Source organism: Heterocephalus glaber, unplaced genomic scaffold (assembly GCF_053883595.1).
Source record: "Heterocephalus glaber isolate CG9 unplaced genomic scaffold, H.glaber_assembly_v1.0 deba00001666, whole genome shotgun sequence".
Lineage (NCBI taxonomy): Eukaryota > Metazoa > Chordata > Mammalia > Rodentia > Bathyergidae > Heterocephalus > Heterocephalus glaber.
The window spans coordinates 15,446,427-15,734,784 of NW_028258406.1; the positions used below are offsets into that span (position 1 = coordinate 15,446,427).

Consider the following 288,358-nt stretch of genomic DNA (forward strand, 5'->3'; position numbering starts at 1 on the left):
GCCATGTGCATCTGATAAGTTAGGACTTATCTGCCACCTTCACACATGAGGAAAGTCACCAAGTACACAATTAGATTTCTAGTATCTAAATGAAAGAAACACAGGACTGAATGAGATCTAGCCTCTCTGCAGTACTGTCATAAAAATACGCTGAGCATGCAACTCAGTGGTACTTGCTTAGCATGTGTGAGGCTCTGGGTTCAACACACAGAAAACAACAAATCAAAATGCAAAACACTTTAACTCTTGACTAAGGACTGTGGTCCATGTGTTTTCTCTCTCTGAGGACCTCCTCCAGTGAGTAACCAGATGTCTCAATTTCCATTTTTATAACTTATGACTCACACAATGGACAACTCTACATAGTGTTCTCTTTTGGTGCTCCTTGCTCTAAGCTCAGAAGAGCACACAATGCATGTATAAATGACTGGAGAAGCCAAGTGTACTCCAGGAGGGAGAAAGGAAATTGAGGAAATCATCAATGAACAAGTTCCTTTGAGGAAAATCCTCGACCAGGCTCATATTTGACTTTTTTCTCACTAAAATGTATTGACCCCAGCTAAAACCACACCCATAACAGAAATTGTTATGGCCCAGTTAATGGAGGGATCACAAATATCGACCTGAGGCTCAGTTATATGAAAACATGTATGACAGCAGAATTTCACAACCCACAGGCTTTGAAAAATAAGCATGACTATTCTAGTAAGTATAAACATGTCCCGCAACAATGAAGATGTTTTTGGACTGCTAATGTCCACTGCCGTTAATGTATATCACTGCTGCCAAGACTAAGGATTCAGTAGGATAAATATTAACTATCAACATTACGCTTTTGGGCCGGGGATTTAGCTCAGTGGTTTCACCACCAGCTGCACAAGTGCAAGGACCCAAGTTCAATCGCCAGTACCAAAAAAAACAAAACCAAACCAAACATTACACTTTTAAAACTTATCTGCAAACTCCAAGTTAAAAGAATCCAGTACTCTTTTTCTCATGTATGCTGAACACTCCAAAGACTTTTCCTTCTAATAATGGAATGTTTCCAAAACATCAAGTTGCATCCTCAGTTCATATGGGGAAAGTCTCTAGAAACGCACACTAACTGCCACAAAGCCAGAGCTGCTAAAAGTTGTGCAGTAGTGACCTACTAATTATTAATCACCAATCACTAAGCATGGTATTAATTCACATTCATTCTTCTGGGTTTAGTTCCATTTTACTGGGTACTCATCAGCTTAGGTTGCTCCACATCATATGTGCACTCATGTAATCTGTTTTACTTTCCTCACTGCTTGGACAAAATACCCAACACTCACAAGTTAAAGGAGGAAAGGTTTATTTTGGCTCAGTCTGTAGAACTTTCAACCCATAGCTGGCCAGCTCCAAGGCACAGTGGCATGGTAAAGGGGCACAGCAGAGGAAAAACAGTTCATGGCAGGGCAGACAGAAAGCACCAAGCAGCAGCGACCCTCCCTTCCCCTTTTATTCTATTCAGGTTACAAGCCTATTGGTTGGTGCCATGCACACTCAGGGTGAATTCCCATCATCAACACCTAGAACTATGCTAAACCAATCAGTGGACTAATTTAGTTATCACTCACCTTTAATTCATCTGCACACATCTGAGATCAAGTCACCTCTGAAAAGCCCCACCTATGAGCGCAAGAGGCCTTGGGAGAACATCTAGATACAAGCCATAACATAACCTCAAAGGATGGTTTGTTACATTTTTTCAAGTCAGTTGAGGTTTGACTGCCCTTTTTGCAATTTTACAGTAACTGCCATCATCACCAGTATAATTTATGGTGAGCTACTGGCTAACTCAAGTTTGGAATAATAGAAGTTACAGCAACACAAATCTAGCAATACAAGTTTTAAGAAAAATTCCTAATGACTCAAGTATGAGTCATTCACACACCTTTTGCTTAAGCAGATGCAATGTAACCACAGAGAAGCATGCACTTAATACTATGACATTTCATGGGCCATGTGCTGCCTGTGAATGTGCTGTTCTCTTGAGCCCATTTTAATTACGCTTTCTTCCCACTACTGAAATCTGAGTTAGCAGGCTCTCCACTCTTAACACTCATCCTATGTGACCGACCTGTCTGTATCAGGTAACTGTTGGACTGCTTCTGCCATCCCAAAATAATGCTCTCATCTGACCTGTAGGAGCCCTCTCCTAGCTTTCCTTAAAAAAATTTTATTAGTACATTTTAGGTATACAATATAACAACATTCATCATTGGAAATTTGCACCTTTACATAATCTCTCCTGGTTCCTAGCTTTTTAATTTGCTGGTTCATCACATCCACCAATCCATGTTGGAGGACTTCTCTCTCCTCTCAGTGAACCTATCCAGTGTTGTGGCTTCACATGTCATCTACTGAGATTTTCATTTAGAAGCCTCTGCTCTCCTCCACTCAAATCCCAAATGCCTATTCAATTCACTTGAATGAAGAATGGTATTTCAGATATAACCTAAAACACAACTGAAAGCATCTTCTGGCTTCTCATCTCCATGTTAGCTCCTTTTTCGATGCTCAAGGCCAAAACACTTGGTATTACACTTAAATCCATCCTCTCATCTTTTATCTAACCCGTATGTACATCCTACTGACCCTACCTTTATCTCAAACTACCTCTACTACCACCATCATTTTTCTAAAAGTAGTTACACACATAAATATATGCTTGTATAACGTTTTTTACTCTGCTACCCAGTAACCAAAGTAATCCTTTGAAAAATGTTGTCATGTAATTCTTTAGCTCTTCTTTGCCTGTGCAACCATATTTCTCTACCTCAACGTTTTCCTTTGCCTTCTTGGGTCAGCACAGCCACCTTGTTCCCAGATAGATGTATTCTCTTGGCCTGTAATGGTCTGCCCCCAGATAGCCACATGGCCTACTTCCACTTCTTTCCATTTGTATCCAGATGGCATATTAGAGGCCTTGTCCGACACTATGAAAATTCTTTTTCTACCGTTGTTCTCTATACATGCTACAAGGCCCAAGGCCCACAGCCTACTACAGCCCATGCCTGTATCAAACTTTCCATCAAGTCTTGAGTCACAGCGACATGTGCCTCTGATATGTGCATTAAGCACACATCACTTGTTACTTTCTCAAAATACCTTAATCTGACTCTAGGTATAACCAGAAAAAGATCCAAAATAAGAGGCAGTTTTAGACAACTACCTGAATTCCTCAAGGTTTTATCATGAATTACAATGGTTGGTCATTTGAGACTATACATAACAAAATGCAATGTACAAACCACTGGATCTGGATGGGGAAGAGTAGCTACAGCTATAAAGAATACTGGTGGTACCTATGTGGAATCCAGCTGAGGCAGGGGAGCAAGTTCCAGACAGTCTGGAATACAAAGCAAGTCTCAAAAACAAAACACTGCAGACAACCAGGGAAATAGGGCAGCCAGGCTCACCTCCACAACAAAGCCCTTGCTGTCCATCCTATTTGCTTTCAGACTTTTTTTAGGGCTAGGTTATCAGCTGGGTTTCAACTTACATGTTATTTCAAGGCCTTTCCCAGTATCAGGTTGTTTGGTTTCAACAGAATCGACTAGTCTGAAAATACTTTTCTGCTCATGTCTGAGCCAGCAAGTTGCTTCCTAGATCAAAGCTAGCACTTTATCCTTCGTTTTAGTCACAAACCACAATGCTTAACTGCCAATTGCAATTTCCACCTAGTACGGTATTTGGGTTTGCTTTCACTCAGCAGAGGGCGCTACTAACCTAATAGATGCCTGAAGGCCATGACCACACTTATGAAGTCACCAGGGTAAATTTGATTGCTAATCACTGGGCTCACATGGCCTAATTAGTAGCCCAAATGAAGGGATGGGAATGTGGTTCATTCAGTAGAACACTCGGCTGGCACATGCACTGGATTTAACCCCCCATACTGCAAAATACATACATTAGACATGTATTCCTCGTCAATCCTGGCTGCCAAAATCAAAAAGCACAAGGCCATTTTTCTTCCACTTAAGAGTGGAAACCTTAACAGGAGACAGTAACTGTTCCAGGTCTGTCAAATAAGTGTACTTCATATTAGTTTATACTCACGGCCTTTTTGGACAATATGCTTTTTCTCTTCTGCCTAACAGATACTCCACATTGTATCTTTATCTTTTAAAACAGAGGCTGGCAATCTTCCGTGATTATTCTAGGACTCACACTCTGCTTCTGCAATGTGAAAAGCCAGAGTCAAACCACATGAGTATGGCAGTGTTCAAAAGAATGAACACAAATTCAAATTTTATGTCATATGAAGCACTCTTCTGATTTCCTCCCAGCCATTTAAAACTATGACCACCTCAGTTGTACAAGAGGTGGCAGGACAGGCCTGTCTGCCAATCCCCATTCTGATTACCAGGGAGTTTGACATCCATTCCGGACTTGGTACTACTTGATTTATATTAAATAAGCTCAGGCAATACTTTGCTTCCAACTGAGTTAGTCTTTTTATTCTTTTGGTAATCTCTTCCAGGGTTAACTACTTCCACTGTAGGTGATGAAATATATAAGGCTCCACTTCAAATGTTGGCACTGCTATGAGCATAGTCTTTTCCCCTTCACTGCAACTCTGAATTATAACTTTGATTCTTGTCTTATATTCCAGTCCCAGTAGTTTCCACTGCAGAAGTTATCTGAAGACAGTCTTAATGCTTTCTAGCAGTGGTCTGTGACCAGCCTCTATCTTCTCCACGAACACTACGATGGATTTAGTTTATACACGTATTAAACTAAAAGGCATTCTCTCAAATGAGTTTAAATGCACTTTATTTTTAGACAACCTACATGACATGTTTTTTTTCCCTAAAAAAACAATGCCTCCGCTCCAAATAAATCACGGTCAAAATAAACGAAGCGTTCAAGATGACATCAGTCCCATTTGTCTAAAATCCTGGTGTTGTGTAGATGACAAGCAGCAGCCAGTTATGACAAGTGATAGATCCAAGGTAACCGCCAAATCCATTACTGTAAAAACAAGGAAGATTACATTAACACTTTTCCCAATTAAGAGCACTGAACTTTTATACCATACAGATGTACTCCCCAATTCAATCTGGGCTGCCATAAAGACAGACAGAAAGCGCAGGGATTATTTCCTTTAGCATCCTAGTGCAAACCAAAAGAACAACAAATTGTTCAAGGTCTATCAGTGGATGCAGGACATCCTTACCAAATCAGAGGTAGAGCATTCTCCACCAGTTTCATCCTGCATCAGGTCCTACTCTTCAGATACTGGCTGAATAACCACCTTGGGGCAAGTCATCTTGTATTATCCTAATTTTTGCTCACTGTTGCCTCTAATTTTGTTCAGTATAACCTTAAAAAGTTTTTCTAACTTATAGAGAATGCCCTAAGGCTAGGATGAGTGCCTTTGTTTTCACACACCCTGCAGCAGCCTGACATTCACTTTTACCAAATATAATTTTACTAAAACAATTTGCATCAGCTCTATTTACCAGACGCTAAATGTCCTAAAGCTTTCAATGATCAGCTGCCAAATACCAGTAAATCTAAGTGAAAAAAATCTGGTACTTTTGCAAAATGTGTGGTAAAATAGGAAAAATGAAAACGAGACCAACCCACTGGGGTGGTGTGATTCAGTGTAGACTGTGATTTCCAATCTACAGCTCAGTATTTAAACCATACTTTACACCATCTACTCAAGTTTTCTATAGAAAACCAAGATGGATTTTTGTACTGTAAGACTCTCACATGTGAATTACAATCCTCTTTAGACCTCCATAGAGGAAACAAAAAGCCACAAAAAAATAGATGCCATGTTTAAAAACTACCCTGGTTATTACCCTAGTGGCACAAAACAATTATGCCTAAATACCTCTATTTGTACATTACTTATTTCAACCCACTTCCTGATACTTACACATTTTTCCATTTCTAAACCATCCTTAAAGAAAATCATAAATGGGGTCACACCATCCTCACGGTAGTCCAGGAGAGCAACCATGCCATCTGGATTCATGTTTGCACCAATAAAGAACTTGGGAAACAAACACTATAATTAGACCATTATACTGAAATATGTATCATCTCAGAGCAAACAAAGGAATCAGCACACACACACACACACACACACACACACAAAATCAAGAAATTTCAGCTAATACAAGCTCTGATGCCTAAGATTAATGGTCACTCAACCACCAATTCAGATTTATAAAGCACCAATAACAACCAAAATAGTAACAGTGGATCAGAACAACACTTTAGGATTTCTAGATATTTCCATTTTCTTAACTCCACACAAAGATTTTCAAATCCTACCTGCTTAGGTATCCAACAATGGGAACAAAAAGCTATCTATATGCCGGGGATTTAGCTCAGCGGTTTCGCTGCCTGCTGCGCAAGCACAAATAAAGTATATCAGATAGGGAAGTGATCTTATAGCCAGGAGATACAATCAAGCTAGAAAACTGAAAAGCAAGATTGTGATATGTAGTTTCAAAAAAAAAAAAAATCAAATCTTATAGGTAAGGGGAGGTCACTGAAGTTTTCCAGCATTAGGACTATCAAGCTCAGATGTAGCAGAAACACCAGTAGCAAGTGATGACACACAATGAATTGAAAACAAAGCTAAGTCACTAGGAAGTTAAGCAATTCAAGAGCGAAGAACTGAGAACTGTCATTTGAAGCCAGCCGGAATTCTCTTTTTTTTTTGGTACTGGGGACAGACCTTGGGACACTTTGTGCTTGTGAGGCAGGTGGCAGTACCACTGAGATAAATCCCCTGCCCACCAGTAGGGATTCTTTAAAAATCAAAAGACAAGATCTGGAAACACTTAAGACCAGCAGACTACTTTCTCCTCGTGGACTCCAGGTAGAGTATATAAAGTCACAACTTAATTACAGATGATTAATTGACAAAGCTTTTATTCTTATAGCTAAAGAAACTATAATCCTTTGATCCAAATACTAAAATATTTACCTGATAGTTTTTGAAATTAGCAAGGATGTGCTTGATTTGTTCTGCAGCCCCCGTCATAAAAGGCTTTACTCTTTCTGGTCTTTGTTCTTCAAGTTTCCCTTTGATTCTAAAAAAGTATTTTGTTAACAGGTTACTGAAGTATTGGATTTTGAGCAAAATCAATTTTTTCAGTTAAGTAAAAGATACAAGCCACAACTTTTAAAGGTTAACTAGCTGTCAATGAGCAGAATAATATGGCACAATTAAGATATTACTAGTTCACAGAATTGATCTTTCAAGATCATTTACAATCCCAAATATCATAAACAGACTGCATGCTCCGGTATGCTCACATCAGATTGTTACTGACTGAAAAGCAACCATCTTTGTCGAAGTTAAACAAAAAATAAGGCCTTTCCCAAGAACTTCTACTCCTAGAACTAAACATGCCAATCTCTAAATCCTCTAAGAGCCTAGACATCAGCTAGGCATTGCTAATGCCACTTACGATTTCATATAATCTTTGATGTACTTCTTGTAGGCCTCTTTTGTGAAGCTGGTTTCCTGCAAGTGATGGTTCATAACAATATCAACACCAGTGACTACTGTGCTTTCGGTACCGTCGCCCTCCGGGCCTTCAGCAGAGACATTTCCACCAATGAGCGAGTCATCAATGTTACCCTCTGTTCTACTGACCATCTGTAGTAAGAAAAAGTAGTTTACTCGCAAAAGAAAAAACCTCCAAAATATCTCCTATACTAATAGTTTATGCTCGGTATCCATCGTGTTTTCACCAAATATTCTTAGTTCTTGTTAAAAACCAGTTTTCCCAGAAACAACCCAACCCACCAATAACTAATTGTTGACCCGAACAAAAATGAGGCTACTACAACGAAGTGGAAGCCGTTCACGGTTGTGGGCCCTAGGGTCGTCACGGGTTAAGTAACAACAGGGTACACGTTGCAGGGTTTGGGGTTCCAATCCGGGACGTGTCCTGGACAGCCGGGAAGGAGGATGGACGCTGGACCTATTTCCAGACTCAGCTCCGCCTCCACTTTTCTAGAAAAACCCAAGCCCGAAGAGCGTCTCCTCCGCCAGAAGGCCGCGGAAAGGATTGCACAACCTCGGGCAGGGGAGCGGCGGAAACCCGAGCCCGCCTGCCTGGCCCTGCCTCCCCGACGCGGCGCCCCGACCGACTCACCTTGCCCTCCACCTCCAGGCACAGCCCGCCCGCGATCTCCCGGATCTTGTAAATGTCGGAGAACATCTCATCGTCTGCTCGGAGACAGAGACCCGGCCGTCACCGGGCGCCGCAGGCCTGGGCCCCGCCATTTCCCACGCTGGCTGGGCGCACGCGGCCCCTGCCCCGCCTCGGGCGCGCACCACATGCAAGGACCCCTCCTCGCCCCCAAGAGGCCGCCAGCCTCTCCCAGGCCTAGGACCTCGCCAGGGCACCTTCCCCGCCCCCACTCGACCCCCACCCCCGCCCCAAGTGCGGCAGTAGGGGCAGTGTAGTCAGGACTCACGGCTGATGAGGTCCCGATAGATAATCATGATAACGGCTGAAGGGAGACGCGGCCGCGCTAGCTTAGCAGGAGCCCGGAGCTCAGAGCGAGCGCGGTGCAACCGGAGCGGCGCACGGGGGGAGGGGGGAGCGGGCGGAAAAGGCCGACTCAGCCGCTCCCCAACCTCATATAGAGGGCACGTTTCTTACGTCACTGCGCGCTGCGCCTCCGGAAGCTTCGTAAGCGCTGACGTGTGGCACGTAGAGCGCGCTGGGCGGGGCCACTGAGGGCCCCGGAGGAAGGGAGGAGAGCATCCGGGCACTTAGCAAGGAGACACAAAGCTGCGTTCAGCTAGGTGCCCGGGCGAGTCGTGGGGAGACTGAGAAGGGGCTTGAGGACGGTTCCGGACTCTGGGTGGCTGACGCTATGTCGGATGGGCTTCTCCTCTCCTTACACTGGGGCCGTTTAGGGAGGTGCTGGGCTCGGGGTGGGGCTTAGATGAAATCTCTTCTTGCTACGCCTCTCCCTGCTCAAGTTCCCACCCTTTTCCTAGAGCAGAAGTTTCAGATGTAAGGTGACTCGGTTTTTAGGGTCGGGCTTTTGAACCCTTAAGGAGACAGCGGGGCTTTACACGAAGCTGGGGACAGGAAACGGCTCTAGTCTAGCTTCTCTGATCTCCGAGGGCCTCGGAGAACTTTTAAGCGGCTGCTCGAGCTGCTCTTCTTGGGCCCTTTTTTGGAGCAGAAGTGAGTCCGGTGCTGGGACCCAGGCATCTCGCTCTGCCCGGCCCGGGGAAGGGTCGTGGCTGGCGAAGAGTCTGTGGCCAGGAGCCCGGGGAGGAAAGAAGGTGTCAGGAAAATACAGTACACTGCTTTCCCATCGCTTTCAATTTGGTTCTGTTTGAAGGCTTGTGATGTGTCTGGCGGATGGCGAAAGAGCTCGTCACTGTTTTGCGCCTGGTTTTGAATTATGTCCTTTGGTTTAAAAAGGGATATGTTGTCCCTTTAAGATAAAGTCGAAATTTTACCTTGGTGCTAGAGAGTTAACCAAATAGAAAAATAGGAAGCCTACATTCCAAAGTGTTATTTGAAGGACTTTAGACCCAGTTACAAAGTTAAAAAAAAAAAAATCTTTACACATCCTTAGTTTGAGGCAAACAAGTATGCCAGAATAAAGTCTGGGAGCTTGTTCAGTTCCACAAATATTTTTATGCTCTACTGTGTTCCTAACGCTGGAATTTGTCCGGTGGTCCCAATTATGAATAAGTTGGATCCAATTCTACCGTCATAGGAATTTTCATTCTAGTAAGTCAGCGAAGCAAGCAGTTATTACACATTTACAATTTTTCGTGCGTTCATCAGAATAAGAGCAAGCCTTGTGAAAGAACAGGGCACAGAACAGTATTGGGATGAAGTCAAAATGGCAAAAACAAGAAATGGGAGGCTAGGAAAATGGGTTGTCTGGGGGTTCACTGGACACTTAGAAGACAGAGGATAACTGGAAGGAATCCAAAAAAAAAAGAAAGGATTTGAAAACAAATAGACATCTACCAGATGATCAATGAGGGATCTCTCAAACCTATTATTTCTGAGGTATGTGGATTATTATCCCACATTATTATGTGAACAGATTATTATCCAGACATATGACTTTATCTTTCTCAGCTTTAATATTTTCAAATTCAAAAATATTCTTATTTATACAGAACCTTTCTCTCCAGTTTTATGTCCAAATAAAAGCATTTTTAAAAGTTACATATAAACAGCCATGGTGAAAAAAATGCTTGAGTCCATGGGACCACAAGTTGAAATTTTGGCTTTATCTGTTGCCAGGCCTGTGACTTTTGGCAAAGTCAGCCTACTCGAGCCTCAATATAAAATGGAGTTTTTGTTAGATGAGAAAATGCCTAGCATACCCAACAGTTGATCAATAAATACTGGTAGACTTTGGATGCATATTTCTCCCCAGGTTTTATTACTTTTCAAAATATTCCTAAAATTATTAACGCTCTATGCTATCTGGAAGTATTTGGGGAACTTAGTTGATCTGTGTTGTACTAAAATCCTGTTTCATCACATCCTGATAGTGGATTGCTGAAAGGATTCAACTTGTACCCTTATGAGACTTACCCTTCTTTAAGTTGTGGTTGTGAGGTATTATGTCTCAGTGATGACAGAGTGACTACAACATAGTACAAAATCAACCTTCTGCTCCAGAAAGCTCTGTGGTGAGGAAGCCAGGCTGTGCTTGCTGCTTCTTTCAGTCGCCTGCTAGCTTGCTGTCAAAGCTGGAAAGCTGGAGATGGCAAAGTCCTGAAACACACACAGCAGGGGAACTAGTCCAGTCTGAATGTATCATCTGCCACACATCCAAACTGTATGATTGTGTAGTCAGGGTCATTTTTATGGAGTATCTGAAAGTTCTTCACAGATGCCAGAGTGACCAGCCATGAAGGTTCAGGGCACAAAAGTGGGTGTCTTCGTTCTAGACCAGGGCCTTGTGCAGTTCTCCATGGTTTTGTTTTGCCATTTGGAAAGCAAGCAAGCTCTCGTGGTCATTTTGTGGCTGAAATGGTACCCATTCATGATTTCTGTTCTTCCCTGGAATATTCACAGACTTTCTCTAAGGACCTTTAATTTCAAATACATCTGTTGTAACAGATGGCAGTCGGGCCCTATGGTGTATGGGCCTTCTCCAGCAGATCCTGGGCCTTGAATAGGCTGGCACCATGGTACTGTGAACTTGGTCCCCATGAGGTGGGATTTTGAGTTTGCCCATGTAACTTTCCCCTTCTGGCGACAGTCTCAATACACTGCGTCAGTGGATATCAACTAATTGGATGTTTAGATCTTTTTTTCTGTTTTCTTACTGTGAAAAGAAATACCTTTTGGGGCTAGGGATGTAGCTCAGTGGTGCAGCGCCTGCCTGGCAAGCGCGAGGCCCTGGGTTCGATTCTTGCTAGCAAATACAAAAACTTGATTCTCATGTAAGTCCATAAAGTATGTGGGGAAGAGACCTTGCTCCATTCCTTTTTTGTTCCTGGTTATCTGACACTATTGTGATACCTTGGGGAGGCAGGACTATATGCAGAGTCCTCTGAAGTTCTCCACTTCTCCCACCTGGTTCTGTGTCTCCGTCTCTGTCTCTGTCTCTGACTCTGTCTGTCTGTCTCTCCTTCTGCCCCCTCTCCCTCTCTGTTTCCCCCAGCTGGTTTTCAACCTGCTGGGCTGCAGTGCCAGAAGCTCCTGTACCTGTGGTTGATTTCTAGCTGGATGCAGAACTGTTTCTGAATATGGTGATTGAGAACTTAATTTTTTTCCTTCTTCCTCATCATTAATCTCTTCATCAAAGTTCAAACGACCTGAGGTGTCATGTTTTTAGAGAATTTCTTGAAGGTCTGGCTTATAAGCAGAATCCAAAGTGCCTTCTCCATCAATGTTACACTCAGTATCATCCTTTGTAGAAGAAGGGCCTACTGCGAGAGCAAGAAGTTTGATTTCTAGGTCACAAGCACTTTGCTTTAGGAAGGCAGCTGGACCACCAATGCCATCAAGAATGATGTCCTTGCAAGGAGTCTGAGGTTCACCAAAGGCATGTGCTTCTCATTACCTGTTGAACTTAGCTGAAGTACCCTGGCTTCTGGGTTTTGCTGGACAATGAGTGGCTCAAGACACTTCTTTATCTCCTTCTGTAGTAGTGTTTTCTGATTATCTGTTTTCAGTTGTTGAAGCTTCATGCTTTCATCTTCAAAAGAACTGTCCCTGCAAGTTCTGAGTCCCAGTGCAATGCCTGGTTGCCCCAGCTAGGCAAGTAGTCTCCAGGTCCAGAACCCTGGGCCTTATGGAATTTCTGTCCAGGCTTATTGAATGGCTCATGGCAACTCACTGACTACATATCTTAGGAAACTGATTTGAATTTTAGGATCTTTTATAAATATCCTGGGTCTGTGCTATAGCTTAAAAATACCTACTTAGAATATTAGGATTAACTAGTTAGGATAAAATTAGTCACTAATTACAAGCCACTGAAAAAATGTCAAAGATTTGGGGATGTGGCTCAGTGCAAAGGCCCTGAGTTCAATCCCCATACCACAAAAAAGAAATTAGAGGGTATGACTTGTCCGTGTGCATCAGGGACCCAGGCTCTTTTCTTCCCCATTCTCCATGTGGTGTATGACAGATGCTAGAACTCCAGCTGGCACATCCTTCTCATAGGCAGCAACAAGAAGAAAAGGACCAAAGTGCTCTATTCAGCTGTGTTTCTCCCTTCTCAGGAGCTCCCCTAAGGCTCCCACTGAACAGTTACAAGGAGGCAAGGCATGTGGTTCCATGGAAGGCAGCAAACTGTAGTCTTCTATTTCATTATCACTGGCTCATTGCCACACTAAATAAAATCAAGACTTTGTCATCCAGGAAGAACATAGGCAGCTGGTCGTCCCTGCTGTGACCACAGTGCAAAGGGTCTGGTTCTCAGCTTGGAGGTGATCACTTTGCTCCCTGGGGGTCAGGATCAGGGAGACTGATCAGGGAAAATAAGGAATTAGGCAGAGGGTTTGGGGATGCAATGTATGATTGTGACCAAAGGTGGCTAGGAATAAACCTGCCAAGCTGGATTATTCTGGTGTGTAGTCTGAATCCTTTCACCTTGAGTTATATGTATTTTTTGAGATATGTGAATGAATTCTTACTGCTTTTTTTCTAGACTGTGCTGTCAACAAATCATTACTTTGTTCAAGTTATATTATTCCTTCCTTTACAGCAGAGCTTCCCCAAATAATTTTCTATGGAGATGGAAATGTCCCATATCTGTTCTGTTTAGTCCAATAGCCACTCACCCAAGTGGCTACAGAGCACTTGAACTGATGTTAGTTTGACTGTGGAACAGAATGTTCACTTAATTATTTTAAATTTATGCATGTCTGTATGAGATAGCACATCTCTATAATGTAAACTCAATGAAATCAAGCACTTTGGGTTTGTTTTCTTTGTTTTTCTTTTGTAGTGGGGATCAAACTCAGGATCTTGCACTTGCAAGGCAGGCGGTGGCACCACTGAGCTAAATCCCTGGCCCTTGTTTTCTTTTTTAATCATTCTGGGGAATAACCCAGGGCCTTTGCACGGAGGTATATGCCCAGGTACCACCCTCCACCCTTTTAATATCTTGCCAAGTCACCAACTTGCCAAGGCTGGGCTCAAATTTGAGATCCTCCTGCTTCAGACTTCCAGAGTGCTGGGATCACAGGAGTGTGCCACCACACTCAGCTAGGGACTTCATTTTGTTAACTGCTGTATAACTTAACAGGTAGACATGACTAAGTAGTTGTTTTGTTTTGAGACAGGGTCTTGCTATGTTTTGTTTTGAGATAGGGTGGCTTTGAACTCATGATCCTCCTGCCTCAGCCTCCTGAGTGCAGGGATGATGTGTATGTGCCACCATACCCTCCTATCTAACTCCTTCTTAATTGTATTTAACTTATATCTAAAACCTAGTATCACTATGCTTTTTTAATTGAGGGTTAAGAAAATAGGTATATTAAAAAAGAAATACAAGATAGGCATGGTGGCACATGCCTGTAATCTCAGCACTCAGGAGGCTGAAGCAGGAAGACTGGGAGTACTAGGTCAGCCTGAGCCACACAGTGAGATACTGTCTCAAACAACAATAACAACAACAACAACAAAACTGGCCTGGGCCTGGTGGTGCAGGCCTGTAATCCCAGGACTCTGGTAAACTGAGGCAAGAGGATCCCGAGTTCAAAGGCCCAGGGATGTAGTCCAGTGTGAAGATCCTGGGTTCAATCCCTAGTAACACACACCTAAATGATTGTTAAATTGATTAGTGTGTGTAGATTGACAGAAGTGTGATCATTCTGACCCTCTCTGAGCAGGAAATTATTCACTAGCCAAATTTTGGAAGCTGAGTGAACTGTGGAGGGCTGAATTGTGAAAAAGAAATTTCTGAAAACATCTTACCTCTTCCCCGTCTGAAAAAGATGCTACTAATTAATTTAGTATGGAAATAAAAGTCAAGATGGTTCAAATTGTCACCTTCTCCACAGACCATCTATGACCACCATTTAAAGTTGCATTCACTGAAAAAAGAAAACAATAACAAAATTATAATCTCTGGCTTCTTCTTGGAAATCCCTATTCTTTTCTCTTAATTTTTCTTTGCAGCACTTATCATCAACCAACATGCTTTCCCTTGTTTATTTTATCGAATCTCCCTTCAAGACAACATAAGTGCTGTGGAAGTAGAGATTGTCTTTTTATTCACAGCTGTGTTCCCAGTGGCTGGAACAATGGCTGGTAGACAGCCAGTAAATAACTGTAAATGAATGAACTTCAGACCAAGACTAAGAATAGTAATATTGGGTGAGCACTGTACTACACAGAAACCCTATGAGGTAGTCATATATATATATATATATATATAATTTTTTCCCCTGTACCAGGGATTGAACTCAGGACCTTGCACTTGTGAGGCAGGTGCAGCGCCACTGAGCTAAATCCCGGGCCCAACCAAGGTAGTCATATTTTTGTAATCAGAATTTCTGAATTCCTTCATGACCTGTAACTTAGGGCTTTTTTGCAGTGCTTTGTCTGAAAAATAAAGACAGAAGAACAGTAGCTAGTGTCAAAAGATGCAGTCTGGATAAGTTTCCATAGAAAAAGAGCTTTTCCCTTGGAGGGAGAAAAGTGCTCTAAGACACACTATTAAGTCAAAAAAGCAAGATGTACAACAGTACAACCTGTACAGCATCCCTTCATTAAGACACAGCCACACATAATAAAAAAATATATTAATTCCAGCACTGGGAGACTGAAGCAGGAGGATGGCAAGTTTGAGGCCAATCTGGCTACATAGTGAGTTCAAGGTCAGCCTGGGCTATAAAGACCCAGTCTTTAAAACACTAGCTAAACAAGCAAACAAAATGTGCATGCACACACACCCTCAAACAAACATAAAAGCAATGTATTGCTGTAGATACACATATATTTGCAAAAGCATACAGGAGAGTCTGGAAGGATATGAAGGACTAGTGACAGTGACTAAGTTGGGAGGTGGCTGGCTTGGGAGAAGCTAGGGCACTAATCAAAATTCCTGGATATTTACCCCAATAATGTTTGCACATTTAGTTTCAAACATTTTTCTCATGGGTATCAACATAATAATGCAAATAATAAGGAAGTACACCTGTATTATGCATAGGCCATTTATAAGGAAAACACACTGGAGAAATAAGAAACATATACCTGAGAAAAGCTACAGGAATTCTGTATCTAAATTGTGTGGCTGGAAGGTAATGGATCTTCTGATCACTTTACAAACATAGCACACGTGTTGTGTGGATGTGTGCACGCATGTGCGGGTTAATTAGCATGATTTTGATCTGAAAAACAGACCCATTAATTATTGTACTAAAAGGGGCAGCAAGGACTTCTAAGGGAGAAGTGAAAATAGGAAGGGTGAATGCTTCCCAACACGCTGGGGAGATAAATAGCTTATCTTCCTCTTTCCACTCTTTCAAACAAAGAGCACACTAGGGTGGAAATTAGAGATAACACAATTTGGAAAGCGTATGAATTTCTTTTTCATTATTCTCTGCCTTGCAGGAAAAATTATTGGTAGCAGCTTTTAAGAGTTCTATTAGCACAGGCTCCTTCAAAAATTAATGAGTGCAACTGGTGCAAACCAAAAATGCAAATGAGACAGCACGATGAAGGCAGGAGTAAGATGTAAACTAGGGGTCATCAAGCCCTGCGTGGTCTGTGTAGACAGGCTCCAGTTTCATTTGGGAGCTTTTAGCAACCAAAACAAAGGGAGAATAGAATTAGTTATAAAACCATCATTTTAAGTAAATGTAAATATTGTAGGAAAAATTGTTTTTAGTATCTGATAATGAGACACTTGAGGTGTTTTTCCCAGGGCCTCTAATTGTGTGATTATTTCAAGAAAAAGGCCCTCCAGAAGATTTAGTAACAGGCTTTCATATGACTTATTTCTTATAACTTCCTTTGTGTAAGCCTAACATTCAAATCCAATTCTGTGAAAATAATTCTACTGTAAGCAGAACAAAGGGGTCCTGCCTCACAGCTCTCTGAGGTTTGGACTGATCCAAAGATGAAATTACTGTCTGGAATAGACAGAATGTCTTTCCAGCAATCTAACGCCGATACTGTTCCTGTAACATAGATATCTTCTAGGGGCCTCCTGTCCCCGTGAAACCCAGAGAAGGCTAGCACATAAGCTCTGAGAAAATCCAAAACCTTCCCCCGATTTCTACTGATCTTTGTGTTCTCCTAGTCACTGATGGCGGGTTGGAGGGGGAGGCAGGGAACAAAGGTGTATTCAGTAGCAACTCAGCTGGAGATTGACCCCTGGGGTCCCTGTTCTGAAAGTGTCAGTCCTATGACTTCTCACCAGTCTCCCCACTCAACCAGCTCACAGGCTTTCTCTCTCTCTCCTTCCTCATCAGTCCCACTCCTAGGCTTCCCCAACAGTCGGATGAGGGCGGGAACAATACACAAAACAAACCAACGTACTCCCAAACACCCAAATCTCTCATTTTCTTCTACACAAGCTTAACCATCCCTTTATTCTCCCTTTGGGATCTTTCCTTCTGTTACATGATGATGCTTGTTTTTTTATATTGGGAATTGAACCCAGGACCTTTGCACTGAGCTACATCCCCAGCCCTTTTTAAATTTTGAGACCAGGTCTCACTAAATTGCTAAATTGTGCAGGCTGGGCTTTAACTTTCCATCCTCCTGCCTCAGCCTCCCCAAGTGCTGTGACTATAGGCATGTGCCACCACAGCTGGCTTACAAAAAAGGTGACTTATTAAAATATTTGCCCCAAGGCAATTCTGTCTCAAAAGGAACAATTTTTACTAACACCTAGAATTAGGGCTGAAGGTGTAACTGAGTGGCAGAATGATAAATTCCCTGGGGTTGATCCCCAGGACAAAAAGGGAAAAACTTGATAGAATTAATTTTTAAATTAAATCATTCAAACATATAAATGCACCAGTCACTATGAGCCTGGTTCTGCAAGTTGCTAGATGTGCAAGGGAAGAAGACGCTCTGCCCTGAAGGAAAGGTGAAAAGGACAGGAGACCAGCACACAAAGAGCAGCATGATGTGATAAGCTTTAAAATTCCCCATGTGGCTAAGAGGGGAGAGAAAGGCCATGGGAAGGAGGCTCCCACAAGACTGTTTCGTGATCTCTTACAGGATCTAGTGCTTAGCATTGAGAGGCCCTGGGTTCAATCCCTAGCACCAAACAGACAGACATTATTTGACCTGCAATTGAATTTAAATTGAGTTTAAATAAGAATACTGGTGGGATGAAAAGGGAGTCCACTGGTACCTGTGCCTGGGCCCGGTGGTCACGGAGGAGGCCTCGGTGACTATGTGGCTTATACTGGCCATGTGGGGGAAGATGAGTGCTTTTGTTCTTGGGACCAACTCTGCTCCAGGGGGCTGTGAACCTGCTCACTAACTGTGAGGCTGGGGTGACAGAAGCTGGGGGCAAGTAGGGGTGAGCTATTGGGATTGGGCATGAGTGGTTTCCGGTCAGATCTGTGGTGCTTGTCTTTTTTGACACCTGTGTTTGCAGTTACTTGGAGACCTTTTGTCGGGAGCTGCCATGATCAGGAGGCGTCTTCTCCGCCTCCTGCACTTCATGACTTCCCTCCCTTTATGCTCCGATTTACCCTGCCAAAATATAGTCCAGAGTGCAAGGAAATTTTCCTTGTACTCTGTTTATTGTACTCCTAGTTGACATGGTCCTAGGAACAGCAAGCTCGCATGTCCCTGTTCCCACCAGCCTTAGCAGTCAGCTAGTCTCAGAATGTATTAGAACAACAACTTACCAAGGACACCCTGCCCCATCTCCTTGTTTGAACTTCTCCTCCTTATGCCTTAAATAAAGTGACATGCAGGCTGCAGTGGTCTTCTCCACTCAGCAGGCGGGGAGGCCCCACCTGGTGCCACTTTAATTCTCTTTGTTTTCTGTGTCTTCTGTCACCCTACTCAGACCCTGGACCTTTGGCACGCAGGCCGTGGCAACCTTTGTTTGCCCGTAAAAGGAAATGCTGTTCAGAGAACACCTCTTTTCCTTGATGTGCTGGAGGAAGTGGAGCAGTTATTATAACTAGCGCTGTGGGAGCTCAGCTGCTTACTGGCCAAATGAGTCACTAGGCCTGTGTGAGCCTCAGTTTCCTTACCTGGAAAATGGGTATGACTTTCAGGGTGGTAGTAAGGAGTGGCAAAGTCAAGCACATAAAACAGCAAGTAGGCATGGTGACTCAAGCCTGTAATTCTGGCACCCTAGGATGCTGAGGCAGGAGGCTCTCAAGTTTGAGGTCAGCCTGAGCAACTTAGCAAGAAAGGCCCTGTCTCAAAGTTTTAAATGGAGGAATGGACACTGAGGATGTAGTTTAGTGGTAGAATGCCCCTCAATGCTCCCCAGTACCAGCAAAAAAAGTAACAGTTTCTTTGGGGGGTCACAAAAAGGTTCTGGAAATGGATGGTAATGATAGTTGTACAACATGGGGAATATATTTAGTGCTGCTGAATTGTACACTTAAAATGGTAAGTTTTGTGTTACATATAATTTTGTTTTGGTACCAGGGATTGAACTCGGGACCTTGCACTTTCAAGGCAAGTGCCAGAACCATTGAGCTAAATCCCTGGCCCTATTACATATAATTTAATACAAGAAAAAAAATTAAAGTGGCTACCTCAGTGCCTGACTAGTCTCTGTACCCATCAAATGTGATTCCTTCCCTGTCCAGTGAGTGAAGCTGCATCATCGAATTGTCCACAGTTTGTTTTGTTGAATATTTTACACATAGAAAAGCACATGGATCAAAGCACATGTACCATCTTCAAGGTGCCTCTGTAAACTCCTTCGTACAGCAACATCCAAGTGCCCTGAGCTATCCATTCTCACGTTTCTCCCTCTAAATCGCCAATATTATTCTTTAATTCAATATAATGGCTTTTTGTTTGTTGTTTTTGCAGTACTGGAGATTAAACCCAGATGGCCTTTGCTCTGAGATACATCCCCAGATCTTTTGTTATTTTAAATTTTGAGACAGGGTCTTGCTAAGACACTAAGTTGCTCAGACTGAGCTCAAACTCTTGATCCTCCCGCCTCAGCCTCCCAGAATGCTGGGATTATAAGTGTGTGCCACCATGCCTGGTTTAAAATGGTTTTGTAGAACATTGTATCTAGGGCATTACTGTAGAATGCTACTTCGTAGTTACAGAGAGCAGCAGACAATATTGCACAGCCAAGGGATATCATTTTCTTACAAAGTATTTATTTGGCCTATAGAGGAATTTTGAGAGACTTTGTGTTTCTAAAGCATTTTCGGGCCATGGAGCTCAAACAACGATACTGTCCTCATACACTTAGGGAATAAGAATGATCACTTCCTTTCTAAGCAGCCTTCCTAGGTTTAGGAATCAAGGATGACAGATATGGCAAGTCCATTAGGTGAATATGTCTTTGAGGAAATCAAGAATCTCAGAGTTAAAGTTGTCTCCAGCCGCCGTCTTGGATCCATTGACTGGGATCAGACTAGCAGTCAGCAGCCTTGGCTCTCCTTGGGTCCCACGAGGAGGATTAACATGTGTGTGCTGCTAAGCCACTCCCAGGCTAGTGAGAGGATGGTGGAGTCACCAGTCAGGTCCCTTCAGTGGTCCAGAACAAACAAGCAAGCTGATGAGTCAGGTTTAAATTCCTGTCATGGATAATTAATGAGTAGAAAGGATTACAATGCCAGGTCTAGCTGGGCGTGGTGGCGCATGCCTGTAATCCCAGCACTCGGGAGGCTGAGGCAGGAGGCTCCCCATGAGTTCGAGGCCGGCCTGGACTACATAGTGAGTTCATGGCCAACCTGAACTACAGAGCAACACCCTGTCTCAAAAAAAAAAAAAAAAAAAAATTCCAGTTCTACCTACTGGTGTGCATTTAATCCTAACAACCTAAATCAGTATTGGATAGTTCCCTAAAGTGGAATCTGTACAGTAGAAAGGACTTTAAAACAATTTCTTTTAAACCAGGCATGGTGGCACACACCTGCCTCCCGAGGGCTGAGGCAGGAGGATCACTGTTAGCTTGAGACCAGCCTGGGCGACATCATGAGTTCAAGGCCAGACTGAACTACCTAGCAAGACTCTGTCACAAACAAAACAAAACAAACAAACACCTTGGAAATTTTTAAAAGTTTAAGTATCAGGAGCCGGACGCTCTTCGTGGCCGGGGACGAGGGGGTGGGGGACGGACGAGCCCAGATGCCGGGGGAGACGGAAGAGCCGAGCCCCCGGGAGCAGCAGGACCAGAAAGGGGGAGAGGCGGCCAAGGCGGGTCCGGAGGAGCCCTGGCAACCGCCTGCGCCTGCGGCGGCTTCCGCGGGCACCTCGAGCGGCCGCGTGCTGAGGGGCGGCCAGGGACCGGGACTGGGGCCGGGCCGCCGCCGCCGCGTCCTGCCGGAGGAAGGCCGAGTACCCCCGCCGGCGGAGGAGCAGCCTCAGCGCCAGCGCCAGGCCCACCGACGGCGCCGGGCTGAAGTCCCCGTCGCCACCTCAGGGAAAGAAGAGTCCGCGACACGTATGCATAGAAAAAATAACAACTGATAAAGATCCCAAGGAAGAGAAAGAGGAAGAAGACGATTCTGCCCTCCCTCGGGAAGTTTCCATTGCTGCAGCTCGACCTAGCCACCTAGCCGTGGCTGGCGCAGTAGCAGCAGGACATCAATCTCTCGTGTTCGAGACACAGAGAATACCCGCAGCTCTCGGTCCAAGACTGGTTCATTGCAGCTCATCTGCAAGTCAGAACCAATTACAGATCAGCTTGATTATGAAGTTGCAGAAGAACATCAGTCTCCCAGCGGCATTAGAAGTGATGAAGAAGAGGAAGAAGAAGAGATGTTAATCAATGAAGAGGAAATACCATTCAAAGATGACCCGAGAGATGAGACCTACAAACCCCACTTAGAAAGGGAAACTCCAAAGCCACGGAGAAAATTGGGGAAGGTGAAGGAAGAGAAAGAAAAGAAGGAAATTAAAGTGTAAGTAGAAGGAGAGGTGGAAGAAGAGGAGAATGAAATTAGAGAAGATGAGGAACCTCCTAGAAAGAGAGGACGAAGGCGGAAAGACGACAAAAGCCCTTGCTTTTTTTCCTCCCAAAAGGAGGAAAAAGCCTCCAATCCAGTATGTCCGTTGTGAGATGGAAGGGTGTGGAACTGTTCTTGCTCACCCTCGCTATTTGCAGCACCACATTAAATACCAGCATTTGCTGAAGAAGAAATATGTTTGTCCACATCCCTCCTGTGGACGACTCTTCCGGCTCCAGAAGCAGCTTCTACGGCATGCCAAACATCATACAGATCAGAGAGACTACATCTGCGAGTACTGTGCTCGGGCCTTCAAGAGCTCCCAGAGTCTGGCAGTGCACCGGATGATTCATACTGGCGAGAAGCCGCTGCAATGTGAGATCTGTGGATTTACTTGTCGACAGAAGGCATCCCTCAATTGGCACGTGAAGAAGCATGATGCAGACTCCTTCTACCAGTTTTCTTGCAATGTCTGTGGCAAAAAATTTGCAAAGAAGGACAATGTAGTGGCGCACAAAGCAAAAAGCCACCCCGAGGTGCTGATCGCAGAAGCTCTGGCAGCCAATGCAGGTGCCCTCATCACCAGCACAGACATCTTTGGCACTAACCCCGAGTCCCTGACGCAGCCTGCAGACGCTCAAGGTCTTCCCCTTCTCTCTGAGCCCCTGGGAAACTCAGCCTCTGGAGAGTGCCTGCTGCTCGAAGCCGAAGGGATGTCGAAGTCATACTGCAGTGGGACGGAGCGGGTGAGCCTGATGGCTGGCGGGAAGCTCTTTGTGGGCAGCAGCAGCAACAGGGGTGCTGAAGGGCTGGTCATGAACTCAGATATACTCGGTGCTACCACAGGGGTTCTGATTGAAGATTCAGACTCTACTGGACCTTAGTGGAAAAGGAAGACTTTGGGCACTGGGACAGTTCGGACTTTGTATTTAAAAGATAAAAAGGACAAAAAAAATTTAAAGCATTTAAAATCTAGTAAAATAACTGAAGGGCCTGCTCTTTCCATTGTGGATCACAGCACACACACCCCAGCCCCAGAACTCCCTCTCTTTCCCCCTTACCAAATCAATGTTGTCTTTTTCAGAAAGGCAGACCGCAAAAAGCAGCAGCAGCTCTGCCAGTGAGGATTCTCCTCACTTGGTCCCAGCCAGCAGCAGACTTCCTGCTCATTGACAGGTCCCCTTTTCTGACTTGTAATTCTGATATGCTCTGGATCGGCTTTTAACTCTTATACTATATTACTGACTTCTAAATTCTCCTCCTCTCCTGCTGCCCTATGGTTCTGGCTTCTACCCACTGCAGCACACTTACCCTCAAATATTACATAATCCTACTCTCTGGAGGCTGGCAGCTTGACTTGGCACTTTAGGGCCCCTTAGCAGGGTGTGCTGTTAAAACAGCACACATCTCTCACCCCCTCTTCCGCTCCCCTCTGGGTTTTGAAAAGGGAGGTTACATGTGGACCACCCTCCTCCTCTCCAGGCCCAGCGCCTCGGTCCCCCTCCCAGACCTCCATATGGCTCTTATGGTACTCACTGGCTTGGAAGCAGGCTCCCCAGAGGGCGGAGGCTGCCCTCTCTCCACAGTCTCTGGCTGTAACACAGGGCTCTATCAGTGCGATGGTGAGAAAAGTCCCAGGCTAATGGCAGGAATTTGCACTTTGAACATGTGTGTTTTTGTGTTGTGGAACCTGAGATTCCTTATTTATTAATGGAAAGTCTGATATTTTTGCCGGGGGGGGGTCTTCATTGCTATGTTTTGTGGGGCTGGGAGAAGTTAGATTATTCGGACATGGGATCCTTTCCACAAGACGTTCTTTGAAGGCAAGGTATAGGGTTGAAGAAGCACAGCCAGCCTCTAAAATCATAGCTCTCCAGTGGCCTTTACAGAAAGCTGTTCCTCAGCACTAACAAAATCACTACAGTAGCCTAGTGCAGGATGATAGGTTCATGGTGACTTGTGTGCTCTTTGAGATTCTGAGAGCATTGAGATTAAGGAGTTTTAAGGGGATGAGGAAGGTTGTTCAGTGTCTAAATTACAGATGAAAATCTTAAAAAAAAAAAGTTTAAGTATCAAGCAAAACAAAACAAAAAATCAAATAAAAAATTAAAGTATAAAATACATATAGAAAAGTTCCCTTACTCTAAGGGTACAGCCTAGTGATTTTTCACAAACTAAACTCATGCAAACAGCATGCAGGATTTATGAACAAATTATTACCTGCACCCCAGAACCCTGCCTTTTGTTCCTAGCAGGGCCTTTGAGAAGTTATTTCATGTATTTATAGGTTAAGTAGGCTATCCCTAAATTTACCTATATAGACAGATAACTCCCCATTTTTATTTTATTTATTTCTATAAACTGATGCATAATATTGGGCAGAGGCGCTTATACTATTGATGATATGTGCTTTTGTGGCAGTAAAACATGTATTCTCTTTGTTCACTTGGTTTCCCCCCACCCTCCTCCTTTCTCCATGTGTTTCTCTTATTCCCCTGTATGCACTGCTGTCATCACCTCAGCATAAGGGACAGAACCATTCTGAGCCACCCAGAAGCTGCCTCTCATGCCTCATCCCATCAAGCACATCCTGCCTTTCTTCATGGACCCGACATCAGGTACAGAAAACTCCTTTAACAAAAGGTTTCCTGGGCCAGGGATTTAGCTCAGTCATTTTGCTGCCTGCTGCACAACCGCAAAGACCCAAGTTCGATCCCCAGTACCAAAAAAAAAAAAGATTTCCTGCACATTTTTATGTTTTGGTGGTACTGAGGTTGAACCCAGGGCCTCATGCATGCCAGGCAAGTACTCTACCCCTGAGCTACATTCTCATCCCTGTGCCATTTTTTTAAAGAGATAGGGGTCTTGTTATGTTGCTCAGACTGGCCAGAAATCCTGGGCTCAAGTGATTCTCCTGCCTCAGCCTCTGAGTAGCCTGGTACATGGCTAGAATTAGAAGCTAAGGATAGTCCTGAAATGATGTGCTTCTCTTCTCACTGGGAGTAGAAGCTAAATTAAAGTTAGTGGTAGAGGAAGCTCTAAGTGCTTTTTTTTTTTCATTTTGGGGATGGAACCCAAAACCTTGTGCACCCTAGAAAAGTATTCTACCTGGGAGCCGCACTGCCAGCCCAGAGTGGAGGAGGACCTGAAGCACAAAATGACTGACTTTGAGTTCACTGAGTCCAAAGTGACTTGGTTCTGGAATTTATTGATTTTTTTTTTTTTTTTTGCACCCTATACCACTTTGAGAATCTGGCCAAAGATACAGATAGACCTTCCCCAAGAGGCGTATGCCCACAGCTATTTCAGCACATACTGTTTGTGGCCTTTCTGAGCCTCTCCATGGGTTCAAACTCCTGCGCTAACATATTTGTCAGAAGTATATGTTTTCACTTGAATGGTGGGCTCTTCACAATGGAGAGCAAGCAAGGTGACCTCTCCTGGGTTGTCACAGGTCTACTCGAGTTTAAAGCCTGAGCTCCAAGTCCTGTTGTAGTAGGACTATCTCGCTCCTAGGAGGCACAGCTGGGCACCGTGGCCACGTAGACCTGACTTCAAGCCAGGATCTGGGATCCAGGGGGAGGAGAACGCTGTGCGCATCACCACTGCCGAATAGCACACATTTCTGACTGATGGACAGATGGACGTGTCCTATTTCTCCTCTTGCTCTCCTGCTTAGTACATTCAACTTCAGTTCTTAATGAACCAAAGTGCCCTTTACCTTCTTTGTTGCCTTGGCTTTTCTGCTGGTGTCAAATCCCAAGGAGGTGAAGTGTGCACTCAAACACTCCACATCCTTCCAGAGGATGCAGCTAGGGAGGCAGAGTGGGCGCTGCCGACTTGGTGGGGCAGGTTTCACAGGCAAGTCAGCAGCTGTGCTCCAGGAAACCTGTGCTCTTCTTCTAATTTATTATTAAATAAGTCTTTGTGAGCACTCTGGATGGGGAACTCATTGCTCCAGTTTGTCTGGAAGATGTGCTAAAAGCCTAGTTTCTGGAATGAATTTGCCTTCCTTTGCTTTGTTGAATTTTCTTATTTGATGTCTGTCAGTAATTTTTAAAAGGCTCAAAGGGATCAACAATTCTATGACAGTAGAACATTAGGCAATGTTCTGTAACATATTAATAATGCTTTTTGGCGCCTAAATTTTTCTTTGCAAATTCACTTGAGAGCAAGTCTGAAAGCCTAATGGCGTAGCAGCCAGCTAACAATTCAGGACATCATTGCACCTCAGTGATAAGTGATACCACAAATAAATGCTGTATGATTCTTGCTATTTTTGAGACATAATTACCTCAACAATATTAAAAGTTCAGATGTATCAGCTTTTCCTCTTAAGGGTCATTATTCTCTACTATGCTCACTTTTATTTACAGTATTTGGGGATGCAACCCTAGAGGGGTTTCAACCATAAGTCTTGACTAGACGAGGGATTGGCAAACTGTGGCCCATGGCCCAAATACAGCCTTTCCTTTTCTCCTATTTAAAAAAATTATGGTAAAATATGTATAACATAAATTTATCACATTAACCATTTTTAAGAATACAGTTCAGTGGCATTAAGTACATTCATAATACTGTGCAACCATCACCACTACCCATTTCTAGAAACTCTGTACCAATTAAATACTAACTCTTCATCGTTCCCTACCCTCATCCTTTCTATACCTGTCCTACTTTCTTTCTCTAAGAATTTGCCTATTGTAGAATTTTACAAAAGTACAATCATACACTTATTTGTCCTTTTGTGACTGTCTTCTTTCACTTAGCACCATGTCTTCCAGGTACATCCATGTTGTATCATATGTCAGAATGTCCTTCCTTTTAAAGGCTGAATAATATTCTATTGTATGCCAGCACTCAGGAGACTGAAGCAGGAAGATCACTGTGAGTTCGAGGCCAGCCTGGGCTACTTAGTGAGTTCAAAGCCAGCCTGAACTGCATAGTGACACCCTGTCTCAAAAAAAAAGGATCTTCCATTGTATGTGTAGTCTCCATTTTGTTTACTCATTGATCTGTGGATGGACATTTGTGTTTTTCCACCTTTTGGCTATTGTGAATAATGCTGCTGTGAACACTGGTGAACAAATTCATATTTTAAATAAAGTTTTATTGGAACACATTCATGCTCATTCATTCACATATTGTCTATGGCTGCCTTTGAACTACAATGGCAAAATTGAGTTGTTGCAACTGAGGCTATATGATTCTCAAATCTTAAATAAACTGTTTACTACTTGGCTCTTTAAGAAAATTGTACTAACCTCTGGACTCAGTCATATTTTTCATGTATTTTCCCTGATTTACAGCAAGAAATAGCTTTCACATCATGGCCTGGTATAAACATGTAGATAGAACAAAAGTTTTATTAAAGAATATTTATTATTATCATAATTGATATGCTTAATTTTATATTTTATTCTAGTGGTGTGTGTGTGGTACTAGAGATTGAGCCTAGGCCTTCACACATGCAAGACAATCACTATACCACTGCATCAGTTACTTTTCTCTCGTGGCTGAGACAGAATACCCAACACCCAAAGTTAAAAGGGAAGGGTTTATTTGGCTTACAGTTCATAGAGGTTTCAGCCCATAATTGGCTGGCTCTGAGGCTGAAATGGCAAACAAGCATCACAGAGGAGAAACAATATGGTGTGCACAAGGCAGCAAAGGTAACAAGAGGGTTTAATAGCATCTTTCTGCCCCTTTTATCTTATTCAGACTACTGGGATTAGGGCAGTGCCAAACTAATCACTCACATGTAGTGCTTTTGTAATCACAGGCCCTTAACCTCAGCATCACACATTCCAGATTCAACTACCTCTGAAAAAGAAAGTCCTATCTCATCCACATGAGGCTTTGGGGAGAACATCTAAACACAAACCATAACAACCACTGTGCTACATTCACAGCCCTTTAAACTTTTTAGTTTGAGACAGGGTCTCACTAATTTTCCCAGGCCAACCTTGAACTTGTGATCCTCCTGCCTGTTTCCCAAGTAGGTGAGATTGCAGGTATACACCACCATGCCCAGGTTCTGTTCTATTTTTTGAAAACACAGTCACAACCCTCTAATGAGTCACAATCTACAGCTTGAAAAATACAATCTGCTGTTTTTTACCCCTTAAGGATCTTCATTTCTAACAGGAGAGCTATAAGTAGGAAATATTCAGATAATCACAGAGGTAGCTCAGAAAAACACATGGGAGGATGACATGGAAATACTTGAGCCCTGGGCAGACAAATGAAATACGATCAGGGGAAGATAGGCCTCCAAATGCCCGCAGGACGGCTGTATGTTTGCTCCCATCCCTTCTGCTACTATCTTAAAGATAATGGACCTCAAGAAAATGATGACTACAGGGAATCTTAAAAATCATTAACTTCTCTCATTTTGCAGGTGAAAGAACAGAAACTGAAGGGATTATGGCCATTTGCCTAAAATAAACCACAACCCCTGCCTCAGTTTCCTAAGGCAGAGAACAGCACAAGGGGAAGGGGTAGGCAGTGTGACTGCCTTTGAGAGCTAAACATCAGGAAGCATCCGTGTCTCACAGGCATGGTAAATGCCCAGTAAATATAAACATTATTACAACAGTGCATTTTGAATACTTGAGCGAAAACTAGTACTTCACAGAAGAGGAAATAAACTTTATAGAAAAAGAGCCTTTGGTGACATCACGTGGCTGGGGAGAGAGAGAGAGAGAGACACAGACAGACACAGAGAGAAAGCACAGAGTCAGCAGTCTCCTTGTGTGGCATTTCCTTGGGGGCCCCCCCCTCTCCCCCCTCCCCCCTCCCTGGCCTCAAGCCCTTCCTGAAGGTGAAGAAGGACTAAGGGGGTGGCCGTAAGAGAGGAAACCACCCCTCTCTTAGGGCCACCCCTCTATATGGAATTAACTGTGGGTTAACTATGTGCAACTATGAGTTAACTGTGTTATTAGGCAACTATGGGTTAACTAGGTAACTATGCTCTTTGTAGAATGTACCTGAGTAGTCACGACAGCTTCTGAAATCTGTCACCAAAGGAGCGTAATGGACTCAGAAACTCCTGCCAGAACTCTGCTCTCCACTGCTCTGCTCTGTGTAAATCCTGCTTGCTATATTCCCAGGGAAACTCCAATGGAATTAAACTTCGTAGATGTAAAAAGATGTATATAAAGAAGCAAGCTTGGCCGGGGATTTAGCTCAGCGGTTTCGCCGCCTGCTGCGCAAGCGCAAGGACCCGAGTTCCGTCCCCGGTACAAAAAAAACAACAACAAAAAACAAAACAAAGAAGTGCAAACTTCTACTCGGGGCTCTTGAGACTGACAGGAGTCACCAGCTGACCCGCCCACGTTAAAAGCCGCTTTTTGCTCCTATCTTCGTGTTAAGAGTGGCCTGTTTGGAGTCCTCACAGTTTCCTGCTTCACTCCTGCCTGGCCAAGAGGTGGCACTTTCCCTGCCACGTCCTACAGGTCCCTTCAGCCTTCCGGCTACTGGACTCTGCTCTCCCTCTACCTGCCTGTGTAAGGACACAAGACACATGCACTGGGAAGCCTGGGGCAGAGGGGACCTCTGTCAATGATGCCATGAGAGATGGCATTGCATAGGCCAATGACGGTGACACAGGTGGTAAAAATAATAAGAAACGATGAGAGTTTATTCAAATCAGAGTACACTGTCAAGAGGGATGATAGGCATGTAAGTTTCCAAGAGAGGCATCTAACTGTCAGGGGAAGAGGTATTCTTTTGCTTGTGTTTACAGTACTGGATATTGGACCCAGGGACACTGAGCTACACCCCCAGCCCTTTCAAATTTTGATACAGGGTCTCACTAAGTCGCTTTGTTGCCCAGACTGTGCTTAAACTTGTGCCCCTCCTGCCTGGGCCTCCTGGAGTGCTGGGATTACAGGCATGCACCAAAACACCCAGTAAGGTTGTTGTTGCTATTGTTTGTTTGTTTGTTTGCTTGTTTTTGAGACACTGTCTCATTATGTAGTTCAGGCTGGATTTGAACTCACTATGTAGTCCAGGCTGCCTTTGACCTCGTGGCCATCCTACTTCAGCCTCCTGAGTGCTGGGATTACAGGCATGTGCCACCATACCCAGTGAGGTTGGTGATTGCAGATGTGGGAAAGGGTCTCAGTGAGCAAATGGAGATATGTCAGAAATGCATTTTCTAGGGCATCTGGTTTCTTGTTAACTTCCCAGGAACATCTGCATTGCAACTAAAGTTGTACATCAAAGGTATAGACCAGTGGTGGCAAACCTGGGTTTGCATGTGGGTTGTTTTTCTTTTAAGACAAAAGATATTAATGTCGAGCTGTTTTTTCTAAACTAAAACCTCAGTATTTATGTTTAATTGCAGTGTTGGCACTTGGCAGTAAATAAATGGGTTTTGGGTTGCAGTTTGGGCACTCGTCTCTAAAAGGTTCACCATCACTGGTACAGACTGACAAAGTCATTTACTTCGTCTTCATAGAAGGCCCCTTCTTGCTGGGGGAGATTTATTTTGATCTCATGCTGTTGTGTCAGTATTAATCCATTATCTTATGACTGCTCAGTACCTGCTGGCAGAATTGCCCTAATGAAGGAATTTTTGATAACGGATTTAATTTTTTTGTTGTCAATGCCTAATCTCCACAAATAATTGGCTCTTTCTTTGTGATAACATTTAGAAATTTGTCCTTGAAGTTCTGTGTGTGTGTGTGTGTGTGTGTTACTGAGGATTGAACCCAGAGCCATCAACTCTGAGACAGTCTCATCATTTTCATTTTGAGACAGTCTCATCAACTTGCTAAATTGCCCAGGCTGGACTTGAACTTGCCATTGGGGGTGAAGGTTGGGATGGAAGGGAACTCAAGAGGTAAGAGAAGACGGGTGTATCCTTGGGCGGAAAGTCCCAGGCAGCAAGAACTCATCCCAGAAATTAGCTCAGGGCTTTCCTTTCTCCTCCCAGGCAGAGCAGAAGGGAATCTGCAGGGAGTTACCCTTGAATTACCATCCCCCAGACTTGAGGGGCTGAGTGGAGAAGCAAACCCTGGATCTGGCAGCCCCACCTGTCACTCCAGGGTCTCCCTCACTTCAAACCTGGCCTCAATGGTGCTTGTCTCCAACCTGCAGTTCCCTGACTGAGACTCGCCTGAGGTGAGGGGCACAGGGTCAGGTACTTCAGCCTTGCTGGGGGAGCCTCCTCCTCCCCAACCCTGCACCCAGCTGTTCAAAATGGCCTCCAGCCTCCCGGCAACTCCATATTCTCATCTTGACCTGTTTCCTTGCTAGGTGCCGTAGGTGCTGCTGGAGTGGGCCCAGGAGGGGTAACCGGAATCAGAATTGTCCTGTGAGGAAACACATTCACAGTTGGCGCTTGGTCATTGTAGCTACTTTTCATGTGTTTGCCAAATCCTTGATATACAACTTGTGCTTCTTTGGCTCCCTTACCTGCGAGCTTTTAGAAATGTGCATTTCTTTCCACTGTTCTTTTGTTTCGTTGTTTTTTTTTTTTGTCGTGTTGGAGATTGAACCCAGGGCCCTCTCACTGAGCTACATCCCAGGTCTTTTTTTATTTGTTATTTTGAGACAGAGTCTTGCTAAATCATTAAACTGCCCAAGCTTGTGACCCCCCTGTCTTAGCTTCCCAGAGTGCTGGACTATAAGTGTGTGTCACCATGCCTGGTTCCCATTGTATTTTTTTTTTCTGGTACCAGGGATCAAACTCAGGACCTTGCACTTGTGAGGCAGGCATGGCACCACTGAGCTAAATGCCTGGCCCCCCATTGTATTTTAATAAGGTTCCAAGTGACTCTTATGCTCTGTTTAGGAAGTCCAATTCTAAAACAAATTTTATTTTTATAATTAGGAAAATAGTAGTTTTGGGGGTTTTTTTTGCTTAAATTCTTTTATCGGTACATTTTAGGTATACAATATGTTTACATTTATCATTGGGTGCTTGTACCTGTACATGATGTATCCTGGTTCTTATTGTTTCCCCATTAGCTGTGCATCCTTCACCCCTCCACCCATCCCTATTTACATAGACTTTGTTTCCATTTTTTTTCTTTTCTCATAATTTTTCCTTCCCATTCTTTCCTTTCCCCATCTCCTCCCACCACCCCTACCCCTTTGGACCTTTTCCTATTTCAAAGTATCAATTATTAGTTTTTAATCTTTTAATCCTTATTTACACTCTTAGTTTCTCACACTAGAGAAACTTCGGTATTTACACATGTGTGTCCTATTTATTTCACTTAAGAGTATGGCCTCCATATGCATCCATTTAGCTATAAATGACTCTAGTTTCTCGTTCTTTATGGCTGAGTAGTACTCCATTTTATAAAAAAGCCACATCTCCTTTATCCAGTTTCCAGTTGATGGGCACTTGGACTGTTTCCAAGCTTTAGCTATTACAAACTGTGCTGCTATAAACATGGGTACACATATATCACTGTGGTATGATTCTTTTAATTCTTTTGGGAAGATACCCAGCAGGGGAATAGCGGGGTCAAATGGGACCTCTAGCCCTAGTTCTTTGAGGTATCTCCATACTGATTTCCCCAGTGGTTGCACCAGCCTGCACTCCCACCAGCAATGGAGAAGGGTTCCTTTCTCCCCATAATCCGGCCAGCATTTGTTATTAGATGATTTCTTGATAGCAGCCATTCTTTCTGGGGTGAGGTGGAATCTCAGTGTTGATTTCATCTGCATCTCTTGAATGACCAGTGATGTTGAACAAGGAAAATAGTAGTTTCTTAAAAAAAAATTTAATAGTAGAACTTCCCTGTGACTCAGCTGCCCAAATTTCTGGGCTGTCAGCCTAGAAGCTAGGGACCATTCTGAATAGAGTTGTTCTTCCCTATCCTGGCAAAGTGGCACACACTGTAGTTCCAGCAATTTCAGAAGCTGAAGCAGGAGGGTCACAAGTTCCAGGCCAGCCTAGACAGCTTAGTGACTAAGGAAGTCCCTGTCTCAAAATTTAAAAAAGGTTTGGGGATGGTAGATCAGTGTGAAGGACCTGGGTTTAATCCTCAGTCTCACAAAACAAGCAAAACAAAACAATTCTTTCCTCTACAATTGCTGAGCTGTAGTGTAAGGATTTATCTTTCGTTTCTCTCTACCATGCAGACAAAAATCCTCTGAAACACTTATGTTAGCAACTTTCAAGAAAAAAATTTAAATCAGCATATTAATTATAGTCATTGATGATGATGTTCTTTTTTTCCCCCTGGTACTGGGGATTGAACTCATGACCTTATGCTTGTGAGGCAGGCACAGTGCCACTGAACTAAATCCCCAGCCCTACGATGATGTTCTTAATATAGGAGTATGGGGACAAAATGATTGCTAACATTGTAATGCTTTCTGGGAGTGGGAGAGATAATAGTTAGACAATGATGATATAGGAGAAATACAACTCCCAACCTGTTAGATGTCAAATGTGCTGAGTTCATGGTCCCACAACATTGAGGAATGAAGTCACAAACTGAAGGAAGAAGTTAGGAGAGATTTACTGGCAATAAAGAGAGAAGAATAGCTCCTGGATTTCCAGGAGATGTCCCTTATGGGTGGCCACTGAAGTCCTTCATTCGCAGAGACACAACATGGGTACAACATGGGTCAAACTACCATCAACCTATAGGATAACAAGAAGAGCCACTTAGCTAATATTGGTCCAATGAGAAGCTGGTCACATAGCAAGGGTACATGGAAAGCACAAAGGCATTTTTGGGAGGGGATGGGTCCAGATGTTCTGGTCACCCACATGAACGTCTGATGCCTATCTGGACTTCCTGGACCAGGTGGTGGTAATTATAGTATAATCTCAAGTTACTGTTTGTCCCTTAGGGAGGCATGCAGGGCTGGCCACTGCATCCTTGTCATGAGACCTGGCCTTCTTCAGATGCACCTCCAGACATAATTCTGATGTCTTTCTTTTTGTGCTGACTTCCCTGAGAGCCATGTCCCTCTCTGACTGTATATTAATTTGTATCTAACTTGGCTTCCTGTAATAAGGAGAAGTGGGTGAAATCAGAGGCAGTTCCCGGGAGAGATTTTTAAAAAGAGAAGCAATACAGGAAATGAGTTGTAAAGCCTTAGCCCCACCCACCTATCCTGGAGCGGATCAATCCCTGCCTCCCAGAGCCCGTGGGCGCCCACACCTGAGCTGACTCACCCTGTCCATTCACTTTTGTGAGGGGTTAAAGGAAAGCATTGAGGCATCTTCTATTTCAGGGTGTACCTACTATTTTCTAGTCTACACTGAGACAGGCATATGGGCTCCCTAAATCCCGACCTAGGCTTTGTCGCTGAAACTTTATGAGTGTGGGCCAATTCCTCCCACGTGAAAGGAAACCAGAATGAGCTGCCTCCTTTGCAGAGAACAATATGTTCACAGTCCCAGGCTGTCTTGTGATTTCTTCCTTCTTGGCTCTCCTCAAACGATGGTGCTCTGTCTCTCTCCCTCCTCTCAGATTCAACATCCAAGTGCTGGAAATTTCTTGAGGTTTTGTCCTCTGAACTCTTCCTCTATCTCTACATGCTCTCCTTTATAGTAACCATTTCTGTGACTGAAATACCATGCATAGTGCTAAAAACAGTAAGTTCCATTTCTACCCTAGATGTCACTGAGTCTCAGAATGATGTAAATGAAGAGTTCACCTTTACACACATTAAGTTTGAGATGCTGGTCATTTACCCCACGGCCTCCTTGGTTTTTCACTTTAAGTGTATCACAGACATCTCAAACTCAGTGTGCACTCAGTTGAATTCTATCTACTCTCCTAAACTTGCTTCCCTTCCATTTCATCCCATGGCCCACCAGAACCCAGTTTCCTTGGCCTGGGTGCGGTCTTTGACAGCTTCCTCTCTTACGCCTCCTCACTAACCCATCAGCAGTCTTGTCACTTCTGCTTATTTGTCCACTTCTCTCCCATCTCCACTGCTCTACCCTTGTTTAAGCCACCATCCTTTCTGGTCTGGACCACAACGCTTACCTGCCATCCTGCCCCACTTTGGCCTCCCTATAATCCATTATCCATCCAGCACCATCTTGCTCTCCTGCTTAAAAGCCGACAAAGATGTCTCACTGCCCTTTCAATGAAACTCGAGCTTATTAGCAGTGCCTTGAAAGCAAAGTAGAGTATTACGCTTAGGTGTTCTCCACAGTGCGGTGGAGATCTGCTTTGCACAGTGCCAGATCACAAAAACTGACCTGCGCTACCTGAGTGAAGCCCTTATGCTTCCTCGCTGCCGTTTAGGTTTCGCGGCGTGTCCGTCAGAGGGCGCTGCCGAGACGCGGCTGCCGCGGGTCGCAGGCGCAGAGCGGGGCGGAGAAAATGGAATGACGTTTTCCATGACGACAGCTTTAGCGTCGCCTGGGAGCTTTCCCGCTGCTAGGTGGCTGCATGGCCGGGTGAAATGCAGAGGCTTCCAAGTCCGGCTGAGAGTCATTGGGGCTTGGAGAGCTTTTGAAAAAGACAGATTTCTGGGTGGCACTTCTCAAAGATTCTGGTTCAGCAGGAACTGGGCGGGCCCTGGGGCCGTTTTAAAGACGTCCCCCTCTGACTTTGATGGTCTCTAGGCTCGAGACCCTTTGGTGGGAATTCCCTAGGGCGACACCCGGTGCCCACTCCCAGCCCTGCTGCTCTTTCGCACACTATGACCTTTCTGTGTGTCCGTCCACCCCCACCAGGACAGAGTTAATAAAGAGCGAGGTGTGGTGCCTGCCTCGCATGGTTCCCGCGTAAAGTTGCCGGCCTCGGTGTTCAAAGCTGGTCAGGCTCTGCGGAGTCGAGGGCGGAGGAAGGTTTCTGGGCCATCCGCTGGTCTCTCCACCGCTGTGGAAGACAACGGCCCATCTGGCCTCCTGGGAACTGAAAATGTTTAGTTCAGCGGCTCTGCCTGTCTTTAGTTCCTCAGCTTTTCCTGTAGGAGGCAGGCAGGAACTGCAGGAGATGAAGGAAGTTTCTAACTAGAAGGGATCTTACTTTCTAGTTAGTGGATGCTAGTGGATGGATTATATGCTTTGGTTTTCTTGTAAATCTTTTTATCTATTTTTTTGTGGTGCTGGGAATCGAAACTTCTACCTTTTAGTCAAATAATGTACTACTGAGCTACACCCCTAGCCCACTGTATCTCTCTCTCTCTGTCTCTCTCTCTCTCTCTCTCTCTCTCTCTCTCTCTCTCTCTCTCTCTCTCTCTGGATTGAACCCAGGGCCTTTCCACTAGGGTACATCTCCAGCCCCTTTAAAAAGATTTTTTTTGTGTGTGACAAGGTCTTAATAAGTCACTAAGTTGTCCAAACTGGCCTGGAACTTGTGATCCTCCTGCCTCAGCCTCTCACTACTGTGTACTGAGATTACAGGTGGGAACTGCCACACCTAGCTTGCTTTTTTTTTTTGAGACAGATTTTTATTATGAAGTGATCCAACTCGTGATCCTCTTGCCTCTCCCTTGCAAGTGTTAGGATTCCAGGAGTGCACCACCAGTTTCACCTTCTTCCACTATTATTTCTTAAATGTGAACACCAAGCTTAGAAAGATTGAGGCTGCTTGGCACAAAGCTGTAGGACTGTGATCTCACCAGCGCACACTGTTGCCAAACAGAGGTTTGGTGATAAATCTATTTGAGTCTTGTTCTTGTCCTCCAGATCAAATGAGGATGCTTTCTTGAAAAAATCAGTGATCCCTGCTCTCATTTGGGAGCAGGAGGTTCACTTTTGCTGCTTTATCAAACAGATCAGACTCGAAACAAAAGGGATAACAGTAACAGGCACAAGTTCTCACATAATCTTCACTTTATCCTATCCATTCATTCACTCATCCATAGTTATTAAGACTTCAAAGAGTGTTAGGCACCAGGGACCCTTCAATGAGCAAAGAGGGACTGTGGTGGAGAGAGGCTGACAATCACAATTATACAAAAGTGGCCCAACCATAGAGTTTTAATAGAGTCTGTCTTCTAGAGGCAGGTCTCCTCCTGGTCCCCTCTTTATGTCTTGACAGTTGTCTCTGTCTCTTTTTATTCCTTGCAGTTCCCCCCAAAAGGTAGCTGAGGGTCTGATCAGCCCTCAGTACAAAGGAACTGGAAGGAGGCCAGTACAACTGGGACAGAGAGAAAGAAAAGCTCAGAATGTGCTGGTGAGGTGGGAAACAGATGGGGAGTGCAGCCGGATGAAGGCCAAGCATATCCAGGGTGGCTAAGCCTGCCTAGCCCTGCCCCAGGCCTTACCCTTCCATAGACAAGCTCCTTTTCCCTCCCTCGGAAAATATCATGGAGGCAGACAGGACTTGGGTGGTGGTGGTGGAAAATTTTGGAAAATAACTGCATAGCTTTAGGGGGTGAGCATTATTTAGCTCATTTCACATTCAAGGCACTGAGGCAGGGCGGGTTGAATAGTGGTTTCCATCTCAATTTGCTTCCAAGCCATGTCCCTCTACTTCCCTGGCTGCCTTCCTCCCCTCAGTGCCCTCCCAGTACTCAGCCAACCCTGGTCTCAGGCATCTCATTTCCTGGCAGACTCCCAGCTCTGTGCTGAGCTTTCCTAGCAACTCTGCAGGAGGTTTCTATTCCTACTGAAACTGGAGTCCAGCTTCCTTTTGGGTAAAAGTGTATCACTAATTTATGCCTAGGCTCTTCCCCTTCTGTTTAAGTTACAACATCCAGCTTCCCAGTTGGCTCTGGGGTCATGTTTCCCTTTGGAAGCCTTCGAAACGGCCAATGAGGTGTCTCCAGCAGCAAAGCTAGTGACCAAAGTAGATTAGGGTTGTATTTCATTCTGGAATTTACAAATACCTGTCTCCAGTGTTTGGGTCCTAAAGGGGAAAAAAGCTGACCCTTTGGAATTTAGCTAAGTGGTCATTTCACTCACACACCTTCCTAGACACTCTCTGGAAAAGAATCTGATCAGATTTGCACCACTCATTCATAGATCACATAAAGCCCTACTGCCTGCCAAGCCCTGAAGACTATAATTAGATCTTTACACTTTAAAGAGTCACAGTGGAATAACATGCCAGACACAATCTATAACAATCTTCACATGTGCTGCCTCCTTTGCTCTACATAACCAGCCTGTGGCACAGGTGGAGTGAGTAGGGGAGGGTATGATGGTCTCCTTGTACGTTGTTTTCTAAAAAGGAGAGTGATTTGTTCATGGTTACACAATTGTTTCCTGGAAGAACTGAGCCTAATCAGGCACTTTGACTCTGTTTTTTATTGGTCTGGAATCTTTTTTTTTTTTTTTTTTTTTCCGGTACTGGGGATCAAACTCAGGTCCTTGCACTTGCGAGGCAGGTGGCAACACCACTGAGCTAAATTCCCAGCCCTGGTCTGGAATCTTGATCCTTTGGACTTTAGAATGAGTGAATTCAGGACTGGGCTATTTTACAAACTGCTGCATTAATTTCTCAGTAAGATTGACATGTAAACTGCATGACCACTGTGCAGACTGGAACTTCTCAGGTAGAGAAGTCCTGTTTTTCTACCAACTAGATGAACTAAAAAAGAAAACAATGCTGAGATTCCACCTCATCCCAGAAAGAATGGCTGCTATCATGAAATCAACCAATAAAAAATGCTGGCGGGGCTGTGGGGAAAGAGGAACGCTGCTCCACTGCTGGTGGGAGCATAGACTGGTCAACCACTGTGGAAATCAGTATGGAGATAACTCAAAGAACTAGGATTGGAAGTCCCATTTGACCCAGCTATTCCCCTGCTGGTTATCTTCCCCAAAGAATTAAAAGAATCATACCACAGTGATATATGTGCACCCATGTTCATAGCAGCACAATTTGTAATAGCTAAGACTTGGAAGCAGTCCAAATGCTTATCAACTGGAGACTGGATAAAGAAAATGTGCTTTTTTTTTTATAGAGTGGAGCACTATTCAGCTATAAAAAATGAGAAATTAGAGACATTTACAGCTAAATGGATGCACATTGAGGCGTTACTCTTAGGTGAAATAAATAGGACACATGTGTAAATACCAAATAGTTTCTCTAGTGTAAGAAATTCAAAATGTAAATAAGGACTAAAAGATATAATAGATAATGTGAAATAGAAAGAAAAGGGGAAGGGGAAGTGGGAGAGGTAGGGGAAAGGAAAGAAGGGAATGGAATTAATATGAGAAAATGAAAAACTGGAAACAAAGTCTTTATAAATAGGGAGGGATGGAGGGGTTGAAGGGAGGGCAGGGGAATGGGGAAAAAATAAGAACCAAGAGAGATTATGTAAAGATGCAAATTTCCAATTGTGAATGTCATTATACTGTATGTGTTTTTATGTATATGTTTTTTCCCATTAAGTTTATTGGTACATTTTAGGTATAAAATACAGTTACATTCATCATTGGTATCTTGTACCATTACTTGAATATCTTGGTTCTTATTTTTTCCCCTTCCCTTGCCCTCCCTTCACCCCCTCCACCCTTCCCTATTTGCAAAGACTTTGTTTCCATTTTTTTCCTTTTCTCATATTTTTTCTTTTCCCTTTTTTCCTTTCCCCTACCCCTCCCACTGCCCCTGCACCTTTAGACCTTTTCTTCCTGTTACACAATATCAATTATACATTTTAAAAATTACAGTATCAAGATCTAGGAGACATTACCACAGATTTTATAGAATTTAAAAGGATATAGAAAGCATATTTCAAAAATCTGTTTTGAAATAAATTTGACAACTTCTAAGAAGTACCTTGGAAGACAAATTAATGGAACTAACTCTGGAGGAAATATAAAATTTGAATAGCACCTGTTAAAGAAAGTATATTCCTAGCTTGAAAACCTACCTATATGACAACAGTGGTGCCACTGAGGTAAGTCCCCAGCCCTTTATGTGATTTCTTTTCCATGCATTCCCACCATTAGCTCTTCACCAGAGCCAAGCAGATACTGGTGTCATGCCCTTGAACTTGCAGAACAATAAGCTAAATAAATCTTTTTTTTTTTAGAAAAAATAAAGTACTACACTCTGCCTACCATTGTGAGGCCCTGGGTTCCATCCTCAGCATTCTGAAAAGTTTAAACAAATAAATAAAGTACCCAGGCTCAGGCATTTCATTATAGCAACAGAAAATGGACTAATGCAATAGTCAAATTGCCAAAAACCAAAAATAAAGGAAAAACTTGAAAGTAGTCAGGCAATATGTTACTTTACATGTTGGAAAACAGTAATTTGAAAGTTCTCTTATTTTCCTGGAGAAATAGCCAGAACACAGTGGAATCACACTCTTTGTCTTTGTCAGTTTCTTGTGACTGAATCAGAATACTTGACACCAACAACTTATAGGAGAAGAGGTTTATTTTGGCTCATGGTTTTTGAGGATTCATTCCATAGTCAGCTGGCTCCAAGGTAGAAAGGACATGGTCAAGGGTTTGATGGAAAGGAGGCAGAAAGAGAAGAGAGGAGCCAGGGAAGGAGATATACCCTTTCAGGTCACACACTTAGTGACTGCCTCTTCCAACTGGACTCCACCACATAACAGCACATCAAGTCACATTTAGCACATTTGGCCCCTGTTATGGCTTGTATCTAGATGTCCCCCAAAGCCTCATGTATTCATAGGTGGGGAGTATCAAAGGTGGGTGGATTAGGTTCTGTGATGCTGGAATTGAGGGTTACCCACCCTGGGTGTGGATGGCAACACTGAAAACATGGGTAGCCTGCATGGAATATAAAGAGACAGAAAGGAGCTGCTCTGCTACTTTGCTGCTGTTGCTGCCTGCCTGCCCTGCCATGAACTGTTTCTCTTCTGAGATGCCCTTCTGCCATGTCCCCTTGCCTTGGAGCCAGTCAATTATGGGCTAAAACCTCTACAAACTGAGAGCTAAATAAATCTTTCCTTCCTTAACTTGTGGGTGTTGGGCATTTTTTCTCAACAACAAGAAAAATAACTAAGACCACCCCCATGATCCAGTTATCTTCCAAAGGCCCAACCTTTGAACACATGCGCCTTTTGGAGGACATTCTAGATGTAAACCATACACCCCTAAAGTACTAAATAAAAGTAGAGAAACTGCCAACTTGAAATTCTATACCCAGGGACTAACTTTCCAGATTGAAGGTGAGATAAAGACATTTTCAGATAAAAGAAAACTAAGACTATTTCTCACCAGTTTTCTCTAATGACCTCTGAGGGTGGGTTGTTGTTGTTATCTGTTTGTTTGTTTTGGATGCTGGCGATGGAGTCCAGGGAAAGCCTGCAAAAGTGCGTGCAAGGGAGGGGCTGTACCGCCCAGCAACATCCAGTCCCCTCTAGTGACCTCTGGCTGTGATTTCTTCAGATGGCTCAATTTCAGAACCTCTATTCCATCACTCTCTACTCTTCTGCGTCATGTTGAGCTGATTCTTTTGTCAAAAGCACTTTCTGAAGAGACCTCTTCTGCAACCCAGCTTTCCCAGTGGCCAAGGGCTCCCTGATGGAATCTCATTTATCAATTTTTTCTTTTATACATCATGTTTTTTGTGTCCTAGGTAGTTCTTGCCTACCCTGAATTCATAAACATTTTCCCTTATAATTTCTTCTTAAAGTTTTATACTTTTAGGCTTTCTTATTTAGGTTCATAGATCCCTTCAAGTTATTTTCATGTATGGAAAAAAGGGTTGAGGTTAATTTTTTATATACAGATACCAGGTGTTCTAGTGCTGTTTGCTGCAAACACTATCTCTTCCTCAGCTCTTGAATTGAGTTTATATTCTATAAAATGCTAATGTTAAATGATCTTTCAAAACTCAGTGGACCATATATGTGTGGTTCTATTTCTAGATTCTCTGTTTTATTCCAATGATCTATATTGTCTTTCCTTACACCAACACTGCCTTGATTTCTGTAGCTTTAGAAGAAATCTTAAAATTAGGTACTAAACGTCTTCCAACACTGTTTTTGTTTTTTAACTTTTCTAGGTCCTTTGTACTCCTACATAACTTTTAAATTTCAATATCCAGTTCTTCATTTATAGCAAGTATACACAGACCTGAATTTTTATATATATCTTGTGTTTTCTAATCCTGCTAAATTCAAATACAAGTTCTAGGGGCTCCTCAAGATTTCTTAGTATTTTCTCTGCAGATGATCATTTCATCAATATATAATGATTTTGCTTCTACATTTCCAGTCCTATCCTAATTGTGTCATTTTATTACCAGACTATTTTGGTGAGGACTAGGTTTCAAAGTTTAATGGACACATGAAGAGTAAGCATATCTGCCCTTGTTCCCCCGCTTAAGGAAAAAGCATTGTATCTTCTCCATTTATATAAGGCGTTCTCGCTGGAAGTATGGAGTACATGTCTTTAATCTGTTGAGAAACTTCTGTTCTACTTCTAGGCTCCTGATAGCTTTTACCATGAACAGCTGTAGAATTTAGTCCAATACTTTTTCTCCAACTACTGACAGGATCATATGGCTTTTTCCTTTCCTCTGTGAAAATGATGACTTTTGGGGGTGGATCTTCCAATGCTGAATCAACACTGCCATCCCTATAACAAAACCACTTTCTACATCCTGCCAGATCTGACTTCTAATAGTTTGTTTTGTTAAACAAATTTCTATCTATGTTCATACTTTTCCTTCTATTATCTTTATCCAGTTTTAGGATTAGCACAAAGTTGAGTTTCTAAAACAAGGGGAGAAGTGTTCCTTCTTTTTTCTGCTTTAATTGTTTGATATGATTTATCAGTTAAAATGTATATGAGCCTGCTGTTGTCATATAGTGGGCCACAGTTGGAGACGGTAGAGCAGAAGTGGCACAGGTCCATGTAGCTCCATGCACAGAGATAGCCAGGCAGTGAGATGAGAGACAATAAAAAGACCATCTGAAACAAATCCAAACAAGTTACTGTCATAATTTGTCACATTTTAGATTTGTATCTCAAACGCCTCCCAGAAGTCTCAGGTGTTCAAAAGTAAGGGTTTTGGAATGTGATTGGAGGATGAAGGCTGTAACCTCAATGGATCAACCGACTGATGGGTACTTATCTGAATAGGCTTTTAGGAGGTGGGGCCTCCGTTGGAGGAAGTGCATCACTGTGGGGGCATGTGCCTTTGAAGTGTATATCTCCTCTCTGGCTGTCTTGCTCTCTCTCTCTGCTTCTTGGCAGCCTTGGGTTCAGCAGCTTTTTCTGTCAGGCCCTTCCAACATGTTGTTTGTGCCCTGGAGCCAGTGGACCATGGATTGAAGCCTCTGAAAGGATGAGCTAAAATAAACCTTTTCTCCTCTAGGTTGTATATGATCAGGTATTTTTGTCCTAACAACAGAAAGGAGATGAATACATTTACCAATACAATCCTTTCACACTTCCCGCTCTTGAACCCATGGTTTGTGATAAAAGATAGCTGGGCACACTACAGAAATTTTAAACCAAGAGAACATAGGGAATAAAAATCCTTATGTAAGCTTTCCCTGGCTACCCATCTGGACTTGTGTGCCATCACTCACTTTGGTTTCAAGCATATTGCCCCTCTTTTTTTTTTTTTTGTCACCAGGGATCGAACTCGGGTCCTTGCGCTTGCGAGGCAGGCAGCAGAATCACTGAGCTAAATCCCTGGCCCAATATTGCCCCTCTTGCTGATGAAGCAATAATACCACACCAGGGCCTCGCCCAGCCTCCCATTTTTTTTCCATAAAATGTTCTGTTCCAAAAATGTAGCCGTTTGTGCTGCATGGTTTTCCTGCCTAATGTATCACAGCAATGTATCTGAGCTGCACAGTGTTCCTACCAGATGTTTCAGGAATGTTCTATTAATGCCCTCCCACCCCAGCCCATCCTGCGTGCCTTCTGTGAGCATGCTTGCCCGGTACCGGTTTCAGGAATGTGCTGTAACTCCACTCTCCCGCTTCAGTGAGCATGCTCCTGTACCCCATAGATCTCTATATAAGGTTGCTTCCATTTCAATTTGGCGCTTAGAATTCTGAGTGGACAAACTCCTTTGAGCCAGCTGGCTAATAAAGGTTTTCTCCATCTCTTCGAGTAACTTTCGGGTTTTCAAGTCTTCAAATTGCTGTAGCTGGAAGCACTTGAGCTGTAGTACTGAAACTGTACCACTTGGCTGTAACACTGAGCTGTTCCATTTTGCTACAACATTGCTACTCCTCAGACAACCTAAGCACACTTGGTTCAGGGCCAATGCATTTCCTGGTGTCCATGTTTCAATGCTTGGCTGTATTGTACCCTTTGTTCTTATTCCAGTTGTATACAAGCTTGTGCTCTCATCTTATTCAGTCTCCTCTCAGACATGCCTTTTGTTTTTGTTTTTGTTTTTTTGAGACAGAGTCTTGCTATATGGTCCAGGCTAACCTTAAGCTTGCTAGGTAGCCCAAGCTGGCCTTGAATCTGCAGTCTTCCTGCGTCAGCCTCCTGGGTGCTGGAATTACAGGCATGTGTCACCATGTCTGACTCAAATGAGCCTTTCCCTGGCCCCATCCCATCCCATCCCCCATGGTGCCACCCTTATTCTCCTTTTACTCTACTCTCTCTCTCTCTCTCTCTCTTTTTCTTTCAAATCTCACTATGTTGCCCAGGCTGGTCTAGAGCTCCTCGCCTCAAGTGATCTTCTTACTTCAGCCTCCTGCATGCTGAAACCTCAGGTGTGTGACATGTGCCTAGTGGTTTTTTTTTTTTACAGAGTATGTTTCATCTGGCAATATTTACTTATGTGTTTGTTTATTATCTGTCTCTTCCTAAATACAGGGTAAAGTTCAAAAGGAAAAGGACTTTGATGTATTCATGGCTGCTTGCACTATGCCTACTATAGTAGTTGGCAAATATGCATTGAGTGCATATTCTAACAATATACTTTTTGAAATCGTAACTAAATGGATACTTTAGGCTTTCATCATAATTTTTTTCCATTCTACATATTTAAATTGATTTAAGTCACAAATGAGACTCTATGAAAATGAAGTATTGAGAAAAATGAGACCTAGACTATTGGGTAATCTGCTGCTCTGCATTCAATTTCTTTTCTCCATGCCTGGTGAATTTCTTGTAGGTCATAAAACAAGGTTATAAAGGAGATTAAGTATGAAATTGGTTTTATTAAACCGTAACTTATAATAATTAGAAACCATGGGCTGGGGATTTAGCTCAGTGGTTCCGGCGCCCGCCTCGCAAGCGCAAGGTCCCGAGTTCAGTCCCTGATACCAAAAAAAAAAAAAAAAATAATAATAATAATTAGAAACCAGGGAAATTATTGCTTTAGAATCAGATGGATATAGCCAGCGTAAAAGGAAGAACAGACTGGGTAAAAGAAATAGCCTTTCTAGATAGAATCAAGTTATCTAACCTCCAAAATCTTTTCTATGTTGTTTCATTTAATCAAAAAATCAAGTTCAGCTTCACACAGCAGCTAAGAAAGAATCCAAATGAACTAGCAGTAGCTGCCAGTGTCCTCAAGCTCAGTTCAGAGCTCACACAGTGGACTTCCGGCTCACTCCCTTGGTACAAGCGAATCATGGGTCAGTCTAGATTCAGCAGGTGTGTGTAAACAGACTCCATCTCTTGATGACAGAACTGTAGATGCACTTTGTAAAGTGGCCTGACAAATCCCAAGAGGGGAATGGTTGGGGCAGCTATTACAAATAATCTAGCAAGAAGTTATCTAGAGCAAAGGAGTGGGGGCAGTCCAGTGAGAAGGAGCTCAGCGTGCAGATTGGGAAGAACATGAGCCATAAATTTGACAAACTGTTCTTGCTTTACAAGAGCCAAAACTTAGACAGGCTGAAGCCAAAGACAAATGCTTGGTCAAGAAGGCTCTTGGGTGCCATGCTAGGGCACATGGATTTTGCTTGGAAGGTGGGCAGTGAACCAGGAAGGGGAGGAAGATGAGCAGATTTTTATTTTGAAAGACTTGCTAGGATGTGGAGAAGAGTAATCCAGGCAGGCAGAGAAGTGAGACACCAGAGGGTACAGGTGGCCTGATGGAAGGACATATGGAAAGGGGACACAGTGGATGGATGCAGGTAACATTAAAGAGGAAGACTAGTGAGAATTTGGTGATGGAGTTGAGGGAGAAAATGAGTTTAAAAAGACACTTGAGCTCTGATTTGGGCAACATGTGTAACAGAATTGGGGGGGATGATGATAGGTTGAGAAATGGGACTTTGTGATCAGCAGCTAAGGAAAGAAAATTAAATGTAAGATATTCATGCTGCACGTGGTGGTGCATACCTGTAATCCCAGCACTAAGAAGTCTGAGGCAGGAAGGGTCACTGTGAGTTTGAGGCCACTTCGAACTACATATGTTATGGCCTGTGTCTAGATGTCTTCCCAAAGCCTCATGCACTCATAGGTAGAGCTTTTCAGAGCTGGCTGGATCTAGGGCATGTGGTACTGGGATTAAGGCTGTGTGGCACTGAATTAGTCCCCTGATTGGTTTAGCATGGTTCTAGGTGTGGATAATGAAAGCCCTACCCTGGGTGTGGGTGGCACCAATCAATAGGCTTGTAGCCTGGATGGAATATAAAGGGAGAGAGGGAAGGCAGGCCTGGTGCTACTGCTCACTGCTTTGCTGTCTCTTGGCTGCCTTGCCATACCTCTCTGCTATGCCACCCTGCCTTGGAGCCCATCTATTATAGACTGAAACCTCTATGAACTGTGAGCTAAAATAAACCTTTCCTCCTTTAACTTTAGGTGTCTGGTCTTTTGTCTCAGCAACAAGAAAAGTAACTAAGACAACATAATAAGACCTTGTCTTAAGGAAAAGAAATATAAGGAATTAAGTGAAATGAAAGAACTCCACATTGGACTGGGCTGATCAAAAATACCCTTCTTGTTTGGTTTAATACTTGGCCTGTTATCAAAATTTTGTTATATTGAGTCACTCAAGAAAAGAAGTGGATTAATTAATGGAATCCATGAGCCTCAAAGGACACCACTCAGTGCTGTTAATAATCTCAAACACAGTCCAAGTTCAAGACATGTATTGAATCTGAAATGTCTCCCAATGGCTCATGTGTTACAGGCTTGGTTCCTCAAAGCAGCAATGTTCAGTAGTGGGACTTTTGGGAAGTTCAGTAATTGGATAACGAAGACTCTGATCTCGGCAGTGGAGTAATCCATTGAAGGGTTCATAATTGGCTGGAAAATTTTGATGTGGCAGAGGTGGGACCTATTTGGAGGAAGTAGGTCAGGGAGGGTATGGGTTAGACGGGTTTATCTTGTCCTCAGCTCCTCCCTGGTTCTATCTTTGCTTTCTGTTTTCCATGAGATGAGCAGCTTCCCCCCAACACACCCTTCTGGTGTGATATTTTTGCTTTGCCACAGGCCTAAAAGCAATGGATTTTGCTCACCACAGACTGAAACCTGTAAAGCCATGAGCCAAAATAAACCTTTCCTCTGTCAAGTTGATTTTCTCCAGTATTTTGTCACACTCATGCAAAGCTGACTACTACAGGAAAATGGTTCTAACAGGCCTATTGCCCTTTGAACGGAGAGGTTAGAGTGGGACTTGGAGCAGGAATTTTTGATGTCACCACTTCCAGCTTTGCATGGCGTGAATACTAGATTGACGTGATTAGCTGCAGAAACTTAGTCAGATCAAACAACCTCACAAGAGTCTGATATACAAAAATCCAGAGTATTCTTTATCTATGTTCAATGAAAACATGGAATGATGGAAATATGTAGTCACTTCTCAGACTATTCTTTCCCAATAAGCAGTGCTATATACATTGAATGACCTTCAAGGTGCTCAATAAAGCCTTCTTCTGAGCCTTAAGTTCCTGGAATATCTCCTGTGAGTTGATACAGGTTATAAACAAAATAAAATATGTGGTAGATATAGTGCATAAACATTAATATATATGCTACAGGTCCAAGAATTAATTATTAGAATACATTTTAAACTGAATACACTATGTATAATTTTATAATAAATATGAATTAGCTGTGTCAGTAACTGCATTCTTCAATTAATCAGAAGCCTGATTAGCTTATAAGTCAGAAAAGTTGGATTCTAGCCAAGGTTAATTTGGAAGTATCTGACAAAGGCAACACATAAGAAAAGACACTAAGTCCATCAAAGTTACCCTGAGAAATCCTCCTTGGGGTAACATTTGGATTGGTATAGTATTTGTGTTATTGGTACCAAACCTTTAAAATTGCATGATCTCACCTTATTTTCTGTTAAGTTCCTGGGAAATATAAAAGAATATGAAATTCCACTGTAGCTTTTGCATTTTATTGCCTTTGTCAGCTTTCACTACTTCTTGTTGTGAGACCAAAGCGACTCCATTTTGCTAAAATCCACTATTCCCCTAGTCTCTATTGTCCTCACAAATTAATGGTTAAAATGTGCTTGCTCTGGGACAAAAGACACAACCCGTAACGAAGCAAAGTTCCTAAGTTAATTACTCAACCATCTGTTTGCCCAGGAAGTGAACGTTCCGGGTCCACTATCTATAGAACAATCTGTCAATGTGCTGACCATCACTACGTGACAGTCGACCACTAACCTTTGTCCCTCTTTTCCCCCGTAAAACCTACATGTAACCGCCCCCCCCATGGGCCTAGCCAATCAGAAATATACACTTCATGCTTGCAAAATGCCAACCAATCATGTAACTGCTAAGTGAAAAATCTCCAAACCTTGCTGTAATCACAATAAAAACCCCGCTAATTTGAAATTCGGGGCTCTCAATTCTGATCCACTGTGTCGGTGACGGTTAGGAGCCCCTGCTCGAGCTTGAATAAACGGCCCTCGTGTGCTTATATCGGAATCGGCTTCCTGGTGGTCTTTGGGACTTCGCGATCTGGGCATAACATTGTCAAGGTCACCTCCCTGATAAGCGTGCCTCAGGATTCAATTTACAGTACAGAGCAGTTGTTTGGCCTTAGGACTTTCTCAGGAAGAATTCTTCTCACTGTTTTCTTGTCATCTAGAATGTTTCCCCAGGGAATCTTTGTTCCATTTAACTGCCCTTTCTGAGTCTTGCTGTTTTCTCTGGACTGTCCTGGGTTTTTCTGGAGAAAAGTTTTCTAGAGGGGTATATTTACATCAAAGGGTAAACAGGTTTAGCGTAAGGCTGAGTCTGGAGGGAGCTGAGGGAAAGTAAAGCCTTTGGAAAAATTCTAGCTTCTCCATTCAATAAGTATTGTTGTGCAGCTCTTACGCTCATCTAAAGTGAAGACTGAAGACGTGATATCAACATTAGACCTAAGTGATAATATGTACACTTATATAATAATAATGCAAGACACGTGCCAAGATAGGATGTCAATATTACTGAAATATCATAAAACCTTTCATGAAGTCAGATTCATTCATTCATAACATACTTAGTCCTAGAAATCTAGTGTAAGAGGCAGTGTAGCTATTTAAGTTATAAAGAAGCAGCCAGCAAGGCCAGGGCCTAAGATGGAATCAGGCTGGTCAGCCTTACAAAGAAAACAGCATGTATACCAAATTAAGAGTTAAGTCAAGCCATATAGATAGCTAGGCTCAGAGAAGTAAAAGCAAACACAGGAAAATGATTGGACTTAAGATAAGGACAGATAGTTAAAAACTCTGATTCCCAGGAAAAAACTCCTTAGGTTGAGTAGAATACACCAAGTTAACATCCCTCCCTACATCTGGGCTGGGAGTTGGGTTTTGAGGAATTCAAAAACACTGAGTAACTAGTTTTTTGAACAGAAAGCCTGAGTCTTAGTTATTTTAAACACACTGGGTCAACTGTAATAGCTTACCATGGGATACTGAGTAAATTCCTAAGCTCTGCTTATCTGTAAAAGACCCTAGACAGAGAGCTTTTCTGGAGACCCTCTCAGGGCCCATCTCAACTGGTAGCATTATTTCTTCTCATACTTCCAATAAATGTTCCCCATAACTTTCTCCTTTGGTCATGATTTCATTTTTTGACTTTGTGACACACTACCCTGGGTTGAATGGCAACATTAGGACCCAGGTTTCTTGGTATACAATGATTTAATAAAGGTTTCTAAAGATTTGATCAGGCCTTCAGCTATATGAAAAAAGAGGCGCCGGGGATTTAGCTCAGTGGTTTTGCTGCTTGCTATGCAAGCACAAGGACTCAAGTTCGATCCCCGGTACCAAAAAAAGAAAAAAGAAAGGAAAAAAGAGGAAATTGATGGTGTTAACTAAAATCCAAGATTCATTCATGGGACTGTGAGTAAATACTTTGCATCATTTCTTCCAATTGGATCAGCTAGTCCTGGATTCTTTTTAATAGCCAAAAAGAAGGGAAATTGTTAAGAACCTTGATTTTTAGCAGAGCAATTCTGAGATCTTAAAAATAAAGTCAGTTGCTTTTGCTTTCTGGTCAGAAAAGGTCTCAGATGTGCTGGAACCTGGCATGATGTACAGGATAAAGGTCAGGGCCAAGCGTGGGGCACATTATGAAAGCTGTGTGCAATGTGGGAACTGATGCACCTCTGTGTAAAGCGAGCCCCTCTGCTTTATCTCTAATAACCATAGGCCTGTGCCGGCCATGACTCATGCTCCCAAGTACTTGGGTTCTAACTGTGGTGTCAAGGGCCCTCCTGAACTGAGGTGGGTCTCCCTGTTACAATCAGGACACCTGGAACTTCAGGTGTTACAGGAGTGGAGATCCATGTGAACAGACCTCATCCCTCCCACCACTGCACCTGGTAGGATTGATTCCTCTAGGGCTCGCAGGACCTGCCTTGGCTTTGAGAAGGCTGATGGAGAGAGGGCAGGGCAGCGTAGCATTAAGGGAGTCCAATCTTGTAGAGGAAGAAGGAAACTTACAGGTCAGCCAGACTCATCACTGTACAGGATCATCCAGCCTATTCGTGACAGAGCTGGCTTTCATCTCTTCCATGTTTCTCTGTCTTTTGTGGAAATGTTTGGTTTTTTTTTTGTACCAGAGATCTAACTCGGGACCTTGTTCTTGCAAGGCAGGCAGCGGAACCACTGAGCTAAATCCCTGGCAATATTTTGTTGTTCAAGTCCTAAAGTGGTGTGTGCTACAAACTGTCCTAGATAATCTTGGCAACACAGACTAAGTACTTTATAGCCGAAATTTATTTCTCACAGTTCTGGAGTTTGGAAGTATAAGATCAAGGTGCTTGCAGATTCCATGTCTGGAAAGGGCTGCTGTCTACTTCCAAAGATGTCACCTTGTTGCTGCATCTGTTGGAGGGAATGAATGCTATGTCTTCACATAGTGGAAGAGATGCAAAGGCAAGAAGGAATACAGTACATCCTTTAATATCTATTAGAAGAGCACTAATCCCATTCAGAGGAGAGTGCTCATGACTTAATCACCATTCCAAAGGGCCCATCTCCTAATACTAGCCCACTGGGGATTAGGGTTTCAACACAAACACTTGGGAGGGAGAGAAACATTCAGTCCAAAGTAGTTCTTTTGGTATGTAATGTGTTGGCCCACTCAGTCCTTGGCTTTAAGGCACTGCCCTCTCAGCAATATAGGTTACAGTAAGTGATAAAGTCTAAAGTTGAAGACATTTATTATATTAGCCAGCTTTTCCATTGCTGAGATGAATTACCTGACAGACAAAAATTAAAGGAGAAAATGTTTATTTTGGCTCACATTTACAGAGGTTTCAGTCCCAAATAAGCTGCCTCCAAGACAGAAACATCATGGCAGAAGGGACTGGTGAAGGAAAGCTGCTCTATGGCAGCCAGGAAGCAGAGAGGGGATGAGCCAGAACAAAAGATATACTCTATAAAGACACCCCCGGTGACCCACCTCTTCCAAATTGACCCCATTCCCTAACAATTCAGCTATGGACTCATCAGTGATTCTATCCATTGATGAGATTAGTGCCCTCATAATCCAACCACCTTCCAAAAGCGCCACTTCTAAATAAGACACTTTGGGGGATATTTTAGATCCAAACCATAACATTCATTATGGACAAATCCTGATGGTGATATGTTTTTGTGGTATTCTTATAGAAAGCCGAGGACCAGGGAACAATTCTCAGCTGAATCTTGTACATTTCCAGATTGTCTTTATAGACTGTCATTTACCTAACACTCGTGAATGTGATGGTTACAACTGGAAAAGCCATATTCCCACCAAGAATTTTTTTTTTTAGTATAAATGGAAAGAAGACAATGAACACCGCACACGAATCATTTTGTAGATCCTCTTTTGTTTTTTTATTTTACTTTATGAAGAAAAGGTTTATTTTGGCTCATTGTTCTGGAGGTGAAAGGTTTAGGGGGCTGCATCAGGGGATGTCCTTCATGACTGCAGAGTCTGGAGGTAGCTCAGGGCATCACATGGCAAGAGACAGGGATCATATGTGTGTCTTCCTCAGCTTTTATCTTTCAGTAAACTTTGACTAAAGGAAACTCATTTAGGGGAAAAGGTCATCCTGTTTATTTGTATGGGATTTTTTTTTTTAATTTTGGGAAATAGACAGTGTCAAAGTATATGGGGATTATCTGAACCAGATCAATAAGCCCCAGCCAAGGTCTTGTTATTATTTTTTTTAGGTAAGCAGGTGAAAGGGTAACAGTGGTAATGCATGCATTTATAACTCTGGCTGAACAGTTTTCCCTTGACTATTGAAAAATCCAAATTTAGGGCAGGGGTTCCTGGTCATATAGATACCTGTACCATTAAAAATTCTTTTGTGGTGTCCATAGGACAACTTTGGTATTTGTCCACAAGAGGAATGCATGTCCATGTGACCCAAACCATCAAGTGAGCACTGGCCTTGACCTGTGGAGAAGGATGTGATGAAGTCAGAAACTCAATACAATGCTGCTGTCAGCTCCAGCATTAGCACAGGTTGAACTATGTCTGCTGCTTGAGCTGCCCTTCTGCAGAGGAATTTGTATAGTTAACCAGGATTTGTTGAGTGGCTCATGTATTTAGGCCTCCAAAATATGAGCTCTTCAGGCCATAAATATATTGAGCATTTGGGGTAGATGTTGATATGGATGACTGTATTTCTCTGAGCACAATCCTCTGATAATCTTTTTTGCATCATATACATATTAGTCTCTTCAGAGTCCTTTTCTTTTTCTCTTACCTATAGTGTTTTAATTTTTGATAGATTTCTTGAGGTATAATTAATATATAAAAACTGTACATACTTAATGTAAACAATTCAATGAGTTTGGACATAATACGTATACCTGTGATACCCCGCCACGATCAAGGTAACAAATAAATTCACCATCTCCAAAAGTTTCTCTGTGTCCTTTTGCATGACTTATTTTGTGTATTTGTGTATATAGATTAAGAACACTTAGCATGAGATCTACGCTCTTAATAGTTTCAGTGTGCCACATTGTATTGTTAAGGATAGGCACTATGAACTGAATCATCTCGTATAACTGTAACTTTATGCCTATTGGACAACAACTCCCCATTTCTACCATCTCCCACTCCTTAATAGTCTCCAGTGTATTTTCTGCTTCTGTAAATTTTATTATAGTAGACAGTTCTTACAAGTGGAATCATGTAGAATTTGTCTTCCTCTAATTAATTTCACTTAGCATAATGTCTTTCAGGTCCACCCGTATAGCTGTAAATCATCCCCCTGATATGTCCATGTAGAGCTGCATTGATTCTATGATAGCTCCCTCTCACACAGACAATGACAAAATGTGTTTCATTGTGTAGATGACTCAATTCTTCACATTTCTTTTTACAAAAAGGTACAAATCTATTAACATAATATATTCTAATATGTATCAATGTTTCTTTTGAATCTCAAGAAATCAGGATATCCAGGGTGTAGGGATGTAGCTGAGCGGTGCCACCCCTGTCTGGCAAGTGCAAGGTTCTGAGTTCAATTCCCAGTACTGGAAAATAAATTTTTAAAAAAAGAAATCAGGATATTCAGTATTAATTAAAAAGGAAAAAAAGTGACAGTTGTCACACAGGAGCTTTAGTCCAAAATGAAAATACGGCAAACTTATTTTGGTAGATCTGTGTTGATGCCATATTGCTCCTTGAGAAGTTTCAACTGTTCCTCATTCTTGGTGTCCATCTTCTGAAATGCCCTGTTGGCATTATAGTACAAAACCATAAGGTATCTATTACAGATGTTGAATCCTGACAGGTAGTCAACATGCATTCTTGGCATCAAAGATGTCTTCATAGACCACATAGGCTGTTCCTCTAGTTTCAGGTGTGTTCCCTACTCTGATCTGATGAATAGGTCCACACTTCCCAAATGTATCAGACATTTCTTCAGCTGTGTATTTTGTATGGCAAGTTTCTTATATATAAAATTCAATTAACTTCAGGTGGAAGATGAATGTTCGCTCTCTTGGCCACCTGCATCTCCATCTTGGTGGACTGATGAGGTTACTGTAGCAAACACTGGTCCTCCCTCAACACCTCTGGAGCTCACTCGCCTTTGAGAGCAAACCTGTGTCAGATGTGGACCACACCTGGGCTCTGGATCTTTGCATTCTTACTGCATGATGCTATGTATCCCAGGTCACATGAATAGGGTCTGTGCAGGGGAGGAACAGACAACTCGAAATCGTTCCCTTTCAGGCATGTCTGCACTGGCTCATGCAAAGGTCAGTAGGTCAGTTCCCTGCATGCATCTCCTTTACAGAATCTACAGTGATTTTTTTGGGGGGGTGGGTAGTGGGGATTGAACTCAGGACCTTGCGCTTGTAAGGCAGGTGGCTGTGTCACTGAGCTAAATCCCTGAGCCTACAGTGATTTTTAAAATTTAAGATTACATAAGAAATAATGGGAGTGCTCAAAATTTACTTGGGGAAATAATAAATTTATGATACATGTTTTATTAGTTTTACTATGAAGTATTATCAGGAAAACTGAAAGTTTATAATAACCACTTAAAGTGGTATTTTTCTCATGGAACAAGAAGCCTGAAGGTTGGAAGTTGCTGTTGTTGCTTTAGCTGCTCAAAAATGTCAATAAGGACCTTGACTCTCTCTTTTGGTCCTGCCCTTCTTAGTGTGTGGGACTTTGTAACATTCTTGTTAATTTGTGATGATAAAATCACAGCAGCCTATTCTAGGAGGCACATTTGTATTCAGGGCAGGAGCGTGGGGGAATGGGCAGAGTGTTCCTGTACCTGGCCATTGTGTATAGAGTTGTCCTTCTGTATCCTAGGGTGATTGGGTCCAGGAGCCCCAAGGATATCCAAATCTGAGGATGCACAAGTCTTTTATATCAAATAGCTTAGTATTTGCACATAATGTACACACATCCTCCCACATATTTTAAATACTTCTAGATTACTTAAAATACCTAATACAATGCAAAGGCTATGTATACATAGTTATCATACTGTATTGTTTGGGGAATAATGAGAATCACAGGCCAGCTACACAGTACACTAGGGAGACACAAGGTAAAGAATACCCAGTGAGTGCTAGAGAGACTGAGGGTCTGTAACACAGCACGGTAAGCCTATACATCACTTCATTTGTATGGATTCAGCGTAGTGCTCAGGGCATGGCAAATGCCAAGTTTTGCCTATTGGAACTTTCCAGAAATTTTTTCCTAAATATTTTTGTTCTGTTGGCTGAATCTGTGGAGGTAAAAGCCAAAGATACTGAAGCAACAAATACAGGAGGCCAACTGCAGAAGTAAAACTTTTTTCAAACACTGCCTCTAACATTCCCCAAGAATTTCACTTTGTCTTACTGGGCAGAACTTGTCACGTGGCCATGCTTCCTTGCAAGAAGGGCTGGGAAAGAATCTGATGTTTTACAAATACAAATTTACTTTTTTTTTTGGTACCGGCGATCAAACTCAGGACCTTGCGCTTGCGAGGCAGGTGGCGGAGCCACTGAGCTAAATCCCCGGCCCAAATTTACATGTTTTATAAATACGAATTTGATGTTTTCAGCTTCTATAGTAGGGCCTGGCAAGGGGATGAGGATCAGGAATGAGCTGCCCTACCAATAACATCTAGATAGCCACTGCCAAATCTTCATTAGGGAATCAAGGAGTTACCAGAATCTTGTTTTTGCTTTTTTTTCCTATGGCATTTATATGTAAATTGGGTTCCAAATGCAGACACATCCTCAGATCCCACCAATGAGGGCCAATTATAAGACTACATAGGGAAATAAAGAAGAGGGGACATTGTCTCAGGCCACATAGGATGTGGTCTTGGATGTAGATACTTGTAGTTCCATTACTCCAGTAACAGCCCTGTTGACACTGTTACAATTCCTCTTAGTTGTCTTCCAAATTGGGCAACTGAGGATCCTTGTTCTGAGGCTCCGTCATGATAGTGCCTCAGATATTTTGCCTCTGACTGCTCCTGCTCTTATCAGAAGACTTTCTCCTTGTGGTTTATTTTATTTATTTAATTTTGGTGGTAGTACCAGGGATTGAACCCAGGGCTTTCACAATGAGCTGTATCCCTACCCTTTAAAAAAATATTTTATTTAGAGGCAGGATATCACTAAGTCTCTTAGGCTGGACTTGAACTTGTGATCCTCCTGTCTCAGGCTATCAGAGTGCTGGAATTTCAGATGTGTGCCACCGTACCTGGCTCTCTTTGTATTTTATATCAAATGTCCCAAGACAGCTTCTGTCAGACAGCTTTCACCATCTAGTTGAAATCCCTCCACTGACCCCATTTGGCAGAGCTTGTGAGGACTCCTTCAATGGTCCTCTTGATCTGTTGTGTGATGGATCATGTCCACCCACTCTTGGTCACTGTCAGAGGGACTGTGGGGGACATAAGATTGCTGAGGTTTTCCAGAGGAGGTAATGGAGCATAGATTAGCCTGTGGGCCCAGATTCTAGTCCATCTGATGGTTTTTTTTATTTTTAATGGCAGCTATTTCACTATTTAGAAAGAAGTATTTATTTTCCTTTACTCATTTGTTCAAAATTAAAGCCCTAAAAACTTCCTGCCTTGACTATCCAGTGTCAGAAAACTTGAACAAATAAATAAACCAACAAAACCCCATGTTTTCATTGCTGTGGTCATGTGTTCCTCTCTGTATATTTTTTTATTTAAAAAAAAATGAAATTTACATATGAAAAAACAACCATTTTACCTGGGCCTGGTGGCATTCCCAGCTACTCATGAGACACAGTCAGGAAGATCACAAATTTGAGCCCAGTCAGGGCAACTTAATGAGACCCTGTCTCAAAAAAAAAATAAAAAAGGCTGAGGGCATAGCTCAGTAGTAAACTGCCCCGGGGTTCAACCCCCATCACTGAAAAACAATTTATTATTTTATTTTATTGTTATTTTGAGACAAGGTTTCCCTAGGTAGTTCAGACTGGCCTTGAATTCACTATGTAGCCCAGGCAGGCCTTGAACTCATGGTGATCCTCCTGCCTCACCCTCCTGAGTGCTGGGATTACAGGTGTGCACCACCACACCTAGCTAATTTAACCATTTAAAAATGTACAATATGGTGGCATTTAGGGAATTCACAATGTTGTGGAAACAGCAACCCTACCTAGTTCTCTGAACAAGCATGTATGAGTATTTGGGAAGGTTTTGTCCTTTGTGTTGCTGAAAGACTGTCAATATTACCTGCTGGACTGATCCCTGGAGCTTTACGTTTATGATACCGAACACCCCCACTTCTAGTTCTGGGGATTGAACCCAGGGCTTTTGCACTGAGCTGTCTTCCCAGCCCTTAAAAATTATTTTGAGACTGAGTCTCATTAATTATAAATTGCCCAGGAAGAGTGTGAACTCACCATCCTGCCTCAGCCTCCCAGAGTGTTGGGATTACAGGTGGGCACCACCATGCCTGGCTGGAACTGTCTTTATCAACTTTATATAGAAGAAAGATATCTTCCTGAGCAAATGTTACAGGACCACTCTCCCAATTCTCAGAAACCTCTTGTTCTCCATTTTTAAATGGCCTTCAGCTGCAGAACTTGCAGGGAGACTCTGTTTGCTGACCATTTATTGTTTGACCATTTTACAGCAGCTTTGACAGCAGTTAAGTTTACATAAAAGCAAGCCAAACAATGATCAAAGTGACAACATACAGGAATCTATGGGACACGATGAAAGCAGTTCTATGTGGAAAATTCATAGCAGTCAATGCCTAGATTATGAAAACAGAGAACTCAAATAAATAACCTAATGCAGAACCTCAAGCTCCTAGAAAAAGAAGAGCATAACAAACCCAAAGCTTGTACAAGACAGGAAATTATAAAGATCAGAGCAGAAATCAATGCAATCGAGAATAAGAGAACAATACAAAAAATTAATGAATCAAAGAGTTAGTTTTTTGAAAGAATAAATAAAATCGGTAAACCCTTAGGCAACTTTATCAAAAAAAGGAAAGAAAAGGCTCAAATCCATGCAATCAAGAATGAAAAAGTGAAGTCACAACAGATCCAACAGAAATCCAAAGCATCATCAATACCTACTTCAAGAACCTGTACTCTAATAAAATAGAAAACATAGAAGAAATGGACAGAATCCTAGATACATATGAATTACCAAAGTTAAATGAAGAAGTTATAGAGATTCTAAACACCCCAATTACAATGAGTGAAATTGAAAATGTAATAAAAAACTTAGCAACAAAGAAAAGCCCAGGTCCTGATGGCTTCACTGCTGAATTCTACAAGGTATTTAAAGAAGAACTATCGCCATTACTCTTTAAACTCATCAAGGAAATTGAAAGGGAAGCAAAGCTTCCAAATTCATTCCTGAAAGCAAGTATTACTTTGATTCCAAAACCAGGGAAAGCCGGGGATTTAGCTCAGTGGTTTCACTGCCTGCTGGGAAGGACCCAAGTTCAATCCCCAGTACCAAAAACAAAAGTTTGGGCCACGGATTTAGCTCAGTGTTTCCGGCACCTGCCTTGCAAGCGCAAGGTCCCAAGTTTGAGCCCTGGTACAAAAAAAAAAAAAAAAAAAAAAATCAAACAAAACCAGGGAAAGACACAACCCAAAAAGAGAACTGCAGGCCGATCTCCCTAATGAATATTGATGCAAAAATCCTCAATAAGACACTGGCAAACAGAATACAAAGGGTCATTAAGAAGATCATACACCCTGATCAAGTCAGATTTATCCCAGGGATGCAAGGATGGTTCAACATTCCTAAATCAATAAATGTAATACACCATATTAACAGAGTCAAGGACAAAAACCATATGATCATCTCAATAGATACAGAAAAGGCATTCAACAAAATCCAACACCCATTCATGATAAAAACCCTACAGAGAATTGGAATAGAAGGTCTTTATCTCAACTTGATCAAGACTATCTATGAAAAACCAACAGCCAACATCATACTAAATGGTCAAAAACTGAAAACTTTCAAACTAAAATCAGGAACAAGATAAGAATGCCCATTATCACCACTCCTGTTTAATGTTGTTCTTGAAACATTAGCCACAGGAATTAGAAAAGAGAAAGAAATAAAAGGAATAAAAATAGGAAAGGAAGAAGTTAAATTGTCATTATTTGCTGATGATATGATACTTTACATAGAAGAACCAAAATACTCTGCCAAAAGACTTCTAGACTTAATTGACAGATTCAGTAGAGTAGCTGGATATAAGGTCAACACTCAAAAAACAATAGCCTTTTTATATGCAAATAATAGACTCACTGAGAGAGAAATTAGGGAAACAATTCCTTTTACAATAGCATAAAAAAATGAAATATCTAGGAGTCAATCTAACAAAGGAAGCAAAAGACCTCTACATTGAAAACTATAGCACTCTGAAAAAGGATATTGAGCAGGATATAAGAAAATGGAAAGACATCCCTTGTTCCTGGGTAGGAAGAACCAATGTAGTGAAAATGGCCATACTTCCAAAACTATTATATAGGTTTAATGCAATGCCAATTGAAATTTCAACAATATATTTCACAGAACTAGAGAAAATAATACAAAAATTCATTTGGAACCAGAAGAGACCTAGTATAGCTAAAGAAATTTTAGGCAACAGAGATATGGCTGGGGGTATTACAATCCCCAATTTGAAACTATACAACAAAGCTACTGTGATTAAAAACAGCATGGTACTGGCAAAGGAACAGACCTGAGGATCAGTGGAATAGATTAGAAGATGCAGAAACAGCTACAGATATGCTCAGCCACCTCATCTTTGATAAAGGAGCCAACCATCTGCATTGGAGGAAAGAGAGCCTAGTTAATAAATGGTGTTAGAAAAACTGGATTTCAACCTGTCAAAGATTAAAACTAGACCCATACCTATCACCATGCACTAAAGTAGATCGAAGTGGATTAAAGACTTAAATATCAAGACAGAAACACTAAATTTGCTGGAAGATAAGTTAGGTACAACTCTTGAAGACATTGGTATAGGAAAAGACTTTTGAACAAAACCTCAGAGGCATGGGAACTTGCACAAAGAATCAACAACTGGGATCTTATCTTATTAAAAAGCTTCTGCACTGCAAGAGAAACCACCAACAGAGCAAAGAGATAACCTACAATGTGGGAAAAAATTTTCAGCAACTGTACCTTAGACAAAGGACTACTATCTAGAATATATAAAGAACTGAAAAAAATCAGACTCCCCAAATTCAAAGACCCAATTCAAAAATGGTCATCTGAAATGAACAGACATTTCTCAGACAAAGAAGTAAAAGCAGCAAATAAATATATGAAAAAATGTTCAACATCACTGGTCATTTGAGAGATGCAGATGAAAACAACACTGAGATTCCACCTCACCCTAGAAAGATTGGCTATTAAGAAATCATCCAATAACAAATGCTGGCGGGGGTGTAGGGAGAAAGGAACCCTTCTCTATTGTTGGTGGGAGTGCAGACTGGTGCAATCACTGTGGAAATCAGTATGGAGATACCTCAAAGAACTAGGCTTAGAGGTCCCATTTGACCAGCTATCCGCCTGCTGGGTATCTTCCCCAAAGAATTAAAAGAATAATACCACAGTGATATATGTGCACCAATGTTTATAGTGGCACAATTTGTAATAGCTAAAGCTTGGAAACAACCCAATTGCCCATCAACTGGAGACTGGATAAAGAAGGTGAGGTTTTTAAAAATAAAATGGAATACTACTCAGCCATAAAGAACCAGGAACTAGAGACATTTATAGCTAAATGGATGCATATTGAGGCCATCCTTATAAGTGAAATAAACAGGACACATATGTGTAAATACCGAATAGTTTCTCTAGTGTGAGAAACTGAAAGTGTAATTAAGAATACACACAGATGGGCCGGGGATTTAGCTCAGTGGTTTTGCCATCTGCTGCGCAAGCACAAGGACCCGAGTTTGATCCCCGGTACCAAAAAAAAAAAAAAGAATAAAAAAATAGGGCCAGGGATTTAGCTCAGTGGTTCTGGTGCCTGCCTCGCAAGTGCAAGGTCCCAAGTTTGATCCCCAGTACCAAAAAAAAAAAGAATACACATGGATGAAGTGGCCTAATAACATATTTTTCAGATTGTGTTTCCATCGTGTGTCATATGACTATATCAAAATTTAAATTAGGGAGAAGTTTGGCTTATGTGGAGTCTGCTAGCTAACTGGAGCTTTTTTTCCAGGCCACTATTTGTTCAATGTTGGTTTTGGGGATCTTTCTGAAACAAATTACATCCTCTGGTGTCTTGTTGGTACTTGAGATTTTTTTAAAATTATATGGAAAAATGTTTAAGTGCTTTTCAGTTTTGTTTTGGTTGAGTTCTACTGTATTTGAATATTATTGTAGTTCTTTCCCCTTGCATTGTTCTTCTTTGAATGGTTTTAATTTCTGTATGTGTGTGTGTTTGATAATAAAGTTATTTTTAAAAAATGATCAAAGTGAAGCTGCGTCAATTTCATGGGTGGCTGGATCTGAACTGATGTGAAAATAGAATCCCCTTTTTACACTCATGGGGCGGGGGGCACCCATGGCACTGTCACAGAACTGCCCATTGGGTCCTCACAACCCCATGGTGGTGGCAGGGCAAATGCTGCCATCTTCTTAGAGGAGGAAACAGGATTTAAGCATTGCTCAGAGGCGAACAGTGGGTGTGCCCCTCCTTCCCACTCCACCTCTACAGAGATGAGAAGGAGGGCCATTATGTTAAAGAATAGCTCAGCAAGAGTGTAGCGCCCCTCTCCCTTTGCTGGGGATTGAACCCAGGGCCTCAATGTGCTAAGCATGTGCTCTACCATGGAGCTGCACCCCTGCTCCAGCAAGAGTGTGGTTTGATTGTACTTTTATAAGTAAAATTTTTCAAACTCTGGATTTTCAGTTTAGCGGGCTGTGAATAGTAGGAACAAAAATTTAAATAGGGCAGAATAGAATAATAGCAGAGTGCTTGATAATCAGTAAGTATCCTTCCTGAAATGGCTGTCTCAGGAGCACGTGTGTATGCGTGTGATTGTTTGAGCTGGGTCATGATGTATCATATTATAGGTTACACTTTAACCAGTTAGAAAGCCATGGACCTAAATGGTGATGTCCTGGTCAGAACCGCTCAGATTTTCTTCATTGCCAGCCTCAGGCCTCGGCCCACTTCCGTGGCCCTTCAAATAGTACCAGGATGGCCATGGTATGGGAGTGCTCAGAGTCCCCGTGCCAAGCTCAAGCTCACTCTTTTTCAGGGACAAAAACTGAATGTGACGTGTGATCCTAGGGCAAGTTCCAATAACTGAGGAGACAGCCCTCACAGGGTGATGCAATTTTTCAATTTTCCAGTTGTTAAAACTGCATCAGTCCTGGCTATGCTGTCTGTCCCTGGCTATTCTATGAACATACTTGAACATTCCAGGGCATTTCTGCAGCCACAGACCAGGGGAATGACCTCCCTTACACTCCCTGGAGGCACACAGTGGAGCATGCTGCTAAAATTACCCCACAGAGACAGCTGACAGGTTCCTTTTACGCTGTGCCTCTCAGCATAGGGCATCTCAGATCAGTTACAGTTCCCCAAATTCTTTTTCATGGAAAAAGCCATTTATTTCTGGGTGAAGTGAAGCTGAAGGTCAGGTCCTGCCCCAGAAGGCACAGGTGTGGGACTGCCTGAGAGCCAGGCCTACACAGAGAGAAGTACAGAGAAAAGAAGATGTGGCCCCAGTTAACACGGCTCAGAGGTGGGGAGTCAGGGAGTCAGGAGGGGTGATTAGTTTCCTGTTGCTGCTATAACAAATTTCCACAAAATTAATAATAAATGACACACATTTATTTTCTTTTAGTTCTAGAGGTCAGAAGTCTGAAATGGAACTCAATGGGCTAAAATCTAGGTGCCAGCAGGGGTGTGTTCCTTTCTGGTGGATCTAGGGGGAGCCTATTTGCTTGAACTTTCTAGCTTTTAGAAGCTGCCTACATTCTTTGGCTTGTGGCTCCCTTCCACCTTCAAATGCAGCATTGGCAAGTTGATTTTTTTTTTAAACAAGAAACCCCTTTAACCTGAGTCCATAGTCATATTCCTTTCTCCAACTCTTCTGCTTCCATCTTCCACTAATAAGGACACTTACAATTACATGGGACCCACTGAATAATCCAGGGTCATCCCCCCACTTTAAGGTCAGCTGATTTGCCACCTTATTTCCTTCTGTGGCCTTAATTTCTTTTGCTATCCAACCTAACGGGGTAACAGGGTTGGAGACTATGACACAGACACCTTTGGAGCTGTAATTCTGTCTTTCATGGTGGGATGAGAAAACACCAGGCTATGAGCTGGACAGGTGGTGTTTCAAGCAGAGAGAATAACCTGTGCAGGATGCGTGAGGTGAAGAGGAGGGTGGCACACCTAAGGAACTGAGAGGGAGCCCATAGCTGCAGTTTACAGTGTGGAAAACAGACATCAGCAAGAGAAGCCAGACGAGACAGCCTCCCAGGTCATGTTGAGGATTTAGGGCTTTATAACAAGTACAATGGAAAGTTATTAAAGGTTCATAAGCAGCAGGAATGTTTGATCTGATTGCTCTGCAGTCAAGAGTGGAAGGCAGTCAAGAGTGCTTAGGCAATCACGACTGAAATGCGTGAGTAGTTCCCATCATATATCTGCTCTTGTTGGACAGAAACTGGCGGTATGTTCATCAAAAAACCATTCCTTTCCCCAAAGAAACAGTTAAATCACACTTTTCCAGCATTGTATTAGTTATTATCCTTGTCATTTGGAGAAAATACTCAATGCCCACAACTGAAAGGAGGAGAGGTTTATTTTGGCTCAATTTCAGTGGGTCTAGTACATGGTTGGGCTGTTCCAGGCAGAAATGTCATCGTGGAAGGGCCCTGTGGAGGAAAGGTGCTTGTGTTATGGAGGCCAGAGAGAAAGAGGAGGAGTCTGGGACAAGAATACACCTTTCCGAGTCATGGGCCCAGTGACTGCCTCCTCTGAAGAAGTCCCACCACCTAACATCACACTTAGTGGATTAATCCACTGACAAGCACAGCGCCCCCCGCCCCATCACCCAATGACTTTTGCAAAGCCCCAACTCTATTCATTAGGCTTTTGGGGGACAAGTTAGATCTAAACCATAACAACATTTCATCCCTCCCCCAAGGGGCTCATGTCCATCTCATTAAGAAAAATCTATTAAGTCCATGTCTAAGCGTCATCAAAGTCTTTAACAGTTTCAGCACTGCTGAAAAGTCCAAGTCCAAAGTCTCCTCTGAGATTCCAGGCAAACTCTTAGCTGTGAGCCCCTGTACAAATGAAAAGGAAAGTTAAATATTTCCAACATATAATGGCACAGGGTAAACATTACCATTCTAAAAGGAAGGAATAGGAAATAGAAATCATACCAAAGCAAGATGGAAACGCAGTAGGGCAAACATTAAATACTGCAGCTCTATTTCCAGCACCCAGGGCAGGCTGTGGTGAAATGTGAGCTTGGACTTGGGAAGCCCCATCCTTGTGGCCTTGCTGGTTGCAGCCTACATGGCTTCTCTCTTGTGCTGGCTACACTTACTGCCTTCAGCTTTCCTCAGTAGATGGTCCATATTCCGGTGATCTTCAATATGCTAGGGACTCCACTGCACCTTTGGCTTCACTCTCATAGCTTCAGGCACTGCTCTCTTGTGGGCTCCTGGCAGGGACTGTATCCCTGTCAGACATTTTTGCCTGACCTCCCAGGCTTCCTGAAATCTGGGTGTAAGCCTCTGTGCCCTCATAACTCTTGCATTCTGCCTGCCTGAGAAAACAGTACCACATGGATGATGTCAAGATCAGCTGCCAGCTTGAGCAGTAGCTGGAGTCCCTTGGACCATGGTTGCAGCAGCCTCTGAGTGCCTGGATGGCTGAACTTTGGGATACACTTTCCTAGGCAGCCCTGAATGAGCAGTTTCTCAAGGACTCTCTTCTTCAATAAAGATTTACAGTATCATATCCTTGAGCCTTTAGTTGGTTTTACTAATTTCTGAGATTCTCTTACAGATTCTCTTCTTGTCCCTGTACAAAATATTTGACTTCTTTTTAATGCTAATCTTTTTCAGCTACCATGCTTTCCTTTGTCCCAACTTTGCAGGTGCTTCCTTTCTGACAAAACTGAAAACTTTTCAATTGATTCAGCTCTGCAGTTCTTCATGATTCTTACTGTAGTTCTGACTAAAAGGAGGCAGCAGTACCTATGCCACAGCCTGAATGTTGGTCTGCCTTGAAATTTCCCCCACCAGGTTAATTAGCCCACCACCCTTAATCTCAATATCTAGCAAAGTCTTAGTATATCAGCTAAATGTAGACAGATTTCTTGCCAGAGCGTAACACACATACAGCTTCTAGCTCAATTGCTGATGGAGTCCTTGTTCCCAACTGGGATTTCCTGAGCCAAGCCTTTACTGTCTGTCTCCCTCTCAGCATTCTACTCTTTTGAGCTCTGACTAGTATCACACCTCAAGCACTGCTCACAACATTCTGGGGCTTCTCCAACTGGCATCTCCAACCCTTTCCAAACTCCTTTTGGAAACAAGTTCCAAAGACTTCTGAACCATATACAGTCACAACAGTGATGTCTCTTCTGGTACCAATTTCCTGTACTGGTCACTTTGCCATCACTGAGGCAAAATATCAAGCACTTAAAAGAAGAGAGGTTTATTTTGGTTCACAGTTTCAGTGGGTCCAGTCCATGGCAGGCCAGTTAGCAGACAGAAATGGCATGGCGGAAGGGTCCAGCAGAGGAAAGTTGCTCACATCATGGTGACCAAGAAGTAGAGAGAAAGGGAAGGAGTTAGGGAGGAGAATACACCCTTTGAAGTCATGCCTCAGTGACCTCTCCTTTCAAATAGTCCCCACCTCCAAACATGAAACTTTTGGGTGACATTTTAGATCTAAATCATAATAAATATCTTTTATTTAAATGAGGCTTCATGGCTAAGTGTTGCCAATGGATTGTGCCCAGAGATTGAAAAAGAGCAAGTATGCCTGCTCTGTGCTCTTTTTCTTTCTTTTCTATGGAGATCTTACATGTCATGTATGGATAGCTGCATTATAAGAAGACAGGAGTCTGGGTCCTTAAATAACCCTGTGGAGCAGCGTTCTATCACTATTCTGTTTGATGTGGGTGCAAGGGAGCAATACATTTCATTGTATTAAGCCACTGAGACTTTGGAATTGTCTATGTTACCATAGTTAGTTAATCCTGAGTAATACAAAAGCAAACAGAAAAATAAATAAACAAGATAATTTGAGACTTAGTAAGGTCCATGAAGAAAGTAAAGGTATAAAACAATGGAGAAAAATTAAAAGAGATGTTACCACAAAAACAGTACTGATGAAGGCAGGTGTGGTGATGCACACTTGTAATCCCAGCACTCAGCACACTGAGTCAGGAGGATCTCAAGTTTGAGGCTAGCATGGGTAACTTAGCAAGACTCTATATCAAAAACAAACAATAAACAATCAAGCAAACCAACAGGGTACTCATGAAAGGAATTCCTGATGGACTGGTGTTTCATCAGAAGCCTGAAAGAGAAGCAGAAGCTACAAGAAGAGACAGGGAAGCACCTTTTGGATAAAGGAAATAATAAATGCAAGGAGCCTGCATGGGAAAGCATGTGCCACATTGGTAGCACAAATGTGGCCAGTGTGGCTGGAATCAGAAGCACAGACACTGGCTCCCCTTGGGTTCCCAAAAGGCCACCAGCATTGGTGCATCTCCTACAAGAGTCAAAGCACTGCAAGGTTGCGTCTGCCACAGAATGTACACATGGAAGCAATGTCCTTCTTGCTTTCCTCCTAGCTCATGCTGCCAAGTGGGATGTAAGTGAGGAAGAGTGGCACAATGTAAGGATGGCAAGAATGGAAGCCAGGAGATGAGCTATTGCAAGTCTAGCTAATTCTGGTGGCTTGGCATAGGTTGGTGGCAGTGTTGATGGAATGAATGACTAGATTTGAGATGCAGTTTAAAGGAGGAGACAGCAGGATATATCATGTGGATAATGAGGAGAGCAAAGGAAAAAATTAAGGAGGACATCTGGGTTTTTGGTTTGAGCTTGAGTTGGTGATGATGAATCTGCTAAGAGAAAGAGTAGGGAAGAACAGGTTTCAGGGACAAAACCAACAAGGAGAATCCCTTAGGTGTGCAGGGTTTGAGATGGTTATTTACACCTAAGAAGAGGTGTCAAACGGACAGATGGATTGGGAGTGGAGCAGCTAACAGGGCAGGGATAGGTGCAAATATGCCATTGTTTGGAGTATTTAGAACCACAGGACTAGGTAAGACCATTAGGGAGAGAGGGGATGGCTTGAGAGAAGGGGTTCAGGAGGGAGCCCTGAAACATTCTACTAACTAGATATCTGTAACGATAAGGAGCCAGGGAAAGAGACAGAAGGGTTGGCCAGGGATGAGGGCTAAGGAAGAGCATGAGGAGAATATTTCTTTCATTGGTAAGAATAAATTTTTACTTATTTATTTATCTGGTTTTCTGAGACAGGGTCTTGCTATGTAGTTCAGGCTGGCCTTGAACTCGCAGGCTCCCTCCTGCCTCAGCTTTCCGAGTGCTAGGATTACAGGCCTGGGCCACCATGCCTGGCATACTGTACTTTGAATTCTAATCTTTTCCCAAGCTAGCAGTATCATGCTTTCTCTTGATGCTGGGCAGCAGCAATGAACTGCAGCTCCCAGTCAGCCACATGATGGTGTGCTCTACCCTGTGCTGTTGTCAGCATTTTTAAAAATACAAGTATTCATTAAGTTATATGAGATATTCAACCCTTTATTATAAAGCAGGCTTTGTGTGTTAGATGATTTTGCCCAATAATAGGCTATAATGCAAGTGTTCTGAGCACATTTAAAGGAGGCTGGGCTAAGCTGTTGTTTAGTAGGTTAGGTGTATTAAATGCATTTTTGACATAATATTATCAACATAACAGTGAGTTTTAGAAGTGTAACCCCGTTGTAAATTGAGGAGCATCTGTACTTCATAATTTTGTTTAAATCAATTGTAGCATTTTCATTACATGGACTTTTAAACATTACTCATAGCTGAGCCATGTCACAGTACACTATGATTATGTTTTCTTTTTTTATTTTTTTGAGACAGGGTCTTGCTATGTAGCCCAGGCTGGCCTTGAACTCATGATGATACTCCTGCCTCAGCCTCCCAGAGTGCTGGGATTACAGGTGTGTGCCACAATACTGAGATAATATGTCATATATATTGTTTACCCCTCCCTGGAATTTAAAATTGCCTTTATTTAAAAATTTTTGGCAAGGTCCGGAGTTCAATCCCTGGTACCAAAAAAACCATTTTTGAGGGGGGGAAGGCTTAATTTTCTGGGTTCTTATTTCTAAGTCATCCCCAAACTCTCCATTGGCAGTATAAAGCCTCCTATCAATTTCTTCACAAACATCAGGTGATGCACGTTTCTTTTTTTTTGCCCCTTGGCAATGTATTTCTGGGATCTCTTTGTAATCCTGCTCCAGCCTGGACTGGTTGCTGTTGTCCTGAGATTTCTTGTCACTGTCATCTTTAGGACTCCTTTCGCCACCCTCCTGTGCTAGTCTCCTATTTCCTGGGCCCCATGTCTTCCTGTTTTCAGTTTATTCTTTACTTTGGGGGAAGTATATCTTCTATCATCTTTCCCTGAGGACGCATGCATGAGCGGTGAATTTTTTTTAAGAACTTGCACATCTGTAACTTTTAAATTCTCCCATTAATAGTTTGGTTAGGTAGGTAATAAATTAGTTTGGCAATAAATTATCCTCAAATTTATTATTATTAGTTTTTATTATTATTTATTAGTATTAGTTTGGCAATAAATTATCCTCAAATTTAAGACACTGTTTCATTGTTTTCTAGCTTCCAGCACTGGTCTTGAGAAATCTGAAGTTATTATTTTATTTATTTGTTTTTCGAGACATGGTCTTGCTATGTAGTTCAGGCTGGCCTTGAGCTCACTATGTAGCCCGAGCTGGCCTCAAATTCGAGGTAATACTTCTGCCTCAGCCTCCTGAGTGCTGGGATTACTGGTGTGCACCACCATGCCTGGCCTGAGGTTATTATTTTTAATCCTTTAAATGTGATCTGTTTCTCTCTTTTTCTGTCCCCCATCCCATCTCTCTACACTTAAATTCATTCAGCTACAAAAGTTATAACAGGACACAAACAAATTTGGTAAGGGAGTGGGATGGGGTGCCCAGGAATAAAGTAGAAAAACTATGGAAAGCGCAAGGTCCCAAGTTCAATCCCCGGTACTAAAAAAAAAAAAAAAAAAAAAAAGTAGAAAAACTAAACTCCACTCGAAAGACCTAACCTATGATCCCTGTTGATGTATATAAAGGACATTGCTTCCATGCAATAGTGTGGCTCCCATGTCCTAGACCCCAGTCTTGATTCTCTTAAAGATAGTCTCTTCTGTATCCTGATATTTTCCATTCCCCATTTACTCAGCTAATCTGAGCTGGAAAATCTATTGGTAGTTATAGGATTATATAACTTCAAAGAGGTTTGAGATTAACTATAGAAATTATGAGCTAAATTAAACTCACAATACTAATATTTTTAGCTCTAGCAATTAAATGTAAGACAATCTGCATGGGTTTGTTACTTATCTGAAGTGTAATAGCAAAGATGGAAATTATTCTCTGACATGTTTCTCTGTGATTTCAATTTGAAATGGTAAATGATGCACTTGGGCTTTTAAATAGAAAGTGTAAGAGCATTTGGCTAAGTATATAAACAGTAGTGATGGTGATAAGAGAATTGTGTTGCCAGTTGGAAATGCCAGCTGCCAGGAGGTCTTCCTGGGGGCATCTGTTAATGGTCACTGCACTACCACTGGCTGTTACAAGACTAAGGTACTCCCCCTTCACCGAATGTGCCCCCAAATGAGGATGTACTAGCGAATGCACAGTGGAGACCAAACTGAAACACTTATAAAAGCAAATTTTGCTAAAGGCTAGCTGAGTTTCTGAAAACCAAGAAAACATTTTCTATAAAGGATCAGATTATAAATATGAGGCAGGCTAGGAGGAAAATCCAGAATGTCATATAAAGACCTACATAACTACTTAAAATGTAACCATTAAAAAATATAAAAATTATCTTTAGTTCTAGGATGGTATAAAAATACCCAGATGGACTTGGCCTATAAACTATAGTTTGCTGCTCCCTGGGCACAAAAACTAAAAGGATGTAGTAATGGTTTAGATATGGCCAATGTGTCATATGTTGAAATTTAACCCCCATTGTGAGGTGTTAAGGGGATGGAAACTTAATCTGTTATGGTGTTTAGAGGTGGGACTTTGGGAGGTGACTAGGCTTAGATAAGATCATTATAGTGATGCTCCCAGGATTGAATCCTGATAGCTTCGTAAGAAAAGGGAGAGTGACCAGAGATACACAGGTGCTGCCTGCCTCTTGCCATATGGTGCCCTGGGGTGCTTTGGGATGCTGCCAGCAAGAAGTCTATCACTAACACGTCCCTGTAGTCCTAGCCCTTTGAGAGGCTGAGGCAGGATGATCACAAGTTTGAGCCCAGCCTGAGCAACTTAGCAAAATGGTCTCAAAATAAAAAATAAAAAAGGGCTGGGGATGTAGCTCACTTCGAAGGCCCTGGGTTCAACCCATAGTACCACCAAAATAAAGAAAAGAGGGCCATCGTTAGATACAGCCCATAGATCTTGCACCTCTAAAACCGAGTCAAAATAAACTTCCTCTCATTATAACTCGCCCAATCTGTGTAACTGTTATTGGCAACAGAAAACAAGGGCAGATGTTAAGGGAAGTAAATGCAAGGAGAAACAAGAAATTAAATAAACTAGATGTCCAAGTTCAGCTCACCAGACTTCTCATGGGATTCCCCAAACTACTGTTCTTAACATTTTCTCTACTGGAGGACACACAAGGAAGCAGACCACAGTGGTGGTCATATCAGTGGGGAAGGGACAGACCATTTGAAAAACTGCATCCCAGCCTTCTCCCTGCCAGCTCCCAAGTTCTGTAGACATTAAATGTGCTTGTGTTTATTGTGTGTGGGTCACGCCAGGTGCTAAGTTAAGCACTAGAGATATAGCAGTGATCTAGACTGGATCTCTACCCTAAGGAGCTTATGGTCTCCTTAGAGGTATAGGGAAAACACATATTCTATTGAAGAATGGTTGCCTATTCCGATACGGTATCTGCATGGATGCACACGGAGGGCGCACACTTCACCCTGTTTACAGGGATTAGGAGAGTCTTCCTGGAGAAGATGATGTCAAAACTGAGGCCTGAAGGATCAGAAGGAATTAACAGTAGAACTTAGTAGGTGCAGTGCAGCACATGCCAAGTCGCAAAGCCGAAAGGGAGTACTGGCATGTTTAGGGAGTTGTGAGTTCTTGTACAACCACTTGCTGATGCACATAAAATATGTGTTCTATTTCCAGATTTTATTTTTTCAGGTGGTGACTCACTATGTTGCCCAGGCTGGTTTCTAACCCCTGGCCTCAAGTAATTCTCCCAGCTCTACCTTCCAAGTGCTAAGATTACAGGTGCAGGTCACTGTGCCCAGCTAAATATGCATTCTTAACAAAGCACACAGAGCCAAGAAAACATGCCTAAAGCAACATTTCCATAAAACAGTATTTTTCATACTTCCGTACTACTGCTATCTTGATAATTTTTGAACTAAAAAGCGAGGGTATAAAAAACAAGTGCAAGTTTACTTCCTTCGGACAGTCGAGTTTCACGTGAGCCACTCTGGGAGAAGGCTCCTTTTCCATAGCCCAGGGCTCCCTCAAGCTTCTTTCACTGCGGACTGGAGACTGAACGCGGTAAGGAGGTCACCGCAAGGGCGAAACTCCCTTCCCCAAGGGGAAGCCGGAGACCCCTTTTGGTGTTGGGCCCGAGATCCGGCCGCAGAAGCCGTAGCGCCGGCAGCTGTGGGCGTGGAATGGGCGGGACTGTGCAGTAGCGACCAATGGGAGCTGAGGCGGTGGGCGGAACATCGAGGGTGGGCGGGGCTGCGCGCTGGCTCCCGCCCCGCTCCCGCCACCAGGCGGTCTTTTCTCAGCCTACCGAGTGGCGATCCAGTCAGGCTCCTGCTGCTCCTGAGTGGCGAAGGTGGAGGGCCACTGCCGCAGGTGAGTATCTGGCGTGCGCCTCTTCCCTTGCCCCGCTTTCCCGGAAGCACCTGGAACCCTTGGTTGGAGATGTGGTTGCGACCACGGTCTCCGGAAAGCCGACAGGGCCGGGTGTGCTCGGGTTGACGGTGCTCCCGGGTTCGCATTCTGGGCCGGCTCCGTGGGACGCGAGGTTCCAGGACTGGGCCTCCAAACCCGGCTGCTGCTCCGGGGTCCGGCAGGTCTGTGGGAGGCGCTGTAACTGTGGGTGACTCCCGTGCCAGTGTAGTTGAAGTGCACGCGTGGAGCTCATCTTGGGATCTCAGCGCCCCCACCCTGGCTGCCGAAGTTGGTTCCTCCTGCCGGTGCGTCTTTTCCTCCGCCCACTAGTGGGCTCATTCAGACCGGGCAGCCTCAGCATCCGCCGGCCTCGAAGCTCGGGAAAGCGCACGCTAGCCTTTGACTTGAGCACGAAACAAGCCGGGTTGGCTCATGTTTGCAAGAACCGATCGAATGAATTGGCTTTCAAACTTAACGTAGCTCTGGCTTTTCTCTCTAAGTGTAATTTCATATAAAGCAGTTACAATGATCAGAAGTATTTTTTCTGAGCAAGAATAGCAAAACAGTGTTGGAAGTGCCCCGCAGAGTCTACGTTTGTCCTACTTGTGTAATGAGAAAGTCGAAAGGCGTACATTTCGGGCTTGCTTTTGCTGCTGTCAACCTTTGTGACCATGGGTTCAGTTAATTAATGTGAGATGAGATAGGATTTCTAAGATTCCTTTTTTTTCTTTTTTGGCACCAGGGGTCTCATAGCCTCGCGCTTGCCAGGCGCTGCGCTGCTGAGCAACATCCTTAAAGCTTACATTTCCTAAGTTTGTGCTGAGCTTATTTTGCATCCTGCCCCCTTAAAAAGAATAGGAAATAGAGTTCATGAAAGGGTAACCCAGCAGGGAACAAAGATTTATGAGAACACAGAAGTTTAGACATTGATTGCAGCTTAAGACTGCAGACTGAAAAGGCAGCACCAAGTAAAATTGAAAGAATTTATCAAGAATTAATTACGTAAGAGAAACTTGGAAAGATTTCATAAGTAGTAGCAGCAAGTGCTGTAATTAGCTCTCTTTACAGCTCAACAGATAAGGTCAGATAAAAATAATTATTAGGTAAATATATGAGAAAATACAGTAGAGGACCGGGGATTTAGCTCAGTGGTGCCGCCGCCTTGTCTCGCAAGTGCAAGGTCCCTAGTTCGATCCCTGGTACCAAAAACAACAACAAAACAAAACAAAAAAGAAAATATAGTAGAAAGGACGGGTAACAATGTATATCTTACGTATAGGGAGAATTTTTGGAATTTTTTTTTTTTTTGTACCGGGGATCCAACTCTGGGACCTTGCGCTTGCAAGGCAGGTGGTGGCGCCACTGAGCTAAATCCCCGGCCCTGGAATTCTTTATATATTTACGTTCAGAAAATACTTTTCTTTATTAAAAATAAAGTTTTGTATCTCATGCATAAAAATTGTACATTTATTCTGGATATGTAGAATTCCCCTGCACCTGTATGAGTGTGTGTGTGTGTGTGTGTGTGTGTGTGTGTGTGTATGTGTGCCTGTATGCATGGCACAGTACTCGGGATTGATTCTGGAATCGTGTACATGCTAGGCAAGCACTATGCACCTGAGCTGTAGCTTCAGACCCCATTATGTTTTGTTTTTAAAACAGCTTTAAAGATAGTGTTCGGGTGCAAAGGAAAGATAATGCAGTCCTTCAGAGAGACATTAATTTGAATGGCCCATAGCTGTAACTAAGGAAAGTCACTTTTCTTCTCTGAGGTTGTGAAATCTGGATGATACTTATTTCATAGGGTTGTAAGAATTAAATCCTGCCAGAAAATGTATAACAAAGCCTATCATCAGGTATTCTGTAATGACGGCTTTTGTTAGTATTGTATTCATAATGCAGCAAAGAGAAATGGTCACTGGTTTTAGTCTGACTTAGAGCATGGCCAGAAGAGTAAGGGATAGTGGGAAGTGATTTAGTAACTGCCTGACCCTGGATTTCTAGGAAGTTGTAATCTTTTTCCTGGATCTCTTGCTGAGATGCTGCCCAGACAGTTGGCTGCTAAGGTCCCATCAGTCTGACTGTCCTGGCCTGTAAGACTTGGCATTTCAGTAGAATTGAGACTTTTTCCAAAAAGCTGCTTGAAGTTAGTACAAGCCCTTCAAAGAGAGCTAAAAGCAAAGAAATAGATTAGTTTACTGAACAGGGATTGCAGCCCAAGCTAACTGAAGCCCTGTCACAGCTTGCTGGGGCCGGTACAGTTTAGTGGACATAGGCTCACATATTCTAACTTTAACTAGCACCTCTTTTTTTTTTTTGGTACAGGGGATCGAACTTGGGACCTTGCACTTGCGAGGCAGGTGGTGGAACCACTGAGCTAAATCCCTGGGCCCTGCACCTCTTCTTGATTGGATGTTCATCCACCTCCCAAGGCTTCCTGGTTCTTGTGTAAGCCAAATCATTCTTTCTTTTACTCTGCAAACATTAACTTGAGAAGGCCCAGTGATAGTGACTGCTCAGGGATCTAATGTCAGTGTTTGGAAAGGAAAACAGAAGAGCCAAGAGGCTGTTTTTAACTTTCTTACAGGATAACTTTTAAGCACTGTAATTGAATAGAAAGTATTTTTTACAGTGTGGCCAGGAATGCTAATGCAGGGGTGAACGGTCATTTGTGGAAGATAAGTTTTGTTTTGGCAGTACATCTGAAAGCACATGTGATTCAAAAGGATGAGGAGGCAATTGCACAACAATTGTTACAGTTGAGGATTTACATGATTAATCCAGAGCCTTTGAATTTTAATCTAAATAACTAAAAATGTAATATCAAAACTGACAGAGGGAAAGGCCTAAAATTAGTGCCATAAAACTAGAAAGTTAATGAGGTGGCATGAGGTTATATGACAGTATAGTTAATTTTTTAAAAATCAAAGACTGATTATGGTAGGTAGAAGAGGATTGTTGTGAGTTCAAGGCCAACCAGGGCTACATAATGAGACCTTTTCTTAAAAATAAAAGCTCCAGGGCCGGCGATTTAGCTCAGTGGTTCTGTCACCTGCCTCACTAGTTCAAGGACTCGAATTTGATCCCCGGTACCAAAAAAACCCCAAAAAACAAAAATCTAAAAAATTGGTTATAATTGTATTTCCGATAAACTTCTGCTGACATTTTGGAGGGTTTTTATGTGTGTATATGTATGTTTTGTGTGTGTGTGTGTATGTCCACATGGTACATATATATTCATTGTTTAAAAAAAGTCACTTCTAAATAAGATGAATAGAAAGATCAACTATAACGTCATCATTACAAAGTAACTACTGGGCGAGGTGTTTAGCTCAGTGGTGCCGCAGTAGAAAGAGCAAGGTCCTGAGTTGGATCCCCAGTACCAAAAACCAAAAAAGTAACTAATTAAAAGAGTAATTTAAATGGTCATAGTGTCCCATGGTATAACTTGGTTATCATTTATGTAATTTGGTGATTTTAAGTAATGGCACAGATACTTGGCCTGCATCCTTGCAGTCTTCATTCTGTCACTGGGGCCCTGGTATCTACTTTTAAGAAGCTCTGCAGCCAGATTAAGAACGCTTAGGGAATCCCCTGTTCCACATAGGTGCTTGAGAATACATAGTGTCACACCACACAAAATAAGAATTGTGTAGGAGGTAAGGGTAGGGGAAGTGGCAACAACTGATTAATGACTTGCTCTTCGGGTGATGAGAATGTTTTGGGACTAGACCGGGTGGTTACACAACGCTGTGGACATAGTAAATGCCACTCAGTACTTCACTTTAAAGTTATTTTATGTTGTATAAATTTCACTTCAATAAAAAACTTGGGATAAAAAATTACAAGAACACAATTTTTATATACTATTCATTGGGAAAATAAATTACTTTTTAGAATGTTTTATGATTTTTCTCTTAAGCACATTTTTATTATTTATGATGCCTCCTATTAGCAGTACCTTTTTGGTTCTGCTTAATAATATGTCCTAGGGCTGGGGGTTTGGCTCAGTGGTTCCTCTGCCTGCCTTCCAAGCGCAGGGTCCTGAGTTTGATTCTTGGTACCAAACAAACAAATAATATGTCCTACTTACTAAAATTAATAGAATATCTTTAATCATCACAGACTTCTTATGGGTTCTTTATTTTTAAAATGTTCTCAGTGGCTTATGATATTGTCTAGCCTTAGATTGTAGCAGAATGTTGCACTTGGAGTCAGAATCCAGATTGTTAGCACAGTTCTGTCCCCATCAGCTGTGTGGCCTGAGGCAGGATACCATGGTGTGACTGGATTTTTATAGTCTGTTATGGAAATATTTGACTTCCTATCGCAAGTTTTTTGGGGAGAGCCACTGAAATCACTTATATAAGACACTTAATAGTATCCATGTATCACTGTTAGGTAACCATTATTTTGTTATTTAACTTGGCGATCAGCAAAACCCAAAAATGGGTTGAGGAAGTTGCTAGTGGACAGTAAATGAATTATTAGCCTTAGTATTAATATGTGAGGCGAACATGATATCCACTACACTACAGAAACCACTCTCTAGACTTACTATTAATATGTTCCTGGGCCAGGGATGTAGCTCAGTGGTTTTGCCACCTGCCTCTCAAGCACAAGGTCCCAAGTTCGATCCCTGGTACCAAAAAAAAAATATGTTCCTATAGTCTATAACTTACAGTGTTAACCATTATATTAGTTATGAATTTAGCAAAGCTAAGAGTTAACTATAGGTATTAAATGTTTCCAAGGATAGTGAAAGGATAGTATGCATGTTTTCATGGGTAATGAAAGGAATTTAGGTGACAAGGCTTACTTTTTGGTACTGAAATTCATAAAACATACGATGATCTTCTGGCTCTGTGCTTAGGGAGCCTTCTACCCCACTCATTTGTAACTACTTTGAGCTTGGTTAAGATCTCCAAATAAGGAAAGCTGTTAGATTTATATAGTGTCCTCTCTGAGCTCCTTATACTTCCTCTTAGCTTAAGCACGCTCCTTAGGCTTGTTGAGAACTGGCATTCTGGGCAATAGTGACTTGTGACAGGCTTCTGGGAAATTAGACTTGGAAAATTCCTGAACACATGCAAAATAAAAACATTGAGCATATTTCTTGCCAAAAATTACTATAATAAATTAGAAATTTTATTTTAAACTGACAATATAGTTGACTTTACATATACAAAAATGTATTTGTTTCTTGTTAATGGGCACAAGCCAGATTTACCAAATCAGATCACATACAACTGCGGAACATATGTATCGTGAGTGGGAAGGCTGGGCCGTGGCACATGAGTGTGTCACAGTCAGAGAGGACCATGAAGGGGAGAAAATTGGAAGACAACATTTAGTCAATGTCTTTAATATATATAATATTTAATTCCTACAATAGGCCTAAAGTTAGGCATTTTATTTCTCTTTGTGAATAAGAACATGTGCACTACCCATAGTTGGTTGTGTTAGCTGTTGTGATGATGATTTTTGGTGAAAATACCTAGATTGCTGGTCAACAGGAACTTCCTGAAGAAGGAAATATGTGGCTCTGACCCAGATCAGTGTCTTTCCTGCCTGCTAAGCTGCCTCGCAGTTAGTGACATAATATGGCTAAGAGAGCTGACATTATCAGAGTGTACACTAGAAGTAGATTGTGGTAATTTTAAGTAATTGTCACCTTCCTGCGATAGTGCAGGTTTGTAACATTTTTCTGCTCCAGTGTACCTGATGCCTCTTCTTAGGGACTCACTAAGACAGTGGCAGATGAATAGCAAATATTTACTGCAGCAAGAAGAAAGAGCCAAGATAAAACAGACTGTCCAGAAAACAGCCACCACCACACTACACTGAATGCATATGCATACAACAGTGTTAGCCCAGTACAAGACTTCTTGAGGCCTGAGTAAAAATTAAGGGGACTTAATGTTGAGGATTGTTGTAGGGGGCTTCAACCCCTTGATGGCACTCTCTGAAAACCAGGGATTTTAGAGAAGAAGCATCCTGTGTGACAAATTATAACTTTGAATAATCATCTTCTTGTGTCCAGGAGAAAACCCTATTGGAGATGATGCTTGTATGATTCTAAGCAGAAGTGACAGAATGTCAGCCCTCAACTGGAAGCCCTTTGTCTATGGAGGGCTGGCCTCCATCACAGCCGAATGCGGTAGGCACCCCAGGGTACCAAAGTTTGATGGTGTTTGCAACTTAGTAGGGTTTCCATTTGCCATTTGATGTGAATGTTGTTCAAGTGTAGATTGTTACAAAGCAATCTCAGAATTCAGAAATGCCTTCTTTTGGTATGTTTTTAAGACAGAGTAGTCATTTTGGCTGCTTACTAGCAGTTTATAGTTCAAAGTGCAACAGGGAGAAAGTTGAGCCTGTTGACTGAATAAAAGTTATGACTCCTGTTTTGATTGCATCTGTCCCTGTTTTCCTTGTCCTTGTCCCCACTTTGCCATTATTAACCATTTGGTTGTAAAAAGGTTTAAAAAGCTCAAGCATCTTCCTCGAGCCATATTAGATTGCCTGTACTTAGTAAGTCACTTTCTAATTTTGTATATTGTCCAAATTCTGTTGGTATTTTGACCCTGTTTATTCTTACATCATTCATTCAACGTGCATTGTTTGAGCAACTTCTGAAGACCAGTGCTGGGATGGATTTTTCATTTGCTCAGTTGCCTTCCAAGGCCTGTTAACTACTCACCTAGTGGGCTGGGTTCTCTATGCTAGTGGGCTTTCAGTGAATGAATTGATAAATTTCAGTGAATGATTCTCTCACTGAATAATTAACCTTGATTCAAGAATCAAAGTTACTGTTCAAGGATGGGTTTTGTATATTTGGGTATATATATATATATATATATATATATATATATATTTCAATGCATATTTATATGTTTGGGTTAGGCACTATATTAAACATCTCTACCTGCATTATCAGATTTAATTTTAGACTATAAAGCAGTCTTTCCTAAGTGAAAAACTCCTTTAGAAAGTGAATTTACCTCTCTTCAGATGCATTAAATTTTAGTCTTCATATACATATAGAATAGTAACTTTGGTTTTTAAATGGATTTCCTATTTGTGTGAATGATTCTAGTTATCTATTTTCTATAGCAATGCAACCTCCTTTAATCCTTTATAGAATAAGATGATGTATACATAACACTGTAAAGGAAGAAATTTATCCATTTTTTGGTTTCATTAACCTTTTGGTTTCATAATTTTTTAATAGCAAAAAGATCGCACAGTTCCTACCATTTCTTAATGCTTCTTATTTTACATTATAGTTTGAATGCTTCCTTAGTAATACATCACTCTATATACTTATTGAATTTCTTTTTATTAAGTGAAATACTCCTTTTTTTTAAATTTTAAGGCACATTTCCAATCGATTTAACCAAGACACGGCTCCAGATTCAAGGCCAGAGCAATGACGCAAACTTTAGAGAAGTCAGGTATCGAGGAATGTTGCATGCCTTAGTGAGGATAGGCAGAGAAGAAGGGCTGAAGGCACTGTATTCAGGGTGAGTAACCTTTGTATACAGTATTTGTATTTCACTATTAACTCTTCCAAAGAATAGACTTAACACTAAGCCTTCATAGAGAAAAAGTAAACATTTGATTTGTGTCTGAAAAGAGCAATTAGCACAATAGATTTTGATTCCAACTGTATTTTTTTAAATATGGATTTTATGTAGCATATGTTTTGGTGATATTGCTTTTATTATATGTAAGTGCAAACAACAGTTCAAAAATTTTGTTTAAAAATCCTGTTTTTCAGTTTCTCACTCTTTGAAAGAATAACCTTTTCCCTTAGCTATTCTAAATTATGGAGGTTTTTGCCATAATGAAAATGATGTAGTATGCATAAGAGTTGCATTGAACTCAGCATCTAGTGGACAGTGTTTAACAGACAGTGTTCTGAAGGCTCTAGATGGGAGGGTGAGTAAAACAGACTTCACTAGGTGGTTTACATGAGGAGTCAAGAGAAATTAAAGGTCAAGGGAGAAAATGGAGGGTATTGTTGATACTTGGAAACTAGCAAGATGAGAAATTATTACTAACCCTAGGGGCCAGGGGGCAAGGGCAAGATAGTGTTACCAGACCCCAAGAGGGCTGGAGCCTTTAAGTGGAGGACAGTAGTTGCCAAGGGATGGGTTAATAATACCCAGAGAGGAAGAAGAAGTCCTCTGTCTTTTTCTTCTCCTCCCTCCCTTGTCCTATTGCCTGAAGCCCCTGGAAGCCAGCTGGCAGGAGAGTCTAAGTGGTGTAGTTCATAAATGTCAGCCTCTTAGGGGACAGAGAAGAGTGAGCAAGGATCTGGGAGAACAAATGCGGATCAGCAGTATCACATTGTCCTTAAGGAATTGTCAATGGGGAAGGAAGACGTGGAAATAGTAGAGAGAGGGCATCAGTCCCAGACTCTAGGAGGAAGAGAGTTGGATGTTTTTAGGAAAGTTGCTTGGACTAAGAGGCAACAGATCAAACCTTGAACGATCAAAAAGAGTTAGTCAGGTGAAATTAGAGGGGAATAGTATTCATACAGGGCTAGGAGTATGTGCAAGAGAGCATGGTACATTCTAGGAACTGCAAGAAATTCAGCATAGATACAGTGTGGGAGTTGGTGAGTAGCAAGAGATTGAGCTGGAGTGGTGATAAGGGGTCAGCACATGGACAGCATCAGGCTGTGCCAAACACAGGTCCAAACTTGTGGCTCACAACCCCTTCATGGACCCACCAATCCCAAAGGTTTTTGTTTTTCAGTTGAGCTGATATTTTATTGATTGAGATGGGATCTCTCTGATACCTAGGCTGGCCTTGAGCTCTTGAGCTCAAGCAATCCTCCTGCCTCATCCTCCTGACTAGCAACATTACATATTCATGCTTCCATGCTTTATTCAGCCAGTATTTTAAAAATGAGAAATTGCACATAAAATTCTGGGATTCCATGTTCTCAAGAAAAATCTACATTGTACCCATATTCACTCACATATGATAATGGTAGCTAGAGTTAAGTATGCTTTCTCTGGCTTGTAAAACCTGTGACACATAGCAGTTATGTGCAGGTGGACTGAGCCTGCTTCCCTCATTCGCATCTGCTTGTATCTGTAAGCATTTGAATTTGCTATACCTATGATGACGGAAGACATGGAAGGGTTTTTTTTTGTTTTGTTTTCCCTTTTTTTATTAGTACATGTTTATGAGGTGTAATAAATACATTCACTGGGGGCTTTGTTTATTTATTTATTTATTTTTGGTACCGGGGATCGAACTCGGGTCCTTGCGCTTGCACAGCAGGCGTTGAAACCGCTGAGCTAAATCCCCAGCCCCACTGAGGGTTTTAAATAGGAGGACTGACAAGATTTCCATTTAAAAGTTGCCTGGTTGCCATGGGGAAGAAGAGCTGATAGGTAGCTCTAGAAGCAGAGCTGTCATATTGGAAGCAGAAAAGATGAGAATCTGAGCTGAGATATTATTTTGGGGGATGAGGAGGAAGAAGGCAGAGTAGAAAACTGTTTAGGAGGTAGGTCAATAATATTATGAAATCTCTTCTGAGGTCCCCCTATGTGAGGAAGGCTAGTGCACTTCTGATTTTGACTTGTGGAGTTAGAAGTTCCATTCCCTGGTTTAGGAAATGGAAAGTAAGAGTTCATTTTCTGGGAGAAAAAAGATAATTACATCAGTGTGGGACATTTGACCTGGGGGTATATGTAGGTCATCTAAATTGAGAACTTAGGAAATTGGAATTGTGTCTTTGGGTCAGTGTTGGAAACAGGGATTTCAGAGTCATCAGTGTTCAGGTGCTAGTTGCAGCCATAGTTGTATATGATGAAGTCAGGCATTGGCTGTGTGGAGTGGGGAGAGAAGGTAGGGCAGAATTCTAGAGATCCCAGAGGACACAGCTACCATGCTTAGGGAAAAGAAGTGAGATGGCATGGTGCCACTGCCTGTCAGGAAGGAAACAGCTGCCAGAGGGCCAAGGGTGGCCAGGAGTGAACACTGCAGAGGTTATACAAGGACCACCTGAAGAGCATCATTTAATTTAGCAGCAAAATTGCCACTTGTTCACCTTGGTGAGGGGGAGTGGAGGGAGAGGTTAGAGAGAACCCAGATTGTAATTGTAGAGGGAAGTGGGAGGTGCAAAAAGAGAGCTGGGGATGTAAATGCCACGGGGTGTTTCCTGGTGGGGAGGATTTGATGGGTGGCATATAGGATGGAGGAAAGTTGCCTTGTTTTTCCTGATTCTGTCTTAAAGTTGTTTCAGTATTATGATAGCAAAGCTTTTAGGGAGAGGAAATAACCCGAACTAGCTAAGTCCCCAAGGAGTTCATAGATGAATTCCATAGTGGCAGAATTACAGGTGAAGTGTCTCTTCATTTTCTTTTCATACCCACTTACATTAAAATGCAAGGGTTTTCCTGTTTCAGTGCAAAGAAGTAGAAATAGCAAATAAACATATGAAAAAATGTTCAACATCACCAGTCATTTGAGAGATGCAAATGAAAACAACGGTGAGATTCCACTTCACTCCAGAAAGAATGGCTGCTATCATGAAATCAACCAATAACAAATGCTGGTGGGGCTGTAGGGAAAGAGGAACCCTGCTCCACTGCTGGTGGGAGTGCAGACTGGTGCAACCACTGGAAATCAGTATGGAGATACCTCGAAGAACTAGGACTGGAAGTCCCATTTGATCCAGCTATTCCCCTGCTGGTTATCTTCTCCAAAGAATTAAAAGAATCATACCACAGTGATATATGTGCACCCATGTTCATAGCAGCACAGTTTGTAATAGCTAAAACTTGGAAGCAGCCCAATTGCCCATCAACTGGAGACTGGATAAAGAAAATGTGTTTTTTTTTTAATAGAGTGGAATACTATTCAGCCTTAAAGAATGAGAAATTAGAGACATTTATAGCTAAATGGATGCACATTAAGGTGATACTTTTAAGTGAAATAAATAGGACACACATGAATAAATACTGAATAGTTTCTCTAGTGTGTGAAACTGAAAGTGTAAATAAGGACTAAAAGGTGTAATAGATAATGTGAAATAGGAAGAAAAGGGGCAGAGGGGAAGGGGAGGTGGGAAAGGTAGGGGAAAGGAAAGAAGGGAACGGAAGTAATGTGAGAAAATGAAAAATTGGAAACAAAGTTTTTCTAAATAGGGAGGGATGGAGGGGTTGAAGGGAGGGTAGGGGAAGGGGGAAAAATAAGAACCAAGAGAGATTATGTAAAGGTGCAAATTTCCATTGATGAATGTCATTATATTGTATACCTAAAATGTCCCAATAAAATTAGTTTAAAAAATTATGATGTTATGTACATGTCCTGACTTCCCATGGTGAATGTAATCATTACAAACTACAAACATGTACTCATAAAATTAAAGAAAATGTGAAAGGACAAATGTATTCTTTTCATTTATATTTTCACTGAGCATTTATATGAGGCTAATCTCCCACTTACTGAACTAATATTGGCACAAATTTCACTGAACCCATTTGTTTTTTGTTGCATTTTGTATTTTAAGAAATCATTTTAGTGTAGTTTCACTGGTCTTGCGTATGGGTCTCTGGGGATTTTGAGTTGTTTTTAGATTGTTTTATCCCCTTGCATTTTGGTTCAACAGGATTGCCCCTGCAATGTTACGCCAGGCTTCCTATGGCACCATCAAGATTGGCACTTACCAAAGCTTAAAGCGATTGTTCGTTGAACGCCCTGAAGGTGAGTGGTGAGTCTGTTTTCTACTTGGGGATTTTGGTGATTGGGCAGAAAAAAATTTAGGCTTAGATGCATTTCATTTATTTTTCCATAGAACATTTCCCTTGTTATGTGGGTTCATTAAAAATAGATGGCTACATGTTTTACTCAAGTCTAGGGTGCTCATTAGTAATTATTTCTTTTTTTTTTTTAGTAGTAATTATTTCTGAACACATTTTCGTATTCATCATTTTTACTTTAGGAAATATATATGAAAATATTTATTTATTGTCATTAGATATAACACATAAGACAACCTTACTGAAAATACTGGGGAATACAGCTTCCTTACCTTGTTGGTCTTTTAATTCAAGTGGTTTTGGAGCAAATTTTCTTCAGCTTTCTTGTGACTTTATCACAGCTAAGGAGAAGTTGAATGTAAAGTCTAAATGAATTTTGCTTAGGTATCAGCTGAATTGTAAGGAGTATCACTTGCAAGGTACCATCTCTACAAACATTTTAATTAATTGTCCTTATCTCAAAATGCCCAGACTAGAGGGTATATTGTTTTGTTTTGTTTTTTGGTACCAGGGATCGAACTCAGGACCTTGTGTTTGTGAGGCAGATGGTGGAACCACTGAGCTAAATCCCTGACCCTTAGAGGGTATATTGTTACCATTTAATCCAACATAAATTCATGTGAATTATTACTTGTTTTTTAGGAAAGCACTGGGTACACTTTTTAGTGTTAAGAGCTCTTAAGTTCTATGACTCTGTGGCAGGTTGGTTCTGTGACTTTATTTTTTATTTTTTTGGTACTGGGGATTGAACTCAGGACCTTGTGCTTGGGAGGCAGGCTGTGACTCTGTTTTAATCCATAGAATTGTCTATCTTTCCCACCCCAGTGGAATGAGCACCAGTCACTGTTATATGAATGGTGAAGAAGAGCTTTGAAAGATGCTTTAAATGTCCATTTTTATATTTCAAACTAAATGCATATGCTTTAAAAACTTTCCATGGCAAATAAATCTCCATGTTATCTCATAGCAGTGTAGATTGTTTTTTTTTTTTTTTTTTTTTTTGGTACCGGGATCAAAGGCAGCGACACCACTGAGCTAAATTCCAGGCCCAGGAGTGTAGATGTTTTTAATTCTCCTAACAGATATACCTCATCTTAATTACAGTGGTCTGAATTCGCACACAAAACTCAGTTGGTAGACTGTTACTCATGTTGCAGGATGATTCATATTAGTTTTTTAGATATCAAGAAATTTTACTTAGCAAAATTATGCTAAGTAAAATTTCTTTAGCCAACAGAATCCCTTTTAAAACTTGCATTTTGTTTTGTTTTGAGACAGCGTCTCACTGTGTAGCCCAGGCTGTCCTCAAACTCTTCAGCAATCCTCCTGCATCAGCCTCCCAAATGCTGGCATTAGAGGCATGCACCACCACACCTAGTGGGAAAAATTGCCTGATTTATAAAGAATAAATTAAAGCCAGGTGTGGTGGTGCATGTAATCCCAGCACTCAGGAGGCTGAGACAGGAGGATTGCTGTGAGTTTGAGGCCAGTTTGGCCTACGTAGTGAGTTTGAGGCCAGCCTGAACTGCATAGGGAAACTAAAAAAAAAAAAGAATAAGCTAAATAGCACATAAATGAGTAACACTAATTTAATATTTTGAGTTACAGGAAGAACTCTATGTGTATTAAAAGTAAAATAATATGTCTATTTACAGATGAAACCCTACTGATCAATGTCATATGTGGGATTCTCTCTGGAGTTATATCCTCAGCCATTGCTAATCCAACTGATGTTTTGAAAGTAAGCTGTGCTAGCTATCTTAGAGACACATTTCATGTTTTCTTACTGAGAACAGTATTCAGATAATGAAAGTCTGTGAATATAACATATGCTGTATATATGTGAACGTGTTTATAATTTAAGTGTCATGGAGTCTTAACTTTTAACTGTTCACTAAATAGATTTCCTATTGATACAGATGAACTCAAAAGTAGAAGTCATTTTGGATTTTGTCATAAAGGATTTTGGTGACTGAGCAGAAAAACAATTCAGGCTTAGGTGCATTTTATTTTATTTTTTTCATAGAAAATCTCTCTTGTTCTATTGGTCATTAAAAGTAGATGGGCTAGGGCCAGGGATTTAGCTCAGTGGTTTTGTTGCTTGCCTTGCAAGCGCAAGGACCTGAGTTCGATCCCTGGTACCAAAAAAAAAAAAAAAAAAAAAAAGTAGATGGGCTAGGGGCCGGGGATTTAGCTCAGTGGTTTTGCCACCTGCTGCGCAAGTGCAAGCGCAAGGACCCGAGTTCGCTCTCGGGTACCAAAAAAAAAAAAAAAAAGTAGATGGGCTTCCGCACCTGCCTTGTAATCTCAAGGTCATGAGTTCGATCCCTGGTACCAAGAAAAAGTAGATGCGCTTTATACAACTCTAGGTTGTTTATTAATAATTATTTCTGAACATATTTTATTCAATTTTATTTCAGGAAATACAAATTAAAATATTTATGTACTATAATTAGATGTAACACACTATGTAACTTTACTGAGAATACTAGGGATTCAGTTTCCTTAAATCCGTTTTGGAATAAGGCAAGAGAATAATTAAATCAAATAAAAATTCTACACAAGTTACTTTCTAAAGCCTCTGAAGGTATTACCTCCGCCATCTTTATTATTTAACTCATGTTCTGTGCTTCTCCCTGTACTATGCGCTTAGCATCCCAAATGAGTAAGAAGAGAACCCTACCCTCAGGGAGCCTTCAATCTAGTAGGGGATTCTGACAAACATTGACACTGTATTTATCATGTTGTGTACAATGTAGTTATACATGTGCTACAGGGAACATCTAGCATGTCTGAAGAAAAGTATAAGGCATTTCTGCTATAAGTTTACCTCGTGTTGGAGTAAGAAATATATCCACTCTCTTACTCACTTCTTAGATATATCTCAGGACTTGTGGGAAGGCAGTTCCTATATATTTTTTTTCCATGTTAGTGTGGCAGTAACATTCTTTTATAAGTTAGTGGTAAGATATTGAACAAATATAAAGTACCATTTTTTAAAAAATGAAAAATCCCTTTTCATTCTTAAGGCAAAGTGCTACCTCAGACATTTTATTTATGATGGAATCTTGGTCATGTGGATCCATGACCTTTGTGAAGTTCACTAATAAATTCAAGTGTAACAGAGTGTAATGGCATCCCGTGGCCATTGTGTGATCAGTTCACCTGCATACTTTTTTCTTTTCTTTCTTTCTTTTTTTTTTTTGGTACCAGGGATCAAACTCAGGACCTTGCACTTTTGAGGCAGGTGACAGAACCACTGAGCTAAATCCCCGGCCCTCCTGCATACTTTTTGGTTCAGCCGGTTGGCAGTAGTGGCTTGGAACAACTTAGGACCTATGCCTGCTTGTGCTTAGTGCAGCCAAGTACCCTGGAAAAGTCTTAATTATATTGGATCTTTAGAATTACCATCACTTTCTCTCTTTTCTACTTAGTAATCTATAGGGAAATATGCTGTTGTCTGTCCTTCCCAAAAGACTTTTAAAAGTGCTAATTTTTAAAAAAAAAAACTAAAAAGAATGACATGAAAGTAAAGGAGGCTGTTAAAGAAGGGAAAGGGGACCAGCGGGATGAGGGGAGTGTAAGAGAAGGCAGGGAAAGGTGGATACGATCAAAGTATTTATTATTTTCATGAGAAAGTATCACAAAGAAATCCATTATATTGTTCAATTAGTATGTGCTAATAATGATAGTAAAGAAAAATAATATTCTCACTTATTTTTTTAAAATGAATTTTTGGAGACCTAGTAAAATACCGGATGCAAGTCTCTGGATTCTACCAGGTGCTTTTCAGAGATTCCAGAGTTCCTAAAAACCAGTCCTTATAGCTTTTAGTCAGTTTACTGAGGAAATTTTAAAGTGACATCAGTGTAAAATTTATATTGCAATTTTTTCTAAGGGTTACTAAACAGTAGATGGAATGGTTTTCAGAGGTGTTCTATGGTGGTGGTGGTGGGGAATGTGCTAGTTATTTTCCTTTTCATGCTGATCTTTAAAATAATCTCTAGATACGAATGCAAGCACAAAATAGCACCATTCAAGGAGGAATGATAGGCAACTTCATTAACATTTACCAGCAGGAAGGGACAAGAGGACTCTGGAAGGTAAGATTGAAGAATAGGTCCCACTGACTGACTTCTTGCCTTTTTTCTTTTAAAATGCATTTGTCATATTTTCATCACTTTATTTTAAGCCAAGTGGCATAATTGAGTGAAAGAGTGAGATGATTTCTTTCTCCCTTTCCCTATCTGTAAAATGAGAATATAAGGAATAATCATGATCCCCCCCCCCCGGTACTGGGGATTTAACTCAGGACCTTTGCGCTTGTCAGGCTGGCACAGTGCTGCTGAGCTATATCCCTGGTCCATAAAGTATCTTTTGAATAATTCACGTATGAGAAGTTTTGAGGAAGTTGAACACTTTTTTTTATTGGTTTGATTTTTTGTTGTTGTTGTTTTTGTTGTTTAAATCCTCATGGAGGTTTCCAGATTTTACTTCCACTGGATGATTGATCAATATGGTTTCAGGGCTGTTCAGTGAAGTTTGTGTTATTAGGAAAGCGCTGGTGTAGAGCACTCTTTCCTAGAATTCCAGTGACTTGTCAGTTCATAGAATAGACCCTGAATATCACCCCGTATGAACCCTCAGCATGACACAGAAACCAGAGGCTCTAAGAGGCAACTTGTCCCGGCCAGGGTCTGGCCCCAGATCCACAGTTAGTGCCAGAGTAAGAATTAGATTTCAGAGCTTTTGCGTTCTTGCCCTCCACATTTTTACCTACAGAGAAAACATAGAAAATTTGGTTGTAGTTTGTGGAGAATCTGCATTCTACAGAAGATTTATCTGAATCATTTTATTGTTTATATTTTTATGCAGGGAGTGTCCCTTACAGCTCAAAGAGCTGCTATTGTTGTTGGTGTGGAACTGCCGGTCTATGACATCACCAAAAAGCATCTGATTCTCTCAGGCCTGATGGGAGACACTGTATATACCCACTTCCTGTATGTTTATGGATTTAAAAAAAAATTACTACTTTATGTATGTATGAGTTTAGGATGGAAATTTGGTATAAAATTATAGAAATTTTAGATAGATTTTATTATAAAGTATTATATTCTAATACTTGAAAAATTGTAACACAGAAGTGAAGCAGGACAAAGCTCTTACCCCTTCACATGGGTTGCTGTTAGTAAGAGTTTGGTATGCACCTGTGTACACACATGTCTACAAAAGTATACCACATGTACTTTATTACAAAAGTAAGATTATCCTTTATACTTACTTATTTGCTTTTTGTTTATTTTTGTTTTTTCAGTGCTAAGGATTGAGCCTAGGGCTTCGAGCATGCAAGGCAAGCACTACAACTCAGCCATGCTTCCAGACCCTCTTATTTGCTCTTTAAAATTTAACAGTATATTCTAAATGTCTCTCCATGTCAGTACTTAACAGACTTACTTTATTTTAGTGGTTTCAGATTATCACATTGTCTGAATATATCATAGATTATTTAATCCATTGGAACTGACTTTGCCCTGACTGGGGCACTTGGCAAAGTATGTAGACTGTTTTGATTGTCACCACAAGAGGGGAACTGAGACATCTAGTGGGCAGAGGCTCCAGCTGCAGCTAACCCTTTTAGGGTATATAGGAGAGTCTCCACAAAAAAGAACAATCTATCTGGTCCAAAATGTGCATAATACTGAGGCTGAGAAATCTCTGAGTTAATTGATACTGTTAAAAGAAAAACCTTGGGTCAGTTAAATTGAACAGTTATTTAAGCAGAAAAAGTCAGTGAACAGGGTAGCACTTGTGACTGGAAGTCATGAGCACTCTGTCCCACAATATGTGTAGGCAATATTTATAGCCAGATACATGGAAGTGACATATAAATGGTCTATGATGGTTCAGCTTAGGATTTTTCAACTTTACAATGGTGTGAAAGTATGCCCACACAACCATTCTGTTTTTCACTTTCAGTATAGGGTTCAGTACTTTATGTGACGTATTCAATCTTTTATTATAAAATAGGCTTTATATTAGATTATTTTGCCCAACTATAATTAATTTAAGTGATCTGAGCATGTGTAATGTAGGCTAGACTAAGCTTTGATATTATGAAGATTAAGTATATTAAGTACATTTTCAATTTATGATGTTTTCAAGTTTGGCTGGGTTTACTGGGACACAAGCCTATCATAAACTTAGCATCTATATAGAAATAGCCTGATAGATGCATTTCTGCATTTGCCTCATTTGGACATGTTTTGACAGCTTTCAGCCTCTGATCAGCTGAATGTTTGGCTGACACTTGGCTACTTTTTGCAGAAGTATACTCTCACAGTAGATTGTTCATACATTGAGTCAGATTACAGTTAGTTATATATGGAGACAGTTTTAGGCTAAACATAATTCAATTTAACAATACCTAATGTAGTCTATGATAGTCTTGTAAGATTGAAAATTTAGTAGAACCTAAGACCCCTAGTGGGCAGTCACAGTGAGGACATCTTTTTCTTTGACCTGTAGGAATAATATGAATTACTGTGATACTTACTTATACATAAATAGATGGGCTAGATTATCCTTGTTGGATGTTCCTTCCTTTGACTGTCTAGAACCTCAAAAGTATTCTTAGCTGAGGCTGGAATTTATAAGCCAGTATAAATCAGTGCTGATGTTTAAGCTTGGCTAGCTCTCTAGATATGGACCTTAATCTTGATATTTTTATGTTGTTCCATCTTACTTGAATATAGTTTTAGGAGGAGGTTGTTTCCTGCCTTGATAGTAGTAGCTGTGGCTGAGTGGTTGGGTTTTTTTAATTCTATCTTACACAGCTCAAGCTTCACCTGTGGTCTAGTGGGGGCACTGGCCTCAAATCCTGTTGATGTTGTGAGAACCCGTATGATGAATCAAAGAGTCCTTCGAGATGGCAGATGCTCTGGCTACACAGGTACCCTGGATTGCTTGTTACAGGTAAGAATGAATGTCTGTGCAGTGTTGTGAAATAAATAAATTTTAAAAAATACATACACATAGACACAATATATACGTACACACATATACACACATACATATACGTATATACACACATGTATGTATATATACATACATATACATATATGTATATATATATGACTTAAATAACTAAATTATTGCAGCTATTAAAACTAGGATGACTCAAGAAGATGAGCCAGGAGGAATGTGAGTGTGAGGCTAGTCTGTGCTACATAGTGAGGCCCTGACTCAAAAAAACAAAACAAAAATAACCCCCAAAACTGAGATGCATGATGGTTTATATGTCACACCATTTTTGCCACAATGGGGTTAACTTTTTTTTAAGTTATTTTTTTCTACTCATTTCTTTTTTCTTATAATTAGTACATACGAATTGCACAGATTGGGGTTAACTTTATTTTATTTTATCTTATCTTATTTTATATTTTTTGAGATAGGGTTTTGCTATGTATTCCAGGCTGGCTTTGAACTCACTATGTAGCCCCAGCTGGCTTTGAACTCAGAGCAGTCTTCCTGCCTCAGCCTCCCATGTACTGGGATTACACGTGTGCACAAACATGCCTGGCAAGTGTTAACTTTTATGTATTTAATATCTAGGTGGATATTTAGAAATGAAAGTTCATTTTCTGTATACCTGCACTCTACTGTGAAGGGTAATAAAATAGTAATGTTTTCTGTGATCATAGAACTGTCTCCTTCCAAAATACACCTTTTTCCTATTGAGTCAAACTGGAGTAAATAGCCTCATTCAGACATCTCTCTAAAAGGTATTCATCAATCTTACTGTAATTCTCAGCATTTAAATAACTGGGCCTACTATTCATGAGTACATGAAAGTTTTCAACCATCTCCCCCATTAGATTTTGAGCAGTCAAAGACTAAGGACCATTTTCATGGTTCCCATTCTGCAGTAGGAGGCCAGCTCATTATACTGCAAGTATTAATGTAATGAAGTGAAGATATTGTCATTTTTATTCACCCAACAACCTAGGAAATAAAAGCTCTCTAAATATCATTACCACTCTTGCCTCTCTCTCTCTCGGTTTTTTGAGACAAGGTCTCACTGTAGTTCAGGCTGGCCTTGAACTCATTATGTAGTCCAGGCAACACTCCCAGCCCCAAGATTTTTGTTGTTGTTTCTTTTTTTTGATACCAGGGATCGAACTCAGGACCTTGCGCTTGTGAAGCAGGTGCTGGAACCACTGAGCTAAATCCCTGGCCCCCAAGATTTATTTTTTAAGAAAAATAGATCAGTCTGACAAATATTTTTTGTTTTTGTTTTTGGTAGGAGGGATCAAACTCAGGACCTCGCGCTCATGAGGCAGATGGCGGCACCACTGAGCTAAATCCCTGGCCCTCAGTCTGACATATTATTAATGCATTTGACATATTAGAAAGTTGGAATTTAACTCTCTTTTTTTCTTCTTAATAGACGTGGAAGAACGAAGGTTTTTTTGCTCTCTATAAAGGATTTTGGCCAAATTGGTTGAGGCTTGGTCCTTGGAATATCATTGTATCCTTTCCTGTTGCAGTAGATCTAAAAAGAGATGTAGCTAAAGAATATTGTTTGTATAAGCTATCAGAATATTCATTTCTATCTTACATTCTTATCCTTTTGAGTTGCTCTGATTCTAGGAAATAACTTCAGTTTCTGATTTAGGAAATATAAAGTCTGTTTAGACACTGTGGATCTTAGTTTAATGATAATGTATTAAAAGGTGATATATGAATAAAAATTTTTTATTAGATTCAACTCTGGAAGAGGAGGGTATTTGTGGTTTCAGAGAGAGAGAGACAGACAGACAGACAAGGATTGATTTTACATCCCTTGCTGTCTTGCAGAAGACTGGTTAGCAACAATGTCCAAGAATGCTTATTGCAGAGACTGCCTGATGCTAAATGGGAATTAGCTCTGGGATTGTTTGGCTTATCTGCATTTTTTCATTTATGCCAAAGTAGGAAACAGGAACAGTTCGATAGACATGAAAAGGCAGAATTAAGAAGTAGTAATATTGATTTTTCCATCCTCTTATTTCTCTTTATCTGCTCCTCCTCCCAAGGAAGGCAGCATGATGGAAAGCTTGGAGGAGTTTCCCAGGGTTTACTGACTCCTTCTCACACAGAAGTTTATTGTTCTAGAGTCTTTGCAGCACAACGAAAGTCAACAAAAGCTAATGAGTATAAGGCTGAGGTTAGGGGATGTGCAGACTGTGCTGTGATCTTTCTGCTCTGGCTGACCTTGAGCAGGCTTCTGGGGAGAGCCTGAGGAAGTTAAGAATGGCATGCTTAATACTTAATCACGTCCATGGCATGGGTTTGTCTGTACACATTTGTTAGTAGGTGTGCTAATTTTTGGTCTTTTTTTTTTGTACTGGGGATTGAACTCAGGACCTTGTGCTTGCGAGGCAGGTGCAGTGCCACTGAGCTAAATCCCCGGACCATTTTAGGTCTGTTTTTATGTGTTGGAGTTGGGAAGACAGCATTTTCATTGGCCACCTTAACCTGTAATTACAGTTTTTTGTGACGTATGAACAGCTGAAGAAATTGGACTTGTGACAAGTCAAGGCTGCATGAGACGCCCCTCTGAAAATGCTGACTTCTACAACAGTAGAGCTTTGGCATTTCTCTGTGCTTCTCACTACTTGGCTCATCACAGATTCTGGGATGGGAGCAACAGATGAAGATTGGGATTAGTTCAGATTGCTGTGTGTTGCCATCAGACACCTTTCATCCACGTTTAATGGCCAAAACTTGAACATCCCAACACGAGTCCTTACCATTGAAGTGCCCTTTGACATCCAACATAATATATGAAATGCATGTTTCTTACTAAAGAAAACCAGGAGTGGATACTGTTTCTTTCAGGGAGAATAGCTCCTGATGTCTCCCAGCTGACAGCTGCAAATAATCAGACTGCTCTAACAAGTTCATAGAAACCATGTAATGGAACGTCCAAGAGGGTGTTACTGTTCCTGAACAGCTGGGAGCTTTTGCTTCTTGTCAGCTGAAGACATTTTGTTCATGGAAACTTGGACTTTTTAAGCCCAGGTATAGACAGTGCAGGGAGTAGATCCTTTCACTGCTGTATAATTTCCCTTGTCAGGATCTCTCACTTATAATAAGTGATTTTAAGCCTCTGAAGATTTGACCTTTGTGAGGAATTATTAGTGTATTAATACCTAAGTTGATGGTGGTGTGAGGTATTGACTTCGAAGGTTACAGTATGTTGGTGGGAGATGTTTTCAAGCAGCTTGGCTTCTGTTTTAGGCAATGTTAATGCTCTATGAGTTTTAGCAAAGCTTGTCATTTTCCAGTCTGTAAAATGGGGATAGTAACATCTATTAATGTAGGGATCAAATAAAAAAATAGAAGGCAGAGCTTGGCATGGTGTCCACGCTTATAATTTTAATACTGAAAGGCTGAGGCAGGAGGACTGCAAGTTCAAGCCCAACCTGGGCACCCTCCCCCACAAAAAAAAAAACAAGGGGTGCTCTGTGACTTGAAGAGTGTGTTTCTATCGTTTTTACAGTTGTAATCCCTAAATAGTCTGCATAGATAGGAGCAAGTTGTATTATCATGGTCTTCTTACAGAAATTGTGAGTGAAGCCCTTTCTTAAAGGCCTTGTTAAAGAAAAAACGCTCTGTAAGTGAAGGTTTTAATAACATTGTGAAAGTTTTAATAACATTTTCCTTCACAAACTGTTGCTAATGAAGAGTTGTTTCCCAGATTTCTAGCTTTTACTTTAGTTTATGTTTTGTCTGTTAATGTTTCCTGTCTTGGATACCCTAGTTGGTTTGGTATAAAATACTTGCTTGAAATTATTATTATTTGGCTTTTTGAGCCAAGGTCTCATTATGTAGTTCAGGCTGGGCTTGAACTTGGGCCAATCCTCCTGCCTCAATCTTCCAAGTGGTGGAATTACAGGAATGTGCCACTGTGCTTAGCTTTGCTTGAAATTTTAAAAGTTTTTTTTTTTTTCAGTGGTAGGAATGGAACCCAGGGCCTTATGCATGCTAGGTAAGCACCCTACCAACTGAGCTATACTCCCAGCCCATTTCTTTAGTGCATCTGTTTATCTAATTTCTGATAAAAGGTATATGTTTTTCTTGTTTATTGTCTTCTAATGATGTGGCAAATCATTTTCCTTCCTTCTTGTCTTCATCTTATTCTTTTCAAAGCAAAGGTTGTCTCCAAGAGCCCCAAGAACTTTCTATTTCTAGATGTCATCCCAGGAAAGTGAATATATTTACTTGGGTCCCTTCAAGGATAATCTTTGAGAACCTGCTTCCAGGCAGGCCACTTACATATAATATGTGTCAGCCAGATCAATTCCTAGTTTGTGTAGGCCCTGGGACTTCCTCCTCCTTGAGAGTCTTTGTGCATCAGGCAATTTTCTTCACAGCCATTTTCACTTTGTCTTCTTTATTAATATTTCCTTTGAAAAAAGATCCTGTAAAGCAGAATTTTATTTCCAAAAATAAGCTAAGATATCACAAAGAAGAAAGGTCATTGGTGGTATTAATCACCTAAGGAGTAAAAAGTTTCCATCTCCCTGGCTGGCACTAGATGGCAGTAGATGACCTCTGAGGTCCTGCAGGGCTCCCTCCTGGTACTGAACCTTATGTGAAGAGATGTTTTTCTTCTTATCAGAACATTCCATGGATGTGATAACTTTCTGTAGAGAGGCTTCCACTGAGTTGAAAGAATTGCTTTTTTTGAACCACTCTTTTTATTGTAGAAAACATTTAAAAAAGTACACACTTGATTTCTAACATAGAAGCAAGTTCATTTTGAAGTCCATATGAAGAGAGAATATCAGACAATCTTTATTATTTTTAGTTTTAGAGTACATACAGGTCCATATCAGAAGACAAGATATTCAAACTTCACTGTAAAACTTCTGTTTTAAGACAAAGATATAATGTTTTAAGACAAAATATGTTGTAGATTTATTGTAAGTGCCTTATAGAACAGGATCTTAACCTGCTTTTACTGTCTCCTGAAGGAGTTAGTGCAATTGTTGATGCTTCTAACCAAGAAACAACTTGAGGAATTGCGAGACTTGTTCCTCTTGTTTTCAGAGGAAAACTTCAGGAACTGGGAGGCTTGCTCCTGTTATTTTAGGGGCATGGCTACCAGCCCCTCACCTCGAAATATTGCTGAAATATGAAAAAGGTTTTCTAGTGTTTATAACTAATTTGAAGAAATTAGTTTGCTTTTGTTTGCTTGTGGATTTGTGTGATCATTGATGCTAAATGTTGCTGATCCATAATATAAAATATGGCTCCTGTTCACCATATTTATTCATGTGTTAGAAATAGTATACATTATATAAAGAGAATACATTTTTCTTAAGTCTCCATATTTTGGGCTGTTTATTTAAACATTAGTGGAATATGTGATGTAAACCTTGTTTCACTTACTTAATAAACTATAATATATAATATATAAATATAATAATAATATGATTTGTGGTTATTTCAGATAAATGGAAACATTTTAACAAAGCCAAACCACAGAGAATTGAGAAAGCTGGGATAGAAGCAGTGTTTGTGACAGTAGCAAGAGCTATTTTTCTGTGGGTGGAGTATTTGGGATCACTTTATTCATTGCCTGGTACCTGTGTGACTCCTCCAAACCCCATTACCTGAAATGCCCTGTATCTCAGTAGAGACCAGTGAACTTGGTTTGAGGCTGGCTTGGCAGGCAGCCTGGACTTTCTTTTTCTCCGGTGTGATGGCATCAGCATTGTGAGCTGTCCAGTTCTCTTAAGTCCTTCCAGCCTTGGGTGTTGCTAGAGGCAGGGTTTGGGGTCCTTAGTCATATATGGACAAGGCAGGGGTACCGGTTTATAGAAAACAGCCAGTAAACTAAATGTGAACTAAGTGTGCCTGTCTTAACATTTGAATTAAGTGTGGTGGTTTACTAAGAAAACCTAGGATTGGGAAAACTTTTTTTTTGGTATCGGGGATCAAACTCGGGACCTTGCGCTTGCAAGGCAGGCAGTGGAACCACTGAGCTAAATCCCTGGTCCTCTTTTTGTTTCTTAATAGACTTTTTTTTAGGTCAGTTTTAGATTCACAGCAAAATTGGCAGGTGCAGAAATTCCTATATACTCCTTCCCTCCTCCTCTCTCAATACTCCACACCAGAGTGGTATCATTGTTAGAATTTATGCACCTACATCGACACATTATTATCCAACACCCATAGTTTATATTGAGGTTCACTCTGTACATTCTGTGGGTTCAGACATATATATATATAATAGCATGTATCCACCAATGTATCATACAGAATAGTTTTGCTGCCCTGAAAGGGATGAGACTTTGTCTTTATTCTCCTAAGAGTGTAGATGACATGCCCTTATGTGGTTGACCATGTACAAAGGTCAGTGAGAACAGCTGATGGTGGTGTGGCTCACATGCCTGTGAGCAGTGATTCAGTTGGATGATGACACCTGCTGGGTGCATTTGGCTTTAAGATACTTATTTTTAAACTGGCAACTGGGAAGAAGTGATGGTAAATTTTCAGTAGATTATAAGTTGATTCATTCTGTAGCAAGTGGGAATACAAGACACAAGTGGTGTCTTAATGTTTTGAAAAAGCTCAATGCAAGTAATAAAACCAAGAGTACAAGAGCAAAAAGCTGGAAACCACTGATATGCCTGTAAGTATCCCTGTTTATCTAAAAACTAGTCCATGAGAAATGCTGCCGTTTAAGTGAGTGTCCTGATTTCAGAAACCAAGTAACAGCGTCTAATAGAGGGATCCTGGGCACAGTTACGGTATGTTTGTTTGTTTTTTGGTACTGCGGATCGAACTCAGGTCTTCGAGCTTGCGAGGCGGGCGGCAGAACCACTGAGCTGAATCCCCAGCCCCACAGTTACTGTAGTAGACAACAGGGCCACATTAGCAAACAGAATGCTTTGACTTGTGAGGGTCTTTGATGGTGTCCCTAGGAATGACATAGATGGTCAGCCTACTAAGCTATAAGCTGATTTACATAACTGGAAGTTATCAGGTAAGCAGAGGTCTAGTTTGGGTCACTGTTAAGACTTCTGGCCATTCACCCAGTTCTGACACCTGAGCAAGTTCACAGACTTGGAGCTTCTGACACCGCAGCAATACATACAAAAATCTTTCCTCAAGCTCTGGGAGATTCATGCCATGGGGAAGGAAAATACTTGGGACCATTTGGGGATTACTAAACACTAACTGAATTGATGAGGAAAGTATGTAATTGTTAAGCCAGATTACTTTGGTAACAATGTCAAAAATCTCAGTGGTGTACAATAGCCGAACCAAAGCTGGGACTGGTGGTGCACATCTGTAATCCCAGCACTTAGGAGGCTGAGGCAGGAGGATTGCTGTGAATTTGAGACCAGCCTGAGCTACATAGCGAGTTCAAGCCAGCCTGAACTACATAGTGAGACTTTGTCTCACTCATGCCCCCCCAATAGCAAAACCAATCTCTTGCTTATGCTACATGTCCACCCCAGTTTGCCTGAAGTAGTTTTCCATTTTATTTTCACTTGGAATCCTGGCTGCAACCTCTATCTGGAACATTGGCAGTCTAATGATACAGGGAAAACAGATCGTAGTGAAGCACAAACCAGCAGTCAAAGCTGTCCAGAAGTAATCCATGTCACTTCCATTTCATTTGCTGAGTCACATGGACAAGACAACGGGGTTTGGGATGTACAGTATGCGATTCTTCCTCAAGGAGGGAACCTGAATATTTGGCAAATAGCTGCTCATTCTATCACACACGAGGTAGGTGTTAGGTGATTTTCTATTATCTCTCCATTTATTTTACTATTATTTTTTTATTATCTCTCCATTTAACTTGTGCATTTGGCCTGTGCAAAAAGCAGATAGGTCTTAGAGAATGAGGCCTATTTAAAGAGTATAGTAAATTTAATCAATTGCTACTGTTGCTGCTGTTGTTGCTATTCTAGCCTGCACACACGTTTTCAAGACAACCACTATCACTGACAAATTAGGAAAACAGTACCATTCACAAAAGCATCAAAAATTAAATACTTAGGGATCAACTTAACCAAGGAAGTGAAAGACCTACAATTAAAACTACGGTATTCTGAAAAAGACATCAGAAAATAGATATCCCCTTTTCTTGTATAAATAGAACCAATATTGTTAAATGACCGTACTTTCAAAACTGATATACAGAATTAATGCAATCCCAATCAAAATACCAACAGCATTCCCCACAGACCTGGAGAAAACAATCCTAAAATTCATATGGAACCAGAAGAGACTCAGAATGGCAAAAGCAATCCTGGCAAGATGAGCAAAATAGGAAACATCACAATCAAGTTCTGGTAAAAAGCTTGATTCAAAAGCAGAATGATACTGGCATAAAAACGTGAATCAGTGGAACAGAATAGAGGATGTAGAAACGTCCCCAGGCACGTAAGCTATCTGATCTGTTTTTTTTTTTTTTTTTTGGTGCCTGGGATCGAACTCCGGACCTTGCACTTGTGAGGCAGGCGCCGGAACCACTGAGCTAAATCCCTGGCCCAAGCTAGCTGATCTTTGACAAAGGGGCCAAAAACATATACTTGATCCAGTTCAGTATCTCAAAATGCACTGGGACGTCATGTCTCTAGTCTCCAATGCGTAAGTTTCTCAGTCTTTAAGTTGTTTCTAGTTATTTGATACTATTAATGATGTTTGATATATATGCTCTGAATTTTTTGTTTCCATAAATTAGGTTGTGCGTGTGTTTTTTTTGAGACAGTCTAGCTATGTAGTTCAGTAGTTCAGACTGGCCTTGAACTCGCGCCAATTCTCTTGCCTCAGCCTCCCAAGTGCCGGGATTACAGGCGCGTGCCACCACGGCCGGCTTCCTCCATAAATTAGTTTTCTAACAGGGAAATTACTGGATGTTGGAAAACTTTGTGCTCATAGTTTTTTGTTTTTTTTTGTTTTGGGACCGGGGATCGAACTTGGGTCCTTAGCTCGTGAGGCAGGCGGTGGAACCACTGAGCTAAATCCCCAGCCCTGTGCTCATAGTTTTGATTTAAGCGGCAATCATACCTTTCACCCAGACTACCCAGCAGTGAACAGAGACTGGATCAGGGAGTTCCTCAGGAAGGCCCGGTCAGCAGGGTGACTAGATGCAGTCGCCAATAACGTGAACCACACATAATAATAAAGTTATTGATGTTGAGGAAGAGACTTCCGGTAGGGGCATTACCATTTCCGTTAGAGAGCGTCTCCGTCACCCTCTTCTTTTACACCCAACAGTACACTTTAGTAACCCGCTTAAAGCCACGTCTGCCCTGGCTCGGTCCCGCCCACACGCGGTGTAAGTGCTTCCGGGGTCAGGGCATTCTGGCCTGTCCCGCCCCTTCGCCACCGCGGTGCGAAAGTCCCGTGCTCCCGGAAGTCGTCCGGGCTTCTCAGTCGGGGTCCCCTGCAACTCGTTGCTACTGAGGGTCCCAGGGGCGGCGGCGATGGCGGAGGCGGCGCTGCTGCTGCTGCCCCAGGCGGCGGCCGAGCGGGATGCTCGGGAGAAGCTGGCTCTCTGGGATCGGAGGCCTGACACGACGGCGCCGCTGACCGACAGGCAGACCGACTCGGTGCTGGAGCTGAAGGCGGCGGCCGAGAACCTGCCGGTGCCGGCCGAGGTGAAGTGACGGGCGCGAACTGTGTTGGGCAGAGGGCTGGGTGTTCCTGGGCGTCCCGGGGAGGCCTGGCCTCATCACTCTCGGTCCGCTCCTCCCGGGCCAACGCGGAGGATCCAGTGGGAGGGGCCCAGACGGAGCCTGATCGGGGAGTTGTGGGGCGTCTGGGGCCTGGTGCCCGCCTGCACCCAGCCCCCCCCCCCCCGCCTCTCTCCGGGCGTCTTGCTCCAGGTGTCCCGCTCCTGGTGTCCCTCGTGTCCACCGAGGCGCATCCTGCTGCCCACCCTCGCGGAGGAGGGCACGGAACTCGAGCAGGTTTGCTGCAGTCAGTCTCCAAATTGATGCTTGTTCGTCACTCTAATGAATAGTCTACCTTCCTTTCTGTGAGGGCCTCGGGAGACCAAGCTTGAGCAGAGTGACAGCTTCGCTTGTCACACATTATTAAATAATGCTAGCTTTTGGTCTCAGTATCACAGTTTTTAATTCCATTACCATTCAGATATTCTGCTTATTACTGCTTGTGTGATTTACTTCATTTAGCTTAAATGGCTAGAACTTCGTTTTATGAATTGTCAAATTTGACAGACTTTCTAGTTTTGAGGGCCAGTGTTTTGGGGGATGGTTACTTCTCATGTTGGAAGCATTCTTTTTAGTTTTTATTTTATTTTATTTTTGGTACCGGGGATCGAACTTGGGTCCTTGCGCTTGCGAGGCAGGCGGCGGAACCACTGAGCTAAATCCTCCGCTCAGAAGCATTCTTTTTATACCATTAGGAACTGGTATAACAACTGCAGATTGAGTTTAGAGTCTTCAGCTTTTTCTGCCCTTAAACTTGAAAGGTTTGATTTGAAAGTTCTCTTCACATTTACTGTTACATGCTCTCCATAAAGGAGTTCTCTTTTGGGTTTGGTTCTCCCTCCACCTCCAGGATGCTTTGCAGGAAGTGGGTCTGAAATAAGCAGTTGGAAAGTTCTTTGACTTGGCTGTGAGTCTTTTATGGTCTAGATAATAGCTGTTGTTTGCTCTATAAATGTTCCAATCTCTATAGTGGATTTGGTCTGCTGTTGAAGCAGGATCCCTGAGCCTCATGGCACCAGAGAAAAGAGGAGGGCATTTTCTACAAGGAAGAAAAAATCACTATCACGTGTTACAAGCTGTTTAACTTCTCATTGAGCATGGGGAGGGTTTGGAATTTTGTCAGTTTCACTCCATTCTTCCATATTTATGCAATGATACTTATCATTTGCATTTAATCATTTGACATTTCATTTCTACCCTGAGCTAGGAATTTGGGATAGAAAGAAAAATAGGAAGGACAAGCTCTCTAGCCTCACAAAGCTGATTACGGAGATTGTGACCATGTAATAAAAAGATCAAGAAGAGGGGCCGGGGATTTGGGTCAGTGGTTTCGTCGCCTGCTGCACAAGTGCAAGGACCCAAGTTCGATCCCCGGTACCAAAACAAAACAAAACAAAACAAAAAAGATCAAGAAGATACGTTTGGACAGTGACCCATGGAGTATGAAAAATAAAATAGGATGGTGTGACTGAAAGGGAGGAGGTTTGCATTATTAAACGGTGAAAGTGACAGTCTGTGGTGAGAACTGTTGATAGAAAACAAGAAACTAGCCTTAGAAAGACTAAAGAAATTACATTGTAGCTGGAGGAAAAAGCAGTGCAAGGTTATGGGTAGGGGACATTCTTCAGTTTAAGAATTCAGTGAGGGTCTTCTGCTACATGTGGCCTTGGTGTTGGATTCATATGGGAAGGAAACAGCTTGTTGTTTACTCATCCTGGAATCTTTGAGGGGAACATTTTCATTGCTCTTCAGCTTCCTGTAGCCCTTGTTTCCCTTTTTTATTTTTATTTGCATTACCACTCTTTTAATACTGGTGTTGGAAAAAAAAGTGCCTCCATTTTCATTTTGTCTGAGCACTATATCTTTAAAGGATTTATTGTGTTTTCCTGAACAGTTGAAACATGGCAGGTTAGTAGAATAGCAAGAGGCCAGCTAATTCTCAGTAAATAAATATCATAATGCTGTTAACTTTAGAAGATAGCTTTCACTTTTGGTTTATGGAAAATCCTTTCGTTTCTTTTGGAAAGGAGTTATGCTTTTTATTATTTTTTGCATTAGATAAAAGAATTTGTACTAGTTTGGTTTCTTGTCAGGATAAATTTTAGTAGCTAGGGAAAATTTTTCTTTCTGCTCAACTTAGTAATTCTTGATAAAGAAATAATTTACCCTGTCATTTATATGTGATTTATTATCATAGCTCTTGTTTTGTTGTAGGCTGCAGTGATTAGACATGATATTTAACTCTGCTAAGCCTTTGTTTTCTTCCTTATAAAAAATGGGACTTATGAGGAGTTGTGAGAATTTGATGCAGTCATGTATGTAAAGTACACATGACAAGCTACTTGCTAGTATGACATTATTAATATAATTTCTTTCAAATGATTGACTTAAAAGAATAGAGTAGAATCCTGTGATCCAGAGGGGTTTAGATGTCACTCAGATCAAAGAAAGAAGAGACTAGATTCCTTGAGGAAGGTTCTGCAATTCCATGATTTGCTCCAAACAGAGAAAGTAATACTAGTTTTCATTTAGGGATTGAATTGGTCAGATCGTTTCTAAAAATGATTTTTTCTAACTCAGAATTCTTCAAGAAGTAAAGTTGGGAGAGGAAGGTGTATGCTCGTTTTTCCCTGGCCCTGTCAAGCTGGTCAGGGAAAGCTTGGTAGTCTGTTGTAGTTATTATTTAATATAATGTCTCCCATTTGTATAGGCTATCCAGGAGCTCTTTATCATTGCCAGCCAGGATCTGTGCTCTTCTCAGGTAGTATCTGTCTGTTCCATCTGGAAGCCAGGAGTATGTGAGTGAGCTGGAGGCTCTGAATCATCTCCTTGCAACTGAGGGAGAAGTCCGAATAGGCAAGTTTGTGACACACCAGACTCCTTGAGTTGTCACTGTATTCCAGCTATTTTGAGAAAAGAAGATTTAGACATATGTACCAAATGCAGGCGTTTTCTTCTTTTACTCTGTTAAAAACTAATTGTTTAACTACTTTCAACATTTTTTTTTTGAAGTAGTTGTGTTACGGTTTTTCTCATGCTTGTTTTAAGAGAAAACAGTTCTGTATTAGAATAAGGGAACAGGGACCTGCCTCCTGCTTCTGGTAAAAGTCCTTATGACTGAAAAATGGTTAATATTTGTGCTTGAAGTAATCAGGTAGAATGCACTTTGATAAATTCAAATATCATGTTTACGCACATCTAGATAAAGACTGTCTTTATCCATGGCAGTTTCTCAAGTTACTTGAATTTTTGCAGTTTTACTTTCTCAAGTCAATTAGATGATAAACATTTTTTGGTTCAGGATAATAGATTGAGTACACACACGTGGGTCCCCTGGATCCCTCCGAAATGGCAGTAATAAATGTGTGGCACACCACAACCAGAGATGGTATCAATGAACCTGCAATTCAGGCAAATGTACAGTAGGCAAGAACCATGTAGTATTCTAAACATCAGTCTGAAGACTTAATCATAGAACAAAATATAAATATACATTTTTTTATGGTACTGGGGATCGAACTTGGGACCTTGCGCTTGTGAGGCAGGTGCTGGAACCACTGAGCTAAATCCCTGGCCCTAAATATAAAATTTTGACTGTAAAAAGGAGATGATATTGACAAAATTTGAAAGTAAGTATGGAAGAAAATATAGAGGTACTAATTTTCTTATATAGTGAGGAGTCAATAAATAGGATCTAAAATTGATGAATTCAAATCCAAAACTGTAAATCTGCTTTTTAGAGTTATGGAACAACTATCAAAAATACTGAAAGTAGGGCTAGGGATTTAGCTCAGTGGTTCTGCTGCCTGCCTCCCAAGCGCAAGGACCAGAGTTTGATCCCGGTACAAAAAAAAAAAAATACTGAAAGTAGTTAAAAGTAGGGGTGGGGAGAATGCTGCTTTTCATTTTAACTCTTGCAATGAAAAATTATGTTCATGTATTTTGAATAATGTTTATAGAAGAAAGATTGATAAAAATTGGAAATGATCTGTTTGGTTCTTTTTATGTTTGAAGGTCTTCATTTTAAAGTTCTTCATTCTACTCTCAAATTTCTTAGAAAGACTTTTTAAATTACAAACAATTGTATTGTCCCAGAAAAAAAGAAAGGCACAGCAGATTGGAGACTTACTTTTCACTTAAATACTCTATACTCTTGGACTCTTTTTATCCCCACCCCTGTACCAGGGTTCGAACTCAGGACCTTGTGCTTATGAGGCAGACTTGATGCCATTGAACTAAATCCCTGGCCCTATACTTTTGCACTTTAAAATTATGAGCCCATTATGGTTTAATGACACCTATGAATTTAGAATAAATTCTGTCTTTTCTTTATATATTATTGAAGAGACAATTGAAAATGCTGCATATTAAATGAAAAAAGGAAGATGTGTATAGTTTACCATTATTTGGGTTTTTAAAAGGTGTGCTTTTTTTAAAGCAAAGATACATAGCAAACTAGCTTTGATGGCTGCCTTTGAGGTGGGAAGTGAGTGGGTGGGGAATGAGTCCAGAGAAAGGGAACTTTTTGCTGAATATTCTTTGAATTTTGTCCTAGGAGAATATATTACTTTCTCAAATACATTTAAAAGGACTGCTTTGTATATTACAACTGATTCTGAAACAAGAATAATTTTACTTTTTATCTGGAATTTGTGATGATTTATGAGGTATAGTTCCAGAATCATGTGGTATAAGGCCTTATGAACTCTGATGGAACATAATTAATCCATCATTTTTTAAATTGAAAAATGGAAACAATTGTAGATTCACCTGCCAATGCAAGAAACACTGTAAAGAGGTCCCTTAGAGATAAAATTTGGCAGAAGTATGGTATTTAGTATCATATCCTACATCAGTGCACTCAACACAGATTTTTGACATTGATCTATGTTCCTTTTAAAGATAGATTTAAAATCTTTTCTCAAAAGAGATTAAATTCAAGGTGGATATAGGTCAGTGTTGTAGTGACTGTCCTGAGGGGTTTGCAGTATACTTCTTTAATTAGCCACAGTCTGCCTTTAGATATTATGTTGCCTTACATGTAGTATGAGACCCTTATGCATCCATTTCCTCCTTTCTCTCTTTAGTGCTATTGTTGCCAGATATTTTATTTTATATAGTATGTTGTAAACCCATAATACATCTCCACTAGTTTTGCTTTCAACATTTCTTTCTGATGATTAAAAAGCCTGTCTTAGTTACCTTCAATTTAACCATTTCGTGTGTGTGTGTGTGTGTGTGTGTGTGTGTGTGTGTGTGTTCAGTAGATCCAGGGGGTATTATATTCCATCTTCCTTAAGAACTCTCTTTAACATTTCTTTTAGGATTGCTGGTAATAAATTTTCTCAGCTTTTGCTTACCTAGTCCTTATTTCTGCTATATTAAAAAAAGACGTTTTCACTGATATGGGATCCTGGGTTGACTTTTTTCTTTTGGCACTTTATTTTTGAGACAGGGGCTTGGCATGTAGTTCAGGCTGGCCCTGAACTCACTATGTAGCCCACGCTGTCTTTGAACTTGCAGTGATCTTTCTACCTCAGCCTCCTGAGGGCTGGGATTACAAGTGTGTGCTAATACATTGGCTTATTTTTTTTTTTTTTTTGTCTTTTGGCACTTTAAAGATGTCATTCTATTGTGTATTTTTTCTTGAGAAGCCTGCTGTTCCTCTGTATGCAACACGTTTCTACCTCTGGCTCCCTTCAAAAGTTTTCAGAAATTTTTAGAGGTTGTGTGTGCACTGCTTGGATTCTTTGAGACCTGTAGTTAATACCTTTTGTTATTTTTAGAAAATTCTGAAGTTATTTCTTCAAATATTTCTTCTACCCCGTTTTTCTCTCTGTTGCTTTCTCTTCCTTTTGGAATGGCAGTTATATGTTTATCAGATAATTCATTACCACTCTATGGTTTTTAGATGCTGTATTTGTTTTCTTTTTATCTTTCAATTTGGGTAAGTTTTACTTAGTGACCTGACATGAAGTTCAGTGATTCTTTTTTTTTTTTTTTTGGTACCGGGGATTGAACTCAGGTCCTTCTGCTTGTGAGGCAGGCGGCGGAACCACTGAGCTAAATTCCCAGCCCTAATGATTCTTTCTTTAGCTGTGTTGAGTGTATTGATGTAAGTATTTTTCTTCTGTTACTATGGTTTTTTTTCCTAGCATTTTCATTCAACATGGTTTTCATTTTTCTGCTGCAATTTTGTATGTATTCATCCATCTTATCTGAATCTTATCCCAGAGCCTTTAACACAGTACTCCCAGTTATTTTAATTTCCTTTTCTTTTTTTTTTTGGTACTGAGGATCGAACTGGGTCCTTGTGCTTGTGGGGCAGGAGGTGGAACCACTGAGCTAAATCCTCAGCCCATTTTAATTTCCTTTTCTGATATTCCAGTATTCAAGTTATCTGAACCTGGCTCTGTTGATTATCTTATCTCTTGACAGTGAATTACTTTTTCATTCTTTTACCTTTAACTTTTAAATTGAAAACTGGATGTTGTGTGCCCGAACAGTAGAGAGAGAGTAGAGAAGAGGCATATTGTTAATGTTTGATATGGGATATTTCTCTTGTTAGCTGTTAGTGTGGGAGTTGAGTCAGTCTAGTCAGAAATTGAGCTGGCTGTAGATTTGTTGTTGCTCTGATTATCATTGTTTATGACTGGCTTCAGATTTTTCATGCATAAACTTTTGCTGCAGGGTTTTCTAAATGTTCTAAACGTTCTTCCTCTATCCTCTGCTTTTGGTGTGCTCTGTGCTTGTGTCTCAGAGGGTGTCTGTCCCTGCGCTTTCGTTCCTTCCCTGCAGTAGCTTCCTGGTGCTAGTGATAGGTCAGGGTTTTGTGCCATCTGGTCCAGCCAAAGCCTTAGGCAGGGCTTTTCTCCCTTGGGCCTTGGAGGGGGTGCTTTCTCAGTGATTCCATCCTTACTCTTGCTGTGAGAGACCTCTAACATTCTGAACCTTGGATGTTTCTTGCCTGTGCCCCTAGGCTCATGATTGTTTTCTTTCCCTCTCCTTGGCCATAGTGGACCTTCTGTGCTCTGGGGTTGACAGAATTTGTTGTCCCCCCCCTTTTCTAGTGGCCTTCAGCTTTGTCCCACTGGGGAGAAGGGTTCAAATGGGCCTTGTGCCCTGTGTCCCCTCATAGCATTAGTCACACCTCTCTTCCAGGCCTGTCCCAGTTTGTTCAGTTCTCACTCAGCACCATCTAGTGGAGGTCTGTGGAGGGGCCCAGGTGAATGGGTGTGAACTCCTTTGGTTCATGGCTTCCAGGGTCTTTGAACTGATCCTCCAGTTTGTGGAAAGGTTTTGATTGAATTCAATTTCCTGTCTTATGTGGTGCTTGTTGTCCTTTTTTTCCCCTGTGATCTTTTAGGAGTTATCCAGTGCTTGTTGCCTGTTCTTCCAGGAGATGCCCATCTTTCCCTAAGATTTAAGTTGTGTGATTATTCTGGAGCCTCACCTCTCCGGGATTTAATAGCTGTGATTTTGTGGATTAGCTGGCTTTTTCTTACTGTTAAGAGTAAAGCAATAGTCCTTCACACTGTCTTCATCTTAGCCTGGTCTCCATGTGTTTCCTGTGTGTTTTTCAAAGCTGAGCTTGGTCTGTTTACATCATGGGTGTCCATCCTTTTGGCTTACGTGGGCTTCACTGACTGAAGAGAAATTATCTTGGGCCACTTATGCAATGTATAATATAGTTAATATATATAGCCAAACCTCCTTTATTTTTAATTTTTTTTATCATAACAAGAAACAAGACAACATAAACATGAAACTAGTGGGAAATTTGACCTCGTTTTTGTGAAACTAATATATCATTACTGGTTTGATGGAAGTGGTTGCAATTCTTAGTGAGTTCTCAAGGTGCTCACCAGAAATTTTTGAACTAATTTTACTCTTAGTTTGCTTTGTTGTTGAAGCTGGTTCACAAATGTACATCCTGTCAAAAAGCCATGATGTGCATGAGGTATGTCTATGGAGTGAGGGATATTTTCCTCTGGGAAGGTAGGTCTTATACAAGTCTAGTACGATCTGTGCTTGAGCACCACACAGCATAGTCATGAAAAATACTGCTAAAAATCACATTGTACTGTCAAAAGTTTATGATCTTGGTCTGTTTTACTGAATGTCCAGGGCTGCATGTGGCTTGTGGGCCATGGGTTAGATACACCTAGTTTATTTTATTTGTTTATTTTTTTACACCTAGTTTAGATATATGTAAACAGTACTGGTAGAATCATTTGATTGAATTTTGTTAGGACCTGTGCATGTAGAGCTAAATTTTACTGCTAATACAATATTGTAAAAATAGATTAGTGACTTTTGTTCTCAAGGAATATAGATTTTAGTTTTATAAATGTACTTTGTTGCTATTAATGAGTAAGAATAAATAAAAACAATACTACTACTACAAATAGCAATACCTCATATTTATTATTTACCGCGTGGCAGGTCTTATACTAAGTGCTTTAATGTAGTTTGTCTCTGGTGAATTATGCCCCTTCTGGAGAAGACAGCTTGTTGTTGGTGACCCTAGGGTGGCATCTCAGCACAGCTCCCTGTGTCCTCCTGTGCTTCTAATGGCAGCATGCAGTTGCTGGTGACACTTTAGACATGAGATAGATCCTCACTAGGTTTGAGAAACTTAATTCTTGTTGGGCCACAGTCCTTTTACACACTCGGGGATGATGTTACCATCCAGGAAGAGTTTATATTACAGTACAAGTGGTGCCCTAATAAACATATTTACCCACATCCAACACCCACCTGGCACTCAAATCAGACTAATATGTGAGGATGAAGCAGCTCAGGGACCCTCCTGATCACTTTCTGTCTACAGCTTACTGGTATTTCAAGAGGCCAGTTTTCCCATATCTGTGTTTTCTTCTTTGCTCTTCATGATAGTCTTATGGTACAGAGACTATCTATGTCAGACAGAAGAAATTGAGGACTAGAAATATTAAGTAATTTGCCCAATGTCTCACAGCTTTATAAGAGAGCTACTCAAACCAGTTGCACTGTAGTGTGCTTCACTGTGCAGTAACAATAGCTCCATTTGAATCTATACTTGAAAAATCTCATATTAAAGGATTATGTTTCTAAATTGGTGGTACATTTTCTATCGAGCTTATTTTAGCTTTGAACAGAAAATACTGTCTTCAGTGAAACATTTATATTCAGAAACATAAGAATCAGCTTCACAAGGCCTTGGATTATGCCTTATGTTGGTAAACCTTAAATGCCCTGAACTAAGAACTAAATGCTAGACTTGAACCTAAACAATGGGCCCTTTTGCTTTCCCTAGCATCCACTTCCCCTTTCTTTCAGGTCTAAAAACAGCTTTTCTTTATAGACTGCAGTTAAGTGAACACCTGGACTATCTTTAGTAGTGGAGCACTAGAATACTGTAGGTATAGTGGTGCAAAGTGCAGCCTTGTCCTTTGGACTTTTCTGAGACTGATTGGAAACTCTGAAATGCTTCCTATTTTATGGAATTTCAAAATTTGTCAATAAGAATGTAGGTGAAAAATGTGCATGGATGGGAAATGGGAGGAAGAAGTGGTTTGTTGATTAAATGTGGGGTGTGATTTGTTAATCCTGTTGGTTGGTCAGCTTTTCTGTTAGATCCTGAGGAGAATGAGCTACTTTTAGCACACAGGTTTTCCTTTTTTCTGGTGGTAGTTCAACCAGAGGTACAAGTGAGACAAATGTGTGTGGTTTCGTACGGATTCACCATCATTGTTAGAAAGCCGTCTCAAAAATCATATGTTATTAATGATGTGACATTAGTATTATATGTTTTGAGAGTAGTATTTAACATAGAGCCTCGTTAAAAGTGTCAGTGTTATATGGAATTTATTAATCTCAAATGATTTAATGGAAATACTTCTTTTTCAAATCCATTGAGATGGAAACCCAGTCTTGAGTTAAATTCAAAGAATTTTCAAGTTGCTTAAATATTTTGTGGTTTCTTTTTTCAAGCTACCAATTGAAGACTCATGTAGCTTAACTTCCCAGTCACTGCCCATTGACCTGACTTCAACAGTGCCTGAATCTACAGAAGACATTCTCTTGAAGGGTTTTACTTCCTTAGGAATGGAAGAAGAAAGAATTGAGACCGCACAGCAGGTGAATTGCAGTATCTTTTCTAAGGATATTAGATTACTGCAGATGTCTCAGGATAGGCTAATAAAAAAGGTTCTAATGAAAAGGTGTGAACATTTGATACCATAGTGATTATCAAATCTTTCTAGAACATTCTTGATTTTGTGATAGTTGAAGCTATTAAGTATTTTAAATGACTCTGTTACTCAATTATATTGATGGTATAGATAAAGGTATGGTAGTCCAATTCTGGATGTTGATAGATTATTAAATTTATTAAGGTTTTTAATATTCTGTGTACTTTTGATTTCCCTCAGTAGGTGTCTATATTAACCTGTCCCCTCAAGCAGACACATATTGTACATACATATAAACACATACGTACATATAAACATACACACACCCCTCTCTGTTTGTTGCTAGGTAACCCCTTTAAGAAAGAAAAACTAAATATGATTTTTAGATGAAGCTTTGTTATGTCTCAGTAACTTAGCATATGTAAACTTGGTTTTTGCTTATTGCTAATTATAAACCTAAATGTGTAGTAGTTTATTTAGCCACTTCCTTTGTTTTTTCTATCCTTTTTTTTTTTTTTAAACCCTTGGTACCAGGGATCAAACTTAGGACCTTGCACTTGCCAGGCAGGCATGGTGCCACTGAGCTATCTATCCTGTTAAGAATTAAAGCTGAGGTATTTTCCAAGTGAATGGAAAGGAGGTGCACTCATGGCATGTGCAATACTGCAGAGTGCTTGAGAGCCTCAGCTCTTGGTTCAGACTTCCTGCCTCTGAAAGGCAGCTCCATCACTTAGCATCTTTGTGACCTCTGGCAGATTAGATTTCTTACTTTCTTGGGTCTGCAGTTTTTTAATCTGTGAAACAAGGACAATAATTATACACCTATCATAGGATTTTTATGAGAATTAAATAAGAGAACACATGTAAATGCAGGGTGTGGTGAACACAAAATAAATGCTCAGTAAGTGATAGGCAGGGTACACGAAAGTCTATGCACCCTTGACGTTGAATTCCTCTTGAGAATTCTAGAAGGTAATCAAGCACCGTGTCTGTGAACTTCTTTGGACTGAAAACAAAACCTGGATTAAATTTGCACCTGTATCTTTCATTAAAAGTTAAAAAAATTTAATATATTGAGTTATATCTCTTTAAAAAGTTTGTAAAAATCTAATATATTGAATTATGAACTTACATACAATAGGATATACTCATTTTAAGTGTTAGCTGAGTTCGTTTTGACAAGTGTGTATACTGGAATGACTACCACTACTACTAAGATATAAAACATTTCTTTCACCTCAGAAACTTTCTTTATGCCCAGTTTAAGGATGATCCCCAAATGGATTTTTGTGGGTTTTTTTTCCTCGATACTTGGAATTGAACCCAGGGGCTTTGCACCAAGCTATATCTCTGCCCTTTTAAAATTAAAAAAAAAAAATTGAGACAAGATTTTGCTGAGTTGCCTGGGCTTGGCTCAAACTTGGAATCCTCCTGCCTCAGCCTCCCGGAGTACTGGGATTACAGTGAGATGATACCATGCCTAGCCCCATTTGTTTTTTTAATAATAGATATTTTTCATAGTATTGGTAGTAGGGCCAGGATTCAAACTAATGGTTTAGGTGATGCCAAAGCCCATATTCTTAAACTACTGTATAATCTTATTTTCAAGTTTTTATTCTCAGATTTTTTACTAGATAATATTGACATTTACCTAAGGCCCTGTGCTAACTATTCAGATTTGGCAAACTAGTAAGTGGGCATTAGGAAGAAAAGTTTATTTTTTATAATTGTGTCTGTAATACTCCTCTTACTGAACTTTGGAAATGGCCAGTGTTTTTTTAATATCCTTTGCTTTTCTTAGCATGTAAATATTGCATATATAATAATTATCTTCTTCTGGTGTCTTAGTGACTTTCTTATCACTGAGACATAGTACCTGATTCTCACAAGTTAAAGGAGAAAAGGTTTATTTTGCCTCACAGTTTGTAGAGGCTTCATTCATAATTAGGTGGTTCCAAGGCAGGGTGGCTTGGCACAGGAGAAACAGCTCATGGTGTGGTGGTGGTAAGCAGAGAGTGAGATCAAGGAGAGGGGAGGGAGATAGACCCTTCCAGGCCACACCCCCAGTGACCCACCTCCTCCTACCAGGCTCACCTCCCAGCGTCACATTGAGCTATACATTTCTCAGTGGAGTAATCCATTTATCAGTATCATTCACCTATGATCCACTCACCTCCTAAGAGCCCCATCTATAAGCGTATAAGGCTTTGGGAGGACATCTAGATATAAACCGTAACACCTGGCTTAAAGCTAATTATTTATGACTAAGCCTTAAATAATAAGACTGAGGTAGTGTCTCCCCCTTTGTCTTATAGTTTAGCATGTATTCACATTTCATTTTATCTTTTTTAGTTTAGTTGACAATATAATATTCTTTATTTTTCCAGTTTTTTTCGTGGTTTGCAAAGCTCCAAACTCAGATGGATCAGGATGAAGGAACAAAATATAGGTATGTCAGGTTCTTATATTTGTTTGATACTGTAAATTTTAGATCACAGTCACCTCGTACAATTCATATTCTGTGTCTTTAAACAAATAAAGGTGTAGAGAAGACACTGACATGCACATTTTGTTTAAAAATAGCCAGAGAGAGGATTTGGGAATTATAACTGATTTTAGAAGCTGTGTGATTGAAAAAAAAGATATCTCTGGAAAGCACTGGGTTTGAGTAATTTTACATGAACTCTAAGAGGTATTTGTTGCCTTTCCATATAAGGAGAAACATTCACAAGAGACATTAAGGATGGCCATCTTGATTGGGTTTAACTGTGTAGTTCTGGTTTTATATGCTGTTAGCATGTGGAGACATGATAGTGTACAGATTCTGGCCATTTCAGGATTGTGGGTTGGTATTTATATTCAGCTGACATTGACAGCTGTTATTGCTGGACAGTGTGTTAGGCTCTTTGATAAAAGATCCCATTTAATCCTTGTAGCAGCTATGTGAGCAAAGATAATTACTATTTCTGTTTTACAGAAGGGCAACTTGAGGCCTATAAATATTTAATAACTTGCTCAATATCATGCAGACTTAGGTAGAGCTGAGACTTGGACCCATGGCTTCCAGTTCCCAATCTGGAATTCTCCACAGCATCACACCATCTCTCAAAGGTGGCAGTGGTCTGATAGGACTGACCAACCTTGGATTGGCTTGGGATCCCACTCTTTGGAAGTTGAGCCATTACCTTACAAGTGAAAAGCTAGGTTAAAGTTAACTTTTTGTTGTTGTTGTTGTTGCTTATAGTATCAGTGAGTTGTCTTCTTAAGTATTTGAACATTTTATGATATAGCTTTTGCTATATTTCTGAGTATAATCACTTTTGCTAGTAGGTCAGACTTTCCTCCCGAAATTCAAGCTTGTGGGAAAAATGAGGCTTTCTTGCTAATTGACTGTGCTTATTGGGGGAAAATATTATTTCCAATCCCCTTTTGGTTCTGTTTTCTAGACAGATGAGGGATTACTTGTCTGGGTTTCAGGAGCAGTGTGATGCTATTTTGAATGATGTAAACAGTGCTCTTCAGCATCTGGAATCATTGCAGAACCAGTATCTCTTTGTGTCTAATAAGACAGGAACCCTCCATGAAGCCTGTGAACAGCTCCTAAAAGAACAGGTAATTTGGAGTAGGAGGGAGGGTCAGTGATTATAGTTAATATTTTATTTTAAATAGATGTATGCAATTTAATTTTAATTCCTTAGTCTCTGTAAATATATGTTGAACACTGCTCTGAAAGAGGCCTTGTGCTACATATGCAGGGCAGCCTGCTTTCCAAATGAGCTCATGTGAAGAGGGGTAAACACAAGCTTTCCTGTGTTGTGAGCTGTTAGGTCTCAGTACAGTTTTAGAATCAGTGGATCTATTAGCTTGCTCTGGCATTCTTTTTTTTGTGGGGGGGGGGGACTGGGGATCGAACTTGGGACCTTGCACTTGGGAGGCGGGCCGCAGAACCACTGAACTAAATACCTGGTCCCATTCTTTATTATTAACATTTCACAAACAAGCAGATGAACTGATTGAAGTTACACTTAAACTGGTGATTTAGAGGTAAAATATTGAAAACTATGTCTCAGAATTTTCTCTGTATGTATTTTATGTGTTTTTGAAGGCAATCATTATTTTACAAATCATAAAATTTAATTATTACCTCTTTTAATTCATGACTGCAGAAATATTTCACTATTGGGAAATCTGTACATCTACATGTCTAATATAAATCTGTTGACAATAATCTTGAGACTGGAGTGTTAATTCTTATATTCTTACAGTAATTGATTTTTCTCTTTTAAAAATGCAAGTCGGAACTTGTTGATCTGGCTGAAAATATTCAACAAAAGCTTTCTTATTTTAATGAATTGGAAACTATTAATACAGTAAGTGCTTTTTGCTTTTTTTGTAGTCAGTGATTTTTATATTTCCTCAGTATAGTCCTCAAACTTAGACTTTAGCTTGAGTTACACTGTAACTTACAAATGTTTGTATAGTAAGAGATATTCCTGTTTGTAACAAGTGGAGATAATATTACCAGTTAAAAGTTTTAAAAAATATAGTTTATGTAATGTTTTTTAAATTGGGTTGTTATTAAAATCTTTTGATTGGTTGCCTCTTCTATATTATCTGCAAACTGTGAAGAAAATTGTGGGAAGAAATGCTCAATTTTAAATCTTGCTGTGATTGTGCTAGCGAGAACATTTTTTTGAAGAAATTTTCATGTTTAGTTTGAAGAAATGTAGAGTCTTATAATGTATACTTGTATCCTAAATAATAGTCCCCAAAGTTATATTTCTTTTTCTGATTTATAAATTAATCATAATTATATATAAATCATGTTATTAAATTATTAAAATCATTAGTTTAATAAAGGCATAGAAATAAAGCTAATAGCACAGAAGTAAAACCGTGGAATGTAATGGGAATTAGTTTATTGCCAAGCCGTTTGCATATCAGGTTATAAAATGATTGGCTAGTAATATTTTACTTTTGTAATATGACTGCCAAATTAATCCTTGAACCATAAGAAAATTGCCAGTGTTTGAAAGTGGAAATATTATATATGTTATGAAGTACTAGAAAGTGGGAAATCTAGATACGTGATATATTATTTCATTATAACATTGTGCAGTGGTATAGTAAAAATATTTGCTAATTCATGCAGAGCTCCATTAAAGCTTACTAGGAATAAACTGATTTAAATCAGTATTCTTTTCTATTTGTTTTCTTCCTTATTATTGCACATGGACCATATTTGAGGACATTTTGATGACTTTTAAAATATATTGTAAAGATCTAGTACATTGTAGTTTATCTTAAAGGAAAATGTTAATTCTAGTTAATAATTTTAAACTTGTACCTGTATTTTGTTTTTGTCAATTAATTGATTGTTTTTGTCCTTTTGAAGAAATTGAATTCTCCTACTTTGTCTGTAAATAGTGAAGGATTTATACCTATGCTGGCCAAGTTAGATGATTGTATAACCTATATTTCATCTCATGTAAGTAATGGTACTTGTGTATGTTTCAAAGAAATCTTAACATTTCTATTATATTACTTCCTGTGTGCTACAATAATTACTTCTTCTGAAAGGAAAAATATAGTCACCCCTCTGTATCCATAGGTTCTGTATCTGTGGATTCAGTGAACCTGCAAATCATAAAGACTCAGGAAAAAGCACTGCATCTGTACTGACCATGTACAGATGTTTTTCCTTGTCATTTTTCCTTAAACAATAGTGTGACGACTATTTACATATCATTTGCATTGAATTGGGTTTTATAAGTAATCTAGAGATGAATTAAAGTAGATGAGAGGATGAATATAGATTATAGGAAAACGCTATGCCATTTTATATAAGGAACTTGTGCATCCATGGGTTTTTATATTCTTGGGGGTCCTAGAGCCAATTCTATATGGATCCTAAGGAATGACTGTATGTATCTGTAACATGTTGAAGAAAAACTAGTTAATTCTTTGTTGTTATCAGTAGTAGTATAAAAATACAGTACTTTTAGCTCTTGAGGCTGCCCCTGGAGTAGAATTGCTCCTGGCTGACTCAGCTTTATTTTACCTGAAAGGATGAATCATATTTTAAATTGTTGATAGCCTGTTGTGCAAGATAATTCCTTGGAAATGGAAAATATTACTTGGGGGAACTAAGGTGACAAGCTCTTTGGGGTTTTCTCTCTCTCTCTCTCTCTGCCTCTCTCTCTCTCTCTCTCTCTGTCTCTCTGTCTCTCTGTCTTTGATACTGATGATTGATCCCAGGCCGTTTGCACTAAGCTACATTCCCAGCACTTTTTTAGTTTTTATTTAGAGATGCTGTTACTAAGTTGCTTAGGCTAGGCTTGAACTTGGTGGTCCTCTGGCCTCGGCTTCCCTAGTGCTGGGCTTACAGGCACGTGCCACCGTGCCCAGCTAAGCTTTTTGGCTTAATCATTGTATCTCCAAGGATTTCTCTATCCTTTCTCTAGTTGGACTTTACATATTAGTTTCACAGTCCATGGAGTACTTAAAACTGCAGCAGTTGAGCTCCTACTTTGTGCCAGGTATAGGGGATTTGGCTGTGATGAAGTCAGTCATAGTATTTGTCTTCATGGACCTCATAATCTACATAAAACTTTTTTTTGAATGTTTGAACTTCATATATCGCTTTACCTAAAGGACACGTTGGTTTTTATTAAAATCTAGCTTTTTGTCAGTGTTTGTTTCTTCTTTGTAAATTCTCCTCTTTGTTTTACAGCCTAATTTTAAAGATTATCCTGTATACTTGCTGAAGTTTAAACAGTGTCTTTCTAAAGCATTGCACCTCATGAAGACATACACTGTGAATACACTACAGACTCTCACAAATCAGTTACTTAAAAGGGTGAGTTAACTGATCTCAGCAACAGCTTTATTTTTGGTTCATTTATTGTCCATAATCTTTTTTTTTTTTTTTGTTACTGGGGATTGAACTTGGGTCCTCGCACTTGTGCAACAGCCGACAAAACCACTGAGCTAAATCCCTGGCCCCCATTGTCCATAATCTTTATCTAAGATTAATACTTTGTAATTGCTCCAAAGTTTTATTAAGTTTTATTTATAATAGAATTGTCCTTATTAGAAATGTCCATTATAATCTTGTTTTCACGTAATATTTAACAGTTTGAGTAGTGTCTGGTAATATATGATAAATAATTAAATGAGCACATGTTTGTAATCCCTTCACTCGAGAGGCTGAGGCAAGAGGATTGCTGCGAGTTTGAGGCCGGCCTGGGCTGCCTAGTGAGTTCAAGGCCAGCTGGAACTATATAGCAAAACCTTGTCTCAAAAAAAAAAAAAAAAAAGAAATACAAACTATATGTCACTTAAAACATTTCTGTTTTATGAAAATGTTGGAAAGAAATACACCAAAATAATAGAAGTGGTTCAGTCTGATAGATTATTTGTTTATTAATTAATTATCATTATTTTTTGTGGTGCTGGAGATTGAGCCCAGGGCCATGCACATGCTAGAGAAGGGCTCTACCTCTGAGTTACACTCCTATCCTAAATTTTTTTCTTTACCTTTTTTTTTTTGGTGGTTTTTATGCTTTTATTTTTATTGTGCATCCCTTAATGTTTTAAATTGAAATAGGAAATGCATAGCAGCAAAAAGGAGCTAGTTAGGTCCCTGCCCTCATGGAGCTTATATTCAGGAGAAATGATGAGTAAAGAAGGAAAAGCAGTTACAGATTGCAGTAGATGCTAGGTGGAAAGTTAGTAGGATGTTAGGTTAGAAAATAAGAGTAGAGCTAGCTAGGGTGGTCATTGAGTATATTTCTTTCCTAAGAAAACAGAATCAAAATGGTTATTTATATTTTGCTTTTTAAGCTTACTTTCTAAAAAAATATGGAATGTCTTCTTGAACTTTCATTCAGAGCCAGTGATTTTTGGGTTGTGTTTTACTATTTATGTTGCTTCTAGCTGATATAACAGACTATTTTTTTTACTATTTTGCAGAATTTTCAGTAACTTTAGGAAACTAATATTTAATAAATAGAAGTGCTCACTATGCTAGTGCTTTACCATTGAGCTTCACAAAGTCTCTGTGTATGTATATTATGGTAATTTTATGGATGCCCTGAATCTCAGGGAGGTGAAGTAATCTTGCCAATGTTTTACATCCAGAAAGTGTCAGTATGAATCTGTATGCAGGCCGTTTCCTTCCAAAGTTTTAAATAATACAGAGTAAATTTTAACTATAATAAGAGAAGAGAAAGATAGTTCCTCTTAATTATTTATAATTTGTAGCAATAATAATATGTAATTTCTCTGTGATTTTTCTTTCTAAGCTTTGGGTTGGTATGAAGACCAAGCCAGAGTCATATGAAATGGTTAGGGTTACATTTTCTGAATAATTCTTTGTTTGCTAATTATATTCCTTCCCTATTTTCTTCCATGTTTCTTTAGGATCCTTCATCTATACCTAATGCAGACAATTCTTTCACACTATTTTATGTGAAATTTCGAGCTGCTGCCCCCAAAGTCAGAGTAAGTCCATTGACATAAATAGGATATTGTTATGAAATTTATGCAGCTAGCCATTTTGAAGTACTTTGCTTACTCCAGGGAAATGAACGTGAATGAAAGATGGCGTTGTCCTTTCACATTCAGCAATGTATCTTAGAGATGGGTCCTGCTCACTTCCACAGAGCAGGAAACATGTCATTTTCCTGTGATCTTCAGGGAAGGTTTCTAGATAAAGGTAGGTTTAAAAAGCTCATATTTTTAGTGTACTTGAGGAGGCTGATGTTTTATACAGAGAGGACAGCATTATAGTGAAGGTTGTGGTGACATAAAAAGAAATACATTTTGGGAGAACTATGTAATTTGTTATAGGAACAAAGAATATTAGTGGGGTATGATGGGAAACAGCACAGGAAAAATGGCAAAGACCCATCTCACAAGGGACTTTACATGTCATTAATTCAGGAAAAGTAGAGAAATAATGAGTGTGATTTGGTCACATTGATCATTTCAGAAATGAAAGTTGCAGTGTAAACATGGATTATGGGGAAGAGAGATTTGAGATAGGCTTGATAACAAGGAATATTTTGCAGTGATCTAGGTAAAATAGGGATTGAATAAGGCATTGATAGTATCTTCCATGAGGTTGGATATGTGTCTTATTTACTGCCTGTAGTAGTGTTTGGTAGATAAAAGAATGCCCAATGTGTTCATCTTGATTAGGTAATCGTAGGTAATTGGAAATGGAGGCAGGGAAAGTCTGATATATTTTATAATATATCTGAAATATACTTAATTGGATCTGATACATGAATATTCTTTATTCATTGTGAAGTTACTAGAAAGGGTAATCTACTTTTGCTAAATCTTCTTTTACTTGTTTCTGTTTACAAAGTCAGCCACTTGAGAAGGAGTTTTTGGTTTTTGGAAATAGAAGAAACTTCCTTTTATTTATAGAAGATAATAGACAGTGATTAATTGATGGTATGAGATTTAGATTGTGCCTCCTTGATTGATTTTGCTTATTAGCCAAATGCCCATGATAATAATTTGATTAGAAAATGGTATAGATAAGAGGCTTATTCTCATGGATGATTATAAAGTGATTATTATAATTATCAGTGGCTTTCCTATACATTATAAGTAACCAGTTAGTCCATGTGCTGGGCCCCTACTTACATTAGCAATAGAAAGCATCAAATGCTTACCTAGCAATAACTTATGGAACTATAAGGATGAAGGAAATGGCAAAACTAGACAGACATTCATAAAAGATTGTATAAATGGTAAAAATATCTTGTTTGTGGTTAGGAGACTTAATTTTTAAAATCTCAGTTCTTCCCAGTGAAATTTACACTGGGAAGTACAGTGGGATGTACTCCTAGCAGAAATTCCAGTGGGTTGAACTTTATCTGATAAATAAGTAAGACTATAGAAATTTTTGAAAAATACAGTGTTGTTGATTCAATAATTCACTGACAGATCATTGAAATGGAAAATTCTAAAATTTAATGTATAAAGAAACATCTCAAATCAAAAAGAAGTGCTGAAGTTTTCTAAAATGGTATTGGGAAAATCTGCTAAGTATTTGAAAAAAAGAGTAAGCATTTTACTTGATAATATTACCAAAATACATTGTAAGTGAGCTAATAAATATGACATGATAAGCACATCCCCTAAAAAGCTAGAAAAATTATTGGGAAAGAAATTAAGGATATAAACATTAAATGTTTGGATTTTAAATAGCAAAAACAAGGTAAAAATTGGAATCTTTTCAACAGGAAAGTCAGTATTTTTTTTTTTTTTTGGTACCAGGGATCAAACTCGTGTCCTTGCGCTTGCGGGGCAGGCAGCAGAACCACTGAGCTAAATCCCCAGCCCAAAAGTCAGTATTTTTAATATACTATAGCTGCTTCTATATCAATACAAATACATTTAATATAAAATAACCAGGTTACTCAGATAATGTGGAAAATGCAGGCAAGTTAAGATTAGGCACCTGGTTGTGGTGGCAAACCCTTGTAGTCCCAATGCTTAGGAGGTTGGGGCAGGAGGATCATGAGCTTCAGGCCGTCTTGGGCTACATAGTGAGTTCAGGGCTGGCTCAGAATATATAGTGAGTTCTGTTACAAAAGAAACAAAGGTTAGGCATTATTTTGTGTTTTGGAAATAGATAAATTATGGCTTAGGTCAGTTCTTTTGAGGATTTGGTGAGACAAGTAATACTGTTGATGTAAATGATTCATTTCTAAAAGGTTTTTTTAGGATGCTAGCTTAACAGCCTATACAAATACATTTTTCTTTTGACCCATTGTGTTGTGCTCTCATAATACTAGCTTTAATAGTAGGAAGTAGGATCTCAGAGAAGTGAACCAGGTTGCCTGGGCTCAGACAGCTATGATGGAGCAGACACTCAGACCCCCTAGTTTCCCTCTGGGCTCTTAACCAGAGGGCTGCAGTTCTTTGGAAACAATTTAAATATCTAATAATAGAAGAATGAACAATAGGATAATATTTAGCAATTTTACATAATGTTTAATCATAATTATAATAATAATTATTATTATTTGTTGTTGTTTTGAGGCAGGGCCTCATTATGTAGTTCAGGCTGGCCTTGAATTCACTGTGTAGCCCAGGTTGGCCTCAAACTTGCGATGATCCTCCTGCCTCAGCCTCCTGAGTACTGGGATTATAGGTGTGTGCCACCACCCCTGGTTCACATAATGTTTTAAATGAATCAAAATGAGATTCATTGAATGTTTTACTAGGCACTATTGTAGGGCTTTTTATACGTTTTCATCTAATATTGAAAATTATTTAATAGGAAAGTGTCTATGAAATAATGTTAATTTTTGTTGTTTGTTTGTTTGTTTTTGGTACCAGGGATCGAACTCGGGTCCTTGTGCTTGCACAGCAGGCGGCGAAACCACTGAGCTAAATCCCCGGCAAATGTAAATCCATCTCTACTTTTGTTTTTGTTTTTGTTTTTTGGTACCGGGGATCGAACTCGGGTCTTTGAGTTAGCGCAGCAGGCGGCAAAACCACTGAGCTAAATCCTCGGCCCTGTTTGTTTGTGTTTTGAGACAGAGTCTCACTATGTAGTCCAGGTTGGCCTTGAGCTCACTAAGTAGCCCAGGCTGGCTTCGAACTGGTGGCGATCGTCCTGCCTCAGCCTCCTGAGTGGTGGGACTGCAGGTGTGCACCACCATGCCTGCCAAAGTTATGTTGATTTTTAAAAGGAGATTTTGGGCCGGGGATTTAGCTCTGTGGTTCCGGCGCCTGCCTCGTAAGCACAAGGTCCCGAGTTTGATCTCCGGTACCAAAAAAAAAAAAGCAGATTATAAAACTAAACATGTATAATTTCAGCTTTGTTTAAGAAGAAAACTATGGGTCCAAAAACCTGAAAGTAAATATACTGAAATATTATGTGTGATTACTTCTTAGTATGGAAGGTGATTTTCATGGCTTTTCATTTTTTTTATATTTACGTTTTTTTAAATGAGCAATGTGATACTGTCATAATAAAAAGGTAATGAAAAGTATAATTAATATGTTCAGCTTTTTAATGTGGTTTTTCTTTATTCTGCAGACTCTTATTGAACAAATAGAAGAACGATCCGAAAAAATACCCGAGTGAGTATCCAGTTCTTTGATTTCCAGATTACATTCTTCTTGTAGTGCTGTTTTTCCAAATCTGGTGTCTCTGATATTTCCTGAGGAGTTACTCTTTTTTTGTTTGTTTGTAGTAGTGGGGATTGAACCAGAGAGTGCCACACTGTGTCCTCGGCCCTTTTCTTTATATACTTTGAGAGAGCATCTCACTAAATTGCCCGCGCTGACCTCAGCTTATGATCTTCTTGCCTCAGACTCCCAGACATCTGGGGTTACAAGCATGCGCCATCAGGTGTCCAAGCCTGTTCTCATAGCACACAACTTACTTTGGGGAGCAAGGTCTCAGATTTGACTTAGCAAATTTTTATGCCAAGAGTTTTTCCCACAACAGGATTTCCTTCTCTTCTGAACAGACATGAGGTCTCTATTCTTGGAAGAGAAATCCTTTAAGAGGTAGCGCTTGTGGGATCACTTCATTATGGGTTTTGTTTTATATCTGTTATTTCTGAGCATTTAATTTGGGCACATGAAAGGTGACCATTATGATTTTATAGGTTTGACTATCTATTCTGGGGTTTAAGATCAGATTTAATTTACATATCTGAAATCAGAAATTCATAGCCCCATCTATTTTTATTTGCATTTTCATTAGATACCAGCAACTGCTCAGTGATATCCACCAGTGTTACCTTTCTCAGCGGGAGCTCCTTTTGGGCCCTAGTATTGCCTGTACTGTCACAGAGTTAACCAGCCAAAACAATAGAGACCATTGTGCCTTGGTAAGTTTGTACCTAATTTGGTTTAGTGTTAAATCTTCCCGTGAGCTATTCTGATGCCATACTTGATTTATCTTCCTCTAAAGTACTGTTTTTCCAAATCTAGTTATGTCCCTGATGTCTTGTTCTTTTTTTTCTCTTTCGTTAAATTTATTGGTACATTTTAGGTATGCAATACAGTTACATTCATCACTGGGAATTCCTGATGTCTTGTTCTTGTAGTACACAACTTACTTCAGGGAGCAAGGTCTCAGACATGACTTAGCAAGTTTATGTGGTTCAGTTGCCGTATCACCAAACTAATTTTTTTCTCAGTTGTGACATCTAGTTTATTAGTTTTGTTCAACTTTGCAAAATAATTCTCATTTTGTTTTTGAGATATGAAGATTCACAAATATTTCTTAAAAGACGAAGTTTCAAAGTTAGTGGATTTATGTTAACAATTTAGTTTTAGCTTAGCTTTTGCTGCAGAAGTACTTTCTTGTTTAGTGTGATTTTAATTCATACCATAGGAAAAACTCTAAAGGTTTTTGTTTTAATACATTCCCTTTCAACTAGAAAAGTAATTTGTGATCATTATAAAAATTTAGAAAATAAAGCATTAAGAACAAAATAGCTGGGGATTTAGCTCAGTGGCACCATGCCTGCCTCATAAGCACAAGGTCTTGAGTTCGATCCCTGGTACCAAAAAGAAAAAGAAAAAAAACCTCTTATGATTGGGCCAGGGATTTAGCTCAGTGGCACCACTCCTTCCTCGCAAATGTGAGGTCCTGAGTTCGATCCCCAGTACAAAAAAAAAAAGAACAAAATAAGTTATCTGTAATTCCACTAAGCATTAAGCCATGGAAAAAGAAACATTTTCTGTTCTTTGGTAAGTTGTTTTATAAGTACATATGCATAATTTCTTTGCAGATAAAGTGTAGGCTTTATTTTATGAGCACTAGGTTTGTCTAACTATAGGTGTGTGTGTGTTTACACAGGTTCGCAGTGGCTGTGCCTTCATGGTCCATGTGTGCCAGGATGAGCACCAACTTTACAATGAATTTTTCACAAAACCGACACCAAAATTAGAGTAGGTGGCACATGGGACCTAACTTTTGTTAATAAGATGTAATTTGCTAATGACTGTAATGGTGCAGTATATTATAGGAGTGCTGTACAACCAACTTAAGTGATTTAACTTTTGTGTGTTTGTGAACAGAATGTTGGGTAGGACAGTGGGTATTAAAGTAAATATGTAATTTCTAGGCCAACATGTACTTATGGAGAGATTTTGATATGATAATATTTAGTAATTCTATATATATGTATGTATGTATGTATATATATGTACATAAGTATTTAGTAATTCTATACAACAAACTGTGTCTTGGTATATATAGTTCTTATCTCTACTAAGTACAATATTTCCTTTTAGTTCAAAAATTTTATGAAAGATAATTAAAAATGTGGATGCTATTTAATAACTCTTTTTTTCTTCAAAGTGTCTTTCAGATGCACTGTTAGTCACTTTTGGTTTCTTCGTGTTGGCTATTTTGATTCTTAAAAGATTCTGAGATTATGACTCTTGTAAATGAGGAAGAGCTAAATGTATTTCATGGTTTTGGTTGGGGTAATCACTTTTGATCAATACTGTGTATAGAAGACCACTGTTGGCAATATGAACAATATAGACAACTAATTTTTTTCTAAATGTTTAAAATTTCTCACAGTACTTGATATGTGTCCAGAGTACTTTGAGTTTTATTTATCTAAATATGTATGTATTCAAGAAATTTGAACCTGTCTTTTCTGGAAGAAAACATGCCATTTCATTCACAGTGAAGTAGAATATAAAAGGTAGTCAAAAGATAATTTTGTTGATGAGAAATGGAAAAAATGGAAATAAGGTCTTTGTAAATAGGGAAGGGTGGAGGGGATGAAGGGAGGGCTAGGAATGGGGGAAAAAAAGATAATTTTGTTTTTGAAAGGACATGTACAGAATTATTGCTGAAATAAAAAAAGTTGTGGTAGGTTGACTTTTGGTTGGTGGCAGCTAATTTCAATTGATTGCTGCAGATTACTCATAGATTCTGAGCTTTTAAAGCAAAAACAGTTCTCAGAATTTCTTTATACCTTTCACTTATCATTCTATAGTATTCCCAGATACTCTTTTCCAGTATTTACTGTTTTTATTGGCTGGAAGAAATCAATGAAGCTTTTAAAGTATTAGAGAATTCTGAAAACACTACTATAACCATATTTTATTCTTTCATTTTAGTGAGCTTTTGGAGAAACTGTGTATGTCATTGTATGATGTCTTCAGGCCATTGATCATTCATGTCATTCACTTAGAGACTCTATCTGAACTTTGTGGGATTCTTAAAAATGAAGTGCTTGAAGATCACGTACAGAACAATGGTAAGTAAATAGAAGTGATCAGTTTAAAGGTCTTTTAAATTATATCTGTGGCTCAGTAAATTGAAAAAAATTACATACTTCTACACCCCTGCACTAAAATATTTAATATTTTTTAATATTTAAAAACATTTAAAATAAAAATTTAAAATTTTTGAAGCTTAGGCTAATGTCTTTCTCCTCTTTGAATCAAGGGCCAACTTACTCTTTGACTAATGGTTCAAATTCCATTAAAGTCGGGCAAAATTAGTAATAAAATAGACACTTTTCATTTTGGCATCCAGAATGCAGAAAGAGTTGGCCATTAGTTTTGGGTTGGGCATTTCTAGTACAGTGTTACCAGAATACATAAAGTAATTGAATATTTTTGATCTTTTGATTAAAAATTAGGAATTATTTTAGCATCTTACATAGTTATGGTACATCATTTTTGAAATTACAGATAAAGAAAAGCAATTCTTAGGAATAGCTTTGCTTTATCCATCTTATCAATTCTTCACTATTTGGTTCAGTTATAGAGAACATGATTTTCCTAATCATATACTTTGGTCCTTTAAAAAAATACAAGATTGTGCACATTCAGGTTAGTATCAGCTCCCCATGATGAATGTAATCATCATGTACTGCAAACATGTACTCATAAAAGTTAAAAAAAGTACTTTTCAAGTAATCATTTTGTGGGCAGAATTGTCTTCACCTTGACTTTCATTGGTAGACACTACTATGGGTTTGTTACTCTTCCAAACCTATTCCTACTACATTTAGTCATTCTGTGATGTATGTTTTCTCACATATTAATGCTTCTGAATATAAGATAATTTTTAAATTAATATGAGTATCTTATGTTATTAACTCCCTATCTCTTAAAAAGCTGTTACTGAATTACTAGTGTGTCTTAACATCAGTGGCATTTTAGAAGTGAATAAGTACTACAGAAACTCATTTCATTTTTTACCTTTTTTCTTTGTGAAAATGTTAACAAGTCATTTTGTATCTGTGGGACTCAATTTATTTGTAAAATGGGGATGATAATAAATTAAGCTCCCTTAACTATCTCTTAGGATTGATCTGGAGCTGTACGAAATAACTTTTAGAGAGCACAGAGCTCTCTTAAAAGTCCCATTCAGTATTTATATTAATAATGGCAATAATTTTGCAGAGTTCTAGGAAGTATAAGGACCAATTTATTTCCCAATTTTAAATTGAAATTGAAAGACTTTTTTGGCATACTGGGGATTGACCCCAGGCCTTCACACAAGCTAGGCGATTAACTTTGCCACTGAGCTACATCCCCAGCCCCTGAGAGACATTTATTAAACCTTTCTAAGATCATTGAATCCTATTGAAATAGAATATAATCACAGTCTCTGAAGCAAAAGTGGTTAAAGTAATATCTTTGCTTGTTTATAAGAAGGTAATTTCCTATATCTACAAGGATGGATGCTTGCATTTTTTTTATTAGCTGAACAACTAGGGGCATTTGCAGCTGGAGCAAAGCAGATGTTGGAAGATGTACAAGAGCGGCTTGTGTATCGAACCCATATCTACATTCAGACGGACATCACAGGCTACAAACCAGCTCCTGGAGACCTGGCATATCCTGATAAGTTAGTCATGATGGAGGTAGGGTCTCCATATTTCATCTCCTTCTTGTCCTAATACAACTTTTGAATATATTATACTAGTTGAAAAAAGATTTTTCCTTTTTAATTTCTTAGAAATTAATTTTTTAATTTTTTCAGAAAGTAGAATCAAGATAAACTCATTAAAATCATAAAATTTTTAAAAAACATTGAAGAGTATAATTTGTTGTTATGATTATTAATCATTATATTCACTTCTTTCTCCTTTGCCAGGAAATACGTATTCTTAATTTTTAAGTTTAATTACTGCTGAGACTTCCCTTTTCATTTGTTTTTGGGTTTTTTTTGTTGTTTTTTTGTTTTTTCTGGTACCAGGGATCGAACTTGGGTCCTTGCACTTGCGCAGCTGGTGGCGAAACCACTGAGCTAAATTCTCGGCCCTTCCCTTTTCATTTGTAAGTGGCATAGAACAGGATTGCAGGTGGTTGTGGTGGCACACACTTGTAATCCCAGCACTGTGGGAGAGGCTGTAGTAGGAGAATTGCAACTTTGAGCTTAGTCAATTTACTGTCTAGATTCTGCCTCAAAATAGAAGAGAACTTGAGATGTAGATCAGTGTGAAGGCTCTAGGTTTAATCCCCTGTGCTGTAAAATATAGGAGGGTTCATAATATAGGAGCTACTGTAGTTGATGGTGATGGTGTAACCCTGCGTTGTGCTGTCTCAGAAAACTGGAGGCGGTCTTCTCCAAATTACACAGTACTGGTCCGGGGATTTAGCTCAGTGGTCCCGCTGCCTGCCTCACAAGCGCAAGGGCCTGAGTTCAATCCCTAGTACCAAAAACAAAAAAAACAAATTACATAGTATTGATGTCCAGTTTTTGGTTTGAAGGCTTACATTACCTCACTGATTGTTCAGTTCCATATATAACTTCATCTTCTTTGAGTTTTAGGGAGAGGTTAAAGAATTCCCAGGTAGTAGTATGACAGAGCCTAGAACTTTTTTGGAAATGGTTCTTACTGTGCTTCCCAGGGTAGCTTTGAACTCAAGATTCTGTCTTGGATTCTTAAGTAGCAGAGATTACAGGTGTGTACCACCATGCCCAGCTCTAGAACCTAACACTTTTTCAACCATAAGCAAAGGTTTAGTAAAATGAATATTTAATGTACATACTTCAGCCTCAACACAGCCAACTTGTTTACTTATACCTCCTTACTCTGTCTTGCTCCCATTAATTATTTTAGAGCAAGTTTCAAACATTAAAATCTGTAGTTTATGGGTATCTCTAAAAGGTAAGGGTATTTTTATTTTTAACATAACCATAATATAATTATCATACCTTAAAACATTATAGATCCTTAATATCACATAGCCAGTTGAATCTCTTCCTTTCAGATTCACTAGTTGTTAATATTTTGTCACATTTACTTTTATCTCCTTGTGTTTATTTTGTTACTGAATCATTTGAGAATAAGTTGAAGACATCTTGATACTGCACTCTTATTTTAGTTCTTATTCTAAGAATAAATTTTCCACGTAGCCACAATATCATTTTTGTACCTAATAAAGTTAACATCAGTTCAACAATATTATTTACATAGAGTCCTATTCAAATTTCCCCAGTTGTCCTTTACATGTCTTTTATAACTGGACCAAAAATTTAAAAAAGTATAATCCAATCAAGCTTACTGTGTTACATTTAATTTTTGTCTCTTTGATCTCTTTGAGTCAGACTAAGACCCCTTCCTCCCTGTCTCCATTTTGTTTTTTGTTTTTATAACATTGCCCTTTTTGAAGAGACCAAGCCAACTTTATTGTGAAATGTAGCCATATTGTAGATTTGATTGTTTTCTCTTGCTTAAATTTAGTTTCTTTTTTTTTTTGTAAAAATACTAGATAGTAGATGTGTACTTCTTACTTCATTACCTCTAAGGGAATATGTCAGGTTGTTCCACAAATGGTTAAGGTGGTGATTATAAAAATCTTTCCCCTTTTATAATTAGTAAATCCTTAATGGATGATGCTTTGATTTTATATGAGTTCCCAACCATCTTTTCAGTCAGTTCATATTGCCAAATACTGCTGAAAACTACACTTTAATGTTCCTTCTGATTTCTCTACACAGCAAATTGCACAGAGTTTAAAAGATGACCAGAAGAAGTTACCTTCAGAAGCTTCATTTTCAGATGTTCGGTTAGAAGAAACAGAGTCTAACAGTCTAACAAAATCTGGTATGTTGTGAGATCTTTTCTTCCAGCACTTATTTATTCAGTTCATGCCTTTATTAAGGACTTGTGTCCCAGGCATGTAAAACAGCTTCTCCCTTTGAGGACCCATACATAATGAGGGGAGATTGATAAACCTCAGGTGTGATTCAGTGAGCTGATGGGAAACACAGGGTGGTTGGACCATGGCAGATCTTCTGAAGGGAATGCTGCCTGTGTGTGGGGAGGTGGGGTCCATGTGAATGGTGGCATCTGAAAGCTGGAGTGTGTTGGTAGGAGTGTGGGAGAGTCAGATGAAGTCAGGTTGTTTTACGTGGCTAGAAAAGCATATAGGAATGCATATAGGAATGGAAGACCATGGCTGCTTTGGGGAACACTAGTGGCTTTGTGTGTTTAGTCACAGGCAGGGTATATGTGAGGAAGGAACAAGTGAGGCAGCCCAGATGGTCATCAGTATCACGTTATGATTTCATAGCCTTTCAGCTTTTAGCTAGTATATTATGTCAGGGTGATCAAATTTGTATTGAGTAGCTGGGATGGAACTAAAACATTTTTGACAGGGATATAAAAGATAGCTTGGACTTTTTTTTTTTGGTACTGGGGATCGAACTCGGGACCTTGCGCTTGCGAGGCAGGCAGCAGAACCACTAAGCTAAATCCCCGGCCCAGCTTGGACTTTTCAAGGAACAAAATTGTCTAAGAATCACCCAAGGGTGACCTGGATAACAAGCTAAATGGTAGGTAAGGCATCTCTTCCCCAGCTGTAAGATGGTAGATACTACAGCTCAGCTCCCCATGGGACTGGTTATAACTCCATGAGTTTTAGAGAGTCCCAGCTTCCCCCAAGATCCCTGGATTTATAGCACAATTTGGTAATCTGAGTCAACTCTATGAACAGTAGGTACTTCAAATCCAGACTGCCAAGTAGCCGTCTGACAGAGTCATTTTGTCATTCTTGCCCTGTAGGAAGGAGACCCACAATGGGTTGAAATTGCCTTCTCTATAGTAGAACTCATGCCCTATCCCAGTACACATTGGTCCTAACAAACTTCCTTAAGAGTTAGTGGACAGATCAGAGTACATCCTGGTCTTGCTGACCCTGGCCTTTTATGTTTTCTCTTTCTCCAGAAAAGCCAGTTCTTTAATTCTTGCTGGGCATTGAAATGAAGAAGAGTTGGCAGAACTGGAAAAATTGGTTAGGAGGCTGTTGTGTTTTTCCCTTTGAAAGATGCAGGTGGTCTGAACTAGGATGTTGATGAGAGGATGAAGTGTAGGGATGAGGCAGAGGGTTAGAAATTTGGGTCAGCAGGATTTGATGACACACTTGAGTGTGAGGGCCAAGGAACAGTGAGTCAAGTCAGTGTGAGACAACTGAGAGGATTTGTGTTGTATGGATCTGGAGCCACCTGCCACTGAGCATGTGAAATCTGGCTGGTTTGTCTGAATGTGCCATGAGTGTGTAAAATATGTCTTAAGTGTGTTAAGTACACACCAGGTTTCAAAGACTTGGTATGAAATAAAAAAGGGAAAATATTTTATTAGTGATTTGTGTATTAGTTGCATTTTTCCTGGTTCTCAGGTATTCTGGAAATGAAAGAATGAGAACCCTCTGAAAGGAAGGCTTTAAGTGATGTTAGTTTGTGGTGTAGAATGAGGTATCACTGGTGGAGGGGCCATTTTGTGAAGAGATCAATTATCAGGCTCATCCAAATGTGTGGGCTTTTTTTTCTATGTAGAGAAGTGAGGGGAGAGGAGGCCCCCAAGGGTGATGGAGGAGAAGGTGTCTCCTGGCAATGTGGGAGAAGCCCTGCCACTGGGGTGGTTCTGTTCTTCAGAACGGGCAGCAGGAGACACATGGCTTTTGGTGGTTTGCTGTGAAAGTAAACTTTCCTCTGTCAACAGTTAAGTTAGACAGTGAAAAAATGAATGAACAAGTTGATTTCTAGCTTCAAAGCATTCAAACATGTTTTTTTTTTTCACTAAATCTTGTTGGGAGTACTTTTTTGGCTTCTATTTCAAAGGACACATTCTGCAGATAGAAAAATTTTTAGCAAAACTGTAGATAATGTAAATATTTTTTGATATAATTTGTTTTGGATTTTCTTTAAGAGATTATAAAATAGATCTTAAAGTGAGATTTTATGGAAGAGATTTAAATATTCAACTATTGATTGCTTTTGATAAGACAGCTTACAAAACTATAAGGTGAAAGCTCTAACTCTCCACCTTTCCCTCAATTCTCTCCCCTCATAGCTGTGCCACATGACCTCTAGGCATTCTCTTAAGCACACAGATCTAGAACTTTTTTTTTAAAAGGAGCTGTGTTTGTTTTGTAACTTATTACTGGTATATCATGGGTAAATTTTAGTTTTTTATTATTGAAGAAATTTCAAATACGAGTTACAACTGGCCTGACATACGAACAACTTGGGTTATGATCGGAATTTAATTTTAACTTATGACCAGAGTCTTGAGTTACTATCTGAATGCTGGCCACTCATGCTTTCAGATGGTCTCAGATACAGATTTAACCCTTAAAGAGTCCTGGAAGGAACATTACAATATTCTTTCCTGTGTGGGGTAATTGAGAAATCCTGGGCCAATGTCTCTCGTAAGGACACTGAGACCTGCCTGTATACAGGAAAGAGACTTTGAAGGCTGTGTAGAGGGGCCTGAGCCTTCAGTTGACCAACTTGAGTTACAACCAGCCCTTGTGAATGAATTGAGTTCATAAGCCAAAGGTCCACTGTTTATAGACTAGTGAAAAGAAAGATAAAAAGAAAAATGAGCACCCATGCCTAACTATGTGGATTGAAGACTTCAATATTTTATCATATTACACATACAATGTTACTTTTTCATTGCTGGGACAAAATACCCAGCGCCTACAACCTAAAGGAGGAGAGGTTTACTTTGGCTCATGTTTTCAGTCTGTGGTTGGTTAGCTTCAAGGCAGAAACATGGTGGAAGAGTCTGGGCAGAAGACACCTGCCTCTCCCATGGCCGCCAGGAAGCAGAAAAAGAAAGGAGGATCTGAGGAGGGGAACATACCCTTCCAGATCACGCCCCATGTCACCCACCTCTTCTGACCAGGTTGCACTTCCTAACAGCATATTTACCTACTATACCTAGCAGTAGATGAGATAAATCCACTGATGAGTATAGTACCCACACAGTCCATTTACCTTACATGTACAGGAGACTTGTGGGGGCATTCTAGATCTAAACCATAACACACACACACACACACACACACACACACACACACACACCACTTTTTTAAACCAGTCATTTTAAAGTAAATTATTGATATCATCGACACTTGACTAGTTCAGCATCTCTCAAAAAAATGACTTCTTACATAACCATAAACTGTTATTGCACTAAAAATTTAATGAAGTTCTTTAATGTCCTCTAATACTCAATCCATATTTCAGTTTTACCTCTTGTATCAGAGATTTATACCAGCTCTGTTTTTGTGGTTCATTTGCCACCTGGTCCTAAACATCAAAGTGATTGTCCTTTCCTTACAGAGGTGGCTGCTCAGCCACACTCCCTGCCTACCGTTCCTCATGTTTACCAGAGGCTGCCTTTTGACTGTCCAAGGGTGGGGGAGCCAGCTCTTGTCGCTTGTGAATTGGATATACTAAGTAGCCTGTATGTGATACAGCTCAGCATGGAAGGCAGGGTGACATGCAAGATGCGTTGATTAATCTTCCCATTTAAAATTTGTTTTCTTTTCACTTCTACCTCCATTGGCTCCCATTTGTTTCCATGTGACTACATACACCTCTGCCTCCGCAAATCTATAATATGAGTATGCTGTTCATTTCATAAAGATTGTTGATCCTAGTTTGAGAAAAGCAGTTTGGGTTGAGCATATACGTGAGGCTGGAATGTACATATGTTCTCCCTTGTGTTAAATCTTACCTTAGATTTCTAAGGGTATTCTTTTTTTTTTTGGTACCGGGGATTGAACTTCTAAGGGTATTCTTGATTAAAGATGAGAAAAAAACTGGCGTCCCATTTATAGTTAATGAGAATATACAGTTTATAACTACCATGCAATTTATTGTAAGACAGACATCCACATACCTGAAGTGTGCAATCTTTTTCATTTGGGTTTTAGGTTCAACAGAAGCCCTCAATCCTAGACCACATACCACAATTTCTCCAGCAGATCTTCATGGAATGTGGTATCCTACAGTTCGAAGAACTCTTGTCTGTCTCTCCAAATTATACAGATGCATAGATGTATGTGTAAATTCTTATATCTTTGCTGTGAATTGCTTATTCTTTCACTTGGAATGTTTTAAAAGTTTAATATTTTTTAAGATCTTGGTACATTCTGAATAAATTATTGTCCACTAATCAGTTAATCATAAATTGTGATTAAAACTAAAAAATGATCTTGATGCAGTATTTTGCTTGATATTCTTAGAATCATGATTTTTAGGCATGGAGATAACTTGAAGGTCAAGCTTATTAAGGATCCCTGACCTGAGCATTCTGTAGACTCTTAGAATCCATTAAGGGGCTTTGGAGGGTCTCTGGACACGTTGAAATGGTGGATACATTCTGTGTGTAGTTTGTATGGTGCCTTTCTCAGGAGAAGGGCTTTGGCTTTCATTGCTTCTCAGAGGAATAAGTTTAAAACAATTGATTAACTTGTCTGCCTTAGTTTTTAGAGGAGAAGAGATTGCAGAGAGGTTAAGTGGTACATCCAGTGTCACATAGGTATAATTTACATTTAATATTAAATGGTGTAGTCTAGTTTTGCACTCAGTTTGAATCAGCATCCTCAGCAAATAGTGTTAAGATAGCATGTGTTTCTAGTCATGGAGTAAGTTTAATTATTTGCTGAAGTTAGCAGTACTTTTTTTTCAGGACCAACTTACACTGCATTTGATCTCAGGGAACAGAGTTATTTTAAGCACTCTGGTTTAGTGATAACAGTTGTCATTCCTCTGTAACAGCACATTTGTCTACAAATTTGCCATCATTGGTTTGATTTCCAAACCAAAATAGTTACAAAATTTGGTCAGTTTACTTCAGTTTTTAATTTATTAATTTGATGGCTACCATCCCAACTGCACATACAGAGAAAAATGATTAAATATAGCAGTCATGTAACAACTTGTCCAGGTGCCACTGTTTTTTAAGGATATAATTCAAAAGGAGTATGAATGCCCTCATATCACATACTGGTATTCCATTCTGAAGTCCTACGACCCAAGAAGATTACAGTTGTTTCACGGCATCAGTGAAGTCCATACTATTCTATCTAATTTAAACTGCGTAGTTCATGAGATCTCTTTGAGAAGGAAGTCTGGACATTTGGTATTTCTTCCTTCCCACGTTCCCTAGTAGGTATATTAAATAGTAGCATACTAGAATTTAGAAGTTCCCTGCAGTAGAGCCAGAATCTTGGGGGAAATGTGCAGGCAGCATATTCCACTTAGCATCCTTTGTTACTATAGATCTTAGTGAAGGAAGCCTCTGAGGGTGCTTGAACAGGACTTTAGCAAAATAATAAGGCTGAAGGAGATCATTCTACCTGTTTTGTTTTGTGCCTCAGGCTTGTTCTTTTTTCACCTAGCTGTCTTTCAAGTCTTAACCTTTTCAGTCTTACTGATCAAAGGTGAATCAAGTGAAAAACACCATTAAGGCTGAGCTGGGGAAGAAAAGGGTCTTGGTCTAAGCTGCCTATCTTTCACCTTCCAGGCAAGATCAGTGACCCAGGGGGAGGTAATGCTAATCCCCTTTTATTTAGCAGCCTTGAGAAAGGGAAGAGCAATACAAAAAGAGAATAATATCAAGCAGGAGACCAGCGCCAGGAGTACAGCCTGGTAATAAATGTCTTGCATATTTTGTCCATGTTAGTTTCATCTCAGGTAGAGTGAAGGCAGGAGGGTAGCAAAGGGACTGATGGGAATCTCTGCCCAATGAACACGTCACACCTCTGGGATGATAGAGAAGTGGCAGAATTAGGATTCATACTTCATGTACCATTTTGTAACATTTTTTCTATTGATTATATTTTCTATTAATTTATAATACATAACTTCTTATAAGCATGTCACTGTTTCAGCATTCTTTGTATTCATACACCGTATTTTATAATTTAGTTTACTAGTATTTTGTGAACCTCGCATCATTGAATATTTATATTATTTCAGTTTTTAAATTGTAAATAGTACCATAATGGAGAGCCATATACACAAACCTGAAAGTACCTTAATAAATACCGATTAATTACCTGGGTTAAATTTTTACTAAAGGATTTACTGAGGGTTTCACAGTTAGTTTTAGAGCTTTAAAAAACAGCCCTGTAATGTGAAATCAGGCTGGGGTAAGGGCTCCATGAGGTCAGAACTCTGTCTACCTCTTGGCCTCTGTATTTCCTGGCATCTAATACGGTGCCCAGCATGCAGTAGTGCTGATACATATGTACTGAAGGGGCACACATGGATTTGCACACATAAATGTGCTTGTACATTGGTTTAGAAAGGTTAGAGGGGAATAAAAACTCCAGGAGGAATGGTACAGTACTAAAATAACTCCATGATGAAGATAAGCATTATTAGATGCCTGCACAGCTTAGCCTTTTTTTCTCGTTTTTTGAAGTGCCACAGGCTGTTTCTCTTTTATTTCACCAGAGGGCCGTGTTCCAAGGATTATCACAGGAAGCATTGTCAGCCTGCATTCAGTCCTTACTTGGAGCATCAGAGTCTATCAGCAAAAACAAGGTTTGATGAAGTGTTAGGTGAAATTTCAATACCTATAATAATATTGTACGATATAGTATTCATTTATAGGTACAGAAATTTAAAGCCAATCTTGACAGTTAGATTTATTTATGATTGTATTTTGAGGCCCTTTGAGAGAAGCTAGTATTTCATTATAGTCCTTATAGACATTGTGCTAAGAAAGGCAGATTACTAAAATACTAAAAATAAATTTTAGAGCTGGGGATTTAGGTCAGTGGCACCGCACCTGCCTCGCAAGCGCAAGATCCTGTGTTCGATCCTCCCCCTCCAAATTTTAGGGAGTGAAAGTTCCTTGTCATTGTCTTATTGCCTAAGGAGATGATACCGCTCTTTCCCTGGAATACCAAGAAAGCACTGTCAAGGAAACAGCAACTTAATCATCCCTGCAAAGTTGTTTTCAGTAGTCTCATGGCCTCATCTGGATTAAATCAGCCATCCATTTTGGAAAGAGGCAGTTGTGGCCCTTGGATTGTGTGACTAGAAGTAATTGCTGAAACTGCATGGTTTAAGGTTTTAATCAGGATGGGGCCCGAGGGAGACTGCTGGTGTGTCCTTCTCTCATGCCCTTACGATATATATATATATTTTTAATTGAGCATGATCAATAGTATTGCTTAGCATAATTCTTCTTAAAATGCCTATTGCCTGCAGGAATTTTCAGCCAAAATTTTATTACTGCTTAAGGTATTCAAAGTCTGTGACTTCTAAATTTACAAAGTTGATTTCTAACTTAAAGGCTTTAGATACATTTTTTAATATAAAAAAATCTCTCCATGAAAGAATTTAGCATCTTGTTGCTAGAAAAGCTGTACTTTTGTGACCACTGTCTTCTCCCATTTATGGAACAGAGAGTTGAAATTTTGATACAGACTAGAAGACAATAGAAAATAAAGTTATAGATAGGTGAGTTTAAGTTTTAAATATATTTGTGAGTCTGACCTCTTACATTTATAATAGGTGAAATTGAGAAATGGGTCTCTAACATTAGAGAAATGATTAAGTAAAGTGGGACATATTCCATATGGTAGAATATATCATTACATTTAAAACAATAAAATAATAAAATTAACTTTGATAAGGCAAAAATAAAAGGATACAAATCAGATATCCAGTGTGACTTTATGCAATAAAAAATGCATTGAAGCAAATACGAAACTGAAAGCTTTGGGTGACTTTTGCCCCATTCCCTACATATTTCTTTATTTTCCAGATTTTCTGCAGTGAGTATATATTTCTTAATGACCTAATTAAGAAAAATTTATATGCTTATGTCCTTTGGTACCACTGTCCTCTATTTTAAGCCTTTTGATTATTCAATCTTCTGTCCTATCTGTAGGCTTTTATCTATTTCTATTTTATACTTATTATAAGGGCTGTAAGTACATGTAGAAGCCCTCAGTTTGGTAAGCACTAGCTTATTTAGTTTCATGGCTGAGTTTATGTACTTTTGCCTTTCAACTTTTTAAGAAATGACATATGAAAAAAAAGTGACTAATGAAGTGGCTTAATGTCTTTGAGAGTTTTTCTGGTTTTTTTTAAGGGGAGAAATTATTCTTACATAGTTAAATTAAGGTGCTGGTCTTCCAGTAAATTAGCATAATACAATCTGTTGAGTTACATCAACTTTAATAAATCATATCTATATGATGCTATTTTTGACAACAGAATTGTTAGTTCTTTTAAAAATAGAACAAGTACTAAGACATGTAGCATTTTGTACTTTGCTAATGCTCTGTGTTCCAGAGTACATAGTTGAGTTTCCATTGTAAAAGTCTTACTTATATAGATTATGTTTATTAGAAGTGAGGGGAGGGCCGGGGATTTAGCTCAGTGGTTTCGCCGCCTGCTGCGCAAGCGCAAATGACCTGAGTTCAATCCCCGGTACCAAAAAAAAAAAGAAGTGAGGGGAGAGAGACTAGGGAGGGGTCACTTGTTTAATAAGCCCTTTAAAATTTATATTACTTACTGTAGAATAACTTTTTTCTAATGTAATATAAAAACTTTGATTAGAAATATTTTCAAAGTAATATTAAATCTTGAGTAGCAGCAAGGAGGAGCAAATAAAGCATTGCATTTGTAAATATACAGACTCCTGTAGAAACTGATTACTTACTATTTTGGGATCAGGTTGGCTTTGAGAACTAAACTTCCATCACATGTCTCTTGTAGCTGATAGGTTCCAAGAGGGCAAAAGGGCATGTGAGACTCAGGAGTGTAGATTGTCCATCCTCTTTATAATCCAAAATGGTGACCCCCAAACCATTTTACATTTGGAGGAGGCTCCTTTTGAACTTTTATATAAATAAGAGTTTGTCTGATGTTCTTGTTATTGAAACCACTTTGACCAAATAGTGAAAGGTATCTTTCTGAAGAGAAAACAACAGGCCACGAGAGGGCAGAATTAGGCTCATGTATGGAGCTTTTGTGTACCTTCTGCTCTGTGTTGATGTCAGACTGCAGCATCTTTTCTACCTTTGCAACAAATTTAAAAAGGTTTGAATTCTCTTCCTAGATGTGGTGCTTTATAGGCTTTTTGTCAGATATACTTTCTTGGATTTTTTAAGTAGAGCAAGTAATAGTTAAGCAGGATGTTTTTCCTCCAAATAATAATTTTTTTTTTTGTACTGGGGATCAAACTCAGAACCTTACGCTTGTGAGGCAATCATGGTGCCACTGAGCTAAATCCCCAGCCCTTCCCCAAATAATTCTAACTGAGTGATATAGGGAGAGTTCACTGTATAGCAAAAGAGTATTGGCATCCCGGCGTGGTGGCGCATGCCTGTAATCCCAGCACTCGGGAGGCTGAGGCAGGAGGATCACAAGACCCTGTCTCAAAAAATGAAAAAAAAAAAAAAAAAAAGTATTGGCATCATAAGCGTGTAAATTTAGGTAGATTAATGTCAATTAATAATGTGTTTTATATGTTCCTGTTTTGATTTAATCTATGATAATACCATTTTTTCTGTTTTAGACTCAGATTGATGGACAGCTTTTCTTAATTAAGCACCTTTTGATTCTTCGTGAACAAATTGCTCCATTTCACACTGAATTCACCATTAAGGAAATTTCTCTGGACCTCAAGAAAACTAGAGGTACTTTATTGTCCTGGCTGGCGCAGTTGGGTGTGTTTGACCTTCCCAAATGTGTCAGCACAGGTTGTAGGTTTATTTTATGTTCATCTGCAATTTTTTTTGCATGCTTTGCTTGCTAAATATATTACTTGTTAATACTAAGCTGAGCTGTCAGTACCCTAATTGCTTCTAACTTGCTGTGTTTTCTTTGTGAAGGGAACTGTATTTTTTATTGTTGTTTTTGAGAAAGGGTCTCTCTATGTAGTTCAGACTGCCCTTGAACTAACTGTTAGCCCAAGTTGGCCTTGTACTCCTGGCAATCCTCTTGCCTCAACTCCCTGAGTGCTGGGGAAGAGAACTGTACTGTATCTGAGCGTTTTAATTCATAATATAATATTACCTGTCTTAGATTCTACCACATGTTAGTATAACCAGTTAGAAAATAAAAAATCAATATAATAGCTACTTAGTACTAAGTAGTGTATGTCAGCTAATTGGTATGATTTTAAATATTGAGTTGAATTTGTCAGTTGTTGAAAATTTGGAAGCCAGGGTAAAAGTGGGAGTACTTACCTAAGATCTGAGAGTTAGGTTTTGTTTCTGTCTCATTGTTTCCTGACTCTTGTAAGATCTTTAATGGGTATTTTAGCTTCCTATCAAACCTTTCTCCTAGGTAAAATGAGCATACTGAACTTACTGGGACACCTTCACTGAATTATCAAGATCATTCAGAAAATATATGTTAACACGCTTTATAAGTTTCAGTTGCTTAAATAAACTTAAGTGATGTTAAATCAACTGGTTAATTAATCATGTAGATAGGGTTTTTGAATTGGTAATAAATACTGACTCATCTTGGGAAAGATAATTTAGCAGTCCTAATGATTTGTCCCTGAAGTAATAAGAGATAGTTTTTAAAAGATCAGAGTAATGACTTTTTAAGCTGTTGATTGTAGGCAGTTAAGGATATACCAAACATCACTTATTTGTCTTGATTACTTACAAATTTTTATAAACTTTTATCTTTTCCTAATCACTTCCAAAACATTTAAGCTCTAATGCCTTAAGCCATCTGTTGATGTAATGAATTAACTTCTCTATTCTTTATTGGGGTAATTGAGAAAAGTCACTGAAATTATTTTTTGTATTCTGTACTTCAGAGCAATGCCGAATACAGAATTTCCAAAGGTAGCAGGTTTTTAGTTCCCTACCCCTCTGTGCTCATCTATAAGAGTGGGGTTTCTTTTTTTTTGGTACTGGGGATCGAACTCGGGTCCGTGCGCTTGCGCAGCAAGCGGCGAAACCACTGAGCTAAATCCCCGGCCCCTGGAGTGGGGTTTCTTTAACTGGCTGGGGCTCACTGTGGCCTTGTGAGAGTCATATTAAACAGGTTTTTTTCCCCCTAATGTTCTCTCCTGTTTATTTCAAAAATTTTTTTTCGTTTTTCAAAGCCCGTGTGTGTTATTTGTATACTTTGTTGTTGTTTTTTTTTTAAACAGAAGCTAGATTTCCTGGCCTTTGCCTTTACAAAATGCTTTTTTTTTTTTTCAATGGTACTGAGGATTGAACCCAGAGCCTTTTTTATTTTTATTATGAGACAGGATCTAACTTAGGTGCCCTGCCTGGCCTTGAACTTGTGATCCTCCTGCCTCATCCACCTGAGCTGCTAAAGAAAGCATAATTTTTAAAGAGCGTAATCTCTTCAGAGTTGCTCTCTCCCAGCTATTCTCTTTGATTTCTTTCTTTTCTTTCAGTATGAGGTGTGGGAACAGTGCCCTGTCTTAAAGAATTCCAGATTGCTGATAGTCCCTTATCTAAGTGATGGGATAGAGGAGGGTTGATTTACTTTCATTTTTTCTTATTCATATGCTCTTGCCACTTGGTTCTATTGTAGATCCACTGAGATGTGAGCAAATGAAAAAATGAAATAGCATAAGATTTTGGCAAAATTTGTTTTAAACTTGGGGAAAAAATAAGAAACAAGATGCATTATGTAAAGGTACAATTCCCAATGAGAAATGCAGTTGTGTTGTATACCTACAATGTACCAATAAAAAATGTAATACAAAAAAACCACTTTGTTTTAAAGTATGTTTTCTCCCAAATATTATGAAGCTTATTTAACCCTTCCAGATGGTGGTTTGATTCTGTTTATTGCAGACAGGTTCTTTTAGGTATATCATAGAAAAGATACAGCAGACACAAAGAGTTTCACTAAAGCTTTACTTTAAACACCAAATCTGATAGGGAGGTTCTTTTTCATTAACACCAGGGCCAAGGCAGTATTGCAGTGTGTGGTTACAAAACCAGGGATTTGAAATGAAGCCTTTCCTGCTTTGCTTTCTCTAATCTAACAAAGCAAAGCAAAGAAATGATCTTTTTTTTTTAAACTCTCATTTAATACTTGCTAGCTTCACTTTTAACTCTCTAACCTCTTATGACTAACATTTTATCTTATTGCATTTGAACATTAATGTAACCTCATTTAGTACTTTGTATAGATTCTAGTTAGTCTGGAGGTTAAGGGATAAATATGTCCTTATGGTGTTTTCCTCCTGGCTGACACATTAGTTTATTCACTCTCCTTCAAGGGAATAAATTTTTATGCCAGCCAGGATCTTAACAAAGAAGCTGGGTAAGTATGTAAATATTTTCTTAAAATCTCTTAACATTCTAAAAGTACAGTACTGAAATATTACAGTGTCAAATACCATTTATTACTTTTCTTTTTTTCTGTAAGTGGATTGTTGAGATGAATAGTCATTTTGCAGTTCTGACCTTCAGGAAGTAACTGCCACAGCCATCACTGGCAGTCATCTCGCCCTCAGCCATTCACTGAGCTGAGCTGAAGATGCATGCCTTGTGGCTTGGGGCGTAGAGAACTAGTGTTTGTTACACAAGACTTCTCTGTTGAAACTGTACATGTTCACTGGATGAGTAATTTTGTTTCACAGATGCGGCATTTAAAATCCTGAACCCTATGACTGTTCCAAGATTTTTTAGGCTGAATAGCAACAATGCCTTGATAGAGTTCTTGTTGGAGGTGAGAAGGAGTCTGTTTCATTGGTGGTGGGAATGAAACGACATTCTTTACATGTCTAGTAATTTCTAGGCACATAAAAACAGGAGGAAATTGTCATCTTCTTTTTAAGGGTACTCCTGAAATAAGAGAACATTATCTTGACTCTAAAAAAGATGTAGACCGGCATCTGAAATCAGCCTGTGAGCAGTTTATTCAGCAGCAGAGCAAGCTATTTGTAGAGCAGCTGGAGGAGTTCATGACAAAGGTATAGACCGTGATGCCTACTTTGTAAAGTCATTTTGCATTCTTCCTTGGCTTTCCTTTTGAATTACCCTCTTGTGAAAACTTTAGCAGAAGGAGATAGCCAAATCTTAATAATTCTATCTAAGAAATTACGGTGTCTCCTATAATAGAAACTTCTGGTTTGCGGACGTTTAGATCTGCTTGCAGAATTTTCAGTTTTGAAGAGGAAAAGTACAAATACTGCTAAGCTAGTTACAGCTGACCTTTGGCTAGCTGTGTTTTGTTATCCATGTTGTAAGTTACCTGCATGTGGGCTGGGTGTCTCTCTCATTGTCTCCTGGAATCTCACTTTGTATTGGACCTGCAGAGTACCAACCAGTCTCGTGTATCCAGAAACAGATTGTCTTTGTGCATGGGGAACATGTTTAGGTTATTTGAAGATGGGATTTTGAGCCTGAAAACTTAGATGTGATTCTGATTCCCTTTCATCCACTCTTTATTGGTCCTTCGTTTATCTGTCCTCTTTCTGGGCTCCCCTGTTGAGGTGTTTCATTTTCCTTAATTCTTAACCACATTCCTTTTCCCAGAAAAATTGCATCTTCTTTTCATAGATTGAGAATCAACTTTTGCAGAGAGACTGAAAGTACATGAAATAAACTTTTTACATCTTTATTATTTGGTTCCTTCATGATTTTTGGTATAATTAATAGTCTTTCCTGGGAAAAACAAAATGAGAACAAGAAGAACATATATGCTGTATTGCCTAATTTCTTGCCCCTGGAAAAACAGTCTTTTCTCCAAGTATTTGAATGGCCCAAAAGAATGTAGAACTATTCTGAGTGTTGGGGTAGAGGTGTTTATGAAAACATTTAAGTTAGATAATTTTCCTTGAGACTTCAGAAACTGTTGATACAGGGCCAGGGATTTAGTTCAGTGGTTCCGACACCTGCCTTGCAAGCGCAAGGTCCCGAGTTCGATCCCCGGTACCCAAAAAAAAAAAAAGAAAAAAACTGTTGATACATTGTTTTAGTATTCCATAGTATTTACTGGACAATGCTTGAAACCTTTACTTAGGGCTTGGAATAGTAAAAGAAGGAGCTTGGAGCTTGGAGTCAGGGAACCTTGGTCATAGACCCCCTCCTGTGACTTCCTCACTGAAACTAGGCAAGTCATCTTCTCAGAGCCGTGGTGGGCATAGCTATAGCATCCATCCTCCCTACCTGAGGTTGTGATGAGGTTCAGTTAGTATTATATGTGGAAAAGCTTTAATTGTAAAGTGCTGCAGAAATGTTATTTTATAGTAAAATAGACAAATTTGAGGTGAAGATTTTGCTTTGGCAAAAAAAGTCTTATTAAGGCATTTTAATGGAAGTATTTTAGTTTTATAACTAGGCTGAAAGTTACTTCTTTCTGGTGGGACCAGTTTATGCTAAAAACTCAGACTTATATGTAAAATATACTCATTTTTCTTTAAGCAGTTAAATAATATATTACAGATTTATTTTTAATATTCCCTCTGAAATGTTATTAATTTCCTCAGTAACACTAGAAATTTTTCTTAATGTAGTGTATATAGTAAAATTTGACCTATAAATTTAATTTCTGCTCTCAAAGAGTTATAACCTAGTGGGAAATCAAGATGGGAAGATAATGTAAACATTAAAGTGTACACAGCAGTGCCTTCCAAAACACTGGGTCTTTGTTCATCCCTGAGGCTTTATAAAAGATGGGACTCATTGGGGAACCCCCCTCCAACCAGCCATTTCTTCCTTGTTTTTCTCTGGGTATCTTTCTTAGGAGAGATTATCTTTACAAGTCTGGGAAAACTGAGCAAAATGTTCCTTGGGATTTGACTTAAAGATAAGTAATATCTTTTGCCATGCTCAGCCTAATTAACCTCTAATCAATGTGTATTTTCTTTTTTAAAACTGCATCTCACAATGAAAAATAGATATAAGGTGGGCATGGTGGCACACACCTATAATCCTAGCACTCGGGAGCCTGAGGCAGGAGGATCGCTGCAAGTTCGAGGTCCGTAGAGAGCTCTAAGGCAGCCTCAACTTCATAGTGAGATCCTGTCTCAAAAAAAAGGGGAACAGGGCCAGGGATTTGGCTCAGTGGCACCGTGCCTGCCTCGTAAGCACAAGGTCCTGAGTTCGATCCCCGGTACCAAAAAACCAAAAGATATTTGAAAAAAAAAAAGAGGAATTGAGTGAGAGGAAAGAGGAAAGAAGGGGTTTATGCAGATGGACAGCATGAACAAAGGCCCAGAGTAGTCTACGGGTAGAAAGAGAAATTAGAAATAAAGAAGTCTAGGAGATCTGAGTTAATGTTATACCTGTCCCTGCCCAATCTCTGAGTATTTTGTTTCCTCTTTTTGTGAGAAAGCTAAAATGTTGGTACTCAGTTTTTCTAATGAGACTTTCCAAGTGAGGCCAACACCATGGTCTGGACTTTTTGCATATGGCCATTTAAAAAAACCGTTTCATTCAGTTTGTCTTTTACCTTCCCCAACCATTTCTTACTCTTATCACTATTATATCAGCAACAGTCTTGTCTGAGCAGCTGAATGCACTTTTTGTATTCACTTTTCTGTACCGCTGCTGAGGAATGATAGTGATGAGGAGAAGACAGGCTCCCATGTCGGTGTCTGTAGCACTCAATGGTCACATGTGCCCTTTGATGGTATTTGAAGATCCTGTTTCTTTGTTTTAATGACATTCTCTCTGCCTATGAAAAGAAAAAAAAAGTCTTTTCGGTATGTAAAGGTGATTTTTATCCTGCTGGGCAATATTTTTCTAATAACATATGGTAATAATGACATAACAGTCCACTTAAGAGAGACCAGTTTTGTGTTGGCGCTTCTCTAGGGCAGTGGTGGCAAACGTGTGGGATGCATGTCACAGTGGGCTATTTGTATCATTGAAAGCTCTAAAAGGTTTGCCACCACTGCTCTAGGGCCTTCATTTCCATCTTCCTGTATGGAAGTGTATTAGGGAGATTGCCTTATATGATTTTGGTATATTTTTTTTGCAAGATAACATATGCTATGAAATCACAAAAAAAGTTTTGCTTAAGAATTTTGTTGGCTATAAAGGATTATGAGATACATTGCCTTTTTGTTACAGTTGCACGTTAGATTATCAGTATATTTTAATAGGTTTAAATTGGGTTTTGTTTCCTCTGAGAACAGTACAGTTTGTCATTGGTGAAACAAAACATTTATTTTTGTCTCCTCTTCTAGGTTTCAGCATTAAAAACAATGGCCAGCCAGGGAGGCCCCAAGTATACCCTTTCCCAGCAGCCTTGGGCACAGCCAGGTATTCAGGTTTTACCATTTTGGATTCTTTTTTTAGGATATTATTAATTTCCATTTATATAGCTTTACGGTGACAGCTTGGAGTTAGTTTCCTGTTCACTCTGGAATACTGTGATGTGAGTTAATGCAAGATTCATTTTGGAGCGACAGCTCTTAATTGGCCAACACTATGTGTATCTCAGTAAGCATTCCAAGAGAGGAAGAATTTAAAAAAATTTTACCCAGTTAAAAATAAAATGTGGCTCAGTTGGAAACACTTTGGAGTCTGATTTCTATATACTCATTATTCTTTGGGTGAGATAGAGCTTTGATGAAAATAGTATATTTGACAGAATGAAGTTATGGAGAGAGAACACCTATTTTCAAGTATATGAAATGTGGGGCCACTGTTTTGTTTCACATTTTCTCAAAATTACATCCTCTGTTGATTTTTTTTTGGTACTGGGGATCAAACTCAGGACCTTGTGTTTGCAAGGGAGGTGGCGGAACCACTGAGCTATATCCCAGGCCCCCTCTGTTGATATTTTAGAGTATTTGAAAAAAAATTGTAAAAATTGAGGTGTCAGTTGGGAGTTGGCAGGCAATATCATTGCCTGATTTGCAGATATATCTGAAATGTCCAGTCTTACTCTTGCCTAAATGTTTTTTATTGTTGTTGTTTGGTTTTTGGATTTTTTTTTTTAGTGCTGCAGGGTTTTTTGTTTTGTTTTAGGGTGGTGACAGTTCTTTTTATTTTTGTTTTTTGTGCTGGGGATTGACTTCTGGGGCTTGCTCACATTAGGCAAATGTTCTTCAACTGACATCCAACCCCAGCCTGTTGGGGGAATTCTTTAGTATTACATGTTAGACATTTAAAGTTACCCCTAACTTTGGGTTATTTTTGGTACATTATGTGGCATTTTGAATTGCCATTAAATCAGAACAAATTATTTTGTTAAATTGGTATTTCCGGCCATTTCTGACCCATATTTTGAAACTAAAAAGGGTGAAATTGTGAAGTAAGTGTTTTTATTATGAGTAAGCTGTGTCCAAGTTGGAAAACAGCCTTTTCCTCATAGTGAAAGAGTTCCAAAAAGTGATTCTGGTTTTGTATCTGTGAAAATTGGCTGTGTATAGACACCTAATATGCAATCAACTTTTTAGATATGACTGATTTTTCTATGAGAATGTTATGTCTGTCAGGTATTCTTTTCCTTTGAGAAAAAGGATTGCAGCCATTCTAAGCCTCCAGAATTTTCAGTTACTATGAATGCCTGAGTTAAAGTTGGGCCAAGAAGTTAAGAGTATTTCTTAGGAAGGTGCACAGTTGTAGAGAATTATCAATTGTCTTCAAAAGAAAGAATTGCATCGCAGAGGTTCTTCATATGCACATTGAGGATGTCAGTACGGGTTTGCATTGATTTGTTGTATTGCAAATAAACTTTGTGACATGCCTTTTGTTTACTATGATGGAGACAGTGGATGTTCTACTGTATTATTTTAAACATCAGTATTGTGTATGAGATTGAAATCTTTAATATCTTTAAAAAGCAGCATACTTGATGCAGTTGTACATTCTGTCAGAAAACAGAAGTCAGAATCTTTTACTGACAAGACTGGAAATTCTACTTGTAGTCTGCCTTAGTGTCAGCTACTTATTGTGATTCCTCACAGTCAAGAAGCAGACTGATCAGTCCCGAACTCACCTTTTGACTCTTGGAGTAATATTTGTGATCTTTGGATTAATTAGAGCCTTTGGTTTTATGGTTTCAGTTGCTTATAAGGCTTATTGAGAAATAGAAGCTGATTTATAATTTGAATGTTTATGTAAATGAAACTCTTGGATGGAATAAATCTTTCTTAAAATAGGCAAAAACAGCAGATAGGCATAGGCATACTGACTACAGCTAAGCCCAGAGACTTGATGCATAATTGATGTATTGTTCTTTCCATTTTAGAAAGATCAAGGTAGGGTTATTATTTTCTCAAGTGGAATCCTAATGGAATTCACAGTATTATATGTATTGTGCTCTTAAGCATTACTAGAATGTCATTAGTAAAGTAGGAATACGTAAAAGAAACTGACAAAAAGGATTGATTGAAATAAGGCTTGCTATTTTGTTGTTTAACCCTTTTGGTTTCTTTCTAAGTAAGGTGATCTTAGTATACCAGTGACTGTTTAGCCTTTTTTTTTTTTTTTTTTTTTGAGACAGGGTCTCATTATGTAGTTCAGGCTGGCCTCGAACAAGTGGCAGTCCTCCTGCTCAGCCTCCCAAGTGCTAGTGTCAGGCCATAATGCCCGACAGACTGTTCAGTCTATTTTGTGCTTGTATCTTCTGTCCCTTTAGCCCTCGGGGAGGTGTGGCATTGGTTTTTCATGATCTGTAATGCCTGAAGCCCACACTTTAGTGTTAAAAGAGATTTATGGGCTAGGTGTGGTGGCGCTCAGGAGGCTGAGGCAGGAGGATTGCTGCAAGTTCAAGACCAGCCTGGGCTACATAGTGAGTTCAAGGCCTGTCTGAACTACATAGTGAGACCCTATCTCAAAAGAAAAGAAAAACCAGAGATTTATGGGCTTGGAGCATCGAGGAGAATCTGTCTTGAGCCCCTCTGCCTTAGAAACTCAGGGTGATGGGTTCATTTAGAGCTAGCTCGTCAAGTTTTAGGAGGTCACATTGTGATAAACTCACAAGTTGATGAGTTCTAAATCAGTATGCCAGTTGGTTAATTTGCTCTAGGATAGGTTTTTTTTTTCTTTTTGTGGTTCTCAAGGGCTCTGAAAACTGATTTAGTGATCCCTGAAGTGGGTTGGTGATGACAGAACCAGAGCCGATAGAGAAAGTGTCCAGAAGGAGCTTTCATTTATTTAATGAACATTGGTACTTTCTTGTCTTGTTTTACCACAGCCCTTCTTAGTTAATTTTTTTAATCTGGTACAAAATTTGAATTGTGAAGGCGTAAAATGAAAAATTATATTTTCTACCACTTGTTCTTCTCAAAGGTAACCACTGGTACAGTTTCTCTCCCCAAATTATGTATGTGCTAGGTCACTTGGACTTCAAAAATTGTTCCCCGGATGAGGTTGGGCCATGCCCCATACTGTTTTCACTTCCTGTGTGTCCTGCATCCCTTTTGTACCAGCATAGTCAGCCCTGTCCATTATGTGTGATGAATGTATAGGACGCATCATCATGCATGCTTTCTTTAGTAATTCTGTTAAGGGATATTTCAATTATTTTTAGTTTGTGTTTCCATATAGTCTTCAATGAAAGTCCCTCTATACATATATCTTGGTAGTTTGTGAGTTTTATTAATAGAATAAATTTTTAGTAGTGGAAATGTTAAGTGAAAGAATATGTGTATTTTCAGTTTTGTTAGATAATGCCTAATATCCCTCAGAAGTTGAACTGTTTGCTACTCTCATCAACAGCTAGTATAAGGATACAGTTGTCTCTCGGTCTCTATTGGGGATTGGTTCCAGAACCCCCCACGGGTAGCCAGCATCCATGAATGCTCAAGTCTCATATAGAGTGATTTTTTTTCTTTTTCAGTACCAGGGATCAAACTCAGGACCTTGTGCTTGCCAGGCAGGCACAGTGCCAGTGAGCTATATACCCTGCTCATAAAGGGAAGTATTTGCAAAAACCTTTGAACATCCTCTTGTATACTTTACATAATCTCTAGATTACTTGTAATACCTAATAACAAATAAATGCTGTGTTAATAGGTGTTATACTATATTATTTAGGGAAAAACAAAATAAAAAGTCTGTAAGTGTTCAGTATAGACACAGCTTTGGGTTTTTTTTCTTCTTCTGAGTATTTTTGATCTGCATTTGGTTGAATCCATGAATGTGGAGTACATGGATTTGAAAGGCCAAATACCTATTTCCCTACATCCTTGTCAAACATGGATATATCCAGTCTTTTTGCCAGTTTTTGCCAATCTAAATATCTCACTGCTTTAATTTACATAAATTTTGAGTGAGATTGAACATCTTTGAGAGTCTGATCATTTCCTTTGTAGCTATCTAGTTAATTTCTTCTCTTAAATACATCATACAGATGACTGCTCTTCCTCTGTAGCTCCCTCACATACTACATTGGGGTTACATGGTTTTTAAAAGCTCTGGAATTCTATTCCCTGTCTGATAATACCACGTAAGAAGGTAACAAATGGATATTCAGTTCAATATGTGTGGCTATCTCCCAAATGACCTAAGTTAGGTGCTTATTTATTGTGAAGTAATTCTAACTAGTGTCTCTAAAAATGACTTATTACCGCCTGCCTCGCAAGTGCAAGGTCCTGAGTTCCATCCCTGGTACCAAAAAAAAAGACTTTTTAAAGCTGTATCTCTTACCTTCAAATTCTAAAGAGGCATAGTACAGCCCCAGTAAATATCTTGAAGCATGCTGCAGGAATTCTTTACTGCCTCAGCCTTCGGGGTTAGAGTTTTTTTTGTATATAGTAGATACTTAATGTTTATAAGGCTTGTAATTATACTTGATAAAACAAACAGAAAAAAAGAAAATTCTTTGTGGAAATAAAGTCTTTTCTTTTTCTATTTCTTTTTTCCCCTCTACATTAAAATGGAAATGTTTCTTTTTCTTTGTGATACTAACAAGATTATTTGCTTTGCAGCGAAGGTTAGTGACCTTGTGGCAACTGCCTATAAGACAATAAAATCAAAGCTGCCTCTGACATTGAGAAGCATGTCGCTGTACCTATCCAATAAAGATACAGAGTTCATTTTATTTAAACCTGTTAGGGTGAGTAGCACAATAATTTATTTGAATGTTGCCCAGTGTGTTCCAATGTTCTTTTCTCACCTACCAGTTTTCTTTTCCTACAGGCATTTAAAAATGTTTGTATTCTATTCTAGTGAAGTTGATTAATAATCACCATGATTCTTTAAAGGCTTTCAGAGCCTTTATCTATCTGAGTATATCTTTTCCTTCCCCATACCCTCCCTTCATCTTATGTTTTTAACATTAACTAACATTAACTTTAAAATTAGAAATGAGTAAACAAAAAAATCAGATGCTCACATTGCATATGGCTCAGCCCTTAAGAGAGCAGCATTTCCGGAATTACGCTCCATTTTGCTAGTGAGTAGTAGAAATAAATGGCTGGTAACAGCCACTGAGGGATTAAGTGTCAAAGCAAATTTAAGACTCACATCTTCTAGTTCTGTGTTGAGCTCACATCTTTACCCAAGGTGATTTTTAAAGCGCATTTTATGTGTCTTGGAACTTTATTATCTTTTGTGTAAGAAATGGGTGAAGATTACTATTCTCTGACAGGGCAGTTTTCTAGAGTTTAGTTTTTGCAGGAAATATTATTTGGTAAGTCTTCATCAGTTTGTGCTAGCATAGGTTTAAATCATGTCTTCGGGAATCTCATGAAAGATACATTTCCTCCACTTGTTTTTGTACAAACCACAATGACTTAATATTCTTAGTGCTTCAGGTTTAAGATGTATATGTTTCTTGTGGCTTATCTGATATGACATTCTCTTCTTTTTTCTAAGAATAACATTCAGCAAGTCTTCCAGAAGTTCCACACTCTGTTAAAGGAAGAGTTCAGCCCCGAAGACATCCAGATCATTGCTTGTCCTTCCATGGAACAGGTAACCCCCATACTGAAGGTCCTGGGGACTTGATCCCTCCTGGGTTATTTAACTTGAGTAGATAATGTGTTGGAGGAAACTTGGCTTTAGTTTTAATTTTAAAAACTACATTGTTTATCCTGATGAGCAAGAATTCACACTTTGAATTGCTTTTGAGGGACAGTTTTAGTTTTCAGTTGCATTTTAATCCTTTCTGAAAATGAAAACTGCTGTGTTTAAAATAATGACCTGTTTGTGAAAGACTCAAATACTGGCATTCATTTAGCTTGGTGAATCATTTTGACTGAAATATGCACATTTCAAATGAAAAAGAGTGGAGGTTATTTTAGAAATTAGAATAGATGCTAGAAGTGTTTTTTATTTCTAAATTTAAAAACTGAATATGGAGCCAAATTGTGTTAGCTGTCATTCATTCAATTCAGTCAGCAAATTGTAGAGTATCCATTATATATTAAGAGTAGTTGGTACTTTGGAGAATAGTTTATTTCTGGTTTTAAGTTTGGTGTAATTTAGGCATTTAGTATATGATAAGGACTGGAGAACTGCAGATAGAGAGGTAAGGTTGGTGAAACCCTAACTGAAGTGAGTAGAGGCTGTGGAGAAGGGAGCTGGGAAAGTTTTGTTATATAAAAAAGAGAAATCTGGAAGGTGAAATGGGATCTTTAAAAAAATTGAGATGTAATTCACTTACCATAAAAGTCACCCTTTTAAAGTGTAGAGTTTAGTGGTTTTTAATATATTCACAAAATTGTATAACCATCAAACATTTTGATTCCAGAATATTTTCATTACTCTTATAAGAAACCCCTTAGGTTCAGTGGTTCTCCTGCCTGCCTCTCAATCACAAGGTCCCGAGTTCAATCCCTGGTACCAAAAAAAAGAAAGAAAGAAAAAAGAAACCCCTTAGCTGTTAGCAGATTTTCTATTCCTCCTTTTCCTACCAGTTGTCTCTGTATTTGGTTAGTCTGGATATTTCATTAAGTGAAATCATACAACATATAACCTTTCATAACTAGCTTCTTTCATCTAGTGTATTTTCAAGGCTCAACCATGTTGCAGCCAAAATTTCATTCTTTTTTATGGCTGTATATGTGTCTTTGTATGGATAGATGGGGATCATATTTTTAAAAAATATCCCTGTAGTTGTAGGATTGTACAGTCAAAACTTTTTATAAGTCATTTGAAGTGACTGTTTTCTGGGTGGTTATGCCACCAACTTGCTATAGAATTAGGCTTGTTTTCAATGTTTCAAGATTTAATTTTGCTTTGTAGTTACGTAAAGTATTTCTGTGGCTTTTAAGTTAGAATTACAGAGCAAGGTAAATTTGCCGAAGTCTTTCTTTTCCTTTCCAGTTCCCTCCAGCCTTTTCCCTCTATCCCCTATAGATAACTATTATTCACCCCGTTATCCTTCTGTTGCTTTTTTTTCAGTGATTGGAAACACATGTTTGTATGTTTGTGGGAAGCTCCAATGAGCAGGGAAATGTCATGAGTGGCGAATGTGAGATGGAATCCCAGGAACAGTTAGGTGGACCCTTTGGTGGTCTGCCATGAGTGAGGAGAAGTCTGATTGTGTGGGCACAGAAGTGGAAAGGCAGTGGATGTGGGAGCTCCTAGGAGTCCTAATCTCAATGAAGTAAGAAGCAAGATTATTGCCAAGACTGAGGGGGGGTATGAGTGTGAGAGGTTGAAGGAGGAAGGTTCCATTGAGTTTAGTGGTTATTAGTCCAAATGAGATCATTCAACTTAGTTGTCTAGGTTTTTTCCCTATGGTCATAGTCAGTTGCATGAATGTAGATGTGGCGTGAATCGTAAGATCCAATTGTGTTAGACTGTTTTCCATTACTATTACAAATACTCAAGATAATCAACTTATAAAAAGAAAAGGTTTATTTTGGCTCACAGTTTTGGGGTTTTGGTTGATGGTCAATTGATTCTGTTGCTTGTGGGCTTACAGCAAGGCAGCACATCACAATGGAAGTGTGTGGTGCAGTGAAGCAGCTCACCTCATGGGCAGGAAGTAAAACATAGGAAGAGAAAGGGATGTGAGTCCCCTGCCCCCTTCAAGGGTGTGTCCCCAGTGAGCTGAAGACCTCCCTCTAGGTGCCACCTCTTAGAAAGTTTCCACCCCCTCTCAGCAGGACGGGGTGGGAAGCAAGCCTTAAACACATGGGCCTTGGTACAACACTGCAGATCCAAACTATAGCACCAGTGTGTAGTAGTATAAATTTATTCTTTTAAACTTACAGAAAAGGTACAAAAATGGTATAAGAGCTCCCATATCTATCCTTTTATGCAGTTTACAATTTACCTCTCTGCTCTGTCATCTTACTTTCTCCCCTCCTACTCTTTAGGTCATTTGAGAGTAAGTTGGGAAACACTGTGCTCCTTTACTCCTGAATACAACAGAGTGAATTTCCTAAGAAAAGGAAATTCTCTTATACTACTCCCACTTCTGTATAGTTTTCAAAGCTTAAAATGTAACATTGATGCTGTGGTCTGATCCACAATTCGTACTACAAATTTACCAGTGTTCTAACAATGTCCTTTTCAGATATTGTCCCTGAGTCCCAGGTCAGGATCAGATCATACACTACTCTCAGGGGTTACATCTCTAGTTTCTTTGAAGCTGGAGCAGTTCCACAGCCTTCCTTGAGCTCAGTCGTCTCAGTTTGAAGTTTCTTTGCTCATGATTAGACTGAGGTTTTGTATTGCTAGCAGAAAAAGCATAGGGTTGATTTTATATCCTTCCCCTTGCAACACATATTTATACAAGAGATGAGGGTTGACATTTCTTGGTCACCAAAGCAGTGGTACTGTGTAGGCTTCCCAGCCAGGTCCATTTACCTATAGCTTTCCACAGCCTGGATGATCCATGTGTGTCAGGCAAACTGCCCTTCCCTTCCTGTCCCCATGGTGACCTACCTCTGAGGTCTTGGGCCTCCATTACAGAGTGGGCAAAGCATTCTTGCATCTGTCAGAGTTAACATGTAAACTAAAATTCACCTATCATGCCTGTTCTTGTGCATTTAAAAAATCATTTGCAGAATTTGGCTTATACACAAATTTACCCAAAACATACTCTACACAGAAAAAGGTGCCACTGATTCTGTTGATATCTTCTGTCATATGTGTTTGTATATTGTTTTGCCATTAAAACTTTAAATGACTTGAGGGCCTGGATTTGGTGATAGAAAGTAGCTCCTTTTAGGGCCTGTAGATGTCCAGTGCCCAGCAGCTGTACAAACGGTCGTTTCTCATTTTGCCTCTGAGGCTCTGGGCACCTCTTCAGGAGGGCAGCGTTCTGCAGCAGAGCTAACACAGCCTATGCTTTGCTTTTCAGGTAAACCTCCTGCTATCTGTTCCTAAATAAGCAGGCTGGTCAGGAAGTGTGAATGGGCTGAGAGATCTTGCACCCTGCAGGACTCTGAAGACTCCTTCGTGGGACTGTCCCCAAGACCCACATGAGCGTGCTTCTCAGTGCTGATGACAGAAGGAAGCATAAGCAAAATGTTAAAAAGATCGGTGTTTCCCTTTTGAAAACATCAGAATGCCAAAGATGAATGGATGTGTAGTGATCTTCATTTAAACGGTCACAAGAAGTATAAGTTTTTGAGAGGTAGCCATGAGGAGCTTGAAGTGAAATGCTTCTTCACAAAAGTTGTGCAATAAAAATAGGTTATAATGAATAGTGCTAATAACTTTATGGAAATACAGCTGATGAGAAAGCTGCTGAAGGTAAGGTTTGCTAATACGTGAAACATGACACTTTTAACCACTGAGCATTCCACAGTGACTATTGTTTTACTTCCACAAACCTTATTTCTTTTGAGATAAAGCCTCACTATATAGTTCAGGCTGGCCTTGAACTCACTATGTAGCCCGGGATGTCCTTGAACTTCTGGTGATCCTCCTGCCTCAGAAACCTTATTTCTATATTTAATGTAAAATTTCTCCTGTCATTTGATGTTTGATTGGGAGTGGCTTGGTTGCTTCCGAGAATGCATTGTACTTTCTTGAGGATTCAGGTGTTACCTTCCTGTCTTTGATGTGAGGCAGTTAAAAATGTGAGGGCCTTGTGGACAGCTCCAGGATCTGTACTCCTTGAATTGCTGTGGTGTAGAGCATTCAAAGCAGGGAGCTGCAGCCTCTTGCTGTAGGCAGGTATGGTTCTTCCATGCAGATCTTTATGGTACAGTCGTCAGTGGGGTGAGTGGGAATTACCAATTAAGGTGTCTTTAAGCTTGTGAATAAAGGAGAGAAGGAAACCTGATGAATACCAGGTCTCCTGAATGAAGCTTAGTTGTGGACCTTCTGCGAACAGCCTTTGGTTGCACCTGCTATTTGAAAAGCAAACACTTTTGCATGTGTTATACGTATCTAGCAGCCTATGCTGGGCTGTACTGTGCTGTGCACCAGCCTAGTGGGTCTCCAGCCCTGTTAATAGCAGAACATGTTTTGCCAGTACACTCAGGGCCACAAACACTGCCCACATCTTAGAAACACCGCACCCCATCAGGGATCGCACATGAGGCACAACAGCGAGTATCCTACAGATTCTTTCCTCTTTAAATTTGAAACTAGATTGATTGTGCCTCTGATGTTGTAGTAATAAACGTAGTGTGGTTCTTGTTTCAAAAAAATTCCTTAAGCCCTGGTGTGGAGGCGGGACACTGCCAAGGGTGCTGGAGTGGCTAGTGACCCTTTGGTGCAGGCGGTGCCGCTGTGCCAATGCTGCTCTCGTGCATGGTGCCACTCTTCACAAGGTGCAGTTGGTTCCATCCTGGTGTTTGTTGTCGGTAACCGGTCACTTGTTTTTTAATCACCTTTATTTTGGTGCCAGATGTTGCTTGATGGAGCTTGTTACTCTATGTTTTGGGAAGGTAAGCGGGTCCATATTTTTTCTTTGCCTTGAAATGAATGAACTAGGAAGATTGTATTTACTTCTGCTTACTGTTTTAAGTACATGTTTAATGAGATAAACTATAAAATACCTGGTTTTGTGTATTATGTGTACATTTGGTTTTAAAATAGCCTTTCCAAAGAAATGAGGGCATGATTATTGTACAGTACTGTGACTGATATAGTTGGATGTACAGAGCAGAATGTGTTCTTCAGGATAAAAATATTTAACGGCACTTTTTCTTGTATTTTGATCTTTTGTTTCTAAAATACTCCAACACCTTACAAAGTGCTAGGTAGGTGATAGTGACCCACCTGGTTGCTAAATGAATATTTGTTTAAATCTATACAGTTTCAAGTGTTTACTTATACAAAGAGTGTACATATTTTCAAATAATTTAAAATGCTTTATATTATTTGGCTAGAAACTTTTTAATAAATCAGTTTTTAAAAAATAAAGATTTTTGCTTTCTATTTTCTTGTATCTGGTATATGTTTGGATTCTTTCAAAATTTTTTTAATTGAAGTTTTTATTGAGAGAACAGTGGATCCACAAGCAGTTGTAAAAACTAATACAGAGGGCCGGGGATTTAGCTCAGTGGTTCCGGCACCTGCCTCGCAAGCGCAAGGTCCCGAGTTCAATCCCTGGTAAAAAAAAAAACAAAAAACTAATACAGAGATCTGTGTGTCCTTTGCTTAGTTTCCCTCAGTGGTAACATCTTGAAGACTGTAATGAGTATAATAATCAGGATATAGACGTTGATAGACTCCACACCAGTCTTCCTCACCTTTTCCACCTTTTATATACACTGCATAAATTCCTTTGGCAAGGTAATTATTGTGAAAAGACATTTTTGGGACATCTTAATATTTCATTACCTAAAAATTTTTTTTAGTCAACTTTCCTTTAACTGTAATAAATACTTGAGGTAAATTGACTCATAAAGAGGAAAGGTTTATTTAGGCTCACAGTTTGGGGGCTTCCCCTTCATGACTGTTGGACCCCATTGTGCCTGGGCCTGTGCAGTGAGGCAGTGCATCATGGTGGGCAGTGTGTGGTGAAGCAACGAAGAGGAAGAGGAGTGGGCTGGGGTGCCAGCGATCTCTTCAAGAGCATACACCACTGATGAGAAGACTGCCCACCAACCCCCCCCCCCCGAAGTTTCCTCCGCCTGTCAGTAGCACCATGGACCTCTGGGGAGACATTCCATATTCAAACTTGTATTGAAGTTTTTCTTTTATGGCAAAATTGCAAATTTCCTGAGTACTGTCAGCACAGATAACTGTATTGAAGTATAGTAATATTGTAGTAATAGTAAAACAATCTGGGTGCAGGCCTGTAAGCCCAGCTACTCAGAAGACTGAGGCAGGAGGATCACAAATTCAAGGCCAACATGGGCAGCTTCTCAAAATCCTGTCTCAAATTTTAAAAGGGCTGGGAATGTAGCTCAGAGGTAGAGAGTGCTTTTCTAGTGTTCACGAGGCCCCAGGGTTCAGTACCCAGTACTGCAAAAACAACAAAAACCTGTTTTTTCTCCCCTGGTTTAACAAGCTCATATCTTTAAATTCATTTCTGTTACCTTATTAGTAAGGTAGGATAGTCAACCTTAGTTCTCATTGAGGGGTTATCAGTTAAACCTGGAGACGCTGATGAGCGATCTCAAAAAGGAGGGACTTTACTGCTTCCTCTCTGGAGTACTACTGTGGTTCTTTTGTAGATTGTCTATCTTCAGTCTCTTGGCGTGGACTCCAATGAAAAGGAATTGGCTGCTGAAAACCTTGTACAGTGATACTCATTTACATAGCAGGACATGGCACATTCCTATAGGGAACTGGGAAAGGGAAGGTTATTAGAACCTCTGCAGCAAGTCCTAGTCTCCTGTGAGCCACAGCACAAGGCAAATTTATTAGACAGAAAATATAGAAAAATGAGACTTGGAGAAGAAGCTGAGCTTTGGGCCTGATCAATGCTGCTCGGCAGCAAAGATGAAAGACACCCCCCCCCCCCCGCCGCCCCCCGCCGGAACTTGTCACATCTTTATTTGGTTCAGCAGATGACTCAAAGGGCAGGGTTTGGTACATCGAGCATAACACTATGTAACAGGCTCAGAGGGCACCTCCCCAGGACGTCTTCAGCTAGTTTAATCTTGCCCTGGAGCATCACAGCATCGCTGGATCATTGAGGTTTTTTAGCTGTGACCAGAGGCAATGATGGAGTTATGTTTCCATGTGCCATAGCTGGCCTGCAGCAGGAAAACTAGGCCCTAATCATGATTTAATTGTGAAATGAATTTTCCCCAAAATCATGTGGAATTCCTCTCGACACACTCCTGTAATCCTGGCACTGTGGGAGGCTAATGCAGGAGGATTCCAAGTTTGAGTCAAGTCTGCACAATTTAGCAAGACTCTTATCTCAAAATAAAAAATAAAAAGGGCTGGGGATGTAGCCCATTACACAGGTTCAGTCCCCTGTACTGCCAAAAAAAAAGTCATCCAATAAATAGATATTTTCTTTTTAAGTAAACAAGTTTTTAAAAATATTTTCCAGTTGTACAAACATGCTTACTGTTAGACATTTCTGTAGTTTTTTATTTTTAATATAAAATCATAAATGAGCCCTCAAAATTGTTACTACTGTTTGGGATATAACTTTCAGATTTTTTTATATGTATTCTAAAATTTTCTTACAAGATTGGGCTCTTTTACACATTTTAAATCAAGTAGATTTTAAGTGTCGGTCTGTATAAACACACTTTTGCTGAACTATTTCAAAGTTATGAATTCATCATAACATTTTTCCCTAAATACTTTAGTGCCCTTCTCCATTGAATAAGAATATTCTTTTTACATAATCCTAATGCCATAATCACACCTAGAAAATAAACTCAGTATCTGATAGGTAGTTCATATTTCAATTTCCTCACTTATCCCCCTCCCATCAACTCTTTTTTTGGTACTTGGGATCTACTCGGGACCTTGTACTTGCAAAACTGGTGGCAGAACCACTGAGCTAAATCCCTGGCCCTCCCATCAGCTCTTAAGTCCAGGTTCACACATTTTACTTGGTTGTTACATTTCTCTAGTCACTTTTAATTTTGATCAATCCTCTTATGGTTTTTGTTTGCTTGTTTTTATGACATTGACTTTTTGTTTTTAAAGTTTGTATTTCATTTTACTTTTTTTCTTTTTTTTTTTTAGTTCTTTTATTGGTACATTTTAGGTATACAGTTCGTGTACATTTTTCATTGGGTGTTTGTACCTGTACGTGATATATCTTGGTTCTTATTTTTTTCTCCATTACCTGTATGCCCTTCACCCCCTCCACCCTTCCCTATTTACATAGATTTCATTTCCATTTTTTTTTTCTTTTCTCATAGTTTTTCCTTTCTCTCTTTTCCTTTCCCCTTCCCCTCCCTTCACTCCTTCGGCTTTGGACCTTTTTCCTATTTCAAATTATCAATTATTCATTTTAATCATTTTAAGCCTTGTTTACACTATCAGTTTCTCACACTAGAGAAACTATTCTGTATTTACACATGTGTGTCCTATTTATTTCACTTAAGAGTATGGCCTCGGTATGCATCCATTTAACTATAAATGACTCTAGTTTTTCGTTCTTTATGTCTGAGTAGTACTCCATTTTATTAAAAAAACACATTTTCTTTTTTTTTCAAGATAAATTCCAAAGTTTTTTTTGCAGCAAATGCCACAGAAAATGGATCAAAATGATACATGAACAAGTTTTAAGAAAAGTTTCCCATACATTGACATTGGTATCCATTCAGTTGATCAAAAAATAGAAAGTCTCTATCAATTTCTCTTTATGAAGCTTTAATAGTAACAAATCCCAGAATTATGGTTTTAGCCACCACTAAAAATTAAGCATACTGTAATCTTACTTCCCAAATAGATGGCTCACCAAAGTCTGACATTTAAAAATTAACACTTAGAGTGGGTTGTTTGATTTAGGCAAAAATTATATTAAAATATCCTGTCTCAAGTACAATAAAAAAAACAAACGGTTTGCATTAACTAAGAGAAGCTCAAGATGTGTCCAATTTAATGGCTAAAGTATGCATGAACAAAATACTCTCCACACTATGTCACTAGTGGAAAACCTAGATATTTAAAAGATTTTGGGTGTCACTATATTATTTATGTACAACCAACTTTAGTTAGTGAAGAACCTAGAAAGCTACAGACTATCCTTTTATAAAATCTGAGGTCCTAATTATAAGAGCCCAAACAACAGTTTAGTATCATTTAGCAAGTGGGGAATTTCCTCCCTCCAAAAAAGTTAATTTGGAAAAATATGGTTAAGTTTAAAAAGTTGCAGTGTGTAAACAGCAGTTCCATGGGATGTGAAAAGATTATAGTTACTTTCATTAAAAAACAGCACATTTCAGAAAAATGGGTTGAAGCCTGTACAGAAAGCTATTTAACACTGATAAAAATAAAATACTTTGGAATTATGCACAAGTGTGGAAGCTACATTTTAAATTTTCATTGTGGTAAAAAACCACATTTTCTTTATCCAGTTTCCAGTTGATGGGCACTTGGGCTCCTTCCAAGCTTTAGCTATTGCAAACTGTGCCGCTATGAACATGGGTGCACATATATCACTGTGGTATGATTCTTTTAATTCTTTTGGGAAGATACCCAGCAGGGGAAAAGCTTGGTCAAATGGGACCTCTAGTCCTAGTTCTTTGAGGTATCTCCATACTGACTTCCACAGTGGTTGCACCAGTCTGTACTCCCACCAACAATGGAGAAGGGTTCCTTTCTCCCCACACCCCCCGCCAGCATTTGTTATTTGTTGACTTCTTGCTAGCAGTCCTTCTTTCTGGGGTGAGGTGGAATCTCAGTGTTGTTTTCATCTGAATCTCTCAAATGGCGAGTGATGTTGAACATTTTTTCATATATTTGTTTGCTGCTTCTACTTCTTTGTCTGAGAAATGTCTGTTCATTTCAGATGCCCATTTTTGAATTGGGTCTTTGAATTTGGGGGGTCTGATTTTTTTTCAATTCTTCATATATTCTAGAGAATAGTCCTTTGTCTGAGGTACAGCTGCTAAAAATTTTTTCCCATATTGTAGGCTGGCTGTTAGCTCTGTTGGTGGTTAATTTTGCAGTGTAGAAGCTTTTCAATAAGATGAGATCCCAGTTGTTGATTCTTTCTGCTAGTTCCCGTGATGCTGAGGTTTTGTTCATGAAGTCTTTTCCTATGCCAATGTCTTCAGGAGTTCTACCTAACTTATCTTCTAGCAAGTTTAGTGTTTCTGTCTTAATATTTAGATCTTTAATCCACTTCAATCTTAGTTTAGTGCATGGTGATAGGTATGGGTCTAGTTTTAATCTTTGGCAGGTTGAAATCCAGTTTTTCCAACACCATTTATTAAATAGGCTATCTTTCCTCCAATGAGGGTGGTTGGCTCCTTTGTCAAAGATGAGGTGGCTGAGCATGTCTGGAGTTGTTTCTGCATCTTCTAATCTATTCCACTGATCCTCAGGTCTGTTCCTTTGCCAGTACCATGCTGATTTTATCACAGAAGCTTTGTCGTATAGTTTCAAGTTGGGGATTGTGATACCCCTAGCCATGTCTCTGTTGCTTACAATTGCTTTAGCTATTCTAGGTCTCTTCTGGTTCCAAATGAATTTTTGGATTGTTTTCTGTAGTTCTGTGAAATATATTGTTGAAATTTCAATTGGCATTGCATTGAATCTATATAGTAGTTTTGGAAGTATAGCCATTTTCACTATATTGGTTCTTCCTACCCAGGAGCAAGGGATGTCTTTCCATTTTCTTGCATCCTCTTCGATCTCTTTTTTCAGAGTGCTGTAGTTTTCAGTATAGAGGTCGTTTGCTTCCTTTGTTAGATTGATTCCTAGATATTTCATTTTTTTGAATGTTATTGTAAAAGGAATTGTTTCCCTAATTTCTCTCTCAGAGAGTCTGTTATTTGTTTACAAGAAGGCTATTGTTTTTTGACTGTTGACCTTGTATCCAGCTACTCTACTGAATCTGTCAATTAAGTCTAGAAGTCTTTTGGTGGAGTTTTTTGGGTCTTCTATGTAAAGTATCATATTGTCAGCAAATAATGACAGTTTAACTTCTGTTCCTATCTTTATTCCTTTTATTTCTTTCTCTTTTCTAATTGCTGTAGCTAATGTTTCCAGAACTATATTGAACAGGAGTGGTGATAGTGGGCATCCTTGTCTTGTTCCTGATTTTAGCGTGAAAGTTTTCAGGTTTTGATCATTTAGTATGATGTTGGCTGTTGGTTTTTCATAGATAACCTTAATCAGGTTAAGATAAAGACCTTCCATTCCAATTTTCTGTAGGGTTTTTATCATGAATGGGTGCTGGATTTTGTGGAATGCTTTTTCTGCATCTATTGAGATGATCATGTGGTTTTTGTCCTTGACTCTGTTAATATGGTGTATTACATTTATTGATTTAGAAATGTTGAACCATCCTTGCATCCCTGGGATAAATCCAACTTGGTCAGGGTGTATGATCTTCTTGATGACCCTCTGTATTCTGTTTGCCAGTATGTTGTTGAGGATTTTTGCATCTATGTTCATTAGTGAGATTGGCCTATAGTTCTCTTTTTGGGTTGTGTCTTTCCCTGGTTTTGGAATCAAAGTAACACATGTTTCCAGGAATGAATTTGGAAGTATTGCTTCCCTTTCAATTTCCTTGATGAGTATAAAGAGTAATGGCATTAGTTCTTCTTTAAATGTCTTGTAAAATTCAGCAGTGAAGCCATCAGGACCTGGGCTTTTCTTTGTTGGTAAATATTTTATTACATTTTCAATTTCACTCATTGTAATTGGGGTGTTTAGAATTTCTATATCTTCTTCATTTAACTTTGGCAATTCGTATGTATCTAGGAATCTGCCCATTTCTTCTGTGTTTTCCATTTTATTGGAGTAGAGGTTCTCGAAGTAGGTATTGATGATCTTCTGGATTTCTGTTGGATCTGTTGTGACTTCACCTTTTTCATTCTTAATTGCATGTATTTGTGCCTTTTCTTTCCTTTTTTTGATAAGGTTGGCTAAAGGTTTATTGATTTTGTTTATTCTTTCAAAAAACCAACTGTTTGAATCATTGATTTTTTTGTATTGTTCTCTTAGCCTCCATTGCATTGATTTCTGCCCTGATCTTTATAATTTCCTCTCTTCTGCGAGCTTTGGATTCGTTATGCTCTTCTTTTTCTAGGAGCTTGAGGTTCTGCATTCGGTTATTTATCTGAGTTTTCTCTGTTTTCCTAATATGGGCATTCACTGCTATGAATTTCCCGCATAGAACTGCTTTCATTGTGTCCTGCAGATTCCTGTATGTTGTACTGGCATTTTCATTTACTTGTAGAAACTGTTTAATTTCTTCTTTAATTACTTCTGTGACCCATTGGTTGTTCAAGAGGGTGTTATTCAGTTTCCATATGTTTGTTGGGGTTTTGCGGTTTCTTATGTTACTGATCTCCCAATTTTATTGCACTATGGTCTGATAATATACAAGGGGTAACTTCTATTCTTTTACATTTACTTAGACATGTCCTATGAGCTAGCATGTGGTCTATTCTGAAGAATGACCCGTGTGCAGCCAAAAAGAATGTGTATTCTGATTTTGTGGGGTGGAACGCTCTGTAAACATCTATTAAGTCCATTTGTTCAATAGCTTGGTTCAGTTCTTGAATTTCCTTGTTAACTTTTTGTCTAGATGATCTGTCTATATGTGATAGTGGGGTATTGAGGTCCCCCACTACAATTGTGTTAGTGTTTATTTGGTTTTTCATGTCTATTAATATTTTTTTTGTATAGTTGGGGGCATTTGTATTTGGTACATATATATTTAGTATTGTCATCTCTTCCTCTTGGATTGTTCCCTTCAAAGGATGTAGTGACCATCTTTGTCTCTCTTAATTAGTTTTGATTTGAAATCTACTTTGTCTGCAAATAAGATTGCTACCCCTACTTTCTTCTGGGTTCCTGTGGCGTGGAGAACTGTTTTCCATCCTTTTACTTTCCGTCTGTGAGTTTCTTTTTGAGTTAGGTGTGTTTCTTGTATACAGCATATTGTTGCATTTTCCTTTTTAATGCATTCTGCCAGTCTATTTCTTTTGATTGGTGAATTGAGGCCATTAACATTGAGGGTTATAATTGATAGATATTTATTTATCCTTGTCATGATGTTTTACTTTTGTTGGCTCTTTTATTTCTTATTTTTTCCCCCTTTCCCTTTAGTGTCTTACCTTGCCTGGTGGCTTCCCCATTTTTCTTTCTTTTAAGAGACTAGCTATCTTAATACAATGAATCCTACGTGGATGTTCCTGAGTTTCCCTATTAGTAAATTCAGAATATCCTAAAGTTGCAGGATATACATTCTTTCAAATACATGGAACATTTACCAAGATAGACACGCACAAAACTAAAGTCCCCAAAATCATCTTTAGTGGTATCTCAGCAAGTAGGGATCTCTTCCCACCCTCTCCCCCAGCAGGGGACATGTGACAATGTCTGAAGACATTTAGATTTTTTAAATGTGTGCGTGCCTGTGTGCATGAGTGTGTGTACTATTGGCTTCTAGTGGGTAGAGAACTAGAGATTCTGCTAAACACCCTACAATGCCAGGACAGCTCTCACAACAAAATGATTGAGCCCACGATGTCAGCAGTGCCAGAGTTGCAAAACTCTCCTATCTTCAAGAGCAAAATGGCATCCCTGCAACCCTCAGCACTTGACAACTAGCAGGCCTGGTTGTCCTGTTGTCCTCATACATTACACCTGATCCATTTTGCTTGATGGTTTTTGCCAAGCCAGCTTGGGAGCTCCATGGCAAAGGAACTTTCTGTGTCTCCAGTAACCTATAAGAACAACCCCAGGAAGCATTTGTTGCTCCGGAAGCATTTGTTGAACAACTTGCTCAAGTCATGCAGCCTTCCCCACCCTATCCCATTACCATCATTCTGCTGTTCTTCCAGGTATGGTAACTCTGATTCCTTCCTGCCTCTGTTTCCAGTGTGACTACACTGGGTTGAGGCTCTCGTTTTCAAAGTTCCTTGCTGGGAATATTGAAATGTCTTTACTACAAGAGCCCCCCCCCCCTCCCCCCGGCAAGAATACAAAGTCTTGAATCCTAATGGCACACAGAGACTCAGTTGGCCCCTTCTGCTTACTTGTTATCAGGATCCTTGAATACAGGCAACAGAAGGCATCACTAACTTGAGCAGGAAAGAACTTTAATAGAAGTATGGAAGAGGACTTGGTCATCCCTTGGGGAAGGATCAGAGACTGGAGAACAAGGGGGAACGACAGCAGGAAGCCTCACAGGTGCAGGTTTGTCTTTTTCCAAGGCGTTGGTATAGATTTGCCTGCATGGGTGTCATAGGGCCTGGACCAGATGTTGCTTTCATCTGGGCCATGCCTCCAGTGGGGCGAGTGTTGTATCTAGCTGGCTCTCTATGCTACCTGGCTCTCTATGCTACCTGGCTCTCTATGCTACCGAGTGCTGAGCAAGGGAGGAGGGTCATCTCAGCTGCAAGTTCACTCTGCCCGACCTTGAGATTCTGGAGCTGGACCTGGAGATGGTTTTCCTTCACCAGCTGGGGCAGTGTTAAGCTTTGTAGGATACTGGGGTACACTGTAAAGCATAGGGAAGGGGTCTCTGGCTCTGCTGTCTTTCTTTATATGCTGGTTACTGAGCAGAGGCAGGATGGTGTCACCACTCGCTCTCCAGTGAGTTCTTCCCCATCCCAGAAAGAAGTAGAAGCAAAAGAAAGAAGAGGGGATGGGAGGGCAGAGGGGAAGAGGGAGTTGTGCCCTGTGTTTGCTCCTGTTTTATTTGTTAAGAGTTCTCTTTTACCCCTGTATTAACTTGTTAATAATGTATTACATTTTCTTTCTATTTAGTGGTGGGCCTTCTGACAGGACCTTGACTCATGCAACCATTTTTAGTTTCTATAGTTTTATTGCTGCCTGTTAAATTCTCACAAGATAGATTCCCTTCCATAAAGGGAGAAGCGGGTGGGGGAGGCGGTTTGCTGGACAGCCAAAAAAAAGATACTTGTCCAACAAACTCAAAATACCATATCCTTACATCTGTCTCCTAGTTGTCTGGCTCTCAGTATGTCTGCACCTGCCGTTGCCTCTCACTGGACCTCCTAGCATGCCCTGTCCTCTTCATTCTGCAGCTCAGTTCAGAAAGGTTTCTGTGACTCGGCCCTCACCCCCAGGTTCTCCCTTTGCTTCCATTCTACTGTGTCCTCCATAAAACTGCAGTTTCATTCCTTCTCTGTTTCCCACTCTGTAAGCGCCTCCCACTTCCATATACCCATCCCACCCTTACCACCAAGTATAGACAGTCTGTTGGTCTCCTCAGCACAGGGTGGGTGCTTGATGTCTGTTGGATGTCCTAATTAAATACCAAAGAAACACCATTTTGGAAGGCATGGGAAGCAGCCTCACTTACCTTGGGGCAGTTACTGATGAATTACCCTTTATGTAATCCTTGAACCTGCAGTTTAGTATCAATACATAGTCAAATCTAGTTTATTTGCATTTCTAGGAGAAGTGCCCTTTTTTTTCAGGTCAATGAAGATAAAATCCTCAAGGAGGATTTGTCCTTTTGGAAATGTGAGTACCTGTGAGGGGCCAGGGGTATGAATCAGAGGTTGTTAGGAGGGGAATTGTGTCCCCACCAAAGTTCATAGATGGAAGCCCTAACCCAGCTACCACACCAGTGAGTGACCTTATTTGGAAAGAGTTGTTGCAAATGTAATTAAGATGAGGTGACACTGGGGAGAAGCAGGGGAATCCAGGAGTGGAGCCATTTCCCCCCTGCACTCAGGACTGGCACTTCTGTCCAGGTCCCAAGTCAGGAGGCTCCGCTGGCTCCCTGGAGACTGAGACAAGAGCTATGCAGAGGGAGCAGCAGCTCGGGGTCAGCGATAAGCTTCCACAGCTCCCTGGGGTGGCAGGGTGGGTGGGGCTCTGCACCAAGTGGAATATTGGCAGCAGCATTTGGGGTGGGCTTGAGCCTGGGCTGGGGAGTCATATTAAACCCATGTTGTCACCCTTGGTAGACAGGTAGGTTGGGACACTAGTCTTCACAGCCACTAACTAGTATGGGATCTTGAGTGAGGCATTTAACTTCTTTGCTCAAGAAAATGCTACCCATATCACAGAGCCAGGTGAGGCCTAACTTCATAGCGTTTAGTCCAGGTTTGTCATTTGGTTGGTTCATGGCAGTGAGTACCATAATGAGAAAGCTGAGTGGACTGTTTCTGGAAACCAAGGGAACTGCAGACAGGTGCCTTAGTTAAGACATACACATCTGATAAACACTTCCTTGGAGCTGCTCTGGTGTAAAGGGAGGGACTGAGCTAATTGGAATGACACTCACCTAGTGGTTTCTAATGGTGAGACACTGTTCTAGGGATGAGGCATGCATGAACTTATTCAGTGCTCCTAGGCCCATTTTACAGATGTGGAAATGGTGGCATAAAGCTACTTACCCAAGAGCAGGTAGTCAACAAGGGGCAGAGCTGGACACTCTGTGTCCTGAGTCAAGACAGTTACTGAAGGCTGCAATAGAACTAATGAAGAACAGTGACCAGTAGGAGGAGGTGTTGCCATGTATTGCTTATTGAAGTAACAATGTGCTTCTGAAGCTGTCAGGTTGGGGCTAACCACTGAATTGTCTCTGTGCCCAGCCACAGATTTTGTCAGCCCTGAAAAAGTTACTTCTCCCCAAACGAGGAGCTGTGACAGGTCCCAAACTGTAAATCAACTCTCCAATGACATAAACAGGTGTTGGGGCTTTCCATGAAGCTCCTGGGGATTCGCTGTTCCCAAGGCATTCAGTGGATGCTGAATAAAGCCTGGGACAATTTGATGACTGCCCTAAAGTCAGACTTGAGATGTGGAAATGGAGGCATACTGGCACGGACACTTGTTCACTTGCAACCTTGTGGTGGCCTCAATGAACTTTTCCAAATCAGGGATGGTCAGGAAATTCAGGATCCTACTCATTTTTCCCAGAAGGATCTGGATCTTCCGAGCTGTTAGGCCAGGTTCTATCTCCAGGACTGCTCCCTTTTTCATGTTGCTCAGCACCTCTGGGTTTATAAACTGTGGGATTTATAGAAGGCCAAGTGAGGACCAATGGAATGCTGCCTGGATGCTCCTCCGCCTACCCAAGGAATGGTGCCCTGTGGCCATAACCAATCTTCCCTGGAACCTCCGCCCCCAAGGGCAGACCCATTTCCCCAGCCCTGCTGCCAGCAGCCTTTCTGCTGCTTCCCCAGACTCCGGCCAGTGCCTGTGGCTATGTCCACATGGTGATGTGGACTTAGGCCACACATGAGAGACCCTACACCAGAGAGGTACTAGCTCTTTCTCTGGTATGGACTGGCTTCAAAGGCTGCACTGTCCCAAGGGCAACGAGCTTCTTGCCCATGGGTCCTTGGCCTCAGGGCTGGGTCAAGGAACAGTCAGGGCTGAGAGACCTCACAGTGTCCACTGATGAGCCCCACTTCCACTTTGGGTTCCCTGGGAGTATTTTGGGTTTTGTTGGGACGAGGCTTTGCCCCACTGAGGTGCCCTCAATTCACCCTCTGTCTTGGTTTGTGGCCAGTAGAAGGCTGATAAAAAGTCTGCTGGAGGGGACATGATAAAGAATAATACCAACATACCTTATTTCTGTGAGGTCTCCAGCTGATGAAATGCCGTCACACAAAGTGTCTTTCTTAAGCCATACAACAATCTATCCCTTTTACAGAAGACATCACCCAGGAAATGCAGAGGTGGGTGTGGAGGGCGTGGTCTTCCCAGGGCCCCCTAGCTGCCTAGCCTGGGCTGATCTGGTCACATCTCCCTCAATGGGTGCAGCTCCCCTCAGGGACCCCAGGCCTGTTAGGACTCCTGATCTCGGTCAGGGCAGCCTTTTCTGGACACTGCCTCCCTTTCCTGGCCCTCGACCCCCGGGGAAACCCACTGCTATTTACAGACCAGAGCTCCAGGCAGGCCCTCATGCCCTCTCCAGACTCAATTGCTCCCTCTTAAGCTTGTTTCTGCTGTGGCAGGAGTGTGAATGGTGACTCAGCCAGGTTCAGCTGCTTGGGAAAACCTGGATGGGCAAGGATGTTGGGACATCACCATTCAGCCTGCAAAATGGTGGCTATGCCAGAAAGGGAACCCAGGATACTAGCTGGCCAGGGCTGGTTGGAATTTCCCTGGAGTTAGCATTCAAAGTTCCATGTCCTGGGAAACCCTTGGTCCTGAGCAAATGGGCAGCTGGTCATCCTAACCGTACCACATTTCCTCCTCTACTTGCAAATCATATTCACACAGCTTTATTTTGCCAGGGTTGGCTGTTGGCAGCTTCCTCCTCCATCTGCCTCATCTGCCAAGAGACATGTCTACCTGTCTCTGCTTAGGTTGGGCTTGCAGAGGTCTGATTGCCTTTCTGGTGGGGCCTGTGAATGGAGCCTTCCAAATGCAATAGGAAAGGGGAATTAGAGCAAGAGTGGGGTTGTGTTCAGGTCTCACTGGGGGACTTCTTTAGTCCTCTCCTTGCCTCTGGTCCCCAGGGAGGGGCTCGAGAGCCCACCTTCCCCTAGGACAGTGTTACCTCCAGGAGTCCAGGCTCACTGTTAATATTGGGTTGAATTATCCCCACTACCCCAGGATGATACATCCAAGTCCTAAGCTGCTGTACCCGTATGTATGACCTTATTTGATAATAGGGTCTTTTCCTAAGTATCCCAGGTAATTAAGGATTCAGGATGAGATCATCCTAGGTTAGGGTGGGCTCTAAATCCAATGACTGGTGCCCTCATAAGAGAGAGGAGGAGGAGATTCGGCACACAGAAGAGGTGGGTGATGAGGGTGGAGGCGGAGATTGGAGCGATACGGCCACAAGCCAAGCAATGCATGGGGTGACCAGCAGCTGGGAGAGGCCATGAAGGGTCCTCCATGAGGGCCTTTGGAGGATGGTGGCCCCATTTACACTTTGATATCCCATATTTAATACCCAGAACTGTGAGAGGATAAGCTTCTGCTTCTGAAGCCTCCTGACTTGTGTAATTTGTTATGGTGGCCCCTAGGAAACGAATGCACGGAGGCTACTTTCCTGCTGGAACTCAGCAGAGCACATCAGACCTCCAGGTGATTATTTGTTTTGGGATGAGTGTCTAGGGAGGAGATAAGAGCGGTCTTCCCCAGGTGTCGGGCCCTGCCTTCCCATGACCAGGCTGCTGTGATTGTGAAGTGAGGTGGTGCAAGCTGACATCTTTGTTTTCCCGCCTGGCTCATAACGAGCTGAGGATGTCAGCTCTTGCAGCGCTCAATCTCATGGTGCTGGCAGGTGATGTAAAGGCATGTGGTGTTACGCATCAGGTAAAGGAAGGTGGCCTTGCACGAGTCACAGCCTGTGTGTAGATGGGCATCCCACCCAGCAGAAGACCTTACCTTGTATTTAGTGCCCAGGTTTAAACAAACCCGCTTCTGTTCATGGAAGAAGCAGAAGGTGATCTGATCTTGGCTCCTTATTTGTACCTGGATGTACTGGTTGATTTTCAAGGAGATACACTTGATAGGGGGCGCATGGACATGGATGCTCAGATCCCACCAGTTCCAGACCTTCTGGTGCCCGCCTTTGGGGAGGTGGTGGCCCAGGCTGCTGCTGAGGCTCAACCTAGACCGGGAGGTCATGTCAGGCAGCTGGATTCTGAGCCCTGTGGCAGAGCAGGGCCCCTGTCCCCTGCTGTGGTTCATTTGGGCTTCACTCCTGGACTCTTCTGTCCCTGGATCACATGCAGTCTTCCTCACCTCATGCTGTCATCACGCTGGTCTCCTGCCCAAGTGCATGGCTGGCATCTGCCTATCCTTTAGGTCTCAGCTTCAATACCCTTCTCAGAGGGGCCCTGATGACGGTCCATGCCCCTCCCCCATTAGTCTCCCTGATATGTGTATCTGTGCATGTATTTAATGGGACATTATTGGCTAATTCAGTGTTTTCAGTGTCATAGATCAAAACTGCCATAAAGATGAGTTCCTGGAGCAGAGCCTGTGGCAATCCTGCTGCTCAGGCCTGTGCCGGCATCCTCATGCATAAGGTGCCAAGTGAGATTGGGTGGGTGGATTTCTCCTCAGCCATCCCTCATTTCTAGGGGCTTGCCTGCCTTTTGAGCCATCCTTTCTCGGCCTTTCAAACCCCTTATATTTATTCACCACTGGGCCCTAGTCTGTCCCACCTCGCTCCTCTTAACCTACCCAAGAAGCTGTATGTACAGTGTTGAATTGCAAACCTGGACTCTGGAGCCAGATTCTCAGTTCAAAGCCTAGCACTGCCATTAGCAAACTGTGTGACCTTAGACCAGTAACTTCACCTCTTTATGTTTCAGTTTCCACAACTGTCAAACGCAAGTAATAGTACTTTCCTCATAGGATTGTATGGGGATTACATGCCCATACTTAGCAGCAACTCAGTAAACATTAGAATTTCCTTAGTATCTGGGTCAGAGGACAAAGAGAGGAATCTTATGTGAGCCTGCAAGGAGCAGATCCCAACTAGCTTTTTAGTCCTTGAAGTGGCTCCCGATAGAGTTCTTGCATGAGGTTAAAGGTCTGTCCCTGCCTGGGTACATGGCTCTTGGCTAAAGGTGCCAGAGAGATGAGGTCTAGAACATGAAAGAGTGTCAGGATCTGGAGGCTGTGCCTATGGGAGTGAAGACCCTATGCTGTGGGGAGGAGACCCTGCACACCAGAGCCCCGGAGTTTAGGTGGGTCTGGGTCCCCTCACTGTATCCTGGTGGGAGTCTGGTCTGGTCTGAGGCTCTTTGGGCTGGGTTTTAGTTTTCACAAACCCAGCAAACAACAATCATGCCATTCCTGAGGAAATGAAAATAAAAAAATTATCCAAGAAGTATTCATTCTCAATCCTCCCCAGTGCCTGCAACACCATGCGAGGTTCATTTCTGGTGCCCAGCTGCAGAGAAGGAAGAAGTTCCTGGTAGTTAGGGTGAATGTCCTGGGTGACCAGCTCTGTGTTTCCAAATGACTTAGAAATCTTTTCCACAAAATCTCCTAGTGACCATGGGAACACAGGCTGCTGAGGAATTCCCTCAGTTCCAGGCCCAGCTGTCCCTGGGGAAGAAACCAGCTGGGGAGTGTGGGACCCATTCAGGGAGAAGTTTCTGGGAATGCATTGTTTGTCTCACTCTGAGGCCTGTGCAGATAAGCTCGTGCCTGCTGAGGAGACTTGTGTTCTGTCCAGTACCGAGAAGGAAGGGCAAGAAAAATGAGTGATATCTCTGAGGGGCAGATGGGAGCAAGAAAGGAGAGGCAGAGGCAGCAAGGCTAGAGCCTGAGCCGTGGTGGCCTGCGGCCCCTGGGATGGGACAGTGAACAAGCCACTTGCCAAGATTGTGAGGCCCACCCCAGCCTGACCGACTAGCTTGGAAGACTGAGAAGCCACTGGTACTAAGCCTGCCTATTTTCTCCTCTGGGGAGGAGCTCAGGTTTGGAAGGGGAAGCCACCAACATTTCTCCTATTCTTGACCATGCATGAACATGGTTTCTGAAAATCTTCCAAGCACATATAGGTTGCAGGGCCCAAGGAAAACAACGGAGACGAGAAATTGGGGATCTCTGAAACCAGGCTGCTTTGGGGAAGAGGGACTTTAAGCCACTAGTAGGTGCTGTCTCCAGGACCGGATGCCTGGGCCATCCTTCACAAGTAGAGGCTTTTCCAGAGCCCCAGCAACAATCTTGGGGTATCAGCTCACTTGCCTGCCCATTCCTAATGCCTGGGGAGGCTGGAGGGCTGCTCCCAGTGAATTTTAATGAGGGGATCTGGTGACTTCCCACCCTTTGAGTGCTTGCCTTTATCTTATAGCCCCAGTGGGCGCCGTAGCCTTGGGAGACAGGGCACTGCACGGCATTAGAGACATGGTGGACCTGGAACACGTTTATAGCAGGCTCTGCCTGGTCCTACCAAGCCAGAATCTTGAGTTCTGGTCAACTCTAACACCAGCTCTGAGGAGCACCCATCCCCTTGGCTTCTGTTGGGCCTAAATCCCTGGGATTTAGAGGTAAGTTGTTCTATCTCTTATATACTTTATTATTATTATTATTATTATTTTTTTTGGTACCAGGGATTGAACTCAGGTCCTTGTGCTTGCGCAGACTTTATTATTTTTTTTGAACTGGGTATCAAACTTGGGACCTTGTGCTTGTGAGGTAGGCAGTGGAACCACTGAGCTAAATCCCCAGCAATGTTTTTTTTTAAGGCTGAATCAAAATGTCATAAAATTTCTTTCCTATGATTTTCTGTATGACTCAGGTTAAGTGATTTATCCTTTGAGCTCAAGTTTCTTTATCAATGCAATGAAAACGCTTAGATTTCTTGAAATTTTCTACTGGAACATTGCCAGATATATTAAAGATAATAAACTGAATTTTTTGCCCCACTCCCACTTTCCCTACCAGGATGAGATTTTTTAGGAAGCATTTTCCCACACAAACAGACCTCAAAGGAGAGCACATACTCTCAGAACTAAAAACTCAACTAGGAAATGGTGTTTAAAATACCTAGGAGTGGAGAAAATATTCTTAAAAGCCAAGGCTTGTAGGGCAATGGTAATTTTTTAGGATTAAAAAAATTAAGTTTGGTTGTGACGATCAAGAAGAAAATATAAGTTGATCCAAATAGTATGCGACTCCTATGCCATGACCACTTTAGAAAGAAAGCAGAAAGGGAAGTCCTGAATAGAGACACCTAGCTCACCTCAGAGTTGGAGAAACTGTTTGACGGGACCAATTACTTTGTGTTGGTAAGATGAAGTTTTCTACCATCACCAGAGCTGGGAACTTAGGAATGATGCTTGATTATAATGAAATATTTAGAAGTTGCCTTTTGGACTGTGGCTAATGTACATCATACATGTGTCTCCAAAGCCCTCACCAACCCTGCCTCGAGACCCCTGGGTTTTCTGGGTAATTCTTGAAAAGTTTGACTCTGGAGAGGTGCTGAGGAGATGCAGCCAGTAGGCTGTGATCACTGAGCACTCATTTGCTCCTCTGCCCACAGGGAGGCCATGGTGCCATGAGATCTTGTGCCTTCTCTAAAGGAAAGGCCTGTCCTATTAGTCTCTCATGGTGCCCTTTCTCTGGTTTCCAGCATGTGCGAATTGAGAGACAAGGGAGGGAGGAAGGGTAGTGCAGACCAGGGGTCAAACTTTCACCACACCACTCCTCCATGGGCAGGGGTACTGGGGGCTCAAGCTTACCAGATATCTCCATTTTCATCATAGAAGGTGGCATGGCCAGGGTTGTTGATGAGGCCCCGAACCCTCATTTTTGCATCATCTTCCAGAATGATGTATGTGAACTTTTTAACACCTGTGCCGCAGATGAGCAGAGCCAGGTTTCCGGATGGATAGCTGGGAGAGGGTTAAGGCACAGGAAGTCCCTTGGGACCTACCCAGTGAAAAAGGCAGAGGACATCGTCCTCTGTCCAATCCCACACCCCAGCCCCAAGTCACAGACTTATATTGTGTCCTTCTGTTCCAGTGGATACTATATCTGGCCTGTCCCATTAGGAAAGAGAATTTGGAAGATGTTCTCATTGGAGTAGAGAATTAATTTTCCATCACCTCGATGTACCTGGGAAGAAAAGACAAACTTATAAAAAGCTCACAGATGCCGGCCACCTACTGCGGAGTGTGGCCTAGTCACCACAGCACTGGGACCACATGATGTCACATCGATGATCCCACCCAACTTGCTGGGGAACACTGTTTACCTATCTATATGAGGAGGAGGCTGAGAAGGAAACTGGAGGAGGGATGCGCTGTAGTCCGTATGATCTTTGTACTCAGGGCCTTTGATCTGAGCCGCATCTCCAGCCCTTAAATTTTTTTTTATTTTTTATTTTGAGACAGGGTCTGGCTAAGTCACTAAGTTGCCCAGGCTGGGGTCGAACTCTCAGTCCTCCTGCCTTAGTCTCTCCGAGTGCTGAGAGTATGGATGCATGCAACAATGCTGGGCTATTGACCTCATCTTAGTGTAATTAATTACATCTGTAAAGATCCTGTTTCCAGATAAGAAAACACTCTGAGGCACTGGAGTTAGGATTTGAACATATCTATTTGGGACACAATTTAACCCATAACATAAGTATATTCAAGTTTTTAATTTTTTCTTAGATTTAGTAAATTATATTTTTCTAGGAAACTGTTCATTTTATGTAAAATTTTGAATTTATTGTCGTGAATATTTTGTCACATAGTTAAAAAGGTGCTTGTACTTATGTCCTTGTTTTCGTTCTTTTTTTTCCCGGTACCAGTGATCGAACTCAGGACCTTGCACTTGTGGGGCCAGCGCAGCACTGCTGAGCTAAATCCCCAGCCTCTTGTTTTCATTCTTTATGTTATTTATATTTTACATTTTCTAGATCAACCTTGCCAGGAAGTTTGCCAATTTTACTAGTCTTTTCCAAGAACCAGTTTATGGCTTGAGTACTTTGTCATTTCTTTGCCTTCCATCATATTCACTTTTGCTCTTATCACTACCATTTGTAGCCTTCTGCTTTCTGTGGATCTTCTGTGCCTTTCTTTTTTTTCCTTTTTTTGCTATCAGGGATCGAACTCAGGACCTTGCCCTTTCGAGGCAGGTACAGTGCCACTGAGCTAAATCCCCGGCCCTATCTTCTGTGTTATTCTGTTTTCCTAATTCTTCAAATTGGATGCTGAGCTCATTGGTTTTCATCTCCTTCATGATTCTCCTTCTTCTTTATATAAGCAGTGAAAGCTATAAGATTCCTTTCAAAATACTGATTCACCTGTTTCCCAGGAGTGTAGACATTTGCCTTTCATTTTTACTTCATTCTTAATCTTTTCAAATTTCTGATATGTTTCCTTGACACCCAGTTATTTATGAATTTTCTTACATTTTCCAATGTGTATAGTATCTTTGGTTACATTACTAATTAAAATGCATCAGTGCAAGAGAGCATAGTCTATGTGATATCAACTCTTTAGTGTTTGCTGAGATTTATTTTGTGGTCTAGTGTGTGACCAATTATTGCAGATGTCCCATTGGTGGTTGGAAAGTGTATGTGTTTCCCAAAGAAGTGTAAGAACAACATGGAATTAGAGTAACTAGGTGGGGATTATGTGAATTGTTCCAGCCAATGGTATTTAAACATGGACCCTGGCTTTACTTTCTATCCAGGCAACTAGACACAATAACTGCAAGATGATGGAGAGATCCCTGACGAAAAGGTCCAGATCTCTGAGACCTACCTTGGAGGGAAGTCACTCTAAAGAACTCCATGTGAGCAAAAAATACACATCTGGGATTAGTGAGGCTCAGTAGTACAGCACTTGTCTCACATGCACGAGGCCCTGGATTCAATCCCCAGCACCACAAAAACCAAAACCAAAACCAAAACCAAACAATACCTTCTGTTTATTCAGTCACTTAACTTTGGAAAAGAATGTTTATTTCAGCAGCTAATGAGCATTATCCTGACTAATTTAAGGTCTGTGTCCTTTGAGATAGTGGCTCAACCCAATTAGCTGGTGGTATGCTTTGGCTATCAGATGTTGCCCCACAAGCTCACATGTGGGTTGGTTCCCAGCTGTGCTGCTATTGAGAGGTGGTGGAAATGTTAGGAAGTGTCCTAGTGGAAAGAAGTTAGGTCACTGTGTGTGTGCCCTCGGAACATACAGTGAGTCTTTCACTACTTCTTACTTTTCCTGTTTCCTGGCTGCCATGAGCTGAGTAGCTTTGCTTCACTATGAACTCCCTGTCATGATGTTCTGCCCCATCACAAGCCCAAAACAACAGGGCCAAGCAGTCATGGACTGAAATCTCTGAAACCATGAGCTAAAATAAATCTTTCCTCTTTTTAAGTTGACTATGTCAGGTATTTTGTCACAGTGATGCAAAGCTGACTAACACAAGATTATCCCCTATACCTCTCTTGTTTGCTCACAGTGATCCTTGTTTGCTCTGCCTTGAGTACCCTTCCCCCAGATGTCTCCATGACTCACTCCCTTGTTTCATCATTATTGGCATTTGGCCCAGCAGGCCTTCCCCTATTGTCCTATTGGTGTGGCAGCAGTTTCTCTCTCAGCCTGACAACTGAAGAGCCCCTCATGCTGCTACTTTTTCCTTGTGGGTGCCAGGTAGTAGGAAGAGCAAGGCCTTTGATGCAACATAGCTGACATAGCATTGAGTAGCATTTTTGTATACTGGCTCTGTTTTTGACTACAAGATAAGTCCATAGGAAGAGAAGATTTGTTTCATCTACCTCTGTGTCTCTAGCAGCTGGGGTGCAGTGTGTTCTCAGCACTGAAGACATAAATTCTCCATGTCTCTTTAATCCCCATGCCAAAGCTGCTTTTTGAGCTTCAGACCTGATTGTTAGCTCATGCTAATGACTCTTAACATTTAAAGTCTGATTTCCACTTACAACTTTACCGTATCAGTCTTGATAAATATATACTGTATGATTGACTTTTTAAAAACAAGCTTCATGTTTTAGAGCAAATCACAATAAAATTAAGTGGAAATACAGAGATACCCAAATATCTCCATTTCCCAACCCCAGCCTCCCTTATTATCAACATCCCTCACCAGAGTGGTGCATTTATTACAACTGATGAACCTACATCGACACACGAATTATCACCCAAAGTCTATAGCTACATCAGACTTCACTCTTCGCGTTGTACCTTTTGCAGGTCTGGACAAATGTATAATGACATGTATCCACCACTGCAGTATCATACAGAGTATGAAAATCCTAAAAATCTCTGCTCTGTCTATTCCTCACTCCTTCTCCCCTAATCCCTAGCAACTACTGTCTCTATAGATTTTCACCTTTTCTAGAATGCCACACAGTTGGGGTCATACACATGACCTTTCCAGACTGGCTTCTTTCACTTAGTAATAATGCACCTAGGTTTCCTCCATGTCTTTCATAGCTTGATAGCCCATTTCTTTTTAGTGTTGAACAATATTACATTGTGTGGATGTACTATAGCTTATCTATTAACTGTATAATTGATTTTTATATTCATTCTGATTTATTATGAGGGAACTGTATATAAAAATATGCATTTATCTTGTTCTACTTCCTCACATCCAGTTACCTAATCAGGCAGAACTCTGAATAAAGTTTAGTAAAAGTCCTATTCAAACTGCCAATAACCCAGATGCTCAGCTGGGGTCCATGTATTGGATACATTTTTCTTGTGTTCACATTGTGTATTGGAAATGACAGCTCTCTGATGGTGTGTGTGCCTTTCCTGAGCTAAAACCAACCAACGAACCAACCAACCAAAACAAACAGAAACCCTGTGTAGAGTGAGGGTACCAACACACTGCCATTCTTACCTTTGTCTTGTTCTGTATCCATTCTTTATCCAGTTCTATTTTCTTATGGGGGCAGGAGCGAATAGAAGGATGATGATCTTTTTTGACTTCATCTGCTTCCTTGACTTCTTCCTTAGGCTCCTCCTCAACTTTTGGTTGAGTCAATAAATGAAATGTGAAAGTGGGCTTCCGACCCGTCATTTAGTGATTGAATGATGATTGCATTCAGTCTGATGATTGAGTCAAATATGATTTTGGTGCGAAAGAGAAAAGAAATTGAGATGTTTCTCAAGGTCCCAAAGGGAGTTTGAGGGTTTGGCGGATCAGCTGCTTTCTCTGGAAAGAAGGCTGCCAGATAGTAGGAAGAGCAAGGGCTTTGATGCAAGAAGGGTAGGGCTGGAATTCCAGATCTGTTTTTCCATCCATTCACTCAGCACATGTTAAGAGCTTAGTGTGTGCCAGCCCAGTGCCAGATGATGAAGGCAATGGTGAAGACCACCTAGTCCTGATGGGGTCCTGGGGAGGTGACTCAACAATGTTACCAGTCACAAAGCAATGAATAGTGTGCTCACCAATGAGAAAGGTGGGGCTGCTAAATGAACAGAGGCTATGTTGAGGAGTTGGGAAAAAAGGGAAGACATACCTTAAACATGTTGTTTTAATTTAAAACTTATATTAAAATGTCTTGTAAAGTGTAGGGCAAAAATCTTTCCTTTGAGGCCTAAGGACTGGGGCTCTGTGATCATTTTTATTCCAACCATATCCATAATTTATTACTTAACACCTTCAGCCTTGGCAATTTGTAATAGCCTGAGTGTGGAATTGGAGAATCTTCAAAAAATTTTTGTACATGTTCCCTAATCTTTTGTGTATGTTTGGTCCACATCTAACTCGAAGCAATTTAAAAAAATGTTTTCTTGTGAGTTTTGAGCTTTCAAAAAAGAAAAAAAAGAAACATTTTTTAGTTTTCATAGCAACAACTTCTTTTTATAATAATTGAATTTTGGGACTAACCTAGTAAGGACGCCTGAGGAACAAATGCGGCTTTCCATATTTTTTGGTAAGCACTGGGAGTGGCAGTGGCCAGATGTGGAGAGGACCTACTGTCTGTCCCATGTGCCAGGACCCTGTTGGCGGAGCTCAGATCACTTGGCAGCTGGGTTAGGGGAGGTCGGTTAAGACAGCCCTGGGTGTCCCACCATTGCAGCCAACACAAGCTGCCAAGAGAGCTCATGGGAGGGGCTTAGCAAGGCTTGAAGCTGAATGACTCTTGGTGAAAGATACATCTCTAACATGCCAAGTGTTGTAGCATATGCATTGTGTGGTTGAAGGTTCCAGTAGGAATGGGTTAGTGGTGACAGATGATTTAGGAGAGACAAGCAGGAGTAGATCATTTCTACAGTAGGTTCATTCTCTCACTTAAGAAATACTTATTTTGCTCCTTTATACCAAGAACTGTCTCAGGGAGACAAATGTTACACAAGTGAACAAGTAAAAATGTAATATGCCAGATTGTTATGAATGCTAGGAAGAAAAATTAAGCAAGGATAGCAGAAAGGCAAGTGTGTGCATGTGCACACTCTGGTTGATAAAGGGTAGTCAAGGAAAGTATTCTGAGATGGTAACATTTAAGCAGAGACCTGGATATTGGAGCCAAGAGAGTTCTAGGCAGAAGGACCAGCAAGTACAAAGGCCCTGAGGCAGAGAACACTTGGCCCATTTGATGAATGACAGAAGCGTTGATGTGTCTGGAGAGGAAATATTGTCAGCCATATAAGGAATGCAGAATTTTCTTGGAGGTCTTTGAGAGCCAATGAAAAGTTTTTGAAAGGACATTCTGGAAACAATGTGAAGAAAAGATGAGAGACAAGAAGATAGTCAGGAGGCTAGCATCCAAGGGGAGAAATGAGTGGATCTGTGAGCCCCAGATTCCCTAAAATGGGGTAATGATGCTTATGACTGTAACTGCCTATGGGACTGCTGTGAACTGCAGCACACATGGTGGTGCTGCCAAGTAGAAGGTCAAAACATCTGTGTTCTCAAAATAGAGTTGTGTTTTGATGGTTCATGATACCAGTGGAGCAATCTTCTGCTTTTTCTCACCAGACAAGCTGGTTCTGAACAGGAAAGACTGCATTATTTGAGGAGCCCAAAGCAAAATGAAAATGCACGGACTCTAGTTTTAAAATTATTAAGAATTCCAAGGCAGTAACAGCAGAATTTAAAAACAAGCAGATGACCCCTATAGGAGTGTAGCCCTTTGTGACTGCAACTGAAGCCAACCTTTGCTTGCCAAATGGAGTGTTTAGGGACACAAGGTGAGGGGCAGGAATATGGAACATTGTATCCCATTCTGTGAGCCTTGGCAGGAGGCATATTCTTCCCACTTCAGTAACTGAAGGTGACAGTCTCTCCTTTTCTCTGCCCCCTAATTCCAATGAGGACACAAGACCCAGGCTTACAGGGTCTCCTGACTATTTATTCTCTTCTCCGACACACTGGTCTGAATGTACCCAGAGGATGAGCTCTGAGTTTGCCCTGAGAGGCCTTAGGCATGAGTTTGGCTTTTCTATTTAATGGCTGGGTGATCTTGGGCAAGTCACTTAGCCTCTCTGGCCTTAGTTTCTTAGTCCCACTTCAAATGGTTATGAAGATTATTTTGAATCACATATGTGAAAGTATCTAGGCCATAGTGTTTATTCCTTAAGAGTTAGGTTGGGGCATACACTGCTACTGGGAAGTGTTCTCTCTCTTGACAGGGAACCTGAGGACCTGGCTTAGGAGGAAAGCAAACCATATCTGATGAGCTATGTCTCTCATCTTTTCTGGTTGGATCCGTATTGTGGTTTTGAATTTCTCAGTCAAATAGCCTGATGACTTTGCCCCTTGACTCATGCTTTCCATAACTAGATCCACAAAACCAGTAACCTCTATGATTGGCAAATCTTTTTTTTTTTTTAGTACCGGGGATCAAACCTGGGACCTTGTGTTTGTGCAGCAGGCGGCCAATGATTGGCGAATCTTAATAACTGGGCCCCAAATGCCTTCAGTGTCCTGGCAACAGAGTTATTTCCTTCTCAGATTTTGTTAATATTGTCTTCTTGGAGAGCCTTTCCCCAGATATGGGCCAGACTCCCTCCTGTGTCTCCCATGGCCACCCTGCTGGTCACAGGCCTTAACTATCCTCTATACAGTTCCCACTCCCTTGCACTCTTTCACCCCTTCCCACCAATCAATAAGCCCACTAGACTGTGTCTGTCTTGCTTGGTATTTTGTCTTCTGCAGCTGGGGCTTTGTTAGCCCAGTAGGCATTTGAGTGAACAAGCATCTCTGCCTCCTTTATGGATGGCAGACAGAGAGACCAGAAAGGGGTGGAAAGTGGCAGAGTGGTGCTTACCCTCACGTCTCTTCATCAGTAGTATTGTTTCTTTGAATATTTCAAAATTTTTCTTCAACCTAAAAGGAATGTGAGCCATCTTTAGAAGCCAAGACTGAATTCGTGTTTCCATATAAGGAGGGGCTGGATCCTGCAGAGACTTCCTAGTCAGGGGAAAGTTGGCCAGTGGCTCTGCTTTCCAACCCAACTTTCCCATCCAGTGAAAGCTTAGGAATAAAGGCAAGGCATATGGCATTGAACCTGTGCTTCCTGCCTGATCTCTAGCTGACCGGGAACCTGGGCACAAGGCTGACTCCCAGGTCCTTCATGGTAAATTCAGCAAGGGTTATCTTGGGGTCAAGGGATGTCCAAATGCAAGTGCAGCTCTATTGAGTGAAGTTCATGTGGCTTGATTTTCTATGGCTTGTCCCTGTCCCAGTAAGGGACATCTAGAGATGTCCTGGCAAAACAGCATTGTCTGTGAATTACACAGAGTCATTTGAAACTTTTTGCATTAGTAGGAAATATGTTAAGTTGGCTCACTCAAAATGACTGATCCTGAAAGCCACACTGAAGCAAAGCCTTTCAAAATCCACCCCCCCCCCACCCCGCCGCCGCCATCAATGTACAAACTGAGTCAAGTCATTCTGGCCTTTCAGTGGCTCTGACTGTTTTACTTCCAAATAAGGGTGGCTAGTAGAGGAACAGCGCTTCCTGGTTCTCAGTTCAGAGTCCCCTTGGAAAAGAATGTGCCAGAATGAGTGTTCTAGCTTAGTTGGATCTGAGAAGAAGGCCTTGGCCATGTAGCTCAGGTTCCTTGGAGAAAGCATAATAATTTAACTCAGAACAACTCCAGCAATCAAATAGGTTGGAATAGATTATGCTGTTGCACCTAGCAGAGAGCAATGGGTTACTATTTGCACACAAAAAACTATAGGGAAACTAGAGAGTGAGATCTTCACGGCCCATTCCAACAAATGTTTTATTTGCAAGTACTGTATGTGGAAACAAAGTTTATTGGTACCCGTGAAAAAAAATAAGGAGCATGGAGTGGTGTGGGTGGAGACCTATCGTTTGGGCTGAGAGCAAGATGCTAAATAGAGACAGACTTAAACTCCAGGGAAGAGATCCAGTCAGGGGCACCCAAGACCCTCTTGTGAAGAGCAGGGTGTTCTTCTCTTGGCTTTTGGTCACCTTTACAGTCCTCACCATTAGTTCCCCAACAGCAGAGGCTGTGAGGTACACACTACTATATTTCTAGAGCATTGCTTAGCACACAGCAGGTGCTCAGGGAATGCTGAATGTAATCAGGTTGGAATGAGACTCTCTTATAGGCTGAAATGATGAGAAAGTGGAAGAAATAGCGTGTAGGTGGCAGGATGAATAATCAAGACATTATTCGATGTTTGTTTCTGCTAATCTCAAAGTTTGGGAATTCTTTATGTTTTGCTCTAGGAGCTCTGTTTTGTTGCCTTCCCCTTCTTGGAGAGGCCTTGGGGATCTGTTTCCCATGACTACTGAGCCCACAGTGGATGCTGCTAGAAGCCAAGCTTCCTGACTTGGTGAATGCCTGAACTTGCCACAGTGATGTCATAGGATGTCCTGTCCCCATGCCTGTGCCTAGTGTCACTGCTACAGAATCTGCCACAAATCCATGCCCTCCAACCATACCCCATCTTGCTCTCCAGGTTTCTCTAGTGGCTAAGGGAACATCCAAGTTTCCACACCAACAGCATGTCCTGCAACAGACTGGATGCATAGTGGGATTCTGGAACATTTATGACCCGGGGCCTTGACAGCTAGAAACACTGGTCCAGCAACAGTTTTGCAATAACCTTATCATTCTCCACTTCATGGTCTGGGGCTCTGGCTACAACCCCCATGTCAGTGAAGCCCATGGCTCTCCCTCCTTAAGAAAGCATGGAAAAGTATTAGCTAGCGTAGGGTGAAGCTAGGGAGTTGTTGGACAGATATCCAGGATCTTGATGACACCTTGCCCTGTCTTTTAAAGGGGGTTGGGTGTTTTTCTCTAGGTTTTTGTATGAGATCATGGTTTTCCAAGACATTTCTTGCTCAGGATTTCCAACTTCTGCCATTGCCTGCCTGTTCCATTCCTGTGGCTCCCATGCTTTTGATTTCCTCACTCTTGAGTTTTGGCCTTGGTCTGGAAAATTCTGTCTATTTGACACTTGGGTATCACTCTTGCCCTTGCCCTTGTACCTGGCTTGGGCCAGCTCTTTGAGTCAGGGAACCTGCCTGGCCCTGGTTCTGCTGTCTTCCCTGCTCGTCTCATTTACACTTTCTCTGCTGCCACCTCTGGCCTCCCAGAACTCACTGACCACTAGCTCTGCCTTCTAGTTACTTACAGAATCCCCAGCTTCCTTTTGTTTTCACTTTCCAGCAATTTAGACAGGGGAATATCCAAATCCTCTTCCAATTCTTTTCGAGCAGCTATTTCTTTGAGTAATGTATTAAACACTGCCTCGTAGGAGCTGTTAAAAAACTACAAAAGGATCACAAAAGGAAATATCCAGAAAAGGAAATATACAAAGGTTCCAAGTGACATTTTAACATGTTAGGAAAAAAATACAAATAGTAGTGCTGAAGGATGGTTAGCAAGAATTCTTTTAAAGAGCATTTCCATTACCATCATATCCTCTCCTTCTTACCAATTCCCTCAAGAATTATTTTAAACATAAATATGAGAAGAAATATATAGTAAATATAAATTTCTTTTTTCCAATTGTGTAGATGACTATAGGACATATAAACATTCCATATCTTAAGAGCCTAACAGGCTTTCTGCATCCCCAAAATAGTCAAGCTCCCAGGGTAGCTTGTTTATTCAGTGACAAGACTGAGGTTTTTTTTTTTGGTACTGGGGATCAAACTTGGGATCTTGCGCTTGCAAGGCAGGTGGCGGAACCACTGAGCTAATCCCTAGCTGACAAGACTGAGTTTTGTAGGAAGTAGTGTAGCTAGCACATCATTGCATTGGACAGTTCTGCATTTGGAAATTCTTCCCAAGTATGTAATGAGCTGCCTTTGTATTTTGTAAATCTGACCATTCTATCCCAGGTCTGTGCTGTTTTATCATGACTGACCCTTAGGTGGGTGCTCACAAGAGTTTTTTTCCTTGGATCCCTTTTGATAGAAGGTGAAGGCTGGCTGCCTTTCTAGAGAGGAGAGGCAGGAGTTGGTCAAGTTGCCTGTTCCTAGCTCACCTACAGGTTAAGGTTGTTATGGTTGTCATTCAACATGTGATAATGGATTGCCATCAACTCATTGTCCTTCTACAGTACATGAAAGACCAAAATATCAAAGTTGTGTGGGAAGTAGGACAAATCTAAGAGTATGGCTAATGTTTTTAAGTTGGGGAAAAACCTTGTGCCTTAGGTCTGGCCTGCCTGATTTCTGGCCTTTGAACAACCCTTCTCCCCATTGTTCGAATCAGTGCCTTAAGGCAATTTCAGGTTAAGGCCCTTGCTGCTGTTTTTTTGGTCACTAAATTCTTCATTGTTGACAATCCTTTAGTTGGGATGGGGTGACTTCACTTTTTGTGGCCAGTGATCTGTCACTACCCTTTGTATTTTGTGTCTGTTCACCAGAAAGTACAAGGCCATTGTAATCCACTGGACAGTAGATTCAACTGGGCAGGTCCACTTGGTGTTCTGGCCCATCTAGGCTGAACCACTCCACACTATTGAGTCAACATATGTGATACCTTGGGAGTTTGTATCATTTGCTTGCTCAGCCAATGCAGTAGAATACCCTCTACTTAGTGGGCACTTTAGTGATGAGGTCTTCCATGTTCAGAGACCCCTCTCAGGGGAATCACTAGTTGCTGAAATCAAAGGAACTTGTATGCACAGCAAAGCTTATGATACATGAGTGTATATTAGAAATAAAAATGAGTGTGTGATAGTGAACTAAAGATAGCCAATGAATTGTCAAAATAGCAAAATATATCTTGAAAGCCTCATCCAAATAGCCTTTAGTTCCTTCTTCCTAGTTTGTACCCTAGAGCTTTCTGGTAATGCCTCAGCAATTTACACAAATGTTGAGCTGCAGGTACAGTATGGCATTCATCCTGTTCTTTCTCCCCTGGTGTGGCTCTGCTGGGCCACATATGCTGTTTACCAGGTTGCTTGGAGAAGCCATATGACCATCTGCTATGGTTTGGATGTTGAATGTCCCCAGTAGGTTCATGTGTCAAGGGGTTGCTTGATCCCATGGTTGCAGCAAAGGTGCTGGAACCTTTTAGAGGTAGGGCCCAATGGAAGATCTTTAAGTCATTGGAGGGTTGCCCTCTAAGGGGATATGGGACCCCATCTCTTCCCATCTCTCTGTTTCCTGACTTAAGATGTGACTGCTTACTCTGACATGCCGTCCTTCCATGATGTGCTGCTCTTGCCAGAGCCCAAACCAACAGAGCTGCCTGGTCTTGGACTTGAATCTCCAGAGTGATGAGCCAAAATAAACCTCCCTTTAGTTCATAAGTGGCCTGTGTCAGGTTATGCAAAGCTGGCTACTACACTACCTATCATGAGAATTCTGTGCCACAGGTGCTACCTCAATGTCTTGAGTGTCCAGTTCTTGAGAGACAGAGTAGCATGGAAGTCAGAGGGAAAGGACTCTTCCTAGTTTGTGCCATACTTTGTCAATTGGACCCTACAGCAACACTACTTGTGTCCAGAGTTTCACAATGTGCTTCATGACTGGCTTTCATGAGTGATTGGCCTTTATACCCTAGCCATAGTGTCTCAGTTCCAGTCTATGGCATTTAGATAGAAAACAAGACATGGTGTCACATTTTTCACATTTTTTTCTGGATTCCAAAAACCCTCATTCTAACTGCAAACCAAAAGTTCCCAGGCTCACACAGGAAAACCAACTAACACTGGCATGCTTTTATGTGTTGGGGGGTGGGGGGAGGAGAAATTATCTATCTAGAGTAGTAAGAAAATAATGCCCCATGAGCTCCAAGGCTCCAACTATATGCTAAGGATTCTGTTAAGGGTTGGTTTGTGTCCCCCAGCCTCCAATTCATATGTTAAGTTCTAATTCTAGTATCTTAGACTGTGACCTTGTTTGGAGATAGGGTCTTTAGAGAGGTAATTAAGTTAAAATGGGGTTATTAAAGCTGGGTTTGGTGGCACACTTTTCTGATTCTACTATTTTGGGAGCCTGGGGAAGAGGATCACAAGTTCAAGCCCAGCCTGAGCAACTTAGTGTCTTAGGGACACTAAGGGACCCTAGTTCAAAACAGTAAATAAAAAACATGGAGTGCGAAGGTCCTAGATTTAATCCCCAGTACCTCAAAAAAAGAGAAAGGGGTCATTAAAGTGGGTCTCATCCAGTATGACTGGTATCCTTCCTTACACAATTTTTGACAGAGATACACACAGAGAGAAAATGATGTGACGTGACGGAGAAGACATCATCTACGAGCCAAGGAGAAAGGCCTGGGCCAGATCCTTCCCTCACAGCCTCCAGGAGGAACCAAGCCAGCTGACACCTTGAGTTTGAATTTCTACCTTCAGAACTGGGAGTCAATCCATTTCTGTTGTTTAAGCCTCTTGGCTCATGACACTCTGTTGCAGTGGCCTTAGCAAACTAATAGATTCCAAATCAAAACTTCAGTCAAGAGCTTTCTTCTAGGATCAATTAGATTGGCTATTTCTGGTTTTCACCTGGGCTTCGTCTGGATGTTTAACACATACTTGAAATTCACAGTGTCCCAAATGGAACTTTCTACTTTACTGTACAAACATGCCCTTCTTCCTCTCTTCAGCTTCCCAGTTTATAGAGTTTACTATGTCCTACGTCATGGCAGGTGTATTGGGCAGGGCCCAAAGCAACCAGTCTTTATTATTTGTTCATCTGTACTGCTTCTGTGGGGTTACTCTTCTTCCTGTCCTTAGTCTTCCCACTTCTCCAATCTGTCATCTCTGCAGCCGTGGAAATGACCTTTAAAAATGTGATACAGAGCTATCAGTCTTGAAAGAACTCAGTTAATATTGTTGGGGACTCTGGTTGGATCTCCTATACCATACTGTTTTCTCCAGATACATTATATATTTAAGAAGGTCCCTGAGACAGCTAGAAAAAATGAGTGAATTATAAAATATTTTTTAGAGTGAAAAGACATTTCTAAATATAAAACAGTACCCAGCAGTCACACAAAAAAATGGATCAATGAGACTACCTGAAAATGAAAAATGACCATGTCATGGGAAATATCACGAAGAAATTTGGAATACAAAATACAAACTGAATAAAAACCTTACAACATACATGTCAGGAAAAGGACTAAGTTCTTTAATGTATAAAAAGCCCTTACCAAATTAGAAGGAAAAAGAAATAAGTAACATACTAGAAGAGCGGACAAAAGGCAGAAGATGGCCCTTCTCACAAAGAGACACATGTGACCCATGAATGTGAAAAATGTCTGGCACCCTTCATAATGAAGAGATGCAAAAGGGAATGGTGAGATATCATTATTTTCTCTCTGTCAGATGGGCCCAATTATGACCCTTGGTAGGTAAGGGAGTGATGAAGGAGGTACTCTCGAGGCCTCTAGGGAAAATGGCCCAACTTGTGTGTGTGTGAGCAAACCTTTTGAGCTAAGGGTATAGATTCTTCACATTCAGCATTCAATTGCTAAGAATTTATTCTTTAGATATACTTGCATAGGTAATAAGATATGTACAGTTCATTGCTCCCCCCCATATATATCAGAAACAAATTGATAGGATGCTACATCTAAGATAGAATGGAATACCATGGATTTCACAAATATGTTATTTAGAGAAAAGAGAGCTATAGAACAGAACATATATTATAATCCTTTTATAGATATGCACATTTAAAAAAGATATGTGTATTTATATATGCATTAAAGTTTCCAGAAGGCTAAAGAGTAGTATGCAGTAGCTATTACTGGGAGGTAAGGAGGTGGAGACTTGGAAAATTTATTTTACAGCCTTTTGACCATTTCAATATTTAAAAATCATGTGTACATGGTAGTTGCAATATTCAAAATCTAGGCTGAATCAAACTACCTAAATAAACAAAAACACTCAATCTGGTTGTGTCATACACCTTCCTAAAATACTTTCTTGACAAAGTCCTGCAATAGCCCAGTGCTTGCAATGGGAGCTCCTCTGCTCAGCCCACTTGTCCCACAGGGCTCTCTGGAAGGCTGCCAAATGTGCCCTGCTGTTTTAGGACCTCACCCAACTATGCAGAAGATATGCTGCCTGTGAGTGCCTCCTGCCCTAATATTTGGAGGAGATGATTTCAAATTTTTATCCAACTTACTTTCTCATCAAAATCCTTGGCTTCCTCTTTGTCAATATTATGCTCCTTCATTAGGGTTTCCCAAAAGGTCTTTTTATAAATGTCCATGGCTTTCGATTTTGGTAGGTACATTGGAAAGAAAGGCATTTGGAAGGGGAACCAAAAGAAAGAAAGCAATTTATGACATTTACCTTTACCCTTTCAAAATGGATAAATCATCAATGAGACTAAACACATGTATCAAATCAGCTACAATTCAACTTGGGGGTGCTGATACGGTAGGAAGAAAGGGTCAGTTTCAGCGGCCGACATAAGGGTGCAAGGGTATGTGCTCCTGGTGGTTGGTGACGTCAGTCTGTCAAAGTACTGTTCCACTGAGTCCTGAAGGAGTAAGGGGATGAGCAGGTAGGTAGCTGGGGGAGAACATTCCTAGCTGGGGTCTAGCAGGTGCAAAGCCCTGGGGTGAATGCTGGACCACTAAACCTGTTGAAAAACTGCAAGGGGCCAGGATGTCTGGAAGGAGCATGAAGAAGCACAGCAGGTGAAGTCAGAGAGCAGACAGAGATAGCACCAGCTCGAACAAACAACTATAGGCTGTGGAAAGGACTTTAGATTTTACTCTAAGGGGAGATTTACTCTGTGTGATTTTTTTCTCAGAAATTCCAAGAAATATTTCTGTCTTACACCAGTTTTGTCAAAAGTGGCCAATTTCTAGAATTGCCAGTGGTTCATAATTGCTAATCAAAGCATTAGAGAGGACTCTGTAAGCCCTTACTCCTCAGGGATAGCCACGGCCTGGTGACTCCCTGGGCCAGGAGATGGCTGAAAGCCTCCACTGTGACAGAGCACGAATTGCATTGTGGAATTGATAATCACAACGTGGGCCTCTCTTTCATCCTTCCGGGAAGAGGTGGCTTCTGAGGCAAGAACTTGGAGAAAGTGACCCTCACAGGATAACTGGGCCCCTGGGAAATGACAGTGACCTGTTGCCTCAGCTTCAGGATGACATCAGCCCCTTCAAGCTAGGGAAAGGGAGAACCTTGAAAATTCAGCAGGCTGGCACAGGGCTGACTTACTTAGTTTGATTTTTCATCTTCATTACACCTTTGGGGGTGGAAAGGGGATATACTTGTGACCCTGCCAGACCCATTAGACTGTGGACTGCTTCCTGATTTTGGGTTCAGTACTAAAATCACTGATTCCATTGGGCTCCTGATGGGATAGAGAACTCCACTGAATTTAACCGCCTTTACTGATGCCCAGGCCAGGGTCTCTCTGTCTGCAAACCTCCTATCACAGGCTTGGTTTACTCCCAACAGACAGCTGTCATGTGTGAAAAGCCCCCAGTGGCCATTTATTTCTGTCACCTTCTACAAAGGCATACACACCACCACCAATGGGGTTACTCAGTGTGGCACAGGCAAGGGACACTTGCAGCATGATTTCAAAAAGAGTGTGTGCTCCCTGACTGTCTGCTGTGGGGATGACCACAAGAAGTTTTGCGAAAGCCACTTAGGAAAACTCAAGAAGAACCCATGGGAATTTGAGGGAGCACTTAGGAAGCTCCTCATGGGCAGTGCCGTGAAGAAGTGGCTGAGTGGGGGAAGCAGGGTCTGAGTCCATACACGAACGTCAGGTGCTGGGAGCCATGAGGCGGGCTGCCTTCCATGGGGCTGCTCAGGATGGAGAATGAACCCACTCTGGCTCTGACAGCTCACCCCCTACCCTGCTTATGATTGGCTTATTTAAGTAGGCTTTATTGGATAAAACACAGTTAATCTGAGGGGGAAAGTGGGCATTTATCACAGAAAGAAGGTGAACTCAGCATCTCTCAATATCAAACAGTGGTGCACAGAAGTGTTCGATTGGTGTGATAATTAGGCTGATTAACATCAAAAGGCATTGTGGACATATCAAGTCAGATGGGAAATAAGCAGCAGCACAGCTTTAACTGGGGCTGAGTGAGAAGGGGCAGCTTTGTTTCTGCTTTACTGTTCCTTTGGGGATTTGAGTCAGCTATACCTCTGTTCTGGTGAGAACATCATCTACTCCTGAAATGGCCCCATGGAGGAGGAGAAGGCCAGGGCAAGCGTCTTATGAGACCCAGGCCACTTCCAATATGTCACCCTCTTTCTCTTGTGTCCTAACCTCTCATCTGTGCAATATGCACAAGATTTGTCTCTACGGAGGCTTGGAGAGAGGACTGGTGTTGATGTAGGTCAATCCTGGCACACATAGTTCCCTAATTTGACAATGTTCTTTCCCTAGTCTGATTAAGAACAAATCTTACTTCTTCCTTATGCAAGTGTCTCTCCTGTATTTTTCTTGACAGAACTTTATTTCCTGGATTTAAGATAAATGTTTGATCTATGTGTATTTGCTCTGTAAAGTTGATACAATAATCCCTATGTTACAGTGACAAAGATTCTTCACTGACATTAGTCAGGCTCTTGAATCTTCTCCTAGTTAATTCTGCCTCCCCCATCCCCCAGGTCATGTCTGCCTTCAACAGAAATTCTGGGAGGTCAGTTTAGCCCCAATTCCCTGCCCCAGTGTTTCTTTGTAGTAACTTTCCATGCAGTGACCCTCAACCCTGTTTTTTGGCTGTGAATCCCACTTGACTATGCAGCATCTGCGGTTGAGCCTGGTCTCTCTCCCACACTGCAACACAATAAGATGGAGAAAGTTGTGCTTAGCAGTACCCTTCTGGGGTTGCAGAGGGCTTGATGGGACCACAGTCTAGAGTTCAGAAGTGTTCGAAAAGCCACAAGGTGGAGTAGAGGATAGGATTAGAATGGGGTGTGTGTATTTGAGACCTGATTTCCCTCACACCTCAATGTCTAGTATAACAGACCATAGCCCTTAAATTGTTTTCTGATAGGGAAGGGTCTAGTCAATTACAGGGCTTTTGTTTGTAAGAGCTGCTATGCAAGTTGGGATCTTGCCACACCTTAAGATTTTCTCCTGTTTGTCCTCCATTAGGATCCACCTAGCCCCTCTTCAATAAAATGTAATAAATCCTTAAGGGCACCATTTAGAGGAGCTCCAAATTATTTGCTACCAGGGGCCACCAGATGAGTCTATCTGAATGAGAGCGTGCATGCCACTGAAGTCCTGCTTCCCAGACCTCAGGGAGCCCAGCAATAGCCTGGACAATCTGTAAATGTAGGAGGGCCTAATCCAGTGCTTTTGAGTAGGAAAATGGACTTCTGGTCCTGTTCTAGATAATTCTGTCTTCCTCTGGAGACTCTATTTCTTTAGGAGTTTCTGGGGGCATGTGCCCAATATGTCCCCAGGTCAACTCTGGAACTTGGTACAAGCTAGACCAGAAGGGAGGCAACCACTCGAGGGAAATTTCCCAGCTCAGGAATACTCTGCTGAAAGCAGGAATCTTTGAATAGATTATGTTGTTTTCTCACCATCATCTCCATCTTCATCTTCATCTTGCTCCATTTCAGAGGCAACTGAAAAAGAATAGGAAAAATTACTACATTTGGATGTGTGGTATAGTGATCTTGAATCTTTTAATCCTTGAGGGAATTAATTTAAAAATCACCTCCTGATTAGCTGGGGTGACTCAGGGTGGAGATCATGTGTTTTGGGATAAAAGGTTTTCTTGATATTCTGGCAGCACAGGCTCACAGAATTTGGATGACCTCCCTTTGTTTTTATTTTATCTTGACCACTACAGTTTAAGTTCAGAGAGGGTGAGATAGGTTTTGTCCATCTTTATAAACTGCCCAGTGTAGAGTAGATGTACAGTAACTGTCACTGAATGAACTAAGTATGTAGGATTCATTAACTTCATTCCTAACTGTAGTCATAAATATTTACTTGCCTTGCAAAATGCCAGAGCACTTGACTCTGGTTCAATGTCATACCTGAATCTTAAACCTTGACACTAAATTCCAAAGACAGTACCTTGGTCATTGGCCTTGATTAAGGCAGGCCTGGTCTAACATGGTCAAAGGGGGCTCTCCATGGCTCCGGACATTTGAATTCTGTGCTTCTTACTTCCTTGTGGATGGATTAGTAACTTCTATGGGTCATTTAAAATCATTATAAGTTATACCTTCCAAATCAGACTTCATAGTGGATAGTATTGAGATTCCTTGATCTGTTTTCAGTTTTGATATTGAAGATTTTCCTGTTAAAAGACAGAAGAGGGTGGCCATTATGCCTTTTATCTTACACTTTTCAAAGTCTGGGGATTTGGGTTCTGTGTTTTCTCTTGGCACCCAAGGCTGGCTGAGGGAGGGGAAGCCTAAGGCTGAGGGGCACTGCTGACATGTCCTGGTTGTTCCCTCTGGTCCTCTGCTTCCTTTTGGCTTTGGGCACTTGCTCTAGGATGGCAATAAGTCAGTAGTCAGAAAAGGCAGTCTCTCTCTGATTTTCCCTCTTGTTATCATGGGGCTAGTTGGGTTCCATAGAATGGCTGGGATTAGGGCAAATTTAGAGATACTTCTCCTGCTATAGGAACCATACAGTTAGGTGTCTTCAAGGCCTTGGTTACAGTGAGGTATCTCTGTCACTACAGCAAGTGGGTATCTCTAGTATTCTGTTGTCAAGGGGTCCCCAAGAGGTGGAAATGGGGACTGTCTAATATAGATCTGTTAAATTTTGCTGTGTTTGAGATGGAAGGTCACTATAGTTTCTAAAAAACTTTTGAAAGTTCTTTGTTACCCTGGTTTTATGTCTTCAGGAATTTTGTGATCCCTACTCCTTTAATCTCCTTCATCTCTCTTTTTTTCTCCTAATTCTAGACACACGTGTACATATGGGTACACACACAAAGATACACCCCCCCCCCACACACATTTCATTCTTCAGAGGCGAACAGAAAAAGGGCCATGATGAACAAGTGAAAGTCAGCTGCTGGATCTGCTAACTGCATTTGAGTCTGGCCCAAAGTGCCAGTATGAGAAGTCCTGGACAGGCATTCTAGCAATCACTCCTGTAGCTCTTCAGTGTGGGGACAAGCACCTCCACAGGCAAGCGACACTCTAAATTCAAAAAAACTCATTCACTATGACATACTGATGACCTGTTTAGTAATAATCTCCTTTTTTTAGAATGGTTCCCTAGGATTATACTTTTCAACATCTTTATGTTGGGTGTTTTGGATCTGGGTTTTCTGTTGGCACCCAGACTTATTTCTCCAGTTAATGGGCCTCTTCTAGTCCCTCAGGGTAGATTGGAACAGGCAGTTCTCTGTTTTGTGTGGCAGACCATCCAATATTTATGGAGCTAACATTATCTCCTACATGTAACATCCCACTTTGCTTCAGTAGTTCCTTTGATGATGTTGTCTCCAGGTCTGCCTAACCCCAATCTTTCCTCTGAGCCCTCACCAATCTGCTTCTAGCTCTGTAGATTGTTGCATCCCCCAAACTGAACAGGCCATCCAGGTGGCCTTCCAGTACAGGGTGGAGTGGAAGTGCCCTCCTCGTATAATCCTTTAATTACATTTGGTTATGTCCACTTTTCTATCATACTGTTGACTCAATGAACTTGTGGTTAAGTGGGACACCTGAAAACAAACAGGATTTCTGAATCTCGTGTATCTCCATCCTGTTGTTTTGTGGGGCTTAATAGAGTGGATCTAATCTAGATTACCAAACATTTTTTTTTTTAGTTCTTTTATTGGTACATTTTAGGTATACAATTCCTTTACATTTATCATTGGGTGCTTGAACCTGTACATGATGTATCTTGGTTCTTATTTTTTTCCCCATTACCTGTGAGCCCTTCACCCCTTCCACCCTTCCCTATTTACATAGACATCATTTCCATTTTTTTTTCTTTTCTCATAGTTTTTCCTTTCCCCTTCCCCTCCCTTCACTCCTTCATCTTTGGACCGTTTTTCCTATTTCAAATTATCAATTATTCATTTTAATCATTTTAACTCTTGTTTACACTATCAGTTTCTCACACTAGAGAACTGTTCAGTATTTACACATGTGTGTCCTGTTTATTTCACTTAAGAGTATGGCCTCGATATGCATCCGTTTAACTATAAATGACTCTAGTTTTTCATTCTTTATGGTTGAGTAGTACTCCATTTTATTAAAAAAACCACATTTTCTTTATCCAATCTCCATTTGATGGACATTTGGGCTGCTTCCAAGCTTTAGCTATTACAAACTGCGCTGCTATGAACATGGGTGCACATATATCACTGTGGTATGATTCTTTTAATTCTTTGGGGAAGATCCCCAGCAGGGGAATAGCTGGGTCAAATGGGACCTCCAGTCCTAGTTCTTTGAGGTATCTCCATACTGATTTCCACAGTGGTTGCACCAGTCTGCACTCCCACCAGCAGTGGAGCAGGGTTCCTTTCTCCCCACAGCCCCGCCAGCATTTGTTATTGGTTGATTTCTTGATAGCAGCCATTCTTTCTGGGGTGAGGTGGAGTCTCAGTGTTGTTTTCATCTGCATCTCTTGAATGATGAGTGATGTTGAACATTTTTTCATTTATATGTTTGCGGCTTCTACTTCTTTGTCTGAGAAATGTCTGTTCATTTCAGATGCCCATTTTTGAATTTTACCAATACATTTTACCTAGCTAACTCTGGTCCCATGTTTCTGTCTGTCAAAGTCTTTCAGAATTTGATTATTGTATCTCTAGCATCCAACAGCCCAAGGTCACCTGCTAATGTAAATATTCCTTCTACATTGCATGCAAGTCTGTCATAAGAAGGTTACTCTGGGCCAAGCCCTGCGGCTGTCCCCTGGGAACCAGGTCCAGGGTGATCCATGAAACAGAGTCTCCACGTGGTGTTCAAACAGTCATCACCCCTCCACCTCACATCAACATTCACCTCATATTGCTGTGTCATGGCCGGGAACATCGGGAAGCCTTTGGAATCTGGTTTGCAGGGTTACCACAGTTGAGTGATCTAATCACCATGTCAAAAAGTGACCTAAGTGGGCCGGGGATTTAGCTCAGTGGTTCCGGGGCCTTCCTCTCAAGCACAAGGTCCTGAGTTCGATCCCCCGTACCAAAAAAAAAAAAAAAAGTGACCTAAATGCCAATATTATATGATCTGTTCTTATTCATCCTATAGTGTTTTCTTGTGATTATTTTGCTCTCAACATTTGCTCCAGGTTGGCCACAGACTCTTTTCCAATTTCTTCTAATTCCTCAAAATCCAGAAACATGATTAAGCTATTTTCACCCTCTCTATATTCTGGGGCATATTTTATCTAGGTTGAAAGACAGCAGTTACCGTTCTCTTCTAATTTTTTTCACCATTCTTTGGTTTCTGCTTCTACTTACCTAATTTTGTTGTACTCTTTCCAACATGAAGATAATTTTCTTTCACAGCAAAGTCAAAATTAAACAGCAATTGAAGAACTTGACTTTCCCTAAATTACTCATAAACACTGCATTAACACTGCATTAAACACTGGATAGTAGTCCTGTCTGCCTTAACCTTCTTTCATTCCACTTGTTTTTTGTTTTGTTTTTTTGAGACAGGGTCTCCCTTTGTATGCACTACATAGCCCAGGCTGGTCTTGAACTTTTGATGATCCTCCCACCGCAGCCTCCCAAGTGCTGGGATTACAGGCATGCACCACCATGCCTAGCTCTCCACTTGTTATTTTTAAAAGTCCACTGTCTTTTGTTGGTGTCTGTGTTATCATTATCATCACCGTCATCATTTTTTCCCCCCTTAAGAATCCTTATCCTTGGGTTCAGCTTTCCTGACACTGTTAAAGTTCAGAGCCATTTTCCTACATTCATGCTTGGGAACATCCTTATCTTTAACTTCTGCACATGATCTTTTGAAATCTAAGTCAACTAAAGGAAAATCTGTGCAAGCACACTAGTTTCCACTTTAGGGAGCTTTGCAATCTTCTTCCTTCTCTTGCCAGGTGGCTTGAAGGATCACCCCTTTACCTTTGTTATCCTTACCCATATTTATTTATGTATAGTATCTCTGTGCATACACATATTTCTACAGCTCCCTACCTACAAAGACTGCTTCTTTGGAGTAAGGTATATATTTTTTATCACCATGATTTGATCTTGAATCAGATGGAGGCTTTAACAAGAATTTTAAAAGTATTTAACAAATATTTATAAGTGCTCACTATGTGCCAGGCATAAGTCTTGAGGACTTGGGCAGGCATGGATGTAGTGCTTGGAGTTAGAATTTCTGGTGTCCTTTGTTTATGTCCCTGCCTGTGCCTGGATAGGGGGCCATAAATAAATAGTCTTTCTGGTCCTCCAGAGACGCTCTCATAGGGATTGTGAGGCATTTCTTGTGCCTTTAGCATTCCTTCCAAGTCAGATCTATCATTCCTTGGAGTAATAGATTTCAAGGATATATCTGGGTATCTTGCTTCATACTGAGCTCAAAGTCTTGTTTGTTGAGAGGGGATATGCCACGTAAAACCCTGTTTTGCACCCACTGGGGTGGAACAGTGCCGTAATGAAAAATATCTGGAAAACAGGAGCCTAGCACCCCAAAATTCACACTAAACTAGTGACTCTTGGTTCCTTATCATTTGTGCCCCCTAGAATCCTCTGAGGATCTTTTTAAGAAGGCAGATTCCAGGCCCTCTCAGGCAGGGATTCTGATAAGGACCAGGAATTGGTGTCTTCCCAAGCACCTGGCAACAGGGGCATACAGTCCTGGGCACTCTGGAGCAGCAGCCCCATCCCTGATCTCACTTCTCAGTCCTGCTGGCCTTGGCTCTGCACTATCAGGCCTTTGGATTGCTTTTGCCATGGTCACCTGTGTTTCTCCAACAAGTAGATGGGTGGCTTCAGCCCCGGGTTGAAACTGCTTCTCTTTTGCATCTTCTTAGCTTGGGACCCTTGGTCATCTGTGTGCTGATGCAGGTCCCCTTCCCCTCCACACAGTGTATTTTCCTGTGTCTCTGCTCTCCCTCTCCTTGGCTTGGTTTTGAGCTCCTTCATCTTCCTGTAGCTCATGCTTCCTGGTTTCCTCCCACACCCTTCCTTTGTCACCTCATGGAATCATCTTGTGCTCTTTCCTCTCTTCCTGGAGCCTGTGGCCAGCCTGTGTTTGATAACACCTGCACTATCTTGGTGGATGCTCTTCTTCAGTATTCTTTGGCTTATTTGGGACTTTTACCAGTGTCTGTGCTCTGGCAGAGCTGAGAACTGGAATAGAGGGTGGCTGGGCAGGAAGCAGACTGGCTCGCCTGTTGTATTCTCACAGCAGAACAAGGAATGTCTTCCATTCCTTGTTAAATAAATAAATGGGCGAATTTGGTACTCTGGGTACTATATGTGCTCTTGTGTTGGCTTCCTGTAGGGGAGAGGAGGATGGGGGAAACATAGGTAGTTTTTAGAGGAATATTGTGACTCTATTATTGTGGGTCCCAGGATCTTGCTTCCCTGACCTGGAGGGGTGCCCCTGGACAGGAATGGCTCCTTCCCATGCTTTTAGCTGGTATGCCTATCAGGCCCATAAATTTACTCCTGGCATTTGGCAGTGACCCAGGACTGAGAGCTACCACATCTATCCATGCCTTATCACTCCTTGTCATACTCACTCCATTCCATTGACTAGACACAATCATGTGCCTACGACCACCAAAGCTTCCCAGAAAGATAGATTATAATCTATAAGCAGGAGGGGAAAAAAATCTGCATGACTCTTAGGGAATTCCTTGGTTTTCTTTGTGTTTCATTCCCTGCTATCAGGGGCAATGGGAAAGGCTTTCTTTTGCCCTCTGAAGGTTTGCTGGAATGAACAGACAACAGATAGAGTGGATAGGAGAGAAGATATCAGGATGCATGGTGCACAGAGGCAGTCACAGTTTTGTCATGCAGCAGCCCAACATGATTCAGTGTCTGCACCCTTTTCCACAGGGAAAGGGCACAAGGGGAGTGTGTAGACAATTTTGGGGGGAATAGTGAAAAAATTTTAGGAGAATTCAGTCAGCTTGGGGGAAATGGGGCATATGATGGTCTGGGACAAAATCTATTGGGTCTGTAGAACAGCAAAAGAATGGTAAATGATTCTCGGATAAAAGTCTGTCCAGGTGTGTTGACAGACTTCAGTCTCTCTTTCCTCAATAACAGTTTAGTTAATGAAAGCTCTGAGAGGGCCCGATTTAAAGTAGACAAGGAGATATCAGAGTTTAGCCTTTCTCAGCACTTGCTGCTATGCTCTGTGATTTAAAATAGCACACGAGGGCACTAGAGTTTAGAGTGACCATCCATGAACTCCTTTATGACCATCCCCTCAGGTAACTGTAGGAACCTGGGTATATCATTGGGCCTGAGTTGGAGGCTCCAACACAGGCCACACCATTAGCTTAGACTACCAATGTCACAGTGTTTGATCAATAGATATTTACTGTGGAAGGCCAGACTTTGGCTAAACATCAATATGTGTTGACTTTGAGGAACTCAGTATTTAGAAAGGCACATAGCTGCAAAACATGCCAATACAGACCAAATATACCTGGTCCTTACAACATAAATTAAATACAGACATGACAAGCTGTAATGAGCTTAAACACCCAAGAGATAATGGATAAACAGGGCACATAAAACAGTGGCATCAGCTGGGCCTCTCTGGGCTGGGTCCACAGGGCATGGACAGACAGGCATCTTAGCTTCCCAAACAAGCCTCTTTGAATCTCATGTCTCCTCTCCCACATCCTTTCACACTTAACATTGGCATTCTATAGCCAACTTCTCAATAAATGATTTTCAGAGTCTTACTTATGAATATTTAGGCAAATGCTCAGATTTTCTCCAGCTGTCACTGACTTTGAAATGGGTCTAGTTCCCATTTCCATTTGAGAGCTCAAATGCTGACAAAAGGCCCATACGAACCTGTTTAGCCCAAAAAAGCTCCTTGTCCTGTATTGGCTCCTGTGGGCTATGTGGGCCTCATTTTCTCTGCCTCTCCAACCTTCCTTATAGGGTTTCTGGCTTCTAATTTTGTTTAACTATATTCGAGCTACAAAATTTAGCAGACATGGATGGGGCCAGGGAGGTGAGGTGCTGGGGGAATCTAACTTACTGCTGCCATGACTACAGATGCAAAAGAAATCTGTGAATCATTGATGGATAGATCCCACTAAGGCTGGACTTCAATGATTAATAATTGTGAAAAATACAGATCAGTCTTCCATCCCCAGGACCCCAGGGCAAAAGGCCTTTGGGCTTAATTGGGTAGAGAATTAAGATCCTCAATGCAATCTTGACTAACTCTCTCCTGGGTGGTTCCCAGTTATGGCCATGAGAATTCACTGGATGAATTTTTTGGGTTTTCTGGGTTCAGAGTCAAGACTGACTTCACTTGCATGGTAACTTGGAGATGGGCTGAGTCCTGGTTGCTGTGCACCCCAGGGAGAAAGTCTGTAATCTGGGAAGGAAATGGCCTGTGGCCCTGAGGGAGGGTACCTGTGTTCATGGAGAAGGAGGGCAGGGAGACTAATAAGGAACAGAAGGGGAGGAGACAGGGAAGACTGAAGGAGATATCTGCTCCAGTGCTTTGCTGATGCCCTTTCTCTGAGGAGAGGGGATAGGATGGAGAAAGTGGGGGCGGGGTTCCTGGAGGAGTTAACTTCTTACCCAAAATATGATTTGGGATGGCCCAGGAAACCGTAAGTATGGGTGACAATATTTCACACAGGATACACTGCAAGACCATTTCTTCCCTGGCTGTGGGCACACTTGGGGGAGGGGTCCCAAGCAGGGTGCAGCCCCCTTACCCTCATAGGTCCATTCTGTCTGACTAGCCTGGTGTCTTAGGGAAGACGTAGGAACCATCAGGCAGCAGGAAGACAACTCCAGGGCAAACTCCATGGCAGGCTCAGAGGCAGGAACAGGGGTAGTGAAGATATGCGGGATGGTAATAGACTTGCTTTCCTGAAAAGTACTGGCAGCTGAGCTCCTGTAGGAGGGGAGCAAGGTGTTGGTTAACTTCCAGGCAGAAGCCATATTAGAGACACAGGTCTGTGGCATGTTGGGAAGTTGGGGAGAGGATGACTGCCCTCCAGGTCCTGTGGACTTCCATCCTAAATGGCAGAGGTCACAAGGTTAGAAGGGATAGACTCATGGACCATGGAGAACAAGTCTATGTGTTGTTCTGGACAGCAGATCCACATGATGCCAACTGCTGCTTTACTAAAACATGAAAGGATCTTCAGGTACCTTCAGAGGCCACTGGGCCAGAATGCCATCACTGAGAGCTGAATATTCTAGAACATTCTTCCTCCTTTCTAGCTTACAACCCTGCTCATTCTAGTGGCCTTTCCTGCTTCACCATTGATTCAGAGTGGAAAAACCACTGGAGTACGGGGCACAGCAGTTTAAAATCAAGCACTGAGGTTTGTCCTTGTAGTTGGAACCTACACGAGCACTACCACCATTGTGGAAGTTCTCTTAAGGGCCCAATGGCAGGGCTTTGGGTTATGAGGGTCCAGTCTTAAGCTTTTGCAGTGTAGGAGCAAGGAGAAAAACATCAAGACACAGACCCACATTGCGTCCTGATCCAGAAATCTCTGGGTTTTTATTGGGACCACCAAACTATCATTCAAAGGAAAGTGAGGGGTCTTTGGAGCATTTCAACTCTGAAACCATTTTATTCTGGCCCAACTGGCAGAGATGATAGGCCCAAAGGAAATGCTTATCATATAAAGGGGTGGTGACCATGGCTGGTAGCAAAGACAGACTTTGATGTTAGGTAGGCCTGAGCATACATGTTGGCTCTTGTATTCTAGCAGAGCCCAGGTAAGCTAATGTTTGCTGTTGTTTTTATAGGGGAAGTCAGACAACAGTTTCTGATCTGGGCAAGGGTTACTGATGCAGTGACAAGGAGTGGGGGGTGCTGGAGCTGAAGCCTGGATCAAGAGGAGGAGGCAGTCTACTCTAGCAGGCCATTCCAGCAGGTGCCAGGGGAAGCAGCTCTCCTTAGGGTTTGTAGCAGTTATAGGCTGGTCTTGTAGGAGCCTCCAGAGGGGCTGCTGGGAGAGCCTGGATTGCTGGTGGCCCACAGAGCAACAATTCTCAGGCTATTCCACTGTAAAGTGTCCCTGGGTTAAGTGGCAAAATGCTCAGGTTCAAGGTCAGGGGACTGTAGGGATCAGCATGTGAACACAGGTGAGCTCCTTAGGCAAGTGTCACTTCTCACTATGCTCCAGGCCTCAGTTTCTTTACTCTTCTAGCAAGATAACACTTTTCCTGTCCCACTCACCAGGTGTGCTCTGGAACCCAAAGAGATAATGCAAGTTCCCATGAAAGGACTGAAAAGTCCAAGCTGCTGAACAAGGAGAGGCAGTTATATTTGAGGTAACATCAGCAGCTCTGGTCATTTCCACTTTCATGTCTATTTCTCCAGTACCCTCTCTGGGCTGGGACAGGACAGGGGCCCCTGGGCTGCCTTGCCTGTCCAGGCTATTCTTTTGGCCTTCAGTGTCAGGAAGCAGAACCAGGGCCCTGGCCTATCTGGACTACTAAACACCAGCTATTCACTCCATTATCCAGGGAGGATAGCTCGCTGTTCATGTGCTGCTTCCACAGCCTCTGTCCAGTGGGGAGGGGCCTGCACGTGCAGATGTGGGGAAATGGGAGGGGGAGCTGTTCCAGGCCTGGTGTGGCAGGCAGCCTTCCTGCTTATAAGGGATACATGAAATGCTTCATCTGTACTGCTCGTTTTTCCCAATCCTGGCCTTAACAGGATTTGGTTAACATGATTTAACATGATTAATGCCAAGTGGGCTAAGTTTCCACCCCCTCCCAATTTTAGCCCTCCAAAGACTCCTGAAATAGCATTGCTAAGTGTGGGTTTCCAGCCAGTTTATCCCAAAAGAAAGCTATTACCTTCCATCAAGAGTAGTCAGAATTCCTGTTGAATAACTCCTTAAATTCTATTGGAAAAAAGAACAGAAAGACGATATTGGTAAAAAAAAAAAAAAAAAAAAGTTGAGGTTGAAGTCAAGAGGTCCTGAATTATAGAAATTTTCTATTTTAATTTACCTAATTTTTGTCACTCTTAATGGTTTCCTTTGAACATTACAAGGTTAAAATTTTATAAAATTAGAGACAACTCAACAAGAAGACAGTTATCAAGAAATTTTAGATTTTAGAAATTCGAGTTTGCTTTGTGAATCTCTTAGCTGGTCACAAGTGCTTCCTTCTGTCAGGGGACAAACTACAGCTGTCTAGCAGAGGTGGCTAAAGTACAGAGGATATAAATACCTTAAGAATTATTTTAAATTGTAAAGAATCTGCTTGTGTCATTTGACCAACTGATTGTTTGCCTTGAATGATATGACATCAAGAATTTCATGTATACTTGAGCTAAAAAACACCATCAATTCAAATAATAGAGAAGGAGATGGGAAGCAGTCTAGAAATGAGAAGCAAAACATTTTAATTTGACACATGTATGTTCAACACTTATACTTACCCGTAGTTTATCCACGGAATATTACTGAGGAATATTATTATTAAAATAATATCTAAAAAACTAAGTAACATGCACAAATGGTGAAGTCACAGTAATTACAAAAGCAAAATACAAACTTGTTTGTCTAGCATGTTTAGAAGAGTAAAAACAAGAGAAGACCACAAAATAAGAATCACCACTATTAAATATCCAAAGAATCAAAGCAGAGAGATAGGATAAATACCAGTAAAACGTGAATGTGCTGGGCGTGGTGGTACATGCTTGTAATCTCAGCACTCAGGAAGCTGAGGCTGGATGATTGCTGAGAGTTTGAGGCCAGCCTGGACCATACAGTGGGACTCTGTCTCAAACAAACAAACAAAAACAAAACAAAAAGTGACCGTGCTTTATCTATATTTAGGTGTTAGTAGGTTAGGTGAAATTTTTCTAGTTTTAAAATTTTACATTTTTAGATAACTGAATGAAAATAGATGGTTTCTTCTAAAATGAAAAGTAGTATGCAATTTATTACCAGGAGGCCACATAAGCCAAATGTGGCACACACCTGTAATCCCAGGATTCAGGAGGCTGAGGCAAGAGGATCGTGGAGAGCTTGAGGCCAGGCTGGGCTACATAGTGAGTTCAAGTCCAGCCTGAGCTATATAGCAAGATTCTGTCTCCCAAATAAAACAGAAGAAGGAGAAGGAGAAGAAGATGAAGGAGGAGGAGAAGAAGGAGAAAAGAGAGAGAAATGAGAAATGACTGAGAGGAGAGAAAGATTGGGAGCCTGCCCTGGCTCTTGCTTTCCTTCAGTGATCTTGGACTAGTCACACACCCTGTAGCTCCAGGTTCCCATTTGTGAAATAAGAGAGGGAGAAAATGGTGGGAGAATTACAGGAGGTGGAGACTGCACAATGTACAGCACCTACCCTATGCCAGTAGTGCTGAACACACTAGCACAGGGGTTACTTATTTTTCTTTGAAGGCAAAAGATGTCAATGTGTGAGTTGTTTTTTCTAAACTAAAACATCAGTAGTCAGGCTTAATTGCAGCGCTAACACTTTGTGGTAAATGAGTGGGTTTTGGGTTGCAGTTTGGGCATATTCAATATGCTCCCTGACTTCTTTGGGATAAGACATGTGTGGTAAAGATGCCGTTTGTGAATATCTTAAGGTGCCTGGAGGACAGAGGTGCCTGGTTCTGGAACTTGATATTCTCCTAACCAGTTGCCAGGTCAAGGCAGAAAATCGGGAAGCTTCTTGCATGAGAAATGGCTGGTTCTCCTGTTCTTGCCTTATGAGTATCTCTGGCACCTTTTTTTCTCAGAAACCAGAATTGCTAGCTTCCATGGGACATCAATTCTCAAATGCAAATGACAACCCACTTATAACACTCAGGCCAGAAGGCAGTAGGAATGAGTCACTAAGGACTTGTTGGCAAGGGTGAACAAAATAAAATCCAACGCATTTTGTGTATCAAAATCCTCTTGGGAAAAGCCATGTGTGGTGGCCCAAGTCTGTAATCCTAGCTACTCAGGAAGCTGAGACAGGAGGATCACAAATTTGAGGCCAGCCCAGGCAACTTAGTGAGTCTCTGTTTTCAAAATAAAATAAAAATGAGCTGGGGTATTGTCATTGTTCCATGGATTCAATTCCCAGTTAAAACAATACTAACATGCAAAAACTGTATGAGTCAAAATCAACATGCTGCGATGTCTCTATAGAATTTCCTGTCACAGAGCAGAAATTGTCACTAGGAAGGTCTTGGGTCAAAAGCAAAAACATAAACACAACAACAACAACAACAAAATTGTCCACATCGTGGGTCCTTTCACCGTACAGCATGTTCTATAGCAGCAGAAAAACAGAGATTTATATTTTCCTTCTAGCACCTTTCTTCAGAAGAGAGAGTATCTTTACATCTTATAATTCATGTAGTATGGGAGCTCTTTCAAAGCATTTTCTGAAACACTGTTTTATTTAATCATCACAATCATATTGTGAAGAAAGGTGTTTTTGCATATGGGAAGCTGAAGGTAAGCGACACATCCAGGTCATAAGCTCCACTACCTGCTGGGCCTTCCGACCCTGACACCACAGTGTTGGTACCCATGTGCTTCACCCCGTATTTGGAACTTCCCTGGGGGGTTCTATCAGATGTGACCTTCCCTTATTCGGGGGCAACGGATGCTGAGTCTACATTCAAGTTGCACATCTAGTTTTATTGGGTTGCTCCAAAAATCCTGGGGAAATGATGACTCTAAGGAAAAAACAGGTGGGGGCTATTAGTCTGACTTCACACCTTTGTCCAGGGCGATGGCCATCTCTGAAGTTGACCTGCCCCACAGTAGGTGGTTGGAGGGTGCAGATCCCTCCAATGCCTTTCTTTACTATGTCTCCTTTTGTCTTTTGATTATGTCCGTTTCACAAAGTAGAGAAATATGACCAGCAGAGTGTGGTGATTCACAAGTCAATGTCAAGGGAACAATAACATAATATTAATAGCTGATAATTTACATAAGCTTAAAATGCTGTGTGTCTGGCAGAGCCCATAATGCATTATATAATTTAACCCTTTAAACATTCACGCAATCCTATAATGTAGGTCTATTGATATTCCTAATTTCAGTGAAGAATACCAAGACACAGAGAGGTTAAATGAGTTGCTTGAGTTCAAATGCAACTAGTAAAAGGAAAGAGCTAGCTAGCACTCAAACCCAGGCAGTCAAGCTCTTCGGAGAGAAAGAAAAATGTGCTCTTTGTGGCAGACTCCTAACTGCTACCAAGGAGGCAAATGAATGGCAGTGATGCCTCCTTCATTGCCCGATCCTGTGCTGAACATTGCTAAGTGATCTCAGGACTTTTTCCTGTTGAGGCTGGACAGGGGCCTCACCAACCTTCTCAACATAGTGATTCACTGTTAACCTTTAGTAATTAACCCATCAGAATGAGAGATGAGAGCTCGTGTGCCATTTCTAGGGCACATTGTATAGATACCAACTAATTTATAAAATTGTTTTATAAAATACTTGTATGTGTAGCTTTGTAAAATGAATTTGATAACTTGATTCAATTTGCATGTACTGAGTATCCGCTGTGGTTAGGCACTGATGTTCACCACAAGAGATAAACAAAATTATATCTTAAAGATGTTATGTTAGGATATCATTCTAAGTAAAAAAATTCCAGATATAAGTCCTTTCGAAAAGTTAAGATTTCTCTTTTAAATCCCCTCCTCACCTGTTTTGTGTAATCTGGCTTGCTACACTGAGTTGTGTAGATCATGTCATTCTTCCATGTGCCTAAAAGTCATTTTTTGCATTCTCCTACAGTTTTTTTTTCCAGGGACTTTCCAATTTTTTTGAGCAGGTCATTTATTTTCAAGGCTTTTGCTTTATACACAGTTCCATTTACTTGATAGTATTGTATTTGTCCAACTCTAGTGGATAATATATTTACAGAGATCCAGCATGTAGAGGAGACATGTTAAGAATGCTTGATTCATACTGTGCAAGAGAAAAGCCCTGAGTGCTATTTTTCAGTATTAGAATTACACTTGGTATATGAACAGTCAGGATATTAGAATCCCAAGAGGGTGCTTAATGGTGGAAGTACATACCTTTCCAGTACAACAACTAAACTTCCAAAAAGGTAGTAGGAATTGAGGATGATCCATCTGATTATATGGAGAAGGACATAAAGGTAAATATCTGCATGGCAGCTGAGAGCACCCAGCTATTAGGATATAGGTTGTGAGCAATCTGATTTTCAGGAATTTAAAAATTCAAGCTGCCTGGGATGCATGTAGTTGGAAGCAGAACTTGATCCAAAAAAACGGTTTAGTTCTATTTTTAGGTCAACAGTAGGATGATGCAAATGACCTAGATTCTTCAATTTCTAAACCTAATTAATGTGGCCATGCAGCCACAACATCAAGGCGAGACACCCCATGGGCCCATGAGTAAATGTACATTAACCACTGCTAGAAAACAGCACAAGGAAGCCACTGACAAATAATAAAACCCAATTCAAGGAAATTCTGCCAATTGAAGAAACAATAGAAAATCAGCAGCCCTAGGATAAGAGCCGTCACTCCAAAGTCAAACACTCAGCAATATAGTTCCTTCCGGGGGAAAAATGGGCACATGGAGGAAGCATATTATGGTCTGCTCACTGAAGTGCTGTTTTAAAAAGTAACAATGAAATCACAATCAATAAGTGAGCACTGTGAGAGGTCAATTAAAAATATTGAGGCTTAGCCTGGGAAGGCTGTAGAGCAAGAAGGATGGAGAGAAGATGACTAACAGTTACAGGAGAGTAGCTGGATAGGAAGAATACCATTTAATGTTCTATATATGTAGCACAGTAGAGTATGTTCCACAACAATTAATTGAATATTTCAAAATAGTAGAGAGGCTTTTGAATGCTCCCAATACAAAGAAAGGATAAATATGGTAGGCAGTCAATTTGCCAATTACCCTGATCTGATCATTACATGTTTTATACATGCATTAAAATGTCATACTGGCCTCAGAAATATGTATAATTACTATGTGCCAATTAAAAATAAAAAGAAAAGAAAAAATTTAATAACATTAAATTCATAAAATATAAAACGATATTCATATAACTACCTAAAATTTATATATTTTTATAATGCATAAATATATAAAATGTATCTTCAAAAGTAGATTGCAAAAACTATGATAAAGGATGATACTTTTACAAAAAAGTGCATCTATCTATCTATCTGTCTATCACCTTTATCATCCTGGTAGCCAAGAAAGCAACAAAATCTCATTGGTCAGTAAATTTTATATATGTTATTGTAGAAACTATGTATATAGTAAATAGTATAGGTCAGGGGAGGTTATAACCAAAGTGTGAAAAGTGATCATCATCTCTGGGAGGCAGGCAGTGGCACCACTGAGCTAAATCCCCAGCCCTGCTTTCTTCCTTTTGTGCATACTGTATATAGATTCTAAAACAACCACAGTGAGCATGCACAGTAATATACAGATTATTTTTTTAAATAAACAGGACTTTATGTTTCTGAAGTCTCTGCCTGCACTTTTGGCACAGTGCTTTAGGGCATGGCTATAGGAGCCAGAGCAGAACGTGGGCAGCAGTCTTCCTACCTGTCAGCACCATGGATAGGGTTAGTAGTCTGTGGTTGGCTGCGCCTCAGGTTTTGTTCTTTCTTCTCGGCATTGTGGTGAACTAGAGCTACCATCCTCTGGGGGGCCCTCACTCTCCGATGCTCTCCTTCGTACAGATACTGTCTCCCAGACAAATTTCTTTCTCTAGATATTCTCTTCCTTATAGATACTCACTTTGTTCCAGATACTTTTCAAAAGGATACTCTTTTTCTTCCACATGCATTTTCTCCTTCAAATCCTCTTCTTTAAAAAGATCCTCTTTTCCTTTCAGATAATTTTCTCCCTCCAAAAACATATCTTCCTCCAGAGACTCTTCCTCTTCTGGATATTCTTCCTCCTCCAGAAACTCTTCCTCCTCTGGAAATTCTTCCTCCTCCAGAGACTCTTCTTCCTCTGGATATTCTTCCTTCTCCAAAGACTCTTGCTCTATGGTGAATGGAGGTTCATCCTGCAGACTCTCTTCTTTTAGCTTCATGTTAATATCCTCTCCCTTTGATGGCAAGGTCTGTGTGGAATGTTCAGAAGTTGTTCTGGAAGGGTGAGGAGATAAAGCTCCTGACGGCAAATCTTTTTCAGCAGACATGTTGGAGAAGCATTAAGCAGATGAGCCCTTTCAGCAGCAGGCAATGTCATTGTACTTCCTGGAAACCAAGAAAGGAATGAAATCCCATTGGTTAGTAACAGTCAACTGTACAGTGACTTAAATCCATTTTGATTATTCATTTCATTCAGTAGTCTTTGGTAAGCTCTTTAAGTATGCAGATCCTTACACAGTGGCCTGTGAAAAGGCACAAAAAGAGATCGGGCTTTAATCTCCATGAGCTAGTTGGGGAGACCACACCAGAAGGCAAAGGCTTTGGAGTTAACATACAATATGAAGTAAAAGAGGAGGGCTGGAAAGTGGAATGATCAGTCTTTAGCAATGTGATTGTTAGAGAATACTTGTATTTATTCATTCAAGAAATACTTATTTCCACAACAAAAAGACAGACTGTTTTCTAGGAGCTTCAAATTTGGGGAAGAAAAGAGTCATGCAAACAGATGTCTAAACACAAAGTGACAAGCACGATGAGAAAGGAATACACAGGGTAGAAAAGGCACGGTGACAGGCCCCTGGTCAGGGAAGGCCCCCAAGACACATTCTCATGCTGTCATCTTTTCTAGAAGCATCACCAGTTCTTAGCTTATGTCTTATGTCTTATCTCCAGCTTCAGCACTACTGTGCGCATGTTTACTCCCCCAGAAGTCTGGGCTCCATCCTATGCTCCATCCAGGACTTCTATGTTTTTACTAAGGTAGTTATTTGCTATGCTAAATAGTTTATTTGCAAGTCTGTTTTTCCAACAGTGTGAACTTCTCAAAGACAGGAAGGGATGGTTCTTTTAAAAAACAAAACAAAACGCAGCATTTTGAAATCCTCCAAGCCTCCATATCTCCTCTGCGATTCCCCATGGCAAACATGACATCTCCAGTCTGGGTTACTAGTCTGAGACCACTGCCACTATGTTTCTAGTTATTCTCCAAAAAGAGTGTTGTAAAAATACAAATCCCATCAAGATATCTATTGGTCCCCACCCCCGCCTGAGCTCTTGTTGTGCTCTATTCCATGTCTTCCTGTCTCTCCAACCTCATCTCATCCTATTCCTCCTCCACCACCCAAGCCTGCTATTCTATCGCACAGCACTGATCACTGTGTCTAATTATGTATTTATTTCTGTTTACTTGTTCAGTCTTTCTCTTCCACTAGGCATCAGTGGGAACAGTTGTGAGACCGGTTTCAGCTCTACTTTCAACACCTTAGCCCAGAGCCAGGTGCATAATAGATGTCCAATAACTCTATAGCCAGTGCCTGAAGGGACAAAGAGGTTGCTCTAGAGCAGTATCATCCAAACTTTAAAAAATGATCGAATTTTGCACAGTGGGGTAATTTAAAGAGGCTGCTCATTATAGAAGAAACTGCTAAGAACTCTTGTTAGCTTGGGACTGAAGAGATAGCTATATTGGCCTACTTTTTCCAGTTCTCTGATTGGGAAGCTCTGTTCTAGGGAACCACCCAGAGATCATCACCAGTATGCCTTTTAGAAGAGGAGTGTGATGCTCAAGATAAGGGGTCGGATGGATAAGGACAGTCATAATGGGCCAGTAGGCACATTCACCTACCCACAGGTTTGCCAGAGCCATTAGACTACACAGGATGAACTGGAGTGATGAGCACAGAAAGAATTTCCCAGACTCTTTTTCAAAGAAGGAAGTGATGCCCAGCTGTAGAGGGAGTAGTCAACAGAGAGCCCTCATTTGCCAGTGCTTTCAGATCTGCCTCAGCTGCAGAGTATCCTGCCAGTAGACATGCCCTTCTTGGGATGGCCTGCCTCGTGACTGAGCAAAGTGGGGTTATAAGAGCCCAGGGTCTTAGTCACCTTCCCATCACTGAACACATACTCCAAATCCACAACCTAAAGGAGGAGAGGTTTACTTTAGCTCACGGTTTTAGTCCATGGTGGGCTGGTTCTTCCCTAAGAAAGAAATAGGATGATAGAGGGTATGGTGGAGGAAAAAGTTCTCACCTCTTGGCAGCCAGGATACAGAGGGAGGAGAGAGGAGCCCGGGATAAGAATACATCCTTCTGTTTTGCATCCTCAGCGACCTGCCTCCAACCAGGCCCTATCTTCCAACAGCACAGTTAGCTACTGAAGTCATCAGTGGATAAGTCCACTGATGAGGATAGCACCTCCATATCGAAACACCTTCCACACACACGAGAGTTTTGGTAACATTTTAGATCTAAACCATAACACCAGGCCAGCCACAAGTCGAATGCCTGAAAAGCAACTCTTGCCTCAGAGCACTCCAGCAAGTTGGCCAAAGCTTATCAAGACTATTCCACAAGTACTATCCCTGGCCCGGTCCTGCTCCTTTCTCCTCCTTTCTAGGGGTTGGGCCCAAGAAACATTTTGTGCCTCCTTAGGTTACATCTTATAGTCTATTTCCAGAAAACCCACCCTGTGATAGGCAGCTTCACAATATATAAATCTGGAAAAGAACTGACTGCAAGAGCTGGTAAAGAGAAGAGAAAGATCTCACAGATAGATTGATAATATTTTGGGGATGTTGGTGCTAGGGAGTAACCAGACCTGTCAGGGGTAGGAAAAATTGGCCTTCCAGAGAGATGACAGGGGCTGTAAGACCAATTATTAGATATTTTGTATGGGGTGATGTCAAAAGATTGACATGAAAGGGCTCAGCTCTTAAAGATTAATGTAAAAGGGGCTTGATGTAATTTCTTAGGTGTCTTAGCCAGTTTTCTGTCACTGGGAAAAAATACCCAATATCCACAATTTAAAGGAGGAGAAGTTGTTTTGGTTCATGGCTTTTAGAAGATTCAATCCATAGTTGGCTGGCTCCAAGGCAGATATGGCATGGTGGAGGTGTCTGGTGTAGGAAAGCAGAGAAAGAAAGGGGGAACTGGGGCTAAGAACACATCCTTACAGGTCACACCTCCAGTGTCCCATCTCCAGTCAGGCCCCACCTCCTAACAGGACATTCAGTTACCAAAGTCATCAGTGGATGAATGGACAGACAAGTATGGTGCTTGTATGATTTAATCACCTTCCCAAAGCCCACCTCTGAATACATGAGACTTTTGGGGGGACAGTGCAGATTTAAGCCATAACATTACAAAACAGGGTGGAAAATTTATCAAAAGTGTCGCCATTTGCATCTGGATGGGTTCAGGATCTGATACGTAAGATAATAGATATATTTATGTCATATATACATATGACATATAATATGATATATTTTTCTCAAGGGAGGAAAATAAGTCATATTTAACATTTTCAAAGGATTATTCAATGATTAATAGAGATCTTGAGAAAGTCCATGCTCCCATCCCTAAGTAACTAGCTGGCTTCAGCTTTGCTGACACACAAAACTGAAAATGTTAAAAAGCAGACAACAAAATAGCCTAAAGGAGTGTCATATGAGGGGTGGTTGGCAGAGCTGGCCTCCCCTGGAGGAAGGGTCTGCCTACAGCCTGGGGGAGGAGGGGCGGCCACATCTGGATGGAGAAGAGGGCTAGGCAGAGACGAGGCTAAGCTCTGGGAGTAAAGCTCCGAGTGCTGACCTTGCAACTCCATCAAGAACAGGATGAACAAAGAGGAGAGGCAATAGATGGGCATCCTCAGCAGGAGGGAGAAGCAAGCTGTCTAAGGGCAGGACCGCCACCCATGCATGCAGCCATGCATACAGGCCTGATAATGACTGGCTGGTCAGAGCTGGGGAAGAAAGTGAAGATGAGGAGCAGAAAAACAGGAGAAAGGCCAGAAATGGTGGAACTGAAGCCAAACCTGACCTGCTTCCACCCTCACCCCCAATTCACTCCTGAGTGTGTCTTATTGTTACAAGATTTTACTCTTGGGACATAAGGTCATAAGGTCCCAAGTGTGCGGAAGGGCAGTTTACTCTCCAGGTAGATAAGACCAAGGTCAAAGCCAAGGTTAAGCCAGACCTTGAGGGGCTTCTACTTTCCAGGATGTGGCCTAAGCAGGTGCTGGACAAAGGCTCTGCCACCATAGAGAGTCTCCACTTTCAGCAGGTGAGGTTTCTCTCCAGTGCTGCCCTTGCTGTTTGCACTGCCCTCGTGGAGTATTGTATTCCCAGGAGCAGCTGCCAGGGCTCAGTGTATGATCTGGGCCTAGCCTTCTGTCCTTCAGCCCTAGGTCTTCCCTGGGGATGCAGCCAACACCAAGGGCTGGACAGGTTCCTAGGAGGGAACTCACAGCTATGAGCAGAATTCCTGCAAGTTGGCCCTCTGAGAATCACTCAGGTCCCAGCCAAGCCTGAAGCCACTCTGCTGGCCTTTAATGTGTTCCAAACCACTAGCAGATCCTCCAGGGTTCCATAACAAAGATCAGGAGCCAGAGCCTTGGGCCCCCGAGGATCTCCTCCTTTGTGACTTCACTCATTGAAATCACCTGGGAAGGAGTGCTGAAGGTTCCATCCTAGAGTCTTGGCTTCTGAAGAGGCAAAGACAGCAGGCCTGGCCAGTGCAGAGGACACTCTGCCCGCATTGTAATTGAGGTCACTTCTGGTCCATGTCCGACAGGGATGTAGAGAGCAGCCTCCGAGGCACTGAGTGCTCCAGGCACCATGGATGATGCTGCATCCTCATGTTGATGAGGCTACAACACAGGGCTATTTTGAGGAGGGAGGAGGGGGCTCATACACAAAAGTCAAATCTGCTTACTGTGAACACCTAAATTTTAGTTTGATGATTAAAAACATTGACTTCCAGAAAGTTCCACAGACTTTCTGGAGAAATTCCTTCCCTGGAAAATTGAGATCATGACAATGCTTCTCCACTGTTAAGACCTGTGGTTATCACATAGCAAGGTCTACATCATCATGGAGCTTGAGGTTCAGGGTGACTTCCTTGAATTTATCAAAACTGGGAAGATCTGCAAGAAGATGATGCTTGAAAGAAGTTCTACCAGCTCTCCTTGGGTGTCAAGTACTGCTGTAACCTGGACATCACCCACAGAAATCTCAAGTGAAAGAATTTTCTGATCATCAAGGACTTCAAGATCAAACTATCTGACATTAACTTTCCAAGTGCTGCCTTTGGGATGATAGTGACCAATTGACAATAGCAAAACCTTCTTTGGGTTAGGGTGTACACAGTTCCTGAGGTGCTGTAGATTATCCCCTACCAGCCCAAGAACCCCAGGCATGATCCTTTCCATAATGGTCTGTGGTTCCATGCCCTACCACAACTCCAACAACAAGAAAATGCTATGTACCCAGCAGGAGCACCATGTCAACTTCCTGCACTCCAAGTACCTGAGAGGAATGTGCAAGCACCTCTTCTACCACAGACTACAGCCTGATAGCAACTGAAAGCTGCACATCTACAAGATCCTCAGCCAATGCTGGATGCAGCCCAAGGCACAGTGCTGAAGCATCTCTGGAGTCATCAACCAGGGGGTGAGCTCCCAGCACATGGAGCCCTCATGGACCCCTAAACCTGCTTCTGACAAGAAGTTCACTCATGGTAGAAAAGTGGCTGCGGGACAGTGAGCAAAATCTTCTGTGGGTGGAGGACATAGACGGCCCTTGAGGTACTGCAGGGCATCCCCTACTGGTCCAAGGTATCTTATATCTGGACCAAGCTGGAGATTTGGCCTGAGACAAAACTCAAAGAAGATATCGTGCAAGTGTCCAGAAAGTGTCCAGGGAATGGGAGGTCCTGGGTCTTGGCAGCCTCTAGAGACGCTCACTCAGTGAGCCTCCTGAAGCCCATGAAGAACTCATGACTTGAACTTGAGCCAGGGATAAATGCAAGGAGGAAGAGAGTTCTGAGGAGCTGCTACTTTTGTCAGTTTCTTCTCTCTCCTTTTGAACTTGGTAACTCACATGACTTGCCACAGTGGCCCTTTTTTCTTAACTCCATTCTGGACAAGCTCATGGAGGCCGTGGACTGTGAGCTTCACTGCTCTCATTTTCCAAGTCACTGAGCCACCACACAGCCAGGCAGGGAGATGCTCTGGATGTTGCTGCTGCAACAGGCAAACTGCTTAGGGTTGAGTGAACAGAACAAGAAGGCACCATTGTCTGCCTTGGGCACCATCTATCCCCATTCACGTAGGGTGGGTGGGGCTGCAGCTTATGACACTGGTGGGAGGCCGGATAGGGCTGGTTGTGGAGAGGGCGGTTTTTGGTCTCAGGTTCCAACTTCTCCATCTCTGAGCAAGATGTCAACTGTCTCCCATCTGGTTCTGTTTAACAGTAGTGACTAGGAATGTGTTCTGATTAAACCAACTTGACCAAAGGGATTCTTGCGACCACTTGCTGGACAGTTAAGAAATGGCAGGTACTGGGAGATTTGCCTGCAGCTGATTTGCTCTTTGATCCGTCATTGTATGGCTCAGTGGCATGTGTATGCCTTTCTGTGTAAGCTGTCTCAAATGCTTTTTGGAGGAGGCAAGGAATAAGACACAGATGAGATTGTGATAGAGAAAGCTACCAGTGGGGCAAAAGGTGAGCTATGGGAAAGTTTTGGGACTTCTATCTACTTTCATGGAAGCCTCTTTCATTTTAAAGGAAGACACACCAGCTTTAACTAGACTGAAAGCCTGAACGCACCAGCTATGATTGCTGTCTATTTCTACCCTCTTGCTCCTAATGCCTTCCTCATAAACTAAAGCCAGGGATGGTGAGAGCAATTGGAGAGTTGTGACAACGGCTCTTTGCTTGACCAAACTATAGTCAGGGTCCTGGGCCTTCCTGTGAGTCCATCCATGCACCTCCTTGCAAAATCTACTTGCAGTAAGAACCCTGCTGAGTCAATTTAAGAAGAAACCCCATGAAATGATCGTTTTCAATATCTGACCAGATTTCTTACCCTTTGTCATCCTCCCGATGCTGGATCACCTTTGCCTGTCTTCAGCAAGAATCCTGTCAGGTCAGCTTAACCAAAATCATTACCCCTGGTATTTCTTTTTATATTTTCCATCCATCCTCATGACATCCTTATGCTATTTACTGATTCCCACCCCATTCCTGGGCTATAAATTCCTATTTGGCCTTGCTTTATTTGGAATTGAGCCCAGTTCTACAGTGAGGTCTCTTTTCTCCTATTGCACAAGTTTTGAATAAAATCTGCTTTTATGCCTTCAATGGCTGTCCAGTTTTGGTTTCCTTTGACAGCACCTTTCAAGCTTTACCTTGGAAGGGGTAAGGAACACACATAGGAACGACCATTCCATCAAAGGCTTACACTTCACAACTCCATCTGCTGGTCTCCTGGATACCCCAGATTGCGTGTATCACCAGGATGCTGTCATTCAGGGTTAAAAGCCTTCTTTCCAATTTCTCATCAGGTCTTGTAAAAGGGAGCTGGATTCCAGACAGCTGCATTCTCATTTCAAAGATCAGAAAAGAAACTGAATTCTAGACATCTTCCCTTTAATTCTCCAAGAAATTTGTAAGGAAAACATACAAGTAGAAATAAATCTTAACAGCAACCTGACACCCAGTGTCTGAGGCAGACCTCCTTGATCTGACTTGTGATTCAGATTTTGACTCATTTTTATCACGGTTTCTGACAGATTGCAGGTTAATTTCTGTGGTTACAACAGGAAAAGCATCTTCACACTAGATAACTGTACCTCATGAATCTCTGCACGAGCGTCCCAAGACAACTGCTTCCATCCAATAAATTGTCAGATGGTTTTAATCAGTTTAAATAAAGTTTTACCCCTAAAAATTAGAGCAATTGTTTAGAATTGGCAGAATTCACAAAAAATTGAGGGCTCTGGAAGTAAGAGTCAGGCTAGGGTTGGCTTTTCTTCTTGGAAATATTGATGCTGAGCAGAGCTGTGTGCTTTTTTTTGTTTTTTGCTTTAACATTTCACCGACAAAGCTAAACTTTATTTCCACGTTTATTACATGTTTGTCTTTGATGTTGAGTATATATTAAGACTGATTTAACTTAGAGCTTGGGAGAAGATTTGACATTCTCCACTGAATGGGTTAAAAAGGAATGTAAAACTACAAAATACTAGTTTAAATGTGAGTTCTAAATTACGGTAAACAGAACAATAAATACCTTGCTATTTTTCTCTAATTAACCAGATGAATTTCATTATAAAAAATTTTCATAACAATTTATTTCAAGAAAGGAAATAGGGAATAATCATAAAACCATTTAGTACAGGGTATAAATAAATTAAGAATTTTAACACACAACTTCTATCTTCTATTTAAAATTAAGATTTGAGAGGGATTAATTAATGTCAACTATAGATCTAATGACATGAACCCACCTGCTTTTTTTTTTGGTACCGGGGATCGAACTCAGGTCTTTGCCCTTGCGCAGCAGGCAGCGAAACCACTGAGCTAAATCCCTGGCCCTTACCCACCTGCTTTTGTCAGAAAGAGTTAGGCTGACTTAAAGATGACAAAAACCAGTTCTATTTGGCATTCATGTTTCACCATTTGGTGCTCAGAATGGGGATGGCCAAATACTAAATGTGTATTCAGAAATTCAGAATTAATCAATATCAAGTGGCTCAGAGGTAACAATTAATCATTATACCTCCTGATTTGTAGTTATGTACAAATGTATAGGTTTTACCATTCACTCAAAGTTTCAAGACAAAATTCCTCTAGATAGTCTGAGCTGCCAAAATTCACAGAACACTAAGAATACTAAGAATTATACTGTAATATAATTCCAGTGTTTGAACATGGACAAAATAATGATGGATATCAAAGTCGGTATTGGTATTATAGTTACTTTCGATTCTTTATATGCCCCTTAGCACATTTGAGGAAGAAAGGTGTGTCTTTTCACTACTAATCTTTATTTATGTGCATTAAAAAGGAACTTGAGAGATGCGGGTGGCTGCTCCCTCCTCCCTCTGGCTTGCCCCGCCCACTTGGATCCAGGAGACCATGAGGAGCCCCCCCCCCCCCCCCGCCTCGGCAGGCCCACCAGCTGCTGGCTTGGCCATGCTGGCACCTGTAACAACAGCCCCCCTCCCTCCCCAACCTCTGGCCTCTTGGCTGTGCAGCTACCTGGTTCCACATTACAGAGGCACAGGGGGGACATAAAGGCCATCGTCCTGAGTTGCACAAGTGAACAACAGAGAGAGGGCCTCTCTCAGGCTCCCTGATGAAAACTGAAGCCCACTGAAAAAGTGAAGAGAATCTCTGCAATATATGCACACCAGACCACCATACTTGGTAAGTTGGAAGGATCATCACCTCCCATTTGAACCTGGACTGTTTTCAGGGGAGGGACAGCTGGAACCTGTAGTGGAATATTGTGGAGTTCAGCCCTGCAGGAGGACAGGGAGCTCAGTTTGGGACTTGCAGCCAGAGATCTGTCTGGGTCTCGTGGGTCTGTGGCTGGCTTACTGAGACTCATTGACTTATAACTGACAGTATCAAAAACAAAAATGAGAAGACATTTAAGCAAGTCACAAACTCAGACCTCCACCCCACAAAAGGCAATTTCTGGGGAAAACGAGGTGGAAAAGTCTGATAATCAATCACCTGGACACCCTGAACTGATAGCACAAGAAGTAACAAAGCAGATGCATGAGGCTCTAGAAAAATTCAAAGCAGAAATAATCTCCCAGATAGCTACAGAGATGGTAAGCAGAATGAAAGACATAATTAGAGGGTCTAGAACAGAAATAGATAAAAAAAAATAGATGAGCTTAGAAACATGCTGGAAGCCATGAATGCCCAGCATAAGAAAGAAATGGAAACCATGATCACCCAACATAAGAAAGAAATGGAATCCATGAAACAGATTCAAACAGATATTCAGGAGATTAAAAACTCCATTGAAACCATTCAGAGCAGATTAAGGGAATCTGAAGATAGAATATCAGATATAGAAGACAGGACTGCAGTTAAGGACCATGAAAACAGAGATTTCTTAAAAATAGTAAGGGACCATGAGAAATCAATCCAGCTGCTGCTGGATGATGCAAGGAAGAATAACATAAGGCTGATAGGAGTCCACGAAAAAACAGGAGAAAATACAATTGACATAAAAAAAACTGTTCACAGAAGTAATAGTAGAAAACTTCCCAGACAGAGGTGGAGAATTGGACATACAGATAACTGAGGCATATTGAACTCCAACTAGCCATGATCAAAAAAAATCTATGCCTAAACACATAATGATCAAGATCCCAGAAACCCAACAGAAGAACAAAATTCTACAAGCAGTTAGAGAAAAAAAACAATCACCTATAAAGGAAAGTCCATCAGAGTCATGGCACATTTTTCAACACAAAGCCTTAAGTTAAGGAGAGCATGGAGTTAAGTATTTCAAGCCCTAAAAGAGAATAACTTCCAATCCAGACTGTTGTATCCTGCAAAATTTCAAAATCGATGGGGAAATTAGATACTTTCACGACAAAGAACACCTGAGAAATTTTGTGAATACCAGCACTCCAAACCAGCACTCCAAACAATCCTAAGCAATATTCTACAAAAAGACAATGAAGATCACAACTCCATGAGGCCCAACAGAGGGAAGCCACCAGGCAAGGTAAGAAACTAAAGAGAAAGGGAAAAAACCCCCCACAAGAAATAAAAGAGCCACCAATAGTAAAACATCATGACAAGGATGAGTCAATATCTATCAATTATAGCTATCAGTGTTAATAGTCTCAATTCGCCAACCAAGAGAAAGAGACTGACAGAATGGATTAAGAAGCAAAATCCAACAATATGCTGTATACAAGAAACACACCTAACTCAAAAAGAAACTCATAGACTGAAAGTAAAAGGATGGAAGACAGTTCTTCACGACACAGGAACCCAGAAAAAAGCAGGGGTAGCAATCTTATTTGCAGACAAAGTAGATTACAAATCAAAACTAATTAAGAGAGACAAAGATGGTCACTACATCTTCGTGAAGGGAACAATCCAAGAGGAAGAGATGACAACCCTAAATATATATGAACCAATTATGAATGCCCCCAACTATATAAGACAAATATTAATGGACATGAAAAACCAAATAAGCTCTAATACAATTGTAGTGGAGGATCTCAATACTCTATTATCACAATTAGATCATCTAGAGAAAAAATTAACAACAAAATTCTAGAATTGAACCAAGCTATTGAACAAATGGACTTAATAGATGTTTGCAGAGTGTTCCACTCCACAAAATCAGAATACACATTCTTTTTGGCTGCACATGGGTCATTCTTCAAAATAGACCACATGCTAGCTCACAGAACATGTCTAAGTAAATGTAAAAGAATTGAAGTAACCCCTTGTATATTATCAGACCATAGTGCAAAATAATTGGGATCAATGACAAAAGAAACTGCCAAACTCCCACAAAGACATGGAAATTAAAACACCCTCCCAAACAACCAATGGGTCACAGAGGAAATTAAAGAAGAAATTAGACAGTTTCTACAAGTAAGTGATAATGCCAGTACAACATACAGGAATCTATGGGACAGAGTAAAAGCAGTTCTATGTGGGAAATTCATAGCAGTCAATGCCCATATTAGGAAAACAGAGAGAACTCAAATAAATAACCTAATGCAGAACCTCAAGCTCCTAGAAAAAAAGAGCATAACAAACTCAAAGATCATACAAGAGAGGAAATTATAAAGATCAGAGCAGAAATCAATGCAATGGAGACTAAGAGAATGATACAAAAAATTAATGAATCAAAGAGTTGGTTTTTGAAAGAATAAATAAAATCAATAAACCCTTAGCCAACTTTATCAAAAAAGGAAAGAAAAGGCTCAAATCCATGCAATCAAGAATGAAAAAGGTGTAGTCACAACAGATCCAACAGAAATCCAAAGCATCATTAATACCTACTTCAAGAACCTGTACTCTAATGAAAGAGAAAACACAGAACAAATGGACAGAGTCCTAGATACATATGATTTACCACAGTTAAATGAAGAAATAGAAATTCTAAACACCCCAATTGCAATGAGTGAAATTGAAAATGTAATAAAATATTTACCAACAAAGAAAAGCCCAGGTCCTGATGGCTTCACTGCTAACTTCTACAAGATATTTAAAGAAGAACTATTGCCATTACTCTTTAAACTCATCAAGGAAATTGAAAGGGAAGGAAAGCTTCCAAATTCATTCCTGGAAGCAAGTATTACTTTGATTCCAAAACCAGGGAAAGACACAACCCCAAAAGAGAACTATGGGCCAATCTCCCTAATGAATATTGATGCAAAAATCCTCAACATGATACTGGCAAACAGAATACAAAGGGTCATCAAGAAGATCATACACCCTGACCAAGTTGGATTTATCCCAGGGATGCAAGGATGGTTCAACATTCCTAAATCAATAAACGCAATACACTATATTAACAGACTCAAGGACAAAAATCATATGATCATCTCAGTAGGTACAGAAAAGGCATTTGACAAAATCCAACACACATTCATGATAAGAACCCTACAGAAAATTGGAATAGACAGTTTTTATCTCAACTTGATTAAGGCTATCTATGAAAACCCAACAGCCAACATCATACTAAATGGTCAAAAACTGAAAACTTTCAAGCTAAATCAGGAACAAGACAAGGATGCCCACTATCACTACTCTTGTTTAATATAGTTCTGGAAACATTAGCCACAGCAATTAGAAAAGAGAAAGAAATAAAAGGAATAAAAATAGGAAATGAAGAAGTCAAATTGTCATTATTTGCTGATGATATGATACTTTACATAGAAGAACTGAAATACTCTGCCAAAAGACTTCTAGACTTAATTGACAGATTCAGTAGAGTAGCTGGATATAAGGTCAACACTCAAAAAAAAATAGCCTTTTTATATACAAATAATAGACTCACAGAGAGAAATTAGGGAAATAATTCCTTTTACAATAGCATAAAAAAAAGAGAAATATCTAGGAATCAATCTAACAAAGGAAGCAAAAGACCTATACTGAAAAGTATAGCACTTTGAAAAAGGAGATTGAGGAGGATATAAGAAAATGGAAAGACATCCCTTGTTCCTGGGTAGGAAGAACCAATATAGTGAAAATGGCCATACTTCCAAAACTATTATATAGGTTTAGTGCAATGCGCATTGAAATTCCAACAATATATTTCACAGAGCTAGAGAAAACAATCCAAAAATTCATTTGGAACCAGAAGAGACCTAGAATAGCAAAAGAAATTTTAGGCAACAGATATGGCTGGGGGTATTACAATCCCCAACTTGAAACTATACTACAAAGCTACTGTGATAAAAACATCAAGGTATTGGCAAAGAAACAGACCCGAGGATCAGTGGAATAGATTAGAAGATGCAGAAATGACTACAGATATGCTCAACCACTTCATCTTTGACAAAGGAGCCAACCATCCTCATTGAAGGAAAGATAGCCTATTTAATAAGTGGTGTTGGAAAAACTGGATATCAACCTGCCAATGATTAAAACTCCACCCATACTTATCACCATGCACTAAATTAAGATCAAAGTGGATTAAAGATTTAAATATCAAGACAGAAACACTAAATTTGCTGGAAGATAAGTTAGGTAGAACTCTTGAAGACATTGGTATAGGACAAGATTTTATGAACAAAACCTCAGTGGCATGGGAACTTGCACAAAGAATCAACAATTGGGACCTTATCTTATTAGAAAGCTTCTGCAATGCAATAGAAACCACCAACGGAGCTAAGAGACAACTACAATGTGGGGAAAAATTTTCAGCAACTGTACCTTAGACAAAGGATTACTATCTAGAATCTATAAAGAACTTAAAAAAATCAGACTCCCCAAACTCAAAGACCCAATTCAAAAATGGTCATCTGAAATGAACAGACATTTCTCAGACAAAGAAGTAAAAGCAGCAAATAAACATATGAAAAAATGTTCAACATCACTGGTCATTTGAGAGATGCAGATGAAAACAACACTGAGATTCCATCTCACCCCAGAAAGAATGGCTGCTATCAAGAAATTAACCAATAACAAATGCTGGAGGGGATGTGGGGAGAAAGGAACACTTCTCCATTGTTGGTGGGAGTGAAGACTGGTGCAACCACTGTGGAAATCAATATGGAGATACCTCAAAGAACTAGGACTAAAGGTCTCATTTGATCCAGCTATTCCCCTGCTGGGGATCTTCCCCAAAGAATTAAAAGAATCATACCACAGCGATGTATGCACACCCATGTTTATAGCGGCACAGTTTTGTAATAGCAAAAGCTTGGAAACAGCCCAAGTGCCCATTAACTGGAAACTGAATAAAGGATATGTGGTTGTTTTTTTTTTTTTTTATAAAATGGAGTACTACTCAGCCACAAAGAACAAGAAACTAGAGACATTTATAGCTAAATGGATGCATATTGAGGCCATCCTCTTAAGTGAAATAAATAGGACACATATGTGTAAACACCGAATAGTTTCTCAAGTGTGAGAAACTGCAAATATAATTAAGGATACACGGATGAAATTGCCTAGTAACTATTTCTCAGATTGTGTTTCCATTGCATGTCATGTGATTGTATCAAAATTTAAATTAGAGAGAAGCTTGGCTTATGTGGAGTCTGCTAGCTAATTGGAGTTTTTTCCAGACCACTATTTGTTCAATGTTGGTTTTGGGGATCTTTCTGACACAAATAATATCCTTTGGTGTCTTGTTGGTGCTTGAGATGGTTTTTTAAGTTGTATGGAAAAATGTTTAAGTGCTTTTCAGTTTTGTTTTGGTTGAGTTCTACTGTATTTGAAGATTATTGTAGTTTTTTTTCCCCTTGCATTGTTCTGCTTTGAGTGGTTTTAATTTTTGTATGTGTGTGTGATTGTTAATAAAGTTATTAAGAAAAGGAACTTGAAATTATTTTCTATCATGGATTATAGAATGAAGACTCATAGTTTCAAGTGTTTAGAATAATCTGCAAAAACCTATATTCTTTCTAATGCCACTTTGACACTAATTAACTCATCTTTACATTATCCCAGTGATAAAACATTTGCTTATGTAGCTGTTCAAGAGAGATGATTTATGGCTTTTCAATTTTTAAAATTTCATATTTAGTGTCATATTAAGCTCTTCTAAACCAGTCTTCTAGTATTAGCTTCTTAAGAAAGGACAAAAGATAATGCCACATCACATTTTAGCCTCCTCCCTTCCCTGAAAATCAACATTTCTCTTAATGGCACACTCCTTTTTTTTCTTTTCTTTTCTTTTTTTTTTTTTCCGGATAAAATAATAAAATTTCTTCTCGCAAGTGAAGGGGAATGCCAGAAACCAGTCTGGTCAATATCCGCCCGCTTTATTCAGCATTTCCCTTTTTATATCCTTTTTAGCCATTATCTCACCCCTAGTGGTCTTTGATATGTAAATACAATTCCAGTTCCTATTTACAAGTCACAGACACAAGATAGGCCATATACATTGTAAATTCACCCTGGCGTGGTAACTTTGTTAGGTTAATGAAGTTACTGGTTAGAGTCAGATAATCCTCACCTTAAACATACAGGAAAAGCAAATCTTAAAAGAACACATTACTTATTTTGCTTCTGCAACTACCTTAATATTCAATCTATTAAGTTATCTAAAACTTTTCCATATCATTCCTCCCTCTGTTTACTTTGGGATAATTCTTCTATCCATTACAAGTTCTATCCAGTTTATCTACATTTTTTTAACACTAGAATTTGGTAGTCTTGAGTTGCAGCACTGTGCTACTGTATAAATTTTGAAATCCATTGGATGACACAAGGATCAAACATTAATATTAAAATTATAAAAAGAAGGGGACTCAGAAGAGTTCCTAAGTTTTTTTCATTCTGCCCAAGTAGAATTAATCTCATAGGACAACTCTTCTATACCAAATTTCTCATCAAGAGCCTTGATCTGATCTTTTAGTTTGCCTAGTGATTCTTGTGTGGGACTGCATAACTCTGTAATCATAAAACTCCCCTAGCCCCAACTGTGATTGAATGTGAGTAAATAGATAAAGATACTTGTTAGTTCCGGGACACTAGATAAGATCTGTATCAGCCATAAGGTCCCAAAGTAAATTACTCAACTCTTTGTTCAAAACTGATGTTCCTGACACCGCTATCTATAGAACAATCTACAAACATCTGCTGACCATCAGTACGTGTCAGCTGACCACTAACCTTTGTTCCTCTTCTGTAAATTTCACCTGTTAACTTCCCCTGCAACCCCCTATAAAAAGAGCCTCTGGGCTAGTCACCTCTCCAAGCTACTTTGCTTTGGGAGTGCTGTCTGGCCAGACTAAGGTCTGTTTTACTTTCCAGCTTGTCCGGTGTGTTCCTTCCCGGGTGTTCTTCGCTGCAGTCAGCTCCTCAGAGCGTTTGGTAAGGCCCTCGGTCTTACACTTGTACTACACCAAATTTATTAACATATTAACAACTCTCTTCACCAAGAAATAAGCAAGTCCCTCCTTTCTGGGCTGTGAGCAAATCAAGAGCACGTCTATTCTGTAATGACATTGGCTAGTGAATCTGTCAGGTAAAAGGGCCGAAGACCAAGACCAGACCAGGCCACAGCAAGCCTTTATTAGGGGAATAGATCTGCCGGGCTGTCTCTGAACAAAGGAGAGACAAAAGCAATATGGCCGGGGCAGGGAGAGTCTGGGGTGGGGTTTGTAGGGGCTGAGGTGGGGTTGAGTGTGGTAGTGACTAGGGAATAGAGGAGCCCATGATGTCACTAGGTGGTAGGAGGTGAGCAAGTATTAGGTTACTTTCTAGGCAGGAACAGGGGCATACTTGGAAGAAGGGTTTATTCTTTGGTGGGAGCAACCATCTTGGCATGATATCACACAGGGGAGGGGGCAAGACACCATAGGAAGAGGGCAGCTACTATACATAATAGCTGCTGAGGTGGTGGGAGACCTATCAGAATCTAGTTGGATTTCTAAAGCCTGAAGTGTGTCTCAAATTTCCTCAAGATCTTTTTAAACTTCTTGTCCTAATGAAATATATTACTCCCTGTAGCCAAATAAGATCCCACTGGACTGGCGTATACATAGATATAGGATTACATTGACCTTATTTACAATTGTTACAATTACCAGTGGCTCATCCAACAAGGGAGCCGCTGATCCAAACTATTGCTTTCTCTTTGCAATATAATTTTTCATTAGAATAGCCCCCCACAGTCAGAAGTTATCCTGGGTCCCCCATAATGTTTTTATCATAGAATATCATAAATGGATAGCCTTCTAGTTCCCATTTTACCATTTTAAAAGTCACATATTGTTCATCAAACTTTTCATAACTAGGCCTAAACACTCGTAGTTCAAAAACAAAGAAACTTAAGGCAGTGGTGATCTGGCACAAACGCAATAATCCATGTCGTCCTTGTTGGTATTCTTCAGCTGTGCATTGACTCACCAGCCTCTGGAGTGGTGAGAGCAGGGCTTTGAGTGCGTTCTTTCTTGGCTTTCAGCATCAGCTTTATTGTTACCTTGTGCCATGAAGTCTTTGCCTTTCTGATGTCCTGAACAATATATTACTGTGACTTTGCTAGGTTCCCACCCTGCCTCTAGCAACTGTATAATTTCCTGTTTATTTTTAATTAGCTTCCCTTCTGCCATGAGAAGATCTCACTCTTGGTAAATCAGGCCAATGATGTATAATGTAGCAAATGCATAGCAAAAGTCCATATATATATATATATATATACCTTTTTTACCCTTTGCCCATTGGAGTGCCTGTATGAGTGCCCAGAGATTAGCACATTGCACCGATGGCCCTAGCTAGGACCACCTCATCCTTCATGGTTACCGCATATCCAGTACGACGAACCCCATCTTCCACGAAGCTGCTCCCATCTGTGAACAGAAAGAGGTCAGCATCAGACAAGGAGGCACACTCCTTTTCTTATAGCATAGGGCCAGTTCTCTTGTGTAATTTTGTGTAAAGGGACATATTATAAACATTTCAGGCTTCCTGTTGTCATGTGGTCTCTGTTGCAACTTCTGTTGTTGTAGGAGAAAGCAGCCACAGTCACTATGTATGCACACAAAAAAAGGAACAGCCCACCAATTCTAGCTTGTGGGGCAGCATGCGTGGCTAGTCCCTACAGAAGATGAACAGGCTAAATATATGAGAGTAGTTTGGAAAAAACTGGTCTCTAGTCAGAGCCTAGCAATTAATCACTCTAACACCTTGAGGTTGAACACTTTGAATTCAGTTATCTTCTTTTAGTTAAGATTCTTCTACTAAAACTCATCTTGCTTTTTACCAGGAATAATTTATCCTCTTCACTACATCCACTTGCTTTTCCACTATGTCATTTTGCTTTTTATCAGGAATAATTTATCCTTATTTAAGAACTTGCTTGAGTATTGTTATTGAGAAATTCAACTTTAAAATTAATAAAGGATACCCATCCAATTTAATTTAAAAAACTTAATGAAAAATATAATAGAATCAAAATATTTAAAATAAGTACACTCACTACCCACTCCAGTTAATTCATTTAAGTCATACCAACTATAGAATATGAAAAATAAATTCAGAAGTATAATTATTTTAAAATACACTACTTCCACTTTTGTCAGTATTTTACATTTAAGTGTATATTTTGAGTGGAAGCAGAATCTCTTTCTAAAAACATTATCTTCTTAAAACATTGAGGTGCATATTAAAGCCACAGGCAATATCTGACATATAAAACTGTAGTACAGATCTTTCAAATTTGGCATTTCACTGGTACAATACAATGACCAAATTATGTAACTGTACAGTGTCTAGATGTTCTAGTAAGAACCATTATTTTCTTAGATGTAGAATGATTAATACATATTCTACAAGGGGCAGTGAGTTTAGTAAGCCTATAGGGTATGTCCCAACACAATTTCAATTGTACAATAACACAAACAACTTTGTTAAGGCCATGTTTTATTTGCTGATTAATGGACAAAAGGAAGTATAATTTATTTTCAAGTATTTTCTTCTTTTTTCACATTAAGTTTATTGGTACATTTTAGATATAAAATACAGTTACATTCATCATTGGGATCTTGTACCTTTACATTATGTATCTTGGTTCTTTTTTTTCCTCTTCCCTTGCCCTCCCTTCACTGCCTCCACCCTTCCCTATTTACAAAGACTTTGTTTCCATTTTTTTCCTTTTCTTATATTTTTTCTTTTCCCTTCTTTCCTTTCCCCTACCCCTCCCACTTCCCCTGCACCTTTAGACCTTTTCTTCCTGTTACACAATATCAATTATACATTTTTAAAATTACAATATCAAGACCTAGGAGATATTACCACAGATTTTACAGAATTTAAAAGGATACAGAAAGCATATTTCAAAAATCTGTTTTGAAATAAATTTGACAACTTCTAAGAAGTACCTTGGAAGACAAATTAATGAAACTAACTCTGGAGGAAATATAAAATTTGAATAGCACCTATTAAAAAAAGTATATTCCTAGCTTGAAAACCTACCTATATGACAACAGCAGGCTCATAAACATTTTAACTGATAAATTATATCAAACAATTAAAGCAGAGAAAAGAAGGAACACTTCTCCCCTCATTTTAGGTAATCAACATTGTGCTAATCCTAAAACTGGATAAAGATAAGAGAAGAAAAAAGTATGAACATAGATAGAAATTTGTTTAACAAAACAAACTATTAGAAGTCAGATCTGGCAGGATGTAGAAAGTGGTTTTGTTATAGGGATGGCAGTGTTGGTTCAGCATTGGAAGATCCACCCCCAAAAGTCATCATTTAAACAGAGGAAAGGAGAAAGCCATATGATCCTGTCACTAGTGGGAGAAAAAGTATTGGACTAAATTCTACAGCTGTTCATGGTAAAAGCTATCAGGAGCCTAGAAGTAGAACAGAAACTTCTCAACAGATTAAAGACATGTATTCCATACTTCCAGCAAGAATGCCTTATATGAATGGAGAAGATATAATGCTTTCTCCTTAAGGTGGGGAACAAGGGCAGATATGCTTACTCTTTATGTGTCCATTAAACTTTGAAATCTAGTCCCCACCAAAATGGTCTGGCAATAAAATGACACAACTAGGATAGGATTGGCACAGCAGAAGCAAAATCTTAATATGTACATGAAATGATCATCTACAGAGAAAATACTAAGAAATCTCTAGGATCCCCTAGAACTTGTACTTGAATTTATCAGGATTAGAGAACACAAGGTAAATATAAAAATTCAGATCTGTGTGTACTTGCTATAAATGAAGAATTGGATATTGAAATTTAAAAGTTACGTAGGAGTACAAAGGACCTAGAAAAGTAGAAAAAATGAAAACAAAAACAGTGTTGGAAGACTTTTAGTACCTAATTTTAAGACTTCTTCTAAAGCTACAGTAATCAAGGCAGTGTTGGTGTAAGGAAAGACATATAGATCATTGGAATAAAACAGAGAATCTAGAAATAGAACCACACATATATGGTCCACTGAGTTTTGAAAGATTATTTAACATTAGCATTTTATAGAATATAAACTCAATTCAAGAGCCGAGGAAGAGATAGTGTTTTCAGCAAATGGCACTAGAACACCTGGTATCTGTATATAAAAAATTAACCTCAACACTTTATTTCCATACATGAAAATAACTTGAAGGCATCTATGAACCTAAATAAGAAAGCCTAAAAGTATAAAACTTTAAGAAGAAATTATAAGGGAAAATATTTATGAATTCAGGGTAGGCAAGAACTACCTAGGATACAAAAGACATGATGTATAAAAGAAAAAAATTGATAAATGAGATTCCATCAAAATTTAAAACTTTAAATGACATCATTGAAATGAAAAGTAGTCCTTAAACAGACCATATTTACAATGCATATAACCTATGACCACAATATATAAAGAATTCTTAGAGCTCATTAATAGAAAACCCAATTAAAATGTAGACATAAGAAGATGATATATAGCTAGTATAGCACAAGGAATGGTGTGCAACTCTAGAATCAGAAAAATACTAATCAGTACAATAACAAGATTGAATTATACACTCATTAGGGAGATGAAGTTAAAAGTTTTAAAAGCCTTGTCATGACTTTTTCTTTTTGTTGGATTCTCCCCCTTTGTGTTTAATTTGTCACACCCAATGGATTCATTCTGCTGGGTTTCCTGGGGTTGTGATCCTTATTGTCTTTTCCTAGGATATTGTCTAAAATTTTTTGGAGTGCTGGTTTGGTATTCATGAAGTTCCTGAGGTGCTCTTTATCATGAAAGTATCTTATTTCTCCATCAACTTTGAAAGATAGTTTTGCAGGGTACATCAATCTGGGTTGGAGGCTGTTTTCCTTTAGGGCTTGAAATACATTACTCCAAGCTCTTCTTGTCTTGAGTATTTGTGTTGAGAAGTCTGCTGTGATTCTGATGGGCTTTCTTTTGTATGTGATTTGTTTCTTTTCTCTCACTGCTTGTAGAATTTTGTTCTTCTGTTGGATTTCTGGAATCCTAACTATTATATGCCTATGTGTAGATTTTTTTGATTAAGGCTAGTTGGAGTCCTATATGTCTCACTTACCTGTAGGTCAAGTTCTTTTCCCCTCCTTGGGAAGTTTTCTGCCATCACTTCTGTGAACAGTTTTTTTATGTCATCTGCACTCTCTCCTCTTTCTTCATTGACTCCAATCAGTCTTACGTTATTCTTCTTTGCATCGTCTAGCAGCTGCTGAATTGATTTCTCGTGTTCCCTTACAATTTTAAAGCAATTTTTCTTTTCCTGGTCACTAATTGCAATCTTTTCTTCTATGTCTGAAATTCTATCCTCACATTGGTTCATTCTGCTGTGCAGACTTTTGATGGAGTTTTTAATCTCTTGGAAATCTGTTTGTGTCTGTTTTATGGATTCCATTTGTTTCCTATGTTGGGATTCCATCATGTTCCTCAGATCCTCTGTTTTTTTATCTGTGTCCTCTCTAGATTTATTAATCATGTCTTGCACCATGAGCACAATCTTTGCTGTTATCTGAGTAATTATTTCTGATTTCATTTTTCCCAGATCCTCTTTTGTTGCCAGTTCAGAGGGTCCAGGTGGTTGAGCATCAGAGTGTTCCATCTTGTTTCCCTTTGGGGTTGCTGTAGGTGATCTGGAAGTCATTTTTGAAACTTGTTTATATGTTTTCTCATTTCCACAGGGGGCAGGGTGCTTCTTGCGCCCACACGGCTTACCTTCTCTGCCCTAGGAGCCTGGGATGGCAGTGGGGAAGCTTCCTTCCAGGTGCTGGGACCAACTGAGCTTCTCTGCCCTAGGAGCTTGGGATGGCAGTGGGGGAGCTTCCTTCCGGGTGCTGGGACAGGCTCACTTTCTCTCCCATTGTGCTTCTTATAGCAGTGCCGCAGTGCTCTATTGCCATGTCTCTTTCAAAATTGGGAAAACAAAAGGTACACAAAGAAGTCTGATTCTTTCTCTTTGCCTACTCCTGCATTGGGTTTATCGTTTTCACCCCCATAGAGCTGTGAAAGGTTTGCTATGGGCTGTTCTTTTGGTGGAGGCAAGTGCTGTGTTCACACAGTTCACATCAAGTACTCATGGACGTAGCCTAGTGTTGGGCACAGAATAGGCACTCTGTAAAACCTGCTAATGAATAAATGAGTGAACAAAGAGAATATTAGTTATGTGCCATGTGCTTTGCCGAGTTTATTTACTGAGTGTGTGCATATACTTACCTAGCAGAGTGGGTGAAACTTTATGTCAAGGTCAGTACACTACCACAAGTCTTTCCACATTGCACAGTAAATGAGCAGGTCTACATTGTACTGACAGATTCCCCCACAATGAGGTTTCTTTCTAGATCTCAGTTTTTATTCCAAGGTGACATTCTTACTTAAAATAAATAAGACATAAATAGCTAAGACAAGCAAACAAAACAAAACACTCCCTTTGCAAATGGCTTATTCAATGACTAGACTGAAAAAAGGAGCCATAACTACCTCTGGGTTCCAGTTGAACGGCCTAAAGAAGGGCTCCATGTTCCAGCTATGGTAGGTAAAAGGGTCCTCGGTCTTTCCTCTGGTCTCCATGAATGGAGGGTGGTGCTGCTCCTGAACTGTTCCATGTCGCCATCACTGAGGCCTGAACAGCCCATGCTTTGGAAATCAAATCAAGGCAAAGGAACTTGAAGTTGGATAGGAACAAAGTCCCCAAGGTGAGGGAAAGGGGAAAGAAAGCAAGTTGTTTCCCAGGGATGAGGAGGTCTGCTTTGTACAACTCATGTTTCTCTATATGACTGCCCAGAACTGAGAGACAGCGAGACAGACAGGGAAACACTTTGCCAGCTTGGTCAGCAAGCTACCTTCCTTCCTGCCTCCTCTGCCCCCATCCTGTCACCAGAATTTAAGCAGCCAAGGACTTCATTTTTTTTTCCCAATGACTTCATTTGACCTCTGGTATATTGGCACCCAGAGTTGGTTCTTTGTCAGCATCGTGTTCTGCCTATCCCTGGGCTCACCCCCTCAGATCTCTACCTGGCTCACTCCCTCACCTCCTTCAGGCCACCATCTCAATGAGGTGTACCCCAGCTGTGCTCTTTACTGTCACTTGCCTAATTTGCACTCTTATCCTACTTAACTTCCCAGAGTACTTCTCACTTTCTAGAATACTAAGGACTTAACACATGTATGTGTGCTGTCTTCCCCTGTCATTAAAGGTTAGTTTCCTGTGGGTAAGTTTTGTTCACTGATGTAGCCCAGGTTCCTGGAACCCCGCCTGGCAGAGTGGTGATAATACTTAGTGAATGAATGTGTGAATCATGACCCCTCCACCATTCAGTAGATGATGTGTTTTCCAGGGCCTTCCCTGGCACTTTGGCTCCCTCTGGATGCACTGTAGTGTCCCAAGGCCCCCTAAAGTGTGGCTCAGAACAAAACCAGAGCATGGTCCCAAGTGACTGTGTAGAGACTAAGGGCATGGCGCTGTGTTCCCACACCGCTTGGTGGTTCTGTCAACAGTGAATAGTGTCAAGTCTGCTACCATTCTCACAGCACCCATCCCCCCAAAAGTGGTTTTCCCCCCTTTTATTTTTTCCAAATTATCCAAATAATTTTTTATTGGATAGCCAGCCATTTTTTCTAGCCTTGTCTCATCTGTGTCCTCATCCAAATCACTGACACAAATGTCAAACCATGGTCCCCTGAGGACACTGGTTATTGGCACCACCTGGCTGATTATCATCAGTCAGGAGAAGCTATGAGAAGAGTCTACCATTTTCATGGCAGCCTTCACAGCAAACCCTGATGGAGGCTAATTATCTGTACTTCATAGATAAGGAAAGAAGGGTCAGATTTGGAGGGAAGTAGAAGCATTCACAATCTTTATTTACATGTGTCAAAAAAAGTACTGTGAGGAAAAAAAAATTGAACCTCAAAAATGAACCAAAGTGGGGAGGAAGGGGATCTTACCATAAACATTTTTTTTTCTAAAAAACCCTAAGAAGGGTCTTGAAGAATACAGCTCTTTTTATCATCAGTTGGCTGAGCCAAGCTTTTCATACTCACCATCCTGGTTCCCTGAGGCGCCTCTCCTTGAAGCCCCTCCCCTTTTACTCCCTTACATTCACATCCTCTCAAGGTTTCTCCTTTCTCTAAGGAGTGGTCAGAGAGGTCCAGTTCCACATGATTTACTGTCCAGGAATCCCTGCTTCACATCATCTCTCCCAGCTACTCCCAGCCCACCACACTGAAGTATTCTTGAATTCTGCCCAGCATCAACATCAAACTGACAGGGCTCTAATTTTCCATGTCTACCTTCTTTTCCTCCTTTATAAAGCAGAGGGTTTTCCTGTTCCCAGATTTGGGAACTATTTCTGTTCTCTTCTATGCTACTATTGATACAATGCTTCGAATTGCAAGGTGTTTTTAGGTGTCCTATTTACTTTATGCACCATGGCAGTCTTGTGTAGGAAATACTGTCATGTCTGTTTTACAGCTAAAGTTCAGGGAAATCAAATGGCCCACCAAGGTTAGACAAGTACCAAGTAGCCACACTAGGATGTGGAGTCAGGTCTGCTGTGGACATCGCCAACTATCACAGTTGCTGAGAGGTGTTCTGGACTTCTTAGGGAACTCCCTTAGGGTACTCCCTTAGAGTTTCCTTCTGGGCACTAGTTTTAGGTCTCTTACAGCCTATTCAACACATTGTAGTTAAACAGCAATCCTCTTTGATTAAAAAAAAACTTAGAGTAAGAAAAGGGGAGCAGGGAGTAATGAGTTTTTGTCTTTTACTGAACATATACTATGCACCTATAATAGAATAAAGTGTGTTGCTTTTTTGTTCTTTTCCATTTAAAGATTCACAACAATCTGGTAAAGTGTAATTATCCTATTAACCAACTAAGAAAACCAGGGCTCATAGGAGTTAGGTAGTGGCATTAGGCCACAACTACTAAGCACTATTTTTGGGATTTCATACTGGGTATGTCTAATCCCAAAGTCTAAATAAACCACTCTGCAAAAAAGGAGACAGGCAAGATACAGCATCTTTCCAATCTTTATAACTCAAGTTCTTAGGGATTTCTTCAAATATAAAGAAGCTTTCATAGCAATTATTTAAAAGAACAAAGAAATAACATATAGAGTTCCTAACTGCTAAAAGGAAATTAATTTAGATGAAGGGATGTCATCAGTTAAAAGTTTCCTGGGCTAATTTTCAAGAGTGCTATAGAGAATCTTTTAATTAACCTCCTTCAAATATTCAAAATGATCAGCAACAAAGCAGGATTATTGATAACTGTGATAACTGTTGACATATTCAGTTTCAGACAGGTCAATTTAGGATTGCAGTAGAAGGGTATTTTTAGGGTGCACCCTCACCCTGTCTACACCACCAGTGTACTAAAATGCTAATGTTGAGATACCTACAGGCAGATGTCTAGGCCACCTCACTGGTTGGTAGGCAGTAGTGGTGGTAGAAATCACTTCGTCTTGGCTGAACTCCAAACCAAATATGTGATTTTGAACGATTCCCATTTTTGACACACACATCTCTAGCCTCTTTTTCTCATTTATAATATTAATAGATTTACCTAGAATATCTTTGGGTTCCTTTCTATCCTTTGTTTCTAAGACCACCCCTTTGTTCAAAACCCTTGGGGCCAGTTATGCTGAGGAGTTCAGATAGATCAGATATAGACAGAGAACAGCTGCAGAGGGATCCAGGGCCATACTCATGGTGTGTCACACTTGTATTTCTGTAGCAAATGCAAGTTTTCACAATAAGTGGGATAAGGAAAAACTTTAGCCTTATATTGATTTAGGTTGGACCTTGCTTCCAATTGAGCTCTAGTGGATCAGGCTTTGTGGCCAAATGAATTATCAAGACCACTATCAGCTTTCAGAACTTTTTAGATTTCAGAATTTGCAGATAAGGGATTTAAATCCTGTATGAGCTTCTCTTTGGAAGCCCTATTGATGGTGACTTCCAGGATTTATCTAATGCTATGTTTTGGATGGGAAATTCAATGAATTTAAAATGCTTTTTCTATTATAAAATAAAACCCACTTCATGGAGATCCATTTGACATTGTGGTTTCTTGGATCACAGTGTGGGCTAACAGGGAGGGTGATAAGAATTACTTGAGATTATGACTGTGTAGTCTTCAAGACCTGGAACAATGCAGCCCTGTTAGGCTTGTGACTCAGTACTTACAATGTCAGGGAGTAAATTGTTATCAAGCCAGAAGATTTTTCAACAACGGCAGCTGAAAGAGAACTGTTCATTTGGGTAGTTATCCAGAAAATTAGGCAGAGAATACTATTGCTTAACAGTATTAGATAGTAAATGCTTTTTCTCTAGTGCTATCGGGCACAATTAATTTTTGTAGTACCTATTGCTTCCTTAACCTTCCTTGGTTAGCAATGCTCCTTGAACGCCTAGCAAACACATTGAACCTAAGCAGCCCTCTCTTCCAGTACCTCCTCTGCCAGCCCCCATCCCTGCCCATCATGAAATGTTATGATCAATTTGTGCACTAAGGCTCTCAGGCACTGCAGAGAACTCACAGGGATGCCATGGTATAGTTTATATTTTTTCAGGGAAACAAAAATATGCAATATTTGTTGGACATCATGTGAACTACTAACTTTAGATCATACTACACTCTTTTCAATGATGAAATATTTTACAAAACTGGTTTTTTGGTAATTGATGAGAGAAAAAGCAAGTATCTTGTAAAAATCAGGATAGAAGAGGAAATGAGTGTGGCTGCATCCAATCTAGTCTCAAGATCTGAAAAACAGTGATCAGGTGGACACTGTTCAGTGAACACGTATGTTCCATTATAAGCCATTGTGGCTTTTAAAGAATGAAATAAAAGCGTTATTTTTCTTTCTATTTCTGTGTATTAAATTGAGACATAAATTTGTGACACAAGGATAAGACAGAAGTATTCATTGATTTATTGGCTGTAACTACTTAATAAATGGAGCCATTAGAGAACTTTTGGCCTAGGGGTACAATGAAAAATTCACCAGATATGAAGGTTGCTGTAAGCTGAGAAAGTTTGGGAACCTCTGGCATAATTCACTCATGACTCCTAGTCCTCCCAACAGTCATTGTTGATTCCACTCTCTTTCATCCTCCCCTCCCCTCAACAATCATCAGTAAGTTCTCTTGGTTCTGTTTCCTTCCAAATTCCCTGAACTCATTTTTCCCATCACCTGATCACCCTTGTATAAAAATCACCGTTTTCTATAACAGTCTCGCTTGTTCAGTTCTTGCTATCTAACAATCCGTTCTTTTTTTTTTTTTTTGGTACCAGCGATCAAACTCAGGACTTTGAGCTTTCGAGGCAGGCAGGGTACCACTGAGCTAAATCCCTGGCCCAACAATCCATTTTTTAGTGGCAATCTTTTGAAAACATACAATAATGCCTTGGTTCACGGATGCTTCTGTTTGAAACAATTCAGTTCACAAACAAAAGAGACAAAATTTTGCTTCTGTTCGAAAACACAACCATGGCCATCTTCCCCACACAAACACAAGCGCAGCCATCTTCCCCCAAATTGTAAAACAAATTAAGTTCATAAACTGAGATACCACTGTAGGTCGTTATGTTACGCCCTTGCCTAAAATGTGTCCTGGCTTCCCTTTGAAAGCCCTCTAAGCCTGCCCACACTGGTTCTGCTTCCTCTCTAGACTCTCCTTGCCATGGCCTAGGCACTTCCATTGCCTTTCCCATCATCTGTAAAGATCTTCATCCACTTGAAGAGCTTCAAATCCGTGGCTCTTCCTTCCTGGATTCCAGTCAAAATGTTAGCTCTCCACTGAGGCTTCCCTCAGCAAGTGATCTAAAATTGTTGTCCCTCCCCAGACACTATGTATCTCATCTCTTTTTTCTTAATTTTCTCCTAGCATTTGTCACTCCTGAATGTATCATGTTCCTGGGTTTCTATATTTGAGAATAGAAACTGTTCTTTCTTATTCATAATTACACTTGTAATTAGCTAGAATAGTGTCTGGCACATAGTAGGAGCTCAATATTTAACAAAAAGAATAAATGAATGATTATCTCTTATGGGTGGGTGTTGGGGTCATTCACTGATAGGTTTGAATGGAGAGGATCCAGAAGTACATTGGGAAGGAGGGAGCCAGTAATTTTATTTTGATCAGTATATATGCATATATACACTTACACACAAAAACATATTTTACACCCTAGATAATCTAGTTAAGGACAAGAGTTTCCTATATTCTTTGAGAAGACCCAACAGATAGTTGCTCTATAGGAGCCCCATTTTTTTCTGAGCAATAATGACGGTTTATCATAAGTAACTGTATTAAATTGAATACTTAATGAAACAACTCCATCATATCATTCTTCATAAAATGCAAGCTCCTCTTGCCCTTTTCTTTAAGAAACCGAGATCAAGACTTACAAAAGATCACTACTACAACTGTGACATTAAACCAGAAGTGAGGCTCCATTGTCCAGCTTAAATTTGCTGATGTATTTTTTTTCACAATTGTGATTCCAGGAAGGGTGTATGGTGAAATGGCAAGGAACAGGTGCAGTATTATTTAACATCTCTGGTAAACAGCAATGAGGATTAAACAGAGCTTTCTTTAATATGATTAACTCTAAAAAACGAAGAGCAATTTGGCATAGCCCCAAAGATACAAGGCGTTTGTATCTATATAAGATTAAAGGAGCTTTACACAAAACAATTTTATTTTTCAACATCAAAGAAATTCTTCAGGGGGTTGCTCGAAGGAAGCGCACTGCAGCAGACATGTTGAGGGTAAAAGCTTCTTTGTGGAAAGACAGTTTGCTCAGCCAGGAATTGTACCTGTGGCTTTTACTACCCAGGACATGCAGGACATGGTTCATAGGATCAGAGGATTATGGAAAGGGGAAGACATGGGTTAGGGATCAAATCAACAAACATCTCAGACAGGTGGCTTCCGACTGTGATAACCTTGGATTTCCAGAGATGGAAGCTCAGTGCCTCCCAAGGCTGAGTGTTGGGCAGCTCTAACAAACAATAAACAATGACTATGACACTGGTAATAATAGTGATAACAAAAATCACAGCTGCCATTTCTCTGTGCCAGGCACTGTACTTAGCACGTAAAAAATGACACAGATTTCTACCACTAAATCTTCTTTCCTGGGCTTACTGCCAGCCTTCCAGTTCTGCTCTTTGGAGCTACACACAACAGAGTTACTCTGTTGTAAGCTGCAAGTATGTGAAGACAGCTTTCGTGTTCTTTATCTGTTTTCTTTTTCTTGTGCTAAACTTCTGTTTATTTTTGAAAGGGATACAGGTATTTACATGGATTGGTATTAAATTTCACCTTGCTAGGTTTGATCAAATATTTGCAAATCCTGATTTTATCATTCACAGACCTTATATAATGTGCTCTTGAAAATTATAAGCCTCAGGGGCGGGGATTTAGCTCAGTGGTTTTGCCGCCTGCTGCGCAAGCGCAAGGACCAGAGTTCGATCCCGGTACCAAAAAAATAAATAAATAAATAAAAGGAAAATTATAAGCCTCTAAGTTTCCTCTTATCTTTTTCCTCTTACCTGACACAAATATTTATTGCAGACTTTTTACATGTAGACACTGTGTCAAGCATCGAGGCAGCAAATATGTATAAGTCACACCTATGGATTTTAAGAAGACTTCTTGCTTAAGCAGAGAAACAGAAAGAAATAAAAATACAATATAGTATGATTATGCAGTGAATGAAAAAAGGGGAGAGTTTTAATATGAGGTAGAAGCACTACTGACTCCTGGAGACCAAGAGGGAAAAGGGAAGTCCCCACAAATAAAGGCTAGCCAGAGAGTGTTGCAGGGGAGTCTATTTGTGGAAGGGGGCTCTGCTGTTACTACCCAGTGTCACCCACCGCTATCTGCCCGACCACTGAGCTAGCTCTTCCTTCCCCTGCTGGCTCCCTAAAGAATGAGGTGTAGCTAGCTGCCTTAGCTGGAGGGTCTAAGTTTTGACACAGAATAGCAGAGAGACAAGGATCATTCTAGACTGCAATTAGAGACCGGGAAGGGACAGAATCATAGAGGAAGTGGGTATTTTATGACTTGAATATGCTCAGAGAGTTATTGGGAAGCCTGGGAAAATCAAGTGCAAAGGAACTTCCTGCTTATGGCTGATTGTGGATTTCTTCCAAGTAAATTGTCCATGTCACTTAGAAGCCATCCTCAGTGTGAAGACTAGAATCCTCAGAAGTCCAGGTAGGATGATGTGTTTGCCCGGGATGGCACTAGGAGTCTAGGAATTAGGAATTTTGTGGGATGGAGAATGGATAATCTTGGTAGAATCATTATCTTATGTTGACCCACATTCTTCCTCAGTGAGAGACACTTTTGTGGAAGTGAGCCCTTTCTAAAGAAAGAAATGTCTGCATCCAATAGGCTATAGCATTCTGAGAACTAGTGTGTTCTGGGCCAGGTGCCTTGATGTCTTCCAAGTGTCTGCTAGGATCCCTGAGGCCCCGTGGAAAGCTGGCTGCACAGACTGACTTGATTAGGGCTGCTGAGCTGCACCTGTCTTCAGTTCAGAAATCTAGAGCTGGGTGAGAAGCTCTGACAGTGTATTTCCTTAGATAGTGTGTCCATAAACATGGTCAGGTGTAGCCCCTGGGGCAATGACTGCCTGGCCATCTGTGAGTGCAGACAGACACTCACAGAAAGACACTCTGAAAGCATGGCTTGAAGCAGTGAAGCAGTGTAAAACTGAAATGTGTCATACTACCATCAGAGTAGGACTGAAAATCTATGGATTTGGAGCTGAGAGGCAGGCTCAGGACTGCTAGAGCATCTCTTTCCTAAAAGGCTATGGCATCAGTACAGAAGAGCACAGATTCTTGGTTCCATGTTTGAAGTTTAGAGGGTTTACCAAAATTCTCCAGAGGAACAGAATTAATAGAATATATATAATTATAAGAGGACATTTATTAGATTGGTTTACACAAAGAATCCAAGAAGTCGGGGGGGGGGGGATTGAGATTCTAGTGATGTAACCTCAGTCAAAGGCTGAAAGCCCCCTGCAGAGCTGCTGGTACAAGTGTGCATTTAAAGTCTAAAGAACCTGCAATCTGATGCCCATGGGTAACAGTAGCAAAAAATGCATCTGCTTGGAAACACAGAGTGCAAGCAGAGCTAGCTTCCAACTTCTCTATCTTTTTCACTGTATCTGCGCCCCAGCCTATTTGGATAGTGCTTCCCACATTCCCATGATGAATGCAATCATTATGTACTGAGGCAGGGTCTGTGTCTTAGTTACTTCCTTGTTGCTGGGACAAAATACCCGACACTCATAAGTTAAAGGAGGAAAAGTTTATTGTGGTTCACACTCAGCTGGCTCCAAGACAAGGTGGTATGGCAGAAGGGCACTGCAGAGGAGAAACAGTTCGAGCTAGGGCAGGCAGAAAAAAGCAGCCCCAGTAAGCAGTGAGCAGCAAGCAGTGAGCAGTGAACCTTCCTTTCTTCATTTCCCCTTATATTCCATCCATGCTATGAGTCTATTACTCAAGGTGGGGCTTCCAATTACCCACATCCAGAACTATGCTAAAATAAATCAGAGGACTAATGTACTTATCATACCCTTAATCCATATTCATACATTCATGATCCAGCCACCTCCAAAAAGCCTCACCTATGAGCACATGAGGCTTTGGTGAGACACCTAGATACAAGCCATAATAGTCTGGCTACGTAGTTTAGGCTGGTCTTGAATTTATTATGTAGTCCAGGCTACATTATGTAACCCAGGCCTTGAACTCTTGGTGATCCTCCTGCCTCAGCCTCCTGAGTTCTGGGATAACAGGCTTGTGCCACCATGCCTGGCTCCTAAAAATAAAAAATAAAAAATAAAAAATAAAGAACCCACATAAAAATGAGAGAACCCCTCCCTCCCAACAAACTCCATTGTTTAACTAGTAGTAACTCCTACTTTGGGGGGACAGGAAGAATGTAAACAGATGCTTCTAGACTAAGAGATTCTGAGTTGCACAACCTGAGAATGAAGAGGCCATAAAAGCCAGCAGGATCAAGGGGAGACCAGTAGGGGTTGGGCTGAGGACTCATGGATGCAGGTCACTGGCTGAGATCTGGGATGAGGAATCTGCTCTGAGGCCCCTTTTAACAGGATATGTCAGCTCCATCTCCATCAGGGTAGCTGGGAGGATGTGCCTTTCCCCATCTCAGGTGCAAGAGAAACCTTGTACTTTGGTAAATAGCTGTATGGATGTCTTCCAGCAGGAGACAGGGCAGATCTGGCTTTAGAACAGGCCAGCTCACTAACAACTGGCCATGTTTTTCCTGTCAACTCTTGATGTGCCTAGGACATAGCTCTGCTAATAGTGTTACATTATTGAACAGCAATAGTTAGCCTAGAAGAGGCTAGGCCCTTGGGCTGGCACTCATTTGGATCATATGGGCACAGCCTCTCCACAGCTAGCTGTCTTCTGGACAGTCTTCCTGCCTAGGCATCCTCTCGGCTCACGCTTTCCAGGCTCCCCTGGCATTTCTACCCCAACATACTCCAAGTTGCTCCATTTTCTGGAAGACGCAGTGTATATTTCAGGCAGTTCTTTCATGGTGGGATTTCTTTTGATGTCTCAACCAGGCTTTTGAGTTTCCTTATCACTTTAAAGCAAATCTATTTGTTCAAGTTGACTCAAGTCAACATCATCTTTTCTGAGAAGACCTGGTGGCTACTGTGGAAAAGCCTCCCCTGCCCCCCAGTTCTCTTACTGCACTGTTCACTTCACATTCACTTGCTGTCTGTCTCACCCATAAGACAGTAGCCCAGCCCAAGCCTGGTATATAGAGGCATTTCGACAGAAGTGTGTGGTCTGAATGGATGAGCCATGGGAAGAAGCAGCCCACAGGAAACAAATGCAAACTGAGTATCTAGTTTGGGTATTTTAGGTCTCACCTACTTAACCCTCTGTTGAGCAGGAATGCCTAAAGGGATAAGTGGCAGTGGGTAGGCTCTGACAGTGACAAGGGCTGGGGAGGAGATGGGGAAGAGGGGCACAGCACTCTTGGGTGTCCTGAGGATCTGCCAGCACATGCTTGGAAACTCTAGCTGCAGCAAGGAGCAAAGATTCATTTCTGAGCTGGGCATGATAGTGCATGCCTGTTACTCAGCACTCTGGGAGGCTGAGGCCAGGGGACCATTTGCTGGAGCCCAGCCAGGGCAACTAAGCAAAGCCCTGACTCAGAAAAAAACATTTAAAAAGAGGGTAGGGATGTAGTTCAGCGTCAAGGCCCTAGGTTCAATCTCCGGTACTGTAAAAACAAAACAAAACAAAATAAAACAAAAAACAAAACAAAACTGATTTTATTTCTGTAAAGGATCCCAGGGAATTCTACATTCTACATGCTCCCCCCACAGAAGGCATCTTGTTGCTTTTGTTATTGTCTTCAGTAGCTGTTTACAAGCCCTTTAACTGACTGGCAGGATTCTTGGCCGAAGTAGTCGCTTTTCCTCTTGAGGCAAGAACTAATGACCTACTTCTGTGAGCTCTGTGGTGTGTCATTCCTGGCCGATCTGGATCCACATTAAAACATGCCAGGGGCAAACACTAAAGTCAAAAAAGTTCTGTTGAGCCCCCTTGGATCAATCACTGAAGTTTTTAGAAATATAAACAGACACCCAGCACATTTGTTAAAACATAATTTTCTAGGGCCTTAAAAAAAAAGAATTTCAGATGTATTCAGGTTTGAACTTTCCGGGAGGGCAACTTTAGGTCTGACCGTCACCGCTTACTGGGCCCCCGGAAGACTGGTTAGGGCTGCTGTTTCCCTCCCACTTCACAGGGGTGGGTGCAGGAGGGAGCACAGACAATTGAGAGACCTGCCTACGGTAACGCGAGCGGGTCTGGGCAAAGGTGTAATTTCAGAACTGGGGAATTTTTCCCTAGGTGACTGATGGGGCTCTGAGGGCTATAAGGAAGTAGAAGGCATCCACACTTTTCCTTTAGACTGCCTCTTTTTGTACAAGTATCATAACCGAATCCTCCCTGTCACAAAGGAAAGAATGCAGAACAAGTCAGGAACAGAAGGGTCAAGGCAGCGGAGAGTTAGAGAAAGGGAGAGAGAAACAAAGAAGTCTGTGCTCTTGAGGTTTCTCTGTTGTCCAGACAGACCCTCTTTTCCCTCTGCTTTCCACTGCAGGCTGCCCCGCCGGAGGCCGGTCCCCGAGAGAGCCGAAGCGGCGGAGCGCGCGCCCCTTATAGGACCTTTGTGTCTGCGCGGGCAGGCTGCGCTCCCTCCGCCCCGCTTCTGTTTCGCTCGGTTACCATGGGGACGCCGCATTTCGCCCTGCTCCCCTTCCTCTGCGCACTCTCCAGAAGTCTAAGCTTTTGCTCTAAGCCCTGACTCCCTTTCCCAGCGTCTGAAATTCCAGGAAATGTTTGGGCCAAGCGTCCTGGGCTGGTCAGGAAGTTTTATTGTTTACGTCAGGGCCACAGGGGCACCTGGCGAAAGCTGCAGTTCCTGGAATGAGGACTCTACCCGTCAGACTGCGGGTAACGCGACTGTAGAACCCTGGGCCCTGGCTCGAGCATGTGGGTTGCTGCAAAGATGAAGAGATGGGACGTGAGGCTTCCAGAGCATCCCGAATGGACTCACTTGAGCTAGTCCCTAGGCAGAGAGCCCTAAGCTGCCTGGCCTAGCGCCCTTTTGCGTGCACAAGGCAAGGGACTGCCTCGAAGGGGGCAGAGTCCACCTGCAGGAGCTTGATCTGGGGTCACGTGCTCTGGCCACTGTGACTGGGCTTGCTGGAGCTGGAGAGTGCCTCAGGTGGAGCGGGGGAGCGAGGCTGCACGTGGAAGGTGATCACATGACTATTTCTGCCCCTCACCTCCGCCATGTGGAGAAAACAGCAGAGGGGCCAAGGTCAAATCATTATCACAGGGTAATGGGGAGAAGCACAGGGGCCACAGGCCATGCTATGATGTAGCACAGCTCTTTGGGCCGCATCCTAAGGATCTTTTGAAGCGGAAAGGAAGAGTTTGAGGCTAGGTTATAACAAATTTTGCGGGGAATGTGGGTGGGGAACTGGTTAAAGACTACTGAGATCGATGTTTCTCAGTTACACCTTAGGGGCTGTGTGATGGGCTGGCTTGGGTCCTCTGTAATCTCTATTGACCTCACTTGAATCTAAGCAAAAAGTGTACTTGGTATGCAAACACAGCTTCTGGGCAAGTTTCTCAGACAACCTCTTTCTGCAGTCCATGGCCCCTTAGCCCTTGTCGTAGAAGTTTCAGTGTCCACGCCAGGCCTGGTGAGTGGAACTGGGCTGTTGTCATAGTAAGGCCTTCCACAAGATGGTGCTCGTGGGTTTTGTTCTTTTAGTTTTTTATGTTAACGGACTCATTCCTTTGCTGATATTTTATTGAAGACCTACTGTGTGCTAGTATTGTCTAAGAAGGAGTCGGGGTTACATACTGAGCAAGACGGACTAAATACCTATTTCAAATGAAAAGTTTCTGATTTTTACACTTTCAGAGGCAAAACTGAACACTGATGTGTTTTTCCATTTATGTTGCTGCTGATACATACTTTTGATAGTTCTGCTACATTTCTGACAGCTGAACATTTCTTTTTTAGTCTAGACTGGTATGGCTTGAGCCTTTTCACTAGCAGCTGGGGAAGGAATCAACATATCTGTGTAAGCCACTGTCTGAGTCCATCCTTCTGCCAGAAAAACACCAAATCTTATGTTGGATAATTCCTAATTATTTGCTGAGCACCAGCGTATCATTTCTGGGGTGGCAGCTTTGGATCTTTCTGTCCCTTTGAGTAAATTCATGGCTCTTTTTAAAGAAAAATTCTGGTAGGTCTTTTGGTATCCCAGTGATTAGCCTCCAAGTAAAGGTGAGATAGACTTTGATCTGAGTGAGAATTTTGAGACTTCTTTCCTTTCACAGCAAAATGTCAGTTCTGCTACCTACCGCTGCCCCAGACAACAAATACAATCAAAGGGGGCACTCTTGCCAAAGGCTAGCTTGAAATCCGAGTGGTGAGAGGCAGGTTGAAGGTCACGTGACTTGCCCACTACTCCCGGCTCTTGTTTAAATTAGCTGCCTGAGGGCAACATCTTTTAGAACATTTCCTACACTACTTGGCTGCCTCCAAAAATGCCTTCACTTAGCTGTGGTTCAAGAGTATGTCCTTGATTTTTTTTTTGGTACCGGGGATCGAACTCGGGTCCTTGCGCTTGCGAGGCAGGCAGTGGAACCACTGAGCTAAATCCCCAGCCCCTTGTCCTTGATTTTTATTGCAGCTTGACAGGAAAATGGTCATAAAACAGATGTTTTTGTACTTTTTGCATAAATATCTGTTAAAACCATAGTCTGTATTACCATTCCATGTCCTTACATAGGGATTCACAAGAATCTAGACTATGTCTAACACTTGCTTGCTTTGACATTTTCATGCTTATCCCAATCAACATGGCCCAAACCACACTTTCTCTTTACCCTCACAACTAAGCCTCCTCAGTCTTTGTCATTTCTGCAAATAGCTGCTCTACTGCTCAGCCCAAGCCCCAGAACCATCTTGGAACCTCTCTCACCTTACATGTAGCCTGCTATCAAATTCAGTTTCCTTTTCCTGGAGCACACATCTAGACCTGACTATTTCTCACCTCTTTTTTTTTTTGGTACCGGGGATTGAACTCGGGTTCTTGCACTTGCACAGCAGGCGATGAAACCACTGAGCTAAATCCCTGGCCCTACCTCTTTGTTTCGTTTGGAAAATTTCTCAAAGTTCTTAACATGTATCTCCACTTGTGTCCTTTGTTCCTTTATTTTTCAACCACCCCCCCACCCCCAGCCCATACCATGGATTGAACTCAGGACCTTGTGGTTGCCAGGCAGGCCACGTTGCCCTGAGCTACATCCCCAGCCGCCTTTGTTCCTTTATATCTATACTCACTATGGCAGCGAGAATGATCCTTTAAAATGAGTCAGGTCATAACTTCACTATCTTTCCAGAGCATTCCATCTTCTTGGGAGGAAAAAATTCACGATCTCTACTTGATGTCCTCACAATCTCTTCCTGATTTATGTCACCAAAGCCTCTTTGGTCCTATGTGCTAATGCATTTGCTTTTTTCTCTGTCTGGAAGACTCTTCCCAAATATCCTCATGGCCATTCCATTCCCTCTTTCTCTTCACATCTCTCCTCAAATGCTACCTTCTCCGTGAGGAGCTTTTTAACCACCCTATTTCTACTGCTGGACCTCTCTAAGCTTTCTCTTACCTACTTCAGTTTTATTGTTCTCCACAGCATTGTGCTGATTAAGATTAATTGTCAACTTGATTGGCTTGGCACCTGCCTAGCAGACTAGTGAAGCATACTTCTGGGTATGTCTGGGTGGCTAGTGGAAGCCCAAGTACTATTTGTGGTCCCTGGCCCCTTCTTCTCTGGCACTATTCCCCTGTTCTGCTTTCTAGCTGTCACAAACTAGGCAACTTTGCTGCATTACACTCTTCCACCATGATGTTTCTGCTCTGGAGACAGCTGGCCATGTACTGAATGAGTCAAATTAAACCTCTCCCCCTTTAAATTGTAGGTTTCATCTTTCTTCAAATTGTGGGTGTCAGGTATTGTTTTTCATGATGGGAAAGCTAATACAGAAAAATGGTACCAGAAGTGGGATCATTTCTGAGACTGTACCTGAACATGTAGTTCAGAAATTTTGTTGAAGGAGAAGTCTGGAAAGGTTTGAGGATGCAGACTTGTAAAGCCTTAGAATGTGTATACAGAGTTTGATGGGTCATTCTGGTGGAAGCTCAGAAGACCAGAATGCTGATAGGAAAATAAAGACCAAACTCAGGAGACTTTAGGTTAAAACGTAGGACTCTTGGGAAATGGGCTCGAGGCCATTTGTATTAGTTTCTGGCAAAGAACTTATCTTCATTTTACTCCTGTCCTAAAACTGTATCATGCTGAATTTAAGGGCAATGTACTAACTGATCTGGAAGAAGAAATTTTAAGAGGCGGTCCCAGCACCCAGAAGGAAGCTCCCCACCTCCATCCCAGGTTCCTAGGGCAGAGAAGCTGAGCAGGATGGGGGCCAGAAGCACCCCCTCCCATGGAAATGAGAAGACACATAAACAAGTCTCAAAAACAGACTTCTGGATCACCTACAGCAACTCCAAAGGGAAATGAGATGGAACACTCTGATACTCACCCACCTGGACTCTCTGAACTGGCAACAAAAGAGGATCCGGCAAAAATGAAATCAGAAATAATTACTCAGATAACAGCAAAGATTGTGCTCATGGTGCAAGACATGATTAATAAATCTAGAGAGGACACAGATAAAAAAATAGAGGATCTGAGGAACATGATGGAATCCCAACATAGGAAACAAATGGAATCCATAAAACAGATACAAACAGATTTCCAAGAGATTAAAAACTCCATCAAAAGTCTGCACAGCAGAATGAACCAATGTGAGGATAGAATTTCAGATATAGCAGAAAAGATTGCAATTAGTGACCAGGAAAAGAAAAATTGCTTTAAAATTGTAAAGGAACATGAGAAATCAATTCAGCAGCTGCTAGACGATGCAAAGAAGAATAACATAAGAATGACTGGAGTCAATGAAGAAAGAGGAGAGAGTGCAGATGACATCAAAAAACTCTTCACAAAAGTGATGGGAGAAAACTTCCAGAGCAGGGGAAAAGAACTTGACGTACAAATAAGGGAGGCATATAGGACTCCAAAGAGCCTTGATCAAAAAAAAATCTACACATAGGCATATAATAGTTAGGATTCCAGAAATCCAACAGAAGAACAAAATTCTACAAGCAGTGAGAGAAAAGAAACAAATCCCATACAGAGGGAAGCCCATCAGAATCACAGAAGACTTCTCAACACAAATACTCAAGACAAGAAGAGCTTGGAGTAATGTATTTCAAGCCCTAAAGGAAAACAGCCTCCAACCCAGATTGATGTACCCTGCAAAACTGCCTTCCAAAATTGATGGAGAAATAAGATACTTTCATGATAAGGAGCACCTCAGGAGCTTCATGAATACCAAACTGGCACTGCAAAAAATTTTAGACTATATCCTAGGAAAAGACAATAAGGATCACAACCCCAGGAAACCCAGCAGAATGAATCCATTGGGCGTGACAAATTAAATGCAAAGGGGGAGAATCCAACAAAAAGAAAAAGTCATGACAAGGCTTTTAAAACTTTTAACTTCATCTCCCTAATGAGTGTATAATTCAATCTTATTATTGTACTGATTAGTATTTTTCTGATTCTAGAGTTGCACACCATTCCTTGTGCTATACTGGCTATTTATCATCTTCTTACGTCTACATTTTAATTGGGTTTTCTATTAATGAGCTCTAAGAATTCTTTATATATTCTGCTCATAGGTTATATGCATTGTAAATATGGTCTGTTTAAGGACTACTTTTCATTTTAACGATATCATTTAAAGTTCTAAATTTTGATGGGATCTCATTTATCAATTTTTTTCTTTTATACATCATGTTTTTTGTATCTTAGGTAGTTCTTGCCTACCCTGAATTCATAAATATTTTCCCTTATAATTTCTTCTTAAAGTTTTATACTTTTAGGCTTTCATATTTAGGTTCATAGATCCCTTCAAGTTATTTTCATGTATGGAAAAAAAGTGTTGAGGTTAATTTTTTATATACAGATACCAGGTGGTCTAGTGCCATTTGCTGCAAACACTATCTCTTCCTCAGCTCTTGAATTGAGTTTATATTCTATACAATGCTAATGTTAAATAATCTTTCAAAACTCAGTGAACCATATATGTGTGGTTCTATTTCTAGATTCTCTGTTTTATTCCAATGATCTATATGTCTTTCCTTACACCAACACTGCCTTGGTTTCTATAGCTTTAGAAGAAGTTTTAAAATTAGGTACTAAACGTCTTCCAACACTGTTTTGTTTTTTGTTTTTGTTTTTAACTTTTCTAGGTCCTTTGTACTCTTACATAACTTTTAAATTTCAATATCCAATTCTTCATTTATAGCAAGTATACACAGACCTGAATTTTTATATTTACCTTGTGTTTTCTAATCCTGCTGAATTCAAGTACAAGTTCTAGGGGATCCTAGAGATTTCTTAGTATTTTCTCTGTAGATAATCATTTCATCTACATATAAAGATTTGCTTCTGCTGTGCCAATCCTATCCTAGTTGTGTCATTTTATTGCCAGACCATTTTGGTTTAGGCCTAGGTTTCAAAGTTTAATGGGCACACGAAGAGTAAGCATATCTGCCCTTGTTCCCCCCCTTAAGGAGAAAGCATTGTATCTTCTCCATTTATATAAGGCATTCTCGCTGGAAGTATGGAGTACATGTCTTTAATCTGTTGAGAAGCTTCTGTTCTACTTCTAGGCTCCTGATAGCTTTTACCATGAACAGCTGTAGAATTTATTCCAATACTTTTTCTCCAACTAGTGACAGGATCATATGGCTTTTTTCTTTCCTCTGTTCAAATGATGACTTTTGGGGGTGGATCTTCCAATGCTGAATCAACACTGCCATCCGTATAACAAAACCACTTTCTACATCCTGCCAGATCTGACTTCCAATAGTTTGTTTTGTTAAACAAATTTCTGTCTATGTTCATACTTTTTTCTTCTATTATCTTTATCCAGTTTTAGGATTAGCACAATGTTGAGTTCCTAAAATGAGGGGAGAAGTGTTCCTTCTTTTTTCTGCTTTAATTGTTTGATATAATTTATCAGTTAAAATGTTTATGAGCCTGCTGTTGTCATATAGGTAGGTTTTCAAGCTAGGAATATACTTTTTTTAATAGGTGCTATTCAAATTTTATATTTCCTCCAGAGTTAGTTTCATTAATTTGTCTTCCAAGGTACTTCTTAGAAGTTGTCAAATTTATTTCAAAACAGATTTTTGAAATATGCTTTCTATATCCTTTTAAATTCTGTAAAATCTGTGGTAATGTCTCCTAGGTCTTTATATTGTAATTTTAAAAATGTATAATTGATATTGTGTAATAGGAAGTAAAGGTGTAAAGGACCAGGGGAAGTGGGAGGGGTAGAGGAAAGGAAAGAAGGGAAAAGAAAAAATATAAGAAAAGGAAAAAAATGAAACAAAATCTTTGCAAATAAGGAAGGGTGTAGGGGGGTGAAGGGAGGGCAGGGGAAGGGGAAAAAAAATAAGAACCAAGATACTCATGTAAAGGTACAAGATCCCAATGATGAATGTAATTGTATTTTATACCGAAAATGTGCCAATAAACTTAATGGGGTGGGGGGAAAAGAAGAAATTTTAAGGCAGGCCAGCATTCAGATGGTGGCATAGGTACTGCTGGCTATTTTTTTCTTTTTGAACTGGGGGTAAAACTCAGGACCTTGCACTTGCAAGGCAGTTGCTGTGCCACTGAGCTAAATCCCCAGCCCCCTTTTTAACCCGATTTGTAGTAAGAATGAGGGGCAAAAAACAGAGCAGAAAAATTTGAGAAACCTAGATTTTGGCTCCAAAGGAACCATGTATAAAGTTAGGGGCATTGAAGGTGTGGTTGTTAAAGAGATTAACACAATTTAAAAGAAACCTTCTATTTTGTACTGGTGCAAGAAGAAAGATGCCTTGAAGCCATCTCAGAAATAAAAAAGACCTCACCTATCCTAGGCTCAATGGTACAAAATTGTCAACCTTTCATTTACAAAGAGAGTCCCTGGTATACCTGCTTAAGGAGGCCCTCCTAGGGAATTGGGGAACTAGGGATTCATTTCACTGTGCTTAGTCATTCTGGGACTCAGAGGCCACTACAGTCATAGTCCAAGGGGGCCTGGCTTCTACATCTGCTGGCAGTAGACCTTGGTGTGGTCCATGTGATTCTGGTTTTACTTATATGCAGAATGCAAGAGTTGTGGAACCAGGGAGGCTTCCACTCACATTTCAGAGGAAGGCTTGAGAGGTCAGGCAAGGAACCCTTGAGAGGGTAATGTGTGCAGTTGTGGGAATGAAACCAAAGTTGCAATGGAGACCCTAAGAAGTTGGATATGTCAGGAACATGAGCCATCTGCCAAGAAAAGCTGCATGCTGTGAGTGAAGCCAGCCCAAGACAGATGCTATGTGGGCTGCAACCAGCAAGACCATAGAAATGGGCACCCAAGGTCCTCTGAAATTCATACCTTACCACATCACATGCCTTGTATGGTGGACATGGAAATACAGGACTTAATATTTGCCCTGGTGAGTTTTGGTTGTCTTTTGATACTGTTTTTTTTTCTATTCACCTATTTCTCCCTTATAGAATGGAAATGTTTACACTGTGCTATTGTACCTTGGGAATATGAAACTTGATTTTGATTTTTACAGAAGTTCATGGCTTAGAGTTTGCTTTGAGGCTCAGAAGAGACTGACTTGGACTATTTATTTATTTATTTATTTATTGGTACCAGGGATTGAACTCGGGACCTTGTGCTTTCGAGGCAGGCACTAGAACCACTGAGCTAAATCCCTGGCCCACTGACTTGGACTTTTGAAAAATGCTGTAACTGTTGAGACTTTGGAGAGGAGACTTTGGAGACTTTGTGTTTTCAGTTGTACAAAAGATAGTTGGATCATGCTAGGTGGAATTGTTAATTAGTATTGTGTTTATTTGGAGATTAAATATGGCTTAAGGAAATGTGTTGGGTGTCAGGTTGGCAAAGGGTGATGTGATGGTTAAGATTAATGGTCAACTTGATTGGCTTGAGAGCCGCCTAAAGAATTAGTGATGCACAGTCCTGGGAGTTTTGTATCTGGTCCTTGACCTCTTCCTCTCTGACACGTTCCCCTGCTCTGCTTCTGGCCATCATGATACAAACATTTTTGCTCTACCATGCCCTTCCATCATGATGTTTCTGGATTGGAGCCAGCCAACCATGTAATGAATCTCCTGAAACTGTGAGCCAAGTTAAGCTCCTCCCCCTTTAATTTGTAGATTGTATTGTGTCTCAGTGATGGAAAAGCTGACTAATATTTCACCTACCACTCTTTGACACATTCTGTATTTTATTTATTGTCTGTTTTACCCTACTGGAATGGAAGCTTCTTGAGGGCAAGGCATTTTTGTCTGTTCTGTATATATCTTGGTGCTTAGAACAGCACTTGGAACATAGCAAGTATTCAGTACATATTTGCTGAATACACATTTAATTATCTAGAATTTAGCATTAGGATAAAAGGCATCTTTTGTATCAAAGTTGCATGTCCTAAGGCAACATGATCAATGCAATATATTGTGTAATTTACTTTTCTGGTTTTACAATCCGAAAATTCAATGACAAATATAGAAGGAGTTTAATTACTGTCTTATCCATGATCTTTAATTCAATAATCTTCCTCTTCTGGATCATTTTCATTGCCCTTTAAACTTTCATTTGGACAACTTTGTGCATATATCTATCCTCAGGTGGTATTCTTGTAAACTTTTGACTTCTAACAAATATTTGTCAAGTTGTATGCAAATTTAATCCTTTTTGGAGGTAAGTGGAATATAAATAATAAATTGTTATTTATCTACCTACTGAATAGTGGGAAAAAAATGGGCTCGAAAAGGTAGAAGGTTATCCGGAAAGGAGAGGCTGATAGGGAAAGAAGCTTTACATGTGGTCCATGGCTAGGTGAGCATATGATTTGTCATTCACCCTGGGTGAAGGAAGACAGAAATGATTTTTCTCTGATTATAGGCACAAACTAGAACCATCCCCAGCAAAGTAGGACAAATGATCACTTTAGCAATGGTTAATATTTGTCAATAATAGTAAAATGTATTGTCATTTTTGATCCATGGTTCAGTTTATTTAGAGTTTTGCATTAACAAACCTTATTCAGGGTTTGTTAGCGACTCATAGTGGATTTAAAAAATATTCATTAGTTAGGCTCAAGTTTAGAGAAGTAAGGAAAATGGATTCCATTTTCCAGAATGAAGAAAAGCCACTGCGAATTGCCACCAGCACCTAAAGAAGATATATTCCTTATGCTAGAAAAGAGTTAAGCCGATTGACTTTGGTTATTCCCTTCTCAGCATTAACTTTTGCAGAGCTGTTTTAAAATCTGAAAAGAGGAATCTGATAAATAGGGACAAACCTGAGACTACCAGAGAGTTACTCCCTGCAATAAACAAATTCCGCAGCTTTCCATAGGCAGCACCTCTAATTACCAGGCACTCAGCTGGATCACTGGACAGATGTGAACAGAACTCACTTCTTTTTTCACTTTCTGTTCCCTTCATTCCCAAATTGGACCTTTCTGTCATCTCCAGCCCCCAGCTCCCAAATCACTCATTCAGAGGCCAATTCCTTGAGTTGCTGGTGGCAATAAGAGAATCCCGAGCCTAAGTGAAGTTTCCGGAGATAACATCTATTGTTTTCTAGCACTTACCTTTCACCATAGCACAGAGCCAAATGAGGTTAGGCTGTTAACAGTTTTCATAAAACCATGCTGGTGGCTTCTCTTTGCTGCATATTATTCCTGGTGACTGCAAATGGACCCACCAAGAATCCATTTAAACATCTTTCAGAGATTAGGTTTTGACTCTAGCACTCCCTGATTGCCGGGGGCACCTTGTCTCTTCACAAAATTAGGCATACCTTTATCCTCATTCTCTTTCTAATCCAGGTGCAGAGCTTTGCTTTAACCCTTGCCAAGGTCTTGCTTGATAATTACTTCTGTGCATTGCATCCTGCTGAGTGCTTCTCATCTGGATCTCTGCTTTCTTTTCCAGGGGTGGCTGGCTCTGAAATCAAAATGCAGAGGGCTTTTTTTCTAAAAACTGGGGTGAAAAAATTTTTTGAAAATCCCGTCTTTTCATGTAATGATGGTCTGTTTTTCCTACCCTTTGATTTTCCTCTGGTTGATAATGGGAAGAACGCTTTTGGCCTTGGATGGGTCCTTTATGCATGCACCACAGAGGTTTAGGCCCTGACAAGCCATAACGAATTGTACTCCAAGGTAATGGGCAAAGTTTGTTTTCCAGGCCAGAAATACAGAAAGAACAAACAAATTGACACATTGCTAACTCAGCTGCAATACCACATTTGAGAGTGTCATGCAAGAAAAGTTATCACTGGATAATAGAAAAAAAAGGAATAGGCTAGAGATGTAGCCTAGTGGTAGAACCCTTGCTTAGTGTGTAGAAGGTCCTGAGTGTAATCTCCAGCACCATAACACACACACACACACACACACACACACACTGAAAATAAATGAAAGAGAAAGCAGAACACCATGGGAGAATCTCTCACTATGCTATCTCTGATATCTCTTTGGATGTGGTACAGATCTAATCCTGCTGTACGTGGTGGCCCACATAGATCTTTTTTTTTTTCTTGTGTTATACCCTGCCTGAGAAATTTAAATCTTTAATAACTAGGAGATACAGAGGTATGTTCCAAGCTCCTTCACGTTATTTTTAGTAGGTGACCTGCTTGTACTTATGACACACAAGTTGTGTCTGCCTCTGCAGGGAGCCAAGCACATGTTCCTTGTGGCCTGTGGGGACATGAACTCAGCCAAAAACCTTACTCTGGGGTCATTGATTGAGCCCCTTGAAAGGAAAGATGAATATCAACTCTAAGAACACTTTCTTAATACACACAAAGGATGTCTGGTCTATAGCCAGCTTAGTCATTGTCCCAGCCTAAGAACCCTCTACTACCTCCCTGGATGGATAAAGGCTCAGCTGACACCAGAATTGCTAAGGACAATCCTAACCTGTTCCACTTCTGGGTGGCAGTTGGTAGCAAGCCTTCATCACAGTTCTTCCTGGATTCCTTTTAAAGACATCCCTGGAAACCACTGGAAGAAACTTCTTTTAGCTGCACCTGTTTGCTTCAGGGCTTCTGATTCTCCACAAGCACAATGGCTTGGAGTGGAGGTAGACTTCATGGGCATTATCAGCACAACTGATGTGAGAATTTTGAAATTCTCCTGGAAAAAACTGCGTGTACAGAACATTGTCTTTTGGGAATCAAGAACTGTTTGGACTTCAAGGCAAAGCTTTGCCCTCGTGAAAGGACAATATGAGCTTCTTATTGGCCTAGGTTATCCTTAGATATGGTCTTTGGTGATGAAAGCAAAGTTCTGTTGACTTGAGGACAGGTCCATTGCAGGATGTGAGCATGGGTCTGAGGGTGGAGTTCTTAAGATAGGAATAAATGGAAGTCTCATGGATCTTTGATGCACTGTTTGTCCACATGTTTACTTGGTTCACCTGGATAGACAATTAACCTCAGTGTAAAATGAAGAGCCTTTGAATGATTATCTCAAAATGCCAACAATTTTTATAACCTGTGCTAGGAGATGATAAACTCATCAAGTGAGGAATGTTACCTGACTTTGAGAGAGCTGGGCCTTGATTGGGTACCTGTGCTCCAGTGATTTATACTCCCTTTTAATGCAGTTGAGATTGGGAGCAAAGGTCAGAGTTGGTATTTTAGTAGATGTATGAGAGTGGAATTTAGATATAAATTATGCAACACTTGAAGTTCAACACAGATACAAATTGAACAGCTCATTCATGGTGTTTAGGGAATTATAACTGATTCGTGGTCTGGTTATGAATGTCACCCTTCTGTCATTGAAGTATTTTTCGCATTAGGCCACCCATAATTAATAGGGGCTCATATGGAGGGGTCATGAGTGAAAATGCTTGAAGTTTTGACCTCCTAAATCTGTGTTCCTGCCCACAAGGCCTCATTGATAGATTTCTTCCATAGTTCACAAAGGAATATCAGATCTTGTCTCTGAGTATTGCACACAACACTTTTATGGTGCTATTAGAGTTGGAGCTTGTTCAGGTTGCAGGTAGAAAGCTGATTTCCTAAGACAAATCATAGCCTCTATTTTGTTTCAATCCAAAATATAACTTCAAGACTCCTGGATAATGATTCTGTTTTCTAAACATTTTGGGTAGAATTGATTTAACTTTTCCATTAGGACATGATAAAGGATTTTAAAGAACTCAGCTTTTACCCGGCCAAGCTAATTAGATGAAAGAAAACTTCAAGTTTTATAGAAGCCAGAAATAATTACCTCTGGGCTTACTTATCTGCATCTCTGTCCCATGGTAGCATGGGTACCCTGAAGCTTCAGCTTGATTTGTTTCTGAAACAGCAGAAGACCATGAGCCAAGGTCATTATTTTTGCATGAGGTCTTTAATACTAAACATAAATACTGAATTGGTGGACTCCTGGATAAGCCAAGATTTCATTTTGAAGCCCTAGGGACTGACTCCCACATCTCATTAGAAAGATGGCAGCTTAAGCCAGTAAAACAGTAGGGAAACCATCACAGAGGACTTTGTATGAAGACTTGTTTCTGCTCCAAGCCTGTTAGGATTTGAGACCATCTCATCTTTAGATCCTTTATTTCTAGGTCTCTGAGCTGTAAGGCTCACAGGTATACAGTATTTACTTATCTCTCAAATGTTGTGAGAATTTTGCCCTTAAGTGTCCCAGAGCAGCCTAAATGCCACCAGGACATAATTATCCAGCAACACAGTAGATTTTGTGAGTTCAGAATCTGTTATTAAGGTCTGCAGGTTTAGTATAATCTAAAGCACACAAATCAAAATTATATCTGCCATATTGTTGTCCACATTGTTTTTTGGGGAATGCTGTAGGACTTTATCTCTCCTGTACATCAAGGAAGGGACTTTCTCTGTTTCTTCTTTATAGCACATCATCCTGTTTCCTTTTCTTGTTCCTTGCATTACTCTCCTGCCTTCATGATTCTCTGAACAGTTTATCCTCCCTGTTTTACACAGGAGAAATAGTAAGGTGGGGATGGGAGGGAGAAAGGATGAAAACAGAATAGGTCTTATTGACTGGGTCCTTCTGGGTATGTGGCACTGCCCTGGGCATTTTCAGTGTGTTTTGTCCCTCAAATTTGATGAGCAGAAGCAGTCATCAGTCTTTCATTAACCAAGGCACTCAGAACCATTTGAGGCTAACACTTGGAGTGAGCCTTGGTGGAAACATGGCCAAGAACCACACTGGCATCTTCTGGTGTATCAACCTGGGGGGCCTAGCCAGATCACACCTCAGCTGTCCATTGCATAGACAAGAGTATTAAGAGAGTAGGAAGAAATGCATATTTCTGGAGAGCTTCCTCTGCACTATCCCTGAGTGAGAAGTTTTTTCTTATGAAATTTCATTTAATTTTCACTGATGAGAAATTTGGAAAGTTAAATAAATTGTCCATGGCTAAGTTGTGATCACATTTGAACTGTGAGCTCCAATGCCACTGTCTAAAGCATACTGGGCAGAGCTCATTCTGAATGAATTCCCTGAGCAGTTCAGATTGTATTTTTGCTGGTCTTATGTGAATATCTAAGCTGGGCAGGCAGAATGTGTTTGCATCATGCCTAGGCTTGAGTTCCTGATCTTGCGTTTCATAAGTTTCTAGGTAGAAAGTTGTTAAAATGCAGAATGATCTGTGATGCAAATGGTTCAAAAGAAGTATTCCAACGGTGTAAGGTATATAAGCTGCTATAGCCCTGACCCATGCTGTCTGTTTCTCTATCGGTCAGTAAGATGCTGATGTCAGGGAGATCTTTTTTGAGACAGGGTCTCACTATGTATTTCAGGCTGTCCTTAAATTCACTAAGTAGCCCAGGCTTGCCTTGAACTTGTGGTGATCCTCCTCCTGCCTCAGCCTGAGACTACAGGTGTATGTCACCATTCCTGGCTGATCTTGGAAGTCAAGAGTTGACAACAGAAGCCTCTCTGCTGCCAGGGCTTCTGAGTGGCTGCACACAGTGGCTGCACAGCAGAACCTCCTGTGTCAGATTGGACTTTGCATGAATGTGAAATAAGCTTATGTTGTCTTACGCTTCTTAGGTTTTAACGTTTCTCTACTAAAGCAGTTGGTGTTACCTTAGACAATACTTTCTATTTTTTTCAAATGAAAATTAGTTATTGTGAAGATTACAACCATGACAAATGATGACATACCCTCCTCTGGAGCTGGGTGGGATGCACAGCTGGGATCCCAGCTACTATACTCAGGAAGCTAGACAGGAGGACCACAGGTTTAAGACCAGCCCGGGAAACTTAGTGAGACCTGTCTCAGAGTAAAAAATAAAAAAGGGTTGAGGACATAGCTCAGCACAGATGTCCTGGGTTCATTCTTCAGTTAATAGCCAATACTTTCTTTAAAATTACTGGAGAATGCTGTAGTGTTAAGATATAGGAGAGATATTGGTAAGAAAATTCTAATGATTTTTGGAAAAGTAAATGGTTAAAACATCCCGGGGAAACCTAGAAATTGGAATGAGAAGGAAGGGATAGTAATAGTGGTCCAAAATGCTTTTGCATAGAACTCTCAGTTTTATGGTATTTAGTTTAAAACACACACTTAAGCAATCTAGAATACAGAGATAAATAAAATCAATGAAATGGAACACCCTTCAAATGTGAAAGGTAAATAAAACTGTTTCTTTAAAAAGTTCATTAAAAATAAAGATAAATTCCTTGTGAGCATGCCTTAATGTTGGGAGTGTAGGAAAGAGAGGATGGGGAGAATGATGGGGAGATGATGGAAAGATATAGTGAGAGTTTAAATTTTAGAAGATTACACAAGAAGACATATTGTGGAGAACAATAGGCTAAGTGTGTTTGAAGCAAGTGGGAGTATTTTGAGGAGGGAGTCAATGACAAGGTGTCTCTTACTGTAATAAAATTTTAATTTAAATATTCACTAAATGTTTTGATCACTCTACATTGATCAAATGTTTACCACAATTTCTGTCAAATACAAACATTACAGTGTTTTCTCATCTACCTTATTCATGCGATCTGGCACTGTGAGACTTCTGGCTCTTCCCCAAAGTCAAAATGACCATAACAGGTAAACGTTTTGAATCCATTCAGGACATCAGAGCAGCCAGGTCAGTGCAACTAAGGATACTTCAAAAACAGAATTTCCAGAACCACTTTAGAAAGTGACAAGAATGATAAGTGTGTTCAAAATGAAGGGAAATATTTTTAGGGGAATTAATGGCAATACATCTTTTACTGTAATAAAATTAAAACATGTTAATCACATACTGTATTTTAAAAATTGTATCTCATGTATCTTGGAGTACAATTGTGAAAGTAGAACTACTATTGACTGAAAATAAATGAAACTTTAAGTTTCTAAAATTGACTGAAGAGGCATACCTCTTTTGTCCTGTGTACCGAAGGATGATGGGGCTGGGCCAATGCCAGCCTTATTGTGGCTGCCATTTTCAAGTTTCAGAGTCTCTTGACTGTAATCTTGCAGTTTATGTATACCTGTGCTATATCCAATCCCTGGCACTCAGCCTTCTGGACAAAAATAAAACTGGACTATTGGGAATACTTTGGAAGTGTATCAGAATTGGTGATTGAAAGAGCCCTTATGTTGCAGTGTGCTGTATAGTGATGGTCTTCAGCATCCTCTTCATACAGAAACTTGAGGAAATGCCAGAAGATTTCAGTGTGAACAAGGACTTGTTTGGAGAAAATAATGGAAAGAATGCTTAACTCTTTTATCTCTGAACATTGAATGAGATAAATTTCCAGATGCTGTTCTCTATTTTTATGTTATTGGACCAATGTTTTATATAAATAATTCAGATGTAAGCATTTAATATGAAAAGAATTCAGTAGTCTTTTTAAAAAATTAATTTTACTGGTACATTTTAGGTATAGAAAACAGCTATATTTATCACTGGAAATTCGCACCTTTAGATAATCCCTCTTGGTTCTTTTTTTGTCCCCCCTTAGCCTGCCCTCACTTCAACCCCTCCATCCCTCCCTATTTACAAATAATTTGTTTCCTTTTTCTCATTTTCTCATATTGATTCTATTCTCTTCTTTCCTTTCCCATACCCCTCCCACTTTCCCTTCCCCTTTTCTTCCTATTTCACATTATCTATTATACCTTTTAGTCCTTATTTACACTTTCAGTTTCTCACACTAGAGAAACTATTTGGTATTTACACATGTATGTCCTATTTATTTCATTTAAGAGTATCCCCTCAATGTGTATCCATTTAGCTATAAATGTCACTAATTTCTCATTTTTTATGTCTGAGTAGTACTCCATTTTATAAAAAAACAAGTTTCCTTATCCAGTCTCTGGGCAATTGCGCTGCTTCCAAGTTTTAGCTGTTACAAATTGTGCTGCTATGAACATGGGTGAACATATAACACCGTAGTATGATTCTTTTAATTGTTTGGGGAAGATAACCAGCAGGGGAATAGCGGGGTCAAATGGGACTTCCAGTCCTAGTTCTTTGAGGTATCTCCATACTGATTTCCACAGTGGTTGCACCAGTCTACACTCCCACCAGCAGTGGAGCAGGGTTCCTCTTTCCCCACAGCTCTGCCAGCATTTGTTATTGGTTGATTTCATGGTATCAGCCGTTCTTTCTTGAGTGAGGTGGAATCTCAGCGTTGTTTTCACTTCCATCTCTCAAATGACCAGTGATGTTGAACATTTTTTCACATTTTTATTTGCTGTTTCTACGTCTTTGTGTGAGAAATGTCTATTCATTTCAGGTGCCCACTTTTGGATTGGGTCTTTAAATTTGGTAGGTCTGATTTTTTTTTTTTTGGTACCAGGGATCGAACTTGGGACCATGCACTTGGGCGGCAGGCACCGGAACCACTGAGCTAAATCCCCAGCCCCAGATCTGATTTTTGTTTTATTTTATTTTTTTCCCCCATTAAGTTTATTGGTACATTTTAGGTATAAAATACATTTATATACATCATTGGGATCTTGTACCATTATATGAGTATCTTGGTTCTTATTTTTTTTCCCCTTCCCCTGCCCTCCCTTCACCCCCCTACACCCTTCCTTATTTGCAAAGATTTTGTTTCATTTTTTTCCTTTTCTTATATTTTTTCTTTTCCCTTCTTTCCTTTCCTCTACCCCTCCCACTTCCCCTGGTCCTTTACACCTTTACTTCCTATTACACAATATCAATTATACATTTTTAAAATTACAATATAAAGACCTAGGAGACATTACCACAGATTTTACAGAATTTAAAAGGATATAGAAAGCATATTTCAAAAATCTGTTTTGAAATAAATTTGACAACTTCTAAGAAGTACCTTGGAAGACAAATTAATGAAACTAACTCTGGAGGAAATATAAAATTTGAATAGCACCTATTAAAGAAAGTATATTCCTAGCTTGAAAACCTACCTATATGACAACAGCAGGCTCATAAACATTTTAACTGATAAATTATATCAAACAATTAAAGCAGAAAAAAGAAGGAACACTTCTCCCCTCGTTTTAGAAACTCAACATTGTGCTAATCCTAAAACTGGATAAAGATAATAGAAGAAAAAGTATGAACATAGATAGAAATTTGTTTAACAAAACAAACTATTAGAAGTCAGATCTGGCAGAATGTAGAAAGTGGTTTTGTTATAGGGATGGCAGTGTTGATTCAGCATTGGAAGATCCACCCCCAAAAGTCATCATTTTCACAGAGGAAAGGAAAAAGCCATATGATCCTGTCACTAGTTGGAGAAAAAGTATTGGACTGAATTCCACAGCTGTTCATGGTAAAAGCTATCAGGAGAGTAGAAGTAGAACAGAACCTTTTCAACAGATTAAAGACATGTACTCCATACTTCAGTGAAAACGCCTTATATGAATGGAGAAGGTACAATGCTTTCTCCTTAAGGTGGGGAGCAAGGGCAGATATGCTTACTCTTCATGTGTCCATTAAACTTTGAAACATAGGCCCAAACCAAAATAGTCTGGCAATAAAATTAGGATAGGATTGGCAAGGTAGAAGCAAAATCTTTATATGTAGATGAAATGATCATCTACAGAGAAAATACTAAGAAATCTCTAGGATCCCCTAGAACTTGTATTTGAATTTATCATTATTAGAAAACACAAGGTATATATAAAAATTCAGGTCTATGTATACTTGCTATAAATGAAGAATTGGATATTGAAATTTAAAAGTTACGTAGGAGTACAAAGGACCTAGAAAAGTAAAAAGGAAAAGAGAAAAAAAAACAGTGTTGGAAGACATTTAGTGCCTAGTTTTAAGGCTTCTTCTAAAGCTACAGTAATCAAGGCAGTGTTGGTGTAAGGAAAGACATATAGATCATTGGAATAAAACAGAGAATCTAGAAATAGAACCACACATATATGGTCCACTGAGTTTTGAAAGATTATTTTACATTAACATTTTATAGAATATAAACTCAATTCAAGAGCCAAGGAAAAGATAGTGTTTTCAGCAAATGGCACTAGAATACCTGGTATCCGTATATAAAAAATTAACCTCAACCCTTTATTTCCACACATAAAAATAACTTGATAGGATCTATGAACCTGAATATGAAAGCCTAAAAGTATAAAACTTTAAGAAGAAATTATAAGGGTAAATGTTTATGAATTTAGGGTAGGCAAGAACTACCTAGGATACAAAAAACATGATGTATAAAAGAAAAAAATTGATAAATGAGATTCCATCAAAATTTAGAACTTTAAATGACATCATTAAAATGAAAAGTAGTCCTTAAACAGACCATATTTACAATGCATATAACCTATGACCACAATATATAAAGAACTCTTACAGCTCATTAATAGACAACCCAATTAAAAAGTAGACATAAGAAGATGATAAATAGCCAGTACAGCACAAGGAAAGGTGTGCAACTCTAGAATCAGAAAAATACTAATCAGTACAATAACAAGATTGAATTATACACTCATTAGGGAGATGAAGTTAAAAGTTTTAAAAGCCTTGTCATGACTTTTTCTTTTTGTTGGATTCTCCCCCTTTGCATTTAATTTGTCATGCCCAATGGATTCATTCTGCTGGGTTTCCTGGGGTTGTGATCCTCTTTGTCTTTGCCTAGGATATTGTCTAAAATTTTTTGGAGTGCTGGTTTGGTATTCATGAAGTTCCTAAGGTGCTCCTTATCATGAAAGTATCTTATTTCTCCATCAATTTTGAAAGATAGTTTTGCAGGGTACATCAATCTGGGTTGGAGGCTGTTTTCCTTTAGGGCTTGAAATACATTATTCCAAGCTCTTCTTGTCTTGAGTATTTGTGTTGAGAAGTCTTCTGTGATTCTGATGGGCTTTCTTTTGTATGTGATTTGTTTCTTTTCTCTCACTGCTTGTAGAATTTTGTTCTTCTGTTGGATTTCTGGAATCCTAACTATTATATGCCTATGTGTAGACTTTTTTGATTAAGGCTAGCTGGAGTCCTATATGTCTCACTTATCTGTATGTCAAGTTCTTTTCCCCTGCTTGGGAAGTTTTCTACCATCACTTCTGTGAACAGTTTTTTATGTCATCTGCACTCTCTCCTCTTTCTTCATTGACTCCAGTCAGTCTTATGTTATTCTTCTTTGCATCGTCTAGCAGCTGCTGGATTGATTTCTCATGTTCCCTTACAATTTTAAAGCAATTTTTCTTTTTCTGATCACTAATTGCAATCTTATCTTCTATATCTAAAATTCTATCCTCACAGTGGTTCATTCTGCTGTGCAGACTTTTGATGGAGTTTTTAATCTCTTGGAAATCTGTTTGTATCTGTTTTATGGATTCCATTTGTTTCCTATGTTGGGATTCCATCATGTTCCTCAGATCCTCTAGTTTTTTAATCTGTGTCCTCTCTAGATTTATTAATCATGTCTTGCACTATGAGCACAATCACTGCTGCTATCTGAGTAATTATTTCTGATTTCATTTTTCCCAGATCCTCTTTTGTTGGCACTTCAAGGAGTCCATGTGTTTGAGTATCAGATTCTTCCATCTCATTTCCCTTTGGGGTTGCTGTAGGTGATCTGGAAGTCTGTTTTTGAGGTTTGTTTACGTGTCTTCTCATTTCCACAGGGAGGAGGGGTGCTTCTGGCACCCACGTGGCTCACCTTCTCTGCTCTAGAAGCGTGGAATCCCCAGGTCTGATTTTTTAAAGTTCTTTATAGATTCTAGATAGTAGCCCTTTGTCTGAAGAACAGCAGGTTAAAATTTTCCCCCACATTGTGGTTGTCTCTTCACACTGCTGGTGATTTCTCTTGTTGTGCAGAAACTTTTTAATATGAAGAGGTCCCACTTGTTGACTGATTGTGCTAGTTCATGGGCAACTAAGGTTTTGTTCTTAAAGTCTTTTACTACACCAATGCCTTCAAGAATTCTCCCTAACCTCTGTTCTAGCTGATTCAGTGTTTCTATTTTAATATTTAGATCTTTAATCCAATTTGATTTTATTTAGTGCATGGCAAGAGATATAGGTCTAGTTTTAATCTTTGACACATTGAAACCCAATTTTTCCAGCACCATTTTTAAAAGAGGCTATCTTTCCTCCATTGAGGGTGTTTGGCTCCTTTGTTGAAGATGAGGTGCCTGAGTGTGACTGGAGTTGTTTCTGCACCTTCTAATCTGTTCCACTGGTCCTCAGATCTGTTTCTCTGCCAGTACCATGCTGTTTTTATCACAGTAGCTTTGTAATATAGTTTCAAGTTGAGGGTTATCATACCCCCTGCCATGTCTCTGTTACCTAGAAATGCTTTTGCTATTCTGGCTTTCTTCTTCTTCCAAATGAATTTTTGGATTATTTTCTCAAGGTCCGTGAAGTATGCTGCTGGGATCTCAATTGGAATTGCATTGAATCTATATAGCAGTTTTGGAAGTATGGCCATTTTCCCTATGTTGATCCTTCCTACCCAGGAACAAGGGATGTCTTTCCATTTTCTGATATCATCTTCAATCCTTTTCAGAGTACTATAGTTTTCAGAGAAGAGGTCTTTGATTTCTTTTGTTAGGTTCATTCCTAGGCATTTCAGTATCTTGGATGCTGTTGTGAAAGGTATTGTTTGCACTGTTTCTCTCTTAGTCAGTCTGTTGTTCATGTAGAGGAAAGCTATTGACTTTTGTGTGTTGACCTTGTATCCAGCTACTTGACTGAATTTGGTTATTAAGTCTAGAAGACTTTTGGTGGGATTTCTGGGGTCTTCTATAGAGAGTATCATGTCATCTGCAAATAATGACAGTTTGACTTCTTCATTTCCTATCTTTATTCCTTTTATTTCTTCCTCTTGTTTAATTGCCATGGCTAATGTTTCCAAAACTATATTGAACAGGAGTGGTGATAGTGGACATCCTTGTGTTGTTCCTGGTTTTAGTGTGAAGCATTTCAGTTTTTGAGCATTTAGTATGATATTCACTTTTGTTTTTTCATAGATGGCTTTTATCAGATTGAGGTAGAGGCCATCTATTCCAACTTTTGTAGGGTTTTTATCATAAATGCATGATGGATTTTGTTGAATGCTTTTTCTGCATCTTTGAGATGATCATATGGTTTTTGTACTTGGCTCTATTGATGTAGTGTATTTCATTGATTGATTTGCATATGTTGAACCATCCCTGCACCCCAGGGATGAATCCCACTTGGTCAGGGTGTATGATCTTCTTGATGATCTTCTGCATTCTGTTTGCCATTATCTTATTAAGGATTTTTGCATATATGTTCATTAGCGAGATTAGCCTATAGTTCTCTTTTTGGGCTGGGTCTTTTTCTGCTTTGGGGATCAAGGTGATGCTTGCTTCCAGGAATGAATTTGGGAGTATTGCTTCCCTTTCAATTTAATTGAAGAGTTTAAACAGTAGTGGCAGTAGTTCCTCTCTAAATGTCTTGTAGAATTCAGTGGTGAAGCCATCAGGACCCGGGTTTTTCTTAGTTGGTAAGTTTTTAATTACATTTTCATTTTCCTTGATTGATATTGTGTTGTTTAGAATTTTTAGGTCCTCTTTGAACTTTGGTAATTCATAAGTATCTAGGAATCTGTCCATTTCTTCTGTGTTTTCCGTCTTATTGGTGTATAGGTTCTTGAACTAGGTATTGATGATCCTCTGGATTTCTGCTGGGTCCATTGTAATTTCATGCTTTTCATTCCTAATTACATGGATTTGGGCCTTTTCTTGCCTTTTTCTGATAAGGTTGCCTAAGGTTTTGTTGATTTTGTGTATTCTTTCAAAGAACAAACTCTTGGCTTCATTAATTTTTTGTATTGTTCTCTTAGTCTCCATTGAATTGATTTGTACTCTGAGCTTTATAATTTCATCCCTTGTATGATCTTTGGGTCTGTCTCACTCTTCTTTTTTTAGAAGCTTGAGGTTCAGCATCAGGTTGTTTAACTGGGCTCTCTCTGTTTTCATGAGTATTCAGTGCTATGAATTTCCCTTATAAGACTGCTTTCATTGTGTTCCATGTATTCCGATAGGTTGTATTGTCATTTAATTGAAGGAACTTCCTGATTTCTTCTTTAATGTCCTCTGTGACCCATTGGTTATTCAGAAGTGTGTTCTTCAATTTCCATGTGTTTATGAAATTCTTGCAGTTTCTTTTGCTATTGATCTCCAATTTCATTGCAGTATGGTCTGATAATATACAGGGGATAAGTTCCTTTGCACTTATACATGTTCTGTGAAGGAGCATCTGGTTTATTTTGGGGAACAACATGTGTGCAGCCGAAAAGAATGTGTATTCTGATTTTGTGGGGTGGAACACACTAAACATTTGTTAAGTTCATTTGTTCGAGTTTGATTTAATTCTAGTGTTTTGTTGCTTTTTTTTTTTTGTCTAGTTGATCTATGTGTGTGTGACAGTGGGGTACTGAGGTCCCCCAGTACTATTGTGTTAGTGCTTATTTGGTTTTTCATGTCTGTTAGTATTTGTTTTGTATAGTTGGGCACACTAGTGTTTGGTGAATATATGTTTATGATTGTCATCTCTTCCTCTTAGATTGTTCCTTCTGCAAGGATGTAGTGTCCTTCTTTATCTCTCAATCAGTGTTGGTTTGAAATCCACTTGATCTGCAAAGGGGATAGCTACTCTTGCTTTTTTTTTGGTTGTTGTCACATGGGGTGTTGTTTTCCACCCTTTAACTTTTAGTCTATGAGTTTCTTTTTGAATTAAGTGTGTTTCTTGTATGCAGTATATTGTTGGATCTTGCTTCTTGACCCATTCTGCTAGTCCATTTCTTTTGATTGGTGATTTGAGAACATTAATATTTATGGTTATAACTGTTAAGTATTGACGTATCATTGTCATGACTTTTTCTTTTTGTTGGATTCTCCCCCTTTGTGTTTAATTTCTTGTTGTTCCTGATGGATTCATTCTGCTGGGCTTCCTGGGGTTGTGATCCTCTTTGTCTTTTCCTAGGGTATTGCATAAAATTTTTTGGAGTGCTGGTTTGGTATTCATGAAGTTCCTAAGGTGCTCTTTGTCATGAAAGTATCTTATTTCTCCATCAATTTTGTAAGATAGTTTTGCAGGGTACGCCAGTCTTGGTTGGAGGCTGTTTTCCTTTAGGGCTTAAAATACATCACTTCAAGCTCTTCTTGCTTTGAATGTTTGTGTTGAGAAGTCTGCTGTGATTCTGATGGGCTTTCCTTTGTATGTGATTTGTTTCTTTTCTCTCACTGCTTGTAGAATTTTGTTCTTCTGTTGTGTTTCTGGAATCTTAACTATTATATGTCTATGTGTAGATTTTTTTAGATCAAGGCTATTTGGAGTCCTATATGCCTCACTTATCTGTAGGTCAAGTTCTTTTCCCCTGCTTGGGAAGTTTTCTGCCATCTCTTCTGTGAATAGTTTTTTGTAGGTTGTCTGCACTCTCTCTGGTTTCTTCATTGACTCTGATCAATCTTATGTTATTCTTCTTTGCATCGTCTAGCAGCTGCTGGATTGATTTCTTGTGGTCCCTTACTATCTTAAAGCAATTTTTCTTTTCCTGGTCACTAATTGCAATCTTATCTTCAATATCTGAAATTCTGTCCTCATATTGGCTCATTCTGCTGTGTAGACTTTCAATGAAGTTTTTAATGTCCTGGAAATCTGTTTGCATCTTTTTTGTGGATTCCACTTGTTTCCTATGTTGGGATTCCATCATGTTTCTCAGATCCTCTATTCTTTTATCTGTGTCCTCTCTAGATTTATTAATCATGTCTTGCACTTTGGGTACAATCTCTGCTGTTATCAGAGAAATTATTTCTGATTTCATTTTTTCCAAATTCTCTTTTGTTGCCAGTTCAGGGAGTCTACGTTGTTGAGAATCAGATTGTTTCATCTCATTTACCTCTGGGGTTGCTTTAGGTGATCTGGAAGTCTGGTTTTGAGACTTACATGTCTTCTCATTTCAATGGGGGGTTGTGGGTAGGGGTAGGTGTGCAGCTGGTGCCCGTGCAGCTTACCTCCTTGGTGCTTGGTGGGAGGGGGCTGTGTTTCTCTTCACTGGGGGCTGTGGTACGGTGGCCCAAAAGTGAATTCAATAGTCTTTTAACAGTTAACCTCAGTACTGATCCATTTCATTTAGGTAAGGATTACATAAATAATACTTTTCCTCTAGCCCCACCATTTTAATTGTTAAGTAGAGTACCTCTACTCCTAGCACATTTTGTAATTTATTATAAGTATTAAAATATTTAAAACAAGCCTGTATAATTTGTAAGGAGGAAGATAAATAAGATGTGACCTGGAAGTAGTACTGGGAAAATGTTCATATTTAAGAGAAGAGAGTTTAAACTTGGCAGCAGACATTGTAGCCTCTGAAGCCTCTGGACAAGTTTGGATATGGGTTTTAAGTATGAATTTGACCAGCGAGCTGTCATTCTCTGAAAAAAGACAACACTCTCAGAATGAAAGAGCAAAGCAGAACAATTATGAACGATAATCCTATATTTCATTTTTATTTTCTGTAACATCAAGTCCTCAAAATGAGACTTATTTTAATTACCACAAAAGAAACTAAATTTTTGTTTTGCTTATAAATATAGCAGTTTAAATCTAATTTCTATCCTGTCAGCTTGAACTGGAATCTCTCATGTGACTTTGTGGGTAATAAAGGTGCCTCAAGTCTGTGTGCCATGGCATATGCATATGTCTGAGCTTTGAGAGTGAGGGAAGGCACACCAAATTTTAGTCTACACAAGAGAAATCCTGGGGATGTGACTTCTGGATTTTACAAAAGAGCAGTTATAAGCTTATGATTAAAATTTCTTAGGGTTCAGCTGGAATTGAGTTCCTATTTGAAAGCTAAGAGGAGTTAAATCTTACCTAGAAATTAAAAAAAAAATTGACTGAAGAAGTTGAAAACTTGAACATACCAATTTATTACTGTGGAAGAAATTAGGAAAAGCACCAAGAACAGATAAGTTTAATGTTGAATTCTATCTAATTCTTAAAGACCAGGTGATTCCCATATTGTGTAATTCCATATAAAAGGAAAATATCTCCCTTCATTTAGTGATCTCAACAGAATTTTAAAGTTAAGAACTGGTAATAACAATAGAGAAACCTGTAGACCAATTTTACTTTATATATATATATTTTTTTCAAGAGTCCTAAGCAAACATTAACAAATATAATCCAGGAATGAAAAGTCAACTAATAACTACAAAATGAAAAATGCAAAGATAATAAGCTGTAAGGAAACAAAATTCTTGACATCAGTAAAGGGAAAAATGATCATATCAATTAATGTTGAAAAGTCTTTTGATAGAATTAACAGTCCATTCTGGATTGAAATAAAGCACAATTGTTTAGAATGTCTGGAAAAGACCCCAGGAATAGATAAGATACTGTGGCTTGATTAACCCTAACCTATTTGCAGCCTCTTCGCTTTAACTTCTTCTACTATTGAGGCCAAAAACTGCTGTTTTTGTTTTTTTTTGATTTTTTTACTTTTTGTTTTTTGCTGTTAGTATTGCCATATAAATCATGTACTCAGAAGTCTGCTGTGGGTTTTCTGACAAAGCTTTTACTAGTTTGATAAAAAGGAATGAGTATAGTTGATGTTGTCTCTTTCTCCTTTCTACCATGAATGTGACTGTGATGTGTGGAGCTGGTACAGCTGTTTTGCAACTGTGAGGCAACAAGTGTGAGGGATAGACTACGACAGTCACAGATATTTCATTTCTGACTTTGCTGAGCTGCTAAATCAACACCAGTAATTGTCTACCTCAAAATTTCTTATTTAGGTGTCAATCAAGTTTTCAGTTGAGTTCTGCTAAACCCATACCTGACTTAGAAAGAAGCTACTTAAAAATGATGATGACACGCAACCCCAAAACATGAGCAATTGTTATGCTAGGTAATAAATACAAAAACTATTTCAATTAGAATCAAGCAAAAACTACACAGGAATGTCCGCTTCTGCCATTACAGTTCAGTTTTCTTGAAGGGTCTGGGAAATGCATAAGACAAATTTGAAGCAAACAAATAAACACAAAAACACACACATATAAAACAAAGTAGAATAAGACAAAAAGTAAAACTCCATTAGGATGCAATAAATGAAGTCCTTAAAATTCAACTGTGCAGAATATGGAGTTGTATTTTTTTGAGTTAATGAAATGAGATCAGTTGTGGAGTCAACTGGGAATTTCGGAGTTGGGCTGTGCTGTCTAAATCAATTCTGGTGCTATTTAGTTGAACTTGTCTGCTCCAGTTTATGCAAATCTGGGAATTTCCATTATTTGGTCCCTTCTTTGCTGGAGAGATCGATCTAGGAAAATAATGGGCATGCAGGAATCTGCCATCCATCTCCCTGTCATGTCCCCCCAGATAAAAAATTACCTTGTTCTCATTTGAGCTCAGTCTTGCAGTAGACTTTGCATTATGATAGAGTACATTATTATTTTTATAATCAATATAAGCAAAACAGACAAAACTCTCTTTTCTTTCCTTAGCATGTGACTTCCTCAGAAATCTAAGACTTTCTAGTAAACATTGCTAGAACTATTGGAGAATTTGCTGAAGTACTTGGATATCAGCTATAGTAAATCAATAGCTTTGCTCTATTTTAGCAATGCCCAGACAAAACTGAAAAAATATCATTAATTCTAGTTGTAAAAACTATAACATACCTGTGAAAGATTTAAAGAAAATATAACATCTATACCAGTGTCACTTGAAGAGTTAAACCATACTTTTGGACAAGAAGACAGGAAATCATAAAAATGTCAACTTCCTTTAGTTAATATAAATTTAATATACTTTCTGTTAGAAGCCTAATAGTACCCTGTTGGTATTTTGCTAGTTTTGAAGTGGGTAATGTCATTTTAAAAGTTATTTAGAAGACCAATTGTATCTCAGGTTGCTAAAAAATATGAAAGTTGTGGGAGGGTCTTTCCATGATCAGACTTCAGAATATATTTTAAAGCCACTGTAATAAAACCAATCTGATATAAGCAGAATGATAAAGACAAAATGGAGCAAACAGAGAATCAGAGATGGATTCTACTCAGTAGGAAAAGCTTGGTTTGTTTCATTGAAGATAATGGCTCAGCTGGCTCTGTATCTTGAGGAAAATGAAGAGAAAGATAAATCAAGATAAATGGCTCCCAATTTATAACACAGTCTAGAATGAAGTTCTAAATGAATTAAAAAGTTAATATAAAAAGAATAACAAAAATTATAAAAGGAATTGGGAAACTGCAAACAGTTCAAGATTTGGGGGGAGATTATTTCAAGACTTAAAACTGAAAATCTAGAATCTATAAAAGGAAAAATACATGTTTGATATATACAATACAGAAAATATAGATTAAAATGTATTTGACAATCTGTTAAAATTTTATGTATAGTGCTCTCACAAATTTGACAAAACATAAAAGAAAACAAAAATCTCATACTAAAAATGAATAAACAGATATAAGTAGGCACTTATGCAACAGCAAATATTAATGTCCAGAAATATAAAACAGTGCTTTAATGCACTAACAGGGAAATGAGTTACTACCACAAAAGATACTACTTTAGATCCTACTTTAGACTGACAAGAATGAAAACCAATAATAACACCTATTACTGGCAGGTACACAAGGGACTCTGAATTACTACTAGAAATATGAATTGTTGTTGCCTTTTTAGAAAGTGTTCTGAAAACATTTATTATAATAAAACATACTTGCCTTTCAAACCGGCCCTCTTCAAAATGTAGTGCCATAGAAACATACTCTGTAGAAAGGGGGTTTAAGTTGAGGATTTATTTGCATTTTATTGCTGCATTATTTAAAGCACAAAAATGTGGAAATGAAAGGAATACACATCAGTAAAGGAATGGCTGCATGTTATCAGTGTATCTATCAGGATTTGGCACTGAGAACAGAAAGTCCTTCACATTTTTCAAGTAGAAAGGGATATAATCCAAGAAAGTCTGGGCTTGTCCAATCACTGGGAGGGCTGTGATTCCTAAGATCATAGAACTGACCCATGGCAGGGAGGTACCTGCTTTGAGGCCACCCCTGAAGCTGTGCTGAGGTTGAGAATCTACCAGTGCTGTCATTGCTATGATTGTCTTTGGGCACCAGAGAGCTAGAGATCACCCCCAGCCGTAATCCAAACTGTGGTCTCTACTGTTCCCACCCTCATAGTTTCTGGACACCTGAGAGACTGACTGCATAACAGAAAAGGAGAAACATCTTTTTTTTTTTGCACATATAGTATATTTTAAAGTTTAAAACATTTTTATGTAACAACACATTTTTTCTATATAAACAATTATGTTTATATCAGGAGAACTATCTTTGGATGACCTTATTTTGCCAGCAGAAATGGCCCAAAGGGGCAGGAAAATAGTCTCTCTTTTTTGGCCTTATGTGAAGGGCATTTAATTAGGGGAATCCATTTACATCAATAGCCCTAGCATCTGGCAAATATAGTTTTTTGCTTCTTAACTTCTCTGTCTAGGAAGATCAATCCATAGTAGCTAGCATGTGTAATTATTGTAAAGAGTGATTTGAAGCTACACTGACAGAGCTGGAAATATTTCTGAGAGAGATTTTGAATATTGGGAAAAGCAAGTTGCAAAGAAGTATGTATAAAATAAATCTAGGCAAACTCCATCCCTTCTCCAGATGTGTGTGTGTGTGTGTGTGTGTGTGTGGGTGTGTGTGGGTGTGTGTGTATTTGGAAGATGTAGATTTTAATATAGTGAAGGCAAGGAGAAGATGAGAGAGGAGATAGGAATGAAAAATTAAAAAGACCATACAGTATTATAAAAGAAATACAAAACAGCATAGAGGACAGAATCTTATCTATGTATAGTTGCATGTGTGATTTTATGAACATAGGAAAAGGCGTGGAATACTATACACTAAGTTAACTGTTATCTCTGTGTGTATGTGCATGTATGTGTGTTGTGCATGTTGTTAGAGAAGAACAGAATGAGAAAGAGAAGGAGAAGAAGGAGAGGAGAATGAGAAGGAAGAGAAGGAGAGAGGAGGAAGAGGAGGAGGAAGAAGGGGATGGTAGCTAGAAAAGGGAGATGTGTTGGCTTTCCTTAATTGTAAAAAGTACCTGAAATAATCAAATTAAAAGGAAGAAAGGTTTCCTTTGACTCATGGTTTCAAGGGTTTTGGTTTGTGGTGAGTAGGCTCTATTGCTTTCGGACCAGTGATGACACAGCACATCACGTCAGGGAGCATGCGGAAGAGCAGAGGTGCTCATCTCATGGCAGCTGGGAAACGGGTCCCAATATTTTTTTCAAGGGCACATTCTTCAGTGATCTAACTGCCTCTTATTAAGTTCTACCTCTTAAAGGTTCTGCCACCTCTTATAATGTCAGACAGTGATTGTAACATGTGAACTTTCGGGGACATTTCAGATGCTGCCAAATGGGGAGTCAGCACCAAATGTCAATGTGTGAGCAATGCCATTGGGACTGCTGAGCTGTTCTATGAGTGTATTCACATGAGTGACCCTAAGTGAGACCAGCAGAAGAGCCATCCTGCTGAGCTGTGCTAAATTCACTAACTTACAGAATCATGAGAAAATAAATGGTTGCTCCCACTGACTAACTTTTTCTTAAAAGGTCAGATGCATGTATTTCAGGCTGTGGGTTGTTCACTTTATCAGAACTGCTTATTTCCATATGGCAGGGCAGAAACAGCCATAGGTAATACAGAAATGATGGAGGTGGCTGTGCTTCAATAAGACTTTATTTGTAAAGACAAATGGCTTATCCGTAGAGTGTGCTTTGGCAAACCTACACTTAATTAGTTATGTACCACTTGCTAACTGGTACATAGGGATGTTCATGATATAGTCAAGTGAAAAAGCCAAGTTGCAGAACAATGTAGAGTGTAGAGTATGATTTATTGTGGTAAAAAAAAAACCCCAGGAAACCTCCTGCCCATGTGCATGTCTGAGGAGAAAGTTCTAGAAGAATATACACTAGCCTTTTGACTCTGGATCCACGGAGTAGTGGACCATTTGGTGCAGGCATGTGAAGCAGGGGCATGAAGAGATGAGTAGCTATTGTTCATGTGGTTTTATTTTTTACTTTGTTTATGCTTTATAATGAGACCATGACTTCTGAACTTGGAAAAAAAAATCAGGAAAAAAATGAAAAATAAATAAATGGCTTGCCACTTCTGTTCAGTATGGTTGAAGACCACATAAAGTAAATGATGTTGTGCAGGGAAAGCATCAAGAATGTTCCTTTTAGCAGGATGGTGTAGTGCATGCCTCTAGTCCTAGTTACTCAGGAGGCTGAAGCAGTAGGATTGCAAGTTCAAGGCTAGTCTGGGCAACTTAGTGAGATTCTGTCTCCAAATAAAATTTTTAAAAGGGAGGGAACTGGAAGTATAGCTAGTGGTAGAGCACTTACCTATCATGTAAAAGACCCTGGGTTCAATCCCCAGTACTGTAAAAAAGTCTCCAAGGCCTCAGTCCCCAGTTACTATGAAAGGGTGCTGCTGGGCTTCTGTCTTAGGGCAGAGGTAGGTGGTAGGTGCTAGAAATGACGTGCATGGTGAGAAAGATATGGGGCTTTGTCATAGGCTTGTGCTTTCTGAAGGTAGAACAGAAATCTGAAGGAGATGGGTATTGGCTAGTGGTCTGGATATCTAGGTTCATAAAAGCCACGCACCCTGAGTGCCCTGGCCACTCCTTTCAGGGTTGAGCCTCTGAGCTTGGTGACAGTTGTCTTTGCCACAGAACGCTCACCATAACAGCTGGAGCTTGTGATGAGCTCTTACTATCATTATCCACCAGCTATGAGAGTCTCTGTTAGGATCTGTGGGAACCTGTCCTCCCTGGAATGTGAAATTTCTTCTTTTATCTAAAGAAAACCTCTCTCTTTTTTTTTTTAAATTAAATTCTTTTATTGGTACATTGTAGGTATACAACACAATTACATTTCCCATTGGGAATTGTACCTTTACATAATGCATCTTGGTTCTTATTTTTTCCCCATTCCTAGCCCTCCCTTCATGCCCTCCACCCTTCCCTATTTACAAAGACTTTATTTCCATTTTTTCCATTTCTCATCATTTTTCCTTTCCCTTCTTTCCTTTCCCCTGCCCCCCCCAATACCCCTACCCCTTTGGACCTTTTCTTTCTATTTTGGATTATCGACTATTCATTCTAATCATTGGTACATTTTAGGTAGACAATATAATGACATTCATCATTGGAAATTTGCACCTTTACATAGTCTCTCTTGGTTTTTATTTTTCACCCTTGCCCAGCCCTCCGTTCAACCCCTCCAGTCCTATTTACAAAGATTTTGTTCCTATTTTTCCATTTTCTCATATTAATCCCATTCCCTTCTATCCTTTCCCCTAGCCTTCCCACTTCCTTCCCCTTTGCCCCCTTTCTTCCTATTTCACATTACCTATTATACATTTAGTCCTTATTTACACTTTCAGTTTCTCACACCAGAGAAACTATTTGGTATTTATTCATGTGTGTCCTATTTATTTCACTTAAGAGTATGGCCTCAATGTGCATCCATTTAGCTATAAATGTCTCTAATTTCTCATTTTTTATGGCTGAGTAGTACTCCATTTTATAAAAAAACCACATTTTCTTTATCTAGTCTCCAGTTGATGGGCATTTGGGCTGTTTCCAAGTTTTAGCTATCACAAACTGTGCTGCTATGAACATGGGCGCACATATATCACTGTGGTATGATTCTTTTAATTCTTTGGGGAAGATCCCCAGCAGGGGAATAGCTGGGTCAAATGGGACGTCCAGTCCTAGTTCTTTGAGGTATCTCCATACTGATTTCCACAGTGCTTCCACCAGTCTACACTCCCACCAGCAGTGGAGCAGGGTTCCTCTTTCCCCACAGCCCTGCCAGCATTTGTTATTGGTTGATTTCATGATAGCAGCCATTCTTTCTGGAGTGAAGTGGAATCTCAGCGTTGTTTTCATTTGCATCTCTCGAAGGACCAGTGATGTTGAACATTTTTTCATGTATTTATTTGCTATTCCTACTTCTTTGTCTGAGAAATGTCTGTTCATTTCAGATGCCCATTTTTGGATTGAGTCTTTAAATTTGGGAGGTCTGATCTTTTTAAGTTCTTTATAGATTTGAGATAGTAGACCTTGGTCTGAGGAAGAGCAGGTGAAGATTTTTTCCCCCATTGTGAGTTGTCTCTTCACACTGCTGGTGGTTTCTCTTGCTGTGCAGAAGCCTTTTAATAAGAAGAGATCCCATTTGTTGATTGTTTGTGCTAGTTCATGGGCAACTGAGGTTTTGTTCATAAAATCTTTTCCTACACCGATGTCTTCAAGGGTTCTACCTAACCTCTGTTCCAACTGGTTCAGAGTTTCTATTTTAATATTTAGATCTTTAATCCATTTCAATTTTAGTTTAGTGCATGGTGAGAGATACAGGTCTAGTTTTAATCTCTGGCAAGTTGAAGCCCAATTTTTCCAGCACCATTTATTAAAGAGGCTATCTTTCCTCCAGTGAGGGTGTTTGGCTCCTTTATTGAAGATGAGATGGCTGAGTGTGTCTGGCGTTGTTTCTGCATCTTTTAATCTGTTCCACTGGTCCTCAAGTCTGTTTCTTTGCCAGTACCATGCTGTTTTTATCACAGTAGCTTTGTAGTATAGTTGCAGGTTGGGGATTGTGATACCCCCTGCCATGTCTCTGTTACCTAGAATTGCTTTTGCTATTCTGGGTCTCTTCTTGTTCCAAATGAATTTTTGGATTGTTTTCTCAAGGTCTATGAAGTATGCTGCTGGGATCTCAATTGGAATTGCCTTAAATCTATATAGCAGTTTTGGAAGTATGACCATTTTCACTATATTAATCCTTCCTACCCAGGAGCAGGGGATGTCTGTCCATCTTCTGATATCATCTTCAATCTCTCTTTTCAGAGTGCCATAAAGAAAACCTCTCTTGATTGATCATCCCAGCTGTGAGAAGGAAATCTTTTGCAAGAAGGATCACTGAATAGCACCACAATTCTAAAGAGTGCTTAAGAGCCTCCACTAGCAGTTCCCTACTGAGTGAGTGGGGTAGGCAGTGAATGTGAGATGAGGCTGGGTGAAATGTTCTGGGGAATTCTTTGGCCCTTTGACACATAGCTGTCCCCTCTCAAAAAGGCCAATTAAGTCACTCTTAAAGAAATCCCTCTTTGCCCCAGACAACTCAGAATTTAAACATATGGAAAACATGATGAATACACATGGCAAATACAAATGTACATATCATAGATCATATACATTGTAGGTCACATATGCACATATCCCTTGTCATGATCATGCACACTATTTAGCAGTTTGATATTTATTTTCTGACTGAAATCATTGTACATAGTTCTTGATAATGATTTGAGTCCATCTTTGGTTTGGTCTTAGTTTACCTAGACAGGATAATAATTTCATCAATCCATGATGAATGCTGATATAACAATAAATTTTGAAGAAGTTAATTTAGTCTCAACATTCAACCTAATTTCTATAGATTTCTCAATGGTGTGGCAAGAGGGGGACAGAGTGGGAATGTGTCCTTGGGTGCCAGGTTGTGGAGCACAGATAAAGGTCTAGTTCTGCAAATGTCAGCATGGCAGGTACAGTCGGTGGGGAAGGAGGGCACAAACCTCCCCTTTTCTGTCCTCTGTGAACCAGGAATGAAATTCAGGAATAAAATACACATAAGGCATTAGAGCTACCTAACTTAGCCAGGCTTTATGGAAGTGGAAAGGAAGTCCCTTTGAAGATTTATTCATTTTTAGCATTTATTTTAAAAGAAAAACAGCAACACAATCTTATAGAATTTGACACAGCAAAACCAAATTGTAAGAACTGGTTTGGAGGAAAAATCTCCTATCATGTAGCAGAGATTTGGAATAAATGGCTTTGAGAATCCTCCCATGCCAATTTCCTCAATTATGGGTTTACCCAACCACTGTGTCATCTAGGCTCAGTGTACCCAATGTCAGCCAAGCACCAGAATCCCCTGGGGTGTGTGGCCTCTGATGGTATTTCAGCTGAGCTGCAGCTGGGTCATAAGAGTGCTTTATGTGCTTCTATGGTAACCCTAGAACTTTGGTTCTGGAAGTTGGGAGACAGAAGGACTGCAGAAGTTACCTTTTCCCACCTGCAGTGGCTCATCCTCTTTTTCAGTGCTTTGCTAACTTGAGAGACAACAGTGATACAGTTGGGAGAAGCAGAGCCTCTGGTGTGTGGTCCTGTGCTACAAAGACCACCTTAGACATAGCTGGGTAGGGAACTGTGGGGGGTGGGGTGGCAAATTGCCTACTTGGGACAAGAAGACCAGTTTTCAAGGGCAGTTGTTGTGTCCTTTGTCCTTCACTCCCCTCTGCCAGCATGTGATGTGGGAGGTCCTCAGAGGACAGCAAGGAGCTTTAATGGGCTCATAAGGTTTCCTATCACACACATCCCCTGTAGAATCTCAGGGCAGCTGTCTTCCTCTATTGCTGGCTTCCGGGAGTCAGTTCTGGGGGTGGAGGGGCGGCCTTTGTCCATGCATGGGAACAGCTCAGGGTGCAGCTGAAGCACACACGGGCTGGAATCACACTCTTAACAGCTATGTGACCCTGGGCAACCACTGTGTTTTATTTTCTTCAAGAGTTCAGATGCAAATAGTGATATGCTCATAGAGATCTGTTGATTAAATTGTATTTTCATTGGAAAATAAATCCAAGTACTTAGTAAATCACTGGATACATTTATCATTTCTTACCAAGCATTTATTGATCTTCTTATGGGTAAATAGAGTCAGATGAACACAAGTCTTATACTGAAGCTCATAGACCTGTTGTCTTAGTTTTTTCTTGAAATATCTGGAGGAACATTCCTTGGAGGTAGTGCCCCCAATTTAAATGATTGATTGAATGGAAATAAGTCTGATCCCAGGGAATAAGAAGGTGGAAGTCCCTGAGATCAGGCAGGGGACAGAAGCAACTAAGAGCATCATCCTGTTAGCTGAATGCTATGCTTTGGGAGCCTTCAATCAGTGAGTGTGCTCTCTCTGTTAGTGAGACTGGTACTTTCTGCATGAAGGTGTTGCTCGTCCATAACATTTATTCCACCATTATCCAGGCATACAGTGCTGATGACAGTCCTTCAGTAGTCCCTTGAGAGGAGTTTTCTTTGGCTCTAATGGTGAAGCAGAGAAAAGGAACAGGGCTGCTGATTGGGGAGGGCAGACACATAATCACTCAGCTTGTATTAATGCAGAATGGGGAAAGTGACAAGTCTGTAGTTCAGGTTCTTACAAAGATGATGAGCTGTCTCAAACCAGAAATTTGGCTAAAAAAGGTCTGCAAGACTCCGAGTAAATTTGTCATTTTATGTTCCCCTCCTCCTTTTTAAGTGTTAATGTGAGTTTGCTGTTGAATTTTAGACATTCCAAAATCTTGTTTCTAGCATTCATTTATGCTGCACAGGAAGCAAGATCCTAGTACATATTTCTTTTGCTCCCAAGTGAGTCTGAGAAATCTATATATGTATAGATTTCTCTTCTATTATTATTATTATTTTTTGCTTTGGCTTTGAAGTCTCTTGACCCAGAAAATATCTCATCTCATTTAGTTCTCGAAGTTTTTGGTAAACCATTGCTACTATATCAATATTACTACATGAGCTGTGCCTAGATTTTTAAAATAGCAAGCAAATGTACTTTCTCTGGAACCAACTGAATGATGTCTGATTTTAGTATTTGTGCTGGCATTCTTCAGGATCAGAAAAAAACTTGGAAGAAAATATTCAAAACAGGGGGATTGGAGAAGGATTTCAAGGATACATATTTTTAAAACCCAGCCTTAAAATCCCATGAGTTGCAAAGGGCAGTGTTTCAGATGGGAGGGGGGTGTGGATCAGAGCTGTTCAAAGGAGGCATTTACCTGTGGAATCCTGGTCACGCTGAAAATGAGTGTCAGCAGTCAGATAAGAGAAAGGAGAGTAGTCCCTGTCAGAAGCACAATGACAAAGTGATGGACTGGAGGTCGTCAGGAGTCTCCTTGAAATGATAGCGGCTTCAAGAAAAAGCTGTCTTAAAAGGGTCATAAAAAGCCTCCACAGGGTGATGGACGTGGACATCATTTATTTTCTCAAACATAAAGAATAGACTCCTATACAAGCACATCCTAACTAGGAAAAGGATTATCTTATGTCGACTAGCTGAATGGATCCAGGCCTTGTGCACCAGCTACCAGCTGTTTCCCCAGTATGCCAGTTTGTACTGACATACTGTTGGGTGTTTCAAGCATTCCTATAGTGCCAGGGGTGATGGTGCATTGTTTTAGCCTTCTTGGAATCTTCCCATGTTTGAATACTCTTGCTTATATTAGAGCTTCAGATATTTATTGGAATTAGTGTAAGTATGCCCTCTAGCAGTGCACAAATCCAGCAGCTGTTCCCTTCACCTCTGCGGAGCTGAGGCCAGGAGCTGTGGCATGAAAAGCGTATGACAGTTCCTCACTGCTGTCAATAATGGTAATTATACTCATGGAGCACTGTCCCCTGAGGAGCTCAAAGCACTGTGCAGACTCAGTGCCATTGATCGATCCTCTTAACACAAGTGTAACAGAGACAAGGAGCAAGGATTGTCATCATTTTATAGATGGAGAACTTAACTAGGGAGGCAGAGATGGCTTTTGATTCATGGGGAGCAGGTTATGATGTGGAGGTTTTACGACTTCTGATGTGCTGTGGTAATCAACCCGCTAAAGAGCATCACCCCCAGATCCACCTTTCTCAATAAGGATGTCAACATAGGGCTGTCTCACAGATGTCATCATAGGGATGACAACAGAAAGGCATTTAAAGATAAATTTGTGCTTTTTAAATATGCGATTTTTGCTAAAAAATGCTACAGGGTAGTTTTGTAATTTGTAAAAGTTATATCCAAGGAAAGATAACAGAACAAAGGCCAAAATGTATATAATGTGCATGGGATGGGGGCTCATGGTGGGGAAAGATAATGGTGGCAGAAAATGTGGACTACAGCCAATTACTCCAATTAAACGTTACATTGTGCTTTGAAATTTCTGGCAAATTAAATGTTACATTGTGCTTTGAAATTTCTGGCAGCCAAGGCTAACAAGAAAACATGACTTATAAAGGTCTCTCTATCACAAAGTAAAATGTTACGAGTCCATAAGAGTTTAGGTATATGACTGCAAGTGGTTATAGTAGCCCAAAAATAAAGTTTGTATTTTCTGAAGTAGTAATGTAAAGCCAAACCACAAAGAGTGGCTGTGTACTCCAAGAAACCACACACACACACACACACATGCGCGCGCACACGCATGCACGCATACACACACATTTATATTCTCGCAGTCATAAGTGAAAGATGAACTGTAGTTAAAATTAACACCAAAAGCATCCTTGAAAGTGCCAATGGGAATAGAAAGCTGCAAGTGGCCACTTGGCCTGGCAGCTGGCCTGGCAGCTGGAAGACTGTGGAGGGAATGTTTTTGCCAGATCTTGGCCTCCAACCCTCTGTAGTATTAGGTGATGCAATGGATTCCTCTTAGTCAGCTGTCTCCATCCCCGGCCTGACCTGCAGTTTTCTGGGATGTCTGGAATCTTCAACGGATCCCAACCTGTGATTATCTCAACATATTCCCCTGGGACAAACTCTGATCCCCCCCACCCCATTACCAAATTCCAGATGGGGATTTTTGGCTCTCTGTTCCTGAAAATGAGCAAGTCTCCCAGCTTGCTGCAAATTGGAGTCTCTTTAGCTTGTGTGATGGCTATGTGATAGCATGTCTGTAATCCTAGTACTCTGGGAGGCTGAGGCAGAAGGAAATTTAGCAAGATCATGTTTCACAGAAAAAGTGCTGTGGATATAAATGAGTGGAAAGTCTCTGGTTCAACATCTAGTACACACACACACACACACACACACACACACACACACAGACCCACCACACACACACAGTGGGAGTCTCTTTATATAGTTTTTGACAAAATGCAGCTGAGTAGTTCTGTCTTTCTTGCTTATACTCTCAACTATCTCAGAATAATCCCCCATCTAGGGGTTCTGTGTTTAAAAGCTTGGCTTTTTCAGTTCTAGAAAATGAATGAGGGTATCTGTAACTGTCCTAACCTTAAAGAGTGTCCAAAATAAAACAATGGTATTCTAAAAGTGCTCAGAGATCTTCAACATTCTCTCAACATCCTCCTTATGAGTAATGCCCATTTTAGCTAAATTTCACCCAAATATATTTTTCCCATAGTGTGTGTGTGTGTGTGTGTGTGTGTGTCTAAGAAATGTTGACAAGAATGTATCAGAAAAGGAAAAGATTAGCAAATGTTGCCTTAGATAAAAGTGCCTCTCAAGCCACTTGCTGCCTTTTTAACCAGGGATAAAATACAACTTGATTTCAGTAGCTATTGATATTATTTCTGGCTCTTAAAGACCTATGAAATGAAAGCTAAGCTTTAAAAGCTTTACAGTTAATTGCTGCTGAGTTAAGTGTTTTATTTAAACACCTTCAGGCTGACACATAATTTAGAAAATCAATCAGGGAGATGAAGAATAAAAATATGGACCTAAATACTCCTGGCTAATTACAGGGTACCATGATATGCTGCCTGGGCAGAGAGCCCTGGAGAGGCTGAGGCTGTGGAAAGGGCTGCTGGGCAACTGGAGGGAGGCAGCATAGCAGGATGTCTCCTGGTAGGATGTAGAGGAAAGGGCTTTGTCTGCTGTGATAGAGGGGCTTCTAGGTAGTCAAAATTAGTTCTGGGAGTACGTTTCCCCAAAGATGAATCTTAGCAAACAGTGGAAAGGCAATAGGTCTAGAACTTGGAGGTGATATTTATGCTTTTTGTCAATGAACAAGCACTGTGTCGGTAAATAAGGCCTCTGTATGGTTGGGAGTGTGAGTGTCTCTCAGATGCCGGTGTGTTAAAAGCTTAGTGTCCCACTTGGTACTATTTGGAAGCAGAGAAAATTCTAACAAGTGGGGCCTAGTGGGAGGTCTTCTGGTCCTGAGGCATGTGCTCTTGAAGGGAATACTGGAACTCTAGTTTCTCTCTCTCTCTCTCTCTCTCATGCTTCTTAGCCATGAACTGAATCTTTTGGCCCTGCACTACTGCCCGATAGAGCCGATCAGCCATAGACTGAACCCTCTGAATTCATGAACCAAAATAAACTTTTCTTCTTTATAAGTTGATCATCTCATGAAAAGCTGACTAACAAGTCTCATTTCAAGTCTAATCTTTGACAAAATTATAAAAAATGCAAATTGGTTTTGGGTCCTCCTGCTTCCTCAATATCCTTTCTCTCCTAGGTTTTCCCTCTTGCCATCTACCAGGCTCTTGATTCTCTCTGCTCAACAAGACATACTCTGCTACCAAATAGTCACAACTTTTATGTGCCTATATTTTTCCTCAAAGGGCTACAGTGTGTTTTTTGAGAAGCCAAAATCATTGCTCTTTTATGTATAAATCATGGATATACATATAATGTAGATGCAGATACGCAGTATCTGGACATGTGTGGTATTAAAATTTCATAGGTGAGGGGGTAATTAAAGAAAATGTCTAAAAAGGGGATAATAAAACTAAGGTTGGGAAGCACTTCCATAGATTGAAGATCTTCCAAGTCAGAGTAAGGGGTCATTTCTCAAATGGTCAAGTGTTTGGTAAGACTCTTTGCTAATCTTTCTTTGGGGAATAAAAAGGTTGAAGAAATTTCTTGGACTCCGGTGGCTTGTCTAATCCAGTGGGAGTAATCCAGTAATTCAGTGGGAGTAATCCATGGGAGTAATGTTAAAGTTAGAATTCATAGTGGAATGAGTCATTCCTGCTCAGGGAGTGAAAATATTCTGAATCATCCAAGAAGCAGTAGGAGGAAGAAAATGAAGAGAAGCAAAAGGAGAAGAGGAGAGGGAAAAGAAGGAGGGGGAAGAGGAGGAGGAGAAGGAGAAGAGGAAGAGGAAGAGGAGGAGGAAGAGGAAGAGGGAGGAGGAGGAGGAGGAGGAGGAGGAGGAGGGAAATTGCCCTAGACATTTGGTTTTCTGTGAGGATCATTTATCTGCTTGTTGGCTTTCCTTGATTGAACACATTTGACTGACAAATCTTTGGATAAACTGGCACATAGCCTTGGGAATTATATTGAGGAAGATAAATGCTTGCCACATGTCTCCCTTGCAGAAGTTTGATCCCCCCTTCCACTGACTGGCAAGTCCAGATCTGTGATCCTTTCAAAACTAATGCAAAGGTTCCCTTCCCTGGCTTTGGAAATTTCTTTCTAGTTGGTTCCTTTATTTGTTTTTAGTCTTTGCTTTTGGCTTAAAAAGCTTTTGGTGACTGATCTTGTACCTGACATCAGCCAGGGACATATCGGCAGTCAGTGAGTTTAAGTTTTGCAGATAAATAACCAGCTTTTGAAACACCATCAGGGCATCCAAGCAATACAATATTCTTACAAGGATTAAATTAGCACCAAACTTCAAGAATTGAAAGAAGAGGAACACAGGAAATTACCAAGCCATAACTCTAATTTCCTACCTGGTAAATTGCTAAAGTGATCAATAGCACAGGCAGTCTGGAAGTCCCCTTAGGAAACTCAGGTGATAAATATGTTATACTCCCATAATGGAGGGTATGGAGTGGGGAAATGGAGGCCATTCTCAAGGGGGGCAATGAGGGGTATCATGGTAACCTTGCAATGTATTCCCTATATCTCTTGCCAGTAGGTCTGGAATATATTGGGCTAATTGGTTGGAGCAAGCAAAGGGCAGGGTTCACAAAGGAGTTTTCTGAGGTTTTTCTATGGGGAGGGGTGTCACATGATTGTCAATCCATATGTGTTCAGGCACATGAATTTTTCATTGATAAAAATGGTGAATTGAGAATTCCTGCTGGGCAAATGAGTATCCCATTTGATTCAAACATGAAGCAGGTGCATTTAATACTTTATTTTTTTTCTTCCTTCGGTCATTAGTTCTTTGTAGTACCTCAAGTTTATAGAATGCTCTTAGCAGTATTGAACTTTAAGAGTGCAGATATACATAATTAATCACACTGAACTTGGTTTGTATTAACAAATTAATCTATACTGGCTGGCATGACACCTGGCTGCAGTCTATTATTCAGACCGATGGCCAGACCCCATGGCCTATGTATTCATGTAAATCAAACACTTTGGAGCAAGCATTTCCCCCCTCAGCATCTCAAGTGGGTTGCCTCTCACAGGTGGATTGCAAGTGGGCATCCTCAGATCTTGTATTGAGTGATGGAGGTGGAGGGTGACAGCTGAGTGACAGGTATCCCTTTGGGCACCTGGTGCAGAAGAAGCTGAGGTGTAGTGTCACCATTCCTGCATTCAAAGCTGGAAAACCTGGCTTCAAACCTCAAATTTTTATTTGAATGTCCTTGGACAAATCACTTACTTTTTTTTTTTTTTGGTACCAGGGATCGAACTCGGGACCTTGCGCCGGAAACACTGAGCTAAATCCCCGGCCCACTTACATATTTTTGACACAAATTTCTGACTCAGTTAAGTGGAGATAATTCTCCCTGTCTTAAAAATAAGAGTTGGTTATGTGAAAGATCTTGACATATCATAGACATTCCATAGATGCTTAGTTTTACTCATTGATTGATTGATTTTTGCTGTACTGGGGATTGAGCCCAGAGCCTTCACACTGAGCTGAATACCCAGCTCTTTTTAGTTTTGATTTTGAGGCAGAATCTTGCTAAGTCCTTGGTCAGACTGGATTTAAACTTGTGATCCTCTTGCCTCAGCCTGCCAGAGTGCTGGGATTACAGGCATGCATCACAATGCCCAGCTGCTTAGTTTAATTTTTTTTTTTGGTACCAGGGATCAAACTCGGGACCTTGCACTTTCAAGGCAGGTGGCAGCACCACTGAGCTAAATCCCTGGCCCTACTAAGTTTAATTTTAAGGAGTCACATGCCAGTTTTTGGCCAGGGAGGTAACTTTATTGATTCTCACAAAGTATGTGATGCTGAAGAACTAACAGAGGAGACAATCATGTCTGTTTTTATCAACTCACTTAAGGAATCTCCCTGATGAATGAAGCATCCCATTCTATTCTAATCTTTCCATGCACAGATAGTGCTGTGTCATTTCTACCACATTGCTTTGTCCAGAACTCAGTTGCATGGCCTCAATCTAGTTCAAAGGGGACTGGGAAATATAATCCCATCATTCACCAGCAATAATCTATGGACGATGGGACACTCATGTCCCTCATTATTGATAAGCTGGCATTGAAATAGTGGTAAAGGCAGATGATTCCTGGAATGTAGAAGAGAAGGGTCAAAAGGTAATAGGAATGAAGAAATAAGAAGAAAAATTTGGTTAATCTACTAAAACACCTTTCTTGCTATAGGAAAAAGGAAGCAGTGTATATCTATAGCACCTGACTTCTTAGCCACTCATGGATGAGTACTTTTAAAGGCAACTCCCTGAAAAAAGTTAAAGCACCTCTTGACAATGATTCTGATTTCTTATTCATTGCAAGCTGCATTTCATTGCAATGAGGGACACCTCTATTGGATACAGTGGGTTGTACCCACAGAAAGAGGAATTTTAGCTCTGATAAGATTTGTAAGGTAGACTTATTTTTATTTCTACTTATCATGCTGGAACATTGATAGAAGGAGATATTTAAAAGCCTTGGTTCAAGGTACAGGGTAGATTAATAGCCTATTAGGGACTAGGACCCTGGAGCCCATCCAGCAATCTGTAGTGCAGCATTTTCTGCACGAATGAACCTACTCATTCCACCCCCAACTTCTATAGTCAAATGTAGTCTTATTTATTACTCTGGCTG

General features: G+C 40.5%; 5 protein-coding genes, 2 long non-coding RNA genes, 1 other non-coding gene and 3 pseudogenes across 14 annotated transcripts; 4 read left to right on the forward strand and 7 right to left on the reverse strand.

Annotated features, from left to right (window-relative positions):
• Positions 1-4,792: 4,792 nt before the first annotated feature.
• On the reverse strand, positions 4,793-8,680 carry Tpt1 (tumor protein, translationally-controlled 1). Its single transcript, NM_001279828.1, is given in 6 exon segments — positions 4,793-5,007; positions 5,924-6,040; positions 6,986-7,091; positions 7,473-7,663; positions 8,166-8,239; positions 8,491-8,680. Coding segments are annotated over 6 exon segments (519 nt in total). The 5' UTR covers positions 8,519-8,680; the 3' UTR covers positions 4,793-5,004.
• LOC147822258 (small nucleolar RNA SNORA31) lies at positions 5,075-5,201 on the reverse strand. Its single transcript, XR_015445929.1, has one exon. It is a non-coding gene; the product is annotated as a small nucleolar RNA SNORA31 (small nucleolar RNA).
• Positions 8,681-20,762: 12,082 nt separating the features above from the next.
• LOC101715187 (E3 ubiquitin-protein ligase ZFP91 pseudogene) lies at positions 20,763-22,582 on the forward strand (annotated as a pseudogene).
• Positions 22,583-53,450: 30,868 nt separating this feature from the next.
• Positions 53,451-53,827, reverse strand: LOC110348976 (splicing factor 3B subunit 6 pseudogene; annotated as a pseudogene).
• Positions 53,828-63,598: 9,771 nt separating this feature from the next.
• On the reverse strand, positions 63,599-71,884 carry LOC147822259 (uncharacterized). The gene is made up of 2 exons (XR_015445887.1): positions 64,203-71,884; positions 63,599-64,103 (listed from the first exon to the last, which is right to left on the reverse strand). It is a non-coding gene; the product is annotated as an uncharacterized LOC147822259 (long non-coding RNA).
• On the forward strand, positions 71,838-96,259 carry Slc25a30 (solute carrier family 25 member 30). 5 transcript variants are annotated; one of them, XM_087197328.1, is made up of 11 exons: positions 71,838-71,959; positions 74,324-74,446; positions 78,042-78,158; positions 79,374-79,521; positions 83,631-83,725; positions 85,437-85,522; positions 87,789-87,884; positions 88,657-88,781; positions 90,615-90,753; positions 92,228-92,308; positions 93,310-96,259. In XM_087197328.1, the coding sequence occupies exons 3-11, from the start codon at positions 78,071-78,073 to the stop codon at positions 93,349-93,351; spliced, it is 900 nt and encodes a 299-aa protein (XP_087053454.1). In that variant the 5' UTR covers positions 71,838-71,959; positions 74,324-74,446; positions 78,042-78,070; the 3' UTR covers positions 93,352-96,259. The 5 variants fall into 5 exon arrangements, with proteins under 5 accessions (XP_087053454.1, XP_087053457.1, XP_087053455.1 ...); XM_087197331.1 differs by lacking the exon at positions 79,374-79,521; XM_087197329.1 differs by lacking the exon at positions 74,324-74,446.
• On the reverse strand, positions 84,758-100,044 carry LOC147822260 (uncharacterized). The gene is made up of 2 exons (XR_015445886.1): positions 99,859-100,044; positions 84,758-88,557 (listed from the first exon to the last, which is right to left on the reverse strand). It is a non-coding gene; the product is annotated as an uncharacterized LOC147822260 (long non-coding RNA).
• Positions 100,045-100,277: 233 nt separating this feature from the next.
• Cog3 (component of oligomeric golgi complex 3) lies at positions 100,278-157,183 on the forward strand. 3 transcript variants are annotated; one of them, XM_004844212.3, is made up of 23 exons: positions 100,278-100,451; positions 110,502-110,648; positions 113,089-113,150; positions 114,148-114,313; positions 114,997-115,071; positions 116,097-116,189; positions 117,435-117,560; positions 119,126-119,206; positions 122,772-122,815; positions 123,447-123,573; positions 124,551-124,642; positions 125,831-125,970; positions 127,430-127,590; positions 129,675-129,780; positions 133,904-134,028; positions 136,434-136,523; positions 139,516-139,636; positions 142,570-142,658; positions 142,768-142,902; positions 146,125-146,200; positions 150,820-150,947; positions 151,709-151,807; positions 155,151-157,183. In XM_004844212.3, exons 1-23 carry the CDS (start codon positions 100,278-100,280, stop codon positions 155,178-155,180), a joined length of 2,487 nt encoding a protein of 828 aa, XP_004844269.1. In that variant the 3' UTR covers positions 155,181-157,183. The 3 variants fall into 3 exon arrangements, with proteins under 3 accessions (XP_004844269.1, XP_087053452.1, XP_087053453.1); XM_087197326.1 differs by lacking the exon at positions 136,434-136,523; XM_087197327.1 differs by lacking the exons at positions 150,820-150,947; positions 151,709-151,807; positions 155,151-157,183 and adding an exon at positions 149,730-150,779.
• An 11,144-nt stretch (positions 157,184-168,327) lies between these two features.
• On the reverse strand, positions 168,328-209,956 carry LOC101701936 (glutamate-rich protein 6B). The gene is given in 8 exon segments (XM_087197385.1): positions 168,328-168,841; positions 171,182-171,407; positions 175,003-175,155; positions 175,293-175,378; positions 179,120-179,300; positions 184,841-184,966; positions 207,782-207,838; positions 209,414-209,956. Coding segments are annotated over 8 exon segments (1,542 nt in total). The 5' UTR covers positions 209,905-209,956; the 3' UTR covers positions 168,328-168,619.
• Positions 186,585-204,249, reverse strand: LOC110348995 (uncharacterized). The gene is made up of 3 exons (XM_087197333.1): positions 201,486-204,249; positions 193,849-193,923; positions 186,585-193,240 (listed from the first exon to the last, which is right to left on the reverse strand). Exons 1-3 carry the CDS (start codon positions 201,736-201,738, stop codon positions 193,179-193,181), a joined length of 390 nt encoding a protein of 129 aa, XP_087053459.1. The 5' UTR covers positions 201,739-204,249; the 3' UTR covers positions 186,585-193,178.
• Positions 209,957-213,906: 3,950 nt separating the features above from the next.
• Positions 213,907-217,644, forward strand: LOC110348975 (testis-specific serine/threonine-protein kinase 1-like; annotated as a pseudogene).
• The last annotated feature ends 70,714 nt before the right edge of the window (positions 217,645-288,358 follow it).

Excerpts from the sequence above, each read along its gene's own strand:
- Cog3 (XM_004844212.3), top strand. The coding sequence starts at position 100,278 with ATGGCGGAGGCGGCGCTGCTGCTGCTGCCCCAGGCGGCGGCCGAGCGG. Across the intron at positions 115,072-116,096 it reads AATTGGAAACTATTAATACA|AAATTGAATTCTCCTACTTT; the intron begins GTAAGTGCTTTT and ends GTCCTTTTGAAG. Across the intron at positions 134,029-136,433 it reads AATTATACAGATGCATAGAT|AGGGCCGTGTTCCAAGGATT; the intron begins GTATGTGTAAAT and ends TTATTTCACCAG.
- LOC110348995 (XM_087197333.1), bottom strand. The coding sequence starts at position 201,738 with ATGCCACAGACCTGTGTCTCTAATATGGCTTCTGCCTGGAAGTTAACC. Across the intron at positions 193,924-201,485 it reads GACAGAATGGACCTATGAGG|GAAAATCTTCAATATCAAAA; the intron begins GTAAGGGGGCTG and ends GTCTTTTAACAG. Across the intron at positions 193,241-193,848 it reads TATGAAGTCTGATTTGGAAG|TTGCCTCTGAAATGGAGCAA; the intron begins GTATAACTTATA and ends ATTCTTTTTCAG.
- Slc25a30 (XM_087197328.1), top strand. The coding sequence starts at position 78,071 with ATGATTCTAAGCAGAAGTGACAGAATGTCAGCCCTCAACTGGAAGCCC. Across the intron at positions 78,159-79,373 it reads CTCCATCACAGCCGAATGCG|GCACATTTCCAATCGATTTA; the intron begins GTAGGCACCCCA and ends TTAAATTTTAAG. Across the intron at positions 79,522-83,630 it reads CTGAAGGCACTGTATTCAGG|GATTGCCCCTGCAATGTTAC; the intron begins GTGAGTAACCTT and ends TTGGTTCAACAG.